The sequence below is a fragment of the Cervus elaphus genome, chromosome 24, assembly GCF_910594005.1.
Source record: "Cervus elaphus chromosome 24, mCerEla1.1, whole genome shotgun sequence".
Taxonomy (NCBI): domain Eukaryota; kingdom Metazoa; phylum Chordata; class Mammalia; order Artiodactyla; family Cervidae; genus Cervus; species Cervus elaphus.
The window spans coordinates 28,152,419-28,386,134 of record NC_057838.1 but is presented as its reverse complement, the minus strand read 5'-3'; the positions used below and the strand labels follow the sequence as shown (position 1 = coordinate 28,386,134).

At 45.6% G+C, this 233,716-nt stretch overlaps 1 protein-coding gene and 2 long non-coding RNA genes across 3 annotated transcripts; 1 reads left to right on the top strand and 2 right to left on the bottom strand.

The window, feature by feature from the left end:
* Window positions 1-4,828: 4,828 nt before the first annotated feature.
* LOC122682879 lies at window positions 4,829-16,771 on the bottom strand. The gene is made up of 2 exons (XR_006337561.1): window positions 13,746-16,771; window positions 4,829-11,123 (listed from the first exon to the last, which is right to left on the bottom strand). It is a non-coding gene; the product is annotated as an uncharacterized LOC122682879 (long non-coding RNA).
* Window positions 16,772-17,095: 324 nt separating this feature from the next.
* On the bottom strand, window positions 17,096-150,089 carry LOC122683273 (adenomatous polyposis coli protein 2-like). The gene is made up of 12 exons (XM_043886967.1): window positions 149,985-150,089; window positions 148,731-148,891; window positions 148,491-148,504; window positions 148,037-148,122; window positions 147,241-147,801; window positions 142,984-143,042; window positions 27,763-27,938; window positions 27,483-27,660; window positions 22,568-22,671; window positions 21,656-21,725; window positions 20,687-20,831; window positions 17,096-19,641 (listed from the first exon to the last, which is right to left on the bottom strand). The coding sequence occupies exons 1-12, from the start codon at window positions 150,087-150,089 to the stop codon at window positions 19,495-19,497; spliced, it is 1,806 nt and encodes a 601-aa protein (XP_043742902.1). The 3' UTR covers window positions 17,096-19,494.
* On the top strand, window positions 30,145-33,937 carry LOC122682880. Its single transcript, XR_006337562.1, has 3 exons — window positions 30,145-30,273; window positions 31,221-31,292; window positions 33,726-33,937. It is a non-coding gene; the product is annotated as an uncharacterized LOC122682880 (long non-coding RNA).
* Window positions 150,090-233,716: the final 83,627 nt, after the last annotated feature.

The window sequence follows — 233,716 nt, the reverse complement described above, 5'->3', positions numbered from 1 at the left end:
AAAACAATAGCTTTGACTATATGCACCTTTGTTGGCAAAGTGATGTCTTTGTGTTCTAATATGTTGTCTAGGTTTGCATACTTTTCTTCCAAGGAGCAAGTGTCTCTTAATTTCATGGCTGCAGTCACCATCCACAGTGATTTTGGAGCCCAAGAAAATAAAGTCTGTCACTGTTTCCACTTTTTCTCCATCTATTTGCAATGAAGTGATGGGACCGGATGTCATGATTTTAGTTTCTAAATGTTGAGTTTTAAGTCAGCTTTTTCACTCTCCTCTTTCACTATCATCAACAGGCTCTTTAGTTATTCTTTTCTTTCTGCCATTAGGGTAGTTTTGTTGCAGGAAGGGGGACCCCTTCCAGTGCCCAAAACTGGGCTCTTGTCTAACACTCAGAAATGAATTGTCCGAGGAGACACATGTGCTGACAAAGCAAGAGATTTTATTGGGAAAGGGCACCCGGGTAGAGAGCAGGAGGGTAAGGGAACCCAGGAGAACTGCTCTGCCGCGTGGCTCGCAGTCTTGGGTTTTATGGTGATGGGATTAGTTTCCGGGTGGTCTTTGGCCAATCATTCTAATTCAGAGTCTTTCCTGGTGGCGCATGCATCGCTCAGCCAAGATGGATGCTAGCAAGAGGGATTCTGGGAAGTGGACGGACACACAGTGTCTCCTCTCGACCTTTCCCGAACTCTTCCGGCTGGTGGTGGCTTATTAGTTCCATATTCCTTATCAGGATCTCCTGTCATAAAACAACTCATGCAAATGGTTACTCTGGTGCCTGGCCAGGGTGGGCGGTTTCAATCAGTGTGCTTCCCCTAACAGTTTCATCTGCATATCTGAGGATATTGATGTTTCTCTTGACAATCTTGATTCCAGCTTGCGATTCATTCAGCCTGGCATTTTGCATGATGTACTCTGCATAGAAGTTAAATACACAGGATGACAATATACAGCTTTGATGTACTCTTTTCCCAATTTGGAACCAGTCCATTGTTCCATGTCCAGTTCTAACTGTTGCTTCTTGACCTGCAAACTGGTTTCTCAGGAGGCAGGTAAAGCGGTCTGGTATTCTCATGTCTTTAAGAATTTTCCACAGTTTGTTGTGATCCACACAGTCAAAGAGTTTAGCACAGTCAATGAAGCAAAAGTAGATTTTTTTTTTTTTGGAATTTCCTTGCTTTTTCTATGATCCATAGCATTTCAATAAGTTCTTGTTCCTTTTCCTATGGAATTAACAAGAATCTGTCTCTATGCTTGCCATGGGAAGAGACCTGACAGATTCTAATTCCTTTGGAGGGATCCCACTGGGATTAATATCCTAGAGGCTCTCAGATGAAGCCCTGTGAAAACCTTTCTGTTACTTCGTGCAGGAGATCTATTCAGGAGTGAGAGAGGAATGGAAATATTATCTTAGTCTCATTTTCACAGAGGACTCAACTGAGAGGGAAATAGGAGTGAAAGGATTGTTTTGAGGGCAGGGAATTGGGTGCGTGGGTTGGGCAGGAAGATCCTCCAGCTGTCAAGCAGGTCTGATGATGTCTCGGCCAGGTCACTGGGGCACTCCTGAGCAAAGACTTCCCCTCCGAGGAGTTCCGCGTTGGCAGGAAGTGGCCGGGAAGGGCATGACCTTTGTTCAGAGACTGGGGTACATCTGAAGACTCTGTGTCTGGAGGCTGTCAGCTCACGGCACTCCTGGCAGTTGAATGGCAGTTTCTTTCTTGAAGGGAGATCACAGCCTCACAGCTCCATGGCTGTAGAGGAAAGAAAGGGGGACCGCCTTCTGCCGAGCACACACGAGTCAGGCACTTTCTCCATCCGCCGCCCTCAGGTTGTCCACTGATCCTGGGAAGTCCGTGTCATTTCCACTCCCACAGCTGATGGAGGTGTTGCAGAAAGGGGACTCATTCCAGGACCCGAGGTTGAACTCTGGTCGAACGCTCAGGAAAGAATTATCCAAGGGAACACATGTGCTGACAAAGGAAGAGACTTTTTGGGAAGGGGCTCCTGGGTGGGTGCAGGAGAAGAGCAGCAGAGTAAGGGAAACCAGGAGAGCTGCCACGTGGCTCACAGTCTCAGGTTTTATGGAAATAGGATTAGTTTCTGCATTGTCTCTGGTCAATCATTCCGACTCAGAGTCTTTCCTGGTGGTGCACACATCACTCTGCCAAGGATGCATTTCAGCAAGGAAGGTTCTGGGAGGATGGCAGTTCATATGGATTGTAGTCTCCTCTCTCCTTTTGACCTTTCCTGAATTCTTGTGGCAGGTGGTAATTCGTTAGTTCCGCATTCCTTCCCATGACTTCCTGTTGTAAGGTAACTTATGCACACCATTACTATTGGGCCTGGGGCCAGGGCGGATGTTTAGGCAGTGGTTCCCCTAACCTAGCCTAGGCTGTCGTGCTAGTGACTGGCAGAATTGGGGTTTGAACCTGTGTCTATCTGGCTTGAACATTCCTGCTTCTATGTTGTGCAGCAGCGGCCGCCGGCTCCAGCTGCCGCCATCCCCTGGGGGACGTGAGCTCTGCAGCTGCGGGGCCTGCTCGGTGCTCCCGAAGCCTGTTTCCTCTCCGGGGTGGTGTAGGTACAGCTGGCCCTCCGTATCTGCCGGCTCTGCATCCTATCAAAAATATTTGGGGGGAAAGAATTGCAGAAAGTTCCAAAAAAGCAAAATTGGAATTTGCTGTGCACCCTGGCAACTCTTTACATAGCATTTACATTGTATTTACAACTATTTACATAGCATTTACATGGATTCGGTATAATAAGTAATCTGATTTAAAGGAGATGGGAGGATATGCCTAGATTATATGCTGATATGATTTTATATATGGGACTTGAGCATCCTTGGATTTCGGTATCTGGCGGGGGTCAATCCCCTGTGGCCGCTGGATCCTGAGGGAGGACTGTATGCACACATGGGTCTGTCTTGGGTTCAAAACACAGCTCTCTTCCCCATGTGCCTTAGGCAGATGCTGAGGAGAGTAGTTTAACGGAGAGGGGATCACAGGAAACAGGCGTTGAGGGGAGGACTCATGAGGAGCTGTGCAGAATGTTTGGACAGTTTTTTAAGATTAACTTTTATTGCAGTATAGTTGCTTTCCAATGTTGTGTTGGTTTCTGCTGTAGAGCAGAGTGTCAGCCATACACATACACATACCCCTCCCTTTTGGACTTCCTTCCCATTCAGGTCCCCAGGTGGGGACACGTTTGACTCTCAGTCCTCATGGTGGCGCTGGCTTCCGCCTGCACTTCCGGGAGCATGTGGCCTGCAGAGGGGCCCGGTGACGCCAGGGTAGCAGGTGGAGCCTCAGGTCCAGAGCTTCAGAAAGGATGTGGTCAGCCTGCAGGTTCTTGTCTGTCACAGCCCCAGGGAGCCCAAGGAAGCCCAGGTACACGGCGGGCGTCCACGCCAGCTGCCGCACTGCATACCCAAGGCTTGTGGGAAGAACCTGCCTCCAGTGTGGGGGTATCCAAGCCTTGCAGCTCAGGATGCAGGAGAAGCAGTGATCCTCACATTTACTGGGACATCTTAAGTAGTCACGTCACACTGCCGTCACAAAATATGACTGACTGGGTGTCTTAAACAACAGAAACTGCTTTTTTTTTTTTTTAATGGTTTTGGAGGCTGGAAGTTCAGGATCAAAGTGATGGCCAATTTAGTTTTTTCTGAGGCCTTGTACCTTGGCTTGCAGGCAGCTGCCTTCTTGTTGTATCCTCACATGGTCCTACCTCTGTGTGTGTGTTCCTTCTGCATGTGCCTTCCTCCTCTTTTCAGCTGTGCCAGATGGCTTAGGGCTCCTTAGTTCCCCGACCAAGAATGGAACCCAGAACCTCTGCAGTGGAAGCGTGTGTGGAGTCTTAACAACTAGGCCACCAGGGAGGTCCCTCTCTTCCTCTTTAAGGACACCAGTGCTATCTGATTAGGGCCCCACCTTTATAACCTCATTTAAGGTTCATTCCTTCCCTGAAGGGCTTATCTCCAAAATCTGTCACATTCTAAGGCATTATGGTGTTAACATGCGAATTTTAGGGGGACACGGTCCAATTCATATCAGGCACGAATAGCTGGCAAGTGGACCTGGGTCTCAGCCATTTTGCCTCATTGTACCGGCCCCAGAGACAGGAAGGGGGACAGCTGAGGGCCCCACAGCTTCAGTGGCCGTCGGTGCTGAGTCAGGAGCAGACCTGTCTGCCCACGGTGACCCCAGCCCAAGGACTGCTCATGCCCACAGCCTGCAGGGCATCATGCCTCTGAGGTCTCCTGTCCTTGTTCCCCTCTCCTTGGGGACCTCTGGCACCTGTTTCTGGCTCCCCAGATTCTCCTGCATCTGGTGCTTCTCTTTCCCTGATGGATGCTCCAGGAGGTGGCAGGGTGCAGTGCCAAGGGGCCTGGCCCGCAGCGTCAAGTCCCCGGTTCCCAGGCTGGCTGGGCTGGGTGACCTTGTGCAGGAGCTTCTTCCCTTTATCCCCTCATCTGGGAACTGAGTGGGCAGGGTTAGGCTGTCATTCATGTTTTATTTTTTTATTTTTTAGTGTTGTTGAAAATTTGTGGGGAGAAATGTGGGCACTTGTGTCTGCTGGAGGGATAATACATTGGAATCATTCATCTGGGAAGGCAATTTGGTAGCATTTCAAATGCTCCAAAGGAACTACATATCCAAGATGATTTCTTGTGACACGTTCTTAGAAGTGGACCTGCTGGGCCACATCTGAGCTACAAGGGGAGACCTTAGTGTTGGTTTCTAGTTCTGTTTTTATAAATGTCAAAATGCCCAATGCCAAGGGGTCAAATGAACAATGGTACTCTATCCAATGGAACACACAGAAATGATTCTGCAAAGATTATTTAATGATTTGTTAAGATTTTTCATCATATCAAATGAAAAGGGTAATTACAGAATAACACATAGTATGATTTCATCCATGTTAAAAAAAATACAGATCTGAAAGGATAATAACAAAGGTTAATAATAATGGAATACACAGTGATTACTTCTGTATGATGGGATTGGAGAGATGTTTAAAAATCTTTATTTTCTAATGTAATATACATTGCTTTTATTATAAGAAAACCCACAAAAACAGTTCTATTAAAAATAGTTTACATAGGTTTTGACAGATACTTCTGGCTGGCTAACTCTATAGCTATTACTAACTCACTCCTCCCTTGCTGTCTCAGCTTTCCCACTCTGTATGAATCCTTATCTTTCTAGTGTGGGTAGGGAGGCCAGTTGATCGAGTTCTGGCCATTGAGATGTAAGTAGAAGTCTTCCCGGTGATGGTGGAGGATTCTAGCGAGTTTATGTCTCTTGATGAAAGGAAGGGGATAGTATGGGCTCCGCTACTTCCCGTTTCTTCTTTCCAGAAGGTGGAGGTAATGCCTTGAACAGCAGCAGCCCTCTTGTGACCGTGAAGTGATAACGGTGATAAAGCAGAAGGGGCTCCAATAGCCTGGGCTTTTGAGGGCATCGTTGAATTATTTCATCCTGCTGGATTCACCTTCAGGCTTCGTGTTATGGGGGATAATTCTGATATAACAGTTCTGGTCAGGCAGGTTATGAATGCTGTTAGCTGCAAGTAACAAAGTTTAGATCTTTCCTTTAGGCCCTAAGTCACTCCTACCAAACCACACTGATTCCATGGAAACAGGGGTGTCTTCACCAAGACACTTCCTTCCAAAGCTGGTGGTGCCATCTGTTTGGCATTAGTGTCTCAATTTGTTTGGTGATTTTCAGAGGAAAGGGGCACTGAATGTCTCCTGAAGGATCAGAAATGCAGTAAGCATGCCCACCAGCCAGAACAAGCAGGGCACTGCATGAGCAAGTGGGTCAGCTGTTCCTCAAAATACCTTCTATGTGCCGAGTCCTGGGTTTCTGAAGCTTATTGCCTAATGGAGAAATAGGATATGGCAAAGTCATAGTTAATTCATTGCCGAATTGTTTTGAAGTACAGGGTGCCGTGTGAGTAACGGGGGAGCCTGACCTAGTCTGGAGCTCAGGGAAGGCGGCCTAGAAGCTGTTTTGTGTATCCTTCAGCTCCACAAGGATAAATGCCTCCCAAATGCCTGGGCTTGTTTCTGATGGCCTCTGGTCAGTGCCCCAGGGAAGGCCTCCTCCTCTGGGACAAGAGCCCTCAACTGTGGGCTTTCCTGCCCATATCTGAGCTTCCCAGAGCTTGAGTGATATGAACACCCCTTAGAGGAGGCCACCCCCAGAACCATACACATGCAGGATGGGCTGGTGAAGCTGGGCTGAGAAGGGTCTGTTTACATCCCAGCCTCAGCAAAGATGGGATCCGTGGTCTCTCTTTCAACAAACATGTATTGACACCAACTGTATGTCAAGTGCTGTTGGATACATGAATGATCAAAGGAGTCAGTTATGCTAGCCTTTGGGTCTGGAGGAAGATCAGATCACAGGTAAATCACATAAGAGTCTAAAGGTGACCTGTGCTGCGTGCGATGACAGGACAGGGCAGGGTCCAGAGATGGGAGGGAGGGGTGTGCTGTAGACGGCAGCAGGAGGTCAGCTGGACGGTCAGGGGGCTCTGACTGGGGGGAGGAGAGGCCGTGGTGACACCTGAGGGGACGGCATGTGAAGGCCTTAGGGGGAGACAGCGTGGGGAACAGCAGACGAGGGCATGGATCCCACGTGGCCACGGGCAGCGGAGGCCAGAGGCCTCTGACCTGACTGGTGTTTCAAAAGAACTGCAGGTCAGCCTTTGCCTCCTCAATCTATGGAATCAGACAGCAAGAGGGTCAAGGGCAGGGGCCCTGGCAACCTTTCAGGAGGTGAGCTGCATCAGTGGTTGTGGTCTCGGCCCCTGTGCCCGCCAAGGAAGCCTGAACAGTGAAGCGTTTACTTTCATTTTGCTGTATCTTTTAATGTGGCTTTTTATAATCATAAAAAATATTCAAATACTTCTAAAGAAGTGGTTATCTCTAGGGACAGAATAAGGGACTTTCACAGCCTATCGTGTATGTCTGTACTCCTTTTGATTTTTGAGCGGTTTGGTCCTGCAGCAGTGTTTTTTTTTTTCCCTCCCGTTTTGTTTTGTGGCTCTAACCATTGAGGGGCATTCCTGGAAGCATTGTACAAAAAGAAATGGTAAAAAAAAAAAAAGTGAATGGATTGCGTTTCACAGTTGTAAAGACACACACCCACACACCCCTCTTCCTCCACTTAAGTCAGGCCTCAAGGGAACAGCCTTGGAGGTTCACTCCAGGAGGGCATGGCTTTTCCCCCATGTTTCCAGTGCTGTCTCTGCCCGAGATCCAGTTTCAAGCAGAAGACAGGTAAGAAGTCTTGAAGGCAGTCAGTCACATAGCGGTAGGCAGGTGTGTGTGGGGGTGCTGCCCAGGAAAGGAAGGATGAAGCCCCTCAGCAGGGTTGGCAGTAGACATTTGGGGGCGTGACACCCACTCACCAGCCGTGAGGCGTTGAGCAAGTGTCTTGGCCTTTCTGAGCCAGTTCCTCACCTGAGAAATGGGGATGACGACACTGCTTCCCTCCCCAGAGATGCTCCGAGCCTCAGAGAGATGACACCATCCAGGGGCCAGGATGCAGTAAATAGCAGCAGTGGGGTGGGCTCATTGTGTTGGTTCTGGAGCATAGAGACCTGTGGCTTTGGAAACTCCATGCCATGTGGCCTAAGCCGGGTTACTTGACCTGTGTGGGAGTTGCAGTGGGACAAGGCCAGGGGGAGGTCTTTGCACAGTCACAGGTACCCCCTGAAGCCATGGCAGCAGCCCCTCTGCTCCAGTCAGTGTCCACCCCAACCCCCGATTTCATTCCCTTGAGATGTGACTGATGGGCTGCTGGGAGGCGCCCACCTGCTCGGCTAAGATGGCAGAGTGTCCCAGACCGGAAGCAGCTCCCAGCTTTCACCTTCCTTAGCTCTCCTTGCTTCTGGACTCTGTGCTACCCATTAGAAATCAGCAGCAGAGCCCCAGGTCCCCCAAAGCACCCCAGTATACCAGAAGCTGGAGAGAATTAGGTTTTCTTACTTACTTAGTCTGATCCATTTTTCTACCAAAACTCTTTTCTGCTATGCTTTTTAAAAAAAGTAATCTTTATTGGAGTGTAGTTGATTTACAGTGTGTTAGTTTCTGCTGCACCGCAAAGGACATGAGTTATACATATAGTCACTCTTTAGATTCTTTTCCCAGACAGGTCATTACAGAGAACAGAGTATCCCCGCGCTCTACACTAGGTTCTCATTAGTTACCTGTTTGTCGTATGCGAGTGTGTGTATGTCTGTCCCCATCTCCCAATTTATCCCTCCTCCACGTACCCCCTGGGAACCATAAGTTTGTTTTCTATACCTGTGACTCTATTTCTGTTTTGTAAGTTCATTTATATCTTCTTCTTTAATAAAAAAAAAAACAAGATTCCACATATAAGTGATAACATGTATTTGTCTTCCTGCCTCAGCTCTCAGTATGACAAACTTCCGGTCCACCCGCGTTGCTGCAAGTGGCATTTGCTCATTTTTATGGCTAAGTAACCTTCCATTGTATGCAGGCACTACATCTTTTCCCATTCCTCTGCTGATGGGCATTTAGCTTGTTTCTGCGTCCTTGCTACTTGGAAACAGTGCTGTTATGAACACTGGGGTGGACTGCTCTGCCTTTTAAAATAGCAATTTCAAACTCTCTCTTTGGTCTCTGTGAGGTTCCTTGAGTTTAGGGGACAGAGGGAATCAGTGTTTATTGCCTCTCTTCTCTTTAAAAACCCGTCCACCATTCCTATGGTGCAAACCTTCCACTTCACCTCTGTTGAGGCCCTGAACTCTTCCTAAAATTTCAGCAACATCTGTGTACACAGTTTTCCCTGCAGCCTCACTGCTGTAGGTAAGATATGATACATGGGAATTCTTGCTTTGTGGCAGTACAGCGAATACATTACTATTAATATATGTATATATATGTGTGTGTGTGTGTATATATATAGTGAGGAAAAGTCACTTCCCTGGGGTATCATTTTCAACAAAGCGCTGAATGTCCTTGGCTGTGGCTCACACAAGGAATGCATAAACCACCACCCGTGGGACCTAAGTAAACGTCTAGTGATGACTACAAGCGAAGTAAACCAGGAAAATCTCCCCTCCCTCCACCATCAAAAAAGAAACCCACTTCAAGGTAAATAACAAAATTTTTCAAGTTCAAATGAAACGACTGTCCAGTGTTCATCTTTATGGTGTTAAGAGTTTCCCCAAGTTAGGTGCCAAATCCTAAAGGGCTTCTGATTACTCAGACCGACCCCGGGTGCTCTGAGCTGGCATGGCTGACTTTCCTGGTCCCCAGGTGTTCATCACAGAGGTGGCCAATCAAAGGTGGGTCTGCATGTGGGTCTGGGGGAAGGTTTCTTAACCTCTCTTTGCCTGTGGTTCCTCTTCATAAATGGGCTTGTTGTGAGCTCTGAAAATGTGCCTCGTAGTCTCTTAATAATTCAGTCACTAAGGAATGAACATCTAAGCCTTTAAATTGGGGGAAACTTTTACCTTCCAGTGTCCCTGCTGTGACAGATAAAAGGATGTTCTGGGGGTGTTTGTTCAGGTGAGGAAAGGAAGGGTCAGGTTTCCACAGCATAGAACACCAGGAGGTTTACTTTAAAAATTCAAAAAAGTAGGTTTAAGAAAAATTATTATTCAACATACAGTGTGGGCTTAAAAAAATATTCACAACCTTAAAGTTGAGAGTTATGTTTTATTTGGTGGGAATTTTTAGGATTCAAGCCCAGGAGACAGCATCTAAAGTAACCCCGAGAGAACTGCTCCAAGGGGGCAATGAGGGGGGAGCTACATTACACAGAATTTTTCAACAAAGGGCAGTAGTCAGAACCAGATGATTGTTAATTAAAGAAAACCAGTTATATCTCAAGATCAGGAATTTAGCACTTTTCTCTGTATGGAAGATGCAAGAAGTTTGGGGCTCACGGAAATCATTCCTTTGATATGTACCTCACCTAGCTGGGGCCAGTGTGCAATGTTTCCCCATTCTGAGTTTCCTCAGGGCTCGCTGTAGGGAGTGGCTGCAGGCTGGTTGCTAGATGGCAGGTATTCTTGTCTTTCCCGAATTTCTCAGGCTCATGTTGCAGGACTGAAGTCGCTGATGACTGTGACATCCTTGTGTACTGATATGGCTGGAAATATTCTTATTTCTCAGATTCTTCTCTTGAACCAGAATTTGACCAATATCTGGGAGACATTTCGTGACCAATTATTATCCCAGGGCACAGGGAGGCTCATCCCAGATCAGGCAGAAATTCCTGTTGACGTGCCACTCCAGGTGCAGAGCTCCAGATTAGGCCCTGTTGATAATGAAAGGTTCTCTGGACCCTCTGTCTTACTAGGATCCAGAAAATGTTTTCCCTTGTCGCCTATTCCCATACCTGGAATCACACTTAAAATTATTTTATAAGAGTCATAAATATGATCAATTTCCTCACGATGTTTAGCCATCATCAATTTTGTTGGAGGCCCGGTTGCACACTGGGTACTGTAAAAGACAACAATCTCACAAAATAGACACGATATTATAAAATAGGCAAGATATAAGTAATACAGCTAGTACCATTGACAAAAGTCAGTTATAAATCCTATTCACCATTCATTTGGTCCTATGTAATTAATTCCTGTTCATCTGGATGAAGGAATCAGATATTCCATTAGTTTTGTCACTTGTTATCCACTTCAGTGGCATCATCTAAAGCTATCAGAGATTTTTGTTTAAAAAGTTCTTTTTATGAGTCTTCTTGAAACATCTTCATTTTGTAAAACCATCAGTGTAAAATAATTATTGTCTACAAAGGACAAAGCTTAAAATAGTATGGTTAAAGATTTAAGTACAATGCAATTAGCAGGAACCTTGGATATTTTTGTGATGTAACATTTTAGGATAATAACTAGAATTATGATTAATAACATTATATCAGGACATATCAGAGGGTAGGGATTCCATATAAATTTTGGAATATATTAATGACATTTATCCATGCACTGTAACTTAAGGTTCATCTTGACACTATTTCTGAAGTAATTTAACATACCAAATAAACTTAGTTTAATATTCCTCTCCAAGATCTTTCAGAGATGTTCCTTTGAAGTATCCCAGAGTCAACTGGAGGCTAAAAGAACTTTAGTTAAGAGTTTGATAAAAATATCAAAGAGGTTTAAAATGCAACAGGATCACAGGTTACTGTTAAACAATACTCATCATTTAACCGAAGTTACAAAACAAGAAAACAAATATGGATCACTTGTGTGTGTGCGCTAAGTTGCTTCAGTTGTGTCCGACTCTTTGCAATCCCACGGACTGTAGCTTGCCAGGCTCCTCTGTCCATGGGATTACTCTCCAGGCAAGAATACTGGAGTGGGCTGCCATGCCTTTCAGGGGATCTTCCCACAGGGATAGCACCTGAATCTCTTACCTCTCCTGCAGGGCACAGAAACTCACACAATCTGTTACCAAAGAGGAGCACTTCTAACAGAGAGAGAAATCAAATTCCAGTCTTGCATTAGTTTACTTAACAAGATCCATTTACTTAGTTAACTTCAATCTAAATTTAATCTTAACCCTAACTATGCATAAAACTTGTTTCTCAGGTTTCATTTCCACAATCTTTCTTCAGTTTCTGTATCTGTATCAGCCTGTCCCTTATATTTTTTCTTCCAAATAAAACCAACCAACCTATTCTTTTTCCTCAATAAAATACAATTCCATTCCTCATACCTTCTTTACTGAAAACACATTCTATTTCCTACTGAATATTGAAATGTTTCTATAGTATTCCTAGTAGTTTTAACTACATGTTTAAATTAGAATCCTCAACTTTGTTTTGAAAAACAAGTCTATAAATTTATTCATGACTATTAGGCACTGTGGGATTCTAGTTAAAAATGGATATATCACCATATTATAAACTAAAAATGCCTACATGCATTGTTTTTCGAGAGTAATTCAAATTAGTAGCTTCCATCTAGAAATATCACATAAGGTGTCTACATGGTAAACTGTCAGTGATTAGGGTTTTTCAATAGCTATTTAAAAAAATTTTTAATTGAAGGGTAAATTACAGTATTGTGATGGTTTCTGTCATACATCAATATCAATCAGCCACAGGTATACATATGTCCCCTCCCTTTTAAACCTGCCTCCCCATCTCACCCCTTTAAGTTCCCCGTGTCATATAGCAAAGTCACACTGGCTATCTACTTTACATTTGGTAATGTGTATGTTTCAATGCTGCTCTCTCAGATCATCCCACTGTGTCTCTTCTCCACTGTGCCCAAAAGTCTGTCCTCTATGTCTGCATCACTATTGCTGCCCTGCAGACAGGTTCATCAGTACCATCTTTCTGACTTATTTCACTCTGTGTAATAGTAGGCTCTAGGTCCTTCCACCTCATTAGAACTGACTCAAATGCATTCTTTTTTATAGCTGAGTAATATTCCATTGTGTATATGGACCACGACTAGAATCCTCAACTCTTAAAAACCCTAATTTCTAGTAAAAGCTAAGATGTAAGCAATATGAACTTTTACATTAGTATCTTGTATCCTGGTGAACATAAATATCAGTAATAATTTCTAAAAACATTTGTTTTCTAACAGAGAGCATTTCAGGTAGCACCAAATAGTTTCATTAATAGTTCTAAATACTTTTAGTTTTTCTATTTAGTAACTGATGTCTCAGTATTTTGTTTCTTTTTGGAAATTATCTAGCTAGTCAATAAACTTCCATCACTTAAATTAGCACAGTTTTAGTACTGTAAGTTACCAATATCTGTAAAAATCATTTTAAGTAGGCATTTCTAAAATATTTTTAAAGAGTTTACCCAAAAGCTCATCAAGTCTCATAGTATCAAGTCATTTTCCTTGCAATATATAGAATAGGGTTTTATTTAACTTCTATTAAACCTAGGCTTCCTTGATGGCTCAGATGGTAAAGAAACCACCTGCTAATATAGGAGACGTGGGTTTGATCCCTGGGTCAGGAACATCCCTTGGAGAAGGGAATGGCAACCCACTCCAGTATTCTTGCCTAGAGAATTCAATTCCATGGACAGAGAAGCCTGGCAGGCTACAATCCATTGGATCACAGAGTCAGACACAATTGAGCAACTAACACTTTCACTTTTCAAACCTAGGTACAATACTTAATTATACTTAATACTGATGACTCTAAAGAAGTGTCTATATTATCTAGATCAATAAACATAAATTTTAATACCAGGTTTCAACTTAACATTGAATACTTCCTAGTTCACGTGAACCTGAAGGTCATTTTGGCCAGTTTCTTTAATTTGTAAGCACTCTTTAAAAATTTAATTTTGATAATATTATCCACAGGTAGAGATCTCTCATATGTATAATGTGTTCACAGGCATAAACAGGCAAAACTAAACATCTCATGGATTTGTTAGGAGCAGCATACTGACTGAAACCGCCCTCCCTGGCCAGGCACCACTGTAACCATCTGCATGAGCTGTTTTAGGACAGGAGGTCCTGGTAATGAACACGGAACTAATAAGTCACCACCAACCGGAAGAGTTTGGGAAAGGTCAAAAGGAGACACCACACGTCCGACCACCTCCCAGAATCCTTCTGGCTGGCATCCATCTTGGCTGAACAAGGCATGCTCCACCAGGAAGGACTCTGAGTCAGAATGATTGGCTAAAGACAACCCGGAAACTAATCCTATCACCATAAAGGCACGGTGGCAGAGCAGTTCTCCTGGGCTCCCTTACCCTACGGCTCTCCGCCCGGGCCCTTTCCCAAGGGGGCCTTTTCCCTCTTGCTTTGTCAGCACATGTCTCCTCAGACAATTCATTTCCGAGTGTTAGACAAGAGCCCAGTTTTGGGCCTCAGAAGGGGTTCAGCATCCTGCAACAGATTCACTTTAAAAAAAAATTATGAACCTGGTATTACAATATAAACTTACTAATTTATAAAGAACAGTTGGAATACATTAGAACTGCTTGTTCAGACGACTAAAGCTTTACTATTTGTGAAGTCTAGCTGAGGGAGTATTCCCAGTGGTTTGAATTTTAAAACTGCCACTTTGTTATTTTTTTTTCCTTCCTTGGTTTCAGGTCTTAACTGATTGAGCTAATTAGGCTCAGACTCAGGTCTCTGTGGCCTGTACTTAGTAATATATTCTGGTTTGTAGAGATCTGCAAGAGAAAGACAGTTGCTTTTAATTCCCTCAAAGAATAAGTCTGCCAGTTAAATAATACTAAAAGATTGATTTGTCCAACTATATGTTATGTATCAGTGAAAAGATTTCTAACTGAAATTTGAGTTCTGTGTCTTAGAACTTGAGCCTTGCTTGCCTTGAAAGGTTTTCATAAGGCATTCAGCAGAAACCTTCTTTTCTGAGTTTATATATTAAACCCAGAGTAGAAACCACTCTTTTTAATATTATATAGTTTTCAGTTTTCACTCACTTGTATGGCTCAGGTTGGTTTCCTTTAGTACGTTCAGTTATGATTTCCTGAGGCGCAGCTTTATATACCTTGTTTTACAGTATCACACAGGGGAAGTATTTCCCCGTGGAAACATGCCTATCCTACAGTAATTAAACAAGAGATGTAACCATCTTATATAAAGCCCATTTAAATATACCAGCTTTATATACTTTCATCTCAATTCTGGCAACTTATATCTTTAGTTTTCATTAGGATCCAATCAACAAGTTTTGATCTTACAGGAGGGGTTTTAAGAAATTATTTTGTTTTTTCCCTATCCATTGTATCTGTTTTTATATAAAAGGCTCTGCGATCTCTAGAGGGGACTGAGCCTCAGGAGCAGGCCCTTCGGCCCAACTGCTGCCCCCAGCAGTTGCTGGTCAGGTATCTCAGGGAAAACTTTTCCAGCTCCTTAAATATATATTTTAAAACTGGGGTAAATAGATTTGTTTGACTTTTAATGCTGGAGACCAGAAGGAAGTATTTTCTGACCCATTTAACCTTAGGTAGTGTAGTAATATAAAAACCTTGTGTTTTAATCACATTAATGTCATTTCTATTTATCCCATTTTAAATCTAAAGATTTCTTTATTCACTTGAGATAATTCCTTTAAAAATTTCTACCTTGCTGGAAATAGTATCCAGACTTTCCTTATGTGTTTTTCCTATTAACATTAATTATTCTAATGCCATCTGTAAGACTCATTGAAGGGGGAGCAAAAACCGCGAAGGGAGCTTCCCAAACCAGTTTTTCTTGTTTTAAACTGAAGTACTTGGGTTCACCATTGAATACATATTTTCCACCTCTGGTTTGTTTTTGTAAGTACCAGTAAAACAGCTATTTATAATGGGAGCCCTCTAGATTCACCAATTTGTTAGTTTCTCCAATTTTAAAAGGATCCATCATTTGGCCATTAGTAAAATATATATTAATAGTGATTCAAACCTGCAGGAGACTTCTGAGTAGGGGAGGATGTAAGTAAAGCCTGGGGAGTTTCCTTTCAAAAACAGTATAGCAGAGGGCAAGTTTTCAAAACACACACAGACACACACTCTGTCCTAGGACGATCAGGTAGAAGCAAAGACACAGAGAAATGCAAGTTCCCCACTAGAAGGCCTTTGTTTAAAGTCAGAATTCAAAAAGATATTTTTATCAAGCCAGCTTTTTAACCTTAATTTAACTGTGTATGCAATAAAAAAGCCTCCCCCCATCATGTTTAGGGCAAGATTTCCTTCAATTTCCAATTAAGTACTTCTAAATCCTGTACATGCATAAACCTGGCTGAGTTCAGGCAAAGGAGAAGAATCTGCTCTGATCATCCGTTATCAGTCGCCATAACTGTGGACTTAAAAATATTCACAACCTAAAAGTTGAGAGTTATGTTTTATTTGGTGGGAATTTTTAGGACTTTAAGCACAGGAGACAGCATCTCAGGTAACACTGAGGGAACTGCACGGAGGTGGGTGGTGGGGGAAGCCAGGTTATATAGAAGTTATGTCAAAAACACCAAAAGTTGTTATTTAAAGAAAACCAGATATTCCAGGTTAAGGAATTTAGCACTTTTCTATGTATGGGAAGATGCGAGAGTCTGGGGCTCACTGAAATCATTCCTTTGATATGTACCTCATCTATCTGGTGCCAATATCCTACATTTTAACATCCTGAGTCCTCAGGCTCACTAGCTCACAGGGAGGGCTGAAATCATTGATGACTGTGACATCCTTGTTAACTGATATGTCAAGAAATATTCCATTTCTCACAGTAAATGCCCTAAACTTCTCACACTGCTCTAAATGGACTGTGTGGGTATTCCACAACCTTGCCCTTTTCACATTTGATAATGAAAGGGTTTCCCCCCCCCCTTTTACGTATTTCAGTGGTTCTCAAACTTGAAGCACTTCAGAATCTCCTGGAGGGCTTATTAACACATAGGTTGCAGGATCTCCCCTCAGGGTTTCTGATTTAGCAGGGCTGTGGGGACCTGGAGAGGATGTGTTGTATAACAAGTTCCCAGGTGCTGCTGACCTCTGAAGGTAAACCCCACTTTGAGAAGCATGGCTCTATCTGACATTAAATATTTACTCAGGAAACTTCCTTTCCAAACCCTGCTGTTCCCAGAAGCGCTGACCTTGAAGGTAACTGTGCAAACCTCGAATGAATTCACCAGCTTAACAACAAAATTAAGTAGAGCTTCCTCTGGTTCTTAAATAGTTTTCTCTCTCTGGACTTGACCCTATTTTATATTTCATTAGGTTTTTAATCAGGTTTCGTTATGAAGTACTTTAAACAAGGTTGGAATTTAACCTTTTATAAGCATACAAACAGGAAGAATACTTGCCTGGTCTGCCAGGTTTCAGAGACCAGAGAGAATGGAGCGGGCTTCGATGGGTACTTGGGAGCAAGCCCTGGGGACCTTCATGTTCAGCCTTGTCCTCCTGTTTTTAAAGTATAGGTGATTTACAATATTGTGTTAATTTCTGCTGTACAGTAGACTGATTCAGTTATACACACACACACACATTCTTTTTCATAATGGTTTTATCACAGGATATTGAGTTCCCTGTGCTACACAGTAGGATCTTGTGGCTTTATCCATTCTATATATACTTGCTTGCATCTGCTAAGCCCAAACTCCCACTCCATCCCCCCTCTCCCACCCATCTCCACGTTGGGAACCCAAGTCTGTTCTCTATGTCTGTGAATCTGTTTCACAGATAGGTTCAGTTGTGTCCAATTTTAGGTTCTACATACAAGTGACAGTGTATAATATTTGTCTTTGTCTGACTTCACTTAGTTCGATAATCTCTAGGTCCATCCATGTTGCTGCAAATGGCATCGTTTCATTCTTGGCCGAGTAATATTCCGTTATATATATGTACCACATCTTTTTCATTTGTTGATGGACATTTAGGTTGCTTCCATGTCTCGGCTCTTGTACACAGTGCTGCGGTGAACACTGGGGTGCACGCTATCTTTCTCTCATTTCATCTAGATATATGCCCGGGGGTGGGACTGCTGAATCATACAGAAACTCTATTTTTAGCTTCTTTTGAGGAACCTCCATACTGTTTCCCATAGTGGCTTCACCAGTGTACATCCCCACCAACAGCGAAGGAGGGTGCCGGCTTTGCCCCTTTGGCTTCTCAGCAGCAGCGTAGTGGCGCCAACTACCAACAGCATGGATGGTGTGGTCTGACTTCTTACCTGCCACCTGGAGGTACCTGATGATGCAAAGGGCTCAGAGCAGTGCGTGCCCCAGTTCCTATTACGTGTTTGCTGTTGTTACTACAGTGTCACTGGAAGGAAACAAAGACTCAAAGCTCCAATGAGCAAGAGCGAGCCATTTGACTTTGAAGGACGCTGAACTCAGCTGAGGGTCCCTGCCCACAGGACGCATCGGCCCGGGGGGAGGACTACATTCAGCAAAGATCCCCACCAGTGAAGGCATCATGACAAAATGGGACGAGTGCTCTGTAGAGGCAGAATTCAGCCTGCTCTCAACATCAGCTGTCTTACCTGGCCTTCCGGGTTGGGGAGTCAATGCTGGCTGAAATCTCCCTCCTGCCCCAGGGCCTTGGTGCAGCTCAGCCCTGTCTGAATGCTCCCTGTATACTCTCCCCTGACTAGTGACTACGTGTCCTCCAGATTTCACCGCCAATCAGGGGAGTACACTGGGGGCATTCAGACAGGGCTGAGCTGCACAAAGGCCCTTGGGGCAGGAGGGAGCTTGGAGGGTGTGAGGGTCTGGAAAGGGGTCTTGAGGCAGGGGTGCTGGAGAGAGGAAGGGCGTGAATGGAGAGGTGCTTGGGGGGGATGCCACTTGGGGGGCCAGTGCTGTTAGGGTGAGGCCAACTCCTTAAGCAGTTTTAAGGCAGGGAGTGGAGGGGCTCCCACGAGATGGGCACATGTTTGGAAAAGACCATTCTGTCTGGAACAAGCAGGAGAGATGGGGTTGGTCCTGTTAGCACCCAGTCCCTGTGCTGAGGCTGGGCCCCAGGCCCCGAGACTGTGATGCAGCAGGTGTGTGCGGGCGGGGGCCACCTTCCAACGTGCTGATGCCACCACCGCGGGCCACACCCTGAATGGTGCCTACTTGGCCACTGGTGGTAGAGGGGGAACAGGTTAGGAGATGGATTCTTAGAGACGTGCTGTTTCTATGGTTCAAGAAAAAGGGGGGAAGGCCTTTCTGGGAAAAACTGGGACTCTTAACTCTAAAGACACTTGTCCCCAAACATAACACAGTACAAACTTCAGAGCTGCCTGAGCGGTTTGGGGTCAAGGACAGAACTTCACAGAAGCAGCAGACTCACTCCCGGAACTTCAAGGGCTGTGCTGATTAACCCAGGCTCTGTGTAACCTCGTTCTGCACCGGGTGTGTTCTTATCCCTCCCTCTGGCGTCCTTGGGGACAGCAGCACAGCGCCGAGGTGACACAGACGGAGCCTGGGTTCATCGCAGCAGCCCTGGATCTTGCTCTGTCCCACCAGAGCAAACCAGAGAGGTGGACATCCTCCTTTTTCCTTAGTGCTTCAGAAAGTACGCTAGCCAACCCAGCCACTCTGCTTTCAATGCCTCCCTTGGCTCTAAAAAACAGCAGTGACATACGGAAGATGTCACTTAGGTACTCAAACATAACCATACTCCCACTCGGGAGGCCTCTGTCAGTTTCCCCCCGGCCAGGTCCCTGGCTGTGGGGCCCTGGGGAAAGGAAGCCCCCCCATCAGCCCAGCCGACTGATCACATTACCCATGATGGGAGCGTGTGACCCACCAATGCCCTGGAAGGGCCCTCGTAAGGTTCGTCCAGCGTGGGGACCTGTTCTGACGGCGGGCATGTGTTCCCAAGGGCACCCGGGACCATCTAGGAAACAGACGTGTCCCCGGCCTGTGTGGCCACACAAGGCCCCCTCGCTCTCCAGGACTGTCCGAGCCACCCTCCTGGCACTAGCGCCTCCCTTCCCTCCACTCTGCCCGGGTCAGAGCGGTCACCATCATGTGTCAAAATCCCGGCCCGGCTCACAGCTGTGTTCTCAGCACCAGGAGGAGCGGGGCAGGTCGGCGGTGCTCAACCCTCCCGAGATCACAACTCCGTCCTCACCGCAGGGAGCTGGTGGCTCCATTTTCTCTGCAGGAAGCCGGTGCTGCCGCGAGCGCCTTTCAGTTCGAAGTGGAGCTGTCTGTGTTGGGCGAGAAACAGCCTCAGGGCTCCTGTGTTTGCAGTGGCATCTCACAGCGTGAGGTGTCAACCGGAAGGCCGCCTGCTGGGGTCCTGGGGGGCTTGGCGGTGCCCCAGCGCTGGCCGAGGTGGAGGCCGGATGGGGCTGGAGCTGGGAGCGCTGCCTGGGGTGGGGTGTGACCCTGGTGTTGTGAAGTAGCCGTTCTCTGATTGGCGACGGCCTGATTCACAACACCAGCTGCCCCACCGCACCGTGCCAGCCGACGGTCCTCCGTGCTGCCTCTGGAGTGCGGAGCGGACAGAGAGCAGCCAGGGGTTAGAAGCAGAATGCCAGCGGAGCCGGCCTTTCATCTCCCCCTCCATCTGCACCCCGCTGACTTGTTTTGTATTTTGAATTGTTAAAAATTTTTTAAATTGGAGTATAACTGCTTTAACGATGTTGTCAGTTTCTGCTGCACCACAACGAGAGTCAGCTTTATGTCCACGTATCTCTCCTCCCTCTTGGGCCTCCCCTTCTCAGCCCCACCCTCTGGGTGATCACAGAGCACGGCGCTGAGCTCCCTGGGTTACACGGCGGCTTCCCACTAGCGATCAGTTTACACGTGGTGGTGCATACACGTCCATGCCACGCTCTCAGTTTGTCCCACTGTCCCCCTCCATCCCGTGTCCACATGTCTGTTCTCCACATCTGTCTCTCTGTTCCTGCCCAGCAAACAGGCTCGTCTGTACCATTTCCCTGGATTCCATATATACGCGTTAACACGCTATGCTTGTTTTCCTCTTTGACGTCCTTCACTCTGTATGACAGACGCTAGGTCCATCCATTTGTCTGCTGCTCTGACTTCTCAAATATGCCATACTCCTGTCCAGCGCAAGCTGCTTCCTCCTCCTGGAATGCCTCATTCTCGATTTCACATAGTTTAATACCCACTCCTCTTTCAGATTTCCAATGCAAAATGACTTCCTGGACACCATCCCCCAGACCAGACCCGACTCCTCTGTCCTGTACTTTCCAGGCCTCTGGTCCCCGTCCTTAAGGTTCTTACCACACAGTGTGCGGGGAGCTGCTGCCACTCGACTCCAACCTCCCTCCCAGGTCCCCAGTCTTGGCCACGCAGGGGATGCTTGGTAAATACTGGTTGAGTGAATGTATCACTTAAACTAAGACCTGAGCGGTCCAGCCCGTCCTTTCTGAGCGTTTGGAAAAGGAGAAAGAAAACTGGCACCAAGCGCCCCCAGGACGCGCACACCTGTTGTGTATGAACAGCTGGCTGCCAGGCCTGCTCACCCACCTCCCTGCCTCCAGGTTCTCGTGCCCTGATGCACAGGGATGCCATGGTCCCTCCAGAGGGCCGGTCGGATCTGGATTAATCTCTCCCCAAGTCCCAGATCCCAGGGCGCCTCACTTCCGCGCCTGCCCCTCCTCCCTTGTGGAGCTGGCGTCCCCCCAGCACATCCCGCGTGCCTGCTTCTGTGGCTGTGAACACCCTGCCCACTACAACTCGTGCTCACGCAGGTGGGCTCCCGGCTCAGCCCGATCATGGGGTCCCCCGCAGCCCAGGGCCACACAGCAGGGGGACAGCAGGACCTGCAGCGTGGCTGCGCTTCCTGTGAAGGAAGTCCCCACCAGCTTAGAGGCACAGACACAGGCTTGTCCTTAGCGTCTGCTCTGAGTCCTCAGGATGGCCAACATTTTGCCACTGAAGGACATCTTCTCATCTCCACGGCCACCCTACGTGGCCAGGCCAGTCCTCTACCCCTGCCGGCACCCCACCTCTCACCTGGACAATGCTCTGGGCATCGAACTTGTCCCTCTGTGGTTGACTCTCTCCTGCAGCCTGAGCGACGCTTCTAAAACACGACTGGGAGCCTGTCGCTCTCCTGTTTGTACCCCCCTTCCCGCCCCCGTCCATCCAGAGCAAACACAAAGTCCAGCAGAAGCACACGGGCCGGTGGCCCCGCCCCGCCCACCTGTCCCCCCTCACCTCCCTCCTCTCGTCCGCTCATCTACGCACCGTCTTTCCTTCAGATCTTGGCACACAGGGCTAGACCATGCAGCACCTTCTGCAAGGTAGACAATCAGGCCTGTCCTGGGGACGGAGCCTTCTGTGAGCTCAAGAAAGTCCCCCTTTCCCTGGGCAGATGCAGCCCCAGGACAGAGTATGTGGGTGGCCTGGACCCCAGAACAGGGGGCTTGTGCATCACAGCCGCCCTCCCTCTCCGCTCAGGGCCCGGTTACCTGTCGTTGCCTCCGAAGTGCCTCAGCTATGCCAGGGGCGTTTGAAGAGCATGTTAACATTTCTGGTGTTCCAGAATTCAGCACCCATTTTAACCAAAGCCTTTTATCTCTTTATTTCCCACTCTGGCCTGTTTACATTAACTTCTTCTTCTTCACTATTTGCTTGGTAAGGTCAAGCTAGCTAATTCTAGTGTGTGTGTGTGTTTTTAACGTCACGTAATGATCACTTGGTGAAGGCAATTGGAAGGACGTGACATTTATCTAAGCTTTATAACATCAGAGGTCTCAAATCAACAAACCATTTTCCTGCCTGTTCCTTCTGGAAAAAGATGATGGCAATAGAAATAGGGTGTGTTTCCTCATCAGCCAGCTCCCAGGGTGTCCATGGGTTAATGCAGACTTTTTCCAGCAGCTGACATCCCCCCACCCTGGCTGACTGGCTCAGGAGGGGAAGGTGGGACTCAGGGCTCACTCCCTCCCTCCCCACTTCCAGCTTCTGCTGCAGTAGGTTTGAAAGCGAAGCCCAGGAATCCACCCCCACCCCCATGGATTCTGATAATCCAGATTTGGGGGCTGCTGCTCTAAATCTAGGGCTCTGTGAAAAACGGACATTTGTATGAATGCTGGTGTGGTGATAAGAGTCTGATAGAGAGTCAGCATCTTCAGATGAAAACGAAATCTCACTCACGTGGCAGGTGCTGGCTGGAGGGAGCCGCACTGGCCTGGTGTACAGGGTACCTTCGGCTGGCGGGGTCTCCCTTGGTCAGGAACAGGAGCAGGAATGTGTTGAGCCTGCGGGGTACAAGGAGTTAACATCCGTCATCAGTGACGCTTGGAGGCTAGTGGAAAAATTCCTGCTCTCTCGTCCCACCCAGGCTGGCAGAGGTCCCCAGCTGCCCACAGCAGTAACTTGGAGGGTCACTCCATCTTTCTTGGTTCCCTCCCCTCTCACCTGCCCAGCCTCTTCCTGGTGCTGCCCCCCAACACTCAGCTGTGCATTGGCGACAGTGTGCGTGTAAGCGCGCCTGCATCTTGAATGCCTGAATCTTCCTGGTTCCCACTGCTGCTTTCAGCACGACCAGGATGAGAGGCATGAGGCACTTGCTCTCAGGCGCTGACGCTGCCCTTGTATGGGCGGCACCTTCTGAAAATGTATGCCTTGGCCTGTCTTGCTTGCTCACCCTGCTCTCGCCCTGACTTCCACGCAATGAGAATACACACATCAGGCACAACCAACCATTCCAAGCAGGTATTTTGTCAAGTGTGTTGTACTTAATGATCGTTCACTGTTTTTCAGAGACAATCACCCTCTGAACGGAGGACCCTTTGGCATTCAAACCCCGGGGTACGAGGATCACTCTGCACAGTCAGTGGGTGCCCATGCTGCCACGGGTATGTAAGAATGTGCGTTTATCTATTCTAGGATGACAGCAAACATGGGCCTAAAGGCAGCCTGGGAAGCCTGCCTGCATTAGCCGGTCTTGGTTGGAAGATTCCAGGTGGGCTTTAAAATAAAAAAATCCTGTTTCTGAGAGGACCCACAGGGCTGCCGAACCCAGCCCGGAGTTTATTAGCACAGTTAATATCGCATGCAAATAGATTTCCCCGCCTCGGTCATGCCAGTCCATTAATTCAGCCCCTTGTCTGCTACATCTTTATCCCTGGCAGGTTAATCCTGCCAAATGCCTTTGCTGTAGCACGTGTCACGCCGCGCCCACGGCCAACAATGCAGTTTTGCTAATCCTGTTGTATCAGCTTTGTGGCCCTGTCTGGTCAATCCGACGGTGCAAACAGCGCACAGAAGGGTTTTGTTTTGTTTTTTGCCAAGATCTTTCTCCTGCTCTGGCACCCCACACCCCTTCCTTCTCTCTCTCTCTTTTTCCCTTAAATATGGTTTCAATTAAATAGTCTGAAAGTCAACCACAGTGTTTGGACAGCTGCCAATGCCAATGCCTTTCAGACAAGGATGTCAAGGCTCTCAGCGGGCCTCCAAACTCTTTCCAGAAGCCTCACCCAGCTGGCAGCTGAATATGCTAAGTGGGAAGGTTCAAACAGGAAAATCTGATAAAGATCCGCCTTTTCCCAAGCCTTGAAGATGACTGAATGGAGGGTGTTGGTATCACACTCTTCCTCTCTGGTGCCCCCACTTGAGTGTCCAGTGGAATCATTCACGTGAGTTATTACAAAAGGTGCATCCTTACCTGCAAACACCTACGCCAGGTGTGCACCTGCTACAAGCAAGAGAAGCAACTCCAGGCCCCGCAGCACACTGCTCTTCTAGTCTGTGTCGTTGGAGGCAGGATCACCCAAGTTCCAACCCCGGCTGGACCAATTCTACCTCTGTGACCTCAGGCAAGTGCTTTCCTCTCCCACAGGATGGGCAAAACCTACCGCATGGGATCGCCATGAGGGGTCAGGGCCTTCACACACGCTAATCACCGAGGACGGTGCTGCCACACGCAGGGCAGACACTGTAAAGGTAAGCGAGTCCTCGCAGAGACTGTGAAATCCACCACCCCTCTCATCTGCAGCTTCCTGTAGCACAGAGGCTGAGCATGGTCACATTCCACGGGAGCCTGTCTTTTAGGGTCTTCAGACCCTGAGAGTAAACCTCACTCTCTTGTTGGTGAGTTACAGAAACCTGGCTGTGAGAAGCCCTTTCCTGTCTCCCCACCACCACGAGTCTCTTGAGTTATCCCTGGCAGCTTTGGTGGGCAGGAAGAGGGGTTCTGGGTAGATGAGCACAGGATATGGGAATAGATTTCCAGGGACTGAGTTCTGGTCTGCTATTATGTGACTCAGTATAAGGTACTCAACCTTGGAGACTCTTAACACCCCGATGCTGTGAGGTTTTGGCAGGACAAGGTGAACGAGCAGGTGAGAACTGCCTGGAACACTGCAAGAACAGTCATCGCCCCATAAGTAACGGCTCTTATGAGTTACGGAGTCTTCTGCAAGGTAACAGGCTTCCCTCTCCACCCTCCATCCACCTACCATCTCATCTCCCCTCAGCCTGCATGGAGACGTTGGGAGAATCATGCAGGGAAAGCAGCATAGGGCCTGGCTTCCAATACGAGGTCAGAAGATGAAGCCATGCTCACTGCCGTTAAACCGTAATTTATCCCAAATCCTCAGCTCCACCATGCCTTTTACGTTAGCCTGTGCATCAGCCTTTAGTCTGAGCCCTAAGCTGTGTGAGTGGTCTGTAAATGACAGTGCATGCGCGGGTTTAAAACTGCCCCGCTGTTTGGACAGAGCTGAATGTACGTGAGCACTTAAAGACATTTTCGTGATAACCTTGAGGGCGGAGAACTAAACCCATCTGATACTGAGTAGATCAGGACAGGCTTCCTGCCCGGGATGTGAAGGGCGAATTCTGCTGCCTGGAAGCGCTGTACATGCTTCCCTTGGCAACTCAGCCACTGAACACACTCCCACTTCTCCTGGGTCCCGCTAGACCTGCTGATCAAGTCTAACAATACAGTAAGTTGAGAACTTATGTTGTCCTTGTTATCGGGCTTGATCCTCCGCAGTCCTCATCTCATTGAATTCTAGCTGAGCTGAGAGTATTGTTTTACCGATTTCCTACTTTGAAGAAATGGAGAAATGTAAGTACTAAACTACTATTTAAATAAAAAGAAAATAGAGGCTCGGAAAGGACAATGAATTTACCCAAAGCTGCAGCTCGAAAGTGGCTGCAGAGCTGTGGTTGGAGCCCAGGGCCGTGGGCGCTCTGGGCCACTAGGCTACCTAATCCATCTGTGATGTGACGCTGTATCTTCTACGGAGCATCTGAGTCAAGGGTCCTCCCAAATTACCAGCTCCCTTTAGCATTTATCTGTTCCAAGTTACATCCACAGAAAATCCAATTATTTTCCCTTTCCCTTTATTTTTTGGGTGAATCGTGTTCTTAAGGTTTTTTTTAGGGGGAGGGGTAGGATATGTCCAAAAAAAAAAAAAGAAAATTCAAGACTCCTTTTCTGCAAAAATTAGGATATACTAGCCTCTAGCTGGGATTAGGAAAAACCCCATACAGCCTAAATTTATAGGACAGATCTTAATCCGATTTTCATTTGCCAACCTCTTGAACAGAATGGGTTTGCAATACTTCATGCTAATTAAAACCTGATGGAGTCAGGCTACTGGCAAAAATGAGCAGTTCTGACCCTCTAGCCTCCATGGCTCAGGTGCATCCACTGAGGCACACCTCAGTGACCAGGGCGAGAATTCCTGCTGAGAGGGCAGCCTACCAGCTCGGGTCTGGAGAGTCCTACTTACCTAGTGGAACTCAAACAGCTCTGAACTTTGCTTACTGCAGAAAAGACGGCCTCTGCTTTGCGGGTGGCAGGATCAATCACACATCCCCACTCATGATTAATCTCTCAGAGGCGAAGCTCCTCCTCGGGATGGATTGCCGTAGCTGACTGCAGCCTTCTTGGGGGAGAGGTGGGAGGAAAATAAAGGCCGAGAGCAGAATAAGCAGCACCCGGCGTCTGAGAAGAGGCTGCTCCGTGCCACGGGCTGCAGAAAGCTTCTTTGAGGTGTTGATTGACTGTCAAAAAACTCACTTTTGCTGTAAAGACTCAGCATCATAGAGGAAGTTAATCGTTTCTGCTTTCCTACCACTGTGTGAGTTGGGTGCTTAGATGCGTGTGTGTTTCCTGTTCCTTTTTAGCCAAATCCAAGTTGGCTCCTTCCTGCCTCTTGGGTGGTTCTAGGGTTGCCCTCAGCACTCACGTCCTGTCAGAAGGCTAGGAGAAGGTACTTGGGTTTCTTTACTCAAAAGGTTTTCACTGTTATGATTTCATACAACTGACAGAAACCTGCTTTTGACTTTGCTCTCAGGACTGCTTTTCTCATTGTTCACTGAATTTGAAAACACTAGGGTTAATTAAAAAAAAAAATTGTGGGGACTTCCCTGGTGGTCCAAGTGGTTAGGACACTTCTGCTGTGGGCGCCTGGGTTCAATTCCTGGTTGAGGAATTAAGATCCCATGAGCGGCACAGCATGGCCAAAAAAGAAAGAAAGAAAATAAATACTGTGGTTATCTCAGTTGCTAGGTTTGGTTGAAGGGCTGTGTTTGGGGGCAGTGGTGGTGATAATCGCTGGGTGACAATCCCATGGGACTTCTTCAGAGCAGGCTAAGCCTTCTTGCCCTTCACTGAATAGTGCGGTTTGTTTCTATTTTAGGAGCCAACCAAAATACAGGGGAAAAAAAGCCCTTGCTTTAAAGAAACCCAGTTCGGAGAAGCCTCTACTTACGCAAAAACCACCTAAGGGGTGACTTCAAGAGATCTAGGATTTCATTCGTTACAAAGCAGGTTCCTCAATGCCTTGAATATCGTGCATGAGACACAGACTTCCCGGCGGGGACAGGCCCATGGTGAGAGAGGTACATCTGCCTTTCCCTCTGAAAAGGGATTTCTTCCGAGAAAGCGCCCCCTCCCCACGAGGTCCCGGAAGACATATTGACAAGGGCAGGATTACGCCAGGCTGACAATGGGAGGATTATTTCCTAACGTGGTGTGTGACAAATGCGTATTAATAAATGAAGCAGACAGCCCCATCTCCATTTTCTCCCAAAGCCCCTTTCCCCCACTGACCGGAGCTCGGGCATCCACGGGGTGACTGACGTCTCTTGTCCTGTCGCCTGCCCAGGCCCTGGGGAGAGTCCGTCTGGGCTCGGCTGAGCCCCCCGGGCAGAGGTACCGGCGGAGGGGGTCCGGGCTCCAGCACCTGGCTCTCGGCAGTGCCCCTCGTGCTTTATTCTCGGCGTTTCTACTGACAGAGGACAAAAGGGTTTCTTGTCAGACAAAACGCACACCGGGGAAGCTTGCCCAAGCCATTTTTCTCAGGGAAGAAAAGAAGTTGTTGTTTGAAAACCTTCACTGGCACGGAGACCTCCGAGGCCTGGCTGGCCGGCTCTGGCTCTCGGCAGACCTACTTTCTCTGCTTTCAAAGTCCTGCTTCCTCTCGCACTTTCTGGCCGGGGAGCTCCAAGGATGTCCCCCTGCGAGGTTTGAAGGCCTCTGTCACCACAGGTCTGAAGTCTCTTCGCTCTGTAGAAAAGAAGGAAATAATGCCATTTGCAGCAACAGGGACAGACCTAGAGATGATCATACTAAGTGAAGTAAGGAAGGGAAGGACAAATACCATCGGATATCACTTATCCTGCTAGGGAAAGTCACTCACTCGTGTCCGACTCTTTCTTTGTGACCCCATGGACTATACAGTTCATGGAATTCTTCAGGCCAGAACACTGGAGTGGGTAGCCTTTCCCTTCTCCAGGGAATCTTCCCAACCCAGGGATGACTTATAGGTGGAATGTAATTTTAAAAACATGATACAATTTTTTTTTTCTTTTTTACAAAACAGAAACAAACAGATCTCAAAATCAAACTTATGGTTACCAAAGGGGGAATGTTGGAGGAAGTGATTAGGTTGTGATCAACATATACACACTACTATATTTAAAATAACAAGGACTACTGCAGAGCATTGGAAACTCTACTCAATATTCTGTAATAACGTATATAAGAATCTGAAAAAGATGGATATATGTGTAACTGAATCACTTCCCTGTACAATGAAAACTAACACAACATTGTAACAAATATACTCCAACAAAAATTTTTTTTAAAAAAACAGCAACTAATGTAGTCTTGGAGGAAGGAAACCTTTGAGTGAAATGTGATTTAACACAGTAGCTAAGGGAGGTTCTGCTCTGAACTCATAGAGAACGAGTTCTCTCTATGCACCAGAAGACACTCAAGATAATGAGGAATAGGCTTATAACAATGTATGAACTATCCTTACTTTACTTGCCTGCGTAGCCCCAGGTTCGCAGAGATGCTGGTTCTCACACACGCTCACACCCAGGCTTGCACAGCCACATGACACCCCGCCACCCCTATTCATGGTCTGTTAGGAGATCGCCCGAACATTATTCGGGGAGATCACTAGCAAAACTGAGGGACAAATCACAAATTTCCTGTGGTTATTAAGCAGTTTCGGGGGGCTGGGCACAGTCACCTCTTGGAGGAACCACTCCCCATATTCTAGAACTAGGCTCATCACTGACTTAACTGGCAGAACATCATGACTGGAGCAGCTCAAGTCCACCTGTGTTATAGCCCCTGAAGAGGACCCAGGGCAGCTAGTGAAGTCCTCTAGACTCCGGCCCCATGGACCACACCTCAAAGGTGCCTCCTAGTCTGGGGGCCGGGGCAGCTTTCCTGCCAGTGGAGGGGCTCGCATGCCTGGGGTAGGGCGTTATTCAGAGGAGCAGGAAGGCGGTGTGGACCAAGGCAGAGGGTAGAATTTGGGGGTGGGGTGGGGGTCCATGCAGTTTTTCTTTGGCAATACTATTTAAACAACGTCTCTGTGTAATTTTTGACTGATCAAATTAAACGAGGACTACTTAGACAAATAGGGCTTCCCTGATGGCTGGGTGTAAAGAATCTGCCCGCAATGCAGGAGACGCGAGTTTGATCCCTGGGTCAGGAAGATCCCCTGGAGAGCTACTGTCCATGGCTTAGCCCCTAAACAACAACCACCTAGACAAATATTCCTGCGATTTTGCTCAAAGCAAAGCACTTTTGAAACCCTAGATATTTTACCTTAAGCATTTAAAGGTAGCGTGATGAGAAGGGGTCCACAGCAGAGAAAAGATCAAGGACCCCTTCCCCTCAAGGAGGTAGGTGCCCTGGGAGGGTGGCCATTAGCATGTGTGTAAAGACTCACCCCAACATCAGACCTGCCACCCTATCAAGCTTGCTGCATTCACGTAGCTGCTACTGCTGTCCACATGCTCTGGCTTCACTCTGGGCCTCAGTTTCCTTCTTGCTAAAACCAGAACAACAATACCTTTGGACCTCAAAATCAGAATGTGTCTTGCTCTCGGCCATGGCTACAGTTAACTCCGAGCCCCTAATCCTGAGGCCCAGGAAAAAACCCTACTGACCTGGAGGCGCTGCTGAGCCTCTCTGTCCTCGTTCTGGACACAAACCGGGATATCCAGCCTCCTTCATTGTGCAAGGAATTTCCAGAAACAGTCATCCTCATCGTCACCCTAACTTCAGACTCAGCAAAGGCAACCTTGGGGTTCAGCTGAATATCACAGACCGTGTGGCTCAAAATGCTCATTTACTGGACTGGTCCTTAATGGGCTCAGAGATCTTCATCATGTATTTGTCTTATATTTGCATTGTTGGGTTTTTAACTTTTTGAAAATAATGCTTTGATGTAGAGATTGGGAATAGCTGGTAGGCGTACACATAACATTGTATAATAAATGTGCTCAGTTTGATTGTTGCTTTACAGAAGAAAAAAGAAAGGATGATCCACCTTTACCACTGATCTGGTCTCCTAACTCTGGGCTGAACAACTGCAGGGGTGAGTGCGGGGGGTGGGCCTGAAGGTGGGGAATCCTGCCAGCCGGGGTCCTCACTGCCGGATTCTCTTCTGCACATACGTATTTTTTAAGACGGAGAGACAGGGCACAGCTAATATTATCACAGCACCCTTAAGTGCCTCTTAGCTCTTGTTTGACTCAACGCCTCTAGTGACATGCTTTTATGTGTCTTTAAGCAGAGGTGGCAAGTAGACGAGTTTCCGGTTTAGGGCCCGGGCAGTCTCATCCACCCCACCTCCCCTCACCCCTATTCCACATTATTAGGGAGAAAAGAGACAGGACCATGACGCAGCACTCTGCGTACCAAGTACCAAGCCTGCAGCCTAGCTGATGCCGCTCCTCTGCCCCCTCACTCCCAGAGGCAAAAGCTGCAGACCTGGGGTCTCTGGAGAAGTGGGGGGCTTTGAAGGCAGGCTGGAGAGAAATGGGGGAATATGAGAAGACCCTTTGCAAAGCTTGTCTTTTCAGCTGAAGAGACACCTGACCTCCATTCCCCTCATCCTCGACAGGTACTAAAAATGGAGAGGGGGACTGAATCATGGTTTTGTGTCCATTTTGCAGATGGGGAAAGCTGAAGCAATGGGGCCCAAAGCAAACTTTTCTTGGGGGCAGCCTGTTAACCCTGATGAAAATCACAGGTTGGTGGGACCACACATATTTTGTAAATGTTTTTAAACTTTTCTTTGAAGCAAATTTTAATAGTTAATGCTATTTCCTTTACTCCTCTAATGGGTTCAGACTGGCCAAGTGAAAAGGAGATAAAGAATGAGGCAGCTTGTCTGGGCCACAGCACTTACTCAGACTGAGTCAGCAGGAAGTTCAGGGCAGAGGACTTGGAAGGAAGGCTCATCACAGTGACACCCAGAATGTGGACAGACCTTTTCCAACATTACTTACTGCCTTTTCCACTTGAATCCTCTGTTAACAGGACTATGGTGAGCTTACGGAAGGACATGGGATCATGACTTTGCTTCTTTAGAGGGCGCCCTGAAGTCAGAAGGTGAGCATTGTGGTCACTTCCCCCCATGTGACCCTGGCCACTTACTCATCTAATCCAAGCTTCAGCTGCATCACATATAACAGGAAATTGGGTTATTATAACTGAACAAGACCATATGTCTACGGAAGGCTTTGCCATTTGCAAAATGTTCCCCCCAACCTCTGCCAAGAACCTGTAGCTATGTAACACTGCCCACCTTTCGTGGCAGGTTCTGAGTGTCTGGCCACCTCGTGCTCATCAAATAGAGGGCAGTGTGGCTGGAGGTCCGGGGGGACTCTCACAGAGACACCCTGGTTGTCTGGGGTGGAAGGGTAAAGGTCAGTGAGAGAGATTTTCAATGATTAGCTGACAGTTTCCTCATCTGTAAAAGGAAGACAGCAGCACTTACCCTCCTTGGCCACTAGAGGGAGTAAAAGAGCGAGTCCTGGGGCTTGACACACACACACAGCCGTGATCATGAATGGCGTCGGCAGCGCCCCAGCCAAGGCGGTGGGGTGTTCCCGCCCTCCTCGGGGGGCCCTGGAGGAGTGCTGAGCACTTGGAACACTCCTTCTCTATCACACTTCTTGCTCTCAGTTCAGTATGCCAGAGATGACATGTTGGTAGAACCCATTATGTTTTGGGACGTGGTTTTTCTCCAACGTCAAAGACGAAGGGGTAGAGAGAAAAAGGGATCAAAGTAGAAGCGCTCAGTTGATTTATAGCTAGGATAGGCTACAGAATATTTAGGTATCAACAGTAAAAGCAAAGAAAAATAATGGCGTAAGGAAACATTTTACAAATGTTGTTGGTAGGAGAGCTGGTCAGCAATACTGAACAAAGGTTTTGATGGCCACTGGGTAATGTTGCCACCTGTAACCGAGCAGGACCCTCTGGGACGTTCCTGGGACAGACCCCTCCCCCATATCCTCTGCTGTGGCTCCTCTGTGAAGTACCTAGATAACAGCACCTGATACACGTTTCCTGAGTTGTTCTGCAGATGCTAAAAAAACCTCATCAAACGAAAGAAACTGACACATCCCCTCTGGAGTCTGGCCGAACCAGGAAATACTTGCAACAACTTACTGCCTCTTTCCTTTACCTCACCATCCACCAATCCCAAAGTTGTGCATGAGCTAATCACATACCCTGGGGCTTCCCTCCTTTGCCTGGCCTTTAGAAACGCTTTGCTGAAACCTATCCGGGACCTTGGGCTTTTGGAGCATTAACTGTCCAAGACTCCCTGTCTGGCGCCTTACAGTAAACAGCACGCTTTCCTTCACAGACCACGTGTCCATGAGATACAGTGTACCGCAACCGGCTGAGTGGACCCGTTTTGTTCTGGTAACACTGCTCTGTCTTCTGCCACACAGCGACCCCTATCATCCATATCAAAATCAGTGTCTCAATGGCTGCCTCGCCCCAGCACGTCCAGTCTGCAGAATTCAGCCACCCCAGAGCTGAATGGCTGGCTAGTGCCCCCTCACCCCACCATTAACGTGCTTCTCAGGGCCTGAGCAGGGAGTGTCCTCTGAGTCTGGTCCAGGGACAAGGCGAGAAGTGGGTGTGCAGCACACATGTGACAGACGCACTCCAATCCGCCAACCTTGCTAAGCCTCTAACGCCTTCTGTGATGCGCCAGGGACACACCAGAACTGCACTCAACGTAGAACCATTGAGGCCAACGTTCAGCCAACCAACAAAGCCATCTCTGAGAGCCACCTCCAGCTGTCTGAGTGAACATATTACATTCAGACTATTTCATCTTAATTTGCTTAGAATCCATTTCAACCTGCATTCCTCAGGCTTTCCCCCAACATGTGTGCTCAGTCACCAAGTCATGTCCAACTCTTTGTGACCCCATAAACTGTAGCCTGCCAGACTCTTCTGTCCATGGGATTCTCCAGGCAAGAATACTGGAGTGGGTTGCCATGCCCTTCTCCAGGGGATCTTCCCAACCCAGGGATTGAACCTGTGACTCTTGCATCTCCTGCGTTGGCAGGCGGATTCTTTATCACTGAGCCACCTGGGAAGTCCCCACACTTCCCCAATATAAATGAGCAAAATCTCCAAGTTCCTTTGGAGGAATGCCCCTTCTGACCTCTTCCTACACCTGTACTCTGGGGACCAGAACCCATCCTGTCCACCTCCCGATGGAGGTCTAAGCTGATATAGGAGACCTGGGCCCCACATCTTTTGGCTCCGACTTACCACCAGTGTTTCTGCCTGTGGAGATAGAGAAGTGAAAATCACTTCTTGGGGAAGTAAAATTTGCTGACAGAGATGCTCAACTCTATTTTGGCATTTTGCCAGAGATTTTACTTTGATTTATGAAATTGAAAAACCCTTTTCATCAGGAAAAAGTCCCAGAAGACTGAGTCTTAGGAAATGCCCAGGAGCCCTCTGACCTGACAGTTCTGCTTTTTACAATTGCCTCTGAAATCACCTTTGCAGGCGGGGACTCCACGCTGACCTCCCCAGCAGTGTGAACGCTCACTTTGGCACTCTCTCCAAACGCCAGAAGATCTGGAATTCTTATCAAAGACAGACTGTGAGCTCGGGTCTGCGGAGGAGGAGAGCCATGTCCGGGGGCTCTGGTGATGCTTCTGCTGCGGTAACCACCTCTCACCAAGCCTGGCTGTGCTGTGTGGCCCAGGGGCCCCATGGGATTTCTGTTGAAGACTCAGTAACCCGGGGAGGGAGGTATCACTCCCTCTCATGGATGAGGAAACGAAGACTGGGCCTCATCCATATGCTTCCCCGACATCCATACGTGCTCCCAATGGTAGTGATAACAAGACAGGGAGGCTGGTTCTCCCTTACCCAGATGGTGAGGCAACAAACCTGGACCGTGGAGGAGGGTTTGGGGAAGTGACAGGGGACGGTGGGCTTCTGGGTCAGTCACAAGGGACATGACTTGGGTTCTGGCCACAGTCCTCCAGCCTCCAGACACTGGCAGGAAGTGTGACCCTTCCTCTCATAGACTGGCAGGCTGCCCAGTCCCTACTGCTTTCCCAAATTCCCTGGGTGCAGAAGGGAGAAACTCAAGCCATTTCATTTTATCCTTGCTACAGAAGTACCTCCTTAAATGTTGGCTATGAAAAGCCCAGAATTGGCAGCAACACAAACTTTTCAGACTAAGAACTGAAAAACTCATGCCACTTCTGAAATGTACCTGAGAAATGAATGAACTTCTGCATGCAGAGCAATCCTCTGAGGAAAAGACTCAGTTGTCAGCCACCATGTTTGATGTTTTCAAATTATTGACCAAAAGGATACCAAGTTAAAATTTTTTAAATAGTTTGGTGCCAGTGTATAAATGTATGAGAATGACTTCTTTCCCCAAGCATCTTTTAGCAAGTCAGTTCAATCCTGAATTACTTGGGAATAGTGGGCAATAGTTTCAAATAGTTGGAAAATGTCTCAAAGATAAGGCTTTGGTGAGAGAGTGGGGACTTTGGGTCAGACAGACCTGTAAACTTGATTCTTTGCTCTGTGATATCTGGGGGAAACCACGAGAGTTCAGTCTCTTCATTATAAAATGAGGATGGTAACCCTTTCACAGGGGGCTGATGTGGGGATCAAACCAGATAAACAGAGGGTCCAAATGCTATTAACTAACAGTGAGAACAGTTGAGCCCAACACAACTCAGTCTCTCTCCTCTTTGCCCTTGGGATTCACCTGCTGGTCACAGGAAGAGAATTTTCACACACGTCCTAAGCATTCCTGCAAGAATTTCTTTCTGATTCGATGTCTTTAAAAAAATCAGCTTGGACACTACAAAATTTGGTAACCAAATGATTCAAAAAGCAAGTCAGCACCAAAGTCCAGTTAACAGCCTGGTCCCTGGTATTGGAAGAGAAAACCAATTTAATCTACTAGACTCTGAACATGGAAACTTCCTTCACAATGACTGCTGGACAGAAGTGTTAATTGTTACCTATACAACCGTAAAATTAGTCAGCAACTTCCCGTTAAAGCTCCTACGCTGAACAATAAGAGAAGCATTGGAAACCAAATCCTCCCAATCCAGCTGAAGAACACGCTGAGAAATAAGAACACAGCACAGCAGTCACGAGGAAGGAAAGTGAAAGTGTTAAGTCTCAGTCGTGTCCGACTCTGCGACTCTATGGACTGTAGCCCGCCAGGCTCCTCTGTCCATGGAATTCCCCAGGCAAGAATACTGGAGTGAGTAGCCATTCCCTTCGCCAGGGGATCCTTCCAACCCAGGGATCGAACCCCCATCTCCCACACTGCAGGCAGATTCTTTACCCTCTGAGCCACCCGGGAAGCTCCACTAGTCACGAGGAAGATGAGAATTTAAATCCTCGGGGGACAGAGTCTGCTGGAGCTTCTGTCTTTATCCTGCTCTTCTGATGATCCCACACTGGGAGTTTATAATGCGAAGTTGCAAAGGCAGGGGTGTATGGGAAATGAGGAATCATAGCTTAACCTGTGGGTTGGCAGGGTCTGATTTCTGTGGGGACAGGACCCAACCGGAAGCAGACAGACTCAAAAAGTACAACTACTGAGGCTTGGTTTCAATATCCTAGCTGAACCGCAGCCTTAGATGCAGCCATGCAGCTGCCCACTTTCCTTCCAGGGAAACTGCATCCGCCCCGCAATGCCACCTACATGCAAAGAAATCCTACTCCGGGTGGAGGCAGCTCCTGGCAGTCATCTTTTTTGCTTTGAGCCTAATTAACAACAACAGGTCATCTCATCTTGGCATCCTGATTTTGTTGTGGGTTCACTTTCAATTTGGGTTGTCACGAACTGCCTCAGTCAGGAGGAGATTAGGGAGCAATGTTCCCAGCCCTCCTACACACACACACACACACACACACACACCCCTCCTACACACACACACACACACACACACACACACACACACACACACACACACACACACACACACACCCCTCCTACACACACACACCCCTCCTACACACACACACACACACACACACACACACACACACACAGCCTCCCCCCCTCCCCCCCACCCCTAGTCCTTGCTACTGGGACTAAATCTACAAGCATGCAAGTGCCATTAACTGACATTCATCAAAACACTCTCCATTGTTCGCAGACATGAGCGGCCGAGAGGTGGAAATTACTTGGCATTTCATTTTAATCTGTATTGAAGACTTGCCTGACAAAACATATTAAGTGTAAGAATTGCCGGCTTGGGAATGAAGCTCTGTTTATGGCCTGCCCCCCTATTTTCCTTCGCTAAAGGAAAGACAACACCACTCCCCCCATCCTTCCCTACCTTCTGCCGCTTGCTTACCCACCCCCACCCCACCACCATCATCCAGGAAACCCTAACACTGAATTTTCCTCTGTGAGTGCAGCTTTTGTTAGCAGGGTCTACAAAACTGTCATAAACATTCTATGCCTCTGGACCAGCACCTGAGGTTTTAAAACAAGAACGGAAACCCAGCAAGCTCTGCCTTGAAGATGGTGTTATCAGTAGCATCTCCCTTGGGATGGTACCTGGTGGTCACGTCGCTGCAGACCACAAGGCTGTGTGCTTCTCTGGAGAGAGACTGTCACCAAACGCTTGTGACAAAGAACGGATGCCATGCTAATGGATGCGCATAATTACCAAGGGGCCCTGATTCCCGCTGCTGCAGCTGACGATCGGCTGCCGAGTGCAATAGCCTAGTACAGCGCTCACCGGTCTAGTCAGTCTTCTGGGGCTCTTCAAGTTCACATTTTTACCTTTCAGGGTAATTTTGCATTGTGTTGACAATTAGAAGTAATTAAAGCCTCTCAGAGAGGGAAGCCTGTTTATTTTTCCTGCTTTTTCCAGTCTCTTTCTAGACTATGGGGCTGCGCTCTTGGGGTAAGGCACAAGGTGAGTGGTCCCCACGTTTAGGCTGTAGCTGGCCAAGTGCAGGCCCAGGGACCCCAGGGCGAGGAGAGGTGATGGCCGAGCTCTGGCACAGGGGGCTGGGGGCTGGGACAGGTCAGCAGGAACCACAGGGACACCTGAGCTTTGTCCATTTTACGCTTTCTCTGCTCAGGAACCTTCTGATGGCGCAAACGGTGCTGTCGGAGAGTGGGTGAGGTAGGGATACCCTCTGTCCTGTTTGGCTGTGATAAAATCTGTGCCCCGGGACTTTCCAGAGTTCCTCTTCTTGATGAACGTTCTATTTCTAAGCTTTGAAGCGCCACATCGCCTCCCCCTCCCACCACCCCAGGCAGGAAGTCTGACCTTCCAGGCTTGGCTTTACTGACCTTGATGGGGGTTATGTAGGCAACAGGGGACTCTGTTGTCCCCCAGTGTGGCTGGAAATACACAAGAGGTGTGCATTTCAGCCCTTCGTTGGGCCTTTTGCCATTCCCAGGGTTTGTGGAATCAGCTGATCAGAGCAGAGGGGAGGACAGGGCTGGCTGAGATAAGGCGCAGCACCAAGGCCTCAGCCAGTTCTTCCCAGGAGGGAACTCTGTCTTTCCCTTCAAACTGTGAGCCCTGGGGGTTCTCGTCAGGGGGTGTGTGGGGGGAGGTGAAACTAGGAGAGTTGACTTCAAAGTGGTGGAGAAGCCGCCCACCCAGGGGAAAGCTTGTGGGCTGGGTGCCATGTTCTGCCCCACCACAGACATCAGACCTGCCTTGCTACCTCACCCTGCAGTAAGTATCTCTGGTCAAGTTTTGGTGAAAGCACATATGTTTTTTTGGAGGGTGTGCAGGCACTTTTCCATAATGCACAAGAGAAAGCCTGTCGCTGATAAATTTATAATGCCACTATCTCAGGCTGACACCCAGAGACTAGAATCCGTTTGTTACGACGGCTTGCAGGCTTGTTACCAGTCATGCCCTGAATAGATCCAGCCCTTCCTTCCTTTTGTGCCCCATCCAGGCCCCTGTGTGCACGCTCAGTCACGTCCAACTCTTCATGATCCCATGGACGGGAGCCCGCCAGGCTCCTCTGTCCATGGGATTCTCCAGGCAAAAATACTGGAGTGGGTTGCCATGCCCTCCTCCAGGGGATCTTCCCGACCCAGGGATCAAACCCACGTCCCTTATGTCTCCTGCATTGGCAGGCAGGCTCTTTACCACTGAGCCACCTGGGAAGCCTGATGCCCTGCAAAAGCTCAAAGATGTGACCTTTTGAAAAGATCTGAGAAGAATAACATCTACCCGGTTTTAAGTCATCATTTCAGTCTGTTACCTTTTGATTTGGAAGATAACTACTATAAGAGAGACTTGCATATGGCCCGTTTTCAAGGGCAGATGTGAACGGAATGGTAATTACTTTGCTAAGAGTCATAGAGATTCACTGGAATGAACTGCGTGGGATAGTCACATCATGTCTAGAAAGCGTAAGCGAGACAACGCCTATTCTAAAGTTGTGGTCCACAACTCGATTCTCCGTCATATAAACATTAAACAAATCATAATGCTCTATTAGCTTCCCCTGGTATAAACAGTCTTTTTCTTCAGGAAGTAGGTAATTTCTCAGATTATCAAATGGTGTCTTGTCCAACTCCTTGACCCCAAGTTCTCCCTGTAAGGTGGGGACATCCGGCTGAGACAGGGCCTGGGGAAGCCAGGTGAGCACCCTCACCCACTGCCTTTCACGCTACCCTGTTTGATTGTCATCATGGTGCTTGTCACCATTGGGAAGTATGTCTTCCTGGCTTTACTTACTAGTATATCACATGACTCTTCACTGTCATATGAGCTCCATGAAGGCAGGAATCTGATCTGATCCATCATCTGTGTATCTCGGGCTCTAAGAGCAGTGCTGGGCATATGCTCAAGGCGTGCTTGCTGAATGAATGAATGAGAAGCAGCAGCCTCCAGTCCACAGAGATGCCCACGCTCCTCTGATCTCCGCCAGCCCCCCACCCTGGCTTTGCACAGAGCAGGACCGTAGTTCTGCTACAGAAAGTAGTTCAGGAGAGTCTCGTGGAAGCTGAAGGAGAAACTTGGCTCAGAACTAACTAAGCTGAGAACCATAAATCAGGAGGTGGCACGAAGCATTCAGTTGGCCAAAAAGTTTATTTGAGTGTTTCCCACACCAAGTTATAGGACCACTCGAGCGAACTTTTGGGCCAACGCAATACCATGGTGAAAAGCCTTAAGATTCTGGTATCACAGCCCAGGGGCAGTTGCTATGATGTTTCCAGTCTGCATCTTTAAGACGGGAAATAAGTGCAGAAAAACAGGAAGGGGAGGAGGAAAAGGAAAAAGTTATAGACATCAATGAAGGTGAGCACCAAGCAGAGTCATAAAGCAAAGCCCAGAAGGACTGTGCGGCGCTGTTCAGAGTTTAGAATGTGCACGTGCCTGTGGGCATGAGCAAAACCGGCCCACACCAGCGAGAAACCTGAGGCCCTGGGGACTAAGACGTGAACCTCTTCGGTTCCAAGGACAAGAAACAGCTCTTTGACTATTTCTTCTTCTCGATCCAACCACAGGTAAACATTAACTCTCACACACATGTCACATATTCCCTGCAAAAACTTCTCTTAACCGAACCCACTATTCAAAACCTGGGTGTGGGTAAGTCCCAACTTGAAGACAAGAAGGCTATAGATTTCACTTACTGGCCTGAATGTGAACATCCCTTGTCAGTCTTGTTCACTGGTTTCTTGGCCTTGCCAATGATGTTTACTCATAGTTCCCAGCCCTTCCAGGTATCAGCCAATCTTTCTTTATGTTAGCAGCTAATGTCAGTATCAGTTTAAAAACTTAGCTTGCTAATAACTATTAGTAACAGAAGAACGTTTATACGGCTGAAATATTTTTGATAATATTACATGGCCTTTTCTTTCATGAGCTTTTTATATCTCTAAAACACTTAGAGGGACTTCCCTGGTGGTCCAGTGGCTAAGACTCTGAATTCCCAATGCAGGGAGCCCATGTTCAATCCCTGGTCAGGGAATTAGATCCCATATGCCACAACTTTTATGCTGGTGCAGCCAGACATAAAAATATATTAAAAAATAAAATAAAACAGAAAGGGGCAGGAAAAAATAGGTTTGGGGCTGAAATGGTTGCTTTCCTATTTTGGAAAGAGTTCCTGGATATTTTGTTAGAAAACGCCTCCTGTGTGGGACAGGCCAGAGGGCGGAGGGCGGAGTCCCCAGCACGTGGCAGGACAGCCGGCCACGCCCAACCACGGGCCACGCCGACCAGGACACAGTTTGGGGCGACAGGGCTTTGAGGCTTGCTGACCATCTGCCATTGCATGATTCGCTTATGAGTTTAGATTATTTAAAAGAATATTGCCATTAATAATGGAAAAATAGGCCCTCATCTAATGATGAGGAAACATCAGAAAAATCCCAAATGAAGGACATTCTCTGTTCTCTCTTCATGTGTCAATGCTGCAGAAGACGAGAAAGGCTGAGGAGTCAGATTACAGAAGATCAAAGCAACCTGACGCCCAATGTAACAAACAAGCACTGCTGGACTGATCCTGGATGCATGGAAAATGAAATTGCTTTAAAGAATATTATTGAGGCAGATGGCAAAATCTGAATATGGATTGCGATACAGCCTCAACACAATGCAGTACTAATACAGCTGCATCCATATAATACTATTATACCGATGTTAAATCTCCCGAATTGAATATTGTACTTGATTATGCTTTCAGGAAATACAAGCTGAAATATTTTAAGATAAACTAACATGAAGAACTGACTCATTGGAAAAGACCCTGATGCTGGGAAAGATTGAAGGCAGGAGGAGAAGGGGACGGCAGAGGATGAGATGGTTGGATGGCATCACCAACTCGATGGGCGTGAGTTTGAGCAAGCTCTGGGAGTTGGTGATGGGCAGGGAAGCCTGGCATGCTGCAGTCCATGGGGTCACAAAGAGTTGGACACGACTGAGTGACTGAACTGAACTCTCAAATGGTTTAGGAAAAATGTATGTGTATATGTGTACACATATAAATGTATATGTGTGTGTGTATAAGAGAAAGGGAGCGAGAAAAATGATAAAGCAATTACTAATCTGGGGACTTCTCTGGCGCTCCAGGGGTTAAGACTCTGCATTTCCATTGCAGGGGTTGTGGGTTTGATCCCTGGTCAGGGAACTAAGATCCCACATGGCTTGTGGCCAAAAAACCAAAACATAAAACAGAAGCAATATTGTAATAAATCAATAAAGACTTTAAAAATGGTCCACATCAAAAAATTATTAATCTGGGTCCAGAGTACATAGAATTAATTTCACTATTCTCACAATTCTTTTTTAAGTTTTAAATTATTTTGGAGGGAACCATTAAAAAAATTTTTTCTCTTTCTCTTTTGTAATCTGTCATCCAAAAATATAGGCAACTGTGGTTAAGTTTTTTCTCAGTTTTTTCAAAGAAGCAAGAAAAAGTAATAACTGAAGTAACTGACATCACACCGAATGTTAATTTATCATGGTATTTCTTTAAACTCCAATATTATATGATCCAAGTCATTCTTTTATGTACTACCCAATCATAAACTGTTCCTTAATTTTTTGCCTTGTTGAAAAGCCACTTTGGGGGGGGAAAAAAAAAAAAAGAAAAGCCACTTTGGGAGGAAATATATTTTATTTTTATATGGAAACAGATAAAATAGACAGTTTTACTCTTCCACCCTAAGAGCATCAGGTGGCTTAAATCACACAATGCCCTTTGGCTTTTTAATTAGTCTGAAAAATAAATTCCTAGTAGTCCCCCTCAAAGCTTCTTCCTGCTCCCACCCCTACTTGGCAATTTCGGAGGCTTGTGGAGCTGGAAGTCCTTAAGAAACCTGCCTACCTCTCATATATGTCTAGTCATCAAAGGGGATTCACTTTTAGCAAGCAAGGTCAACACAAATGTTGCCGATTTGACACTAAAAACATCCTTCCTTCCATTCAAATGGCAGATGATCCAAAGGATTCAAGCAAGAATATCTTGCTTGGCACATGGCCTAAAAGTTCTAAATTTATGTATTCTATTTTTGCTTCTTTCTCAGATCAGATTAGTTACTAGGCAACTGAAGTATTTAATTTCATTTGCTAATAGTTACATTTTAATAGAGGCTGCTAGTGTACATGGCCCATGCTGCCAATACAAACACAGTCCCAACTCCAGCCTCTGTCAGGCAGTAGTAAGCGCCCCTTCTTTCCGGTTGTAGACAAACACGACTGTATTCTTGCCTTTTATTTATTTGACGTTCAGGTACAGGAAGAGGGATGTCTCTCTTGGAATTCTTTATAGAAAGAAAATTGTAAGTGATTTGTTTTCCTCCCTCAAAAAGCTGTTTGGCTCACAGACAGAGGGGACAAACCTGTGGTTGCCAAGGGGGAAGGGGGTGGGATGGAGCGGGAGTCTGGGATTAGCAGATGCGAACTATCAGATTGAGGATGGATAAATAACCATGTCCCGCTATATAACTCAGGGAACCGTATTCAATATCCTATGACAAATCATAATGGCAGAGAAAAGGAAAAAGGGTACATATGTGTGTAATGGAGTCACTTGGCTGCATAGCAGGAATTAACAGCATTGTAAATAAATCAACTATACTTCAATAAAACGAAAAAGAAAGAAGCCATTACAAAAGAGCCACCTGTGTCATCCTAAACCCTCTTTTAGATTTCTGCTTCAAGACGGCAGACCAAGCGCATACACGTCTCCCCCTCACCGAGAAGGAAGAGAAACCCTTATGAGCACTGCAAGGGCGTCATCGGTGCCCCAGACATGCTGACAGGAAAACCAGAATGGGGAAAACTGCTGCCCCAGCCGGGCCCAGCACAACAGCCGGTTCAGCAGTCTTCTCACTGGTGTGCTGGAAACCTCCACATTTGGACGCAAGGCAGACCACGGGGCCCTTATGAGGGGAAGGAGTTACAAGATGGGCTCTAAAGAACCTGGACCGACCTTTCCTGCCCCATCCCCCGGCATGTAGAAGGTTGCATGCTATGAACTTTCAGCTCTAAGAAGGCTGGGAGTTGGATGGGGTTGGGGGTGTCCTCCTGGAAGCTGAGTCTAGAACAACAGGTGGCGAGTACTCAGCAGACAAGAGTCGAGGGGAAGGAGGGGAAAAGGGAAACACAACTCAGCATGGAAGTCAGTGGTGGGAAACCTCTTTGTCTCAGGGCGAAGCTGCCCTAGGGGACCCCACGGGGGCGGGGGGTGCCAGCTGCTCCTTCCCACATGCCCAGAAGGGAGATCGGCTGTCATACCACTGCCCCCGACCCCCCCGAACCAACATGCGGTTCTTAGCCGTCCCTCCCATTCAGAAGAGGGATCTGCAGTGGAAACCAAGCCTCTGATGCTGAGGAAACACACGGCAGTGACCACCACCGATCCACAGCTTCCTGCATTTTAATACATGAATGGACAAACAAGAAGCAGGAGACATTTGGGGACATTTACACCATAGAGAAAGATGAAAATAACCTAAATGGGATTCCAATGCAGAGAACAGAACTCACACACACACGCAATTGCTATCTTCAGAGGAATACTGCATTGAGAAAACCAGAACAGGCTGTTGTGAACACAGGGTCATCAGAGAGCAAGAAAGAGTCCTTGGAAGTTAAAAACAGGTAAAAATTCACTCAAGATCTTGTATTGTGGCAGGGATAGGTTACAAATTCTGATTAAAATGATATTTTCCCCTCAGTGATTAGAGTCAGATGCTCTGCATCTAACTGAAGAACAGAATGTAGAAATTCCAAAGCACCAAAAGATAAATAAGACATTATAAGTACAGCAATAAAGAAAAGGGAGGTATGTTAAACAGAAAGTGAAAATAAATGACAGGGGTAAGGTCAAACATGATGTTTATAATAAACACAAACAGCTTAACTTTCCTATTGAAAGACAAACTGTGATGAGAAATATTTAGAACTGAGCTGTATGTTATTTTAAAAGACTCAGAATGGCACAAAATAGAACCACTGGAGACAAACCTAATTGTTGTTCAGTTGCTAAGTTGTGTCTAACTCTTTGCAACACCATGGACTGACTGTAGCCTGCCAGGCTCCTCTGTCCATGGGATTTCCCGAAAGAATACTGGAGTGGGTTGTCATTTCTGTCTCCAAGGGATCTTCCTGACCCAGGGACTGAACCCACATCTGCATTGGCAGGTGGATTCTTTACCACTCTGCCACCTGGGAAGCCGGATAAACCTAGTACATGTTATCAAAAAGAAAGGCAAAATATGAAGTATTAATACTAGACAAAAAATAGAATTCAAGGTCAAAAGCAAAGGACTATTTTACATGGATTAAAGATACAATCTAGAAGCTTTTTCACTGAATGCCACAGCGTGGAATTATGTAACAAGTGTTTGAAATGCAAGCAGAAACTATTAAATCCATGATCATAGTAGGAAACTTTAGCATGTCTTCCTCAGAAATTGACAGATCAGGTAGACAGAAAAAGAGGTAAGGATAGAGATGATTTCAATATACAATCATCAAACTAAATACATTTCCTTTTTGAATTCAGTTCCCAACTAACAGACAATTCAGTTCCCAGCTATGTTTAAATTTTCATGAAACAGTTAAAAAACCCGACCAATTATTTGGCCACAAATAAAATCTCAATACAACTCCTGGAAGATAAATAGCACAGGCCTCCTGGAACTCTAACCCAAGAGTTAATTTACAAAAGAAAATCAAAAGAAATTGGAACCCACATAGCAATGAATGATGATAAGAGCACTCAACTCAAAATTGACAGGATGCATCAAAGAGGGACTCCACACTTCAAGTGCATTTGGAAAACAAGAAAGATTAAAATTGCACTAAACATTCATCTAAAGAAATGTCTTAAAAAGAGCTCAACAAAGTGGAAGGAAGGGAATCAATAAAGAGAAAAACAGGAACTGATAAAACAAAAAACGAACAAGTCGGCTGCATCATTAAAACCAAGAGATTATTTAAAGACCAACAAGAGAGATCAGCCTGTGGGGGAAAAAAGGAAAGGAAACAAAACAAAATTAGGACTCATAAAGGGGACAGAACTACAGACACGAAAGGGAGGGTGGGATGAACTGGGAGACTGGGGTTGACTATTACCCCAACAGTACTGGGGTACTGCTGATACTATGCATGCAATAGATAACCAAGGAGCACCTACTGGACAGCAGAAGGAGCCCGACTCAATCTCCCTGTGGCCTAACTGGGAAGGAAATTCAAAACAGAGGGGATATATGGCCGATTCACTCTGCTATACAACAGGAACTAATACAAGATTGTAAAGCAACCATACTCCAATAAATATTTAAAAAGCAAAAAACTACAGGCATGGATTCATTTCAAAATCATTAGAGAAGACATATGCAAGTTCCAATAGATTTGAGAAACCTAAATTTGCAAAGAAAGAGAAAATGATTTTCGAGGAACATGTACATGACCAAAATGACTCCATAAGAGACAGGAAACCTGAACAGACCAGTAACCATAGGAAAAGAAAATAGAAGAGGTAGTTAGATACACCCCTCTTCCACCTCCAACCCCCACTTACCAGGCCCCAGGACCAGATGGTTTTACTACTCACTCTTCCTTTTTTCTCACTTTCAACACCTTTAAAGTTTAAAGTACATATTAATTCCTGTGCTAGACTGCTGTGGAATGTAGAAAATATGTAAAGATTCTCCATTCATTCTACTAACCTAATATAACCTAGATAGCAAAAATGGATAGGATGGTACTAACACAGCAAAGTACACACCAATAGCTCAAAAGGCCTATGAAAGCCAGACAGGACACCTCATAAAAAGAAACTCAGTATTTAATAGGAAATGTAGTATTCATTTAATAGAGTGATTTTAGGGAATGGTCCGAGGCAGTATGCAGAATACAGGCCCCACCTGAAATAGGTCATCCCATTGGTGCATAGCAGGGCTTTGAAACACAGTCTTATGAATGCATACATAAGCAAAAGCCCTAAATACAGTAACCAATCAAAATTCGCAGTGTCTTAAAAGAGGAACACCCTGGAACCTAGGAGGGTTTGTCCTACGAATGCAAGAAGACTCAACATTAGAAAAATGTATTACTAGAATTCTATTATGAATAGACTGGAGGAGAAAAAACACATGATTTTTGGTGATACCAGTTGATCAGCCTGGTAAATTCAGTAAAGGTATTTCATAAAACTGCACATCCATTCTTAATAAAAATTCTTAATAAGCTATGCTTGGAGGAAATACTGATAAAGGATATAAACAGAAACCTACAAAACAATCTACTGGACACTGAAAGATTAGATGCAAGAGAAGGATGAGTGCCTGCTATTGTCCACACTCTGCCACATTACACTGGTGATCCTGAGTAAGGCAGTGAGGAAACAGGAAGTGAGGTATAAATATTGTACAGGAAGTGAGGTATAAATATTGTACAGGAAGAGTTTTTTCCAAGTATGTGACTGCCATTCTCCAAAATCATCATTTGAAAATGATCAGAACCACTACAGTTGTTCGGTAAGGTGCCTAGATAGAGGCTCTCTTTATCTGTCTACCTGTATCTCTACATCACTGAGACAGAGAGATGAAACGTGGAGAGAACAAAAGACTGGCCAGGGGCCTGGGGTGCCAAAAAATGACGTGATGACTGTCCTGGGTTGTCCTTTTGCCTCGTATATTCCAGACTTGGAGGTGAAGAACCCAACAACTTGGAAATGCCCCAGTACTGGAGTGAGTTGCCGTTTCCTGCTCCAGGGGATCTTCCTGACCCAGGAATTGAACGTACGTCTCTTGTGTCTCCTGCATTGGCAGGCGGATTCTTTACCACTGGGCCACCTGGGAAGCCCACAGACAAAAACACCCCAAAACAAGCTGCTCTTTACAGCCAAAGGACTAGAACGAGGTATCCTAGCAAGACAGAAAACTTTTAGACAATAACTGATCCATTCCAGCCAAACAATGCAGGAAAAAACTGTGACCCACTTCCATGAGAAAAGCTCAAGTGGAAAACCTGAACTCGCAACCTTGCCAGCCTGTGCCAGGTACCCCCAATATGCCCCACGCCCGCCAGCGGGGTGTCAGAGTGGTCTCAGTAGGAAGCCTGTGCTTTCATTACCACCCCATGCTGGGATGGGGTCTGGGAGGCCTTATGAATGTAAAGACTTTCAACAGTGGTAATGAGGCAAGCCACTCTCCTCAAACTGAGCTGCCGGTGCAGATCTATGAAGAGCAGTGGAAGGCACCCTTATTCTTCCCAGCCACGTGGTGCCAGGCTTAGTGGGGAGCTGAAACCTCCATCCCTTTATAGCAATAATAAAGAGCTCCTTCTTCCCTTGGGTATCAACAGCAGCTGAGCTGGGAACCTGGACTTCTACACTCATTTGGCAGCAGCAAGCTGAGGCTATCCCTTCCCTGCTGGAACAGTGTTAAAAGCAGCCACCTAAAACAGGAAAAGCTTTGAGTAAGATTTTAAGTCTCATAAAACCCAAAGTGTCCTAGACTTAATCTAAACTCGCTCAGACCAACAGGCAGGAAAAGCTCATCTTGAATGAATTGAATGAATGAATGAAAAACAAACAGAGGCCAATGCTGAGATGACAGGGATGCTACAGTTATCTAACAAAGGTTTTAAAGCAAAGGTTTTAAACCAAAGGTTTAAAATCATAAAAATACTTCAGTGAACAATTAGGAACACTCTGGAAACAAATGGAAAAAGAAGAGTCTCAGCAAAGGCATAGACCTATAAAAGAAAAACCAAATGAAAATTTTAGAACTGCAAAATACATTCAATGAAACAGAATGCTCAGTGGATGGACTCAGTATCAAATGGAGGGGAAAAAGAATTTCTCATCCAAAAGCAGGGAGGCCAAGTAGAAAGTGGTACAACATTCTTCAGGTGCTTTTCAAAGAACTGTCAACCCAAAATGCTATACCAGTGAAAATATCTTCTAGGAATTAAGGGTAATTCAAAGCATTTCTAGATGAAGGAAAACTAAGAGAATGTGTTATCAATCCCGGAAGAATGGACAAAGGAAGTTCTCTAAACACACAGGAAATGAACATGAAGGGACCTTGGAATGTTAGGATGAACGAGTAAATATCAACGGATGTGAGTTTGAGCAAGCTCCCGGAGATGGTGAAGGCCAGGGAAGCCTGGCATGCTGCAGTCCACGGAGCTACAAAGAGTCGGACAAAACTGAGAGACTGAACAACAAATAATATGTCATCCTTCTCTTCTTGAATGTTCTGAAGTATTTTTGATGGTTGAAAATGAAACTGTCTGATGGGTTCTAAATGTAGGTAGAGGAAATGTTTATATAAACAGGAGAGAGTGAAAGAATATAAAGGGAAGTAAGGTTTTTATATGTCACTCAGACTGGTAAAATGTTGATACCAGCAGAATGATAGATTACATATGTACACAAGCACACACATATACATATATACATACATGTTTGTAATACCTAGATAATCCACTAAAAAAGTCTATACAAAAGCACATTCACAAACACTATATATAAATCAAATGGAATTGTAAAATATGTTCAAGCAAGCCAGAGGAAGACAAGAAAAAACAGAGATAAAAAAGAGAGGGGGAAAGTACAATTAGAAAGGAAATATAAAATGGTCAGCTTAAGCCCTACCCTAACATATCAATAATTATATTAAATGTAAATGATCTAACTATACCAACTGAAAATCAAAGGGTGGCTGACTGGATAAAATAACATGACCCAAATATGTGCTATCTACAAGAAACTTACTTCAAACGTAATGTTAAAGACAGATTAAAAGGAAAAGAATGAAAAAGATGTATCATGTAATCATTAATCAAAAACTAGCAGGAGTGGAATTTTGGTATTAGGTAAAATAGACTTCAGAACAAAGAAGATTACCAGAGAGAGAGATGAATATTACATAAGGTTAGAAGGATCAAAAAACCCCAAAAAACCAAAACAGCAAATCCTAAATGTGTATGCACCAAACAACAGAGCTGCAAATATGACAACCAAAACCTGACAGAACTGAAAGGAGAAACAGAAAATCCACTATCAAAGTTGGAAACTTCAACATCTCTTTCCCAAAAGTTAGTAGAAATAAGCAAGGGTACCAGAAGAGCTCAACATCATTGACCAACAGGAACTAATCAGCACTGATATCAATAGAACACTTCACCTAATAACTGCAGAATATACATTCTTTTCAAATGATCATGGAAGTAGTCAAAGAAAAACAATATCTAGAGCCAAACTCAACAAATTAAAAAAAAAAAAAAAAACCAAAAACACCCATGAAACCATATAGAGTATGTCTCTGACAATGAAATCAAATGAGAAATAAATAACAAAAAGATAACTGAAAATTCTCCAAACAGAAACTAAAGAGTTCTAAGCTATCCATGGCTGAATGAAGAAGCCTGAAGGGAAATAAAATAAAACACATAGAACTTAATTAAAATGGAAATACAACATATTAAAATCTGTGAGACACAGCTAAAACAGTGCCAAAAGAAAATTTTTTAGCACTAAATGCTTATTTTAGAAAAGAGAAAAAGTCTCAAATAATAATCTAAGCTTTTACCTCAAGAAACTAGAAAAAGAGCAAAATAAGCCCAAAGCAGGTGGAATAAAGGATGTAATAAAGAGCAGAAACCAGTAAAATTGAAAATAGGAAAATAAATGAGAAACAAAAGTCTGCTTCTTTAAAACACTGATCAAACAAACAAACAAAAAAAAAAGAAAACACAAACCACAAATATCATGAATTAAAACAGAAGCTATTACTACATGCTCTGAAGATACCAAAAGAATATGGAATTACTATGAATAACTCGACACATATAAATTTCACAATTCAGATAAAATGAACCAATTCCTACAAAAATACAAACTATCACAAACTCACCCCATATAAAATAATTTGAATGGCCCTGTAAGTATTAAAGAAATTGAATTTGTAATTTAAAGTCTGCCAAAGGACAAATTTCCTAGCCCACATGGTTTCCTAGGAAAAGTCTACCAAGGAAGAATTAAGGACGACTGTATACATTCTCTTCCCGTGACTAGAAGAGGAGGAAACTTGTCTCATCTTATGAAATCAGTACTATCCTCATATCCAAAACAGGCAGGGACACTATGAAAAAGAAAACTCGAGATCAATAGCTTTCATAGAAATGGATGTAAAACTCCTTAAAAATATTAGCAAATGTAATTCAGCAAAATATAAAAGGAGCTATACACCATGACCAAGGGGGCCTTATTCTAGGGATTCATGCTAGTTCAACGTTCAAAAATATCAGTCGGCGTAATTCACCATATTAATAGGCTGAAGAAGAAAATTACCAGATAGTTATCAATTAATGCATAAAAAGTAGCTGACAGAATTCAACACTCATTCATGATAGAAACACTTGGAAAAATAAAAACAAAGAGGAACTTTCTTAACTCGAAAAAAGCATCTACAAATTGCTGTATGTTAACATACTTCATGGTGAAAGACTGAATGCCTTCCACATAAAACTGAACTAGGCAAGGATGTGTGCTTTCAAAACTCCTGTTCAACACAGCACTGGAAGTTCTCAGTCCACTAAGGTGAGAAAAAAGAAATTTATAAAGAACAAAAGATAAAACGCTATTTCTAGATAACACGAGGTTACATAGAAAATTCCAAGGAACCTAAAAAGAAACCAAAAGAAAAATGAACAAAAGACTCCTAGAACTCATAAGGAAGTTTAGCAAGGTTGCAGAATACTAGATAAATATAATATTAAAAAATCAATTGTATTTTATAAGCTTGCAATGAACATATGAACACCAAATTAAAAATGTAACATCACTTACAATTGCTAAAAAAACAAAAAAGGAGAAATACTTACATGTAAATTTAACAAAACTTGTACAGAACTTGGACGCTGAAAACCACAAAATGCTAATGAAAGAAATCAAAGATCTAAATAAATGGAGAGACATACTGTGTTTATGGATTTGAAAATTCAACATAGTAAAGATGTCAATTCTGCCTAAGTTGATATAGGTTTTAATGCAATGCTTTACAAAATCCCTCTATTTTGTAGCTATAGACAAGATGATTCTAAAATTTTTTTTATGTAAAAGCAAAGGTACTAGAATAGCTAAAACAATTTTGAGGAAGAATAAAGTAAGGATCACTCTGCCTGATTTCAAGACTTACTGTAGAGCTATTGTGTGGTATTGGCAGAAGGAGAGACAGAGATCAATGGGAAGAATAGAGAACCCAGAAATAACTCCACTTTACTGCCTAACTGATTTTTGACAAAGGTGCAAAAGTAATTTAGTGGCAGAAGGATGACTTTTTCAACAAATGATACTGGGACAGTTGGATACCCATAGATAAAAAAGAAAACCACCCCCCTCAACTCAAACCTCATATCTTATACAAAAATTAACTCAAAGGGGATGACAGACAAATATAAAATGTAAAACTATCAAACTTAGAGGGAAAAAAACATGAGAGAAGATCTTTAGGATCCAGGGCTAGGCAAAAAATCCTTAGATAGGACATGACACCATAAAAGAAAAAGAAGTTGATGACTGGACTTTAATAAAATAAAAACCTTGTGCTATATGGGATGGAAGAAAATATTTGGAAGCCACATAGTCCACAAAGGATTTTTATCCAGACTATATAAGAAACTCTAAACTCAAAATTAAAATCTCAAACAGGACTTCCCTAGTGGTCCAGTGGCTTAAGACTCCACACTTCCAACACAGGGGGTGTGGGTTCATCTAGGCGAATGAAGATCCCGCACGCTCCATAGCACAGCCAAAAAAGAAAGAGAGTAAATTAAAAGAACAAAAAACTCAATCCAATCAGAAGGTGGGCAAGATACAAGAAGACACGTAACAGAGAGACATTTCACTAAAGAGGATACGTGGATAGCAAATAAGCCCAACACAACTATCCATTTGGGAATTGCAAATTGAGATGATGATGAGCCATCACTACACACTGATTAGTCCAGATGAAATTAAAACTTGTGGCAGCACGACATGCCGGAGAGGATGTGGCAGCATTGTTCACACACTGCCTTTGGAACGTGAAATGGGACAGCCACTCTGGAAAAGGTCTGGCAGTTGCTTCAAAAAATAAACAGATCTGCTGTAGGACCCAACAACGGTATTCCTGGGCATCTGTCCTGGAAAAATGAAAATTTACATTCACGCGGAAACCTGTGCACACAATTGTTCATAGAAGATTTACTTAAAAAAATCTAGAAACAACCAATATGTTGCTGCATAGGTTAAATGGCTAGACAAATTGTGGTCCGTGCATATTGTGGAAGAGTACTCCCACAGTAGAGAGGAACCAGCTGAGGATACAGCAGCTTGGCTAGACCTCAAGGGCATTATGCTGAAAGGAAAAAAGCAGCCAATTAGAAAAGCTCATATAGAGTATGAGTCTGTTTATATAATATGCTCAAAATGGCAAAACTGTAGATGTAGAGAACAGGTGAGTGGTTGCCAGGGTTAGACAGGGTGAGGGGGCGAGGAGTGACTGACTATAAAGGGGTAAGATGAAGATCTTCATGGTGATGAACAGTTCTTCATCTCGACTGTAATGATGGTTACACAAATCCACAAATGCAATTCTATTATATAAGACTGGTTTACACGGTGAAACAGATCACCAGCCCAGGTGGGATGCATGAGACAAGTGCTCGGGCCTGGTACACTGGGAAGACCCAGAGGAATCGGGTGGAGAGGGAGGTGGGAGGGGGGATCGGGATGGGGAATACGTGTAAATCTATGGCTGATTCATATCAATGTATGACAAAACCCACTGAAATGTTGTGAAGTAATTAGCCTCCAACTAATAAAAAAATTAAAAAAAAAAAAAAAAGACTGGTTTACACGATGTCCTATGATACTGGGGAAGCTTGGAAAAGTATGCATAAAACCTTTCTATACGATCTTTAAACTTTCTGTGAATCTATTATTATTCTGGGGAAAAAACGGTTTTAAAAACAGCTACTAAAGGTTAAACCATAAGGTATCTGAAACCGGGGACTGCAACAATTCTTGGGTGTTGTATTCTTAGCACCTAAACAGTGCCTTGCCTGTAGTAGCTGCTCAATTAACATCCGGGAACTGGCTGAATATTCATGTATGAGAGCCCTACTTTCGGCTTTTGTTTGCAAAGGCATATGATTATCAATGGCAAATGGTGAATCTTCTCAGAGATGGGACAGAGACAGGGAGAGATAAAGCTGGCAGGAGATGAGGAAAGGGAGATCTTACAATCAAGGCAGAAATACAGAGAGAAGAATTTTCCACACATTTCTACCTCCATCATTCTAAAACAGGATCTTTCTCATCTTAGTAATTTCTTAAAAACTGTAATATGTGCTTATCCTTAAAAAAAAAAAGCAAATAAATACATGTATAAGGAAATAACCCCATTGTCTTCCTTCTACCTTCTGTCTTCTTCCTTCTGTCCTGACAGATGACAAGTGGTCTGTGGTTAGTTGCTCAGCTGTCTCTGATTCTTTGCAACCCCATGGGCTGTAGCCCGCCAGGCTCCTCTGTCCATGGGATTTTCCAGGCAAGAACACTGGAATGGGCTGTTATTCCCTTCTCCCGGAGATCTTCCCAACCAAGGGATTCAACTGGGTCTCCTGCATTGTAGGTGGATTCTTAACCCTCGAGCCACCAGGTTACCCAAGTGGGGAATCTTTATTATTTTTTTTAATTAAAAAAATTTTTTTTGGCTGTGTGACACATGGGATCTTAGCTCCCCAACCAGGGATAGAACCAGTGCTCCTTGCAGTGGAAGTGGGGAGTCTTAACCAGTGGACCACCAGAGAAGTCTCAAGTGGTAGTCTTGAGGCATAAACACAGGACAGTGAGTGAGTCTATGACAGCAACCAGGCCAGGGGCCTGGAAGCAGAAACTTCTGCTACAGCATCTCCCTGCCTTTCAGGCTGTCACTGAAAATACATACTGGTCAATCTCAGGGTGGAAAATGCACCTTACATATGAAACAAGTCCGAGTAACTTAAAACATTCATAAATTCTAAAAAAACGAGAATAGAAAAATTACCTTATGTAAATAAAATCTACCTATTTGAGACTCCTTCTCGCTTCCCTACACCCCTTGCTTTTCTGTCTTGATGTGCGGTGCAAGGCATTTTTAAGGCAGTGACTTGAGAGATAGTGGTCTTTCAACCAATTAATTGCCCTCTGCAGGTGGTGATGTAAATTCCCCTTGCCCTCAGGGAGGAAGCACTGAAACATTATTCGTTTTATGATTCATTTCTCTTTTAACTTCAGTTCTTTTGGCTAGATCATGGCTTAAATGTGCCTATTTTAGGGCAGCCTTGTACCCAAGTACAAAAAGGCCACAGCAGACAGTGAACCCTTAATTAATAACATTTTAATTTTACATTATATCATATCATGCTTTAGGCTTTTCAGTGTATGTTCACCTACATCTCTTTGAAACGACATAATAGGCCCATGAGGTAGGCAGTATAAAACATTCTCAAGAAATGAAATATTACACCTAACATTTCACGTTCAGACAGTGGATGAGTCAGAAACTGAACCAGAGATTTCTGCCTCCCATTATCCCAAGCTTTTGTGTGTTCTGGAAGGCGCGCTGGTGGGGAAATAAACACATTGTTTGTTACAGTCTTGTAAAAAAAGGAACGCTTAATTGCAATGACGGCTGTTTCACTTTGTTCTTCCTGTTTCACATACTACTTCAACTTTACACCTGTTCTCTCCTTAGATATAAATTGTAAAAATTGGCAGATATTTACTAAAGTTCTACTCTTAACAGTTTAGAGACCCAATATTCTAGTGGTTGAAGAGCTTAACTCACTTTCTATAGAAATAATGCTGAGAAAAGTCTAGAATAAAAGAATCTTCTTCCCTCCCTGAGCATCTTTAATTTTAAAAAATTCTAATCTTTTCAAAGCAAAGCCAAAACATATCTTTGCTTTAGAAAAAATTGGTGAGGTAAAACAAAGTAACTCCAATGGAACTGTGAGCTCTTAGCGATGGCTCTCACAAGTCAGCAGATTTACGAAGCTGGACAAAGGCTTTAAGGTCACATACTGCTGAAAGCTTTAAACTATCTTCTTGGTGAGAAACATGATTATTAAATGTTCTGTCGGCCACTGAGGGGTAATGGAAATACAGAATGAAATGTGTCAAAAAGAAAGAAAGAAAGAAACCCACGCTGGGCGGTGGGGGGACTTCCCTGGTGGTTCAGTAATTAAGACTCTGTGCTCCCATGCAGGGGTCTGGGTTCAACCCCTGGTTAGGAAACTAGATTCTGCATGCCACAACTAAGACCTGGCACAGTTAAATAAAGATATTTTTAAAAAAACGCAGTAGGAAAAGTACGGTAAACCTGGAGATTCTACTAAGGAAGAGGGACCAGGATGCAGGCAGGCGTGATTCTGAATGAAAGTGAAAATATTAGTTGCTCAGCCGTGTCTGCCTCTTTGTGACCCATGGACTGACTGTAGCCTGCTAGACTCCTCTGACTATGGGATTCTCCAGGCAAGAATACTGGAGTGGGATGCCATTTCCTCTTCCAGGGGATCTTCCTGACCCAGGGACTGAACCTGGGTCTCCTGCATTGCAGGCGGATTCTTTACTGTCTGAACCACCAGGAAGCCTCACCCTGAATGTAACTGTCCCCAAAGTTGTCTCAGGAGGTGCCCTGAGTGACTCTCAAACTTGGCAGGACAGCGGATTCTAGTGAGTTGTTTGAAAAAAAAGCACAGCTGCCTCTGTCCCAAGACTGCCCAGAAATTCAGTTTAATTAGTGTGGGGCTGGTCAGAGGGTTTCTAAAAACTCCCCACCTCTAGATACCATCGATGGGCATCTTTTCCATATACCTCCCCTCGCTGCCTGACCCTGAGGTGACTGCAAACCTAGGGCCCCTGGAGAATCGACCACACGGGAGCCAAAGTGCCAGGTTTCCCAGGAGGTGCAAAACGCAGTGTGAAGCAGCCTGGGCAGCCCTGCACACTCTCTGGGGCTCATCATGCCTCTCGTCTCTCCGGGCTTTAATTCAATGATCTTAAAGCAACGTGGAAGACAGGCGGTGTCCACTGTGTCTCGTCGGGGGCCAGCTGCAGGGTAAAAATGTGCTCAAAGTTAGGGCCCTTATGATCTCTCTTTAATTTTTAGAGATCCTCTTTCATTTTCTTTTTCAAGGGAAAAAAAAAAAAAGAAAGTGAGAGTTGACAACAGTTAGTAATCCATCACTACCCAATCTGGATATGGGAAAATCAGCCTTATCATTAATTGGTTAAGGATCACATTTTCCCATGGTGACTGGCAAGCACATTTCCAGTGTCACAGCTTAGACACTTTTTTTTTTTTTAACAGTGGATCAAGATTATGGGAGGAACCATCCCTTTCTTTTGCTACCACTGCAAGTGAATTCTGACACTTTTGGTCAAGGATATAAAACGCTGCACACCACACTCCCTAGTCTAAACGAGGTACAGTTCGCTGAACAGAAAGACACGTGGAGGGAGGCAGTAAAACCATCACAGCTATTCATCAAAGGCTGCTGGAAGAAGCTGCCTCATGGGGCAAGAAACCTCACACTTTTTAGGTCTTGCCCAAGGGGAGCAGGAGATGAAGGCCAAGGACCCAACTGAACCAAGAGCTGGGTGAGTCACCTGACACCAGCATCATCTGACTTCATTAAGTGTGTGATTTGGACCTTCAAAAACAAAGGCAGAAATGACCAAAGCTTTGATCTCACCCATACTTTTCCCCGTTCCCCTCTTCTCGAGCCATTATTAACAAACAAATAAGCAGAAAACGAGCAGCAGCAGCAGCCTGCAACCCTGAATGGTACCATTCTGGCCGGCAACTCGACTCGGGAGCTGCCTTCCCGTCTGTCTCATGGGCTGAAGACCCTCCAGAACTTGCTCGGCATCTACAAGGTGAAAAGTGAGCACTTCACCGCAGTTGATTTTACCTCTTCCAATCAATTATTACTGTTGTAGCTCTTTCCCTGATGCATTATTCATTGAGCACTAATCCCCTTAAAATTGGTCTTTGCAGGGAAACTTTGCTTTTTAGAGATCAGTATGTGTTTAATCAAGGGGAGTGGGTCCCGGCTTTGCTGATGGGCAAGCGGCTCCATCAAGGCGAGCCGTGGGCCTCCTGGTTCTCTCCACGAGCACTGCTAGCCCCCCATCTCTGCCACTCGGTGAAACAGGTTTCCTCTGTCTCTTGGCTAATAGACTCTCTTCAGAAATGGAAGTTAATCCTTGGGCGAAGCAATGTTAAACCGCTCGAGGAAGAATTAAATATTTCAGAAGAGAAGACGGGGGGAAAAGTGGCAACTGCTATTTTAGATTTTTTGAAAATTTTAGTAGAAGAGCAAAAAATAGAAAGCAGCGTCTGCAGTACAATGAATCGAAGTTCACTTCCATGAGATTCTTAATAAAGCGGAAGGAGACCAGGAAAACTGCCACATGCTTGGATGCCATGAGGGGACCCAGCCTCTCCAGTCAGAGTGGAGACCCCCTCACATGATTGACAATCTCACAGAAGTGATCGTGGATCCACTGTACCAAGTAGGAGACTGTTCCAACCCCTTGGCTGTGAAAAGAACATGCAATTGACAGATGGAAACTGACCTATTTACCTTTCCCTGGCAGTAAGGGAATGAAAAGCAAAAACTTTCACCCTCAGGAGGCATGGGCTCTAGTGTCTGATGTCTTGGGTTGGGGTCCTGGTCCACAGTCACCAGCCCCTGGGCTGGGAACACTGCTTGACTCCTCCGAGCCTTGCTGACTCCCCGAAAAGGAGTAGCGCCAGGAGGGCCCTCGGGTGGAGTAGCTGTGATGGTGACAAGCAGCAGTGCCCTGTGAGTGGGTGAGTGGGGAGCAATCAATACAGGCTGGACGAGGATGGTGTAATAATGAAATGGACTTAACCTGGATACATTTTTTAACCGCCGAAGTACAGCTAGAAAGCACTCTCACCCCTCTGCACCGAGGAACACCAGGTAATTGTAAAAATGCTGCAATCATTTTTCTATCCTGCGCTTTTACAATCCAATTTATTGCTCTGCTCCTCACAGCTGCTTTCCAGAGCCCACAGACTATGGTTACAACACATTAGCTGGAGTCAGAATAGCAGGCTCGAGTATTTATGTATTTATGGGTGGCTCAAAGAGGCACAAGTGATGTGACTTCGATTGTTTTAATTTGCTGGCCCTTCGCTCCTTCTGCCTTGGTGGGGGGAGGGTGGTCTGAAGAGGGAGGAGCTCCCTGGTGCGTGGGGCTCTGCACACACTCGTGTGAGCAGCCGGCTGCGGGGGAGACGCAAGCCTGCAATGACTGTGCTTCTGGCCACCTGGGGACGTTCCACTCTGGAGGCTTGTGTCACCCAGGTAGGTCCCCGAAGTGCCTCCACCTCCAATAGCACGCAGGATGTGACCCAGAAACACCTCCGTTCACATATGGTGAGGGCGGCTCTCACTGCTTCCAGCCTCTGGCTTTGTGACCAGATTGGGTCCCCAGAACAGGGGTCGACAGCAAGGTGGCAGGATGCCCAGGTGAGGAGCAGAGCCTCTCGAGCGTGCCAGCTGGGGTTCTGCCTCTCACTTGACCTTGAGCAAGTGCCTTAGCCTCTCTGGGCTTCCGTTTCTTCATCTGTGAAATGGAAGTAAGAAAACCTACCTCTGAGGGGGAGGAGAGAAACTGAACTGATGCCTCCAAAGTGTGCAGTGGTTTAAGACTCTAGATGTTGGCTCTGATGTTACAGCATTTGGATTTGAGTCCTATCCAAGGCCACATGGCCACACAGCTGCAGGCCCTCGGACACACCCAGACTGACTGACACTCTTTGAGGCCCCACAGGGGGACTCCCTGCTTCTACAGGCAACACCCCGCTCCATGGAGGCTTTGCCCATCTGAGAGCTACTGCCTCATTCCAGCCTCGCCTCAAATGCCACCTCCTCCTTGAGGCCTCCCAGGTTGCCTGCCCCAGCTCCCTCCCCTTCCTTCCTTGGCCTCCCCTAGCAGGTTATGAAGTCACATGGTGTGTGTTATGGACTGACACGGGTCGTCATGGGGCCCAGACACAGCGGTTGTGTCTTAATTTATCCCTCTGGCTTTTCCATCTTACCCCATCCTTGGCTTGTACTCAATAGATATACCCCGAGCTCTGGCTGAACTGTTACCTTCCTCACATCACCTTAGTAACCCAGCTTTCTGAGATCCCCAAATCAGAGTCTGACAGTTTATGCAGTGTTAGGTGCCCAGCTCACTCAGACATAAACAAATGTACCAGATCTAGCCCCTCCCAGAACCTGACATAAGCCCTCTTGCCCACGGGGAAAGATGTTTGACCAAGAACCCCTTGTGGTCTCTGCCAAGGCGTGTGGTGGCCTGCGGCTGGAATGGGACTTTTCATCGTAGGCATGTTAACGGAGAAGAACAAACCTGCCTCCATATTGAATCTACTCTCTTAGCCTCAACCTTTGTGCTCTGTTGACAGCGTGTGCTGACTCATGCTGACTCTGCACCTCTCGTAAAAGAATGCTGCCTGCAGCCGGAAATACAAAGGGTAGCCTATTCTCAAGGCTCTGACCTTAAAGAGGCCATCCACATAGAGATAAAAAGTTACAGAACAAAGAGTGACATTTGTCCTGGTGGAGGTTTATAGGGAGGTTGTGACTGGACCTATGCGGGCAGCTGGAAGAACAAAGGATTCCAGCAGCAAGTCTGCACCCCACTTTTAGTATAAAAGCCTGAAGACGGTTCTTTGGGACACTAGTCTGTCATTTTCTCGGTCTGCTGGTTTTTAAATAAAGTTGCTCTTCCTTGCCACCAAGTACTCAACTCTCAATTTACTGACCTGTCATGTGGCAATCAGTATGAGCGTGGACCCCGTAACAGCTAGACAAAAGCCCTGGAAGGAGATGCTTGTGAAGGACACGGGGAACACTGCGCAACGTCCAGCTCTAGGTCAGCACAGAGCAGTGTTCTAATTAAGGGGCTGTTCAAACGTGCATCCCCTCAGCTTCCAAGAGCACCTCCTGAATCTCCCCCGAGCATATGTGATGAGGGTGGAAGCCCCTCAAGCTGCCTTTAATACGTGACGGCAGTGTTAGGAACTGAGGCTCTCTTTCGGGGCAGGCCTAATTCTGCTATTCCCAACTGAGTGCCCCTGATCAAAGGTAGTGATCCATGGGACGTCCTGGTCTCCTTCCTGTGAAGTTGGGAAAGTGATTCACCCCCACCCCATAGAGGTGTCTGGCACAGCAACGCACCATTGTATGGAAAGCCTTGGTACAACCCCTGGATACAGTAAGCACTCACTAATAATCACTATTACTGGAATGCTGCTATAGTAGATGGTGATTGCAGCCATGAAATCAAAAGACGCTCACTCCTTGGGAGGAAAGTTATGACCAACCTAGATGGCATATTAAAAAGCAGAGACATTACTTTGACAATAAAGGTCCGTCTAGTCAAGGCTATGGTTTTTCCAGTGGTCATGTATGGATGTGAGAGATGGACTATAAATAAAGCTGAGCGCCAAAAAATTGATGCTTTTGAACTGTGGTGTTGGAGAAGACTCTTGAGAGTCCCTTGGACTGCAAGGAGATCAAGCCAGTCCATCCTAAAGGAGATCAGTCCTGGGTGTTCATTGGAAGGACTGATGCTGAAGCTGAAACTCCAGTACTTTGGCCACCTCATGCGAAGAGTTGACTCATTGGAAAAACCCCTGATGCTGGGAGGGATTGGGGGCAGGAGGAGAAGGGGACGACAGAGGATGAGATGACTGGATGGCATCACCGACTCGATGGACATGAGTTTGAGTAATCTCCAGGAGTTGGTGATGGACAGGGAGGCCTGGCGTGCTGTGATTCATGGGGTTGCAAAGAGTTGGACACGACTGAGCGACTGAACTGAACTGAGGGGATGATTCTACTCGAAGTGAATTAATTCTTTATAATCTAGTGTGAGGACTTCTCAGGTAGGGCTAGTGATAAATAACCTGTGTGCCAATACAGGAGACATGAGATGCAGGTTCGATCCCTGGATTGGGAAGATCCCCTGGAGGAGGGCATGGCAACCCACTCTAGTATTCTCGCCTGGAGAATCCCACGGACAGAGGAGCCTGGCAGGCTACACTCGACAGGATTGCAAAAAGTCAGATACTACTGAAGTGACTTAGCATGCATGCAATCTAGTGTGAACCAGAGATTATGAGTGAAACTGTTTTGCTTGATGAGTCTGAGTGGGTATGAGTCTGAGAAGACATCAGGAAAGAGTGAAGAAAATGATGACTGGACCTAGGTATATCTAGACCCCAAATGCTGGCAAATGCTGCATTCTGCTTTTTAAGAAAAAAGTTCAAGAAGAGGCAGTGCAATGGGGTAGGGGTGGGCATCGTGTCTGAGGGAGAAATTTGAATGGATTTTTCTATCTCATTGGCCTTTATTTTAAAAATAAACAGTCGCATGACAATAAGTACACCCAAACACTAGAACTAAATAATAATGGATAACAAATGAAACATGGGTCCCAGTTTATAACCCTTGGAATCTGAGAGGGCAGAAGGACACCAGCTGCCCTTGAATGGCTTATTCTCAGCCAAGGAGAGCCTTCAGCGAGAGTGTGAGAAATCGCCATCCTCAAATGCCCTGTGCTTTTCAAATCCAGTAGACCTGTAACAGCCCTCTTCAGTTAATGAGTGAGACGAATGCTTGGGCGCTGCCTTTTCTGAAATTTACTGCTACAGTCAGAAGGGCAGGAGGCCAGTTTTGCAGACAGTGGTGATAAGGAAGTGTTTACAGACACTCCTGAACTATCTGCCTCCATCCACGGGTGCAAATCATCTCAAGAAGTTGCAGAAAACCACTTATAGTGTGTGCAGGGGACCAGGGAGAGAGGGGTGGTGGTGAAAAGTCATCTAGCATGTGGGCCAGAGAACCATTTCAAGTAGAAGGAAATCAAAAACCACCCTGGCCAATCTATTTAAGGTGCCACTGCAATTAACAATTAATTTACAATGTGCAGGAGCCGTTCCACCTGCAGAAGCATTTGCTTTTAAGCTGTGTGTACCAGTGGAATACATCTGCTGAACATGCAGAGCTTTAAGTGTTCAGAAAGGTGGTGGGGGGGTGGGGGGCTGGGAATGCTCATTCCTTTGGAAAGCAGTTTTTTGGTATGGATGTTTACTATCTGGTTCTCATACCTGTGATGAACTCACGGCTGCTGCTCCCCACTCCCCCCAACTAATCACTGAAAAGGCCTCTCAGGACCCAGAGTGGTTCCAGAGACCAGGAGCATCTCACTGAGGAGCTGGTGCAAAAGAGGACCCCTGAGTTCACCCCTGGCCTGCTGGATCAGAATGTGCACTTAACAAGATCCCTGGGCGAGCAAAAGAAAGCTGGAGGAACCCAGCTCAAGGGCAGAGTCTGATGAAGTGAAAAGTGGGAGACAGGCGGCTTCCTATCAGGCTGTTTGTTCAAGAATGTTTTTCTCACGCACCAGGTGGGTCCAACTTTCAGGGAAAAGAAATTAAGAGCAGGTACAGTTTGGAAATTCTGGTTTCTGCCAATTTCATAAAAGCGCCTCCCAGGAGAGAAAGGCTCATCAGTTGCTGGGAGCTCACTTTGTATTTTTCATCACTATTACTCAGTCTTTGTGGGTTACTAGTCTGTTTCTTTCTTTTCCCTTTAATGATGCTTTTTCTAGAGGGAGGACTGACCAGGGACATTTCCCAGTGCCTGGTTATTGGACCCCAACCCACCACGTTCCCAGTTTGGTTGCTCTCCCGTCATCTTTCACTCCTCCCCTGCTCACGGATGTGCAGAGCTCTGCTCCCAGCCAACAACCATCATCTGCTTAGGCCGCCCAGCACCACCCCACCCCAACTTCAGCTCTTACCATTGCCATTAATCTGCCACCGTGTCTGCATCATCCTGTCTCCCTGACCCTTGGCTGTGGGCAACCCTGTCTTCTGCTTGCCCCCGGATCCCCTCTCCTCCTTCTGTCGCCCAGCTCTGGGATCCAGAAGGCTGATGCACGGTGGGGACTCCGTCGATGGCTCCCTTCCCTCCTGATGGGGGAGGACAAGATACTGATGCCCTGGCTCAACCCCTGCCGGTCCCTCGCCGCTGAGACTGTGCTCTGTCTCAGGTTTTGGGAGCAGCACCCTACTCTGGTCCTAGGTCTGCAACATGTCTGGGATTCTCTTACATCCTACCCACACTTCTGCACATCATCCCTTGATTACATTCTCCTCAAATGACCCAACCCGAGTGGGCCATCTGTCTCCTCCTGGGGCCCCTGACCACTGACACTGTGCTTTCCGACACACCTTGTATTCTTAAAAAAATCCCCACGGACTCCTGCAAAACAGCCAACGGTGGTTTCTCTCACCTTCATCCTTTCTGCTTCATCTGATAGACGGCTCCTCTTGGATCCAGCCCCACCCATAACATCACATTCAGGATGTCTGAAATAACTCATTCTGCTCCCCAAATGTGTTCCTCCCACCCCCTTCTGGGGGCGTCACCACTTGCCCGACCCAGGCTTCTACCTTGCACCACCTACACCACCCCTCCCTGTCAGACAGTTTCAGAATCATCAAGCTGGGGGAGCCCCGAGACTTCCTGGTCTGCCCCAATGGGACACTGAGGCTTGGTGAGCAAGCTGTCTAAGGGTCTGGCCTTGGCTGTTTGGGGATGTGGGTCCTTGGATGGAAAGTTCAGGCTCTTTCCATCTCCCCTTTCCTGACACGGCTGCTTCAGAGTGATGAGCACCTCTGTTCCTGACCCTCTCGAGTTCTTGATTCTCCCCAAACACCCTTTATCAGCTCCTTGATGGTTTCTCCATTTCAGCTTCTCTCACTCTTAAGTCCTTCCACCCACTGGGACAAGGAAATCATCCAAAAAATACCATTTTGAACATGCTACCCATCAGCTCCATGCAGCTCCCGGCTTCCCAGTTTGCACAAGCCCCTTGCCCGAGCACACAATCTTGTGTCCTGCCACCTCCCCAGCCACAGGGCAGCCTGCAGCCTCCTCTCACCTGTGGACACCAGTCCTCCACGCAGGCTCCTGGGTGTGCCCGCCACGGCCCAGCCCAGCACACCCACCCTGCCCGCTGCTCCCGCTCACGCTCTTGTCCCAAGCCTGGTATCCTCCTAGCGTTCAGATCTGGCTCAGAAAACCCTAGGGGGCTCTCCCTCTCTCTCATTTCCTACAGTCCCTTATTTTCTGTCCCATTTATCATTAAACAATTAGTCATGTCCTACTTCTGGCTGCCTTGATCGGCTATGAAAGACACACACTTAACTCTTCAGCTGCCCCTGCCTAACGATCCCAGCTAGACCCGCGGTGCTCTTACCACATGCATCTCTCCATCTCGCTCAGCATCGAGCAGAGTGGGATGCACATGGAAGGTGCCGGAAAGGCAGCATGCCATCCTCCTCCACTTTACAACGGGAGCATATATGAATAAAAGATGGCAAAGGCCTCTGGGAGAGTTTGAGTGCCCTGGGAACCAGAGGAGGCACAGGGACAGTCATTCAACCTCTGCTGTCCTCCAAACCACCTCAAATGAGGTCTGCAGTGTGTGGCCTCTGTTTTATATAAATCTGGCCTCATTACAGCTGATTAAATGTATTGCCAATTCTATTTAAATAGAGGTTACGACATCCAGATGTTCTTCTCACCCAAAGGCGCCGAAATGTTTCTATGTTCTGACCCTCATTCGAGACCCTCACGTGAGACCAGCAACACGGCCGCCATTCAGGTGCCGGCGCCCTGCCCCCATCACATGCTGCCCAGCGGCTGCCTCTCCTCAACCATCACCCCGTCTAACCTGCTCTGCCCTGCAGCAAGGTTTTATGACAGCCAAGTCGATCGTGTCCTTCTCCTCTATGACCTTGATCCTTCAGTTCCTCAAGGCCACTCCCATGCCCCCCACTGGCCCCTATCAGGATGGCTCACCCTTCCCCCAAGTCCAGCTCAGCCCCCTCCCTCTAGCAGCCTGGTAAACCCATCCATCAGGTTTCTGGCCTAAATGTCACTTACTCCCTGTCTACAGGCCCTCCTGACCCCAAGACATAACCTAAGGGGCAGAGGTTCTGGCGCGACTTTCTCAGCATCGGGAACTTTTGCACATATTAGGTCCCCAATGTGTATGTTTTACTTTCCTCGAGAGAAAACTGGAGCACGGGGAATTCAGAGAGAGGTGAGCCATGCCCCATGCCCGATGCCCATCCTTGTCGCAAAGCGATCAGCGCTCCAACATCAGGGCACCCTGTTCTGTCTGTGCCGTGAGTTCTCGGCGGGCGAGGCGGCGGCAGGCTGAGTGAGGGCGCCTGGCACCCGCGGAGGCAGCACACACCTCGGGCTCTTCACTGGCCCCACCGGGGATGGCCAGCCACCGAACAGCCTTGGGGACGCTACCCAGATGCTGGGCCTTGGTTTTCCTCCTTTTCTAATAGTACTAAAGTATGTGTAACAGAATATTAACCATTTCTAAACGCACACTTCTGTGCATTCACCATCACCAACACCCACCTTCAGAACTTTTCCATCTGCCCATGCTGAAACTCTGAACCCAAGAAACCCCACTTTCCTCCTTTCCCTCTGACTCCTGGCAAGCACCATTCTGCTTTCTGTTTCTGATTTTTCTGTTACTTCATATAGGAGGAATCACACAGTATTTGTCCTTTCGTGACAGGCTTATTTCACTTAGCAGAAGGACCTCAATGCTCACCCATGTTGTAGCATGTTCCTTCACGGCTGAAATACATTCCCCTGTATGCAGAGACCCCACTGTGTTTATCTGTTCACCTGTCCATTGCTTCTCAGGTGGCTCCAAGCCTTCCCCCAGCGAAATGGAGCAGGTGCTGCTAACACGCTGCTCACACCCCTGCACCTGCCGTGCCACCGCCGTCTTCCTGCCCTGGATTCTCCGTCTGAGGCTGCAGAGGGCAGGCTGGACGTGCCGGTACGCACACAGCCCCAGGAGCAGTCCTTATGGCCTGGGGGCTGGGGGGTGAATGCCCCACTGACACCCTCACCCTCGTGGCGGTCCCCACCTGCCCTTCCCTCCCCACCTGCCCTTCCCTCCCTGCTCCGCAGCTCAGCCTGCGCTCGCCTCCCAGATAAACCAACTGCTCTTGAATCCGCCCGCAGTGTCCGTCTCAGGGGGAATCCAAATTAAGGTCTGCAGCAGGCTCACTCGCACACAGAGGCCACAATGGCGTGGGAGAAGCCTGGCGGCCACAACAGGGTGCACTCTGTGGATGGAGAACCCCACTGTCACCCACAGGAGCACGATCATGCCACCCAGCAGCATCTCATAGAGGGATCTGGACCGAAGTCACCCAGGAAAGTCTCCTGGGAAACTGGCAAGGGGGCCCTTTGTGCCCGCCCCAGGCTCACGACAGCAGCTGCCCTCCACAGGTTCCGTGGCAGGCTGAGCAGTGTCTCCCCAACACAGGGAGAGACTCAAGCGCAGTCAGGCCCCGAGCACCCCTCACTCCTGTAGCCGGGAGCCCGCCTTCCTTCGGGGGCTTGTCATGCCCTCTGTGCAAACCTCAGATGTCTAGGCAGCTATGACAGGGGCTGGCCAGCAGAGGGGTGGGTCCAGACCAGACACCAAGCCTCCGCCCACCACGGGAGCTGCAGACTGGGTTTTACTCAGTCATGGAAACCTCCCGGCTGCCTTCCTGTCTCTTTTCAAGGCTTGTTCGGCCATGCTAACCCTTTCCTGCCTACAGCAGAAGATTCAGTGACACAGCCATTGTGCTCTGTTGATGCCAAAAAGGCAAGAGCCGGGATGTATGGTTTCTAAAGCAGCAGCCAGCTCCCACGCCTGTCTGCAGTTGCCGATACAATTCTAAGTGGACATCCTGTCGTTACTAAGGTCACGGATCTTGTGCCCTTCTTTCCTGATTCAGTGTCTGGCACTGGCAGCATGATGGCTTTTCACAGATTCAGCTGGAACAGACCTGCGTGGCTGCAGGGCTCCGGGCTGTTTCGCTTAAGAAATCAACAGTGGAACTTCCCTGGTGGTCCAGTGGCAAACACCCTGTACTCCCAATGCTGGGGGCCCGGGTTCAATTCCTTGTAAGGGAACTAGATCCTACATGCCTCCACTAAGAGTCTGCATGCCACAATTATAGATCCCACATGCAGCACAGTCAAATAAATAAATTAAAAAAAAAAACACTGATTACAAAAATGAAACTTACTAAATTCCATGAAGTCCATGTATTCCTCTACTTGCTTATCCACTGTCAGCTTAGTCCAACCTGCCCACCAAGGCCAGGAGCAATCCTGTTCATTCTATAGGTACTTACTGAATACCCTCTCTGATAAATGACGCTGGATTGGGAAACACACAGAGAAGCCTGGGTAAGGAGGGACCTGCCCTCCCAAGCCTCCCGTCGAGTGAGGGGCAGACCAGTCAGAACCTAGAACAGCAAGTGCCGAAAATGTGCCACAGCTTTCCAAAAGCTTCCATCTGCTCTATCCTCCAGCAGCCCTTTAAGAAGGACATATATGCTCTGCTCATCACGCGGTGAGGGAGCAGTGGGACCCCACTGCCTCAATTCACCCAGGGTCAGCAGGCCGTCAAGGGCGGGCCAGGGTCCCACCCAGACAGCAGGGCACCATGCTCTTAACCCCTGTGCCCCATGGCTCGCCAAAGCCCACCCTCGGCATTTCACAGGGTCACTGTCTCTCCGTCTGCTGCCTCCTTTTCTGAGCCTCGGGATAGAGCTGTCTCACTTCCACGGGGAATCCACGTACGAAAACAAAGTCTGCTCACCTTTTGGAATGTCCTAGGCTCTTCTGAGCCCTGTTCAGAGCAGCTCTGTATGATTAATGGCTAAAGTCAGGGTTCTGATGGAGAGAAACAAGCCACAGACGTCTGATGAAACGTTCATCAGGATGTCAGGGCTCTGACTTTTGACAGAGGCCTTCCCATCACTGAGGGCAGCCGCTTGACAAGGTCTCACCATCTTGCTTTCATGAGTCACCGAAATAGCCTCACCCCATCTCCTTTGCCAAGTTAAAAATGTTTTAAAGTTCAATGGTCACAATAGACTATGACACAACAGAATAAGCATAGAGAAATACCCATGCACATATGCAAGCCCCCCTCCCCACATCTTGCATTTGGGTGTTTCAACACAAAGAACCCACCCATCCCTCACTGATGGCGAAAAAGACACAAACATTCATGCCAGGCAGTGTGGCGGGTACCTGGAAGGATGAAATGGTCTCTGACCTCAGGTTCTCAGAGTCTAATGAGAAAGACTACCATGGAATTCACTTTAATATGCTATGATAGGGACTTCCCTGGCAGTCCAGTGGTTAAGATTCCACACTTCCAATTCATGGGGGTCACAGGTCTGATCCCTCGTTGGGGAACTAAGATCCCACGTGATGCATGGTGAGGCCAAAAATAAATAAATAAACTGAAGATAAAGGAAATCAGTCCTGAATATTCATTGGAAGGACTGATGCTGAAGCTGAAGCTCCAATACTTTGGCCACCTGATGCGAAGAACTGACTCATTGGAAAAGACCCTGATGCTGGGAAAGACTGAAGGCAGGAGGAGAAGGGGATGACAGAGGATGAGATGGCTGGATGGCATCACTGACTCGATGGACATGAGTGTGAGCAAGCTCCAGGAGTTGGTGATGGGCAGGGAGGCCTGGCATGCTGCAGTCCGTGGGGTTGCAAAGAGTCAGACACGACTGAGTGACTGAACTGAACTGAAGCCCTGGGTTGGGAATGAGGAGCCCTAATTTCTAGAACTATTTCTGCCCAAGTCTTGAGGTTTAAAAAAAGAAAATGAAAAAAGGATGCTATGATAACAGTGCTGGTTACACAAGCAGAGAGGCCACTGATCCTGCCAGGAGGCAGGTAGGGGCGACAGGGAGTCACAGAGAGCCCCCAGGAAGGAAACTGATGGCGGGGTCTTGCACACCAAGTAGCATTAATTTATAGTTAATAAAAAAAAGAGGAGGATGCAGGACAAGGGGCTAAGGAGGAAGGGCATTTCCTAGTCAGGGATGTGGGGCTCGGGAGCTTAGAGGCCGACATCTGGACCCTCGGCCCCATCGACTGGGCCTGGACCTTGACAAAGATTCCACGTATCTCCTTACTGGTAGGAGGCTGACTGCACACACCATCTCATTCACTCCTCACCATTATCCTTAGCCCACCCGGCACCTGGCCAATCACCTGCTTATTCAAACGGTGCACAAAGAAGTCACTTTATTTGCTACCACCACTGTGCATATCCCTTTGGTTGAGCAAACGCTGGGATGTGCCCCTCATCCAATGTCTCAGAGTTTGGCAGCGTCCCTGGCTCCTGAACCAGATCTTGAAACATGAATAAAAGTTGACCCTTTAGTTTTTGTGCCCCACGCTTCCTGGCAGAATCATGGCTTCCCTGATGGCTCAGTTGGCAAAGAATCCACCTGCAATGCAGCAGACCCTGGTTTGATTCCTGGGTTGGGAAGATCCACTGGAGAAGGGATAGGCTACCCACTCCAGTATTCTTGGGCAGAATCATATAGGAGAGTACATAATAGCTGACATAGTACCATGAAGAGGAGGGGAAATTCAGCAGGACAAAAAAAAGCTTCCATCAGCTTTCGGGGCCTGTTATTTTATTTTTTGTAACTTTTTATTTGGAGTATAGCCGATTAACAATGCTGTGACAGCTTCAGGTGCAAAGCAGAGTGACTCAGCCATAAATAGACATGCATCCATTCTCCCCCCAACCCCCTTCTCATCCAGGCTGCCACATAACATTGAGCAGAGTTCTCTGTACTATACAGTAGGTCCTTGTTGGTTATTCATTTTAAATACAGCTGTGTGCACATACATGTCTATCCCCAACTCCCTAACTATCTCTTCCCCCTATCCTGCTATTTAAATGGGCATAGTGGTACCGTGCAGTGGAATGGGATGTAGAACTTGGCTAGAGGCGAAAGGAAATTTCCACCAAACTGCCGCTTAATTGTAGTGAACTGCAGAAAGCCCAGAAGAGAAGTCCCTGTTGCAGAAAACAATCCACAAATAAATTGCCAATCAACACAGCTCCAAGTCTACGGCAAAGTCCTCTTCAAAACAGTGCAGGAAAAAGCAGTGAGGGAAATTTATAATCTCTTTTCCTGGGCATATATCAGCCTGTATTTCTGACAAGCGGTAATGGAAAATAGGCTTCCTGCATGCTCCTACTCTCCTGGCTGTTGGTTCTCTAGCCTGCTTTCTGCCTCTCTCTGCTCTTTCAACATTCAATCTATTTTGTGATGCTGACTTGTCCAGTGACCCAGACATGCATGAAGCTCGCTTAGAATTTTAACCACAGTTCTTTTCTCGACTGGTCCTAGCTTATCCATTTCTCCTGTGTTCCTGGCCTCTGGTCCTTGGTATGAAAAAACCCAGAGGTATGAATGAGCAGTGGCCTTGCCTCTGGTGGCACCAGGAGCCAGAATGGTCCTTGAGACAGGCTTTCACAAAAGGAACTGGGGGAGCACCACGGGGAAGGTAGAGGAGAATAAAGGTGGTTTCCAAGGCACTGAACTCGAGGCTTCGAGAAAGTACCTTACACTAAAGCCTACAGAAAAACAGTGATGGAGGAAGACTCAGTTTCTCTGTCTCTGACGAGATCAACCATGAGATGGCTGGCCATGAACAGAACAGCTCTGGGAGAGTCCGGAGCCCATGTAAGAAATTTCAACAACACAGTGCGATAAAAGCCCTGAGAATAACCACACAAGAAGTCAAGGAAGACAGTTTCATTCTGCCTATGTCATCCCATCCCCTAAGCCGGCACCAAGAGAGACCATCCCAACTGGAAGGAGCTCCCTTGCCCACCAGGAAACCCAGGGTGCGGGGAGCAGCTGGCCTCTCCAGCTTGTGGGGGGCGCCATGCAAAGGTCTGGCTTTGGTCTCACCTGACGTCGGTACCTTACAGAACCACGCTTCTCAAAATTTATGGCATACGTGAGTTACCTGCAGACTCTGATTAGGCAGGTCTGAAGTGGAGTCTCAAGGTCTGTGTTTCTAACCAGCCCCCTTGGGCCACACTTTGCAAGATTCTAGGTAACCTCATTCAGTCTTTGCATTTTTACATGAGGACACTGAGGTCCAGAGTGGGGCAATGACTTCGGGAAAGATGGTTTGAGTAAGAAATGAGCTGAATCTTTCTGGGTCTGTGATTCCTGGCCCAGTATCCCTTCAAAGGAATCACTTAGATAACCATGGAAACAACAGGGGTGAGGGGCCTGCCCTCCCCTCGAATTCGGTCTTAGACAGCATTTTGCTTGGCTATGCCGCCGAGTTTTGAACTCCAAGTGAAAGCCCAAAGTGAGAAATATAAAGTTCAGAGTAATGACCTCTCAGTGCCAAATCCATTTCTTTGATTTTCTTTTTTCAAAAAAATTATTTACCTTGTTTTACTTTGGGGCTGCACTGCACAGCCTGCGGGATCTTAGTTCCCCGGCCAAGGATGGAACCCATACTCCCTGCAATGGAGGTGCAGAGTTGTAACCACGGGTCCCCCAGGGAAGTTCCTGAACCTGTTTCTTTGTTGGGGCTCCTGGAGGAACCAAGAGGGCTGATTTCATCAAGTACAGCACTCTTAGGGCCCCAGAAAGAGAGAGCTGCCCCCAGTCCCCTGAAGTCACACTGGGACAAGAAATTACAGATTCTGTGGGAATGCAAGGCTTCTGCCTTAAGAAGAAGACATCTGGTAATACTGCACATCCTTTAACGCAACCATGTCTTCCTGATCTCGGTCACAAATCATCAGGGGGCTTCCTTGGTGGCTCAGTGGTTAAGGATCCACCTGCCGGTGCAGGAGACTTGGGTTTGATCCCTGGGGTGGGAAAATTCCCTCGGAGGAGGAAATGGTAGCCCACTGCAGTACACTTGCCTGGAAAATCCCATGGACAGAGGAGCCCGGGGTCTCCAAGAGTCAGACATGGCTGAGTGGCCAAGCACATACGCATGCAGCAAGATTTGGAACAGTCTGAGTGTTACCTGCATGGAGGTGCTGAGACCACTGGTGCCCAACGAACGGGCCTCCCTCTCTGCCCCCCTGGGCATCCAGGAAACTGAACGTGTAGACAGTTCCCCAGCTGATTCTAACGCCCAACCAGTTTGGGGGACCAGCCGCTTAGCCGACCCCTCAAACTGCCTTTTCAGTCTGGGATGGTGTAACTGCCTGAGACAACGGCCGAGACCAGGCGGCTCACGCATCACCTGGGGATGGAGGGATTAAGGGCTCATGGTGGGAGGGTGACATTGGGGCCCTGTCTCATTATTAACAGAGGGGAACGGGGGTCAGGGCTGGGGGCCCTGCCCCCTGCTCTGTGAACAGAACTAAAGTCGCCCACAATGAGGCAGGGCCACAGATGAGCCACCATCATGCTGAGAAGGGCAATCTGGATAATTCCAAATTTATCAGACAGGAAAAGGAACAAAACGAAGTGTGCAGGAAGGCATTTCTAGAAAAGAAAGAAAAAAGAAAGAAAACGCTCCTTTGAAAAGCTTTTGAGAATCAAATGGAAAACATCTGAGGTGGGACAGATTTTCTCTGAAAATGGGAGCAGCTCGCTGGGTGAATTCTGTGCTATGGGAGAGCACGTCTGTGGAGATGGTATTATTGAGGGCGGGGGTCCTCCAGGCTCCCTCACTGCCTGTGAGTGGGAGAGGGCAGTGAAAGAAGGTTCCACTAGATGAGCCTCCAGCGAGGGGTAGGGGGCATTATGGACCTGGTTCTGATCCTCCACCCCTGCTCTTTGCCCCATGAATTTGCTGACTCTTTCCACTAAAGAGGGGAAGGAAGCATGGCCCTGTGGCTTGCTTTGGCCAGCAGACCGAGGTGGAGTGACGGCATGCAGTCCGGAACCTAGACCACAAGGGGTCTGGTGTGTTTCCACTCGTCCCCTCACTCCTCTACCTTTGCCACGAGCAGAGCTGCCTGGCCTCCTCACTGGTCCACGGAGAACGAGAGCCGAGCCGAGCAGAGCTTCCCAGCGGCCACATCCTGAAGCGCCGGGACCCCGCCCAGCCAGCCCTGCGTCAGCTGAGTCCCAGCAGTCCTGCAGACGTGGGATGACACGAGCGCTTCTGAAGCCACCCGGCTCTGAGATGGCTCCTTGTGCAGCCTTGGATAACCAAGGAGACACTCGACAGCCATCAGACACTCAACCTGCCAAGTCGGTGCTCTGCGGGGCAGCCCCTGACTCTAGAGGGGACAAATCACCAAGCCGCTAATCGAGGGGACAGGACAAAGACACCAACAGTCATCACTGATTCCAATTTCCTGATCCCTTCTGCTCACACCCCTACACATAAAAAGAGAGAAACTGGACTTTTAATCATGGTGGTTGGCTGGACAGTGTGATGCTTTTGCTAATAATAAACATGCGATGCTTAATGGTCACATGCCTTCTGCTGGGTCCCTGGGTGCGCCGTAAACACTTACTCATTCAGCGTTTGGAGGCCTGAGGTTTCTGATCACTCCCACAGCGAGGACAGAAGCGAACTCCTGGCCTGGAGCACCATTCCCAGGCTCCTGAGTTAATAGGTTTCTCAAAGGGAAGAAGAAGGATGAGGTAAGACCCATGGCCTTGTTGGAGAAGCAAAGTACTGACTGTAAATAATTTCTTATCCATCCAACTGCTTGCCTTGTCAGAGCCTGGCTTGGGTCTTAATCTAGCTTACCTTTTTTCTAACTGTGTCAACTGAGGAAGATCAAATTTTCTGAAACTCAGTTTCCTCAGCATAAAACCTTAAGAGTTGCTGTCAGGGTTCTAGATAAAAACAAGGCAATAAAAAAATGCCTGATGCTCAACATCACTCATTATCAGAGAAATGCAAATCAAAACCACAATGAGGTACCATTACACGCCAGTCAGGATGGCTGCTATCCAAAAGTCTACAAGCAATAAATGCTGGAGAGGGTGTGGAGAAAAGGGAACCCTCTTACACTGTTGGTGGGAATGCAAACTAGTACAGCCGCTATGGAGAACAGTGTGGAGATTCCTTAAAAAACTGGAAATAGAACTGCCATATGACCCAGCAATCCCACTCCTGGGCATACACACTGAGGAAACCAGATCTGAAAGAGACACGTGCACCCCAATGTTCATCGCAGCACTGTTTATAATAGCCAGGACATGGAAGCAACCTAGATGTCCATCAGCAGACCAATGGATAAGGAAGCTGTGGTACATATACACAATGGAATATTATTCAGCCATTAAAAAGAATTCATTTGAATCAGTTCTAATGAGATGGATGAAACTGGAGCCCATTATACAGAGTGAAGTAAGCCAGAAAGATAAAGACCAATACAGCATACTAATGCATATATATGGAATTTAGAAAGATGGTAATGATAACCCTATATGCAAAACAGAAAAAGAGACACAGATGTACAGAACAGACTTTTGGACTCTGTGGGAGAAGGCGAGGGTGGGATGTTTCGAGAGAACAGCATCGAAACATGTATATTATCAAGGGTGAAACAGATCACCAGCCCAGGTTGGATGCATGAGCCAAGTGCTCGGGGCTGGTGCACTGGGAAGACCCAGAGGGATCGGGATGGAGAGGGAGGGGGGATCGGGATGGGGAATACATGTAAATCCATGGCTGACTCATGTCAATGTATGGCAAAAACCACTACAATATTGTAATTAGCCTCCAACTAATAAAAATAAATAGAAAGAAAAAAAATGCCTGGATTATACAAGTAAGTCCTCAACGGTAGCTATTTTCTCTCTCAGAGCAGAGTCAGAAGGGTTGCCATGTGCAGTTGTGTAGGTTGTTAACTGCACAAAAACTCTTGGCCAAGGAGGGACTTGGGGCTGAAGCTCTGCAGGCCAGGCCATGTCTCCTGTGTGGCTTGTGGCTGTCAGGGAAAATGGGTCCCTGCTCATAATTTGCACAAAGGCTCTTCAGTAATCTTGAGGGCAAGCCCAGTGTCCTTAAAGCTAAAGCTGTGTCCATGCTGAAAACTGTCTGAGAGAATGTGAAAACAAAATAGATCACTTAACTGGGTAACCTGCAAATAATTACACAACTCAAAGGGTGGCTCAGACTGTAAAGAATCCGCCTGCAGTGTGGGAGACTGGGTTCGATGCCTGGGTTGGGAAGATCCCCTGGAGGAGGGCATGGCAACCCACTCCAGTATTCTTGCCTGGAGAATCCCCATGGCCAGAGCAGCCTGGTGGGCTATACAGTCCATGGGGGTCACAAAGAGTTGGACATGACTAAGTGACTAAGCATAGCACACAACTCAAAAAAGAAAAAAGTCAATGGTTTTTCCCTTCACCCTGGAGACTCTGATTCAGTAGGTCTGGGGACAGGCCTGAGAAGAGGGGTCCACAACCTCCAAAATCTAATGCCTGATGATGTGAGGTGTAGCTGATGTCACAGATACGATAATAATAGAAATCAAGTGTGAAATAAATGTGATGTGCTTGAATCACCCCGAAACCATCCCCTCCTCACATCCCGGTCTGGGGAAAAATCATCTTCCACGAAACGGATCCCTGGTGCCACCCAGCCTGGGGAGGGCTGCCTTCGCTGTATTTTAAATCAAGTCCCAGGTATTGGTACACATCGAGGTTCACCGTGAGGTCTCTGGTGCCCTTGGCCCAGGCCTGGGCTCCTGGGAGCCAAGAGCAGATTCAGCAAACAGGAAAGAATCTCCGGCAGTCCAAGTTTAAATCCCAGAGTCCAAAATCCAGAAATAACCCTTGTGTCTGGTTAACAAGACTTCTGGTCAGCCAGGACCTCCCAGAGGCTGCAGCAGGATGGCCGGGGCCCAGGAGGGGGTACACAGCAGAGGGGGCGGCTTGGGAGGTGTCTGCATCTCTGACAGGTAGCCTCTGATGCACACGAACGACAGGACAGAGCTTGGCCGCCAAAGCCAGTCACAGAGAATGAGACATGGCGCAAGCCAGCGAGTCGGGGGAGGGCAGGGGGATCTTATTATCTCTCTGTCTCACTTAATAGGAGTTAATAGTTGGAAGGGAATAAAAGGAGGCTGTGTGAAGTTTAGTGCCAATCCAGTCTAATATGCATGCTATGTTTTTATTTCAAAGAGGATAAAGGCCCAAATTTTATACTGAAAACAAATGTTAAAAATTAATTATAAAGAAGACACCAGAGAGCCCCGAGCCTGTTCCCTGGGTGACTGATTAAATGCCTGCCTCATTTAGACTGGTATAAACCCAATCTCTTGGAAGAAGGCCAAAACTATTTGCCAACGTCCACAGAGACTCTCCAAGAAAATGATCCCGGTGCCAAGGAAAGAGACAAACACGCTCGCCACTGCTGCCTGGAGCCGGCCACTGCCACAGGGTGGAATTCACTCACGGGCAGGAAAGTTGAACGATCTTACAAGGTCAACATGGGTGAAAAGCGTCCTCATCACCTGAAACTGACCAGTGAGGAACCAAACCAAGGATGCTGCTCGGGCCTGTGAGAAAGAGGCCTGAAGAGGCTTTGAGGGGACAGGGGCTTCCCCCCCGGCCGCCATCCCTGGATTTTGTTGGGTTTCAGAGAATATCTTCCCAATTCTTGGACTATACAAGCTCCAATTGAAAATTTCCGAGCTAGGAAGTAAGCCAATGACTCCATTATCTTCTGAATTTTAAAATTACATTTTAATGGCAAGATAACATTTTCCTTGTGAAAATAAAACTGAAAGATTACCAAATAATGCAGACGCCCCCCTTCAGCACTCCCTACCCTCAAACTTTAGCTCCTTCTTTTGGCCCTAAAGACAACCACTATTAGAAGACCTGTATGGTCCTCAGACCCACAGAGAATGCCAACACACAAGAGCTGTTTTGCCTGGGATTTTTCCACTGGTGATATCATGCTGGGCGTATTTTTCTGCAACTTGCATTTTTCATTAAACGACTGGCCTTGGAAGTCAACTGATGTTGGTGCATATGGTAAACGCAGCATAATACTCCAAAATATGGATCCAGTAATTTCATGCTCAACAGAAAAAAAAACAACACACACCATGTTTCTTAGGCTGATATTAGGGCTGCTCATAATAAGGTCCCAATCTACATTTTCTACTGTTTCCCTCAGGTCCCCCCAAAACCTCCAATGGAAACTACACTCAAACCAGAGAAATTATCTGCAGTTTCCTACAAGGGAGAGGCGGCATTTCAATGGAGCATTATCCACTCCCAGTGGGCAGTCATTACACCTCATCTATGTGCCCTGTGCACAGGGCCCTTATCACTTCCGCTGGGCATTCAAGTCATTACCAGCTGTGTTCACTGTCCTTTCTTAGGAGTGAGCTCTATAGGGATAGAAGTATGGACCAGGGACAGTAGGAGCCTAATAATTTTTTTTTTAATAGAAACAATGTCTTACTGATTCTCTGTATTGCTATGGGAGGAGGATTGAAAGGTCAAATAGAGTTTAGACTGTGGATACATTTTCCTTCCCTCCCCCCATCTGTCCATCCATCATCCATCCATTCTCTATCCATCCATCAACCTAACCTCTATCCAGCCAACCAGCCACCATCCATTCACCCACCATCTATCCATACACCCATATTTCCTTACATCTTTCCTTCTGTGCTTCTTTCCACTTCTCCTTCCATCCTTCCTCCTTGGTAGCAGTTATAAAAATGTACCTTTCAGATCTCTGATTATAGGGAGTGTGTCGAAAACTTGCATTATGAAGCTGGGGTGGGTTATTCATGAGAAGCATGTGTCTGCCACGTAGGTGTGAGGCGCCCCCATGGCCGCTGCTGAGGTATGAGAGTGTGCTAACAGCGGCTAACATCTGCTGGGGCTCCTCTCTGAGCCGTATCCCCAGGATGCACCATTCCTGGGCTCCCTCAATGATGGCAAAGGGCTTTCCACTTTTGTTTCATCCTACTGTGATCCGGGATTTGGCCACTCATATTCTAGAGTTAAAGGAAGTGACCATGTGGAGAGACCTGTAGTTTGCCTGAGGGGCTGCAGTTGGTGCCACGTGAGCCCAGATGCTCAGACCTCTCTGAGCTCCTCCAGCCTGACGCCGTGGAGGCCAGACAACCACCGGGGAGTCACTGGAACCAAACTGGTTTCCTGATTCTTCTCAACTCTGTCTGGCTGCTGCTTGTCTAGGAACATACAGTATGCCCAGCACATACTGAAAAACTAGGATTAAAAAATAAGAAAAAAACAGACTGTTCCACCCGGCAAAGATGGGATCGTACTCTCCTTAGAATTTTCTAGATTTGGAGACTCCAAAGCCTGCTTCACACACCCTCTTTCCAGACACGTGTTGATGGCCTCAGGTTCTTTTACCCAGTCTAGGCGCTCCCCCTTTCCAAGTGCTGGCTTCAACAGCAGTTCCCCAACTTCGGAGGCTGAGGTGAAGCCTCTGTCGACCTTACTGAGTTCCCATCACTGACACAATGACACTGCCCTCGCCTTCCTGACAGTGTCTCTCGAGGAAAGTTAGACCCTGGAGCGCTAGAGACAGCCGATGACGCTGTCACAAAGGGGGCCGGGGACAGTGTGCGGGTGACTCTGCAGAGGTCGGGCCGTAGGCACCTGATCGGTCAGCTACAAAAGCAGATCCTGTGTGTGTGTGTACAATGGAATCCTCCTCAGACATGAAAACAGACTCACAGACTTAGAAAACAAACGTATGGTAATGAAGGGGAAAGGGGAGGGAGGGATAAACTAGGAGTTTGCAATTAGCGGATACACATTACTATGTATAAAGCAGATGACCAACGAAGATCTATTATATAGCACAGGGGACTATATTCAATATCTTGTAATAACCTATAACCTATAATGGAAAAGAATCTGAAAAATACATAATATATGTAATGTATAACTGAATCACTTTGTTGTACACCAGAAACTAACAAAACATTGTAAATCAGCTACACTTCAATAAATTTTTAAAAAAATTTTAACAACTTGAATCCAACAATAAAAAGATAACATATCATTAAAAAAGCAGCTCCATAATAAGGAACAGCCAGCCCTCTCTGGGCGGTCACCCCCAAGTCTATCCTGCTCACCCCTTCCCTCTCAGCTTCCCAAGCCTTCCAGGACTGACTGCCCCCGTCTCAGCAGTGGCTGCCCGCCGTGTCTGCCAACCCTTCCAGGCCTCTGCAGGGGGATCATGCCTGGTGTTGCCATTTCTCAGCGTCTCCCACGTCCACTTTTGGGAAATAGGCTTTTGAAAGCATGCCTGCTTGTCAGCATCCTATGCGCTGTTTTCCTGGCTGGCTGCTGCTTCTTCCTACATTTCTACTCATGCTCTATCAGAGACCTGTTCCTACTGCTCGCTCGCCCCCAGTGCCTCCCACCTCTGCTCCTCCTAATTCTCTGCCTCTTCAGCACACTTGCCCCGTCTCAGACCTCTATTCCCATCCTTTATTTTTGCTTTATTAACACATTAAAAAATATATTAAAAAAATTTTTTTACAATGGTGTGCTGATCTCTGCCATACAACAATGCAAATCAGCCATAATTATACATACACCCTCCTGCCCCCTGGAGCCTCCCATTCCCCCAGGTCATCACCGTGCCAAACTGGGCCCCCTATGGTACACGGCAACTTCTCACCAGCAGTCCACCTTACACCTGAGAGTGTATATAGGCTGATGCTACTTTCTCCATTCGTTCCACTCTCTCCCTCTCCCACCGTGTCCACAAGTCCATTCTCTACATCTGCTTTCTCTTTTCCTTTCCTGCAAATAGGTCCATCAGTACCATTTTTCTAGATTCCATATACATGTGTGAATACACTTTATTTGATGAACCCAGAGCCTCAGTTCCTGTCTTGATTCAGTGGATCGTCCCCTGTGTTCGGTGCTGCCTGTCCAGGGGTCAGCCCTCCCGTGATCCTGTGATAACCTGGCCCCAGATCCTGCTGAGCCCCTCAGCAGCTCTTAACACACCACCATTTTCAGGGAGGCAGTCAACGTATTTTGGCAGACAAGTGCCTAAGAGCCAGCCTGGGAGTTATTGGGTAGCAATCAGTCATGTGAAAGGACTCAGACATAAATAAGACCTATCCAAAGTGTTTTAGCTGATGGACCTGGTCAACAGAGAGGGTAGGTCTACACTGGGGGAGAAGAACTAATTTTGACTGATTTTGTTTTTCACACCCCAATAAATGAGCCATGGGTACTGGTGATGATAATTATAATACAAAAATAATAAAGGTTAAAACAGTAAATTTCATTTTTAAAAGTCAGGTGAATATCAGCTATTTCTGTTCTAATGCTTAGAAGATAAATCAGAATCTAGGAGAGAATTGAAAGCAAATAGTCACTTGTGGGGCTTTCCAAAGAAAAAAGTAAACGAAGTATGTTTTTAAACAATCTTTTCTTTAGAGTCCTATTTATTTATGTATTTGGCCATGCCATGTGGCATGTGGTACCTTACTTCCCTGACCAGTGATCTAACCTGAGCCCCCTGCGTTGGAAGGCGGAGTCTGAACCACTGGACCTCTGGAGAAGTTCCACAGAGTATTTTTTTTAAGAAACAGAAGAATTAAAATTCCCCCAAAGGGTTAACTTATTAACTCTTCTATTTTTTACTTGACGTATACAAACACAAAAAAACTACTCTGACTTTGATGCTGAAAAGACAAATGATTTCAAGTTCATGTTGCCTTTCAAGATCGTTGCATGAGCCCCTAAACAATTTGTAGGGTATAAGGGGAGGCATCCACCATCACCCTAACACCCAGGAAAAATCTTATCAAAGGACTTTCTTGGAGTCAAGTGGTTAAGACTCCACATGCAGGGGGTGTGGACTAGATCCCTGGTCAGGGAACTAAGATCCTGCATGCCATGTGGCCAAAAAATTTCATATATATATATGGAAAGTCCTACCCTCCTTATATTTTATTCATCTTTGGAGAGACTAAGACATCACAAATCCCCAAGAGCACCAGGAGACAGCTCTATTTTGCCCTTGCCCCGCCATCATTAGCGTTCCAGGATGATTGCATGTTAAACATGGATTTCCTTGTCAGCTGAATAAGGGCTTCGAGTCTCCCCACTAGAGATGAGGCTACCCAAAGCATCACCCACATGTGTTCCAGAAGCCTCTGCTGGCACCACAAATGAGCAGCCCTCGGGCCAGCTCTGGGGTGGAGTGGGATCCGACAGGAACCAGAGCCTTTACTTCACAGGCAAAACCAAACTGGCCGTCCTTCACCAATGTCAAGTAGCACGATCGTTGATTCGGGCTGGTTTAAGCCCCTTATCTTCCCAGGCTACTGAGGTCTGCTGTTCTTTTATCTCCATTAACTCTTCTCCCAGTGACCCTCCACCAAAGGGCTGGCATTTCTACTCGTGTTTCTCAGGGGCTCCCTTTTCAGAAACAGCATGTTCAGAAGCTGCAGGCAACGGGTTTCTTAGACTGCTTGCTCCTGCCAGGAAGTGGGGAGTTTAAGTGATCTCAGACCTTCACGGGTATGGACTCGCATCCTTCAACCTGCATGCATTTTCACAGATGAAATGCGAATCACTGCTGTCTTCACAAAGGGGCGTCGATGTTATCCCTATTGTCCCATTAATCATATTTTATGCACACCTCTAACAGTATTATCTTTGCTTCCAATTCCAGGAGCCTGTAATTTAACCAGAGCACTTCTTCCCAAAGTGTGAATCAGGTTCAAACACTATCTCTCCCAACTTCCTTTGTGCTTCTAAATGAGAAAACCAAAATGTCACTTTTCTCAGATATGAAATCCTCTCAAGGTCAATGGAAAAGAATAAGGCAATTAACTTCCTGGGTAAATCGCAGTATGGGGGAGGGAGGGGTGGGGAAACACCGTACCTGAAAAAGTGGTTAAAAAAGAAAACCCTTTCTACCAACGACATCCCTTGTTTAAGCCCCAAATGATGAATGCAGGGCCCAGGGCTCCTGTCAGATGAATAAGGTAAAAGGAGTCTACACCCCCAACTCTTGCCAGCTGACTACAGCAATGCTCTGCTTCTACACCACTGGGCACAGTGACTGGGGTGTTTGCTGAGGCAGATCTGTGGCTAGTTTCTTTGCTTTTCTTCCTTTCCTCCCTTTTTGATTCTTCTTGTTTTAGTCACTAAGTCACTTCCAACTCTTTGTGACCTCATAGACTGTGGCCTGCCAGGCTTCTCTGTCCATGGCCTTCTCCAGGCAAGAATACTTGAGTGGGTTGCCATTTCCTCCTCCAAAGGATCTTCCCCATTCAGGGATCGAATCCGGGTCTCCTGTATTGGTAGGCAGATTCCTTATCACTGAGCCACGTGGGAAGCCCCTCTTTTTGATACCTTCTTCCAAACTTTCTAATAAAACAAGTTCCATTTCTGAATTTCCGGTGGGGCCACTGTGGTCTCACAAATAATGGGAACTCTATACCCTGGCTAAATACACTGCGTTCTGTTAGTGAGACCAGTAATTATGAAGAAACAGACCTACAGAGAAACAAAAAGACAGAAGCAAGGCTCCAATGAGTTGTTCAAATCTTGTGAGTTTTCTTCCAGGTTTGACTGTAATTGGGGCTTAAAATTTGCCATCTCCTGCTTTTGCATAAATAAAAATGAAAACACATTTCTTAGCACATTTCTTTACAAGAGCCACACTGTGACTCTGAGGGTGAAAGGAGCGGCTTCCCATATTTGACTGAATTTCCGAGCGACGGGCTGGGGCATGGAGGGCTGGCCCAGAGCCCCGGAGTTCTCATAACCACAGAGGTCAACAGTCCGCCTGTGACTGAATTTCCTAAAACCTAGCCAAAGGCATCAGTGGTTTGGCAGAAGAGCTTGACCTCAGAATACAAAACGGTCTTTGGAGCACGGCTGCACCTGGCAAACCCAGGTGTGTCCCCAACACAGGCAGGAGGCACCCCCAAGGCAGTATTACATCAAGGTGTGGGCTAATCCTATGGCTCCAACTCACTTCAGTAATAGGAAGGGGGCATGCTAACTGAATGTCGGCATCATCTCTTCCCAGGTCCCTAGAAGTGTGTGCAGGTATGCCCGTGAGGCTGTGACCGGGGTTCTCACTAGCCTCTGGGGAAAGGCAAGCCTGTGGCTCTGAGACCCCGTTCTGTGAAGGCCCCTGAAGCCCTGGCCACAGGTTCTAAGGAGATGTGGATACACACAAACAACAGACTTTGGGGGGAGGCTCTTCAAGGCTCGTTTGGGGGTTTCAAGAACTCTCCCCAGCTGCTCCAATCCCCAGTTCCCCATCAAGTCACTCATTTTCATTGTTCCCCAAGCCCATCTCCCACCAAATGTCTAGGCATCCTCCCCCGCTCCTATCAGTGATGGTCTCCCCACTCATTCCAGTCTGGGGAACCCCACAGTTCCCGGAGGAGCTCTGAGCATGACTGAGCACACCTCAAAACGCAGCAGGCTCTGTGGAAGCCCCCAGCCCCACAGAGGACGGGGTGCAAGCCTCCCCCCTGCCCCTTAGGGTGCAAGATGACAAGCAATGCTGAAAGCAGGCAGGTGTGGCCAGGGCGCATGAGAACCTTCAAGAGAACACAAATTGCATGCCCGGGGACACTGGAATCCCACTTTTCCTGTGATCTCCAGCTGTAAATCTTCTCAGCTCTTCGGCAGGCAGGAAATTTTTCTAATCTCTCCAGCCTCCTGGGCAGGGCCACGCCCTCCTGCTGCTTTCCCAGGGTGGGGATGAAAGACGCAGAGTGACAAACCACTCACGGCTCAGTCTCACGTGTCTGGGGCGAAAGCATCCCATAGCTGGCACATAAAGCCTTCAGGACTCAGAGGAGCGCAGCAGGGCATGCAGGGAGCCAGCGCGTCCTGAGTCTGCTGGGAGGTGGTGGTGGGGGGACCTCGAGGGAGGGAGACTATTACACCCACCCCGGGTCCCCCCCCACCCCCCGCTTTGCATGAGGTGTGAGCAAAATTTTGCAACCCGCTGCTCCACGCGGCGCTGGCAAGGCTCACTTTCCCCGTGACTCATCCCGCTTCACTCTTAGGACTTCTTAATGCCTTTTATCTGCCACGAATGTTCTTGTCAGGGAGCTGGTAGGTGTTAGATGTTCAAGCCGACTCGGGGGTGCCAGCGCACACACATGCTGTCTTTTGAAAAGTACGTTTGTCTCACTTACAAACAAACAAAAAACAATACACCTAGTGTGCCTGGAAGTACTCCTCTGGGGATGGACAGCCTGCCTCCACAGGGATGAGCAACCCTCTCCTCAAAAGGAAAAGCAAGATCTTAGGCCTGGACCCACATGCCGCTGGAGCAGGCACACGGGCAGCAGGAGGAGACACGGCGGGGAGGACAAGAAATGAGGACAGCGCGGCAGACGCGCGGGGCTGCGTGGATGCAATGATGCTGCCTGACTTAAAGCTGGGCATCAGCGCGGGCCTGATGCAGGACTATGGGATGTTGGGGGAGGGATAACTGGAATTCCTTGCAGAAAAGGTGAGGCAAGAGAGAGAATGTTAGTGTGATTATTAATTTAATTGTGCATTCTAAGTTGCTTCAGTCGTGTCTGACTCTTTGCAATCCTATGGGCTCTAGCCCTCCAGGCTCCTCTGTCCATGGGATTCTCCAGGAAGGAACACTGGAGTGGGTTGCCATGACCTCCTTCAGAGGATCTTCCTGACCCAGGGACTGAACCTATGTCTTTTACGTCTCCTGCGTTGGCAGGTGGGTTCTTTGCCTCTAGCACCACCTGGCAAGTCCAACGAATAGTAATAACTATTATTAATAATGAACATCCTCTATTCAGTCCCTCACCTTTAAAAACTGATAACAGAAGGTGGTTTCCCAAATTTTCAAGTCATGCTTAAGACAGTCTGAGAAGTCACTTTCATCTAAAAATCCTGAGGTCATTCATTTTCTAGGGCTGCATCCAACTGAACAGATTCAACTTCACTCCACAAACCTTCTGAGAAGCATAAGGAATAGCCCTTGGGAAGCGGATGGCTTGGTGGGGGTGGGGGGGGCAGGCAGGCAATACAGATCTTCCCCAACTTACGATTGGGATACCTCCCTATAAATCCATCATAAGTTGTAAATATTGTAAGGTGAAAATCTGTTTAATCCACCTAACCTCATTTAATCCACCGAACATCACTGCTTAGCCTAACGTGCCTTACACGTGCTCAGAACACTTCCATTAGCCTCCAGTTGAGGAAAATCTAACACAAAGCCTGGCTGCTTGTTTTAAATCATTATTTACTTTTGGCGGTGCTGGGTCTTCACGGCTGCCTGGGCTTTGCTCTGACTGCAGCGTGCGGGCTTCTCACTGCGGCGGTTCTCTTGTGGAGGAGCATGGGCTGGAGTGTGCGGGCTTCAGTAGCTGCAGTTCATGGGTGCAGTAGCTGTGGTGCTCCAGCTTATTTGTTCCGTGGCTGTGGGATCTTCCCGGAATAGAGATCGAACCTGCGTCTCCCGCATCGGCAGGCGGATTATTTACCACTGAGCCACCAGGGAAGCCCCAAACACTGTTTTATGATCAAGCGTTGAGTCTCTCATGTAACTGATTGAATTCTGCACTGAAGTGGAAGAACAGATAGGTGGTCTGGGTACAGAATGGTTGTGAGCATGCTGGTTGCCTGACCCTCCATGACCAAGAGGCTGACTGGGAGCTATGGCTGGAGGCCCCTGCGAGCATCACAAGAGAAGACCATACGACCTATCACTAGCCCAGAAGAGATCAAAATTCAAAATCTGAACTCCAGTTACTACTGAGTGTGTATTACTTCCAAACTAACCCAAAGTTACAAAACCATTAAGTCTAACCCTTGTAAGTTGGGGACCATCTGTATATGAAACTGCAGAATAAGATAACAGATAGAAGAGTGGTGTCCAGAAAACATGATGGAACACAGAGGATAGCGGGGACCAGGGAGCGCCTTCGGTGGAGGTGGCACCTGGGCTTCACAGAATGGCCCGGCAGGGGAAGGCGGAGGGGAGTGCTGGGCAGGCATCCAGACACCTGGGACCATCAGGCAGTTCACGACAGGCAGGCATGGGGCACTCACCTGAGATGGGCAACAGGGCTGGCATGCCTCCCTGAGACCCCCATGGGAGGAGACAGTCGTCAGATGCTTATGATGGCTCCAGTGTGGGAGGTGACTGTCAGGGTGGGGAGGGGGGACTCAGGTGAGGACAGTGAGGGTGGAAGGGAAGGGTCAGAGCTGAGACACCAGCTGAAGGCAGAACTCACAGGACAACACAGCATCATCCAATGTGATGGGGCTGAAAGATACAGGCTCAATGTGAGCTTGGAACAGGGACCTCTGTGGGGGCACAAGAGACCACTGTAAAAGCCAAAGAAAATGGAGCACCCGGTCAGCCTCCTGACTCAGAAGGCTGGCCCTTCGGCAGTGCAGACACAAGCAAGGACAGTTTCCAGGTCTTGGAAAGCTGGTTCTCCCTCAGCAGGCAGCACCTCTGCTGTGTTGCTCTGGCTCTGGAATGACCAGGGAGGATCAAGAAAACAGGGTCTGCCTCCAGGAAGGAACAAGCACTTCACAAGCCTTATTTTTAGCTGAATGTGTGGACGGAGATTTACTAGCACTGATTCTCTCAGCGGGACGGGGCTGTCCTCTCTCCCTCCTGCATGTTAAAGCTGCAGCCCCAGGAGGCATCCCGCGGGGGTCCCGAGCGGAAGCCCTGGGTCTCCTGCACAGCCCCTATTCATCCACAGAACCTGCACAGAGCACTCCGAGGCACACAACCTTCTCACAGGAACCCCACATCCATGGCGTAAGGCGATGATACAAAATAAAACGACCAACCTTTGGGGGAAATGCAAGACATCTTCCCACCGTGCTTTTCCTGGCACTGGCTGACTCCCCCTGCCTGTCTCCTTCACCACAGAGGGAAAGGAGGGAAAGTGAGGAGAGACCACAATTGCACTTCAGAAAGAGACTTGGTTTTCTTACATAAACTTCTGAGTGGAATATTTCATCAATTCCCCGACTGCAGGGTATTCTATCTTAGGTTACTGCAATTAGGTAAATCCCGCTTGTCTTCAGAAATGGAATGAAGAGCTGAAAGAGGGCAGAGAGAGTCTCTCCCCAAGGTTACCACGCACAGAATCCTGAAGTCGCAAAAGCACGAACAGTTTCAGGGAAACAACCCACATATGCTATGGGTGTATCTGAAAGCTCTGCCAAAGATCTATATGTTTAGCTTCATCTGGTGACCCATCAGGGACTTTTCTCTATCCTCTTCCTTCTCCCCAAACATTACTTTTTGCTACTTTTTTAAACTGCTGACAGAACACACACACACACGAGAAAACAAACAATACTTATAAACTGCTCATCAGGTACTGAACAACCATCATCTGTCACACTGAGCATCTTTTATTTTAGGGTGTCTTATAGTATAACTTGGAGAAGGCAATGGCACCCCACTCCCGTACTCTTGCCTGGAAAATCCCATGGACGGATGAACCTGGTGGGCTGCAGTCCATGGGGTCGCACAGGTCGGACACGACTGAAGCGACTTAGCAGCAGCCTAGTATAACTGGGGCTTCCCCAGTGGCTCAGGGGTGAGGAATCCACCTGCAATGCAGGAGACACCACAGGAGACATGGGTTCGATCCCTGGGTTGGGAAGATCCCCTGGAGGAGGGCATGACACCCCACTCCAGTATTCCTGCCTGGAGAATCCTCCAGACAGAGGAGCCTGGCAGGCTACATACAGTCCATGGGGTTGCAAAGAGTCGGACACGACTCAGTCGACTGAGCATGCACTGAAGCACATAGTAGAACTAGCGATTGCTTGTACTGTAATCAGTTATATTTCATGTTCTATCTCTGAAATTAGATGCGAAGGGATTTGAAGCAGCAAGTGAGTCTTTGCTTTCCGCCTTCTGCAATATACTGGCCTTTTGTCCCACGGAGTGACTTTTTGAATGAACAATGCACAACCGAGTGAATGGCCAAGTCAGCTTACTGCAGCTTAGTTAGGTCCGGCTCCGCTTGCCCTGTTTTACCTTCATAATAATCTCAGGTTGAGGGCAGGAGGACGGATGGCGGACGTGGAAAAGTCTGGTCAGGAAAGATGGCAAATGCATGACACTTGAGTCAGTCCCCCTCCTCCTCATGCCCTTGACAGACATTAATAATCAATTACAGGACTCTCTGCTGAGCACTGATTAGATCTCAGATTTCACCTGGGATGCCAAACCCAATCAATGGCAGTAGCTACCCTAAGTCTTAGAAAGAGAAGGATCTATTTGCCTTTGTTAGATCCAGATATTTTAAAGCATCACTTAAAAAAAAAAAGCAGGATCATCTCTCTGGTTTTAATGTCACCTCTTTTATTTTTAAACCCCTTCTTCCTTCCTGTGATTTTTTTTCCCCCTCGATATTCTCCCTCATTCTGTTTAAACAGAACTGCGTGTGATAATACAACCGACTTTCCTCGAGATGCTCTTTGTTCCTGTTCTCCTAGATCAAATGGCCAAACATCCTGGGCTCAGGAGATACATTGGCCACCTGAGAGCTAGGTCATCCTTACAAGGTGAGGGTTCCAAAGTGACAGTCAACGAGGTTGATGGGAGAGTCTCAGGCTAACAGGTCCTTCCTACAGAAATACGCTATGTGCTAGAGGCACTGTCCCGGGGAGGTGATGGAGAGAGGCAGCGGCCAGGGTGGTGTAAGTAACTTCCGAGTTCCCTGGAGCGGACTACGATCCCACACCTCCAGAGTCGGGGCAGGGTGAAGACTTGCAGGGTGGACCCTCGGGGTGGGGGTGGGGTTTGTATCTCTCCAGGCTGGTCTCTGCAGATGGGGGAGAAAGGAAGACAGACCTCCTCCACCTTTAGGAAGCAGGAGCCGGCAGGGCGCCTGTGAAGTGATGGTGCCTGGTGCCTCTCTGGGGTCCCCCTTTCTTTTTTCTTTGTTCCATGTCTCTGAACTGTTGACTGGGGTTGAGACGTGGCAGGCTGACCGCAGCTGTGCTCAGGGAGACGGATGTGAATAAGGATGAACAAGGCCACTCCGTGGCAGACTCACTGCCAGGGAGGTGGTGGCCTGCGCCATGCAGAGAGATGCGCTGGGGACAGGCAGGGACGCTCAGGAAGGCAGGGGTCAGCACACAGCACCCGACTCAGGCGGGATGGAACTGCAAAACCCCCGGTGTGGTCCAGTCCTCTAGCTCCTGGGGAGGCTGGCCGAGTGGCCTGAGATGGGTGGGACTAGAAAGGATGAGCCTCGCTCTCCCCTGAGGCTGGCGGGGTGGCATGGCACTTGGTCTGGACATTTTGCATCCGTCTCTAGAGCCCTTGGGGGTGAGAGGACGGGTCCTTGCTGGGCAGACGCTGCTCTGGGCGTGGGAATGGTGGCCCAAGGGGCTGGGGGTGGGGTGGGGAGGTGGGCTGCTGCTCGGAGCCCACCCTAGACCCTGAGCTCGGCCTGGGCGCCAGGCACCTTGAACCACAAATGCAAATGTTTTGGCCTGAGGGCGTTTAATCGCAGACTAAGCTCATTTGGATAAACAGAAGAGTCTCCAGTTTCCCCCTCTGTGGGTGTCCTGTGGTCACCGCTTCCTTGCTTTCCTTGGGGGGATTAGGAACCCACTGATAAATCAACCCCAAAGGTTCCCATCAGTGGAACTTGGAGCGAACTCGGGGGGAGGGGAGCCCGTACCACTCTCCTGGGTGGGCTTCCCTCCAGCTCCTGCCTTCACCCCACAAGGCCTCTTCAGGGCCCAAGACCCCCAGGCTTCCCCGTCCTCCACCGCCTCTTAGACCTGAAGCCTCTCCCTCCTCCTCTGATTCCCCAAAGCAAGGCAGAGCCTGATAAACAGTTTGAGAACGTGTTATCTAGGAAACCAGGTTGTGTTTGCTTGCTTGCTTTGCAACTCAGAAAACACACAGTCTCTACCCTGTAAAGAAAGATCTAATTTCATTTTGGATCACGCTTCTGTTTGCTTCTCTGGAAAGTAAGATCCAGGCAAGTCTGTAAGAAACCCTATAGGCCTAAAATTGATTTCATACCCCCACACGCTACAGAAGCTCATCAGAGGAAAACATATATAAAACTGACCCAAAGCTGGCGACTAAACACGCTTCCGCACCCACAGATGGACGGGCCTTCTTGTGCCAGCAGCGTCACACAGACAGACAGTGGGGGTTTGTGGGGGAAGTTATATCAGACTTCATTCGAGGCCCCCTGCCCCCTACCCAGCTCTGTCCTTTGTACCAGCAACACGACAGATGTGCTGACTGGTAAAGGGTGGGGAGATCCACCGCGTCAATGTTGGAGATGTTGGGGCGGCGGGCGGGGGCGGTGCGCTAAGGACCAATTCAGAGCCGTCAATGGCTCCATGGAAAGCCCTTTGTGATGGGCCCCTCCCCAGGTGCCGGGATGTAAGGACCGGGCATGAAGGACCCATTTCAATTCAACAAGACTGTATTGAGGTCCCACCAGGTGCAAGGCACTGCACTCAGCCTGGGGAGAGGCTGGCCGGGAGGGATAGAAGACAAGAGGGTGGTGTCAGGGCTGCAGTCAGCCGAGCCCCTGGCATCGAGCTGCACCAATTGAGAAGCGGAGATGTTTGCACTCATTGTCCCCACATGTCGAACCGCTCACCCGAGTCAAGGGAGCTGGGGACTTTGAGAGTCACTGAGGAATAAATAGGCACACCCTTGTTTTCTGCTCAGGATGGTCCATTCCGCAGCATCTCAAGGGCCCCCTGCCCCTCTGCAGGTGGGACCCAGAGTGTGCCAACATCGCTGCCCAAGGCCCTCTCCCCTACACTCCTGTAACCACCCTCCGCACAGTCCCCAGGGCACCATGTGCCACTCGCCCACCCACCCCTGTATTCTCACACGTGAATCTCAGCAGCTTAATGACATGTTGATTTCTGAGTAGAACCGAAGTTGATTTTTGAAACTGGACTAAGCATTTTGACACTTGAAAGTGAAATCGTCCTTGAAACGTGAAGACTAAAAAATGATATCCATTGAGTTGGTAGATAAAATTCCCTTAAAAGCAGGGGGGGAAAAATCTTTCTGCCATGAGCCAAAAGGGTCTTTGTCCCATGACGTTTAAAAATACCCACGGCAAAAAAAGTCAGTAAGAGTATCTAACTATTTACCCTCATTTTTCAGAATTTTATGCAAAGGCACGAGTGGGTCAAAAATCGTAAATGAAATTTTATCCCCAAATCAAATCCTCTTACAGAAACTATTACCGGAAGATTTCTGTTTAGCAGCGTACATCCCAGTCAATATTGTGAAGCCTTCATGTTCTAGCATAAGCGACGAACCTGGTCTTTGCGAGTTTGGTGCTGTGGGGTTTAATCTGTATTAAAAGTTCTTATCTCTAGTGGAGAGATTTGTGGGGGAGGTCCTGTCTGCCTACGGAACAGCCATCAGCTCAGATGCCGGTATCTGGAAGATCCTTCACAGAACCAAAGTCTGTGCTACCGAAAAAACTTTAAAAATGCTGGATGAACACTATATATAGCAGAAAAGCTACTTTTCACTGGGGAGAGAGGGAATTCTAGCCTCAGACATTGTTGAATTCAGAGGCCAATTCCTGATGTTCCTCAGGCGACTCTTTCATTAATAGGACACCTCACCCGGGTGCTGTGAAACCCCCAATATCTAGCTTCAGGTATTGGTGGGGAATGACCTTGGGGTGTTAGCTACAGGGTAACAGACTGACAGCCGGTTATCACCCATGGAAGACATTACTAGTCCATTCCTCGTCTGTGTCCATGGAAGACATTACTAGTCAATCTCCTGCAACCTCATACCTCGTAACACTGACTCAGGCAGCAATGTATTAACAGCTCAGTTAGGTCCCCCTTCTGTGACAAGGAAAATCCCCTAGTCCAAACCCGGAAAGCAATTTTCTCATCTAGAGCTTTTGGACCACAAACTCAGGGTGGAGCTGCTAAGAAAATAGATGACAAAAGCTTTAGGCGTAAAGACAGCATTCAGATGGCTCCCAGCAGTCACGTCTAGAATTCCAAGAATGGACTGGTATGAAGGAGGCCAGCTCAACAAACTTGTTAAAAATACCAACAAAACCCAGTACACTGGACCCTTTGTTTATCTGGGCTGTTCATAGAGAAATGTCCCAATTCAGAAGTATTTACAAAGAGCTGAAATGACCATTCACCAAAAGACCTCTTAGGTTGCTCTGAACTGATTAGCACTGGAGGGCGGGCCACAAGAAGGACCGATAAAACGTGAATTATTTGGAGGCCAGAACCTTCCTGTCAAACTGCATTCCAAAGATAACCAAGGAAGTCATAGAGGCTGTAACATCGCTTATGTGCCTGCTGGATCACCTGTTCAACCTCCATCACAAGCTTCTGTTGGTTCATAAAGGGGAGCCCAGAGACTGCTCTAAAGATGGAAGAATACCCTGCTGCTTCTTTAATCCTGGGAACTAGATGCTTAACAGAGGGCTCAGACTCCATGGCTTTCCACAAACATGTTTACACTATTAACTAGTGTACAAGAAATGTGGATGCTGAAGGCATTTATGGACTCTGATTGGAAAACAAAAATCCAACGAGGTCCCTACGGTTCCTAAGCCCTCCCCTGCAGAGATGGAGGAGGTTTCACTAGTTAATCGGCAGAGAAGATGGATGATCAGAAAGGGATGATCCACAGCTCAACTTCCAAGGCAGTGCCTTGAAACTAGTAAGAGTTTGTCAGGTGTTAACATTTTAAGAACCAGACTTGCTTTTAAAAACAGCATTGTCAGGTCTATCCATATCGTCACATCCCTTGCATTCCAATGAGATGCTAGAGTGGGAGAGAGGGGGTGACTTTGGTGACTGCCAGAGAACTTCTCGGAGCTGGCAGCCTGCTTGTCTCTGCCATGGTGCTCAGTGAGTACCCATGAACCTTGTCCTGTTAATAGTGATGGCAATTATTAAGTACCTCTGTGCTTTACTCCCCTGCCGGAGATTTTACTGTTAGTTCTGCTGGAATCTAAGGATACCCACAGAAGTATACTTCACTTGTCAATGTTAGCATGCCTGTGATTGGGGTGGGGTGACAAGAATTCCTTCTGAAGCAGGACTTCCCTGGTGGTCCAGTGGTTAAGACTCCATGCTTCCACTGCAGGGAGCACGGGTGTGATCCCTGATCAGGGAACTAAGATCCCATTAGCCAAGCCACGCAGCTAGAAAACAAAAACAAAAACACTTCATCTGAAGCAGTCAGAAAGATATTGACAGACAACTTGGAACAGAACAGAGGCTGTCGCTCAGAGAGCTGGTTACGGCTCAGCCCTGGGGAGTCCAACATCTTACCAAGCTGGGGAGGACTTCCAGGTGTAGTCAAGTCGATGCATCTTCCAAAGGCTTCCCCATCTCAATACGGTTTTCTAAGGTGTTTCCCTGGTCTATCATGGTGTGTGTGGAGGTTGTATTTCTCACTGCAAAGCATCTGATGGGTTTTTTAATTTACCAAGGAATGTAAGAAACAAGGGTATGGTTTCCAGGGTCTAAGTCTCAGAACCAAGAAGCCAAACCACCACCACTAATCTTCATGACTACTACCCTGGCCTGTCTTAGTCTCATTTTTTTGACAAGGGAAAAAAAATACAAACATAGTAGAAACATGGGGGTTATAAAACACTGTTCAACATGCCCATAACTTGGTAACCCCAAAATGAAGCACACACTTAAAGAAAAATTTCTGAAACAAGCAACACCATATTAATGGTGGTCCCCCTTACCACCTACCTCTGAAGCTTTATATCATATACAATCGCAGCATTGACTGTGTCTACTCCCCCCCAGAAAGTTCTTCATTCTATTATGCATACACAGAGGCTAACAATAGAGTATGTAAAATACGACAGCTCACACACTTGGATTTTTGAGGAAATAACACAAGTGTTATGAAGGGCACACCAATATACCTACAATGCTGTGAGGGAAATTACAATACTTGATTTATACAACTGATGCTTACTTTAAATTTCTTATTTTTATACACTCATGTGAAAATGGACCCTATTTGTTCCAGATTAATGATAACTAGCTAACACAGTGGCCTCCAATCTGTGCTGAGCACACAACCCCACTAATATAAGAAAAACTGTGGTCATACCACTGATAGACGCATGCTTATTATTAAAGTAGGTATAAGCACTGCTGTACATGTTAACTTATCCTCATCCTCTGTCATCCCCTTCTCCTCCTGCTCTCAATCTTTCCCAGCATCAGGGTCTTTTCCAAGGAGCTGTCTCTTTGCATCAGGTGGCCAAAGTATTGCAACTTCAGAGGATGAGATGGTTAGATAGCTTCTCCACCTCAATGGACATGAGTTTGAGCCAACGCCAGGAGATACGGAAGGACAGGGAAGTCTAGCGTGTTGCAGTCCACGGGGTCACCAAAAGTCGGACACGACTGAGTGACTGAACGACAAACATACTGGACCTATGATCTACTTCATTTTTGGTGTACCATGGAGGGTTATTGTGTGTGTACTCACTTTGGAGATCTCAAGTTTAGCCAACTGATCAAAAGTGGTCAGCAAGACTTGGCTGGTGTTAGCCTGCCATCTGAAAGGCTCCATAAAAGCCCACCACTCAGGTCTCTCACATGTAGCGGGGCCGCACACTGGAAATCTCCAACCAGATGAGTGGCATGGCCTCAACAACCTGTACCTGGTAGGTCGCCAGTAGGAACTCATTTTTTCCTGGGCTCAAAGTCCCTTCCCACAGCGACATTCAGGGCAGCTCTGCCTGGGGACCTCAGCACAGCTGGCTGAGGCTCCAAGGAACTTCTGAGAGAGAAGCATTCCCCTACTTATTTATACGGCTTGTCTACAAGATGATAGAAAAGCTTCAGTGATTCTTTTTCTGCTCAGAAAGCCTTAAATACAAATAGATGGCGATCAGAGGAGCCATATCAAAGGTTTCTGAATGTTTCTTTTTACAAAAATCTGATGTTAGGACATTGTGAAAAGTCAAAACACCCTGGTGCAATGCTGCATCCAGATCTGTCTTTAAAAAAGTCAATATGAAATGCTGAAGGACTTCCCCGGTGGTCCAGTGGCTAAGACTTTGTGTTCCCAATGCAAGGGGTCCAGGTTCCAACCCTGGTCAGGGAACTAGATCTTGCAAGCTGTAACTAAAGATCCCGTATGCTGCAATGAAGACCCAGCCCAGTCAAATAGATAAATAAATAAAAATAAATAGTCAAAGAAGAAATTCTGAGACTGTGTGTGCTCCTCTATTTTCTCCAAACAAGTTCTGAGTGACATGGGAGAGCTCTTTCCAGTTCACATCTGGAGGATGATGGAGACTAGAAGTTAAACAAATAAAAAAAAAAAAAAACCCCAAACTCTGTGAATCCAAAACCAAATCTCATAAAATGTCTGCTAACCTCAATTCCATCTTTGCTAGATGGAGGCTCTGAAGAGTCTCCAGGATTTGGAGTACCTCATCTAACATCCAAGAATTAGCAGAAAGCAGGAGTGCAATACCTCTACAGAATGAATGAATGAACCAACGAACCATGAATGAATGAATAATCCCCTGACATTCTGAAGTACATCACTGAGGTGTGGGTCTCAGCCTGTGTACCCCAGTGATTTTAGAGACATGCGGAGCCTTTCGGAGGCTATTTTAAAAAAAAACAAACAAAACTAAATATATACTGGGACAACAGGTGAAATAAAGACTCCTGGCCTCCAAGAGCTAACAGAACAATGCGGAAGAAAGAGGATCAGCACAGAAGGTCCACGTAGTGTGCTCTCACAAGAGTCAGAACAAACTGCAGGAGGCTGTGGGTGAGCAGAAAGGCCTGAAGCTGCCCTTGGACCAGTAGGGATGGGGGACAGGGAGCTGGTCAACAAGGAAGGTGGGGGGGACTCCCAGCACAGGAAGCAGCTCCCCGGGGCATGCCACTGGGGAACGTTGCCAAGTTCAAGATGCTCAGGCCTGAAGGAGGAGGCTGACTGCTTGGCAAGCACCTTGCAGGATAAGGCATTTTCATTTTATCTTGCAGGCAACAAGGAAACGAGGTGACTTTAAGTAGGACACAGACTTTGGTAGTTTTTGAAAACATGACTGAATCTGAACCAAAAGAGAGAGAGAGAGAGAGAGCTCTAACAGTGGGAAAACAGGAAATATCCAAAAATAATTCATGAGCTCAGATAGGTTACAATATCACTTCTATTCCATATTATGACCCCTTCCAATTCATAATCATTAATAATGGGGCAGAGTACCTTTTGACTGACCAGAAGGGGGTCTGCTTCATGGAGCAGAGCTGACCAGAGCCATCTGTAGGTGGTATACACTTTGTGGTTGTCTGTTACGTTGAACAAGATGAACTTCAGATTTGGGTAGAACCAACTGAAAGAGACCCCACTTTTTATGGACGTTGTACCTGAATCTCCCCTCAAGAAACTGACTATGGCTGCCTAGAAATGTGTGCTAGACAATGTTCCAATGGAAACAATTGCATGCAAATAATGACTTAGCTTTTTCCAGAAGGATACAGTAAAGACTTAAGCCGACCCAATCTTACTATGTTAAAAACCAAAAAAATAAGAAAGAAAATATGCATGTCCATGAGACACCACAAAAATGAAGTCTCTGGCTGCTTCAGTTCTTTGCAATCACCCAGGAAAAGGCAGCAAGATGCTCGGGAGAGAGCGGGGTGCAGGAACGCTCATGCCTACTGGCTGGAATAAACTGCCATCAGCCATTCTGAGTGACGCAATCTTATGACACTAAGGAAGGAGGTTGGTCTGCTGGCTTTGGGGAGGGTGAGCCTCGCAGGTTGGGTGTGACTGCAATTCGGCACATGCTCCAGTCTGTAGAAGGGAGGAAGATAACAGGAAGAAACCTTGAAGATGGTGTTCTCCAAGCTACAGAAAGGGCCCAGCTCTGAGAAGTCACCATACCAAGAGCGGCACAGCGTCCGGGGCTCGTGGGGGAGGCCCCAAGGAGGGGCCTCCAGGGACAGGGTCATCCTCACCATTTCATGTGCTGTGCGCACAGCCGCAGAGGTGCTTGTATAAGGGGTGCGGGGTGCTGCTCTCTGCTGCCCCGTCTGCGTACCCAGGAGCACTGAACTTGGCTTCTGACTGGCCAGTTCCCCTCCTCATCCCTGTCCCCCAGTGCTCCCGTGGCTCATGCCAGCCAGCTGTACCGACATTAATGAGGAAGATGCTAAGGGGATTTTTTATACTCTTCACACACTGATGGACTTCTTCCAAAATTTGGAAGTAAACATTAGAGGTAAACCAATGAAAGTTTGTTGCTAAAACAAAATGAGGGCAGGCAAATTAGGAGTCACAAGGCCCCAGTGAAACCAGCACCGTTTGGGGGTTGCCTGACCCCCTTGGCAGAGAATAGAAGTTTACACTGATACACGGAAAGAGGGGTGCACGGTGGACCATGCGGGGTTGAGCATGGGGCCTCTCTACACCGCTGAGAAAAGCGGTCATCACACCCCTCTCTGGGGGCACGGCAGCCTTTCCTCACCAGAGGAGCACCCTGGCGTCCTCATCCTCAGGGGTGGGCAGCAGGACACAGTCCCCCAGCACTACACACCCCCTCTTTCCTGCACACGTCGTGGGGCCTGCCCGCCTCCACACCAAAGGTGCTGAGGCAGACCTGTAATTGCAGGGCACCCCCACTTTCTCTGCAAGGCTCAGATCGTTACCAGCGCCACTGCGATGGCAAGACGTGTTCCTTACTGAAAGGGGCTCTTCGGAGCAGCGATTTTGATCTGAATGAGCAGAGACCCACATGACTCGGAACCACTTGCTCCGTTCCCTTCTTGGGTGATCTTCTGGCCTTCCTCAACCTGTCCTGCTTGTGAGATGTGTGACCGGTGCCTTGCTGACTGCCATCAAACGCTGGCCCTGAGGTCAGCCTTTGCTTTCACAGAGCTGCTTTGTAAAGAAAGAAAGGTCTGATCCGCCGGCAGAACCAAAGCTCCCACCTGTGCCCTGCAGGAAGCCCCTCAGAGCAGCGACAGACAGTTCAAACAGGCAAGGGCTTGCCCTCCGGCTGAGGAATCAAGACGAGACCAAGACCCAACGGAGTGCCACAGACTGAATTAAGGATCCTGGTCTGCCCGGAAAGGTAGACGCGAGCCCCAGCGATCACCATGTCCAGTGAGACAGCACCATGATTTCGGAGGGGTAGGCACTTCTGGTGGGTCAAGGGCGCACCAAGGTCCTCCCACCTGGCTAAAGCTGCAGCCAAGTACCACACCTGGAAAGCCCCTTACAAATAAACATGCAGCCCTTTCGCTGTATTTATTTATTTTTATCTTCTCAGTAATTACGGCACGCAGGCTTAGCTGCTCCGGGGCATGCAGGGTCCCCATTTCCCCACCAGGGATCTAACCCACATCCCCTGCACTGTAAGGCAGATTCTTAACCACTGGACCACCAGGGAAGTCCCAGCCCTCTCACTGTATAGGTAGGTAATTGCCTTCTTCTCCAAGCCTCTGGCTCCCTAAAATGACACCGTAAGCAAGTGACTGGGGCAGATGAGTGGGGACAAGAATCTTGGGTGTCCTGCTTACTGACTCTTATTACCAACCCACCAAGCTGCTTCTGGAAACGGATAATCATTTTCCACCTCCCAGCTCTGAGAATGCCTTAAAACACATTCAAATCAGATGCACTCCAAAAGCTTGATGACAAGAACTCTGATTTTGGCAAGCAATGTGAGTAGACAGTTCATGGAAGAGCTCATTCAAATAGCCAATAAACACAGGGAAAGATGCTAAACCTTAGCAGTTGTCAAGGAAATGTAAATCATAGCAACAATCAGCTGTCACTTATCACTCTTTAATTTACCAATCTGATAAGTGAGAAATCATGGAGGTCAGGTGGGGTATGGCTCAAAAAATCACTGGTGGAAATGCAAAGTATTTCCGTCTGCTTAGAAAGCAGTCTGACAACACAGACTCCAACTTAAAGAATACATTTCCTTACACTAAAACGCAAATCTCACTCCTGGCAAACTTTTCTTTCATAGATACTGTTGAGTTGGTTTCCTACTCAGCATTCATTTCTCCCTTCTTCTTTCTAATATTATAGAATACCAGGTTTCCTGGGTATCCACCTCTGCCTCCCACACAATTCACCCAATCCTCACCTACAGCTCCTTTCAAGAACCCATGACCCAAAAGTAACCCCAAAAGTAACTTGCCTGTGATTGACTCAGGAACACAGGCCTAAGCCAATCAACTCCTGGCTTTCTCCTGGCCAGACCAACGGGACCGGAGCCAAAGTTTTCTAGGGGATTCTGGGAAAGATGAGTCTTCACTCTAAGGAGACTCATCAGAAGCCTCTCTCTTCCTGTGGCTGTTGTTGCATGCAGTGACCAGGCCAGAAATGACTGTACCAATCTTGCTTTCAGTCTGAGAATGAATCACAAATATGGCAGAGGACAGAGGCTTCCCTGAACCCCATCTGCCACTGACCTCTCCTGCCAATGAATCTCTTTCATTTGTTTTCTTTGTATTTATGAAGTATTTTAAACACAGAGAAAGGTACAGAGGTTGTTGTTTAGTCATTAAGTCATGACTGACTCTTTGCAACCCCAAGGACTGTAGACTGCCAGGTTCCTCTGTCCATGGGGTTTCCCAGGTAAGAATACTGGAATGCGTTGCCGTTTCCCTCTCCAGGGGATCTTCTTGATCCAGGGATTGAACCCACCTCTTTTGCATTGGCAGACGGATTCTTTACCACTCAGCCACCAGGGAAGCCTGTACAGATGATAAGGAAGAATATACCCAAGTGCCCACAACTCAGATTTCACAAATGTTCCTATTTTGCCATATGCTCCAGTTCTGCATGTTAAATCAAACTTTAGACATATTTGAAGCTCTCTTTGCAGGTTTTCCTGACTTGGTTCCTCTGTCTCCCTCTACAAAAGCAATCACTATCCTGCAGCTAGCCTTCCCTTTACCTTTTAATCTTTATATTATGTACATATTAGACTATACAAATTGGTCAATATCAATCATTTTTACCTATGCATTTTATCTACATATACTTATTTTATATATTTCAACCTAATTTTTTTTTTTTTTTTACAAATGGCATCACTGTATATATAATTTAGCAACTCTAGTAACTTCTGAAGTTTATCCGTGTTGATCCCTGGCATTTTAACTGCCACTCAGAATTGCACTGATTGGATGAGTGGTAAAAGTATTTTTCACATCTTTTATAGATGGGTGTTGACCTTGCTTCCCATTTTTTTAAATCACAGGTGCTGCACCAGGTGCTCGTGGTGAGTCTCTCCAAGGTAGAACACTGAAATGCAGCCGCCGCAGAGAGGCAGGATCTTGAGGTTTCCTAGGTGCTGTCTGCATTCACAGTCCTACCATCCAGTACGACAGCTCCTACTTCTAAGCTTCCTCTCCAAAGCGTCCTCATTTCTGCCAGCCTTCAACATGTGAGCTAATCTGTTGGCTGTGACAAGCCTGCAGCTAACGTCATACCCAATGGTGAAAAGGCGGAAGCTTTCCTCCAAGATCAGGAATAAGACAAGGATGCCCACTCTCACAACTTCTATTTAACACAGTATCGAAGTTCTAGCCAGGGCAATTGGGCAAGGAAAAGAACTGTTAAAAGAGGCATCCAAATTGGAAAGGATGAAGTAAAACTGTCATTATTTGCAGGTGACATACTATATATACAGAAAACACTGAGGACTCTACCAGAAAACTGTTAAACTAATAAATGAATTCAGTAAAGTTGCAGGACACAAAATCAATATATAAGCATCTATCGCAGTTGCATATGCTAATAATGAACTATTAGAGAAATTAAGAAAACAATCCTATTTACAAGTACATAAAAAGAATAAATACCTAGGAATAAATTAAAGAAAGGAGAAGAAAGACCTGTACACTGAAAATTTTAAGACATTAAACAAAGATATTAAAGAAGACACAAATAAATGGATATTCTATGCTCATAGGGGACTTCCCAGGTGACATTAGTGGTAAAGAACCTGCCTACCAATTCAGAAGACATAAGAGATGCAGGTTCAATTCCATGGGTCAGGAAGATCTCCCAGAGAAGGGCATGGCAATCCACTCCAGTACACTTGCCTGGAGAATCCCCATGAAGAGGAGGAGACTGGTGGGCTATAGTCCATAGGGTTGCAAAGAATCAGACATGATTGAGCATGCATGCACGTCTGACAGGCTCATAGATTGAAGAATTAATATTGTTAAAATGTCCATACTACCCAAAGCAATCTACACAAGCCATGCTTCTGTAGAATCCCTATCAAATACAAGTGAAATTTTCACAAAAATAGAACAATCATAAAATTTGTGTGTAACCATAAAAGGTCAAATAGCCAAAGCAATCCTAAGAAAGAACAAAGTCTGAGGCATCACACTCACTAATTTCAAACTGTATCACAAAATGACAGTAATCAAAACATTATGGTATTGGCATGAACACAGACACTGGATCAAGGGAACAGAACAAAGGGTCCAGAAATTAACCCATACATATACGGTCAATCAACTTACAGTAAAGGAGCCAAGACTATACAATTGGGAAAGGGCAGTGGTTTTGATAAATGGTGTTGGTAAAGCTGAACGGCCACTGGCAAAAGAATAAAACTGGACCATTATCTCATACCAAACACAAAAATGAACTCAAAATAGATTAAAGGCTTGAAAGTATACTAAGACCTAAAACCATAAAACTCCTATTAGAAAATGTAGGTGGTAAACTTCTTGATATCTGTCTTAGCAGTGATCTTTTGGGCTTGACAGCAAAGTCAAAGGCAACAAAAATAAAAATAAACCTGTGGGACTACAGCAAACCAAAGAGCTTCCGCAGAGCAAAGGAAACCATCAATAAAGTGAAAAGGCAGCCCACTGAGTGGGACCGAATGTTTGCAAACCATTTATCTGATAAGAGGCCAATATCTAAGACATAAAAAACTCACATAACTTAGCAGTTAAAAAAAATAAACAAACAACAACAAAAAAATAAAATAAACCATATGATTTAAAGCATGAACAGAGGATCTGAATACACATTTTTCCAAATACAACATACAGGTAGCCAACAGGTATACGAAAAAGTGCTCAATATCACTAATCACTAATGGGTTTGATTTAAAATACAAATCAAAATCACAACGAGATATATCTTCCTATTAGAAAGGCTATTGTTTTAAAAAGACAAGAAATAAATATTGATGATAATGTGGAGAAAAGGGAACACTCGTGCACAGCTGGTCAGCATGTAAATTGGCACAACTACTATGAAAAACAGTATAGAGGGTCTGCAATAAATTAAAAATAGAACTATCATATGGTCCAGCAATTCACCTCTGGGAATTTATCTGAAGAAATGAGAACACTGACTTGAAAAGATATCTGCATGCCCATGTTCATTGCAGCATTACTTAAAATAGGCAAAACATGAACACAACCTAAATGTCCGCTGATGAATGAATGGATAAAGATAATACGGTATACACACACACTGGAATATTATTCAGCCATAAAAAGAAGGAAATCTTGCCGTATGTGGCAACATGGAGGGACCTTATCGGCACTGTGCTAAGGGAAATAAGTCAGAGAAAGACAAATACCATATGATCTCTCTTTTACATGGAGTCTAAAAGAAAACAAAACAAAAAACCACCCAGAATCCCAACCCAGCTCACAAATGCAGAGAACAGATTGATGGCTGCCACAGGAGGGAGGTGAGTGAAACGGGTGAAGGGAATCAAAGGGTACAACCTTCCAATTATAAAACGGAGAAGTCCTGGGCATGTAACGTATAGCAGGGCGACTACAGTTCATAATATTGTATTGCATATTTGAAAGTTGCTAAGAGGGTAGATCTCAAAAGTCCTCATCCTAAGGGGAAAAAAATATAGCTATGTGTGGTGTCAAATAACTAGATTTATTGTGGTGATCATTTCATAATATATAACCTGAAACTAATACAATGTTGTACCTCAATTATCTCAATAATAAAAAAATAATGGGAGATGAGGTTGTCTCCAGCATCCCTCTGGCTTTTAAAGCCAAGGGTTCATGTCTTTCAGTTCAATTCAGCAGCTCAGTCGTGTCCAACTCTGCCACCCCAAGGACTGCAGCACACCAGGCTTCTCTGTCCATCACCAACTCCCAGAGCTTGCTCAAACTCATGTCCATCAAATCGGTGATGCCATCCAATCATCTCATCCTCTGTTGTCCCATTCTCCTCCTGCCTTCAATCTTTACCAGCATCAGGGTCTTTTCTAACGAGTCAGTTCTTCGAATCAGGTGACCAAAGCATTGGAGCTTCAGCATCAGTCCTTCCAATGAATTTTCAGGACTGATTTCCTTTAGGAAATCCTTGCATCTCCTTGCAGTCCAAGGGACTCTCAAGAGTCTTCGCTAATAATACTTTGTTACATTGTTACTAGGGCTGGTTCTCCATTTTTTTTAGTGATGGAGGAAAATTTTTAAAAAGAAACAGAAGAAAGAAAGAAATCTTTCCCTCCCTGAGGTCATAAGGATAATTTGCTTGGTTTTCTTCTAAACACTGAAAAACCCTGTCTTTCATACTTAGGTCTTAGATCCATCTGGAATTTATTTTTGTGTGAGATGTGAGAAAGCAATCTTGGTTTACATTTCCTTGAATGAGAAGTCAGTCATCCTATACTGACTTGGCGTCCTTTCCCACTGATAAATAACGCCACCTCTCTGATACACACTTTGACCAAAGGGACGACTACAGAACGCAAATACAACATCTCTGCAAATAACACGTTATTTTAATAGCCATCTTTTTGAGAAAATCTCTCTCATTGCACAAGGCCACCTTCTCTATGCTCTGTCTTGGGTTTTGTTACCCGTTACTCTTCCACGTAAATTTTCTAATCAGCTCATCAAATTCTGAGCAAAAAAAATTTTTTTTCTGAGCAAAATTTTATCAAAGCTTTTATTGAAATTGTACTGAATTAATACATTAATTGGGGGAAATTAATATATTAATTAGTTTATGTCTATTTAGCCATCCTTTCTTGTTCTTCAATAAATTTTTAAAATTATTTGCATACACATTTCATATGTCCTGTTATCAGATTTACTTCTGAGTTTTTGCAGTTCACGGCATCTTCTAAATTCCACTCTCTACTTAGAAGTTGCAAGTGCTTAGGCATACTACTGAATTTGTATTCAGAAAACTTTCTGAATTCATGGAATAGTTCTAATTGCATAGATTATCTTGGATTTTTCTAAACTGAGTACCATAAGGGTTTCCAAAAAATGATAGATTTGTTCACATTTCAATCCCTAACAGCCCTTATTTATCTTTGGTTGCACCTTAGTGCCCAGGACTGCCAGTGGAGATTTTAAAGAGAAGTGGTCCAACTGGGCCTCTCTGCAGTATTTGTACATGTAACATTTCACCAGTAAGCAGGCGTTTACTGTAGGTTTTTGGCAGATGCCCTTTACCAGACCCTCTATTCACATGGGATAAAGAAATTTTCAAACAAGGGGAATGAGAGTAGAATTTCTGCTTTTTATGTGTTAACTGAGATGCCTGAACTCTTTTCTCCTTGGATCTGTGCTCAGTTCTAATAGATTTCCAAACATAAAGCCATTTTTCCACTTCCTTGTAATTGATGTATTCTTTACTAATAAGTTGCTAGATCCATTTTACTTATATATTATCTAGGATTTGTGTATCACATTTATTGTGTTTATTAAGCTCTTACTTTTTAAGCCAGTTTGAGTCAGATCTCCTCAGAGCAAGGGCTCCAGCTGGCGTGATCCTGCTGAAATAAAAGCAAGTGGGCCCTCTGTAAGCACACGCACGTCTATCACAGCAGAGGCTGCTGCGACAACACGCTGCCTGCATTGCGGTCCACGCATTCCCGAGGAAACTGCTGCCACCCACACGGAGGGGCGAGGGTGAGCTATCACCATTCACTGTAGGGAGCAGTCCAATTTATGAAGGGACAAAGGTAAAATGCAGAGAAGCACGTGTAGGATGACTTCGCATGCCTCAAACAATGACCAAATCGTGTTTCTCTACGGTACGCACACATGATTATACATCCGTGCAGAGAAGTATGGAAAGAAACTACCAGACTCCTAATGCTGGTTATTCTGGAAGTGGCGGAGATAGGGGGAGGGAGAAGGGCTGTTTAGAAAAAAAAATACGTCCACAGTGAAAAAAATCACACTGCATGTATGATATGATCCCCTTTCCGTAACATTTTAAGAATACTTTTTGAAGCATCAGACATTTTTTTAAAGCAAATTATATTTATGTAGTGAAAAAAGTTTAAAGATTATTTTCAGAGAAGATTATTACCAAAGATGCCCCAGAAAGACACAATTATTTGATTTTATCTGAAAATGTTAACATGCGTGTCAGAAATTACTGTCACTGAAGCCTACAGCCAAACTGCTCAGCTCTGGTAACCATATCTGCCAGCCAGACACTTCACACCTTCAGGGCGAGGGCATGGGCCACAGCAGGAGCTTAAAGGGGCTTAGGTGGGTTTGTCTACACCGACCCCACAGTGTCCCAGGGCCTGTATTCGTGTGTGTGTGTGCGTACATGTGCACGCGGTCATGTCTGGCTCTCTGCAAGTGCGTGTGTGTGTCTGTGTGTACACGCACATGCACTCACTCATGTCTGACTCTTCAACCCCATGGACTATAGCCTGCCAGGTTCCTCTGTCCATGGAATTTTCCAGGCAAGAGTACTGGAGGAGGTTGCCAATCCCTTCTCCAGGGGACCTTCCCCACCCAGGGATCGAACTCAAGTTTCTTGCTTCTCTTGCATTGGCAGGTGGATTCTTTACCACTAGTGTCACCTGGGAAGCCCCCCACCCCCCCGGCCCCGTATTCTAAGAGCCAGTTCAACAAATAAAAGATGTTGACATTCTACCCACTTCTCAGAGATGCCACAAACCAAGAGGGAAAACCTCAAGCTGGTTTCTCACCACCTCCAAGCCCCAGGCAGGAAACAGAGAATAGATGTCCTTGGGGGACCCATTTGTTCCTGGCATCTTCTCCTCTCCTTGCTCTTATACAGAAACAGAAGAGATGGAAGAACTTATTTTCTTCCACCAGCTCCAGAGTAAAGTCACTTATCCTAAGCAAAGGGCTCAGAAGGATGGTGAGCCAGGTTGGCTGCTGGGCTGAGATCACGACACCACGAGCGTCTCTGTGGATTACCTAAGGACGTCCCTCGGCCACAGGCGACCTTCTCTCTCTTCAGCTGCTCTGTAAGGAAGATGATGGACTTGGAAAACATGTGCTAGCATTTGCTCTAGGGCCAGGAGCTGGCTCTTCACTGGGGATCGGCAGGCCCTGCCTTCCAGGAGCACGGAGCCTCCTGGGAGACTCTCCCATTTAAACCAAGATTCTAAGCCCTAGAAAACCACAGAGCAGTATGAAAAACCACACATCCTCTCCCCCAAAAAAAGAAAAGAGGAGAGAAGAGGCTTATCTCTAGATATAATGAATCCGAGTGAATTTCACAGAGCAGCATGGTTGCAGTCTTCTGTCAAGAATGTTGGCAAAGATGTCTAACAGTGCGGAAGGCGTCAGGGAGAGAGGAGGAAGGGGAAAAAAAATGGAAGGAAAGACAAACAGGAAGAGGAAAAGGAAACCCAACAGTTGTCACGCATGGTGCCGGGCGCCACTGTAAATGCTCTGCATCCACTCACTCTTCTCCTCCTGACAGCCTCCCTGGGATGGTATCACGATCCCCGCCAGCCCCAGAGAGGCAGTGGGAAGTGGCACAAGGGGTCCAGTGACCAGCTTTGGCTTGGCGGCCTCTCGCCACCAGTTCTCGTTGTTTAGTCGCTGAGCCGCGTCTCACTCTTTGCAACCCCATGCGCTGCAGCCCGCCAGGCTCCTCTCTCCTTGGGATTCTCCAGGCAGGAATACTAGCGTGGGTTGCCACTTCCTTCTTCAGGGGATCTTCCTGACTCAGGGATCGAACCTGCGTCTCCTGCTTAGCAGGCGGATTCTTTACCACTGAGCCACCAGGAAGCCCAGCCACCAGTTCCACTTCCCCAGAAAGAACCCGAGAAAAGTGATATCCTCCCAGAGATGCGCAGGTCCTTGGGCTGGAATGAGGGGACTGGCCTGGAAAGAGGGTCTGCATGTCCAGTGGCAGACTGAGGCATACTGGTACCCCGGGTGAGGTGATGAACTGCCACCTATTTAAATCAAAACTTCACTGTTCAGCACGCCTTAGAGGCAAGGTTCTCTGCTGCTCTGGGGAGTTTTGCAGAAGGTGGTGGTGGCAGAGGGCAGCGTCTCCTCGAGGGTCCCTGGGCAGCAGGAGGTCATCATCACTGTCATCAGATTAGCCTCGAGCCCCACCCAGACTGTGTCCTTTGTCTGTGCCAGGTGCTGCTCTAAGTGCCTAATATTTCTGCTCGTCAAGCACGGAAGCGAGCACATACCGTTAACAGCCCCATTTTGCTCATGAAGCCCTGGGAGGCGAAGCAACCAGATACACATAGCCGAGGCTCAAACCCGGTCGCTCTGTCTGAATTACCAGGAGTCGGAGGCCTCAATGTCAGGCAGTTCTGGCCTCAAACTTGGCACACCCACCCAGCCAACCAGAGCCCTGGGACTCACTGGCCTCACACACTGGGGCCAGCAGCTCACTGGGCATCTGCTGCCTGCTCTTTGAGGGTCCTTAGGGAGGGTCATCACCCAGCCTACCCCAAATGGCAGGCCCCAGAGATCCCTCTCACCATATCCACCGAGGAGTCCTGAAAGACAACCTTGCCCACCTTGTTGAATTTCCCTACAGGGGGAACGCTCTTGGAGGACCATCCAAGCTGACTGCCCTTATATGACTGTGTCCAGGGGCGGAGGCAGTGACTCTGGCCACACCACGGGACTAAGCCATCCCCCCTGCCACCGCCCGCCTGGGGTGTCCACTGATGCCATGAGCTATAACTTGGTCTCGAGGCAGATGGTCTTCGTTCCAGTCTCACGCCTGCCCTTAACACACCGTCTTCCCCAGGCAGAGGATGCAGGACTTACTTTCAGTTTCACAAACTGGGCAGGTACGACAAGATGGCCCAGAAGCTTCTCTCACGTCCCCCAGTCAACTGGGCACCTTCACTGAGGCCTTCTCTTTCCACATTTGGACAGCCAAGCCTGAAACAACTTGTTCACTGCTTTCCTAAGCCTCTGTCTTCAGAACTGCTCTCTTCTTAGGGGGACTGGCCCGGGCGAGAGGTGGGGGTGCAGGTGGGCGAGTGGGTGGGTTATGGCTTTTAATGGATGAAAGCCCATAGCCCTTTTCTAGCCAGGAGTAAAATGTACCTTGAAAGTGAGCAGCGTTCAGTATTCGGGATTTTAGTTCCCCGACCCAGAGATGGAACCCAGGCCCCCTGCAGTGGGAGTGCACAGTCCTAATCATTGGATCACTAGGAAAGTCCCTCTGTGCTGACTTTAAACATAAGCTCTAACCGGGAGAGCCAGTGCGATCAGTTACTGACTCCCAACCTTAGTTTAAAAGGGAGGGATAGACAAAACCAACTCTGACAGCTCTGCGTTCTATCAAAAGATGCTGGCAGCTTTTCCTTTTAATTATCTAAGAGAAAGCATCACAAAGAGCCAAAGCTCTGGGTGCAGGCAAGCCTGGGATCTGATCCTAACTCCACTTTTGTGAGACCAGGCAACCAACTCAGATGTTCGCAGTCTCATTTTTCTCTGCTATTAGTAGAAAATTCAAATAGTAGCATCTCTATCACAGGATTCCCATAAGCATTAAATGAAATCACACACAAGAAGTCCCCAGTAAAGGTCTGTATTTGAAGACTCACAAACGAACAACCTAAAGCACAACTAACTTTGAGAGAATTGTACAAGGAGCCTTAAAACATGTAACGAACGGTGTCCACGTGTAAAAATGTACACTATAGATCTGTGTGTTTCACTCTATGTAACATATACCTCAATCTTAAAAGTTATAGGAGAGGAAGATTAGGACATGAGGGTTTATTAATCATGACATTTACAGAACTAGTCTGCATGCTAGTGAAAAACAGGAACAAACATCCAGCCACAGTCGAACAATGAAATAAATTCAGGGTCTGCCACACACTAGAATGCTGTTTGTCTACTAAAATTACATTTTCAGAGAATATTTAATATCATGTGAACATGCTCAAAATAAAAAGTAGGAAGAAAACAGGATAAGAAAACCGTGTGTAGAATACAATTTCAATTTATAGCTCATATCTGCACAGATCAAGACGAGACAAGCCTGATAAAGGTGTTATCAGTTGTCGTCCCGAGGGGTACAACTGTGGGTGGTATTTATTTTTCCTTTATCCTGTTCTGTATTTCCTCAATTGTCTAAAATGAACATGTAGTACTTTTAGAATCAGAGGAAAAAAAGAAACACAGTAAGAGATGAATGTGTGCCACAAAGCACTTCTAAGAAGTGGTGGTGTTATGGAAATAATGTTATCCACTAAGGGACTATACTCCCAAACCCGTTCGGAGTTTTTCTGCAGAACAGAACAACCTTGTACATCTTATCACTGGAAAAATATAGAGCCTATGACTCCAACCCCAGCAGAAAAGCTGGAAACTGGGTTTCAAGATCACCAAAATGATGATCCAAAAGTCCAAAGCATTACTTAAGCACTCTGGGAAATCGGGGACAACAGGGAAAGAGAGGAAAAACCTTCAGGGTGATTTCAGAGTTCCAATCACAAGAGACACAAGAGAAATTTCTCAATGAGAAAGACTATTTCTCAACAATTATTTTTTGGTAACACAGAGACAGACTCATTTAGGGATCACCTTCTTGTTTTATGATCATTAATACTATTATCATCGGATTTTGTAAAACAGTAAACTGTCTGCAACCTGGGGATGGCTTTTCATTTTTGAACTGAAAAGATGAGAAACTAGAGTTTATCTCCAAAGGAAAAGAATATGAGATCTCTGCAACAATGAGGACTTTGTGTGGGATTTTACACTTGCATTCTTCCTCTTTTCAAAAAGATGTAAAATAGAACATCGCCTTTGATTTTTGGTCTTTATCTCAATGTGTCTAATGTTCCTGAAAGGATAACATGGAAGAAGAAAGTGAATCCCCTCTCATCCCAGCAAATGCGCCATATGACACCGGGGGGAGGGGGACTATTTAATGATTGAGGTGGAGAGGTTCTGGGGAGGAGGATGGATTGAGGAGAACCACAGCCACTGCCAGGGGATGCATCTGGTCCTGAAAACCTCCTGAACGCTTGGAACGAAGCTCAACGTGCAGTCCTCAGCCACCCCTGTGCCACCGGCTTGCCTTGAGGGTGCTGCCAACGATGCTGTGACTGCGCTTGTCTTTGCCCAGACAACAAGCCACACCGAGACCCGCCAGCAGCCATCCACGGAGAAAAGGCAAGGGGGACGCCTCAAAACTCCAAGGACAGGGAGGCAAGGGACCCCAGTAAAAAGGGTCAGCTGAATTTCCAGATGGTCCCTGTCCAGGTAACAAGTGTGGGTTTCAGCCACAGGTTTTTCCATCTTTTCAGTTAACAAGTTGGATGGGGGTATTTGTTTTCTGTCAATAAGATCACAATAAAGCTGGAGAAACAAGACCAAAAAAAAAGTGTCTTTCAAGTTGAGGTCTGAAGAATGAGAAAAGAGAAGACGGGGAGGCTTTCAAGGCAAGATCTCCAAGTTGGGGGAAAGAATGGCTTATCCAAAGAAATGAATGAAGGTGGGCAGGGGCCCAATGGCATGAGGCCCTGGGAGCAGGTGAAAGATTTTGGTCTTCCTTTGAAAGGTAACAGAAAGCTTTAAAGAGACCATTGGCTCAATTCTACCAAGAACAGTTTATCATCTGTACCAGCCCAGATGCATCAGAGAGCAGTTGACTCACTATATCATACATGTCTGAGGGGCTAATACTTTCAAGGAGCTGACTGAGAAAGGCTGGCTCACACTGTATTTTGGTAACCTCCTTTTGTTATTTTAGTAACCATACCCCTCATTCAGGGAAGTCTGAGGCTGAACTGCTTTACACAAAGTTCTACCACATGGTGGGAGGCAGAAGAGCCCAGTGGTCACCATACACATATGTGGAAATTCCAGCTCTGTCACTCACAAGATGCATGACCCTAGGCAAGCCACTTAACCTTCCCGTCTCAGCTGCTGCCCAATACTTACATCATTCCTTCCTTATATCTTCCAACCAACTCTAAGCCACAATTCATATAAGGAGTCTGGCATATGCTGAACCTGTTGACTGGGCAGGTACCATTATTACTGCATTATTATCACACAGTATTTCAGAAAGGACTTCCTGTGTCACATGAGCGGGAACTACCCTCCTGTCTTCCACAATGGCTGAGAAGTTACTTCATGAAAACACATACCATATTAAAGTGTTAATTCTTGGTCTTTACTCTAGACTAAGTTACAGTCTCCAGTAAGTGAAAATAATTGGGGATTTTTTTTTTCCCCAGAGACAGGTGTTGGTCAAAGTTTTCTGCACATTCTGGATGAGGGAAGGCAAGATGAAACCCCCAATTTGGGGCTCAGCTATGAGCAGTCTCTCTCAGGATTTCCTGGGTGACAGAGCTATAACAACGTGACCTGGGAAAGCCCATTCTTCTTACTGGCTTGGAAGGGCTCTGAGTCACCTCTTACGAAGTGTTTTTAGGACTAACTACAGACATTTCTGATCAATACTATTTTAAGGGTTATCTAAGAAGCAGCAGAAATCAGACAGACCTTATTCTCTCCATGGATCAAACCATGGTACATCTCTACACACTCTGGTCAAGAAAGGCAGGAAAACCAGTCTGGGATGTGTCCCACGCAACTAGAACAGTGGATGCCCCATTTTATCAGTATTTGTTAAAGGAAGGAAAGAGTTAGGGGGTTATAAAGCCTTTCCTGGCATTTTGATGTGGGAAGATGAAGACTGAGAAGAGGATTCTACCGGGAACAAGAGTAATTTCTAGCATCCTGGGATGTGTGGGCAGGGCCCACCTCAATCTTTATAGACTTTCAGCAGGAGGCGGAGAGTTAAACCCACTCATTCAACATCCTAGTCTGTCTCACTTCACGGTTCACAGGGACCTTTCCCACACGTTCTTTCAGTTCCTGCCAACAACTCTGACACAGACGTTCTTACCCTCTTTTTAGGGATGTGGAAGCTGAAGCTGAGAGAAGTACTCAAACCAGTCTGCTAGCCCCAGCCCCTGGAGCTGTTGTGAAGATGTAGAATCCCACGCTCCGGCCTCAGACCTATTGAATCAGAACCTTAGGTTTGGGGAGGGGCTGGCCTGGGGATCTGAATTTATAATCATCACCCCTGGCGTTCTCACTTCAGCTCCCCACTTACCTCCCAGTGTCCTGTCCCTTGATCAACCATAAACTATTCTCATCTGGCAACTCTATTCAGGCCAGATTTTAAACCACCAGCCTGGGACCCAAGCTAGTAGAACTATGGAGTCTGTATGGGGCAACCTTGTCTGGTAAAAGGATCTACCTTTTCCAAAGGAAGGGTCTGAAAAGAAATACTAATTTTTAATATCTGCAATTTTGCTGGTTTTATCCCCTGGTTTTGTACATACCACCAACAACATAAAATTTAAACCGTACCTATTTTGTTTCTCTCTGCACAGTGCTAATTTGTAAGGTACTTCATTGAATTACACTGATATCAATGTGAATTTTAAAATAACCAAGAGGACCTGATGGATTTCAGAATGGTACTGTGCATGGCCAAATAAGCAGATGGAAGAGGGACAAGGAAGTGAAGTAGTTCATATGCAAAGGGTCCAGGGTCCACTTCTTCCCCCTGAAAGTGACCAAGAATAACTGAGAACACATTTCAATGAATGACTCAGTGTGGTGGTCTTTCTGTGTATCTACACCTATGTGTTATGTTATTGGTAATTTCACACTTCCAGTTTGAGGACCAGTTACCAGTTCCATCTTGCCACACCCTTGCTTTCTTCTCACTTCTAGGCTTTTAGAAAGGTGAAAATATGGTTAAGAAAACAAAGCAAGAGATGGAAACATTTGACATAGAAAACACAGGGACATTCCCGCAAAGAAAATGGAGGATGGAGTCACAAATAAACGGGGGCTATAAAGTCTAGAAAAGATGAGGAATTGGCCTGAACAATAAACGATTTTTAGCCTACATGCAGATTTTTACTCTAAAGACGTTGATCGCGAGCTGTCGGCAGAAACACACAAAGCACTGTATGTGAAGAATGTGCTTTGGCAGAAGGAGAGAGAGATGAAAGACCTGCTTTTGCAAAATCTGACTTGATATGTTAATAAGCAAGAGGATAACAGAATTATGAGCAAGATCTTACAGATAATGTTAAAGAAAAAAACTCTTGGAATACAGTCGAGTTAAATTCCTCTAAAATACTGGGTAATGGGCTATTCAGGTCTATAGGATTGAACAAGGTGCAAATGGAAAAAACTGAAGTTATTTCAGTTTTTAGAAACAATATTTCAGTTTTTAGAGTACTCTCTTCTGAGCATGATGGTATGCCTACAAGAAAAGTGACTGTTCTGGTCACTCACACCCCATAAAGATCCTTGTACCTTCCATCAAAGCTGAGGACAAAGATTGGGAGATTCATTTTTCAAAGTGTGATTTTGTTTCACATTAAGAATCCAAAATAAGAAGAGATACCAGGATGCTTTATCCCTTGCCGAGTCAAAGATTCTACATTTCCCAAAAGAAGGGCCTGGAAAGAAGAGATATTTTATTGTCAGTTATTTTGCCTGGTGTTTTTATTCCTTGGTTTTGCAAATACTATGAAAAGCATATAATTTAAAAGCCACCTTTGAAGTGTTCTTTTTTCCAATGCATCTGGACTCTGTGGACAGGAAAAGCATAATCTAGCAAGTTAGGAGTCCAGAGCATTGAAGGGCACTGGCAGTCCCTCCAGGTGAATGCTGAAACGGGGACTCGGGTGTGCCCACCCGTCAGAACCACTGGCTTCTCCACTGCTCACTGCCTACATGGAGACCCCAGGGCAGGAGAAGCCACTCAACACCACTCTAAGCTAATCTTACCCTCCAGTTCCAGCTGTTTTGTAGCTATGCCATGGGCTTTAAGAAGAGACGGGCTGATGCTTAGGGTTCTAGAAGCCTAGAACAAAAGGAAACTCATGGCAGGCGAAGGCAGGGCAGTGGGAGTTTAACAAGAGAAGGAAAGGAGGGACAAAGTGCCTCCATCATCTCTGACTTTTCAGAGGAAGGCAAAAAACAACATGGCAACTTACTCTTTTCAAAGATGCAACAGAATAGCCAAGACGGAAGCAACCGAAATGTCCACAGACACAGAAACGGATAGAGAAGACGTGGTCCAAATGTACAATGACATACTACTCAGCCATAAGAAAGAATGAAATAATATTGTTTGCAGCAACATGGGTACAACTAGAGACGATTATACCAAATAAGTCAGAGAAAGATAAATAGCATATCACTTATACATAGAATCTAATTTTTAAAAAATAACACAAATGAGCTCATTCATAAAACAGAAACAGATTTACAGAAACTGAAAACAAACTTATGGTTACCGAAGTGAAAATGTGGCGGGGAGGGATACATCAGGAGGTTGGAATTGACATCCAGCGTTACACATAAGATAAATGACCAACAAGAACCGAGTGTATAGCACAGGGAACTCTACTCTGCGATAACCTATAAGAGAGAAGGATCTGAACCTGTAAGAGAAAAAGAACTGAATCACTTTGCTGTACACCTCAAACTGGCACAAAATTGTAAATCAACTAAAATCCAATAAATTAAAAAAAAAAAAAAGGTTCAACAGAGAAGACAGCCCTCCCCTCGATCCACCCCACCGTGGGGCCTGTCCTCATCTCCTAACAACTACTATAAAAAGAATAATCACACTTCATATCCACTGAGCGCTTACTGGGAGCCGGGATTTCTCAGCACTTTAAACACGCTATCTTGTTTGATGCTTAGAATACCCCTGGGAGGTGGGCACTTTGAGGCCGGAAGGGAAACGCAGCTGAGGGGGGCAGGAGCATGTGTTTGGCTCACGGGGCTGGACAGAGCCGGGTGGAAGCTCCATCAGCAAGCACTGGATCACAGAGGTGGATCCTGAGGACAGAAGTCCATGCAGCTGGCCTCAAGGCTATGCTCGGCGCCACAGGGCAAAATGAATCAGTAACACCTTCTCATGGCCTCCTGGCACTCTGAGATACCCATGCCACTTTGGGGGGAGGTGGTGTAAGAATTCAAGGAAAGGAAAAAAGGCCCGGGACAGAAGGACTCAAAAGGAGGGACTGAGGCTGTGGGCAAACCCTGAGTGAAGAGCCAGGGTACTATGGTCGGGAGAGGAGCTTAAGAGAGCCAGCCTGGCAGTGGTTCCCCTGCACTCAGCTCTGCTGCCGGCTGCTATGACCTTCAATCAGGTATCCGGTGTCATCATGCCTCAGTATCCTCATCCGTTCAGTGGGGACGAGACCTCATAGGGTTGCTGTAAGGGTTAAATGTTTAGACTTAAAACCAAGTCCTTATTCACTGTTAGTGTGTGCATACTCTGCTGCTGCTGCCACTTCAGTCGCGTCCGACTCTGTGCGACCCCATAGACGGCAGCCCACCAGGCTCCCCCGTCCCTGAGATTCTCCAGCCAAGAACACTGGAGTGGATTGCCATTTCCTTCTCCAATGCATGAAAGTGAAAAGTGAAAGTGAAGTTGCTCAGTCGTGTCCAACTCTTTGAGACCCCATGGACTGCAGCCTACCAGGCTCCTCCGTCCATGGGATTTTCCAGAGTACTGGAGTGGGTTGCCATTGCCTCGTGTCTAACTCTTTGAGACTCCATGGGCTGCAGTTTGCCAGGCTCCTCTGTCCATGGGATTCTCCAGGCAAGAATATTGGAGTGGGTTGCCACTTCCTTCTCCAGGGGATCTTCCCAATCCAGGTATCGAACGCGTGTGTCCTGCATTTGTGGGTAACCACATTTGCCTAACCACATTCACTGTTGGCTATCACCAGATCACCTCCGGTAGTACTGCGACTTACCGAACAAGATTTAATTTTAGAAAAACATCACACAATCTACTGCACCTTCATCAGCCTGAGTTCCCCCCAAGAGCACTGCCTGCAACAGGAGTTCAAGGGAGGATGGTTTAGCAGGAGCGGGACAGGAGGGTGAGACGAGGAAGGAGCTCAAGCAAGCAGGGGAAGCATCACGGGTTGGCTGGATCTTACAAGACCTGTCCAGGGAACCTTAAGCAATACTGGCAGAGGATGAATGGAGAAACAGACCTCCAGCAGAGGTCAGACCTCACTCCCACTTCCTGGAAGAGGTGTTAGCAGGGGGGCAGTCAGCACAGGGCAGGGCGGAGGCTCCCCTGACTGGCAGCCCTGGCTGCTCGGGGCCAGGCTCTGCAGTGGCTGAGGCTGCAGAGGGTTCGGGGCTGTGAGCGAGGCGTCCACAAGGTGTCCACTCAACAAATCCATCCTAAGCCCCTCCCTGCCGTGTGGCCAGGCAGGGAGGACAGAGCGAACAACAAGCCAGACAGAGTGTCTGTTCTCTTCCCCACTGTCGTGAAGGAGCTGACAATTAGGCAGCAAGGACAGCCCAAGCCTGTTCTCTATGTCTAGGGTGGAGGGAGAGGGATGGACTGCGAGTCTGGGGGTGGCAGCCGCAAACTATTGCAGTTAGAATGGATAAACAACAAGGTTCTACCATATAGCATGGGGAACTATAGTCAATATTCTGCCATAAATCATAACGGAAAAGAATATTAAAAAGAATGTGTGTTTGTGTATAACTGAGTCACTTTGCGTACAGCAGACTATTGTTGTGCCTATAAATCAACTACACTTCAATTTTTTAAAAAAGCAAGAGAAAAAGTAATTTTAGATAGGGATAAAGCACCCGGAAAAAATAATTACAATGAGCTAATAGGGTTAGGAGGAAAACTTCCTTTAGACAGAAGGCCCAGGAAAGGCCTCTCTGAGGAGGTGACATCCGAGTTGAGGTTCAAATTATGAGGAGCTCGACAGAATGCACAGGGCAGATACAAAGATCCTGACTTGAGCTCCAGGAACTTCTCCGAGGCTAGGACGCCAGTTCGGAGGAAGAGGGAGCTGGGGGACAGGACCCGGGCAGGGGAAGAAGGGCCGGCAGGGGCCGGGTCCTGAAGGATCACAGAGGAGGCCAAGGTGAAAAGCCTGGATTTTATTCTGAGGCCACTGAGGAGCCAGTAGGACATTCTGCAGGCAGGGGAATTCTGTGATCTGGTTGTGTGAGAAGGAGAGCAAGGTGAGAAACGGGGAGATGAGAAGCTGCTGGTTTTGTAGGTCAGAAATGGCTGAATGCTAGTGGTTTCAACAGGTTCAATCCGATTCCTGCCCTGTCAAGACTGTTGCTGACAATAAGAGCTGCATCTTAATAGGCTGGGGTGGCCGCCACCATGGAGTCTTCCCTGGGACGTCGGCTCTGAACCGGGATGAGGACCTGAACCTCCCGGGGGTGTGGAGGCGGAAGCACAGCAGAGGGGTCTCGCTGGGTCCCCACAGCCGGCACAACACACAGGAAATGATCCCTCAGTTAGTGTTTCCGGTCTATCATCTTCCCGGGGAATTGGATTATTCATGTTCTGCCAACTTGCCACCAATGCCCTTGACCACCTGCATTGATCTGCTCCACCACAGACACAGACAGACAAGAAGGGCCTCTGCCACGGCTTTCCTTCCAGGCTCTTACTTCTCCGACTGCCTCTAGCTTCTTAAAAAAATTTTCACTGGAGTAGATTTACAATGCTGTGTGAAGTTTTAGGTGTCCAGCAAAGTGAATCACTTACATATCACATATACATATATCCATTCCTTTTCAGGTTCCTTCCCACATAGGTTACTACAGAGCATTGAGTCGAGTTCTCTGTGCTAGACAGTAGGTCCTTAATAGTTATCTATTTTATTTATAGTGCAGTGCATATATTAATCCCAGTCTCCCAACTTATCACGTTCTTCCACGTTCCTTTGGTAACCAACACAATTCCACTCCTGGGCATATCCAGGGCACACCATAATTCGAAAAGACACAAGCACCCCCAAGGCTCACTCTAGCTTCTGTGGAAGAAGGGAAAGTCTTCAGAACAGGAGAGAGGGTCTAAGAGGTGGCCACAATCACTGACCAGTGTACCTGTCCCATACAGCGACAAGCATCCATTTTCACCCTGACAGGCCCTAGTCGTAAGGATTTTGTGGTTAAGCAAAATGCAGACTGAACTGCCCAGCCTGATTTAGTCCCCGGCCCAGATGAGCACACATTCCTACGCTTCAACACATCCACATTTTACTCAGGTGCATGTGACAATCGGTTCCACAGTGGTGTGAAGGTGATGCTTTAAATTCTGCGTGAGAATATGGCACTAAAGTTTATCTTGAGGCTGTGGAACTTATAGCTATTATCCAGTATTTGCCATGCAATTTAAGACATCTCTTAAATTTCACTCTTCAGGTCAAAGACCATCAGCTGTCTAGTAATTAAACAATACCTTGATGTTACTGTACAGTTTGATTTTTTGTGGTTATCCCTGAAGCATAGAGGGAAAGTGCTTATTTAACCCCTCAGCCATCCAGAGACCGTTATAAGGAAATCCTCTGGGGCACAGACACGGAAACTTCACTGGAAATCAAATCCCACATGAATCATTAATGATTATTAGGCAGGAGGGCACTGAGTTTGGGATCAAGTTTGACGAAAGGGTGAGAGCTTTCTCTTTGAATCTATTAGAAACTGGTTACTGATGGCCTCTGGGGCTGCCCACAGTCACTCTTCATTTATCCTAAGATCCGCTGGGTTTGTTAACACTGGTCAACCATCCCGAGTAGCAAAATAGGCCAGTGACCTGGAATAGAGAGCTTAAAATACGTAAATTATGTAAAGATAAAACCACTAAGGTATTTTATTGTCTCCCTGGAACTAAGCTCTGCAAAAATACACCAAAATCAGGTCCTTTTCAATCATACAGAAGATGTGGGGTTTTTTAGGGGGGATCATCACAACCCCCCAAATGATAATGTTAAAGTGAGACCAGAGACAGCTTTGACTCAAAGGTGGTTAGAGGTCACATACCGGCTACTACGGGAGCCTAACTCTACCAACACAAGAAAGTTTTTTTTTTTCATTCCATCTAATTTTTAGGGGAATTCAAAACATCCAAGTGGGATAACTGCCCCTAGTGCACAGAAAGTGCAAAGAATTCCATCCTATGTTGAGCTGCATTTAAAAAACAACAGTTTTGTATGTCAGTAAATTACTACACACATAATCTCTAATACTCCCCGTAAATTCAGTCTCAGTATCACCCTTGATAAACGAGAGGACCAATGGTGGCCAAAAAGTGGAAATGACTTTCCCTTGCTTCTGATTCAACCACGACAGACAGATATAGTATCATGTTGTCCAGGTACAGGCTTTTATATTAAACAGTTCCCTTTCAATTATTCACAGAAACGGGGGTGAAAATACATATGTGAATCCTTGAATCAATCAAATAGGAGGTTTGCGTCAAATGTTTCTGATACTGAGGAATATTTCATTTGCTGTTCTTTCTTAGGACAGATGCCTAACCAACCAACCAAACCAAACACCTCTCTTTTTAATCATTAAGAGTTTCTGGTAGGGAAAAGGGTCACTTCCTGGGCTAAAAAAAAAAAAAAAAATCACAACTAGTGATCTGATGGTAATGGTCTTGAATGGAGCTTCAAGAAAAAATTCCCTGTAATTTTTTCAATGAATTGAAAAGACGACTGCACAAATGCATGTTTGCATGGGTTACTGTCTAATAAACAAGCATTTGTGCCTATCTCGTAGGAGCACAAGAGGATTCAGACTCTCAGTAAAAGATGATATACACCATTATCCTCCCCAGGGATTCAGGGCCAACTCCACGTACAATGAACAAAAGACCATGCAGACAGTACCACGAAAGGCAGTGCTGGTGATTACTGTGTTCTCACTCAGAAATACACATTTCAAGGCAGAGTATCTCTTTGCTTAGAGACAATCAGCCCAGTTCACCTTAATTCTTTCCTTCCTGACATTCTGTCCATGGTGAATTTCTGCTATTCCTAAGATCTCAGGAAGATCTATGTAACTGCTTACATGCTAAACGTATTACTGCTGTGTTAAGTCGTTACATATTCATTCTGTGTTCGATCCGTCAGCACCAGAGCTCAGACAAGGGTGATGTGCCTCCTATAAAGCAGGCACAAAGACAGACCAAACACACCCTGTGCCTACGTGCCAGAACCGCTCATCTCTGCTGTTCCCGTTAAAAAGCTAGCTTCATGCCATCTTCAGAACATCAAGTTTATGATTCCTTTTCAGCAACTGAGGCATGTCAAAAATGTTTGTGGTAAATAACATAGAAACAATATATTGCCTAGTTAACATTTGGTCCTCTCACTTTTACTTAACCCTTCCAACATCAATATGATACCATCAGGGAAAGCGTGTTTAATATTTGAAGAGAAAAGCTTTGGGGCCCCTTTTCATGCGGGTTACCTACAAGTTATTGATGTGGAGTGGTTTCCCTCTTGCTGTTTCTCATAGAGGCAGATGCTTCATTAGTCTCACCCTAATGGCTGTTGTTTCTACCCATGAACTAAATCCTACACGTATATATGCACTATACGTTCATCTATTTTATACAGAATACTAATTGGCAATAGACTGAAAATTTAGATCATTTTAAAGAAGTAACAGAGGCATATCAAATAGAATACACAATAAGTCTGCAGAAAAGATAAAACCCAAACAAATGTTCTATACTCCAGTGATTCATTCTTACACGACTTCTTCCCTTGAAAATACAATAAATGTATATTTTTTTCTAGAGTTTAAAATCAGAATAATATTTCATGGGGTGAGAGATTTTTGTTAGATCAGTTAATTCCATAAAGGAAATGTGTAATGATTTAATCACTAACAATATAAAGATCTTTTGTTAGGAGCACATTTACATTGATTGGAACTGGTTGGGTTGAACAGGCTTTTAAAGTACTGAATCTAAAAATAGTTCTATCAGGATCTGTAGAGACATTTTTGCTAAGTGTTCACTGGCCTAAAAATATCTTTTAGAAACAATTTAGCTAATGTGACTGGGGGGAGAGGGATGGTTCACATGGACATACTGATCCATAGACTGTGACTTCCTGTATGACAGACTAACCTATCAAAATAGTAACATCATCCAGGTCAAATTTACAGGCATAATAGAGCTCCTGAAAAAATACAAGCAAGTCCGTGGAGGTAATATTTTGTTTAATGATGGGGTTATAGATGAATGTGAGAGGGCTGGGGGCATGGCAAGATGAAAACCACAGTTGAAGAACAAAATAAGAAAATAGAATATACAGTTGAAGTCGTGTCTCCCTTTCACTGCAGTTTCCTTTGTAATGAAAGGCAACATTTCTTTTCATGGACCTCGATGGGAACATGCGGTTGACTGTTTCACAGAAGTAAGAGCAATCCTGGAATGAACCCCAAACTGAAACAACACAACACACTGTCCACTCAGTGGACACAGAGCCCTGAAGAAGTTAGTTCTCAAATGCTGGGCTTTAAAAATAACTGTATGCTTTATTTACCAACACTAAGATTGAATTCAGTGATTCCTCTGGGGTGGTGGGGGGGGGTGGATCTGCCATTGCTAACGAGCTTTCCCTAAAACAACAGAAGTCAGTGGTCACTAGCTAGAAAATGAAGGGGTGGGGGGAGGTGGCAGGACCACCTTTTGTCTTTGATCTGGGACGCGCAGACGATTCCACGAATTCAGGATTGCTAATTACTCAAATAAAACACACTTTACACGCACATCGATAAATCAACCTGCAATGGCAAGTCGGGTAGCCGGCTACCAGACAAAATGAATATGCATAAGCACCACCTCCAGGGAGAGACTCCGGTGGGTGTCGGGGCGGATCACCAAATCTGAAAGGAAGGTCCCAGGAAGGCGGCCGGCAGTGCCCCGGGAGGAATGACAAGTAATTCACCCGCCAGAGAAGATGCCCTGCCAAGAAGTCCCGGGAGGGGGGCCAGGTCAGCTGCAGGAGCCCCGGCGAGGACCCCTTACCTTGGGCAGGGGTCGGAGCCGGCAGGCAGCCGGCCACGTCCCCGCTGGCCCCGGAGCGCATCCAGTCGGAGCGCAGGGCGGCCGATGCTCGAGCTCTGCGAGGACCGCACACCCGAGCGCCACTCTACTTACCCCATCGGCGTTACTAATAGATGTTAATGGCTCCCTCAGATCCAGGAGAAGCCTTTCTTGTCATCTGGAAATTCCAAGTTAAAAAAAAAAAAAAAATCCTGGAGCAGCAGTGGGCTCCCTGCAGCCGGGGATGCCAGTCCGTACTCCGCCCCCAAGCCGCCTCCACCCTCCGAGCCAGCCCCCAACTTGCTGCCGCGGGGGCCAAAAATCAATCCGAAGCTGGAGCGGCCGGGCGCGCAGGCAGACAAAGACTTCACCTCGGGCAGGGCCGGAGTCTGGCTTTGCTTTGAAAGCGGTAACGTGCCAGTGGCATTGCAGAGAGGGGGTCCTACATGTTGTTTACCTCCAGAGGATTCTTTTAGGACATCCCCAAATACTCAAGTCCTGAGACCGCGCGGGAGGTTGTCCCATAGCTGTGGACAATCACGTCCCATGATTTAAAAAAAAAAAACAATCCCCATCCCCTTTGTGTGAGACCAGAAAGCCTGGCCCCCAGACTCCTGACACCTCTCGTTCTTTCCTGACACACCTACCCGACTGGCATGGAGTCCCCAGGGACCTCCCTCTCCTGCCAGGAAAAAGCCTTCTAGCCTCCCTTGGGTTTGGGCAGGAAGGGAGGAGGGAAGGAGGAAGGGAGTCAAGGGGGAGGAAAAAAGGAGAGAAGGAAGGAAAGAAGGAAAAAAGGAAGGAAGGAGGAAGGGATTAGGTTTAATCTGCTCAGAGGTGCCATAGTTAATATCAATCAACTTTTGCTGCTTTTAGTTCCAAGATGAACTGCTTCACTGAATGGATGAAAAATTAAAAAGGAAAAATAACCTCTGGTGAGGAGAGTTGGTCTGAATGCAGGCGAGCAGGAGACATACATGGCATTATTGCACCCGCCCCTTTAGTGGGGTTACTTAACTCCCGGATGGGTCAGACCTTCTAGGTTTGTCACACCCACCCCCCAACACCCAGCAAGGTCTGCCATGTTGGTGACCAAAGCAAGCCAGGTTACCAGTTCAGCTGGTATCTGCCAGAAAAGTCTGTAGTTCAACTCAGGGAAGGACTCGCTGATTTTGCAAGCTGTGATAAACAGTTCTGCGGTGGTGGGCCATGGGTGGGGGAATGCCTGGCTTCCACCTTTCTTGACCCTCAGAATCTTGTACGTTTGGAAAAGGAAGCCACCAAAACTAACAGCCTTTGTTTCTTCATTGTGTCTTCCAGTTCTTGGTACAGAAATTGTTAGAGGACCTTTGTAGTTAACATGGAACCATGTTAAACATGCTTGTTCTGCATTATAACTATTCTTAATTATGTTACCTTTTCCCATTTCTTAGTATTCATTCTTATCTATATAGCTTCCTCCAAAGTAATAAAACTCCACTAGTATAATTACTATTTTTCAGCAAATCAGATTGCCCCTGTGACCATGATTCTCAATCAATGATAATTAATGGTCTAATAAACTATAGAGGTTGCAACAGAAGACACAAATGAGGGAAAAATTGGGAATTTCACTAGAACCTTGGAATAATTTTATCAATTCCTTATTCTCTTTACACAGAAGGACAGGATAAAATCTGATAAAGTTTCAAAATAATGGAAATTTTTAGAGACATACATGCTCTATAATAGCCAATATTTCTTTTTCCTTTTTTTTTTTTTAAATTTGGCTTTTAATGAGCAGCTGCAAAAGTTCAACAACAACCTATTAACCACTTCAGGGTCTGCTTTATGAGAAATGTGATCCGCCTGCATGACCCAGAGCCCTGCAAATTCCAGTAAACGAGGGGTAATATAGTTTTAAAAATAAATCAATATGCCAAAGTAATTGCACTGAGCATGCAGGGCCTGGGAGGTGAGAGTGGTTAGGGAGAGGGAGGTAGACTGAGATTCACCTTCTTATGTGCAGATAAAGAACCGCAGCGATTTTCTTATTTTCACCCAAAGAATGAAAAATGTCATTAATTCTTCCAAGACAAATGCAAGCAACCGGCTTTGTTGCTGTTTCCTCCTCCCTCCCCCCTCCCTCTTTCTCTGCATCTTTAGAGAAAGACAACAGTTAAGATTGTAGCAAGGATGGAATCACAGGGTCTGGCTATACTAGCAGAATCACAGACAGCACTAGAGCGATGTCTTCGCTCTCCAGCTCTCTAATTATTTACCCAGATCAAGCCTGACTGCTGGAAAATCAGCTCTCTTCAGGAGGTAACCGAGCTGAAAGGTTCTTTTCACTGAGAAATGATGGGCTGGTGGCTGGCATCCAGCCTACAGGCCAGTGTGCCCTTGTGGACAGTGTTACGAGATGAATACCCAGGACCACACCATTTTCCTCCTCTGTCCCCAGGAAAGTATTTGGTCAGTTTCAGAAAATTAGGGGAGAGGAGTGTTGACTGTGGTACAGCAAACACACACAGACTGAGCCCCTACAGGACACTGTTCTCCTTCAGAATTAACTGGGTGACAGGAGGAACTTGGGGGCAAGCTGAGAGTGTTGGTATTTTATAGCTGGAGCTTTTCTGCAAAGTCCCTCTATGCAAACAAAGCCGATCGCTTCATTGTTCCCACTGACGGGTGCTGTTTTCCTGTGCAGGTCTCCAGAAAACACAAACTGTTCAGGCAACGTTTCTGTTCTAATTTGCTCCTGCTCTTCTAAAACAGAAAGCCACTAGCCCTCTGTCACCTCCCAAATGCCTTCAAAGGCTCTGGGGTCACTTGACTCCACAGAAGAAAGGATTTAAAAAAAAATCAATTTAAGTCATTCTCATTTATGTGTGTCTGTTTCTAAAAGCTTTCAATTTCAATGCCTTGCACTTTCTTATCTATGTTCCTCGGACTGCAAAACTACTCACACATGTAAATTTTTCATTTACCAGATCCACGATGGGACTGATCACCTTCAGATTCCTTTATTTTTTTCACCACTCACAGACGAACATGGCTGCCAGCGAGAATCTGTCTGAACGTGAACCTGAGGGCCTGGCACGCACATCACCCCTGCTCGTCTACCTACACACTTCAGAAGGTACAACATCAGGGTTCATCCACCAAATCTATCATAGGTTTGGGGAGACAATGTACGTATTAGCAACTTGTGTTTCAAATATATGCTGTGGTGTTCTAACATTATCATCAATCTGTATTCTCCCCATATACAACCACTTCTTAATAGTACATTTGAGGATGTTTTTTCCCTGCTTCCCGGTCAGGACTGGAATTCCAAATCCGCTGTGGTTAGTTAGCCTGCCAATTTTTAAAAGTGAATCTACCCTTTTGAAAAAAAAAAAAAAAATCCCTCTTTTGGGCAACTGACATTCTAACTTGGGTTCACAAAGCGGTGGAATTTTCTTCCTGCCTTGAACATCTAACCAAACTACTTCCTTTGAATGCAGCTGGGATTTGTAATATATTCATCAAATTTCGATCACAAAACATTGGCATCCATATTACAGCTTCTATGTTCAGGAGAAGGGGTTCAAGAAATTCATTATTTAGAAAGGAACTAAGTCTGGGTTTGCTAAAAATCTGTATCAAGATTCTTATTAGACTCTACAGAAGCACTTATTAGACTCCACAGAATCCAGTATTAATAGAAGAATTAATAGAATTTTGAAAAGGGTATAAATTTAACCAGGTGGGATAATGGGGTCATTCTTGTTTTCAGTATATAAACCACTGCCCAACTGTCTTGTGATGCCACTGAAAATAGAGAAAACTTCATGTTAGCAGGAGGGGGAAAAACCCTCACCCCGTCTCATTTAAACAAATTGTTTTATAGGGAAACAGAATAATTTTTATCAAAGTATTATTCATCAGGAGAATACATATTTATTATAAACAATATCCTCTTTGGTATTAAAAAAAAAAAAAATCTCGGGTGGAATAGAAAGGATTTTCCCCTCTGTTCTATGTTCTAGGAAGAAAAAGAAACTTGTCAGTATTCTCAGAGCCATCACAGACTATAAGTACAGAGGAAAATTTAGAATTTTTTACCTTGTATAGAAAAATATTTATTGTAGGGATTGAAGTTTTTTTTTTTTTTAAAAAAAAGATGTTGGGGACATTTTCACTGCTCACAGGATTTGCAGCTATTGAAACATCTTGTATTTTCACTCTCATAACTTGATCTAAGTCTATTTGCACAAAGTCCCCATCCACCTGAGTGCAGGGCAGCTCCATTTTCCTCCCTGGGACTACTTAACCAGATATAAAGTTATTGGAGCATTGGTCCATACTCCTAAAACAAATGGACTGAGGCGGGACCACCCCAGCCTGGAGAAGAGCCATTTGATTTGCTTCATGGCCAAATTATTTCAGGGTGGAGAGTGAGCATAGTCCACTGCATGGGGGGTGGCGGGGGCTGTGACCGTCAATGGGGGCGTCCCCGGAGGAGGAGCGCGGACCACCTGCAACACCTCATCTCACGGCCAATGCCGCGCGAGTTCCTCCTGGTCTCGATTCTCTTGGCTATTCCTTTCCTCAGCCCTGGTGCTAATCGTTATCGGCTGTGTGTGATCCTCATGTTTTCATGGAGACAGTCCAGTTGGATCACAAGTGCTTTGTGAGTTGCTCATGAGGAATCACAAGATGGTAACTATTAAAAAACCAACCCTACCTTATGGAGTTATGGGGCCAGAGTGGACTAAGCTGTTAAAGTATCAGCGTTTGAAAGAATACTGTAGACCCGAATGCGGGTGGTGTTTATACAAACGTGATGTGGCAGCGCTGCAGCAGGTGAGGGTACGCGGTGGTGCTATTTTGCGGAAGAGGAAATGTGATGGCAATGAGGTGATGGGGTGACAGAGGAGGCTCATGTCCCAGTCCAGGACTACGGTTACCGAATCAGCGTGTCTCCCTCAGGAGTCCCTGAAGCTCTGAATGCCCAGCTAATACTGCGACAGGACTGTCTTGTGGTTCCTCTTGGAAGCAAGGTCTCTTGTTCCTCTTCACCATCTTTCAACCTTAATCCCCCCCCTTCACCGTCACCCTCAAGGCCACTCTTGTTCCCTGCTGGGCCCGCACTGTGAGCATCAGGAGTGCTGGCGATGCAGCCTAAACCAGAAGCCCCTTTATTTACACAAGCGCAGCCTTCCCAGGTGGCTCAGCAGTAAAGAACCTGCACGCAATGCAGGCAGACCTGGGTTCGATCCCTGGGTCAAGAAGATCCCCTGCAGAAGGAAATGGCAACCCACTGCAGAATTTTGGCCCGGGAAATTCCATGGACAGAGGAGCCTGGTGGGCTACAGTCCAGGGGTTCCAAGAGAGTCAGACATGAGTGACTAAACAACAAACAGGTAAAGGTAACCCGGGTGTGATGCCACCGTCTGGCTGGGATTCCATCTGTGTGCAGCATGGAGCTTGAGTCTGTGTGACCAACGCCAGCATCTAAAACTGCGGCCTGATCATGAGCGCAAAGTGAGACATGAGGGCGTGACTGGTCTCCCCCAAGGACAAGGTCAAGAAGCACCTCTATTTCTTGTTTTCTGAGTTCTTTGGTCTTTTCCCCTTTGACTACCGCCTTACAATCTTTCTATCGTGGCCCAACTATTACAGCTGCTCTGACTAAAACTCCATTGTACCCCATTGTCATCATCTGTGATCTTGTAACACAGAAGAACAAATCTGACTCCATATCGAATCTGTTTCTTTTCCTTTACCCTTTATTTCTTTTGCTACAAGTTACTATGCTTGATCTTAGCCAAAAGGCTAAGAAGTGATTTTTTTGCTGTAAATTAATCTAAAGGGATGCTGCCTATAGCTTAAGGCATTATGTAATGGCCCATCTCCAGGAACCCTGGCCCCCGCCGCCCGAGTGTTCAGCTACAATACCTTTGTTTAAGCTCAGAGGAAACGTCATGACCTGGCCTACCTGTGAATGGCTTCAGGAAAGAAGAAATTTATATATCCTCCCTGGACTCTGGTCAAAACCAGGAAATATCTGCAACAGTTTATCACCTTTTTTATTTTACCTCCTCATCTCCCTCTCTCTGCTCTATAATAAAGACTAGCACCCAGGCGCAGGCAAGATGGTTCTTTGGGACATTAGTCCACTATCCTCTTGGTCTGCTGGCTTTCTGAATAAAGCTGCTATTCCTTGCCCCGACAAGTCATCTCTCAATGTGTTGCGTGGCAAGCAGTGTAAGCTTGGACTCGGTGACAATCTCAACTCAAAACTCTCACTGCTGACATGGATGTGGACAGGGCCAGGTCCCGTAGGGGGACATTTCTTGTCCTGCTCTTCTTCCCACCTCCCCTGCCCTTTGTTTTCCTGCGGCTGTCAGTGCTCCGTCTGGAGACTGACCACACCTGACCTGTTGTCAGACCTCAAGAGCTCCAGACGAGGTGAGGGGCCATCCCGCTGACATACTGCTGAGTCTGAACAACCCTTCTCCTGGACAGACTTGGACAGTTCCTAGATTCCTTGCGGGGAAAACTGTCCACCTGGCTTCACAGACCATCACCATATCTAAGCCATCCTCACTGAAGGACCTCGTCTTGGCCGTGACCTGGAGATAAAGTGGTTTTATCCCACTATGGCAGAGGAGGTTTGCTTACTTGTTTCTAGCAGGTTAGTTCCTCCTAGGCTTGGCTGATAGACCAGGTCGGGGTTGAGGGGGTGGGCAGCATCAGCTTCTCTGAGACTCAATTTCCTTATTAGTCACATGGGAAATGTACAACCCACCCCCACAAAGTCTGGGTAAAGATGAATTGAGATATGGAGGAGAAAATGGCAACCCACTCCAATATTCTTGCCTGGAGAACCCCATGGACCGAAGAGCCTGGCAGGCTACAGTCCACGGGGCTGCAAAGAGTCGGACATGACTGAGTGAGCAAGCAGGAACTGAGATAACGTGTGAGACATCTGGATCAAAGGCAAATCTCTGTTCATCCTCTCTAACTTAGCCAGGATTTCAGCCACCAGAAGCTAGTCCAGCATCACCATCTTTTTCCTGGTGAGAAGAGACCCGTCCTCCAAGCTCCCCAGAAGCATGTGCACCAGCTGCCTTGGGGAGCCCCTGGCTGGCTGTCAGAAGGAGAAATGGCAGATGGGTGGTAGGCTGGAGGAGGGCGGCGGTGCTTCCTTCTCCACCTGCCTGCACCAGCCCTGTTACCTCCACTAGGCCCTCCTGACTTCTTAGCAGATGGGTTCTCAGACAGGCCTATCTTCTGACTCTCAGGGCTTCCCTCTGTCCAGCCCAAGCCATGGCTGTAACGCCACCCTAGAGATGGGCAACACAGACAGGGCCCTGCCCCAGGGCCCTTACCAGCTAGTGGGCGCAAGAAGAAAAAAAGCAGATTGCCGAAACTGCAGTGTGTTATGAAGAAATACAGGAAGCTGGAGCCCGAGGCCAGCTAGAGGGAAACAGGAGACATGATGTGATCAGATTTGTGTTTCTCAAGCCCACCCTGGATGCTGTATGAATGGGGATGGAACAGAGGCTGGAGACAGGCAGACCTGGAGGCCTGAGAAGGGAGGTGGTGGTCTCTGCTCCAGCAGCAATTCTGGAGACGGGGTGGGTACAGGCCTGAGGGAGACGAAGGTGCCAGAGAGGACAGCAGGCTTGGGGCCTGTGCAGTCAGCTCGCTGGGGTGCCTGATGCCTGGCAGCTACAGGAGAGATCTGTGGTCCCTCAAAAGGCACCCACCTCTTGGCCACGAGGCAAGGACATCCCAGAGGAAACATTTGAGGCAGGCAGGGTTGGGTGGGCCCCTGAAACCACACCTCTTATTGTACATGATGGCCTGAACCCCCAGGCCATCATCGGCTGTCTGCTTCACCTGTGGGACTCGGATGGGGCAGAAGCACCCATGAGAAATCTGAGTTGGCCCGCAGATCCCCAGCTGGCCTAGAGAGGACCATGCCGCTGGATGAAACCTTAGGCTGGGATCACAAGAGGAGCTTTCTCCAATAGGACAGGAGTCAGGTAAGCAGATGTCTTTCAAAGATAGAGCGAAGTACATAACGGCAGGTGACACTCCCCTCTCCCCTGACCTGTGGCCCAGGGAGTCACAGGCAAAAGCAAAGAATCAAGTGCAAATACACAAAGAATGATGGCACTCTGATAGGACCAGTCCAGCTTCCAGAACTGGGGCCAATCCCAGACCTAATCTCATTCACCAAGAAGCAACAGGACATCCAGGGAGAGGAAGACAGCCCAGATCCCGCATGGGGCTCAGTGTGGCGATACAGTAAATAAACAACAGATCACATCAGGTCCCGGATGGCTGTGACATGAATCTTCTGATTCTGGGTGGGCACTTTGCTAAAGCTGTCAACTGTCTCTGCCTATATAAAACAGGAATTACTCCTGCTTTTCATTGGATGGGAAACATCCCAACTGTTCTGAAAAGCCCTTTCCAGAAGCCAGTCTGTTCTCACTGCAACAAGGCTGAGCTCCTAATACGTGCCGGGCACAGTTCTCAGGGCGCTACACGTATGCACTCATTCCGTCCTTGTGTCCACCCTGGGAGGGAGTACCACTATTTCACAGATTTGGAAACTGATGCACAGAGAGTTTAAGCAACTTGCTCAAGGGCAGACAGCACTGACCCACGACACAGAACCCAGGATCTGAATTCAGCCCTGTACTCCAGGGCTCTCACCAACAAACAGGCTCAGGAGCTCAGCGCTGTACTGAGGGCTACAGCCGCTTATCCTGCCTCTCTTCTCCTCCAGCCCAGACACCCGTGCCCGTCCACTCTGATTTCCTGTCTTGCTTATGTGGGAACCCCGGGGGAATTATGGCTGACAGGTACTGTGTCCCTGCGCAGGAACCCATTTCCCATTCTTTCAGTCTACCTCCAGCTAAGGTTTAAACTGCCCTGAGACAGATGTGGGATCATTATCTGGGATTAAAAAAAAAAAAAATTGAGGATGGATACAGCACAGAAGCCAGTATCCAAGGTTGAGAGCATATGGTTCTAAATTTTACAGAGATAGAAATCTAATATTCCAACAGAAAGTAATTCTGCAAGTCTTTGAAACACTTCAAAAACTGATCTGCAGAGGCAGACATAAATCATCATTGTGAAGGAAACTTTTCCTCCTAATAGGAAAAAAAAAAAACTAAGGGGAAAAAAAAAAGTTGAGGAAATGACTCACTGATATGTACGGAGGCGAGAGAAAGTGGGCCCCGAGGAGCCACATGGGTGGTTTACAGAAGCCTCGAGGCCCAGCTGGGAGGAGGAGGCAGGCAAGTGAGGCCCCCGGAGCACCCATCTGAGCTTCTGACTTGTTCTTTTTCTTCTTCCACAGTTCCTGACTCAGAAGCACCTGGAGATGGGGGTAAGCTGGGCTTAGGAGCCTAGGCTTAGACTGCTCAGAGTCCAGGCCTTGGAGAGCTGGGACAGCAACTTGGGCCGCCTCTACCTCACCTCTTCCTGGCTGTGTGACCTCCAGCCACTGGCCTGCCCTCTCTGAGCCAACTTCTTTGTTGGAAAAAACGGCGAGAGCAGTACCTACTACATGGATGGTTATCAAGATGCAAGATAAAAAGAAATTCCCCACACCAAGGGCCAAGGAAACATTAGCAAGTAATAGCTAACAACAGTACCGATAAAAAGGCTGGCAGATCCTTTTATGTCCTGGATCACGGTACCCAGCGACCAGTTCAGGTCCAGCCCCAAGAGATGGGGAGCACAAGCCTTGGGCATTCCCCATTCAAATATGGCCCTGGAACTCGAGCCAACTGTGGGCTGTGGTCCTGGCCTGAAAAGGAGCCCTGGATACTGGGCAGAACAGGAATGGCAGGCCTGGGAGCTGGGAAGAAGGGGTCCCGCCACGATGGTGGGGGCAGGGTGGAGGGGCAGATGTGTCCACGTAGAGAAGGGTTCCCAGGGTCTTTGGATCCTCCTGCATGTTGGACTATTTCCAAAACTGCACCAGGTCTTGGTCCAGACACCTCCTACAGGCCCACCCATCAGTGGCAAGTTCAGAGGGCATGTGTGTGTTTCCCTCACCAGCGGACGAAGCATTCATGCCAAAAACCAAGGTTATAAGTAACCATCATCCTTCTCGGGTGGAGCTCTAGTGGTGACCTTCCATCGTACACCAGCCTCCTTCCTCTCTGGCTTGTGTGAGTGGGTGAGGACGGCTCCCCACTGCCCACATGGGCCCCTGTGTCATTCTGCAGAGGGACCCTGGGCTGGCGGGGCCTGTCCCAGGCCTGCGTCCACGAGGCAGCCCCCCACCACCCCCAAAGCCTACGAACCCCACGATAGAGGCTCTGCTGGCACCGCCCACACACTCAGCCAACTCGGATCCAACCCGGGGATGCTGGCTCAGGCCATTGGGCTGCCCGGGGACAATGAACCCTCTCAGTGTCCTTTACACAGAATGACCCAACACCCTGCTTAAAGCCACGCTGCTCGACCATTCTCAAGTACAGTAACTCCTATCAAGAAAGATATAAATGGTGCTGAAGTGAACGACAGGGCCATTCTTGTGCATAAAAGGGCTTCTCTGTGTAGGCTTGTTGTGAATTGTCCTTTTTCAGTGCCTTGATTGTCAAGCCAGTGACGGACAGCAGAGCCGAGAAGGCGCTGGCTGTGTTCGCGGGGAGATGCTCCAGGGGGCCATGCAGAGTCACCCACATCCTTTCAGGCTGTGGTCCTGGAGGGGCCTGTGAAGGTGGGTTGCCCACGTGCTCCTGGCCCTGGGGGCCACAGCAGAGGAAACCTGAGTGGGGAAGGGGAAATGGCCCATGCTCTTCACCATAAAAGATGCCAAAGGGACTCTGGGCTGAGGGTTAAGTTTGGAACGCGCGGCGGTCGGAACGCGCGGCGGTTCACCCTTAGGCCACAGTGCCCTGGGGCTTGATTATCATCTCCCCTCTGTGGGTAGCCTGGGGATCCCTTGGCCTGAACACGGGGGCAGCCACGGCAGCAAAGGCCCGCCAGCTGGCAAGGCTCGGGGGTGGGATGATAGCAGGGCGCAGGGGGGCCATGCCCAGGCCCAGCCAGCGTGGTGGTGCCGGGAGGGGGAGTCCCCAGTGCTGGTCTCCACGGGCTCTGCAGGGCCCGCTGGGCAGTCCTCCCTCTCCCCTGAGGATGAGCTCTAAGACCCGGAGCTCTCGTCTCTGCCTGTCCTGCCCCTAAGTCCACCCCACACTGGAATACTTGACGTGTTTGTAGTTCTTCAAATAAGCCCGGCCTTCGCACCCTCCCTCAGGCCTTTGCAGGCATCTCGGGATGCCTTCTGTCTCCTCCTCCTTCACCAGCATTGAGCTCTGGAAGCTTCTCCAGTTCGGCCTAGTTGGATGAAGCCCTCAGAACCTTGGCTCAGCCCCTGCCAGTGTTTCTTCCCCTCCCCTGATGGGCTGCTGGTCTTTCTCCCCAGGGGAATGAGAGATGGAAAAGCACCCTTCATTTCCACGCATTTGTCCAGAGCAGGGGGCAGGGGGTGTCCTGGCTGTCCCCAGGGACCCTATGGGCTCTCCCTGGGAGATGGGAGATGCTTTCAAGGGTCAGGCTCAGTCATCTGAGGTTACCTTCAAAGCAGCTGCTCAAAACGGGGCTCAGGGTCCAGCCAGGTTGGCTAAGTCCGAGCCAGGAGTGGAGTAGGGACAGAAGCCACAGGGAGGGGACGACCGTGGGAGGGGTCCTGGCATCCTTCTCCTTCTACTACCGAGACTTGCCAACTGTGTCTCAAAATTCTCACTCCTTCAAAGAAGGCTGGTGGAGAAGTGTTTTCCAGAGGTACCACCAAGGTGCTAGGAGGCCGCTCTGAGAACACAGGGAGGGGTGAGCAGCTCTGCCGGGAGAGGAACAGAGATCACTGATGGGAGGATGACGCTGTGTGCATGTGTCTGGTCAGCGGGCTTGGGGTCCAGCACCTCCCCACGCAGGAGAAAACCTAAGGCCTGGTCACTGCTGAGAGCATTCAGTCAGGGCACCCAAAAACCCTGCCATAGGGACTTCCCTGTGGCATTACAGGGGGGCCCCAGTTCGATCCTTGGTCAGGGAACTACATCCCACATGCCACAACTAAGAATCTGCATGCTGTAACTAAAGATCCTGCATGCCACAGCTAAGACCTGGTGCAGCCAAATACATTAATTCTTAAGATATATATTTTTAAAAACTCATGACACAGGCAGCTGGGTGGGAGTGTGTGATGGCGACAGGGATTTTGCAGGGGCCCTGTCCTTCGGATACAGACACTGACTGTGGCTCCTGCCTGCAGGATGGACTTGGGGCGGGTGTGGGAGTGGGGGCCCTGTGAGTAGCTACATAGGAGCTCCGGAAGATGAGAAAAGTGAGTCCATAACTAAAAGTGCAGGTGAAGGTGTGGGGCCTTGGGAATGAGCGGTTTGGCCAAAGGCATGGAAGGAAGCTTGCAGTTGACCTGTGAACCAGGCCGTGGGGGAGATGTAGATCAGCAAACACAGAGGGGGGTGCAGAAGAACAGGAGGACCACACTCGAAGGCCTGGGGGAGCAGCCCTGGGGGTCAGGGGTTGTGAAGGCAGGGTGAGGTGGGGGAGAGAGGTGTGGATGGCCCTTGCTCATCAAGAAGTCCTCAGGAGCTTTGACGTGAGTTCTGTGAACTGGCCTGTGGTTCCTCACTGAGGAAGGACGACTGGAGAGAAGAAAGAGCTAAGGAGGCAGAGGCCAACTCGGGGCCTTGCTAATCAACCGGGGCATGAGACGGCACAGGCTGGAACTAGGTCAGCATCAGAGTTGCAAGGGGACGACAGCTGCAGGACTCGGGGACCACACTGGGGGAGGAGGAGCAACCGAGGTTGGTACCCCGACTGCCAGGAAGCAGGGCGGCCCGGGGGAGGGGACTTGGCCCAGTGTCACTGAAGGAGACAGCTGGCAGGAGCTGGAAAGTGGCATCTGGAAAGGTGACCGCAGAGACACAGGCCCAGAGGTCAGATGCTCAGTGGGCGGAGCCAAAGAGATGAGCTGGCGAAAAGCAGATGAAGCAAAGATGGTGAAACCCAGCATCACAGAGCAGGGGGCTGGAAGCATAGCAGGTACCCAACATGTCAACCTGCTCCAGTGTTCTTGCCTAGAAAATCCCATGGATAGAGGAGCCTGGCAGTCTACGGTCGGACACCACTGAGCGACTGCGCACACACAAAAAACACGTGCGTGTAAGCTAAGGGAGTCATCCTAGCCAAGACCTCTGCTGCACATCCTGAGCCCCTCTGGGATGGAGCCAGATGCAGGCTGCATCAGCCATGCTGGGGTGGGGACAGCTTGAAATTCATCCATGTCCAGACCCCACCCCAGAGATTCTCAGTCGGGGGTGGAACCCTGGCAGCAGCATGTCTTAGAAACCCCCTAACTGTGAAGACAGGGCTGAGAGTATTGAGAGAAATGGTCTAATTCCCCAAATGAGGAGTGCGGTCCAGGAAATTGCTTATGAATATGTTTTTCCTAAAGAAACTTAGGTGATCCTGCGGCAGGACCTGACAGGAGGGTCTCAGGTCTGGGGGAGACGGTGGAGTGCATGCTGGGGGCTTCCTAAGGACAGAGCAGCCCCACCCACACATGCCCGCCTCGGTCAGGCTCTCTCCCCCTGCACAGACGGAAGCCTCCTCTGTATGCTGGGACACATGGGGTCTCCCTGGCGACAAAGGACAGTCACACCTGCCAGGTACCCTCCATCCCCTTTCTCTCCCGCTTGCCTTGTCTGTGAAGACTTAAAGAGTGGTAGGAGCCAAAGAAAGCTGAGCTCCACCAGGAGAAGTCCACTTACTCAAGGACAGGCTCTGAAAACGTCACCGGCAGTTCAGTTAGAAGACCCTCTCCATTTATGGAGGAAGTTTTCACTGCCTCGAGGAAGAGGCCTGTGTCTGCAGAACGAGTGAGTTGCTATAACTTCTTAATCAGTTTTGTCTGAGGGGGTCCGTACTGAAGAACACTGGAGGTAAAAACCCTTTCAGACACAGAGATGAATACAAGTGTTGATAAATAGATGGTGAAGCTTTAGTCATGGGCAACGGGGTGCAGAGACAAAAAGAAGGACGAAGTAGTGGAAGAACCTCTAGAAGGGCAAATCAAGACGTGTGCCCCTAAACCTTGTATCCTTAAGCCAGAAATTTAAGAGTACCTCAGACGTATAGTCACAACCAAACAAACTAGCCAGGATCCAGAGAAGTTCTGGGAAGAGACCACCCAGGTGGGGATGAGGTCTCTGAGCAACAAGAGTCAAACTCAGGAAAGCAAAGAATGGAGTGGTGTTTGCCAGGGGCTGGGGGTAGTGGGCAATGGGAAGTTACTAACCAACGGGTATGAAATTTCAGTTATGTCACAGGAACACATTCTAGAGATGTGGGGTACAGCACGGCGCCTATGGATAACAATACCATACTGTACGTGGAAAAAAATCTGTGAGGAGGCTACATCTCATTTCAAGCATTCTTCCCACAACTCAAAAAGAAAAAAAGAGGAGTAGCAGTATCATCTTTTTTTGGCGAGGGGGGCTTTCCTGATGGCCCAGTGGTAAAGAATCTGCCTGCCAACCAGGAGATGTGGGTTCAATCCGTGGGTCAGGCAGATCCCCTGGAGGAGGGCATGGCAACCCACTCCAGTATTCCTGCCTGGAGAATCCCATGGACAGAGGAGCCTGGTGGGCTACAGTCCACGGGGTCACAAAGAGTCAGACACGACTAAGCAACTAAACAACAAACACTATCATGCACTGGGTCTGTTCTGGGAGGATTCAGTTCTATTTTAAAATATGAAGAAAAGAATCTAAACATAAAAATAGATATAGCTGTACGTCTAACTGATTCGCTTTGCTGTACATTTGAAACCAACAACGTTGTAAATGAACTATACTCCAACGAAAATTGTAAATGAATAAATTTTTTAAAATGTGAAAACATGACAACAACAGCGCAGCTGTGATGTGCCCGGCAGCTCTGCGGACTGCAGCACACGGACAGCTCACACACGGTGGTCAGCACTGGGGTGGTCCCCGCTGTCTGGAATGTGCAGGGCCTTTTGCTCACATCGTCCATAAAGAGGACTCTATGTGAAGCTGACTCACTTTTCTGTCTGTGGTAACACTGTCCAATACATGCAGCCCCCAGCTACATGTGGCTTTTTTAATTTACATTTTAATTAAAATCAAATAAGGTTTTGGAAGGCCGGTTTCTGAGTCACACTAGCCACCTTCAAGGGCCCAGTAGCTCCACATGGCGAGTGGCTCTGTACTGGACGGTGCAGAAAGCAAACATTCCTGTCATTGCAGAAAGTTCCACTGGACAATGCTGCTCAAGAAGGCCGCTCTGTAAGGGATCAGTCAGCCTTGCGTTTACAGCTAGAAAAATTAAGAATGATTAGTCATTGTGGGCACTGGCAATGACGTCCCTGGACTGTTACAAGAGAGGAAAAAGAAAATTCTGGAATTTTGGCTGATTCTCCTGCACTCATTGACATCTCTGAAGAATAAACAACATTTATCTCTATACATGTTCACCTTTGTGCTTTTTTTTAACAATCCAGTTAGATCCTTGCCTGAGAGACTGTCTGTCTGCTTTAATCCAGCATCTCAATTCTGCAAATCTTGGCTAAAATCTGTCTCCTAAGGAGCATTCATATAAAGTCCTGAGTTAGAGCTCTGCCCAGGCTGAAAATTCAAGCTCTGCGGGTTATTTCCAGAGACTATATGAGAGTGGAAGAGCCTGACACTGTGGGTCTACAGGAGGTTTCATATTTTTAAGTCTTATCTTGAACGCTTATCTTTTTAACAATATGAGAGAAAAATGATTTTGAAGAACTTTTGGAGAGGCATAGGAGTGTTTGTAGGAGCATACATAGGGCACAGGGATGAAACAATGACTCTGAAGAGGGTGTGGCCGCTTGCTGGAGAATAACATCAATTTCAAATGCTTGGCGTGCGGATGCGGTTCATAGGCTGACCACTTTCTCTGTTTGGCTGAGACAAAATCAAGTCCGTCAGACAATGGGTTTGCAGGTCCACACTTGTCAGTGTGACCAAAGCGCGGTCTTACGGGACGAAAGACCACAGCAAGATGAAGACGTTTAACCTGAAAGTGGGATTAACTGGTTTCACTTTTTTTATTTTTACAAATGAGACTATCATTCCTGAAAGCCACGCCCCCTCCCCCAAAATATACACACGAAAACCAAAATGATCCCCAAAAACCATCACGAAGTACCTTTCACCAAATTCTTACATAACCATGGTTGATCAGCCTGTCCCTTAGAAAACGAATTTTGCGACAGCGTGTACCTCAAGCTGTACCTAAGCTGGGGAAACAGTTGAGCCTATATTCTTTAATATTATAGGACATTTGGCTATGTCCATTTCTCAGGATCAGGTTTCTAATTAAACTGAAATGGCTCAGGCTTGTTAATAATTATAGTATAACACTATATTTGTAATAAGTATATGATATATTTACATGATATATAGAAAGACTATATCATTAACATATCAATAAATATGGTAAGTCATCAGCTGTGACCCCAAGTTATCCCCTTTTATATGGCAGATAGGGATTTTTTTTGGTGTACAATATAGTGATTCCCAATTTTTTTTCACAATTTTTAAAGGTTATATCCCACTGACAGTTGTTATAAAATACTGGCTACATTCCCTGCGTTGTACAGTATATCCTTGTAGCCTAGTTTATACTGAACAGTTGGTACCTCTTAGTCCCCCGACTCTATCTGCCCCGCTCCCTGCCCTCTCCCCACTGGGAACCACTAGTTTGCTCTCTTATCTGAGTCGGCTTCTTTTCTGTTATAGTCACTACTTTGCTGTATTTTTTAGATTCCACGTATACATGAGAGCACACAGTATTTGTCTTTCTCTGTCTGACTTACTTCACTGAGCATAATACTCTGCAAGTCCGTCTGCATTGCTGCAAATGGCAAAATTTCATTCTTAAGAGGCTCAGGGGTTTAATAAACTGAATTCACGCAAAGCTCAGCGCAGTTCTATGCCCTAAGCAAGTTTTCTCTGTTGATTCTCTCTTAACATGAGCAATTAAACCTGAAAATAAACTTTTTATTAATTGTAAAGTGAGATTTATTAGCAGTAATATACAAACTACTACTTCACTGATAACTGAATTAATACACTGTAATTTGTCTTTATTTTGCCTTGGTGTGTTCTTTATTAAAGTGAAAAAACCACCAATTTTTTAAAAAGTAATATTATCCTAATCCATTGCATCAGCCTAGTTATTATTTAAATCATTATTGGAAGGAAAAGTTGTCCCACTACAATTCTTCTATTAAATGAGGATCACTTTAAATGAGCTGCTTCTAACAGAAGAGAGGTCTGATTCTCGCTTCTGAAAATGCTACATTTGCAGGCAAGCAAAAATCCAGGAGTTTTAGTTACTTCCTGATGTTCATTTACTAAGCGCATGTAGAAATCAAACCTCAGAAATTGTAACGTCCATTTCTCTGAAATGGCTGCCAATTCAACTAGATTTTAAAAATTTGTGTTAAATAAAGGTGTTAAAAAACAACAAGAACAACAACACAAAAGCTTACTGAGCACCTGGTGAGTGTACGGTGTTGTTTTCAGTTCTACTGATAAGGTCTATAAAAGATATGTGTTTAAACTTGTCTTTAAATATTCTTACTGTAAGATGGTACAAACTGGTAAGAAAGCTATTTATTAAAAGTAGGTACTTATATTACCAACATGTAATCTTGAATATCTTTTAATCAGAAAATAGCTCACATAGCTTCTGCTTCATTCCTATTCTTTTTCTCCCTTCACTTGATTATAATAAATTGGTAAAATGATCCAAAATCTAAGAGAACAGCAAGGACTGTAAATGCAGGTTTTAGACTCAAATTTCTGAGAAATTTTTTCCTTCCCGTTCTCTCTGCCCTGCAATTATATTTTTCCCTTTTACTAATGACACCCAATAAGTTCAAGTTTTAACATTTGTTTCTCTGCAGGTTAAAAGTTAAGAACGTATTTCAAATAGCTAAATCCCAAGTTTAAAATATCATATAAGGTAGCTTCTGCTAAAATCTCACCAGCGTAATTCCCCAAGCTTCAACTATTGAATGTGATTGCCTTTCTTTGTGCAAAAAATGCACACATTATAAATTGTTTCTAACTTGTCACAAAACAGTATACGTACATAAGGGACGATATAGAGGAAATGTTTTACTTACGAAAGGTATTATTAAAATCTATAGCTCCCCTATAATCATATACTGTTGAATCTCTACAACTGGCTAGTTCTCAGATAATCCCATTTTCTCAGCAACCTTTGCATTTCTCTTTTACTGCTAATCAGAAACCTTAACAAAAACAAAACAAAAAAAAAAACCAGAAGCATTTTAATGAAGTAGATGAAAACAGGCAAAAGTGCTCGAAGCCCTACAGAAAAATAGCAGATATGGTCAGGGCCTGATGTCACATCTTTTATACCTTCATAGCCTCATCTGTTATATTACACACACTCTGTGCTAAGTAGGTTCTTCCGGTTGTTGGGACATGACCTGAGATTTAAGAAGTGAAAATTCTGCCATGATCCGCTTTTAAAAATCCTGAATACCATAAAGGAACTGGAAGAGATGACTGTCTGATTGTCAAGAGTATTATTTGATTTCTGCTGTTAAAAAAAGCAAATTAAAACCTGATATGCAAAGAGCACATTGGCTCCATTCACTTACAAGAGATCAAGAATTCCTAACAGAAGTTAGGCTAACCCCACCCGGTGGACTGGGACAGTATAATGTACCCCACACAGTTTTGGGGGGAAGCCAGATGCCAGCTTCTACAATACCCCACATTCCCTCTGGGGCCAGATTCCACACAGACAACCAACAGCAACGGAGTCAGAGAAAAGTCAGCATCAGAAGCTAATGAAAAATACTACTTTCCCAAAAATACTTGCCATCATAATCACGGCTCTATCAAGAAAATAGATTTTGAAGAAATACTTCAAAGCTGAGATTCCTTTACTTAGCGTTCAATAGGAAATTAAAAAAAAAAAAAAAAGATTTCGCTTTCCTAACGCATGGCTACTCCTCTGCTTGGTTCTTAAAAATAATTTATGTAAAGCAGGATTTTCTCTAAATATACCGTGCTCTCCCATGTACACATTGGAAATGATATTTGCATACAGCAAGTATATGCACTGATACACACATGGTAAAAAGTTAAAAAATATGGACTGCATAAATCAGTATCTGATTTTAAATATACACCAACTTCAACAGATTTGTTTGCAATTTCTAAATTCCTCAGGTAGAAAAGATCTTTCTTGCTGGCTGTGATTGGAGAAGATGTTTATACTCTATAGAGTGTGCAGAAATGACTTCCCATATAAACAATGAAAGAATGGTTCCAGAATCTTGGTATTCTAACCTCGCCTTTGCTAGTAAATAGCCACCCTATTAAATAGCCGCCCGAAGAACATGAGGAGACTGGCGGAATCAGTCTGTCATGCTACAGTAAACATGATATTTTGTGTGCTGCCTGAGACATTTTTTTTCTCATGAATATAAGTTGCCTGCCATTTATTATGAGATTTTTTTCCCCGATTGACACCCCATTATGTATATTCAGTCAAGCTCAAACAAGATTTCAAGTGATCAATATACTATTTGCGTTGAAAGTCTATTACCCGTTCTAGCAATAAACTCTGCAGCGAAACCAAAAATGGAGAAATATTTAGTGAACTGAATTACACAGAAAGCCATATTTGGGGCAAAGGGAACAGAGACAGGGAGACAGAAAAGTAAGGAGAAGAGAAGGCAGGGGAGATTTTTTTCCTAATAGACACAAGCTTTCTAGAACCTGACCACTGATGAAATATATAGGAAATAAATGCCTGAAATGCCTAAGGATTTTCCAAAAATCTTAAATTACATGTTGAGGTCTCTACAGAAGTAGGGAAGGGTCTTCCTCTGGGTCCCTTTCTGAGAACAGACAGTAAAGAGCCATACTTAGAAGTACCTGACATCCAGAAGTGGAGAAGGTGGACCCATCCCCGGGAAATCTATACAGTCCCACACCATCCAATGTCTTTGTGTGAAAGAGCAATGGTCTCTTGCATACTGTAATGCTTTCCATTTTATAACTGAGGCGGACCAGTCCTGAGAGCGTGACCTTCATCAGCTGAGCTAAAGAAATATTTTGCTTAATGGATGTGGTAGGACAGCCAGCTCCCCAGCAGACTTAAGATTTCAGCCGACATATCTGATGCTGCTCCTACGTGTGTCTACGTATTGGGATCTGTCTGCCTGAGCCAGGAGAAGATCAGAAAGGGCAGGGCCACAGAAAAAGACGTGACATCTGGGGAAGGATCAATTCAGCACTGCCCAGACACTAAAGGTTCATATTCTGTTACCAGGAAAAGAATGCGACGGGGACGGGTAGAGAAAAACGCCAATGGACGGCTGTCATGGCAGTCACACTGCTTTACAGTGAACAGAGTGACTTGGTCTAAGTTGGACATCCTTCCACCTACCCAACGGGATGATGTCACTTCCGTCTTGACTCTTACTTATGAGGCTAGAGTCCTGGGCAGAAGGAATGAAAATAGGGAGAACGGTTCTGCATAGAGCTCCAGGATTACTGCTATTTGATTATTTGGTTTGCTGAACTTACGGTTTGAACCACCACTCGCAGGCAGGAGAAGAGTCACCATCCACCATATCAAAGGATACCTGTAAGACCAACATATTCAGGTCATTAGCAGTCCAGGTAGCTTCCAAATTTCATGAGTAGCAAAGATGCATGCACCAGGCAAGAATACTGGAGTGGGTTGCTATACCCTTCTCCAGGGGATCCTCCCCACCTAGGGATCAAACCCATGTCCCTTATGTCTCCTGCACTGGCAGGCAGATTCTTTACCCACTGAGCCACCTGGGAAGCCCCAAGAAGCAAAGATGATTTACTCCAATTTGACCAAAGGAAATGTATCCAAGCTACATCTGGACAAAACCTGTTTCTTGTGATACTTTTAGTTCTAAAGCCTAGAGCATGACTACTTTTAAACTGGCAACCTAAAGGAGGACATACTGTTAAAAAAAAAAATTTACTCATGATATGAACAACTGTATATGTTCACTGCACCTTCTTGAGCGTTGTAGGCGCTAAGATACCTAAGCACAGCAGAATTAGAGCCTAGCATCCACCAGGAAGAAAAGAAAAACTCTCCCCACTACCCCAAGTCGCTGCAAAATAAATAACGGAGTATTTCTAAGTGGCAATTCCAGTTTGTGTAGGATGTGTGCATTTGTGGCAAATTGTGCATACTGAAGTGTATTCTTTCATATTACAGAGATGAATGTGCAAGTACTCAACATCACATGATTTTTTAAAAAGCACTGATTTCCAGTTTTTTAAAGGGAACTCCCTACTAACACTCACACATCCACAAATATGTGAATTTTTAATTTTTACATGCTTGCAGCCAATGATATTACTAGTATGACTAACCTTTCAACTCCCTGTAATAAGTGGCTTAGCAAAGAGTGTTTTTCTTTGATTTCCTTGAAAAACACACATAACCTGACATTCTCATAGGGAAAAGGTAGATCCTTGGAGGCCAGTTCTAAAAGAAGTCAGACATCAGACGGCTCTCTCCATCCTACAAGGCTCTCTAGTGTCCTAAAAAAGCTCAGTGTACACTAAAACCATCTCTTATGATAAAAAATGAGATCTGTTGGCGGGCCAAGGCAGCCCAGGTGTTTATTCAGGCAGCACATTCACGTCACCGGGAGGTGGGAGTTCTGGAATGCTCCTCATACAATGCTGTGTACACATTACTGTTGTAACTCAAGGAGGTAGTGTTCTGGAACCTTCTTGCTCTGCCATTTACGATGCAAGTGGGCAGAGCGAACTTCCACAAAATAATCGCTGCAAATCTTAGGACAAGTCTCTCTTTGAAACCAGGCTACCAGGGCCACTGGTGTCTGAGCAAAGCGCCAGAGACATCCTCCCAATGGAATGTTTAGACTGAAGCTGAAATCTATTTTGACTTTAGAATGACCTGTTGTCATTGGCAATTTACCTGATTGTGTGTTCCTGGTAAGACCGCAAAGCCTTCTAGGTGCTACAATTATGTAGTATTAGAGGAAGAAGGCAAAAAGCAGAAGGTGGTCCCAGCAGCTTTGAACTTACATTCAATCTGAGCAGAACATGCAGTTTTCACCTGGAGTCTCACCTCAGATTGGAATAACTACTGAGATATAGTTATCCTGTTACATAAATGGGCACCACATCCAGATTCTGAAAGGCATTCATTCACTCCAGCCATCAGGGGAAAAGTAGAATTTTTTCTTATTTAAATGATTTGCGTTAATAAATGGTAACATCAAGTGGGCATTCTTTTGAAAAATTTTTTTCTTGTTTTTTGAAGAAAAGGAAAGAGGTCAACTTGCTATCTCTCTTCCTCACGGTCAGACCCACTGTCTGCAGTAGACGACGCGGGTTAGCAGGACTATGACAATAAATGAATTAAATGACAATAAATGAATGCCTCTTTCTTCAGAGCGGCGCAAAATATTTTATTTCCCATAGATTGGAAATAAGGTTTGAAATCGCCTCGTTCTGTTGCAGGAATGGCTTTCCTCTCACCTGACGTGACATGACTGGCTTCTGATGGAAGGACCAAGCAGCAAAAGGTAAACTCATTCATCTGCTTCCTGCTTCCGTTGTGCATCTCTGTTCTGAGATGCCTGGTGCTTGTCTATTCCACAAGCAGGTTTATTGCCTGAAAAGGAAACCTCTCTAAAACACTTACTTTGATAAAGAAATTCTATTAAGAATACCAGAGCACAAAGAACTCTTTGGGGCTTCACTAGATGCTTTGATATTTGTCCTTCCAAGAGTGTCTTGTAACCCCAGGATCTTAAAATGGGGAAAGCAGCATTCACTTCAGACTCCTTTTCTTCCAAACCAACCTCTCAAAGTTAAATGGATATTTTCACAGGCTGACAAGCGACACGGAATAATACTGTGCTTTTCCAAGACCTACCTATGAATTGAAGCCTAGCCCCCAACCTTTTAGTGATTATTTAAATAAACATTCACACCCAAGTCTAGCAACTGCCTCTCTCTGCACCACTGCAATTGTCGAATTCCTTTCCTGGCCTTTCATGCAGATGCTCGGAAACAGGGTGGGGCTCCCTGCCCCTGCATGCCATGTCAAGGGAGACTGTGCTGCAAAGAAAACTCAATTAATCGTTTATAGTCCAGGGTTTCGGCATCCTTCACAAACACCTTTGAAATAATCCTATTGGTAGGAGTGCCACCATTTCTCATGTCAAGATTTAGATGAAAATCTCTGGTGTCAACCCAAATGTTCCGGGCACAAGTATGGACGACAGGGACTGGAATGAAGGTGACAAGTCAAGGAATTGGGAAAACCTCCCTCAAGAAGAGATGTGAGGAGGAGACAAGCTTTCCTGTTTATCGATGTCTCTGTTAAACATTTTCTTTTCCTTAAAAAAGATTTTTTTTTTTTTTTTTTTTTTACAGGTATGGTTATCTAGAAGTCAAATCCAACCCTCCTGAAGCATGCTGGTTTCCTTATGAGTCAGCAGGCCATAAGCAGTTCAGACAGACTAAATGGGCAAGAGCTGTCTTTGGACACACCCATTTTGCTCATTCTCACTCTGATTTTTTTTTTTAATCATCTTTATGCTACTTGGTGTCTGACTGCAGAACTTGCATCAAAAACGGCACCCTTCCATCTCCACCATCGCGGACTCAGGCTCCCAGGTGGAATCACTTCCCTTCAGCTCTTTTACTGAACACAATTGGATTACAGCTCATTTCTTCCTCGATGGGCAACTCCTGTTTCTGTTTCTCTCCAGCCTGCATGTTATCAGCTTGACATTCCCTTCAGAGGCATATGACAAATCAAATTGTCCATCATCGCATTTATCAATGAAGGAGTTTTTTATTTCCAAGGACTGGTTTCGTCCACTCCCTTTACAATCATGGACACACCAAAAAAAAAAACAAAACCCATGTATTGGGTTGGCTTTTTTTTTTTTAAGGCAGTAGAGTGGCATGAGATAAAAGAATAGATACAACTCACTCTAAAGACAGAAAAGCAACCGACAGCCAGAAAGCCAAGGGCACAGTCTTAAAACATGATTTTAAAATACCTGGTGCCTACACCCTAAACTTATAACATTTATTTTAAAAATGACTATTAGCTTTGAAAAACTTTACCAAAAAAAATGAAGTAAATTATTTTTCATTCAATTATTTCATTATTTTCCCGTTCCACGTCTTTTTGCATGATTCAGCACTTTTAATACAAAATCCTGCCAAGAAGTTAAAAGGTAAATGGAATATCTTTTGGGTGCCTTAAGGCATCATACACTTTTTATTGAAGCCACCTGCTCTTCTGTTACTACAGGAGCATATCAGAAATACAGGGGTCACCGGTTTGCTGCTGTAACATCCAGTGACCACCTCAGAGCAGCGCAATTTTCCTCTTGGGCATCTGAGTGGCTTTGGGGGACGGAATGACCCACCGCAGAGGCTTCACCCCATCTCTGGCTCACCCTACACGCCCGGGAGCCACGCAAACGCAGGCAAACTCGAATGCACCTGTCTAACCCCCCTCAGCTGTAGCTACAAGCTCCACCTGATATGTCTTTTCAACCTTTGTCAAGTATCTCAAGGCAAGAATTTCCTGAAGCCCTTCCCCCCAGCCCCCAAATCGAGGCTTTCGCTGGAGCCCCCAACCCGCGGGAGTCGCAAGAGGAGGCTGAGATGGAGGGAGACCTCGGACTCGCTCTGCAAACTTAACCTGCGCATCGCGGACCCGCGTCCGCAGCCGAGGGCTCGCACGTCGCCCCTGCACTTTCCCCGCAGCATCCCACGCCCACACGGCACACTCACCTGCGGGAAGGCAAGCCGCGCGCCGCCGCGGTCCAGTCTCCCGGCGCGACCTCCGCGGGCAAGCCTCCGCGCTGGGTGCCAGGAGCGCCCTCGGGGGTTGGCGGGGACCGCCGGCCGGCTCCGGGCAGGGCGGCGGGACGCCGGCAGCCGGCGGGAGGAGTGCTCCCGGGCGGGTCCGCGCCGAGCCCGAGCGAGCGGGCGAGCGGGGCGGGAGGGGCCATTTGTAACCGAGCAGACGCTACCACCGCCCCTTACTCGCGGGGGGCGGGGGCGGGCGGTCAGGTGACGGCGGCCCACCCTCCGCCGCCGAGCCGGGTGGTTCCTGCCCGGGAGGAGCCCCCTGGCGCGCTCTGATTGGAACTCCCGCCGCAGTGGCGGGGGGTGCGGGGAGAGGGGGGCACGTGACAGCCCGGCCCCGCGGCCCGGCGCGCCCCACCCCCGCTGGGCACCCCATCTTCCTCCTGGAAAAGCCGGGGGACACAGGGAAGGCGGGGGAGCAAGCGGGGGTGCAGGAGAGCCTACCAGCCCTTTTTGCCGCAGCTCGGGGTTTGCTCCCGGACCCTGAACCCGGAGAGAAAGGGTTCCCCTGCGGCCAGCCGGCCTTCACCGGCCTCCCAACCTGCCCTTGACCGCGGTACCCTCCCCCACAACTCCAGTCACCGGCGCTCTGCATAGACCATCGCCACTCCGTAGATGCCTGTGGCACTTAAAAGTGGTTCTTTTTTTTTTTTTTCCCCCTTCTCGCTGCATACCAGCACAATGTGCTAGAGAGAACCCAAGACGATGCATTGCAGACAACGTCCAACTCGGAGGCCAGGGAGACCCCCCGGGGATGTCTGCTGGCCTCCGAGTTAGTCTCAGAGGAGCTGGGGCCTGCTTCCTCTGGAGGAGGAAAGGGGCACCACGGGAGAGCTGCAAGTCTCCGATTCTCCTCAGGAAGCAGGGCGGGGTGGGGGGGGGGGCGGTTAGAGGACGGTCTTGGGGTGCGAATCCAGTTTCCAGCCTGTGGGAACGCTTGGCTCATAATAAAGGTCAGATTAAACGGCTAAGCCAGTGGTGCTGGCGAGGACGCGCCGCACGGTCGTGGGAAGCCCGGCTATTAATCACCCATAACCACCACTGCTTTTCTCAAGTCGGGGAATGGGGCCGTGGGAAAGCCCCCGGAGTTGCGCGCTGTGCTAGAGCCCCAATGCCTCTGCAGAGCGAATGGATTCCGCAGCCTCTCTCCCACCTCCCTGAGGCCCTCTCACCCGGCCGCACCACCCTAGAAGACAGGAATTCAGAGAAAATGCGGTGTCACGTTCCCCGCTGTGACCGCGGACGCGTCTGCGCCAACTCCAACACCACGTGGGGGTGGCGAATCTGGGTGCCTGCTCCCCGCTTGCGTGGTTATGTGGGTAAACTTATAAGATTATTTGTTATAACGAGATTGGAAGAAGTCTGTCTCTGCGCTGGATTCTCTCAAACTTTTGTCCAAAGGAGTTTCGTACTCGACTAGGGCGGGGAATCGGCTTCTAGCCGAGGTCGCCGCGGCGCTCAGTTGAGTCCGGGAAACCGCCCGGAGGAAGACCGAGGCCCCTAGTCCCTGGACGCTGTCGCCTCTGTTCGCCGCTTCGACCTGCCGGGCAATCCGTCTTGTGTCCCCGAGGCCCTAACAGGAATGTGACGGTGTGGAACCTTGACCCCTTGGTACCTGGGTTTCGCTGGGCAGGGAAAAAGTGGTGGGCAGGTTGACCCCCCCCCCCCCCCCACTCCCCACACACACACACATACAAAGGGCTTTACCCGCAAAGCTTCTGGCACAAACCTAGAGAGGGCACCTTTGAGGAAGCCGAGAATCTAACCCTCGTAAATTGGGTGGGGAGAGGGGGAGAAGTATCTGTTTTGAAAATAAATGCCTTGCTACCATTACGTCCCCCACCACCCCGCTTCTCCAAACCGCAATAGGCTGGGGGAAATCCCATCTGTAAAATGTAAGTCTGTCGAGAGGAAAATGCTTGGTTAAAAATCAACACCTTTTTTAATAGGAAGATGGGTAAGCTTTCCATTTCCAAGTGTTAATGATACCACTACATTAACGTTGGAGGTTTATGGTGACGGGAGAATCCCAGCCCACCGGACGCAGACAGAATCTTCACAATTGACAATAAAGTCTTCCTCCTTGCATTCACCCCCATCTGCCGATCCCAGTCAGCTACTCCATAAGGACTTGGGGGACCAAGACGCTGTAACCCGGGGTAGGTGGCGGGGCCACTTGTTGCGGCATCGTCAGAGGAGGTGATTTCCAAGCGGATCTGGCGGAGATGCAGAGTTAAAATCCCTTCTCCAGGATGCAGACGTTCTAGAAGCCTCCGCAGGCGGCAAGCCCTGACTCCATACCTCGAGATGTGGTGTTTGGGGGTGGGTGTTGTTGTTGTTGTTGATTTGTTTGTTTTACTAGAACTCTGGGCCATCTTTGCGTGAAATGCTTTGTCTTGCACGTCTGAAATTTACTCTGTGCGGTTACATGCGTACCGCGTGCGCACAAACATTTCACATACACACACACACACACACACACACCAGGGGATCGCCCCGCTTGGGCGGAGGTGAGTGCCACAGACGCTTCGGACTTAAATGCGCTCTGCCCTTGGGAATCAAAGCGAGGGGGAAGGCCTCCATGTGGCTGCTGACCTGAGTCAGGTAACTCGGAAAGGCCCTTCTCCCGCTTCTCGGGGAGGATAGAGCTGGGAACCAGGAGGTACCAGGGAGGTCCAGGTGCCCACACGGCGCCCGCCGCGGTGAAGGGCAGAGATGTCGGGAGGCCCACCGGACAAGAGCGAGCGGGTTCTCAGGGAATCCGAGTTCATTGTCTACCAGGTCACGCTCTGTAGAGAAAATGCGCGGTACCCAAAAGGGAGTGAGAGAGAGAGAGAGTGACCAAGTGTCCGTGCAGGGCCGACTCACTCGCTTGGGGAGGGGGACGCGAGGCTCGTCCACCTGAGTGGCGCGGTAGTCTCACCGGCCCCGGGCGGCCACCGAGACATTGCCTTCAGCATCCTCCAGTGGCACTCGAGCGAGTTTGTGGAGCAAAAGCCGAGCCCAGGAGCCGCTCACTGTGGGTTTGGAGTGACCACGTCTTAGGGCAATGGAGAGCTGCCTCTGGGGTCTTCGGCATGGAGAGGTTAATAGAGGGAAGAATTTGTCCTGGTTTTCCACATGAAATGAGGCTGGTAATACTGCGCGCTCAAAAGAGTAATAAGAATTTGAAGGTGTGTAGAGTGGGGGTGGGAAAGGGTTAATGCTAGGTTTAGGACTACGATGGGTAAAGCCCGACTTCAAGATCTTCCCGTCTCAGGTCGCGTACTGGGAAGCTTAACCCAGGTGGAGGCACCTCCCCGCATTATGACACCTGGCGGTACCTTGCAACTCCCAGGTCCCCATGGCCAACCTCTTAGCGCCGGCTGGAACCGGCAAAAGTCTTTGCCCGCCCACGCCGCTTTAATGGACTCTTTTTGCCTTTTGCTTTTAATCCGAGGGCAGGTTAACGCCGACTGGGACCGCAGTGCGGCCGGCAGGCACCTCGCCGCGCGCCGCAGCCTCCTCAGAGCCGGGCGGGGACTGCGGGGCTGCTGCGGCAGCAGGGCCAAAGCCTTGCGGCGCCTCCCGCCCCCTCCCCCGCGGCCACACCTCAGTCGCGAACCGCCCGCCTCTATCCGCCCCCCACCGCCACCCACCCAACACGGCCGCCTGCCCTTCCCCGCGCGCTCCCGGCGCCAGCCCCTCCACTGGCGGGTGGCAGGGGCTATATGCCCGCGTTCGTGCGCTGGCGTGGGGGATCGTACGCGACGGCGACCCGCGACCCCACCACTGCGCCCAGCTCGGGGTCCACCCACGTGGAGACCACCGGCCTGCGCCGGTCCCCCCTCGCCGGTCTCCCGACTGGGCTGAGGGTGCAGCTTGCGGAGCCCGTTGGTGCTCCCACCAGGCACTGTCCATCCCAGTCTTTCCTCCATGCCAGGGTCTGGCAGGTAGGGAAGTCCCTTCGTCTCCCTCCCGCGCCCCCAGACATCCCCGGACAAAGCCGCCAGGCTTCCCGCACCGGCGCGGGAAGGAGGTCCCCCCACCCCACCCCCGTCCCCACACTGGGTAAGAGACTCGCGCGGAGAGCGCCTCCAGGCGCTGGGCCTTGGTGCGGTCCCCGCCCCTCGCCTGCCAGCTGGGCTGGGGCTGAGAGGGCCGCCTGCGCGGGGCGGGCACCCCACCCTAGGTTCCTCCAGCGCCGGCACCCGGCCGCCGCGGCGCTGCAGGAAGGAGGCCCAGCGGCGCCGGTTCCCCCACACCCACGTGCCCCGCGTGTGCGCGCCCCGGGCCTGCAGAAGCTACCCGGCTGGCGCCGCCGGGATTTCTGGGCGGCCCCACCCTCCCCGGCCACCACGCTTCGCTCGCAGCGTTCGGAGTCTCCTTGGCGCCTTTGCTGCAGCATCCAAGACCCGGCGCCGCGTCTGCCAGCTGAGCTGCGGAGCACGCCTGCGGGCCGCTGCCCAGAGGCCGCACCTCCCGCGCGCGTCCCGCACTCACCTTTTCCTGTGAACTGGGATTCAGTCATTGCACCCGGGCTGTTCAGCCACCGCCCACGGCCTCCTGGAGAAAGCAGCAGGAGGGCGTTCCTGAGGCGCCAGCACCTTCCAGAAACCCTTCCCTGGCTTTCAGCACAGCACCTTCATCAGCCGGCCACCCTCCCCGACAGTATGGGAGGCGTAGCTCTCCCTTGGCTGTCTCTTTTTCACCACCACACCAGTGCCCACCTATAGACACACACACACACCTGAGCACCGCAGGCCACGGCCGGGATCTCTCTCCAGCTCCTAATTCCAGCACTGTGCAGCGCACATCACGTCGCTGACAGCGAGGTGAGGGAGTGGCACTCAGGACCTAGGTGGTTTCTTAAAAATCATGAAATAGCTTTCTGCCCCTAGTCATGGCATTTTTAAGAGGATTGTCCTTTATTTAAAAAACAAAAAACAAAAAAACGCACAACAGTGTCAGGCAACTATAATCCAATAAAAAAAAAATAGCCCAGGAACATTTGCACTTTTAAAATAATATTAAAGTATTTTGAGCTGATCGTAGATTCATATTCAGTTTCAGAAACAATATAGAGAGATCTTGTGCACACTTTACCCAGTTTTCCACAGTGGTAGCAATTCCCAGAACTGTGGTACAGTGTCATAACCAGGATACTGGCATTGAGCAGGTCCACTGATCATGCTTAGATTTCTCTGGTTTTACTTGTATTCATGTGTGTATGTATTTAGTTTTATTCAGTTTTATCATATGTGTGGGTCCATATCCACCACCGCAGTCAAGGTAGGGAACTATTTCAACACACAGGATCCCTCTTGTTGCCTTTCTGAAATCACACCTAGGGGAGAGGCGGGCTGATCACCACTAATCGTTTTTCTTCAACTTTGTCATTTCAGGAATGTCATGTATAATGGTATTATATACTAGTATCTTTTTGGGCCAGTTTTATCCACTCAGCATAATTCCCTTAAAATTCATTCAAGTCACTGTATCAATAGGTCCTTCTTTTTATTTCAGGTCCTTCTTTTTATTGTGGGTCCTTCTTTTTATCCATGCCATGGAGCTACCATAATGGTAAACAGTTTGTTTAATCATTCACGTACTGAAGGGCATCTGGGTTGTTTCTAGATTTGCACTATTAGAAATGAAACTTCTGTGAACATTTGCGTCCAGGATTTTGTGTGACAGTAGCTTCATTTCTCTGGGATAAATGCCCCAGAGGACGAATTTCTGGGTCATATGATCAGCACATTTTTAGTTTTGTAAGAAACTGCCATACTCTTTTTCCAGAGTGCCTGCGCCAACAGCAGTATATGAATGATTCAGCTTCTCCTCATCTTCCACAGCATTTGGTGTTGTCACTGTTTTTTACTTTAGTGATTTTGATAAATGTAGTAATATTTCATTGTGGTTTTAACTTGCATTTCTTTGATGGCTAATGATACTTATTATTTTTCATAGGCTGATTTGTCATCTCCATACCCTTTTTTGGTGATGTTTGTTCACACTTTTTGCCCATTTTCTTTTTTTTTTTTTTAAGTCTTTATTGAATTTCTTATAGTATTGCTTCGGTTTTATGTTTTGGTTTTTCAGTTGTAAGGCATGTGGGATCTTAGTTCCTCAACCAGGGACTGAACCCACACCCCCTGCATTGGAAGGCAAAATCTTAACTGGACCACCAGGGAAGTCCCTGCCCATTTTCTAATTAGAGGTGGTTTTTTTGTGTGGTTTTTTTTCCTGTTAATATTTCAGAGTTTTTTTTAAAAGCATGTTATTGAGGTATGATTGACATATAAAAAACTGTACATATTTAATGTATACCACTTGATGATTTTGGAGATAAGTATATACCTGTGAAACTCTCAACCACAATCTGTGCCATAAACACCTCCATCACATCTAAAGGTTTCTTCCCACCTTCTTTATTATGATTAGTTTGTTGTAAGAACACAACATAAGATCTACCCTCTTAGCAAATTTTTAAATGTATAACCCAGGCATGCTATTAACTATCGGCATCATGCTATACAGTAGAGCTCTAGGGCTGACTCATCTTGCAAAACTAAAACTTTATATCCATTGACTAATTACCCTCCATTTCCCTTCCTCCCAGGCCCTGGTAACCACCATTACGCCCTCTACTTCTATGAGTTTGAGTAGTTTAGATTCTGCGTGTAAGTTGAGTAGTCATGTAGTACTTGTCCTTCTGTCTGGCTCTTACTAAGGATAATATCCTTTAGGGTCATCCATGTTGTCAGAAGTGCCAGGATTTCCTTCTTTTTTAAGGCTGAATAATATTCCATTGTAAGTATGTACTATATCTTCTCTATGCATTCATCCATCGGTGAACACTTGGCTTGTTTCCATGTGTTGGCTATGTGGCTATGTGAAAAATGCTGCAGTGAACATAAGATTGCAGAATATTTCAGTTCCTAAAGATATATCTGAAAGTGGGATTGTTGAATTAGAAGGTAGTACTACTTTTTTATTTTTGTAGGAACCACCATGCTATTTTCAACAGTAGGTGTACCAATTTACATTTCCAACAACAGTGTACAAGGTTTCCCTTTTATCCATATCCTGGTTAATACTTATCTTTTTTTTTTTTTTTTTATAACAGCCATCCTTAAAGGTTTGAGGTGATAGTTCATTGTAGCTTTGATTTTCATTTTCCTGATGATTAATGACATTGAGCATCTTTTCATCTACCTGATTCTTATTTTCATGTCTTATTTTCAGAACATCTGTTCACTTCCTTTGCTCATTTTAAAAATGGGGTTATTTGAGTTTTTGTTGGTTTGTTTTTTACTATTGAGTTGTAGGAATTTCATATATGATATAGATACTCACCCTTTATCAGATACATGTTTTGCAAGGATTTTCTCTGATTCTTTAGGTTGTTTTTTCATTTTGTAGATTGTTTATGGTACAGATGCCCTTTAGTCTGATGTCCTCCCACTTGTTTATTTTTGCTTTTATTACCTAGGCTTTTGGTGTTATATCCAAGAAGTCATTGCCAAGATCAATGTCAAGAAATTTTTCCCCTGTGTTTTCTTTTAGGAGTTTTATGGCTTCAGGTCTTCTGTTTAACTTTTTGATTTAAATTTTGTGTATGGTGTAAGGATCCAATTTCATTCTTTGTGTGTAGATATCCAGTTTTCCCTACACCATTTATTAAAGAGACTATTCTTCCCCCATTGTGTATTCTTCCCACCTTTGTCAAAAATCAGGTGACCATTTACGTGTGTGCTTACTTCTGGTCTCTTTAATCTGTTCCATTGCTCTATATATCTGCTTTAATACAAGTACCAATACTATTTTTTGTTACTGTAGCTTTGTGATATATTTTGAAATAAGTAAGTATGACGCCTCTGAATTGCTCAAAATTGCTTTGGTATCAGTGTGACGCTGCCCTCATAAAGTGAGTTTCCCTCCTTTACTATTTTTGGGGAGGAGTTTTAAAAAGATTGGTATTTAATTCTGCTTTAAAAGTTTCGTAGAATTGACCTGTGAAATATGGTCTGGACTGTTCTTTATTGGGGGGCTTCCCAGATGGCTCAGTGGTAAAGAATCCACCTGCCTAGTCAGGAGATGAAGAAGACATCCCTGGGTCAGGAGGATCCCCTGCAGGAGGAAATGGCAACCCACTCAAGCATTCTTGCCTCGAAAAATCCCATAAATAAGGAGACTAGTGGCCTACAGTCCATGGGGTCACAAAGAGTCGGACACGAATGAGCACGCACACACACACACACACATGCACACATTCTTTGTTGGGAGGTTTTTGATTACTGATTCAATCTCTCTATTTATTATAGATCTGGTCAGGCTTTCTATTTCTTCTTGATTCAGGCTTGGTAGGCTGTATGTCTCTAGGAATTTATCCATTTCTTCTAGGCTGTCCAATTTATTGGTGTTTTTCATTCTCTTCACATGAGCTTTTACAAGCAAAAGTTTCTCATTTTGAGAGATATAATTTATCATTCTTTCATTTTGTGGATCTTGCTGTTGTTATCAAGTCTAAGAACTTTTGCCTGGCCCTAATTTTCAGAAGACTTTTTTCTCCAACTTTTAAATACATTTTATAGTTTTACATTTAAATTTTAACTCTGTGATTCATTTTGAGTTAGCATTTCTATAAAGTGTGACGTTTCAGTTGAGGTATCTCTTGTCTATGGTCCCAAGTTGTTCTAGCACCATTTGTTGAAAAAGCTATCATTCCTTCATTGAATTACTTTTGCACATTTATGAAAGGCTGTTTGGCACATATGTGTGGGTCTGTTTTTGTGTTCTCTATTCAGTTCGATTGATCTGTGTAGCTATCACTTGACCAATAGCACACTATATTGATTTCTGGGCTGTTGAGCTTAGTCACTCAGTCATGTACGACTCTGTTTTGTGACCCCACCGACTATACCCCGCCAGGCTCCTCTGTCCACGTGGATTCTCCAGGCAAGAATACTGGAGTGGGTTGCCATGCCCTCCTCCAGGGGATCTTCCTGACCCAGAGATCAAAGCCAGGTCTCTCTCATTGCAGGTGGATTCTTTACCGACTGAGTCACCAGGGAAGCCTGTTGATATGTGTAGCCATGTAATAAGCTTTAATATCAAGTAAAGTGGCTCCTTTCAGTTTATTACTCTTATTTATGTGTTTTTGGCTGTGCTAGGTCTTCATGCTGCATGGGGGCTTTCTCTAGTTGTAGCAAGTGGGGGCTACTCCTTGTTGTGGTGTGTGAACTTCTCATTTGTGGCGGCTCCTCTTGTTTCAGAGCATGGGCTCTAGTGCATGCAGGCCTCAGTAGTTGTGGTGGACAGCCTTAGTTGCCCTGAGGCATGTGGAATCTTTCTCCGCCAGGAGTAGAGCGGGTTTTTTATATCTATCAAAAAAGAAAAAAACAAACACCCTTGATGTGACTTTGATAGTAATTGCTTTAAGTCTGTAGATCCTTTTGGGGAGAAAATTGACATCTTTCCTATGTTGAACCTTCTAATCCATGAACATGGTGTATCTATTCCTTTATTTAGGTCTTCACTGATTTCTTTCATCAGCATTTTGCAATTTTCAGCATATAAATCCTGTTCATGTTTTATTAGATTTATACCTAAAGTTTTCATTGTTTTTGGATCAATTGTAAATGATATTGTACTTTTAATTTTGGTTTCCACATGAGCATTGTTAATATAGAAATGCAAGTAATCATTTCTTTAATGGTTCTAGGACATTTCAGATGATCCATCTCATCTTTGCTGAGTTTTGGTGGCTTAGGGTTTTCAAGAATTTGATTCATTTCTTCTAAGATTTTGCATTTCTTCTAATAAGTTAAGCATGAAGTTGTTCATGGTATTTCCTATTTTCCTTTTAATGATTACAATATAGTGATATCCTTAGTCTCATTCCTGATAAAGGTGATTTGTTTCTTTTCTCTTTTCATTTTTGTAAATCTTGCTGGGTGTTATCAATTTTATCGATTTTGTTGAAGAATCAGCTTTTTGTTTCATTGATCATTCCCTGTTGTGTACTTATTTTCAATTTCATTTATTTTTGTTCTTCTCTTTATTTCCCCTTCCTTGTTCTTGCTTTGGGTTTATTTTTCTTTCCTTTTCTAGCTTTTTGAGATAGGAAGTTGTGTTACTCATTTGAGATTTTCCCTGTTTTCTAGGGTAAGCATTTAGTGCTATTAATTTCTCTCTTGGAACTGCTTCAATTGTGTCTCATGAAGTTTGACATGTATTTTCATTCTTACTCAGTTTTTAAATAAATATTAAAATTTATTTTGGAAATACCTCTTTGATCCATGAGTTTTTTTTAGAAATCTGTTATTTAATTTCTAAGTGTTTAAAGATTTTTCTGTTACCTTTCTGTTATTGATTTCTAGTTTGATTTGATTTATGGTCAAATAATGCAGTCTATATGCTTCAATATTTTTAAGTTCGCTGAGGTTTGTATTATGAGGAAAGATATGGCCTGTGTCTCATGGGCTCTTGAAAAACGTGTATTCTGCTGTTGTGGGTGGAGTTTTTCATTAATGTCAATTAGATTCTCTTCTCTTCTATTCTATTCTATATTACTTAACTGCCTATTAGACGCAGTTGAGTTTTTCTATGTCCTTAATGATTTTCTGGCCAGTAGCTTTTATCATTTACTGAGAAGGCAATAGTAAAAGTCCCCAACTTTAACTGTGGGTTTGTTTATTTCTCCTGTAAACTCTATCAGATTTTGCTTCATATATTTTGAGGCTCTGTGGTTTGCTGCATATACATTTAAGATTATTATGTCTTCCTGGTAGATTGATCCTTCTCATTACATAATTTCCCTCTTTGTCTCTAATAATTTTCTTTGTTCTGAAGCCTACTTTGTCTGGTATTAATGTAGCCACTCTTGCTTTTTTTTTTTTTTAAAGTAATATTTGAATGATATATTTTTTTTTCATTGTTTTAAATTTCAACCTTCCTCTATCATATAATTTGAACATTCATGCACTTTTTTAAAGTTCTTTTTTTGGATGGCAGTTGGTGAAATTCTAAGAGTCATTTTGTCCAATAAAAAGCTTATGGTTTCATGACATTGGATTTGGCAATGACTTTTTGGTTATAATACCAAAAGCATGTGGAACAAAAGAGAAAATAGATAAATTTATCAAAATTTAAATTTTTATGCATCATGAGATACTATCAAGAGGGTGGAAAGACAACCCACAGAATGAGAGAATATATTTACAAATCATATATGTGATAAGGGATTATATAAAGAACTCCTACAACTGAATAAGAAAACAAATAACCCAGTTCAAAAATTTGCAAAGGACTTGACTATTTCTTTGAAGAAGACAAACAAATGGTCAATAAGCACATGAAAAGATGCTCAACATCCCTAGTTATTAGGAAAATGCAAATCAAACTCATAATGGGCTATCATTTCATACCCATTAAGATGGGGATTATAAAAAACAAAACAAAACAAAAAATAACAAGTGCTTCTAAGGATATGAAGAAATTGGACCCTGTACATTGCTGGTGGGAATGCAAAATGGTACAGCTGCTATGGAACACAATTTGGTGGTTCCTAAAATGTTAAACTTAGAACTACCATATGATGTAGCAATTCTATTTCTAGATACATAACCAAAAGAATTGAAAGCGGGAGCTCAAACAGATATTGCACATCGGTATGCGGAGAAGTATTATTCACAATAGTCAAAATATGGAAACAACTCAAATGTCTATCAACAGATTGACTGATAAACAAAATGTGATATATACATAAGTGGAACATTATTCAGCCTTAAAAAGGAATGCAATTCTGACACATGCTACAACATTCATGAACTTTGAAAGTATTATGCTAAGTCAGAGAAGCCAGATACACAAAGACAAGTATTATGTAATTCCACTTAAATGAGATACATAGAACAGGCAAATTCATGGAGACAGAAAGTAGAACAGAGATATCATGGGCTGGGGCGAGCAGGGTGTGGGGAGTTATTGTTTCATAGGTAAGGAGTTTCTGTTTGAGGTGATGAAAATGTTCTGGAGATGGACAGTGGTGACGCATGCACAAACTGTGAATGTACTTAATGCCCCTGAACTGGACACCTAACAATAGCTAAAATGGTAAAACTTACAATGCGTATATTTTACCACAATAAAAATGATCTGAAAAAGCTAATGGTTTGATTTGTCAGAAATATTTACCTACACTACAAAGGTGTTTCTATGCAACTTGCAAAGGCTCACTGTCAAGAGGTCCTCTCCACACCGCCCCCCCCACTCCGGTTTTGTTATTGTTTACTTTAGTGACCTGAATCTGTTTCACCCAGGTTTCCTGCTGCATCAATTAGAGAGTCTATTTTTTTCAATCCTACAATGACAGGAATGAAAATAGCCAAGACATATCGATGCTGCTGGCTCGGGAAGTATCTTCTCCTCTGTCTCCCCACTTATGTGGTCACTGAAAACAACACTGACCTTGGCCAACAGTCACCTTGCCAGTCCCATCGACTTGCCTCTTCAAAGACAAATAGGAGGACTAAGTGAAACCTGTCTGAACTCTTAATTTTCCTTCAAGTTTTTTTTTCTTCTGAGTCTATTTAACTTTCATTATTATTATGGCTATAGCATCACAAATATAAAATGCCTGTCTCACTCCTATCAAAAGGCTTAATGTTTTGGAGATTTTTAAAGAAAAACAGGGATTGTTCTTTGCCCCCTAGGATTTGCTATATATTTGTAGGGTCCAGTGAAAAATGAAAATGCAGGCTCCTTGATCAAAAATTAAGAATCTCCATCAGGAGAAACCAGTTACTTAAACCAAGTTCAGAGCCCTTTTGTGCATAGGTCACAGGCTGTCTGCCCATACATCATAAGCCAGCCCACCAGCACTGGACTTCTGGGAAAATATTTAAGTCAACTGAGCACCCTTAGCACATTGAGACCACATGTGTGGTTGCATTTTTATACACAAATAAAACAAACAGGACACAAATCTTCCAATCGTCCATGTTGTTAGTCCCCCAGAATTAGAGTGTGCTAATGAGTGGTCCCTGCTGAGCTGAGACACAGCACAATAAAGTGAAAAGTCTATAAAAGTGGCCATATAAAAAAACCGTTCTTCATTTTAATAAACATTTATGAAGCAGCAACTAATGAACTTGGCCCTGAGCTAAGTGTTCTGTAAGGGCAAATAGATCTGTCACCCTGGGCATTTCAGTCCATCTTTGATACCTTGGTTCATTGGGTTGTTCAATGGGTACAAAGGTATTGTTCACCCAAGAATCTTTAGGAAGTAAGATGACTCCAGAGGTTTAAGTTGAAATAATAGTTACAGTTTTGTTTTGAAAAATTTTAATAATGATATCTGTTAAAAGGGACATTATCAAAAATAGAGAATGAAGCTAGATTATAGGGTCTCCGAGTAGACTATGATTTTTCTTTCTCAGCTTTCTTTCATCTGAACAACTCCATAGGAGATTCTATTCCCAGAAACCACACCCAGATCCTCTAATATCTTCTATGAATTTATAGAATTTCATCCTTGAACTTCAAAGACCCAAAAACCAATAACAAGGAACTTTCTGACATACCTGGCTTTCCACAATTGATGCAGTCCTTAAAAAAAAGAGTCAATTGAGTTGTTAGAAACTGAATTATATTTGAAATATACTAGAGAACTTGGATATTAGAAGGAAACTTGCATTGGATCCTTTTGTACAACAAAGAATAACTTTATAAAGTAAAAAATTACCCCTAATTTGCTTGATGTGAACAGTCAGGCGTAAGCACAGAGAGTTCTGTGACTGTAGAAACTGGAGCCCATTTAGGTTACACAATGGCTCCCTGTCTTCCTTTTCAGCTCCATCCAAGGATGTGCAAGTGTGAGAAAGAGGTGGGAAGGGTGGGAGGATGTCAGCACACTTTATCAATGTTCATAAGCCATTTCCTACCTGAGAGGAAAGTGTTTTCCTAAGCACTAGAAGACAATAGGACCCAGAGTCTGTGACGAGATCAACACTGATGTGACATTGGGAGCACTTTTCAAGAAATACCCTGTGAAGAATAGCAACAAATATCAATCAAACCCAGAACTGTAGTTAGTTGGGGTGAGGTGGTGGGGCGGTTCCAGTTCACAGGTCACCAGGCCCTTGGCTTTCAAGCTGGAGCAGCCAAGTAGCTATCAAGAGATATACAGATTCTTCAATGTATGACAAAACCCACTGAAATGTTGTGAAGCAATTAGCCTCCAACTAATAAAAAAATTTAAAAAAAGAAAAAAAAAAAAAAAGAGATATACAGATTCTGAGATTCTACCCCATTCCAGAAGGAACAGGGACTAAAGCCATATTTCTCTGTGGTCAAAGGGATGCTCACTGGTTACCACCAGTGAGCCAAGAGACCTTTGGCCTAGAAGCTTTGGAAGGGCTGGAAGGAAAAGAAACCAGATTGAAGGCATGAAGAGAGAGAGTAGGCAAAGAAAATATGATTTGCCCCCCCTTGGGGGGTACACACACTATATAGCCCTCTCCTCTTGACTGTGAACACAATTTATGAACATGATGGAATGTCAGTCCCATGATTAGTTTCTGCAATAGAGCAAGGATGTAATTTAGGTCCCTAAGCAGTTGACTTTGACCTATCCAAAGAGGAGAGTCTCTTGGGTGGACTGATCTAGTCATGTAACTCCTTTAAATCTAGGGCTAGAATCTGAGAGAGAAGTCATAAAAGATTAAAGCTAACCAGCAGTGGGCTTTCTGCTGGGCTCAAAGAATATGGAAGCCATCATGAATTGTATCACTGTATGGAACAGAATCCTGCCAACAAGCTCGGTGAGCCAGGAAGATGACACCAAGCTCCAGATGGGACTATAAGCCTGGCCAACTCCTTGATTCCACACCTGGAACACAGGATTCAGCAGAATGGTATCTGGGCTCCTGACCCACAGGAGATGTTAAGTTTATATTGTTTAAGCCACAAGTTTGTTGTAATTCATTAAACAACAAGGGAAAACTAATACACTAAGACTCTTCTGTTTGGAATGAGGGAGTTTTAGAACAAAAGAGGGGTATACAGGGTGTATACCTCCCATGGGGTGTATACAAGTATATACCAAGATGGAGCTGAATCTGCTGAGGCCGACAGTGTTTGTGAGCACTGGTGTTTAGTGGGTCTACTACCCAAAACACATCAACCAAGATCTTCTTTCAAAAGAGAATTAAGGCATGCCTGGGGCTGCCTCTGGAACAAATTACTTCCCTCAGAGCACATAGGTGCTACAATCTGGTAAGTCAGAATTAAGGACAAGTGACGTCCAAAAGGAACACTGCTCCTCCATCTTCAGGAATTTCAGGAATAATTATATATATTTCACCATCATTATTTAGTTAAGCCAGAGAGGCATGCTTAGAACAAAAAATGATGTGATTACTTGTTCTGATAACCTTCTATTCACCGTGATGGTGAAGGAGAGATTTCCTGCTCTGAGGACTCCAAGGTCACTGAACACTGGTGTCTAACACTGATACATGAGACTGGCAGCAGTTTATTAGTCACGGAAACTCAGCGCAGAGAGAAGGGCTTCACGCACCATGTCGGGCCACACAAAGGCGCCACGGCGGGGCAAGCGAACCAGGCGAGGAGGTGGGAGGCAGGCTTTGCAGTCCCCGGAGGTTGCGGGTGCTGCTGGGCTCTTGCTGAAGGATGTGATTGGTTTGTTTGAACAATTCCACAAACTGACAGGGAAGGGAAGCCCGTGAGACTGAAGACTCCACAGAGGGCAGCTGGTCTGGCTGACAGAGGAGCTAACCCAGAGGGAAGCCTCTCCTGCTGCGTGACGGTACATACCCAGAGAGAACAGAGGAACTCACAGGACCCTCCGAAGCTCAAAGATGTCAGGCAGTATTTGAACTCTGAGGTCTTACAATACATTACTAAAGCTTTCTAAGCCTAAATTAAATTTAAAATGAGATCTGGAAAAATTAACCTAACAGATATGGATAAGTGTGCGTATCTTTCTACTCTAATCTAGTGAATACTGATGTCAGTTCCAAGGAAGTGAAATAAAATTGCTCATTATTTTTCTATTTTTGCCACAAACAACTAAAATTATATATGAATATCAGAAGTTAGTTTTCCAGTTATTTTACTTACAATGTCTACTTTCAAAATTTATTCAATTTAATAAGAGGATACAGCATTTTTTTTTCTTTTTTATGAATTGTGATGCTGGAAAAGACTCTTGAGAGTCCCTTGGACTGCACGGAGATTAAACCAGTCAGTTCTAAAGGAAATCAACCCTGAATATTCTTTGGAAGGGCTGATGCTGAAGCTCCAATACTTTGGTCACGTGATGGGAAGAGCCAGCTTATTGGAAAAGACCCTGATGCTGGGAAAGACAGAGGGCAAGAGGAGAAAAGGGCAGCAGAGGATGAGATGATTGGATGGCATCCCCAACTCAATGGATGTGAGTTTGAGCAAACTCCAGAAGATAGTGGAGAACAGAGAAGCCTGGCGTGCTGCAGTCCATGGGGGTCACAGAGTTGGACATGACTTAGCAACTGAACAACATGAGTCAGACATGACTTATCGACTGACAGCAAATTTTCCAGATAGAATAGGAGCAAAAATTATCAACAGCTTTCCTTCAAACCAGCAATAACAAATTAAACAATGAAACAGGAAAAAACCCCAGTTACAATAGCAATATAAAAAATAAAATGTTTTAGTTTGGGACAAAATATTCACAAATGATGTGACTGACAAGGGATTAGTCTCCAAATTTTACAAACAGCTCATGAGACTTAATATCACCAAAACAAACAGTCCAATAAAAAATGGGCAGAAGACCTAAATAGACACTTCTCCGAAGAAGACATACATATGGCTAAGAGGCACATGAAAAGATGTTCAATATCATTAATTATTAGAGAAATGCAAATCAAAACTACAATGAGATAGTTTCACTTTACACTAATGAAAATGACCATCATCAAAAAATCCACAAACAATAAATGTTAGAGAGGGTGTGGAGAGAAGGGAATCCTTCTACACTGTTGGTGGGAATGTAAATTGGTAATACCACTGTGGAGAACGGTATGGAGGTTCCCTAAAAAACTAAAACAAGAGCTGCCATATGGCTCTGCAATCCCACTCCTGGGCAGATATCAAGAGAAAAACATGGTCCAAAAGGATATCTGCACCCCGATGTTCACTGCAGCACTGTTTACAAAAGCCAAGACGTGGAAGCAACCAAAATGTCCATCAACAGAGGAGTTGATAAAGATGTGGTACATATATACAATGGAATATTACTCAGTCACAAAAAAGAATGAAATAATACCATTTGCAGCAATATGAATGAACCTAGAGATTGTTAAGCTGAGTGAAGTAAAACTGATAATGATAACTATCATATGACATTGCCTATATGCAGGATCTAAAAAGAAATGATACAAATGAATTTATCTAAAAAACAGAAACAGACTCACAGACTTAGAGGATGAGATTGACATATACCCACTGCTGTATTTCAAATGGATAACCAACAGGGACTTACTGTTTAGCACAAGGAACTCTGCTCAATGCTATGTGGCAGCCTGGATGGGAGAGGAGTTGGGGAAGAATGGATACATGTATAGGTATGACTGAGTCACTCTGCTATGCACCTGAAACTATCACAACATCATTAATTGGATATACTCTAATATAAAATAAAAAGTTTAAAATGTAAAAATAAACAAAATGTTTTGAAATAAATCTAAGAGGTGTATAAAATCAGTATGCAGACGATGATAAAACTTCATTGATATATTTAAAGGATGTGAATTAATGAAGAAACATACGGTGTTCTTGAATAGGATACCTTAGTATAATGCAGATATTTGTTTCAATGAATTAGTCTGTAAGTTTTATACAGACTCAAACAAAAGCCCAATAGGATTTGTCCTGGAATTTAACAAGCTGGTTCTAAAATTAATCTGGAATGGAAAATGAATAAAATAGTCAGACATATCTTTTAAAAAGAAAAATAATGAAGGATCCCAAATACAAAAGATACTATAAAGCTTTAGTAACTAAAATTGTGAAACTGGCCTTAAAATAAACTAACTAATGAAACAGAAGAGTTCAGATACAAATGCATACCCTTAATTTTGTATAAAAGAAATCTAGCATGTTTAACTCAGCGAGAAAAGTATGGACTATTCATGGTTAAGAAAATTTTCTAGTCATGTGGAGAGAAATAAACTTAGGTTTTATCTCTTGTCATAATGAAAATATTTCAGATAAATTATAGAGTAATTCTTAGATAAATATGGAGCCATGAATTAGGTTTACAGGTTTGGGAGTAAATTTAACACTATTAAACAAGATACAAAATATAAAATACTGAAAAATTGTCCATATTAAAAAAATTTGCATGCTATTTTCCTGAAAAAATTTGCAATATATATTTATAAATGAATTGATGTCTAAGTACATAAAAGTTATGAATCAAAGAAGAAAGTCAACACAGTCCAATTAAAATGTGAATAAACAATTCACAGGAAAAGGAAAAACAAGTGGCCAGTAAATATGTGACGATGCTCAATCTCAGCAGTAATTTGGAAAATAAAAATTAAAACAATGAATTATCAGTTCTAACCCATCCAATCATTTATATGTTAATAAACGTCCTGACTTGAAGAGGATAAGGGAGAATTCTATACTCTTGTACATTGCTTACTCCTTGGAAGGAAAGTTACGACCAACCTAGACAGCATATTAAAAAGCAGAGACATTACTCTGACAACAAAGGTCTGTCTAGTCAAGGCTATGATTTTTCCAGTAGTCATGTATGGATGTGAGAGCTGGATTATAAAGAAAGCTGAGCACCAAAGAATTGATGCTTTTGAACTGTGATGTTGGAGAAGACTCTTGAGAGTCCCTTGGACTGCAAGGAGAGCCAACCAGTCCTTCCTAAAGGAAATCAATCCTGAATATTCATTGGAGGGACTGATGCTGCAGCTGAAACTCCAATACTTTGGCCACCTGATGCAAAGAACTGACTCATTTGAAAAGACCCTGATGCTGGGAAAGATTGAAGGTGGGAGGAGAAGGGGACAACAGAGGATGAGATGGTTGGATGGCATCACCAACTCAATGGACATGAGTTTAGGTAAACTCTGGGAGTTGGTGATGGACATGAGGCCTGGCGTGCTACAGTCCATGGGGTCGCAAAGAGTCGGACATGACTGAGTGACTGAACTGAATTGTACATTGCTGTTGGGAGTAAATACTGATGGTTTTCCTCTTTTTGGAAGTCCATAGGTATTATGTTTTAAAATTTTAAAGAGAAGAAATTAATGAAATAGAAACTGGCAAAGAATAGAATAACTTAACATAGCTAATGACTTCCATGGTGGCTCAGACGGTAAAGCATCTGTCTACAATGCAGGAGACCTGGGTTTGATCCCTGGGTTGGGAAGATCCTCTGGAGAAGGAAATGGCAACCCACTCCAGTACTCTTACCCAGAAAACCCCATGGATGGAGGAGCCTGGTAGGCTACAGTCCATAGAGTCACAAAGAGTTGGACACAACTGAGCGACTTCACTTCCACCTTCCAACAAAGCTAAAAGTTGGTTATCTTCAGAGATTAAAAAAAAAAAAAAATGCAGCTAGTCAGTTCAAGAAATAAAAATAGAACACAAGTTATCAATATCATGAGTGAAAGAAAGGATATTGGTATAAGACCTAGAGGCATTAAAAGGATAATTTAAAAATAAAAACAATTTTATGCCAATATAGTTAATAAATTAGATAAAATGAATAAATTCCTTGAGAAATACAAGCCACCAAAATGGAAACAAGGTGATAGAGACTATCTGAATAGTCAATCACATAACTAAAAATAAATTGAATTAATCATTAAAAATAAACCCTTTCAACACACAAAATTCTAGGCCCAGATGGTTTTACTGGGGCCCAGATGGTTTCATTGATGAGTTATATCAAATATGCAAGAAATAACACCATTTTATACAAACTCTTTCAAAAAATAAAGGTGATAATACTTTTCAATTGACTTTATGAGTCTAATAGAATTCTAACACCAAAATCTCACATAGTTATTACTGAAAAAATTACAAACCAATATCCCTCATGAATATAGATACAGATAATCTTAATAAAAATGTAAGCAAATTAGACCCAATGTTACATTAAAAGAATAACATGATTAAATAAAGTTTAAGGGATGCAAGATTTGTTTAAAGAAAATCAATCAATGTAACTCACTGCATTAATAAAGGAGAAAGCTCATATGATCATCTGAATAGATACAGATAAAGCATTTTACAATAGTCAATATCCATCCATAATAACAACCCACAGCAAACTAGAATAGGAAGGTAGCCCTTGATCTGATAAAATCAATCTATTGAAAACATATAGCTAACATCATGTTTAATAGTAAAATTTTGAACATTTTTCTTCAAGACTAGGACTGAAACAAGGATGCCTACCTTCACCACCTCTATTCAACATTGTACTGGTGATGCTAGCCATTGCAACAAGTAAAGAAAAAGAAATAGAAGACACAAAGATTGGAAAGGAAATAAAACTATCTATATTCTCAGATAACATGATTTTTTGGTAGATAATTCTATGAATTTCATAAAATAATGATCAAACTCAGAAGTTAATTTAGTAAAGTCACAGGATACAAAGTTAACATACTAAAGTAAGTTGTATTTTTATGTATCAACAGCAAACAATTGAAAATAAAAAATTGATTCCATTGTTTTAAAAAAGTTAAAATATTTAGGATAAAATGTAGCAAAAGCTATACAAGAAATTTAGACTAAAAACTGTAAAACAAAAAAAAATAAAAAAAATAAAAATAAAAACTGTAAAACATTTGGAGCTAAATTAAAGAAAACCTAAATAAATGGAAAAATATATTATGTTAATTAATTGGAAAATCCACTGGTTTAAAATATTAACTATTTCTAAATTAACCTAAAGATTTATGTCCATCTAAATCTTAATCCTAGCAGAGTTTATAAAAAAGAAATTGACAACTAGATTTTAAAGTTTATATAGTAATAAAATGATATGGAATAACCAAAGCAATCTTAAAAAGGAACAACAAAGTCAGAGAATTTAGACTATCTGACTGTAAGACTTCCTTTCATGAAGAGTGGTGCTGGGATAAACATAAGTAAACAGATCAAAAGCACAGAACAGCAAACCCAGACATACATCCTAGTTAACGCAAGCATTTAACTTTTAACAGAGGTGATAAAATAATCCAATGTAGAAAGGAAATGTTTTTCAACAAATGGAGCAGGAATAAATGAATATTCATATGGAGAAAATTAAATAATATTTCTACCTCACTCTATTGTGTGTTGTGTTGTGTGTTAGTTGCTCAGTCATGTCGAACTCTTTGCAATTCCATGGACTGTAGCCTGCCAGGCTCCTTTGTCCATGGAATTCTCCAGGCAAGAATAGTGGAATGGGTTGCCATTCCCTTCTCCAGGGGATCTTCCCAACCCAGGGATCGAATCTGGGTCTCCCACATTGCAGGCAGATTCTTTACCGTCTGAGCCACCAGGGAAGCCCACCTCATTCTGTGTTTCAAATTAATTTAAGATGGCTCTTAGAACTAAAAATAAAAGCTAAAACTATCAGTTGTTTACAATAAAACTTGGAAGAATATCTTTGTGAATTGGGGTTAAAAAAAAACAGTTACTTAGGAAGGTCACAGAAAGCAATAATTATTTTAAAATTGATAAATTAGATTTCATCAAAATTGAAAACATCTGTTCATCAAAAAGCATCACTAAGGAAATAAATAGGCAAGCCACAGATGGAGAAAATATTCTCAAAACACAAAACTGACCATAGCCTGGTATTCAGCACATATAAAGGATTTTGACAACAATTAAGAAATAAATACTTGAGAAAAATTGGCAAAAGTTTTGAACAAAAACCTTCCAAAAGAAAATACTATATGATTCCCCTGGAAGGACTTACAGTAGTTATCAGAGGTTTACAATTTAAAACCACAATAAGATACTACCACAGTACATGAACCATTAAGTTCCAGATGTTCAGGCTGGATTTAGAAAAGGCAGAGGAGCCATAGATCAAATTGCCAACATCCGCTGGATCACTGAAAAAGCAAGAGAGTTCCAGAAAAAACATCTGCTTTATTGACTACGCCAAAGCCTTTGACTGTGTGGATCACAACAAACTGTGGAAAATTCTTAAAGAGATGGGAATACCAGACCACCCAACCTGCCTCCTGAGAAATGTGTATGCAGGTCAAGAAGCAACAGTTAGAATTGGACATGGAACAACAGACTGGTTCCAAATAGGAAAAGGAGTATGTCAAGGCTGTATATTGTCACCCTGCTTGTTTAACTTATATGCAGAGTACATCATGAGAAATGCTGAGCTGGATGAAGCACAAGCTGGAATCAGGATTGCTGGGAGAAATATCAGTTACCTCAGATACACAGCTGATACCACCCTTATGGGAGAAAGTGAAGAAGAACTAAAGAGCCTCTTGATGAAAGTGAAAGAGGAGAGTGAAAAAGTTGGTTTAAAACTCAACATTCAGAAAACTAAGATCATGGAATCTAGTCCCATCACTTCATGGCAAATAGATGGGCAAACAATGGAAACAGTGAGAGACTTTTTTTGGGCTCCAAAATCATTGCAGATGATGACCGCAGCCTTGAAATTAAAAGATGGTTGCTCCTTGGAAAAAAAGCTATGACCAACCTAGATAGCATATTAAAAAGCAGAGACATTACTTTGACAACAACGGTCTGTCTGGTCAAGGCTATGGCTTTTCCAGTAGTCATGTATGGATGTGAGAGTTGGACTATAAAGAAAGCTGAGCGCTGAAGAATTGATGCTTTTGAACTGTGGTGTTGAAGGAGACTCTTGAGAGTCCCTTGGACTGCAAGGAGAGCCAACCAGTCCATCCTAAAGGAAATCAGTCCTGAATATTCATTGGAAGGACTGATGCTGAAGCTGAAACTCCAATACTTTGGCCACCGGATGTGAAGAACTGACTTATTGGAAAAGACCCTGGTGCTGGGAAAGATTGAAGGTGGGAGGAGAAGGGGATGACAGAGGATGAGATGGTTGGATGGCATTACCAACACGATGGTCATGAGTTTGAGTAACGTCCGGGAGCTGGTGATGGACAGGGAGGTCTGGCATGCTGCAGTCCATGGGGTCACAAAGAGTTGGACATGACTGGGAGACTGAACTGAACTGAACTGACACACCTCTGGAATGGACTCAAATGAGAAAGGAACAATATTAAATGTTGGTGAGGCTATGGAACAATGAAAATCCTTACAAAAAGAATATATACAGTACAATTTCATTTGAAGTTCTAGAACAGGCAAAAGGATGGAAAAGTATCAGAAAAGTAGTTGATTCTATGTGTGTTTACAGGTAAGAAAGGGCATGAGGAAAATTCCTTGGGTGATTTTTATGATCTAATTTTGGAAAAGTTCAGTGAGACACGGGCATACAATTTGTCAAAACTCCATGAATGTTCATTTAAGATCTGAACACTTTCTTGCACATAAATTCTACATCAAAAGAAATCAAAACTCAAAAAAAAAAAATTTAACACTACTCAACTATATGCAAGTTGAAGTATTTAGGGGAAAGTATACTGTGGTGTTGAAGAAGACTCTTGAGAGTCCCTTGGACTGCAAGGAGATCCAACCAGTCCATCCTAAAGGAGATCAGTCCTGGGTGTTCACTGGAAGGACTGATGCTGAAGCTGAAACTCCAATATTTTGGCCACCTCATGTGAAGAGTTGACTCATTGGAAAAGACCCTGATGCTGGGAGGGATTGGGGGCAGGAGGAGGAGGGGACGACAGAGGATGAAATGGCTGGATGGCATCACCAACTCGATGCGCATGAGTTTGAGTAAACTCCAGGAGTCGGTGATGGAGGCCTGGCGTGCAGCAATTCTTGGGGTTGCAAAGAGTCGGACACGACTGAGCGACTGAACTGAACTGAACACTGTGTTTACTCGTAAAGACATCAGAATATGAGATAGGTTAATGGATGGGTAGAAGAATGGATAGATGTATGATAAAACAAGTATACAAAAATATTAATGGTAAAATGGTAGATAGTAACACACTGGTGCTCACCTAAATTTATTTAATCTTTGCTGTTTGTTTGAAAGTTTCATAATAAAGTGTTGGGGAAAAAATAGGCATACCCTTTGACCCAATCCATTTATGTCTAGGTACTTATCCTAGAGAAATACACTTCAGATGTGTACCAAGAGGCATATAGGAGGGTAGTCATTGCAATATTGTTTTTAACAGTAGGGAAAAAAAGGTTGGTTGGGTGGTAGGGCATGGTAAATCCATAAAATAGAAAACTATGCAAAAGTTTTTAAAAAAAGAATGAGGTAGACTTATATGTACTGATATAGAAAGATCTCCAAGATATATTTTAAAGTAGAAAAATAAATTATAGAATAATATATATGATATGTTCCCTTTTATGTAAAATTTTAAAAATCAACAGTTAACATGTCATATTGATAAATATATATGTATAGAAATGATTAGAAAATTGTCTAGAAAAAGAGCTGGTATATTTCTGTAAAGGACCAGATAGTAAATACTTTAGGCACTACCACTTCTATTGCAACTACTTAACTCTGCCATTGTAGTGTAAAGGTAGCCATAGATAGTACATAAAGGAATAAGCTTGGCTATGTCCCGATAAAACTTGATTTACAAAATCAGGTGGGTTGGATTCAACCTATGGTCCATAACTTGCCACCTAGTAGTGGGACTGATTGCAAGGTTGCTCCCACTTCTTCACCGCATCCTGTATCTATACCGTTTGCTGTATGTCTTTGTTTAACCCTCTCCTCCCGACTCTGAACTCAGCCATGTGATTTGCTTTGAATCAATGGGATGCTGAAAGTGGGACACAAGTGTAAGCTTGGGAGACACTGGTACCCTGGGACTGCTTTCCTCTTGTGCCTTCTCCATTACTTAGAGAGGATGCCTGTGCTGGCCTGCTAGAAGAGAAGAGACACATGGAGGAGAGTCCAGTCTCCACAGCTGTCCCAGCTGAGGCCACTCTAGACTGGCTGATAGTCAGTTGACCCTCAGACTTGTGGGCAGACCCAGTCCAAATGAACAGAGCTGCCAAAAAGGCCGTACCAGACACACAGTCAATAAACGCCTACTGTGTTCACCTAATGTGTTGTCTGTGGTTATGTAACTTTATCTGACTACTACAGAAACAAAACACACCCAACTGATAACACAGATTCTCTTTGAGAAAGGGAGAGGAATAAGGATGGCTTTTGCAACTGAAAAAAAAAAATTTGTTAACAAAGAAAAATTGGGTAGTGATATTCCAGAATTTAGAAAAATCTAAGTTTTGGTGAAAGTTCTTTGGAAGGTCAGGCAGAGGGACAGACACAAGTAAAGGATCAAGGTCTATTAGCCATTTCTTTTCTTCTATCTTTAAAATCTTTCTTTTTTTTTTTTTTTAAATCCTCTGCCTATAAATATGTTCAAGCGTTTTTTATGCTAAAAAGCCCTCTCCTGCCATTGTAACCTTGGTTAACTTTAATCTAGCTCTCTTCTTTCCTTTTCAAATTTAATTTTATAAATAACACACATACCAATAAAAATTCAGACAGTACAGAAAACCCAATATAAAAATAAAAGCCTTCTTTCCGGCCCAACACATTTCCACTAGTACTGCTCCTTGGGACCAAAAGTTTTCAAATGATACTGCTTCTACTTTTTTCCCCTGGTAGTTATCCACATTAAAAAAAAAATTACTGCTTATACCTCTATTTTTTGACATGTATATTTTGGTTTCTCTGTATGAAAGATAGGGCTTTTAGCTGATGTATTCTACCTCTCTCACCCTGCCTTCACACAAATTGTGTTTCTTGAAATTTTTAGTTCTTCTGTTTTTATATGTGTTATAGCTTTAAATGATATGCTAAAGCATCTAGCTTCTTTATTCATAGTGACTTTTACATTTTTATAAAAGTAATAGGATCACCTAGTTAAAAGCAATAGCCTAGTCCTTCCCACCTTCTAGTCTCCACCTTAATTCCTCCAAGAGGCAACCACTTCTAAATGCCAAATGTACACAAAGAACCTAGGGATCTACTGAAATGCAGACCCGAATTGGAGGTCTATAGGTGGGACCAAGTCTCTGCATTTCTAATAAGCTCACAGGTGATGCTGATGCTGCTAGACCATGGACCATACTTTGAGTAAGGATGTGCAGATGCTGGCCAAGAATCCTCTAAGTCATATGGGCTTGGATTCTGAGGCAGAATTTTAATTCCTTTGGGGACCAAGTTTTCAGATGAGAAATTTGAGGCCCCCATCCTGCCTTTGGGAGGTGGCTAGCCTAACAGGGAAGCAGTGGGGCAGCCTATGTCCTACCCAAGCCTGGCTCTTTATCTGGCCCAACAGTCCCAAAATCTTCATTTAACTCAACTCCTGTATCATTACACAAATACTTTCCTGGTGGCCTGTTTGACCAACGAAAATTTCCTAGGTAGAGAATAAGTTCCAAGGCAACCCTTGCAATCCAAGGAAAACAGAGAAATGCTATTTAGAGGGCAGTTCTTCTAGTGCACCAGCGGATCTCTTTCCTCTCCATTAATCTAATCTCCAGCTTCTACCATTAGTTGGTACATAATTATAGTGTATCAAAAATTCAAATATCTGGCACTCTCCCTTATGGCCATCTTCCATAAAAATAAGTAAATAAAGGCCCTGAATAGGCCATACTAGAAGTCATACATTGGTCTCAGTTTGGTTTCCCCAGAAACACTCTAAGATAAGGACTCAAGTGACGTGAAAATGATGGTGTCAGTTACTCAGTCATGTCAGACTCTTTGCCACTCCATGGACTGTAGCCTGCCAGCCTCCTCTATCTATGGGATTTTCTAGGCAAGAATACTGGAGTGGTTTGACATTCCCTTCTCCAGGGTACCTTCCTGACCTAGGGATCAAAACCCCGTCTCCTGCATTGCAGGCAGCCTCTTTACCATCTGAACCACCAAGTGAGCCCAAGGACTCAAGTACAGATAGTCTATGTGAGAGTTGGTCCCAAGAAACTCCAGGAGGGGAGTGGTGAAGGGAGACAGGAAAGGGAAGTCAGTCAGTAAAGGATGTGGAATCAGCAGGTTATCACCGTGGATACCTGGAACGTAGTCCTTATGAGAAACTCTAGAAATAAATGTAAAACATGCACCTTGGATCTGTCCCACCTGAGGGCAAAGGAGCTGTGTTTATGCAACAACTCCTTGCTCCTGGGGGTAGGGGAGTCCCTGGAACTCAGGGTCTGCTGTGTAGAGAGAGAACCCCCAGGAAAAGTCATGTGGGGTAGGTGCAGGCAGCCGGAAGTCGGTCCACAACCTTCTACCATTTGAAGCAGCTCCCTCCAGAGTGGGGAACCCCCCTCAGACCAGCACCTGAAGCCTGTCAACTCCTCCTTGACCCTATCTACACAGAAGATGCTGCATAATAACAACTCCAGGTCTGGACTTCTGTTAAGTCTGACCCTGATGGTTGATCAGCTTTCTTTCACTAGGACAAGGGCAGATGTGATTCAGGTGACCTGCAACCAGAGGCTGGAGAGCAACCCCAAATGGGTTGCAGGAACCCCTGGCCCTGGCCCAGCCAGGATCCATGGGGTTTTTACACAGTGGAACACCCATATCTCTTCCTCCCCCTGTACAATCTTCCCTGCACCCGATCATCGGCTTTGTTTCCCCAGGAATATATGTCAAGGAGATAGATCTGTGGAGAAAAGCCATCTGGAGGGGCTATTTTCAAAGGAACTATTTTAAGGCTGTCCTTCCCGTCCACCACATCCTGACATTTGGTATATTTAGCATTATCCATAGACAGGGCTAATGGATTTTTCGTTGCAAATCATTATGATTCAAACCACTGCAGTCTTTATTCTTTTTTAATTGCAACTAAGTCATGCACACACACACACATATACAACACACACATTAATAGCTACCTTATATTTATACACGGAAAATACTTCCAATCAAAGCAACTCTAGTTTAACTTACAAGCCTTTGCCACTGAACCCTTTTATAAGGGAGGGGGAGGGACGACCGCTGCAGGTTAGCGGGTATTGCCTTCACACTGCGCCTGAAATGCACATATATTTGGTCAAAGAAAAGAATGCACAAAAGGTGTTTAAAATTGACAGCCCAAGACAGGAGTAATTTAACATGCCATTCTTTGCCTCCTGCTCCTGTAGGTGCAGAGCACTGCTGATTTGCCTCACTGAATACAAATTTATATCATCTCTGCCATTAATATGGTTTCCTTTCATCCCATGAATTAATCTCCTTCTGCCAGCAGAATAATGGCTGTGAAGGAACAAGTTCCAATGTCAGGAATCAAAACTGCAGTAGACTCAGGCTTTCTGAGGCAGCTCCCACGGGCTGTGTTCATTATCTGCAGATAAAATAGGAATTACATAAGCAAGAGCAGTATCCACAGTTCACCTCTGCCCTGGGGCCACCAGGCCAAGGCTTGACTTCCTACTTCCTCTGATGACTGATCTGGTGATTTTCTGAGGTACTAATCCAGACATCAAACTTGTTACTGTTTTCATTTTGATTTAAAAACAAGTTTTTTTCTTGGCTGCACTGCACAGCCAGTGGGATTTTAGTTCCACAACCAGGGATCGAACCTGCACTCCCTGCAGGGAGAACAGTCTTAAGCTCTGGACCGCCAGGTAAGTCCCTCTCCTGTGTTTAAAATCAGCTACCTGCTATCATGGTTTGGGGCTGGTCTCAAATTTTCTACCCTAGGCTGGACCCACATTTTCCGAAAGCAGACGTTTGGTCTTACAGGTTTCCATATGCCTACAGCCTCTTGTACAATACCTGACACGTGGATACTCAGGAAAGGTTGGAGTGGATACACCCTATGTGTGCATCCACTGCACACCACGGCAGGCGGATATGTCAGCAGACCACAGACATAGTAACCACACCGGGACTCAGCTCCCCTGGGGCAGGCAACCTGCCCTGGGACAGGCCCTACCATTTTGATACGATGGATCCATTTGACAAACATCTTCAACAGGACCATGACAGGGGCTCTGATTACTGAGCACTGACAAAGTGTTACAGATGTTGTTCCCATAGGCGGTGCTTGGACCAACCATAATGTTACAGGATACTGGTTAGAGATGTCAGTTCCAGGGCCTCATCCAGACCCTAGACGCTCTGAGAGGTGGAGCCCAGCGATCTGGGTTTAATCATCCTCTGGGTGATTCCAAGGCAAGATTCAGGTAGAGGATTGCTGTACTCAGATAAAGAACTCAAGCTCTGGAGGGACCTCCTCGGTGGTCCAGTGGTTAAGAACCCATCTTGGAATGTAGGGGATGTGGGATCAATCCCTGGTCAGAGAACTAAGATATCACATGCCTCCTAGCAACGAGGCCCTTGAGCTGCAACTACTGAGCCTGCATGCCACAACGAAAGATCCCGCATGCCGTGAGTGCAGCTAGGACCTGACACAGTTGAATAAATACATACTAAAATAAAAAAAGAACTCAAGCTCTGGAGCCAGAATGCCTGGGCTCCAATCACAGCTGTTTCACATTGAATACATCCTTCAAGGCCTCCGTGCCTCAGTTGCCTCATCTGGAAAATGGAGAAGTGCTAGTTTGTGTTTTTCCCAAAGCAGACCTACAGTCAACGATTTGGACTGTAGGTTGCAAGGCTTCCCAGGTGGCGCTAATGGTAAAGAACCTACCTGCCAATGCAGGAGACATAAGAGATGGGGGTTCGATCCCTGGATAGAATAGATCCCCTGGAGGAGGGTGTGGTAACCCACTTCAGTATTTTTGCCTGGGAAATCCCATGGACAGGTGGAGCCTGGTGGGCTACAGTCTACAGGGTCACAAAGAGTCAGACACGACTGAAGTAACTTAGCACGCACGCATGCGGTCTGTCTGCGAGGTGATCCCAGGAGGAGGGAGCAGGACAAGTCACATGGGAAAAGAGTACAGAACAGCTCCTGGGGGACAACTGGAGTAAATTTCACTGGGCTCTTCACAGAAGAGTGGGGGACAAAAGATCATAGCCCAGTATTGATCACTATAACTAGCCCACCAGACTCTGACTTGTGTTCTACCAACTACCCTCCTGCACTGATGAAGGGTCACTCCTGGGGTGTTAACATCCTGGCACCTCTAGGATGTAATAGAGTGAAACTGAGAAATGTAAATGCCTCCTTTCAAACCTTACACAGAAGTGATGAGGCCCGGGTGAGCGGAGGAGCACATGGTCTAAGAGCTGGGTGATCTGCTTCTCCTTAGCCTACTTTGGCAAGCACATCCACTTTGTGCAATGATCCACTTTGGTAGCAAAATGGCAAGTGTACTGGCATTATTCTGAATTGGGTTCCCCCAGAGGCAGACCTTGAGACAAAAATTCAACTGCAAGTGGTTAATCTGGGGGAAAAGCTCAGGAAGCCCCTGGAGGGCAGTGGGAAGGGGGGAGGTCCAAGCCGGACACTTTTTAGAGCAGGTCTCCACCATGGGCAGGGGGGCCAGTCCCACCGGGGTCTGGCACTCACCCCACAGCTGTCCCACTGCGGCCGACAAGGAAGCAGGCACAGTTATCCACCAACTCCCCTTATCTTCAGCACAGGACTGCTTCCAGTACTACAGGCTCTCTTCCGAGCCTTTCCTGTGTGTGCAGAGCAAGCTCTCATGACCATAAAATAAGTTGTGAGTGTTTATCCAGTAACTTGCCTGTGGGGGTGAGTGCCCTGCCACAGCAGTGGGCACCAGTCAGGGACCCTGCTGGGACATCTGGTGCTGCATGCAAATAGGAAAAGCTGCAGGTGTTGCCAGGATCCTGGTGCAGTCGTGGGTGATTCTGTGAGAATGAACTTAAAGGGAGAGGAGCACCACTGAAACTGGAGTCGGGGTGCTTTGGCGGGTGGGGCGGTTCCCTTTCCTCTGCTCAGAATGGGGGCAGGGTGGAAGCATATACTCTGTTCTGTCTCTTATCTCGTTCTCTTAGTGGTGGAGACACTGGGGAGACTCTGTACCCCCTCCCTCCACCAGCCCCTCAAGGAACCAGAAGCTTTTAATTGCAAAGGACAAAATGAGTGGGCCACCTGCATGAGATGGATATGACCACTTCACAGGTGGAGAGTCTGAGGCCACGGATCACTGCTACCACTAAAGTTTCTCTTAGGGCACCACGGGGCTTAGGCATACAGCCAGGTTATTGTTGCTGTTCATTCGCTGAGTCGGATCTGACTCTTTGTGTCCCCATGGACTGTCACACAGCAGGATGCCCTGTTCCCCACCATCTCCCGGAGTTTGCTCAAAATCATGTCCATTGAGTTGGTGATGCCATCCAACCATCTCGTCCTCTGTTATCCTCTTTTCCTTTTGCCGTCGATCTTTCCCAGCATCAGGGTCTTTTCCAGTGAGACACTCCTTGCATCAGGACTGGCTCCTTAAAGGGAGGGAGGGGAGAATGATGCAGAGAAAATATGGAGTCCCTTATTCAAAAATTATGAAGAATTTCAAGATGGTGGCAGCAGAGCATTCCATCAAGTGCGAGACCCTTTTGCACATGGGGTCTGGCTCCTGTGAGGTGGGTCCTGAGTGCGATCCTTGTAGAAGTAGCTGCCGGGAGCAGGTGAGGCCCCCCAGGGCAGAAAGAAGCACCGGAGCACCCCCAGGTCGCTGTGCTCATCACACAGGGAGGGATTTGCTTTTGCTCTGAGAGCAGAGGAAGGTGCCTCTACGCTTGTGTTTTGAGTGGGGTCTAATAAAACACTCAGCAACAGACAGAGATGGAGCCACACGGAGGCAACCCCAGTGGCATGGAGGAAGTGGGACTCAAGCATCCGTACAAATACCACAGGGGAGGGCTTGGGCCTTCCAAGGGACTGCGGGCGAAGTGTGTGCTCAGTTCTCTCGCATGAGGGGGGCGGTTGTGGGGCGCCTGTCAGTCTGGCAGTGGGTGGGGCCATTGGGGTGCCCGTCTCCTCTCCTCCTACTTTAACCCAAGCAGCTGTCTGATACGGGGTTCCACTTGGAACGCACAGGCTACAGGTCATGCCACTCAGACTTTGGGCTGTGGGTGGCTGTGGGTGGAGGACTGTCTCCTGAGCCCCGTCCACAGGCATGAAGCAGTTGCCTGGGTGAGGGAGTGGTCAGAGTCCTGGCTCAGCCAAAGTCGGCTTCCCAAATCATTCTGGCCTCATGGAGAAACAGTCTCCATGGCCGGTCTTGCTTCCTTTAGATTGTACCCAGTGGCAGGTAGAACAAAAAGGGCCCCCCCGCTCCTCTCTGGAGTGAGTTGAATGACCCCTTCCAAGGTCTGCAAAGTTCACTGAACCTCGGGAGTTCCTGTGTGAAGCTTTTAAGTCACTTAAGGGAATTGTCTTAAAGGCTTTGGGCAAACCAGCTCATAACTGATGTGCTCTTTGGCCTAAACAGTTTTTTAAAAAATTTAGACACAGTATTTAAAAATCAGTGATTTCATAGAAAATTTTGAATTTCTGGCTCCACTTGAACAAAAGTGCCTTTTGGCAGCTCTGGCCACGATCCTACATGTGGCTACACTTACACAAACCAGTCAATCCTAAAGGAAATCAGTCCTGAATATTCATGGGAAGGACTGATGCTGAAGCTCCAATACTTTGGCCACCTGACATGAAGAGCCAACTCATTAGAAAAGACCCTTGATGCTGGGAAAGCTTGAAGGCAGGAGGAGAAGGGTACAACAGAGGATGAGACGGTTGGATGGCATCACTGACTTGATGGACATGAGTTTGAGCAAGTTCCGGGAGTTGCTGATGGACAGGGAAGCCTGGCATGCTGCAGTCCATGAGGTCGCAGAGTCCAACACGACTGTTTGAAATGAACTGAACACTTACCTGGGGTAATCGGCAGGTGCCTTCTTACCTGGCCCAGGTTCCTCATTCACCATGGTGCCCACTCAGCCCACGGCACTCACTTTATCACGTGCCTGGATCCTGTGAATATCTGCACTTGTGCTGGCGTCATGCTGTGAACACACCTGGAGTCCCCAGATGTCTCCCATGGAGTTATTGGGCCTCAGATGTCATTTTAGCACATGCCTCATCTCAGAGCATGAGTCTCTGGCCAGGGCTTAGAATTCTCTGAGTTTAATTTTAGAGTCCAATATTTAATCTTTTTTTTTTTTTTTGTCCTGGGAGAGATTTTGGTGACATAAATGTGTTCTGGGAGTGTAGGAAGTTCAGTCTGGCTTCCTGCTGGGTCAGAAGGCTTACACTTCACTCACACTTTTCGCCAATCTTTCCAAGGGCTCTCTGAGCCCATTCCTGGAGTTTTGAATCTTTGGGTCCCATTCTCTCTCTCTGGCTCTCTCTCTCTCCACACTGCACCCCTCCCTTGCAAAATGCATGAGACTTGCGTAGCCGATTGCTTCATTAGCAGAGCCCTCGCAGGAGAAGAGTGGATGGATGCTAAGCATGTCAGTAATTACGTCCTTGGTTTGAGGCCAGGGCCCCCTCAGCCTCCTTGGCCGTTTGCCAGCTCTAGGAAGAGACCACAGGCTTCCGCAGCCCCACCCGGAGAGCTTGGAGCCTGCCACTCTGGAGAAGTGAAGCTATTTCTGTGTGTGTATGTGGGAAGGGTGGGAAGACGGAAAGAAAAGTGAGAAAATGTATGTAAGCAAATATTTCAAAGAAAAGAGGGGGAAGCTCATTTTTAAACAGCATCATAAAAGAATCGACAGGCTCCTGCCAGACCCCTAAATGAACAGCAGGCCCCGTGTCCCTTTGTCCCCCTGGGGAGGCGCTTAGGATTGCCAGTTGCAGGCTGAGTGCAGCCCAGAAGTCCTCAGCAAAACGAAGCCAAGGTGGCCTTCCCGCCTGCCTGCAAATGATCAGCGGCCCCTGAAGCTGCACTTGGAACCAAGTCACAGAAGATGACTGTGCTCCATTCCACTGCAGCTTCCTGGACGATGCTTAGAATTGAACACGCTTGCGGCCAATGCCCACATGACTTCACTAGGATTTACTTATGGGAACAAAGGAGGAAGAGGAGAGAGGCAGGCGGGGAGGTCATGAAGCTGAGTGAGTTTTGTCCCTTAATACGTGGGGAAAACAAGTAGGGAAGTTTGCTGCAGCTTGCAGCCGTTTCTTCCCAGGGACTCTTCCTGTCTACACCTTCGGCAGATTCTAAAATAGCTCCCTCCCCGCCCTTCCTTCTCCACCTCCAAGGGGAACATTGTAAAAGGTAAAGGAGGAGATGGTGAGTGAATAGGACTGACGTGGGTCCTTCATGACAGAACCAGACCAACTGCTCACTTGGGGAACAAATGTCCACAAGTGACTCAGACCTAATACAACGGCACCACAAATAACTTTCAGTTTTGAGGCAATTTTGACATCCAGGCTTTTCTTTGTTTCATTTATTTCAGAAAATATAGCTTCTGATTTCTCTTTCTGATTCATGTTCCAGTTCAAAGATCTGGATTTGATTCTATTTGGATTTAGAAAAGTGGTGCTTTTTGCTTTTTTTCTGGGCCTGGTTCTCAGTGGGTTAAGTTTAAGGCTCAGGCGCACAAAAGCACAGACTGAGAAACATACATTTCAACATGGAGAGCTCGATGGAGTCAAATAGTCTAGTTATTGATTAGAATAATTAAAATATCAAAATCTAATGGATGGGAAGTACCTAGAAGAGTGTATATGTACCCACAGGGAACCGAGATCAGGCAGCAGAGAACCCATCTTTTATGACAAGCTGGGAACCGGTTGTGTTAATGCCAAGGACCACACAATAAATCTTACGAGATTAGATGTGTTTTTCGGTGTCAGCTATTCATGTGGACACGGACAGGCCAAAGTTTGGTATTTCCTCCCGTTGTGGAAGCTTCTGGCACCCCACGCAGATCCCATCACAGCACAAACACACCTGACCTCTGGCTGCGGTAAGCAGTAGATGCAAATCGCTTGCAGCTGCCTCCTCCCCATGCCAGCCTCAGCCGGAGGGATATGAGCCACTCCCCACTGCGGCCTCCCCCAAGGTTACAAGTCACCCTGGCCCCCACAAACCTGAGCAATGACCAAATGACACAGCATGACAAAGGTACCCCCCTGCCTCACGCTGGGACAGCTCTGGTACAATTCGTGCTCCAGAGCTCCCGGAGGGATCAGGCTAAGCGGGTGCCCAGAAGACATCACATCCTCATTGGCTCCTCCTCTCGCCCCTGCTCCATCCCGCTTCCCTGAGAGCACCCCCAAAGAAGAAGCCCTGTCTCAGGCTCTCTGTCTTCCACATACTATTTTGTTAGGATGCCTGTGTCTTCTGAAGTCCTCTGCAGTTTAGATGTGCTCCACTGAGCTTCTGTCAAGCCTCTCAATACTAAGCTCCAGTGACCCAAGCATTGTTTTCAGTTTAGAAAACCAACCCTGCTCTCTGAGACTGGCCCCTGTTCACCCACTGCAGGCTGGTCTTCCCTGTCTAGGGCCTGCCAGGTGAATAGCTGTTTCCAGTTACTAACAAGAATAATACAGTCAAAGCAACACTAGATTCTCTTCGAAGAGCTAAAAAGAGTTCCTTTTCAAGTAACACTTGCAAACCCCCTCTCTTGCATCCTAAAATGCAAAAGACAAACAAAACAATAGAAGATGCCTCAACCCAGCAATTCTATTATCAGTTCTTAGACAGCTCTTCCTCTCTCCCTCCCCCACCCCAAATTGGTCTTTATCTCCCCGTTATGTATTCTCTACACAGCTGGAAAGACCATTGAATCTAGGAGGAAAAGAGGCAAAACCATCCAGCTTCATTGCAACAAAATGGCACTTCCTCCCTGGACATCCATGTGTCAGCTCTTTTGCCATTTCTAAGAGATTGCTCAGGCTGCGACTCCCTGCTGGACACTCCATACTGTTCTTGGAATCTTGATGTGGCTGGGAAGGACCTTGCGATCATAGGGACCAGACTTTCAATCTGCTCAGCAGAACAGAATCCTGTAATTTGGGAGCATGGAGCTACACCAGGAAAATATCACTGGCTTAGACCACCTGGGTCACAGTGAGAGATGCAATGATCCCTCAGAGGGGAAAGGGGAGGATGACTCTCCGCCCACACACTCTAACAATGCAGTGGGCAAAGCGCATCGCTTCAGATAGCAAGTAAGAGAATAACTGTTGACCATCTCAATGAAAGCAATGTGTCTGGGTCGGAATGGGCTTGGTAAGATCTTTTCACTCTAAAGCCCAAGATTACTGATGACTCTGTCTTCTGATGAGTTTACATTTGTAGCAGATGTTGCTGAGGACCTGCCTAAGGGCTTTTCCCCACACCACAGGAAGTCATTCAGCTGCAAGCAGGGGAAACCGGAAATGCAGGGGAGTAGTACAGTCACACCAACCGATGGGGCTGGGAAGAGATCAACAAAGGCCTTGCTCTCTAGTCTGCTGTGAGACCCCCTGAGCCATGCTCAAGAAGTTCCTGCTCAGGGAGTCCCCAGTGGGTGGGATAAAGCTCCCAGGCTCCCCACAAGGCAACCTGCTCATCTGTGCACGCTTTATTGACTCGTTTACTTTCCCAGATTATTACTGCTTCCTGAGACCACCTATAGAAAAACTGCTTGCATCCAAATCTTCACATTGGCTCTGAGTTGCAGGAACCCAAATGAATGATCTATCCATTTTATCCATCCATCCCCCTATCCATCCACCCATGCTATTCCATCCCCTTTTAGGTTCCAGTTACTATACTCGCATGGGTTGCAGAGTGGGCAGTCAGGCAAGTACAAAGCTAAATAAGGTACTCTTCCTCCCCCCAGGGATCTCTCAGTCTACCTGAAATAGACAATCATCTGATGGGGCAGTGCTAGAACAGACAGAGACAAATTGCTATATGAACACAGGGGAGAGAACAGCTAACTAAGCTAGGGCATCAGGGTAAGCCTCAGCGGGGAGACAGAGTGTCTACCAGCTGTGTAGGATCAGTAGTACCCTGGAAAGATGCCTTACCGGAAGAGGGAGGGTCCAGGGTTGGCCTGAAAAGGTAAATGCCTACATACAGTGGGAAGTACACATGTGATGCTAGAATCTCTCAGCATCACTGGCAGTGTCTAAAATTTTCTCGCTTTCAGAAAGACAACTTTTATCTACTTAATTCTTATATGACATGAGCTCCCTGATATTTATCCAGTGAACAAAGAAGAGGCAAGGATTTCCAGGTGGAGAGAAGAGAAGGTGAAAGGCATGGAGGTACAGACTCCTAGGGCCGTTAGTTAGATTTCTGGGTGTTCAGTAAGTGGTGCTGACTAAGCAGGTGAAGGCCAGATTGAGCCCCACTAAAAGCTGTTCTCGGGAGCTTTCACTTTTTCCTACGGGCTTCTGGCAGTGGCAGGGCTTGCTGAACACAGGAGTGATGGCTCTAGAGCGATCTTTCAAAACACTCAAATTGGGCTTCTTGCACACAACATATACCATTGGATCTTCTTTTTGTTTTATCCTTGCTGCCAGTGGAGAAAATTGTTTTAATTGGTGTATTAGATGAGTCACATTTAAAGCGATTATTGACATTAGTTGGAATAATGACCCTCATATTTATAACTCTTTCCTGTTTTTCTTAATTCTTGGTGCTTTAAAAAAAATCTTCCCCTCTTTTTCAGCCTTCTCTGATTTTAATTCAGCATTTTGTATGACTCCATTTTATCTCGTCTCTTAGCATTTTGATTACATTTCTTTTTGGTTTTAAATTTCATTTCTTTAAAAAAAAATTTGTTGTGATTGCACTAGAGTTTACAATCTGCATTTACAACTAACTCAACGAAGACCCTTTTTCCTAAAAGGCGACTCTTTTAAACAACACTATATGACTTCACAGATAGGACGGGCACCTTATAACAGAGTATTCCCAGTGCCTTAGTCCCAGCCCATGGAACACTGCTGTCATTCAATTCACTTAATCTTTCAAACTGTGAGGCTGAACCAGTGTGGATGATGAACTTCAGTCAGACAGAAATAATCTGACAGAACTTTGAAATCTTGGAGGCAAGAGCTGGTAAGCAGGAGAGAGTTTGCAAAAATGGCTAACATCATCCTACCCATCCCAGCACAGAGACCCTTTTACAATGTGACTTTGCCACTTCCCGTCAAGAAAGGATTTACTTCTCCACTCTTGGAACATGGGCTCGGCCACATGGTGCTTTCACGGATGGGACACTGACCAACGTGCCCCAAGAAAGGACTTGCAAAATGCCCCTGCACTGAGACTGGGCCTCTTATGGAAGTGTTAGTTGCTCAGTCGTGTCTGACTCTTTGCCACCCCATGGACTGCAGCCACCTGCCAGGCTTCTCTGTCCATGGGATTCTCCAGGCAAGAACACTGGAGTGGGCTGCCATTTCTTTCTCCAGGGGGTCTTCCCGACCCAGGGATCAAGCCTGGTTCTCCTGCTCTGTAGGCAGGTTCTTACCATCTGAGCCACCGGGTGCTTACAAGCTGAGTATCACTGTTATTTAGAGGCCAAGCTTAGTTCAGTAACAAACAAAGAAACCATCCCTTTTGTGTGTTCTGGGTTGTGGTCTGATCTTCCCAGACGCCCAGCTGCCAGCACATCAGCCCCATCCATCACAGGCTCTTTAGCTACTGTGTCCATTTTCTGGAGGCTGCCAGCAGACAGCCCAGCCCTCTGTCCACTGGCCTTTGTAATAACATTAGGAAAACCTTGGCTCCAGTCACCCTTTGGTTCTTGATATTTGGGAACACTCACCAGCCTATCTATTTTATTAAGAAACAGTCGGGACACAGTGTACCCTGCCCCCACTACATGCACACCTTAAATGGAAAGAGGGCAGGACCAGAAGATTTATGACGGGTGATGTGGCATGTAGCGAGCCCAGAGGAGCACAGAGATGTCCTTGCAGTTCAGCCTGGGCAGAAGTTGGCTCACCGGGTACCACCTGCATCCCTCTCACCCCCTCCGTGGGACGCAGCCTCCTTTCTGGCTTCCCATGAGCCGCTAGCCCCAGCAACACTTCACCATCACATTGCCATGGATAAAAATTTAAGGAGTCTGCTGTCTCCAAGAAATGAATCCCAGATTACTTTTGCCCCTGCTTTTGTTCTTTCTCCCTTCTCTGTCATCAAGCCTTTTTTCACCAAGGAGACATTGCTGGAGCATGTTCTGAAGAAAGCTTCAGGTGGGGCATAGGTAGTGCTGAGCACTCCAGAGCTGGGAAGTTGTGGCGGGCCAGGTGCTGGGCTGGGCTTCCCTGAAAGCTCAGTTGGTAAAGAATCTGCCTGCAATGTGGGAGGCCTGGGTTCAATCCCTGGATTGGGAAGATCCTCTGGAAGGGAAAGGCTACCCACTCCAGTATTCTGGCCTGGAGAATTTCATGGAATGTATAGTCCATAGGGTCACAAAGAGTCAGATTGAGCGACTTTCACTTTCAGGTGCTGGGCCCACCTTGCCCTTTTGAGGAGCTGCGGATTGCCTGCATGAAGGGACTCTGGCCCTTCAAAGGCACTCGTGATCCTGGGCAGGGCTTCCCAGAGTTTTGCCCAAGGTACCTGGGGAGCAGTAGGCAGGCTTCATGGGAAGGTTTGAATGGTGAGGGGAGCCTGATACCCCCCTTACCCATCTCAGTACCCTGATGGCCACATACGGCAGACCAGGAGGCGATGTGCAGGCATGGTGCTAGAAACTTGGCTTTGGGGGCAGACATGCTGGAACTGTTGGCCTTGTGGCCTTGGCCTAGTTACCTGGCCTTACTGAGGCTTAGTTTGCTCATCTGTAAAATGGAGATCATTGTCAGGACTAAAGGGAATACTAAAAGTAAAGCCGTTGTTATATATAAAATAGATAATCAACAAGGACCTACTGGATAGCACAGGGAACTCTACTCAGTATTATGTAATAACCTATAGGGGAAAAGAATCTGAAAAAGAATAGATATATGTATAACTGAATCACTTTGCTATACACCTGAAACTAACACAACATTGAAAATCAACAGACCAACTATAATCTTAAATTAAATAATAAAAAAAAGCAAAGTAACTGTCACATTAAACACTCAGCCAAAGAAAGCAAAACCAGTTGATCCTGTTGATATTATGCTTATAATGAAACTACTACTACTACTATTATTAATGCTGGAAACACCAGATCTGATGGAACAAGTGTGTAAGCCTCAGTCCAACAGGGCAGGGCCAGGATGCAGGAGCTTAGGGAGGGGCCAGTCTGGATAGGCTCTCCATCTTGCCCCACCTGACTGTCAACCCCTTCTGTTCCTTTCCTATGCGGGAACCCCATCCCCAGATCCTCAGCAAGTTCTCAGTCATTTGCCTCAGTTTCCTCACACATGTGTTTAACAGAGAATGCACCTGGCTATGGGAGGCTGGCTGTGCTACAGGGTCCATGGATGACCCTGAGGTGGGATAACTCTTGTTGACTCCCCACAGTGTCTTTGTGGGTCTTGGTCTTAGAGTGTCCAGCCTCTCATGTCTACCAGGGTGGAGCTCTTAACCTCTGAGTGCAGTGACTCCCACCACTGTGCACAGCATCCTAATAAAGAAAAAAAAAAAAAAAAACCCAATAAACCAAATCAAACAGCCATTCCCAGAATTGCTGGGGCAGGACGAGGCACAGGCTCCATTCATTAGCAAAACCAGTCCTGGTGATTATCTTTAATACATGGGCTGTGTCTTTATTGCATTTTAATCTACTCCATTCACTCTTTGCTGGCCCATGATTTGATTCAGAAATCAGGTCAACAATTTCAGGATTGCAATTTGTTGAAAAAGTAACAGTTTTTAAAATGCTCCCATGTTCTTATTCTGGCACAGTGGAAAAAGTGTTCGGCGTCAAAGTCTACAGATCTGAGTTTGAATTCTGATGTAGCTACTAACTGTCTAGGTGATCACAGGGAGGGCATTCAAAGGTGACTTCATTTGGGTTCTCTGAAAACTGACTCCGGGATGAGAACATGGGTGCAGGGAGTTGATCAGGGTAAGTGAAAGTCACTCAGTCGTGTCCAACTCTTTGCGACCCCATGGACTATACAGTCCATGGAATTCTCCAGGCCAGAATACTGGAGTGGGTAGCCTTTCCCTTCTCCAGGAGATCTTCCCAACCTAGGGATCAAACCCAGGTCTCCTGCATTGCAGGTGGATTCTTTACCAACTGAACCACAAGGGAAGGGTGTGAGGAAAATGAGACAGGAGTGGAGAAAAGAAGGCAGTGGGTGTGGCAAGGTGGGGTTCCATGCCACTGGGGTCTGCTGAGGAGCCACGCTGAACACCCTCAAAATTCTCCTTTGAGGGCTGGGAGCCTGGGGCACAAGACCACACTGCCTGTCGGGTCCCCTCTTCTGAAAGTTGCTCCAGCATATTAACTTCTCTGAAGTTCAGTTGTGCGGCCTGTGCTGGAGGTCCTCACGGTGAAAGTCTGGAGAAAGTCTCTAGCGGAGAGAAGAAGGCACGTGATCACCAGAGGTGGCCGCTGTCAAGCAGGAACGGTCCCCTACAGCTGCAGGTGAACTCAGGAGGGTGGAGGATGGGGGGACACGGGAGCGGGTTAAACAGCGGCTTATTGCCCAGAACACACATGGGATCTATTTTACGTTCTCTAAGCACTTTTGGCTCAGCGTCCGCAATTAAAAGGTGATCCCCAAGTTTGCCGCAGCCCAGGTGGCCGGTTGAAAAACATCCATTTCCCTTCTTTCTCAGTAATAGGATCTCTAGCTGGGTACGTGCTCACACACAGACCAGACTACATTTCCCGCCCGCTCCTGAAGATGGGCGTGGTCACGGGACTACATTTCCCAGCCTCTCCTGAAGATGGGTGTGGCCAAGAGATTCAGATGGGCCAATGGGATCGAAGTGGAGTTGTGGCAATTTCCAGGAATCTTCCATCAAAATAGCTGGTGGTGTCCTTTGTCCTTTTCCCTTTCCTCTTGGTCCCATCCTCCATCCTGCAGCTGGACTGTAGGTTGAGGGTCAGCACCCTGGGTGGCACTGGGGGAGCTGAAAGGAGCCTGGGTCCCTGCACCCTTGGTCGGGGAGCTTGCCGCCTGAGCCACCAACTGAAAAGCTCCAGCCTTTTGACAGAGGGATAACTTTTTATCTTGTCTAAGCCATGATGTTTTGAGTCTGTTGCTACTCACAGACTAACGTCATCCTAGTGGATATAGTCCCTCACTGTTATACTCTTTCCCCATGAATCCTATGTTTCTTTTTATTTTTTTAAAAAGGAATAAGAATCTTGCTGGTCTCCCCGGCCTGTTTTGGGAGCTGCATCCAATTTGCCATGCATGGCCGGACGTACATGCAGGCCCTGCCCCCCAGACTTCTTAAACACCTGAACTTCTGGCCTCCACCTGGGCCTGTACCTTCTCCTGTCACTGAGGGCCACCAGCCTCCAGATCTTTGCTGTTTGGAGGAATCATGATCTTTATGTCCCATATGCTGTTGAGCCCACCTTGCCCCCAGAGCTCTAGGTAGGTGTAGTAGAAGCTTCAAGTCCCCTTCCTGCCCCACCTTCCTTGGAGTTCACTTGCTGCAGGGGGCGGTCCCCACCTGTGACAGCTGTCGCTCCTCAAGCCTGTGTGCTCCACCCTGCCCAAAGCCTTCTCTGGCTGCACAAGTGTTTGCTCAGCCTGGGCACAGCAGCCTGCCGTGCTTCGGGGTTCACACCCTAGGGGCAGTTCTCATCTGAACTAGAGAGTTCTAGGTAAAGTCACTTTCTTTCCTCCTGGGACAGTCCTAAAGTGTGTTCTACACACTTCATCATCTACATGCTTTGTCCCTGGAATCACCTCTGCAAGCAAACCATGTGTACTCAAGTCCTTACCTCAGAGGGTGCTCTGGGGGAACTGGACGCCCCCAACTCCACAGCCTACACAACTCTGCTTCATGGCAAATAAAAGAAGAAAAATTGGAAACAGTGACAGAACATATTTTCTTGGGCTCTAAAATCACTGTGGACAGTGACTGTCACCATGAAATTAAAAGACACTTGCTCTTTGGAAGGAAAGCTATGACAAAGCTAGATAGCATATTAAAAAGCAGAGACATCACTTTGCAACAAAGGTCTGTCTAGTCAAAGCTATGGTTTTTCCAGTAGTCACGTATGGACGTAAGAGTCAGACTATAAAGTTGAGCGCCAAAGAATTGATGCTTTTGAACTGTGGTGCTGGAGAAGACTCCTGAGAGTCCCTTGGACTGCAAGGAGATCCAACTAGTCAATCCTAAAGGAAATAAACCCTGAATATTCACTGGAAGGATTGATGCTGAAGCTGAAGCTCCAAATCTTTGGCCACCTGATACAAAGAGCCGATATATTGGGAAAGACCCTGATGCTGGGAAAGATTGAAGGCAGGAGGAGAAGGGGGCTGCAGAGGATGAGATGGTTGGATGGCACCACGGACACAATGGACATGAGTTTGAGCAAGCTCCACAAGACAGTGAAGGACAGGGAACCCAGGCAAGCTGTAGTTCATGGGGTCACAATGAATAGGACATCACTTAGCAACTGAACAACAACAACAAGAACTCCACAGCCTAGAGAGATCCAAAACCCTACCCCAAATCACACTAAGCCCAAGAGCAACCAGGTGTCCCTTGCTCATGGCTCACCACCCAGGCCTGCCGTCCTTATCTGTCCTCGCATCAGCCTGGTCACAAAACGCAGCACCCTCACAGACATCCACTCCTGCCGAGTTATGTGGACTTCACTGCAGGCTCTGGGCTATGGGCTTCTCCTCTCTCTTCCAGTCACCTCTGCTTCCACCCCTCCACCCCCACCCCCCAGAATCACCCCAGGAGCGCTCAACTCTCCTCCATCCACTCTGCAGAGCAGTCCAGCCCAGACACCCGTGCCTCCACACCCGAGGAGCCAAACCAAGCCTTTGAGGTTGTTGGCAGAACAACTGAATAAAACTCACTTTCCTTAGAAGTGGGTTTTCCCATACTTCACATGTCAGGAGACCAGACCCAGGGTCACATGACTAGTAAGAAGGTATATTAGAGGCCATTGGAGCCCACCTGTGTCCCAACACTTATTTTTCCACAGAGCACCACCCTGAACTTTCTACCTAAGCACCACACCCCCACCACCATCCCCACAAGGCACAGAGGACAAGCTGAAGCGCCAGAGAGTTAATACCCTCAACTGATGATGGAAGGGTGTTGGTGGACACGTCCCTTGGCTCCCTCGCCTCTGGCCAGGAACAGCTCTGCAGCTCACTTCCCATGGTGCTAACTGCTGGGTAACTCACTCTGTATCTTTGCCTTCCCTTGCTCCTCCACCCCAACTGGTGTGTCTTGGGGTTACTTCCCAAATTAACTACTTGCATCCAACTCCTCGTCTTTAAGGCTATTTGTGGAGGGAGGAGGGTAGGTCTCAAAAGAAGACAGTAGCAGAGCTAGAATTTGAGCCCATATCTTACTGACCCCCCAAATGATGCTCTTTCCAACACGCCATGGGTGGCCCTGACCCGGTCTCCCAGTGGTTTCTGCCTGTTGCCTCGTTCCCAGCATCTCCTGATATTCACGACGCTATTTAGCTCTTGACTCACTGGCCCCTTCTCCCAGGGTCCTGTCTAGTTTCCAGTGGCCCCCTACCCTGACTTTCTGGCCTTGCTTGGGAACCACATGCTGAGCTGGGAGCTCTCATTGTAAGACCGTGGGAAATCTCCCCACTCTGAGACTGTGGGGGTGTAATTATTCGTGGCTGTGGTTTGCCTGTGGCCTGGAGTTTTCCAAGCCCTTTGCAATCATTTAGATGTAACCTGCCCAGCCCTTCTGTGATGTGGCCGTAGGAAATTGCCTCTTTGTTTTCTTGGCTGCCTCGATGCCTTTGAAACGGGCCACCCTGGCCCAGTTTACAGTCTGCATGGCTCATCTGTCTGCGGTTACTCAACCTTTTCCCCCTACTCTCCTCACGAGAAAAACTAATCAAAACTAGAACTTGGCATTCCTGAGGAGGGGAGTCAGTCATATTTTTGGCAGGTCCTGCGAGGGTCACCAGTGTAGCCAAATGGAGTATGGATCAGGGACACTGTGATGTCAGGCGTGGTGACTGAGGTTTGTCCCTGATTCACACACTGGCTGTGTGTGGTCCCTCTTGGGGGCCCTCTCTGCCACAGGACACTGTCTACACCCTCTCTGTCCCTCACTGTGCAGAAATCTGCTCCTGGGCCAGAGGAGGCGATAAGGTATCAGAGACGATGATGAAGAGACCCAAAGAGCTGGACACAGAGCTGACTTTGTAGGCACAGCCTTTGCAGGCCTTGCTCTGCAAACCCACTGAAGCTTTACCAGGAAGTTCTTTGAGCTTCTTCCATTTGTCACCTCTTCCCACTGAGAAGGGTCCCGGTGAGAGACAATGACCACATGGGCCAGCCTGGGGGCTCCTGGAGGACAGGGCATTAGCACTGGCCCTTCTGCTGGTGAGGAGCAAGGGGGGAGCCTGGAGAAGAGCTTGGGTGTGTGGTCAAGGGCTATGTGCTATTTACGGAATAAGGTGCTTCCTAACTGGATACGAAAGTTTCACCAGGTGGCTTAGCTGGCAGGGAACAGAGTGCACAAAAAGAGGAATTTAGATGGGATATGATCACTGGTTATACAAATACAATAAAAATACCAGGCAGTCTAGCCAGAGCACCTCTGTGTTTGGTGCTAAACACAGAGGTCTGACAAGAGAGTCTATTAGAAAGTAGATTCTGGGTGCCTATAAATTCATCCTCACTGAAAATTTAATGGATTTCTTAGTTTCTCTAAAGCTTTCTGAAACCTCAAATCCTATTTTCACTTCAAGGGCCACTTCTTGAATAATGGATAGCCTGCATACAAAGGAGCCTCGGCAGCCACCGTGGCTCCTGTCCCTTCTCCTGACCAGACAGATTGTCCCTTATGTTCTTGTTGAGTAGGTTACATTGGAGTAAATAACCTAGGAAGTTAAAAACATCATTCAGCATTGCTGGTAGGAAGGCAAAATGATGCAGCCCCTGTGAAAAAGAGTATGGAGGGTGCTCAAAAACTTAAAAATAGAGTTTCCATATGGCGCAGTCACTTCATTCCTAGACAGATATCTAACAGAATTGAAAGCAGGGACTTGAACAGATATTTCTGTACTGATGTTCATAGCAGCATTGTTCACAGTAGCTGAAAGGTGGAAATAACCCAGATGTCCACTGATGGATAAATGGATGAATGGAATGTGGTATATTCATACAATTGGAGTACTATTCAGCCTTCAAAAGGAATGAGGTTCTAAAATGGTTGAAACGTGAAAGTATCATGCTGAGTAATAAACCAGACACAAAGGGATTCCACTTATAATATGATTTCACTTAAATGAAGTATCTAGAATAGTCATGTCCATTGACAGAATAGTGGTTACAGGGGCTGGGAGGGAAGAAGGGATTGAGGAATTACTGTTTGATGAGTGCAGAATTTCAGTTTGGGAGGATGACGAACTTTTGGAGATGGACAGTGGTGATGGTTGCACAACAATATGAATGTACTTAATGTCACTGAACTATGTACTTAAAAATGATTAAAGTGGTAAATCTTATGTATATTTTGCCATAAGAAAAAAAAGTTTAAAAAAGTCATTTAGTGAGAGTGTTTGTGATGTATCCTCTTATATATACAAAAATCCTTTTATGTATTCATTCTAGTTTATCTGCACACAGTGCTCCAAAGCACTAATAAGCCTTTGTGTCCTGACAGGCCTCTTTGCCATGGGGATGTATTCATTTGCCCATGGTTTCTCCATTCTGACCTGATCATCAGCTTTTCTTGGGTAGTATGGTGGGGAGGGGATGGGAGTGCTGTGGGTTCCTGAAGCTTACTTCTTTATTCTGTCAATGATCTGCCTTCCCAGAAGAAAAAAAAAAGGTTGAAAGATGCTGACAAAGACTACAAAGATTGCCTAAGCATCTTGGGTAACAAATGGCTCATAAAAAGCTAGGGGAAAAAAGTGTACTTTGATGAGTAAGGTATACGTGAATCAGAAGCTATCTAGGTAGGTTTAAAAATGAAGGGGAAATGATGCTTAGCAAAGTGATTTGTGGTTTTTCAAACTCAGATCAAGAACAATAGAAAATGGTTCCAGATGTTCGGTGCAACTTGGAAGGGAGCCAGATCCTCCCAACCCAGTGGTGTCTGAGCAAGGGAGATGGAGAGAAACGAGGGAGGAAGAAGGAGAAAAGAAGGGTGGTGGGGTTGCTTCCTGTGTTTACATTTAACTGTGAAATCAAATACAAATTACAAAAGATGCCAAGTTCTCTGTGCCAGCTACACAATGTATGCCAGGTCACCTGTGTTTCTGAATTCACAATTACAGGATAGAGGTTTAAATTGGTTCCCATGTTGGACACTTGGGGATCTTTCCTCTGAGGGGATTCAGGCTTAGAAATTCCTGTACGGTGTATTGAATTCTTCCTTTTTAATGGCACTTGGATTACTTTCTGCTGTTCTTTATGTTTCGGTATTGTTCTCTGAATTGAAAGTCTTGTCATGTTAATTTATTTATAATCTAACAGAAGCTGAAGATGCACAGGCTGTTACTGATGAACCGCTGTAACTCACTCGCTGCCAAGGGCTGGGGCACACGCGAAAATGCTGTGGGTGAGTTCCTGGTAGTTTTCTGTAGCTGCCAGAAGGCTGGGTTAAATCAGCTCACCACTGTCCTGTAGAACATATCCCCTTGCAAAATTAACATGATTGTTCACTGTAAGCCACCTGGATAAGTTTAAATAAAAAAAAAAAAAAAGAAACCCCACTACGCAAGGATACAAAAAACTCTGCCAGCTCTCCGACACCAGGAGCTCATTTTATGTGCGGAATCAACTGGATGGGCCATGCAACCCTTGCTAAGTGCCAGCCAAGGAAGGCTCCTGCTGTTACAGCACAAAGTCCAGTGGGGGCTACAGACCCAAATCAATCGTATAATTTCTTAAGTGTTATGACAGAAGCTTGTACACAGTGCTACAGGAACCCAGAGGAACTAGTGAGCAGTTTTGTGTGTGTGTGTGTGCGTGAGAGAGATCAGAGGAGGCTCCACGGAGAGACACATCTCTGTGTTGAAGAGTAACTAGGATTTTGGCAGTTAAGGGCAGAGGCAATGACAGATAGAGGGAACTGCATGAATAACACAGATGGTGGGACTTTCCTGGTGGTCCAGGGGATAAGAATCCGCCTTGCAATGCAGGGGACACAAGTTCAATCCCTGGTCGGGGAAGTAAGGCCCCACATGCCCCGCAGCAAATGAGCCTTCAAGCTGCAACTACCGAGCCAGCGTGCCACAGCTGGAGGCCATGCCTTGCAACGAAAGACTTCGCATGATGCAACCAAGACCTGACACAGCTAAATAAATAAATATTAAAAAAAAATAGATTGTGATTCAAGCCACAAAATACTTTTTGTGATGGAAACAGAATTGATTAAAAACCAAAAAAATGACTTGTCCTATTCCTTTTTCTCCTTTCACTTCCCCCTTTTCTTCCCCTTTCTTCCTGTTTTTTCCCTTACTTTCTAAACAATTTTTTCTACAGCCTTTTTCTAGGGCAGAGCAAGTAGACACCAATACCTGAGAAAGTCATGAGAGCCCAGAGGAGCATCACAGCCCTGCCAGGTCAGGGGAGGGCACATGGCGGGGGATTGGGGGGTGATCTAAAGATTCCTATTCTTCCACATCATTGCCGACACTTACATTGTCTGTCATTCTTATTATAGCCATCCTGGTGGGTATGAAATATTATCTCACTGTGCTTTTGATTTGGTTTCATGCTCAAAAAGATGTCGAGCATCTTTATATATGTGTTTTTCATTGGCTATTTGTGTATCTTCTTTGTAGAAAAGTCTATTCAAATTTCTCGCTCATGTCTAAAGTGGGTTATTTATCTTTTGATAATTGAGTTGTAAGAATTGTGTATTGTGGATGTGAGTCCCTTTTTGATATATGTGAGTCCCTTTTTGATATATAATTTGCAGTAATATTGTCCCATTCTAGGGGTGCCTTTTCAATTTCTTGAGGGTGTCCTCTGAAGCACAAACATTTTAAATTTTGACGAAGTCAAAGTAATCTAGTTTACTTTGGTTACTTGTGCCTTAAGTGTTACATCTAAAATATCCTGGCTTAATCCAAGGTGATGAAGATTTATACTTGTTTTCTTCTTAGAGTTTATAGTTTTAGGTCTTAGATTCATTTGGGGTTAATTTTTGTATGCAGTATGAGATATGGGTATGCATTCACTCTTTTGCATGTAAATATTGAGTTGTCCTAGTACCACTTGTTGAAAAGACTATTCTTTCCCATGCTGAATTGTCTTGGCATCTTTGTTGATAATCAACTGACTAGAACATGAAAGGGTTTTTATTTTCAGGATGCTCCATTCTGTTTCATTGAGCTGTCTATCCTTCAGTCAGTACCACACTGTCTTGATTACTGTAGCTTTGTAGTAAGTTTTGAAATCAGAAAGTGCTTTTCTAGCAACATCAGCAGCACTCTTGACCCCTCTTCTTCCTGGTGAAGCAAAGCAAAAGCACACAACTCCCTCCTGGAAGAGCCTCCCCATAAAGCCTTCCTTCCTGAAATTTAATTAAATCAATAGGCCATCCACTTACACTGTCTCATTTAACCCTGCCAACATCCCGTTTTACAGATGAGGAAACAGAATATGCCAGATATGTTCCCATTGGCCCTCCAGACCCACACTCTGTGCTCGGGGGTCCTTGTCTCCATAGAACCCTCATCCTCTGGCTTCTGACTGAGTTTGGCAGGGGAGCCAAAGGAGGTCAGGAGGTCAGAGGGTGGAGTGTATGAATCTTAGGGCTTTTATTCCATGAGGGTGCTTGTGGCTGACCTTGACCCTTCCTGAAGGTCATGGCTTCTCTCAGAGCAACTTGCTCTGTATGACTCTCTCCTTCCCGGTTCTGGAGACCTCCCCCTCCCCCAGGTCCCCACATGCATAGGAGTAGCAACAGCTTCTGGGAATTTTGGCTTCCCCCCAAGTGGACTGATGGTCTTAGAGCACTGGCCTGAGTGAACCCCTTCTGAGTGGCGTTGGTTCAGCAGGCTCAGGAAGGTGCACCCTTGAGAAAGGCCTGAGGGAAGATCCTCCTATGTGCCAGTTTCTAGAAGCACTCACTCTGAGGTCCTTTGCCAAGATATGTAATATTAATGGTAGTAGTAGGTGAAGCAACTCCTCGGAATAAAGCTTGGAAAAATCTAATGGAACTTTCAGATGCAAAGTGCAAGGCCATGAGCTCGATGCTAAAGACTGCCTTCAAAGGCCAATCGGACTCTGTCAAGTTTGGAAAACCACTTAGTCTTTCAAAGTAAACTGAGGAGGGAAAGTCATTAAGTCAAATGTCAAAGTAACTTCTAGTAGAGGAGCCCATTAGCAATACTTCTGGACCATGCAGGTATTCAGAATCATGTGGCTGATTTTGAAATGATCTGGGCAGGATCCAAGGATCTGCGTGGAGCTATGCTTTCTGGAGAAGAGGATGAAGACCCATGCAGAGCTTAACAAGGATGGCTACCACCTCATCCTCTTACTACCGAGTACTCCAGTATGCCTACTGCATGAAAACAGCATATTTATTCAATGCAGAGCCTTTAAAAAATTAAAACGTTTATTGAAGGGGAAAAAAAAAACACTCAGACCTGCTGAGAAATTGAAAGAATATTGCCCTGGACTCTCATATTTTTAATATAGAGTTACCTATTGTTCACATTTTGCCATTTTTTGCTTTATTACTCTTCTCTCTCTCTTTCAGTTTATAAGGTTGGGTCATATGAAATATATACACTATTTATTCCTTCCTTAATTTTGCTAAATATTTGAGAGTAAATTACAGAGACTCAAACCCTAAGCCCCTTAGTACTCTACATGTATCTCCTAAGAAAAAGGACATTCTCTTACATAACCACAACTCAAAAATAAAAATTTGAGCAATTAACATTGTTCTAACTGCCAACTGCCCCAATACCACCTTTTTTTTTTCTTTAGCAGTGTTGACCTCCCCACAGTCCAGGATCCAAGCCATCACCATGCCTGGCACTTAGATGACAAGTTGAGAGACTTTTGTTGGGTGCTTGAGTTGTGTGGGACTTAGCATGAATTCAGATCTCGGCTTGTTGGTTCCATAGAACAGAGGAGCAGTTACTTCCCTCGAGATAAAGCAGCTTCCAATGCTCCTAAGACGAGATACACCCTACAGTCCAGCCAGGGCTGTGACGGCTCTCCTGAGAGGCTGACACAAAAACACCAGGAAGGAAGAGTCTTGCTCTGGGTCACCAGTCAGTGGCCCCACGATTCACAGCGCACATATAGATGTGTGACAAGACTTCCCAGCATCTCCTCTCCCCCGACTTTGCTCAAGGAGAAGGTTACTGGACTAGGCAGTTGTGCGGTGCCCACCCTAGCACTTTGCCCAGGGAGGGCTCATGTGGGAGCCGAGAAGCCGAGCAAACAGTATTCGGTCAGAACCTGAAGGTTTGTCTTGGGGGGTTGGAGGAAAGGCAGGAAAATGCACTGTCATGGAGCCTACTGGGGAACTTAACATGACCATGAGGACATGGGTGACCCCAGAGAGAAGATGCTAAAGCCCCCAGGGAGTATGCAGACGCTCTGAGTTGGGGGGTCTCAGCATATGTACTGAGTGAGGGCTGTGACGACTCTGCCTGGGGCTCCCCCTACTCCCCACCTTAACAGAGAGCTCAGTGCAGTGCTCAGTGGTTTAATCTTCACACTCTCTGAGTCTGTGCTCCCTCCTAACAGATGCCTGGTGACGGGGTAGAGAGGAATGAGAGAGTGAGGGAGGAAAGGAAAGGCACGCAGGAGGAAGGGGTGGCTATTTCTGGGGGTATCAGGACAGAAGAAAGACTCCAGCATTTGCTATCTCGTATAGCAAAATGGCTGTCTGAGGAGGCCTTACAAATAGCTGTGAAGAGAAGAGAAGCCAAAAGCAAAGGAGAAAAGGAAAGCTATACCCATTTGAATGCAGAGTACCAAAGAATAGCAAGGAGAGATAAGAAAGCCTTCCTCAGTGATCAATGCAAAGAAATAGAGGAAAACAATAGAATGGGAAAGACTAGAGATCTCTTCAAGAAAATTAGAGATACCAAGGGAACATTTCATGTGAAGATGGGCACAATAAAGGACAGAAATGGTATGGACCTAAAAGAAGCAGAAGAGATTACGAGGAGATGGCAAGAATACACAGAAGAACTGTACAAAAAAGATCTTCAGGACCCAGATAATCACGATGGTGTGATCACTCACCTAGAGCCAGACATCCTGGAATGTGAAGCCAAGTGGGCCTTAGGAAGTTTCACTACGAACAAAGCTAGTGGAGGTGATGGAATTCCAGCTGAGCTATTTCAAATCCTGAAAGATGATGCTGTGAAAGTGCTGTGCTCAGTATGCCAGCAAATTTGGAAAGCTCAGCAGTGGCCACAGGACTGGAAAAGGTCAGTTTCATTCCAATCCCAAAGAAAGGCAATGCCAAAGAATGCTCAAACTACTGCACAATTGCACTCATCTCACACGCTAGCAAAGTAATGCTCAAAATTCTCCAAGCCAGGCTTCAGCAATACATGAACTGCGAACTTCCAGATGTTCAAGCTGGTTTTGAAAAGGCAGAGGAACCAGAGATCAAATTTCCAACATCTGCTGGATCATTGAAAAAGCAAGAGAGTTCCAGAAAAACATCTATTTCTGCTTTATTGACTATGCCAAAGCCTTTGACTATGTGGATCACAATAAACTGTGGAAAATTCTGAAAGAGATGGGAATACCAGACCATCTGAGCTGCCTCTTGAGAAATCTGTATGTAGGTCAGGAAGCAACAGTTAGAACTGGACATGGAACAACAGACTGTTTTCAAATAGGAAAAGGAGTACATCAAGGCTGTATATTGTCACCCTGCTTGTTTAACTTATATGCAGAGTACAGCATGAGAAACACTGGACTGGATGAAGCACAAGCTGGAATCAAGATTGCTGGGAGAAATATCAATAACCTCAGATATGCAGATGACATCACCCTTATGGCAGAAAGTGAAAAACAAAAGAGCCTCTTGATGAAAGTGAAAGAGGAGAGTGAAAAGTTTGGCTTAAAGCTCAACATTCAGAAAACAAAGATCATGGCATCTGGTCCCATCACTTCATGGCAAATAGATGGAGAAACAGTGGCAGACTTTATATTTTTGGGCTCCAAAATCACTGCAGATAGTGACTGCAGTCTTGAAATTAAAACATGCTTACTCCTTGGAAGAAAACTTATGACCAACCTAGACAGCATATTAAAAGCAGAGACATTACTTTGTCAACAAAAGTCCATCTAGTCAAAGCTATAGTTTTTCCAGTAGTCATGTATGGATGTGAGGGTTGGACTATAAAGAAAGCTGAGTGCCGAAGAATTGATGCTTTTGAACTGTGGTGTTGGAGAAGACTCTTGAGAGTCCCTTGGACTGCAAGGAGGTCCAACCAGTCCATCCTAAAGGACATCAGTCCTGAATATTCATTGGAAGGACTGATATTGAAGCTGAAATTCCAATACTTTGGCCACCTGATGCGAAGAGTTGACTCATTTGAAAAGACCCAGATGCTGGGAAATATTGAAGGCAGGAGGAGAAGGGGACGACAGAGGATGAGATGTTTGGAAGGCATCACTGACTCAATGGACATGAGTTTGAGTAAACTCTGGGAGTTGGTGATGGACAGGGAGGCCTGGTGAGCTGTAGTCCATGGTGTTAAAAAGAGCTGGACATGACTGAGCCACTGAACTGAACTGAACTGAACTGATAGCAAGAGATGGGGCTTCCCAGGTGGCACTAGTGGTAAAGAACCTGTCTATCAATGCAGGAGACATAGAGACAAGGGTTCAATCCTTGGGTCAGAAAGATCCCCTGGAGGAGGACACGGCAACCTACTCTTGACTGGAGAATCCCATGGACAGAGGAACTTGGCGGGCTACAGTCCATGGGGTCGCAAAGAGTCAGACATAACTGAAGCAGTAAGCATGCACGCGTGCACATAGCAAGAGGTGAGTGACAAATTGTGACCACAGGGCTCCCGAAGAGGCAGGAGAATGGACACTGGGGTGGTATTACTTCCAGCCCATGAGAAAAACCAAGAGGCTCATGTTTCTGCTTCCTACTCAGCAGTCTCCGCCTGCTGATTTAAAGCCTCGTATGGCGCTCTGCCTTTTGGCTTCCGTATTCTTATTTGGGTTTCCTCTTATTTGTTTTCCAGCTAGAGTGTCAATTCTATGCTCCTTACCTCCCTCTCAGCCTCTAGGATGGAGCCTGGCACACCGTGAGCTGTCAGCCTGTTCACTGATTGCATTTGAGGAAAGGAGATTTTCGTGGAGGTCTCTGCCTGTTTATATCGTTGACACCTTGCCCTTGTTAAGGCGTGTGACAGCACCATAGGAAGTAGGTGCCAACAGTCAGCGTGCCCTTGACATCCAAATACACACCTCCAACCCACACTGCCTCCACCTCTGGCTTCTAAATCCAGGGGCCCCTCTGCACTCAGCACCTCTGCTCCGAAGGCTCAAAATATCTCATGCACGACACGTCAAGGATGAAATTCATGCTCTCCCTTCTCTCCCCCATAAACCTTCCCCCAGCTTCCCCAAATGGCACCAATACTTAACTCTGGACATCTCCCTTACCCTTCCTAATGCACCTCTTCCTAAAGCCCATTACTACTCACCTCCTAAATATCACTTCCCTCCATCTTCATCACCAGTTTTGCCCACCCACTGGCTTACTCAGTTGGACCACTCAACTGTTACTTCTCATTGGTGCTTGCTAGCTGCCAACCTTTCCTGCATTCAGAAACCCAAGATATTTTCACAAAAAAACCAACAAACAAAAATGAGACCATATTTCTCCTTTGCTATAAACCATTTCATGATCTGCTATCACTTTCCAAAAAAAGATCAAAATCGCAATCGTAGCCTCAAGGATCTTTCTGGCCCTGGAGCATCGATTTGCCTCAACTTGTTCTTAAACAAGCTGGAAACTTTTGAGAATAAGCCACGACTTTGCTTTGAGTTCTTCAAACACCCCCTCTTCCATCCCTCCCTCTAAACGGGGGTCTTTTCTCTTCCACCGCCCATTCCCTCATTCCTCCAGGAGTTCCTACCCAAACATCACATCTCAGTTCAAAGTTATTTTCCCAATGAAGACTTCTCAATCCCCACAAAGCCCAAGTGGGCCCTCCTGTTACTGTGGTTTTCCTTGTTACTTATCACAGTTACACAGGCAGACCTGGGGGATACTGTAGATTTGATTCCAGATCATCGAAATAAAGTGAATGTCACAATAAAGGGAGTCACATGAATTATGTGACTTCCCATGCATATAAAAGTTATGTTTACACTATACTGTAGTCTACTAAATGTGCAGTAGCCTTAAGTCTAAAACAAAACCCAAAACCATGTGTATGCCTTCATTAAAAAATAATTTGTTGCTAATGAAGGTTGCCCATCATCTGAGCCTTCAGAGAGACATGATCTTTTTGCTAGTGGAGGGTTTCATCTCAATTTTTTTTTAATCTCAATTTTTAAAAAAATTCTATTTATTTTTATTTTTGGCTGCACTGGGTCCTTGTTACCTTCATGCAGGCCTTCTTTAGTTACGGTGAGTGTGGGCTACTCTTTCTTGCAGTGCACGGGCTACCCATTGTGGTAGCTTCTCTTGTTGCAGAGCACGGACCCTAGGCGCATGGCCTTCAGTAGTTATGGCTTACAGGCACTAGAGCTTGTGGGCTTCAGTAACTGCAGCACAAGGGCTCAGTAGTTGCAGCTCCCGGCTCCAGAACACAGGCTCAGTAGCTGTGGCGCACAGGCTTAGTTGCTCCATGGCCTGTGGAATCTTCGCAAACCAAGGGCTGAACCCATGCCCCCTGCACTGGCAGGTGGATTCTTGGATTTTTATCCACTGCGCCACCAAGGAGGTCTCATCTCTATGTTGATGGCTGCTGACTGGTCAGGGTGGTGCTTCTGAAGGGTTAGGTGGCTGAGGTAATTTCTTAAAACAAGGTAATGAAGTTTGCTGTATCGACTGACTTTTCCTTTCACAAATGATTTTTTTTTTTTTTTGTAGCATGCATTGCTGTTTGATAGCATTTTTCCCACAGTAGAATTTTCTTTAAAATTGGGATCAATCTTCTCAAAGTCTGCAACTGCTTTATCAACTAAGTGTTTGCAGTATTTGAAATTCTTTGTTGTCACTTCGACCATCTTCACAATGATTTTACTGGAAGCAGTTTCCATCTCAAGAAACCATTTCTTTGCTCATTCATGAGAAGTAACTCCTCATTCATTCAAGTTTTATCAGGAGGTTACAGAGATTCAGTCCCATCTTCAGGCTCCACTTCTAGTTTAATTCTCTTGCTATTTCCCCACATCTGCTGTTACTTCCCCCACTGAAGTCCCCTCCCCACCTCAAAGTCATCCAAGAGAGCTGAAGTCAACTTCTTCCAAACTCCTGTTCAAATTATGACGTCTTCCCATGAATCACCAACGTTCTTAATGGCACCTAGAATGGTGAATCCTTTCCAGAGATTTTCAATTGACTTTGCCCAGACCCATCAGAGGAATCACTCTCTGTGGCAATTATAGACTTATGAAATGTATTTCTTAAACAGAAAGTTGAAATGACCCTTTGATGCATGGGCTGCAGAATGGATTTTGCATTAGCAGGCATGAAAACAATATTCATCTCATACATCTCCATCAGAGTTCTTGGTGCATTGTCAATAAATAGTCATATTTTGAAAGGAATCTCTGTTTTTCTGAGCAATAGGTCTCAACAGTGGGCATAACCAGCAAATGATGCTGTACACAGATGTGCTGTCGCTCAGGCTTTGTTGCTGCATTTACAGAGCACAGGCAGAGTAGATTCAGCATAATTCTTAAGGGCTCTAGGATTTTTAGGATAGAAAATGACATTGGCTTTAAGTCACCAGCTACAGTAGCCCCTAAGAAGACTCAGCCTGTCCTTTGAAATTTTGAAGTCAGGCAGTAACTTCTCTTGAGATATGGAAGTTGTAAATAGCATCTTCTTCCGCTAGAAGGCTGTTTGTCTCTGTTGGAAATCTGTGGGTTAGTGTAACCACCTTCAATTATCCAAGATAGACCTTGTGGATAGCTTTGCAGCTTCTCCATCAGCACTTGCTGCTTCACCGTGCATTTTTATCTTATGGAGATGGGTCCTTTCCTTCAACCTCATGAAGTAATCTCTCTTAGCTTTATACTTTTCTCCTGCGGCTTCCTCACCTCTCTCAGCCTTCATAGAACTGAAGAGAGTTTGGGCCTGGCTCTGGGTTAGGCTTTAGCTTAAGGGAATGTTGTGACTGGTTTGATCTTCTATCCAGACCATTAAAACTATCCTCTACATCAGCCATAAGGCTGTTTTGTTTTCTTATCATTCCTGTGTTCACTGGAGCAGCACTTTCATTTCCCTCAAGAACTTTTCCTTTGTCTTCACAATATTGCAATTTCCCTGGTGATCAGTTGCTAAGACTCCATATTCCCAATGCAGGGGGCCTGGATTCAATCCCTGATCAGAGAACTAGATCCCACATGCTGCAAATAAGAGTGCATACCGAAACTAAAGACCCTACATGTCACAGCTGGAGAATAAAAAAGATCCTGCTTGCTGCAACTAAGATGCGGCACAGCCAAATATACATATATATATATATATAATACATATATATGTATATAATATGTATATATGTATGTGATACATATATATATATATATATAATGCATACAACGTTTATCAACTAAGTTTACCATCTTTGTTTATCTTGGAATATGACAGTTATTTCATTTTTTTGAGATCATATGTATATGATATTTGTTATATCTATTCTTTTTCATTATAAACAATATAAACATCTAAATTTACCATCTTAGATGGATGCAGTTTGTCACCCCCAAATAGGTACAATACTAATGTCACCCACAAGAGATGAGAGGTTTCTTTTCTAAAGAAAAAGATCCTCTTTAGACATTTCAGATTCAGGGGCCATGGGCACAGTGGAGGTGGCAGAGAGGTATGGGCTCACAGTAAACACATGAAATAGAAGTCTGTGTCCTGAGTGGGTCCCTCTGTTGTTTTCTTGGCATGTCCCCAAATACAGGCATCTGGGCACCTCTAATATGACCAGAAGATGGAAAGATTCTTCTCTAGAGAATCTGCAGAACCTAAAAAAAAAAAAAAAAAATCCTGTTCCTGGCCACTGGGGGCAAGGCCAGGTCTGACTGTGCAACCTGGACCCCTACACCTAACACGGACCAGTCTGCAAGCCCTGCCTGTGCTCCAAGTGGAGAAAGATGCCTGGACCCTTCCCCCAACCACATGAATATACCTACTCACTAGCTTAATCCTCTTAGGGAGAGAAAAGAAAATACATTTCAGCCCTGCCAGAAACTAACAGACAAAGAAAAACAAGAACAGAGTACTATGAAAAAGGAGCAACAGAGAGTGTAAACCAGACCTGAAATTTTTAAATGTAACTAAAATTTTAAAAAATTAATAGCAGAAGTAGAAGATAAAGTATGGGAACTCCCCCAGAGGACAGAACAAAAAGGCAAATATGTCAGTGATAGGGCAGAGAAGATAATAAAATTATATAATCAGTCTGGAGTGACAGAAAGGAAGGTGTGGGGGAGGAAGTTATTAAAGAAACATTACAAGAAAACTTTCCTCAAGTTGAGATGGCATAAACATCATCCAGTTCAGGAATCTGAAGAGAGCTCGGTATCAAGGCAATCAGCAACAAAAAAGAAAAGATTCTGAAAGCTTCCAAAGAGGGGAATAAATAGGTCCCACACAAAAGGACTGGGCATAATAATGGCACTGGCTTTCTCAAAGTGTAATGGAAGCAATACATTTAAAAATACAAGCGAAGACAGTTTTGAATCAAAGGGTTTATATTTTCAACCTATCAACTAAATTTTAAAGCAAATGTTTTTAGATGGGTACAGTTTCAAAAAGCTTGCTTCTCAAGCAAGCAATATTGGGAAGCTACTGGAGGATGTACTTCAGTAAAATAACAGAAAAAGCAGAAAGACAAAAAAAAAAAAAAGGAAAACTTTAAATCCATCAAGCCAGAGAAAGAACCCAGGATGAGGGGAAATGTGGGATATAGTCTGCAATAAGTCCAGAATAAAGGAGAAAGACAGGCAGCTGTGGAAGGCAAGTCTTTAGGAAATCATAAAGCATCTGATATGGTTGCTCATTTAGAAAATGTATCTGCAGACAACTGACAGATCCATTAGGAGATTCAGGGAAGACATAGAGATTGAAACATAGAAAATGAAGTAAATGATAAAAACTGAGGCAAGGATAAACTCCAGGAGAACCAAAACTTGTACAAGAGATAAAAAGGTGAAATTGTCTCTCTGCTTCAGCAATGATCAATACTGACAAGGTTGTACTGATGTAAACATTGACTACTGGTTTAATTCTGGAAGTAGCGTATTAGGAGAATGGGTAAAATGGAAACTCTTACAGAGTGATCTGTAAGAGTGCAAAATCGTTACTTAACTGAATATGAAGTCAATAGATCACTTCTAACACTAATAAATCAAGAAATTGCAGCAAGGGCATGTTATTTAGAAACAGGAGAGTGAGTTCCAGGAGAAACAAATGAACTCAATGGTTGTTTCTGGGGAGTGGACCCCAAGTTGGTACCATGCAAGAAAGGAACCCATGTTTTTTATTGCCAGACTTGCAGTATAATCTCACACACACAAAAATTGAAAATCAATTACAAAACCATAAGGAGTTTCCTTTAGAAACGTGTGCTGTGAAACCAAGAACTGAAAGCTTCCACTCCCTTTCCCTTTCCTGGCCCCACAGGATTTTATCAACCTGGGATCAGTAAGTTTCCACCTAACCCCCTCCCCCAGTGCACACACTTGCATTTGGGAAAACCTTTGTTGCTTTAGAGAAAAAAGAAGAAAACAAGCCATGTGGAACTCAAAAATTCACAGCAACTGGAGAATTCACAGCCCAAAGTATGTATTTATTTGCATCTCCAACAAACCCTCAGATTTGGTGGGAAAAACTTAAAATCATTAGTGTCTATGTTAGTGTCAAACGTGTTACCCACAGTGTTTTCCAGCAGAGCTGCACATGGTTCAGAAATAAGTGGGAGACCAAAAGGAAGGAGCCAGAAAGCCAGGAAGTGTGACTCAGACATTTGCTTTTAACTTTAATTAGCGAGCCCTGCCAACTTACTTCTCAGAAGGGGAAGTGCATCTCCTACCTTCTTTCTTCTAAAGAGATTTCAAGTGAGTCTCGCCCAAGAAGTGAGCCACTTCGTTGCCGTTACACGTCTGATGAGGCCTGCTCACACGGCACTAGTTAGCATCTGAGTTGCACACCAGTCAGCAAAAATACATTGATCACTGTTTCTCTTTATCCTTACACCGTTTGGTTGGAATCCCTATTGCTGGGGATTTCTCAAAAGGAATCCAAGTCCCAGAAGTTTTCTCAAAGAAATGATGCTGTGTATTTGGCTCAGAAACAGAATTGCAAAGTGCTTTCCAGTTGGTAGACTTCTAGAGGAGATGCAAAGAAGAGGACATGCACAGAAGGGTAGCGTGAATTTGATTCAATAAATATTTATTGAGTGCCGACTGCATGCTGCTCTTCTGGGATATAGAAATGACTGCTCTCAGTTACCTCCATATATGACTGCAACTCTTGTTCTAGGCCCATCCATTCAGTCCCGTGGTTCTGGGTGAGTCCCACACTGCCCTCTGGGTGGGAGGGAAAAGTGAAGAGAATCCAACAGTGTCTCCAGCTTGGGATTTCTGCTGTTAGAGAAATGGGGCAGAGTCCACCAGAAGTCAGTAGTGTGTGCGTGTGTGTGCTGGGGGCAGGGGTGGTTGCCCCCCTTAAAATACCACATTTGGGGGCTTCTCTGGTGGCTCCGTGGTGAAGAATCTGCCTTCCAATGCAGGAGACACGGGTTTGATCCCTAATCAGGGAAGATCCCACGTGCTGTAGAGCAACTAAGCCAGTACCCCACAACTACTGAGCCTGTGCTCTGGAGTCCAGGAGCCACAGCTGTTGATGCCCCCGAGCCCTAAAGCCTGTGCTCACAACAAGAGAAGCCACCACCATGACAAGTCTGAGAATCGCAGGTAGAGAGTAGCTCCCACTTGTAGCAACTAGAGAAAAGCCCACCCAATAGCAAAGATCCAGCACAGCCAAAAATAAAAAAATAAAATTTAAAATTATTTAAAAAAATAGTGAAATAACACTTCAGGGAGTTCCTTGGTGGTTAGGATTTGCTATTTTCACTAGAGAGACCTAGGTTTGATCCCTGGTCAGGGAATCATCCCACATGCCACATGGCATGGCCAAAAGACTAAATAAATAAATAAACATCACATTAACTAACTAAATAAATAAAATACCACTTTGCTAGTTTTCTGTATTCTAAATACAAAGTGACTCCTGGTGGTGTTTTAACCAGGAGGGATTCTGGTCTAAGCCCCCCAAGTAATAGAGACCTGGAGGATTTGTGTAGCTAATTTTCCTTGTTCGGCATCTAGGCCTAACAAGGAAACATAAAAAACATCTAGTGTCCCCCATGAGTGTTTTTTCACTTCCTATTCTCACTGCTCAAACCTCAGCTTCCACATTTTCTCAAGAAGCCCTTGCTCTCCCCCTGCCCCAGGACATACCTCCCCTCCCCGACCCCATAAAATGTCCCTGTAGCAGCCCCCAGCTCTCTCTCAGGCATATTTCATTTGGATGCCAATGTCATTTCTTCTGTGCTGGCCTTTTCTGGCTCTTGGGGAGGAGGTGGTGGGCTTCCTTACTACCCTCAGCTGAAGCCTGGGCACAGTTACTCAGACCCTTACAACCTGTACACTCCTATGTTCCAGGCAGTTATCACAGCAAGGATTTCTTCCATCTTAAAGAGTAGTCAAAGCATGAGGGAGACAGGTTTCCAAACCCTCCAGTTAGGATTTCCAACTTTTTGGAAGAGTGCTGAAGTATCAGTTACCAGAATGTTAAAATATAAAATACGCTGCGTCTGGTCATCTGAACCATGATGGTACATCACTCATGGTGCAACTCAGACAATAGAAACCATCTAGGAATTTCAAAAAGAGATAGTTTGGTACAGAAGTTTGCTTACAAGGCATTGGAAGGGTTGGAGGAGTAATAGGGAAAAAGAGGGATCCTGAAAGATCAGAAAGTCTTCACACCGCTAGGCTGGAAGCCGTGAAACTGCAGCGGCTTCTGTGCCGGGAAGATGCTGAGCATTCCTGGACCAGGGCTGGGACCTGCCCTCGCAAAGCTGCTCTCCTTGCCGTCAAGGAGCAGAGTGGGACAGCATCACTCTGCAGGGCAGCAGGCATTTGGGGCCCTAAGGCCTGGGGGCTCAGCATTGATGCTGGAAGATGCACAAGGGTTTTCTAGATATTTATTAAGGTGGCTGAGAAGCCAATCTAGACAGCTCCATTAAAAAAGACAAACAGGAAAACCTATTTTTTCTCTCTAAAAAAATTCTTTAGAGGAACATTATAAAAGTGTGATCTTACTACAAAATTGGTTGTTGGTATGCCCCAAACAAACATGTTTGTCCAGTTTGACTTTGTTACCCCAAACTAGCTCTCAGCCTTGGGGGAAATGTATATCAGAAATACCTCTTTTCTGAAAGTCAGATGTAATATAAAAACATGAAAACACCACTGAAAATTTGCTTTTATATAAAAGTACATATTAGGTTCATTGGGGGCGTAATTTTTTTATATTCACAATTAGAAAATATTAAAAAACATAGAAAAAAAATACTAGAAATATAGAGAAATTTTCTGGCATAAAAAGAAAATATACATAGCTCTCTTTTTTACAAACATTTTATAGATAGAACTAAATTATGTATGAATTACTTTATAACTCTTTTTCTGATTAACAAGATGTCATTAAACCTACTTTTACAACAGAATTTTTGAGTGGCTCTTTGTATTCTACCAAAAGGTTTGTATGATAATTTACTTAAACTATTTATAGGCTGACTATTAAATTATTTCCCATTTTTTGTTAATGCTGTGATGAACATAGGCAGATTTTTTTTCATGACCTTGATTATCTCCATAGGAGCGATTCCCAGGGATAGAAGTGCTGAGTCAGAGGTTATGAATCATTTTAAGGCCTTTGATGTACAGTGTCAAATATCTTCCAGATACATCAAACCAGGCTCCAGCCCTACAATCGGTGCACCAAAGTGGTTGCTTCCCTAAACTCTGGCCCATTCTGGGTTCTATCACTTAAGAAACAAATCAACAAACAAACAGAAACAACAGAATGCTCACAAAGACCATGTAAGGCATGTTTTTCACTTGTCCAAAGAGAATCTGTAACGTTAAATGCCACATTTAACTGATGGTAAGATGTACCCTTTTTTATGTTCCTATTATCACTTCTCTGAAATCACTGGCGCTGAGCCCATGTTCTGGTTTCTGCTTGTTGTCTTTTGTGTAACGCTTAACGGTGCTACTTCTCCTTCTGAAGAGTTCTGGTTTAGATGATAGATGATCTGGCCACTCTAGTTATCCACTAACCACACAGCGTGGTTGGTTCTGATTTTGGACAGAACTGGGTAGTGTTGCGGGGCGGGGGCCCTTTGGAAGAGACCCTAATCCTATCCTAGAGAACGAGGGACAGCTAATCCAAGCCTGGAAGGATGAGAAGGGGCTAATCTGGTAGAGCTCATGGGAAGAAGAAAGGTCAAGTCCAGCAGTGAACCTCCCCAAACCAAGGACTGGAGGTGACTGTGGCACCAGAGGGAGTGGCTAAGTCAGTAGAACAGCATTTTTGGCTATTTTTGGTATTTTTCCGCTTTTCTGTGCCAACAACCACTGTGGATTTGATTCTGTGACTCTGACCTGAACTGGGATAAAGCTATATATATATATATAATATATATATATATATATGTATATATATATATATAGTATAAGGTGAAGGGGAGACTGCAATGAACTATGAACTCTTGGTGGTGTTACTGTGTTCAACTCTTTTTGACCCCATAGACTATAGCCCGCCAGGCTCCTCTGTCCATGGGATTTCCCAAGAAAGAATACTGGAGTGGGTTGCCATTTCCTTCTCCAGGGGATCTTCCTGATCCAGAGATCTAACCCATATCTCCTGCATTGGCAGGTAGATTCTTTACCACCAAGCCACTTGGAAATGGCCAAAAATGATGGCAGCACCCTCACTTCAGCCCACAGGCTGTACCCAGGCCCTGAAGAAGGAACAAAGTCACACTCCAGTCCATTCTGCAGGGCAGCTCCCAGCTCTCTGGATAGTCAGACCCACATCCAGCAGCTCCCGAAAGTAATTTTTAATTCTTGAATCAACCTCATTAGAGAAACATGGTAGAGATATTGTTTATTGACCCTGGAGGTGTCCCACTTCTTTGATTTTTCTAGGATTTCTTTCGTGGAGGAGGGTCATGTCTCCAACAGAGCGGAGTGCTCATCCCCCTTCAAGTCATCAGAAGTCTGGCACCGTTCCCGTTCCCCCACTGACTAAGTAAACAGTTGGATTAAGTCACTTGGACTTTGTTCCCTGGGTAAAAGCACTAGTGAAGCACAAATTATATCCACATCACTGGCAAATAAACAAAAGAGATTACCCAGGAATGGAGTCACACACACAGACACACACCACAATCACACAGGAATAAATAAACGAATAAACAAACAGATCAACCATTCCTGCCATGTTTAATTGCGCTGTGTCTATATCATGGTGGAGGAGGAATATCAAATAGGGCCTTTCGTGTTCCTCCTCACGGCATCACCGCACACATGCCCAGCATAGATGAGGGTTCTGGAGGCAGAGTCTGGCTCTTTTTTTTTTTTTCTGGCTGCATTGCAGGCATGTGGGATCTCAGTTTCCTGACCAGGGATCTAATCTGATGGCTCTGAATTGGAATGTGGATTCCCAAACACTGAACATCCAGGGAAGTCCTCAGATATCTTTTACTGACCAGGTGCATGGCCTTGAGTAAGCCTTGAAGCCTCTCTGAAGCTGTTTTCCCCAGCAGTACAACAGAAAAAATAGTATAGAGGCAGACACTGCTCCCCACCTGCTTTCAGTCCCCTTCATTTTTGCCAGTGGAACCCCAACCATGTCTGGGAGACATGCTCCAGATAAAGTGCTCGCCCTCCCCGGCCTGCTTGCACCCAGGGGTGATCATATAGTTGGTTTCCTGCCAATAAGAGGTGACCACAAGCCTGCTGGGGTGGCTCCAAGGAGATTCACTGCTTTCCTCATAAATATGAGCAGACTTAGCTGACACATGCCTTTTTCTCTCTGCCCTTCTTTTCCTTCTTGCCTGGGACACAAATACTGTTGTTGGAGGAGGGGCAGCCATTTTGTGACCATGAGGGTGGAAGCCACATACTCAGGGATAGTGGAGCAGGTCCTGGGGTTCCTGACGATGTCTCCAGCAGCTGGATCAGCTAGTACTGGCTGCTACTTCTCCAGACTTTTTGTCCCATGAGGGAAATAAGACCTTTATTTTGGTTAAACTATCTCTGAGCCATATAGCTACCTACGTTACAAAGTGGCTGTGAGGAAGAAGTATGAGACAGGGATAGAAATTGCCCATTTCATGGTCAAGGGGACCACTTACAGGGAGATGCTCCAGTTTACATCTGCAACATTGGCAGATGAATGGCTCAGATTTTACTGGAATCCAAAGGATGGGTCACTTCCAGCTCAGAATGAAATCTGCATCCAGAAACCCTATTCTGCTATTCCGTGGCCCTCCGAGCCTCTACTTACCTCTCCTGGTTTTCCTACAGGTTGCACTGGTCCCATTGTGAGTGGAGATCTGTTGCCTGCCATTGTGCTCAGGTGCTCAGTCACGTCCAGAACACTCTGCGAGCCCATGGACTGTAATCCGCCAGGCTCCTCGGTCTATGGGATTTTCCAGGCAAGAATACTGGAGCAGGTTGCCAATCCCTTCTCCAAGGGATCTTCCCAATCCAGGGATCAAACCTGTGTCTCCTGCATTGGCAGGAGGATTCTTTATCTCTGTAAACAAATGTTGCAGCCATTAAGCCATCACATTACAGTTGCCCCGATGGTGAGCCCCGAGGAGACTCAGAATGCTAAAGGACAGGATGCTGGGCCCAGATGGGTGAGGTGCATGTCAAAGGAGTAATTTCAGTGAACCCAAACCCTTGCACCTTGCCATACATAGAAAAGTGCTAAATTCCTTCACTTGAGCTATCTGATTTTCTTAAATTAATGGTAATCTTTTGATGTTCCAACTACTTGCCTTCTTCCTTACCTGTTCAGAGCAGTCTCTCTGAACTAGCTAACAGGCTATGTCCTGGGGCTTAAGTCCTCAGTATTATCCGCTAAATAGAACATAATTCTCAATTTTTAGGTTATGCTTTTTTTTTTTCAGCCGATACTATGTTGAAACAACTCGAAGGTTTTTGCAAAAATAGTAAGACTTAATTGGATGGAGAATTTGAAGAGAGTGTTAATGAGGTAGGAGTTAATCTGGGGGGTCTTCTGAGGCTAAATTAAAGGGTGGACCATTAGGGTCACTAATTAGAAGTGCCAGCAGTAAGAAGTGCTTAAATACACCTCAGAAAATGTGTTGGCTGTTGACTCAGGTTTCCAAACATGGCATCGTGTATAACTGGTAAAATGTAAATTAGGCTTAGTTCTGAGGAAAAAAAAATAAAATAAAAAAGACTATCCTCGAATAGAAATAAAATACCCTCAGTCCAATTTATCTCTCTTGCGATTTGTGACAACTGACAAAAAGTCACTGCCAAGGAAGGCGGATCTGGAGCAGAAATACATGACCAAGATTGGCTGCACTGTGTATGCTGGTGAGTTACTTGTGCAACTTGTGTGTGCTTGTGACAAGTGCTTGTCAGTTACTTGTGAGAGGTGACACGCCAAGGTCATTGACTGTAAGCCAGCTGACCGGAGCTGAACTGACTGGTTTCTGTTACTGAAATTTTGGAACAGAAAAATGTATCATGGAAGGAACGTTTTAGGATCCCGAGAGTTAAACCACTTAAAATTCCGCCAGGGGTTTTCTGATCCAGAAGATAGCATGTATCGGATGTGTGAAATCACTTTTATTTCAGATAGAAGAAAATACATGTTTATTAATAGAAAATTAGTTTCTCAGAGCCTCTCCAAATTAAATGTTGGACAGATATTTTAAAAAATATCATCTGACATCATGCCAAAATAATAGCCAAAATGCCCGGAAAGAACTTACTGAAGAGAATGACGATCACAACTGGCAGGGACCAGCCCTTACAGATGCACTGCCCTGTTCCAAGCCCTTCACGGAGGTTAGCTTGAGACCATTGATGAGGTACAGTTATCATTCACTTATTACAGGAGGTATACAGCTGATAATAAAGATGTATTTCATCTTTAAATACAATCCTTAACGGGAAGTACACAGCAACAAAGTTAAAATGCCAACCTATGGTTCAAGTAACAAATGTTTCCACCGTCTCTATTTTCTTTTTATTGATTTGCCTCTCTTTAACCTAGAATATATTTCTTCTGCTTTAATACAACTCACACGTAGACTTAGAAAGAGCAAATTCACAACTTGGTGGCAGAGAAAATGAAGCAGGAAGCAGTGGCGACTTTCCTTGGCTCTGGGGGGATTAATTGTCATGGATATTTAATTTTGGATTAATAACTGTTTTAACGGAGCCATTTAAAAATGTGCCAAGCCAGCAAGGAAGAAGGGAAATGAATTCGTGATCTGAAATTTGGGGAATAAAGCGTTTCTCATTAGCAAACAGCTTTCTCTTTGTAATGTGAATAAATCTAATGAGGGTCAATTATACGTTTTATTAAATTTTACAAAACCCAGCGTCACTGATCCCCCTCAGCTCTATGCTCCCCCTGCCTCCTGAATTTTTATTCTAATTGCTTAGGTTTTCTTCTGTTGGACTACTGATGCCTTTCACTTCTGATCTTTACTTCCCATTAACCTTTTATTTTGGAGAGCTCTTAGATATGATTATCTGGAAAATCCAGGCTCAAAGCAAATTTCAACAGTTGCTCATTTGGTCTTGAGAAACAAGCCCCTGTGTCATTTGTGGGTAGGGAGTGGGGAGAAGATGGGGAAGAGGAGGAATTATGAAGGGACCTGTGCTTCCTTTCACCCAGTCAGCCATAAGATCCTGAGCATGTGCCATGTGCTAAGCCCAGCTCAGGCACGCGAGAACAGGACTCACCCTTCACCCTCCAGAAACTGAAGTCTCACAAGGACTGATGGCAGGTTAATTTTCTTCAAAGAACAACGACCAGGTCGTCATGGTATGGCTTGACTAATCCAGTCAAAGCCTCTGCCAGCTGGATAAACTAAAGACTAGATTGAAGGTAATCAGCGGTGACATGACAAGCACATAATTTTGCCTTTTTGTTGTGGATGATCTGGAGAATCCTCAATGACGCTTACTTTCCTTTAGCAGTGGGTCCTTGACGTTGTCAAATCTTCCCCAAGCAGGGGACTACCCCAAGCAGACTTTCCCAAGCAGGGTAGCATGTGGTGTCTACTTTCCAGCAGCTTTCACCACCACAGTTTTTGCTGTAGGAAATTCTGAGTCTCACTTTTGCCAAGCCAGGGACTCAATCTGCAAAAATCCCTTCTTCCAAATACTATTAGCTTGACTTTTGTTTGGAAGAGGGGAAAGAGGTTGAAAATTCCACTCTGCTTGGCTCTATGCCAAACGAACAGATCTGAAAATGCTACTAGGTATTTTGCATGCCCCTCTGCAATTATTCACCTTTGTTGTCTTATTAAGAGACTCTCTCTTTCCCTAGATGTAATGAGGGCACCTCTGGATTCCCGGACCCTCACGCTTCATAAATATCCATTAGGAAGGAGCCACTGGCCCACAGTCAAGCAACTAAGTACCTTGAATGCAATTCAGTTATTCTGAAGGTCCTTCAGTATCTTCTTGGTCCAGTCAGCATTTCCCCTATCTTTGCAGCAATTATTTTCTTCATTATCATGATCTTTCCTTGTCTTTTGTTCTTGGCCAGGTAAGTAAAATAAAATTCCTCTCTCCTTTATTAGAATTTCCAGTCTGCTTTTATGTCTCTTCTGGCTTGTTATTTGGAAAACTCCTTTAAATGAATTATTGAATAACATGAAACAGTGATTAAAACAAAAGGAAACAAAATATGAAGCATCATGCACAGCAAAGACCTAGGTGAGCACATATGAGTTCAGTACCACCGTTTTAGCCTTTCCTCCATGCCAAGCTCTCAATGTTGTATAACCTTCCTTCTGAGGCCACTTTGCATCCTCTGGTATGATTTCATTGGCAGTATCGAGAGAAGGATTTTTGTTTCCTCTGACTATAGGCCTCGGCTTCTTGCAGGGACTTGGGAGAAAAAGAACTGGAAGCATGCCCTCCCTGGTGACAAGGCATTTTCCGTGCAGCACTTGGAAGACAGTGAGTGGAATGTTGAGGTTTTCTGGCTCTTACCAGCATCACTGCAGGAGACAGACTTGCAAAACTGAAGACACTACACCAGAAGTCAGCTGTTGGGCTTACAAAAGTCACAGGGCTTTTCTTAGGGGAGGGGGTGGGGTGGCTAACATGTCCTTAGCCTATGTCTGTTCTTATGACTGTTCTCGAAATCATAATTTTCCACTTTTCCTCCCCATTAACATCATTTTTCCCGGGCACACGAAGGTGCTCAGAAATAATGGCAATAGGTTACAACTGTCATTAAGCTTCAGTAGGAATTAATAGATGCTTACTCCTTGGAAGGAAAGTTATGACCAACCTAGATAGCCTATTAAAAAGCAGAGACATTACTTTGCCAACAAAGGTCCGTCTGGTCAAGGCTATAGTTTTTCCAGTGGTCATGTATGGATGTGAGAGTTGGACTGTTAGGAAAGCTGAGTGTTGAAAAATTGATGCTTTTGAACTGTGGTGTTGGAGAAGACTCTTGAGAGTCCCTTGGACTGCAAGGAGATCCAACCAGTCCATCCTAAAGGAGATCAGTCCTGGGTGTTCATTGGAAGGACTGATGCTGAAGCTGAAACTCCAGTACTTTGGGCACCTCATGCGAAGAGTTGATTCATTGGAAAAGACCCTGATGCTGGGAGGGATTGGGGGCAGGAGGAGGAGGGGACAACAGAGGATGAGATGGCTGGATGGCATCACCAACTCAATGAGCATGAGTTTGAGTAAACTCCGGGAGTTGGTGATGGACAGGGAGGCCTGGCGTGCTGCGATTCATGGGGTTGCAAAGAGTCGGACACAACTGAGCGACTGAACTGAACTGAAGGCAAGACCCAGATTTGTTTCATGATTTTGGAACCAACTCCAATTCATGTGGTATCAGATGCCTCTTGAGCCCTGCCTTACACCCTCCCAGCCTTAACTGCGGTCTTAGCCATGTGAGCAATCCTGAGTGAGCTTCAAGCCCCCTTAGCATGGCTTTTAGCATGACTCCATGAGCTGCGTGTCCTCTACTTCCTTTTCTGCATCCTCCTGGTCTGGAGGAGAGGCTTGCAGACAAGGCAGCTACACAGGCTGTGGTCGGGCAGACTCCCCCCAAGCAGGGTAGCATGCAGGATGCTTACTAGGGAGTACTCATCAGCCCCTGAGGGAAGGGAGGTTATAGAGGTAGATGTGGACAGAGGAGGAAGTCATCTGTGATCAGCTCCTCGGGATGCTCTGAAGCTGGGGTGGCCCTGCAGAGTTGCCCAATTTAGGGGGATGAATCAGGCTTCTATATTCCAGAGTATGGGCTTTCCCGGAAGGAAGTGTGTCCATGGATGAGGCAGTTTTCTTCTCCCAAGTCATGTCCAGGAGGGCTGATAGCCGAAGACCATCTTTGGGCAACGCCTCCAGCAGCTGGAAGTATAACTCTTGTTTCTGCAGGGGGGTCTGGGGGCCATCACATTGTGGCCACTAGGCAAAGCCCAAATGTGCAGGAGAGGTCCAATCACAGAGGGTGGGAGCTAATGGATAGATGTTTCTATCCATCAGGGACAATTGAGAGAAGCATCTTTTAAACTCCCAAGAGTGTCCCAGTGGGGTCTTTAGTTGCTCATAGTGATGACCTCAAGATGACAGTTTTCTAGTGGCTTTTCTTCTCCCCCTGTTTCACTCTCCCTCACTCCTGCTCCCTGGCATCAACCAGATAAACCACCTGCACCCACGTCTTCATCTCAGGGTCTCCTTTTGGAGTAGGGAGGACCCAGGCTGTAACACATGTGCAGGTGGATGTTAATAAAGACAGTGATGACAGTAGTTCTGGCTCATGACCTTGTGAAAATGCCAAGCTGAGACTGACCATCAGAGAGACAATCACCAACTGTGTTATCTCCTGAGTGAAGTTTTCCAACAAGCTGAAAAGGGAATGGTGGTGAGAAGTAGGCTGGAATGAGTATTGTGAGTGAGAATTAAGACTTGAAGGCAAATTGGACTTCATGGAAATTAAAAAATTTTTCTCATGGAAAGCCAACAACAACAGAGTAAAAAGGCAATCCACAGAATGAGAGGGAATAGTTGCAAATTATAGCTGATAAGACAGTAATACTCAGGCTGTATAGAGAATGCCTATAACTCAACAACAACAAGCTTAATTTTAAAAGGGACAAAGAAATTAAATAGACATTTTTCCAAAGAAGATATGTAAATGGTCATGAAGCACATGAAAAAATGCTCAATATCACTAATCAGCAGGCAAATGCAAAATAAAATTATGATGAAATTTACAGAGCTATCTCACATACATTATGGTGGCTACCATAAAAAAAACCTTGAAACAACAAGTATTGGTGAAGATGTGGAAAAATTGGAACACTTATGCTTTGTTGGTGGGAATGTAAAATGGTACAGCTGCTGTGGAAAACAGTATGTTGGTTCCTCAAAAAATTAAAAATAGAATCACCATATGATCCAGCAATTACACTGGGTATATATCCAAAAGAATTGAAAGCAAGATCTGGAAGAGCTATTTGTATACGCATGTTCGTAGAAGCGTTATTTGCAATAGCTAAAACATGGAGGCAACACAAATGTCCATTGACAGATAAATGCATAAGCAAAATGTGGTGCATCCATACAGTGAAATAGATATTGGCCTTAAAGGGAGGGAATTCTGCATTATGCTACGACATGAATGAAACTTAGAACATTATGCTGTGTGAAATAAGCCAGTGAGTGAAAACAACAAATACTAGTTAAAAAGAATAATTATAAAGGTGTCTTTTTAAATTGGCTTGTAAATTTAACATTTTCACAACTGTGTCTGGTACCCAGTAAGGCCCGGATAAGTGCCAGATAGATATATAGATAAAGTCAAAATGGGTTTGTATAGCCGGGGGAAGAAAGAGACAAGGTTCTTCGTTTATATGAAAAAGTAAACCAAGCAAATTATGCTTGGAAAAACAGCTATAGTAATTGAAAGTTTGATGCTAGCATAGATTGGGTAAAAATAGAATGAATTTAGAAAGAGACTCCAATGTCTATGGGAACTTGCTGCTGCTGCTATTGCTGCTAAGTCACGTCAGTCGTGTCCGACTCTGTGCAACCCCATAGACGGCAGCCCACCAGGCTCCCATCCCTGGGATTCTCCAGGCAAGAACACTGGAGGGGGTTGCCATTTCTTTCTCCAGTGCATGGAAGTGAAAAGTGAAAGTGAAGTCGCTCAGGCGTGTCCGACTCTTTGCAACCCCATGGACTGCAGCCTACCAGGTTCCTCCGTCCATAGGATTTCCCAGGCAAGAGTACCGGAGTGGGGTGCCATTGCCTTCTCCTATGGGAACTTAGTATATGATAAATGTGGCATTTCAAATCAGTGAGGAAATACTTATTAAGTCAGATACTGTATGATTCCACTTCTCTGAGGCACTTTTAGTAGTGAGAAATCATAGAGTGGTACTGTACTGTGGTACTCTACTGTGGGGACCTGCAGAGGAGGAATTATTGTTTAACAGGTTTAGAAGTTCACTGTTATAAGATGAAGAGAGTTATGGAGGTGCATGGTGGTGATGGGTATGCAATGTTATTAAATACTACTCAACTGGACACTTAAAAATGATTAATATGGTAAATTTTGTGTGTATTTTACCACAATTTATTTTAAAAGGGGGAAAAAAGGAGTTTATTATAGAGTTTAGAAACTAGAGGTGGGGACAGAGGAAGAATCAGCCAGGAATGAAAACCCAAAACTCATCTGGGAGACCTCCTTGGTGGTCCAGTGATTAAGAAGATCCCACGTGCTGTGGAGCAACGAAGCCTATGCAGCACAACTACTGAGTCCACGCTCTGGAGCCCGTGCTCCGGAGCAAGAGGAGCCGCCACAGTGAGAGGTCTGTGCCCCCAACTAGAGAGCAGCGCCTCGCTGGCCAGGAGAAAACTGGCTCACGGCAGTGAAAGCCTAGCACAGCCGAATGCAAACAAATAAAAATGTTAAAAAGCTATAGCAAAACTGACCTGCTTTCAAATCTCACCCAGTTTCTTAAATCCCGGATGGGCAATGAATCTCAGCCTCAGTGGCACCACATCTGTAGAATGGGACCAACGAGAGAAACCCCCTGATGGGGTTGTTGGAGCATTCCACACTCCAGGTAGAGTTTCAGTGACCCTACGTGGGAGTGTCATGGGAACACTATTTCTTGGGCTATTAGCTGATATAGTTTCATTTTCTCCTTTATCATTTCCTTTTGCAGACTCCCACTTATAAGGCTAACATGAACCATGAGGTTTACTGCCCCCAAGGAAGGAGGAAAAGATGTTATTGATGAGTGTTGAGACTCAAAGCTTGTCCATGTGTTACTGATCAGCGTTGAGACTCAAAGCTCGTCCATGTTAAGACAATAGTCTTGAAATTTGGACTTTAGGGAGAGAAATATCTCTTTACCACCTTTAAACCCCTAAGAGCAGGGCCTGGGTACCCTGAGGTGTTATTATAAGCTCAGAGTAGACAGGCTCAAAGTATGAGAGAGGGAGTGGGTTGCTGCCTACCGGGACCCCAGTGGATCATGGGAAGCAGGAAGCAGAGGGGGGAGAAGAGAGCAAGGGACATGGATCCTGTCCTGCCTCCTTCAGGCAAAAGCGAGGAAGGGGCTTGCTGTGCTGTATAGGAAGAGGGGAGGGGCTTTGCTTCCCTCTGGGGAGGGGGTCATGCTGGCCCTGGGTCCTCTGCCCTCCCACCCACATCACTCTTTGCCCTGCCCTGCATCTCAGAGGGGCAGCCCCTGGGGGTCTTTGTCTCCCAGGCTCCCAGCTAACCAGATGCTCTGGGTCGATATGGCTGCAGCTGGAGGAAGAGAGAGGCCAGGGTGTTTCTTCCTTGCCTCTCTGCTTCAGGTCTCTGTGGTGTCTGATCTCTCGGGGGCCAGCAGGCCCTGGGCTCCACTCACCTCCCCCTCTGAGGGCAGTGGTGGCTTCACGCAGCTGCTGATCTCTGAGCGCCTCACTCTGTCCTTTCTGGCTTTTTAATTCTTCCCTCATCTGTGTCACCACTGGCCAGTACTAAAATACCTCTGTTTTAAATCCCCAAGTTCCTTCTGCTTTCTGGTTAAACGCTGACTGCTGCCGTAGGGATGTGGGAGCAGAATGTTTCTCACCTAGCAACCCTAGGGGACACGCCGCTGAAAAGGCGGTGGTGCTGCATGCTCTCTGCAGGGAAACCCTGAGCTTCTCTGAGCCCTTGGGTTGTCACATACCCTAGAAGGCCGAGATTTGGTCACAGCCATGGGGTCTAGGAGGCTGGACACCGGGGGCCAGCAACTGAGCCTCAGGGGCTATAGCAAGACAGTGGGAGGACTACCAGGCTCTTAGAGTCAGTGAAGAGAGAGAAGGTCCCAGGCTCCAGCAGCCGTAGCATTGACCGGGGCCAAGAGGGCAGGCAGTCACCAGTGGGCAGGAGACAGCAGGTCCCCAGAGGCTAAGGAGGAGCCACAGCCCAGCACAAGGAAACCAGACACAGGTCTCCCTCCCCATCCTTCTCTGCTGCCCGGACACAGTGAACGCTCAGCGCATCCCTCAGCCTTCTTGGAGAGGACGATCGAGGACAGCAGAAACTCAAAGGAGACTGGAGCCCTGAAATATTACTTATTTTTTATATTTGTTTTCTTCTTTTCTAGGCCTCGCCATGCAGTGTATGGGATCTTAGTTTCCAGACCAGGAATCAAACCTGTGCCCCCTGCATAACGGAGTGTGGAGTCTTAATCACTGGACTACCAGGGAAATTTGAAACATTCCTTATTGACAAGTGCAGTTTTCCTTGATGCCTCATAGAGAAAGGGTGCATGAGGAAGGATAGCTCAATGTAAAATTAAGAAGCTAACTTTTCCTTGCCAGAACCATTTTATTATTACAGGCCATTATTGATAACAGAGCAAGCACACAACCAGCCCTTCCTGCTACCCCCACCCCACTCCTTTCTGTTCCTTGGAGCTCTCTGGATATGACCCGTATGTCATGGTCTCTTTCCCACTGTGTTTTCTGTGGTTTGCCACTTTCAAGTCTTGAGATTTGGGGCAAGCCATTTGACTTCCTTAAGTCTCAGTTTTCATGTCTGCAAAGTGGGGATAGTCCAGAGCATCTTTGTAACCTGAGTTCTTTATTTGGATCCTCAGAGGAACAGGGTTGCATGGCAAGCAAAAGTGAATGTAATGATCAGATAATCACTTCTGAATGACTACTTATGAAATGGGTTCCCACTGAAATGTCCCTTTTGGAGCTTGTAATGCACATGCAATGCAGATCGATTGCAAAGAGACATCACATTATCTACAAAGATACAAAATTTCACAAAGCTGATAAAAGTGAAGTTGAAGAATTGCTAAAGTCACACACCGTGTCAACAAGAATGAGAAAATCATGCAGTTAAAACAGTTTAAAATTGAGAAAAAATGGGCAGAAGACCTAAATAGACATTTCTCCATAGAAGACATAGATATGGCCAACAGGCACGTGAAAAGATGCTCCCCATCATTAATTATTAGATAAATGCAAATCAAAATCATAATGAGGTATCACCTCACATCAGTCAGAATGGCTATCATCAAAAAGTCAACAAACAATAAATGCTGGAAAGGATGTGTAGAAAAGGAAGACCTCCTACACTGTTGATGGGAATTTCAGATCAGAGTTGTATTGAAAACATAATTTTTAAAACATGAGACAAAACATATCTTCTTAATTTTAGTGCAACCACTATGGAGAACAGTATTGAAGTTCCTTAAAAAACTAAAAACAGAGCTACCATATGATCAGGCAATTCCACTCTTGGGTATACATCTGGAAAAGACGAAAACTCTAAATCAAAAAGATACATGCACCCCAGTGTTTATAGCAGCACTATTTACAATAGCCAAGGTGCCCATCAACAATCAGCCTAAGAAGATGAGGGGTGTGTGTGTGTGTATGTGTGTGTATATATATATATATACACACAAACAAGGGAATATTAGCCATAAAAACAAAAAATTGTCATTTTCAATAGCATGGATGGACTGAGAGAATATTATACTCAGAGTAGTAAAGCAGAGAAAGATAAATATCATATGATAAATATCAAAAGATATGATATCAGAGATGAATCTTTATACAAAACAGAAATAGAAAACAAACATGGTTACCAAAGTGGGAAGGGGAGGAGAGAGGGATAAATTAGGAGTTGGGGATTAACAAAGCACTATACATAAAATAGATAAGCATCAAAGATTTATCATATAGCACAGGGAACTATATTCAATATCTTATAATACCTATAATAGAAAATAATTTGAAAAAATATATATAATGGAATCTCTTTGCTGTATGCCTGAAACTAACATAATATTATAAATCAGTTATACTTAAAATAAAAAACTGAGAAAATTATGGAACGCTCTGAGGGGAAAGTAACAATTCATTCTTTGTTCTTTCTAAGAGTTGATCATCACTTGTTCATTCATTCATTCAACAAATACTTATTGAATGGTGGCTGGCCCTAAAAAGTAGTAATATAGCAGATCAGAGTTGCATTGAAAATATAATTTTATAAAACATGAGACAAAACATATCTTATTAAATTTTAGTTTTACTTTTCAAGCTTAAAAAGATGACATTCTAATTTTTTTCACTACTTGAAATGACAGTTTGGTTCTCATTTTAAATGAATTGACTTTAAGAGGGCTTTTCCAGACACGAGTTACCCTGTTTCCATTCTTCTTAACTCCAAAAGCATTTTAGAGATTCAGAAATATTAGGTACCTGTCAACACTTCACATTTTCTAACCAACATGACAGGGAAAAGTGGCTCCCCCCTGGGATCAACTCCTGTAGTTTGGCGTGACTTATTGCAGAAAAATGTCCCTCCTCCCCAAAGAAAGTCCATTATTTCTATTATTTTAGGTGTTGAGAGATCTCAGGTTATAGCATATCGGCATCATTGCTCTGTAGGAGTTGTCACTCTTGTTCAATTGATGTATTTTCCTTTTTATCCATGATCTAGCCCCTTCTTCCCACAGGCATCCACTTCAAGGTTTGATAAAAGCCCTCTGGTGGGATGTTTCCTTGTAGAATATATAGGGTCATTTTGTGTTTTAATTGGCATATGCAGTATTGGGTAATGGAACTTGCTGTTTCCTTCTTTCTTCCCACTCAATACTGTGTTTTTAGACACACACATGTTGTACAGTTAGTGTGTTGCTAGCTGCTGCAGATTATGCCATGGTGCACAATCCAGATCATGCCCAGTCACTTTACTCATTCCCCTGAGAATGGGCCCCTGGATTGCTTCCAGCTCACTGCGACTCAGTCAACACAGACGTGTTCACCTTATATGTGCCCCGTGACAGACTGAATAAAGATCCGGTAGAAGGGTCCCTGATCCTAGAGCATATATACTAGACAGGCTTCCTGAATTGACTGTCCTGCTTTACCCTCCCAGCAGTGGTACATAAAAGTGCCCATTTCCTCAAAACCTCATCAACTCTTATTGTTAATTACCTTTCTATTTTTCTTCTCTTCTGGTGGGTGTAATATATTTTGTGCATTGTTTTAATTGCATTCCTCTGATTATTAATGAGTTAGAGAATCTGGTCTGTGAATTCACTCTACATATTCTTTGCCTGTTCTTTTCTGGGTTTCCTGTCTTTTTCCTGTTAATTTTCAGGAATTCTTTAAAGAGCATACAATTATTTTTTTATCTTTTTAAATCATTGCACGTGTCTTTTCCCAGATTGAGATTTGTTTATCATATCTATCAACTGAACAGAAATCTTTTCACTTAATATAATTAAATCTATTGATTTGACGGGGAAGTCTTAGGGTTGCCCAACTCTTGGCTACAGAGATATTCCTGTGTATTTTTCTCTATTGGCTTTATTATTTTTCCTTTCAGATTTGAAACTTAAATCAATCAGGGTATGAGATATGGCTCCAGGTTTACTTTATTGCCCATAAGTTATTATTTTTTTAAAACTCCAGTTTCCTTAACATCATCAACCAAACAATCCATCCTTTTCCTGTGCCCTTGTAACAGTATGTTCACTATATACCAGATTACCACATAAAGACAACTTGGTTCTATTGTGCCCTCTATTCTGTTCTTTTGCTCTGTCATTTTTTTTTAACAAGCAGAGAAGCAACAATATTTATTTCAAGAATACAGGATTATTTTTAGAACTCAAGAATAGCAATGTGGTAGAGTATCAAAAAGAGAACAAACAAAGAGTTCTTGTACTTTAGTTTGAATATTGGTTTGTGTCTTTAATTAAAAATTAAATTTATGTGTTGCAGATTTCATCAGAGCTGTGAGTCCTAATTCCCAGAAAAGATAAACGGATTCTTTCAGTAGTGGTGGGTATTTGTTTTTTTTTTTTTTTGATATCTCACATTTTATCTTTAAAAAATCTTTTGGGTTTTACATTTTGTTTCTTAATATCATATTTGCTGTAATATGAAAACCATATTTTAAATTTCAAGGCCACTGAACCTATACATAAAGAGCATGGTCTATGCAGCCACAAGGAGCAGGATTCAAATCCTGCTTCCACCACTCAGCATCTATATAATATGTAGCAGTTTCCTACAGCTGCTGAAGGCTCCTATAACAAATCACCACAAGCTTAGAGACTTAAAGCAACACATATCTTATAGTCCTGGAGGCTGTAAGTCTAAACTGGGTTGACAGGGCTATGTTCCTCCTGGAGGCTCTTGGGAAGAATGCATGTCCTTGCCTTTCCAGCTTCTTTAGGATGCTCATGTATTCCTTGACTTTCGGCCCCACATTCTGCGCTCTGCTTCCCGTGTCACATCTCCTCTTCTGATTCCACTGCCTATCTCTTTCCCTTCTAAGGTCTCTTGTGATTATTCTGGGTCTACTTTTAGATAATCCAAGATAATCTTTCCACCTCAAAGTTCTTACCTTAATCACACTTGCACATCCCCGTGCTTTGCAGAGTAACACTGTCAAAGGTTTGGGGATTAGAACACACTCTAAGTTTTCTTTTTTTATGGGGGGTCATTATTCTGCCTACCCCACTTTGGGCAGGTAACTTAACCTCTCTGAGTGCCAATTTCCTTATCTCTAAATTGGGGATGAAATGATAAGTAGGTAGTATTCGTTGGCATGATGTTTGGAACACAGCAAATCCTTAATAAATTGTATTAAATAGGTTTTTTTTTTAATCCTCATAATGGTACAGGAAGGTGCACCACATACTACAGTTGGAGAAATTCAGAGTAGATGAGTCAATTTGTAAGAAAAAAGCTGAATTACTAAAGATAGTCATAACAGATCCATATCAATGTATGACAAAAAAAAAATAAATTAAAAAAAATAAAATAAATTAAAAAAAAAATAAAGATAGTCATAACAGAATTGTATTAGTATTTCAATAATCAGTCTAATTAAAGCCCAGGGTTTGTCTGGTTGTCATTTTCTAATTGCTCTTCTGGTGAGTAAAGTCAGGGTGATTTACTCTGCATTTGAATCACACAACCTCCGATGTTCCCTGAATTCCCTGAATTCATCGGAAACCAAGATTTGATCACCAGCTCTCTTTTGCTTGAGAGCTGGCCTTGCATGGTTTCAATAAAGAAAATCACAGAGGACTGAAAGAGTCTGGTGTTCATAAATCAAGGTCTGTGTGTGAGATCTCCAGGGATTTAATTTGGCAAAAGGAAGTTCTCCGAATCAAGGCCTATTACAGTTTGTGTCTAATCAGATTAAGGAGATCAAGGAAGAGGGGAGATCTTGTCATCCCTTGCAAGGCTGTATATTTCCAGAGCAGGAGTTGTCAGCGGGAGAAGGTTGTCCAGAGCAGGGTGGGAACACAGCTGGGGGATACAGAAACCACCAAGTCCAGGCATATCACAAGGCCAGCACCAAGAGCATCTCAACCACAGAGAGACTGCTTTCTGGGGCATATCTCAGCATTTTAGAACCCTGAGAATTTAGTTTCTGGCCCCGGAGTTAGATTGCCTATGTTTGAATGATATTTTCTAGCTGTGGCCTTGGGTAGTGTTTTCATTTCTTTGTGCTTTGTGCATGCCTGCTAAGTCATTTTAGTCCCTTAGCAAGGGAGCAAAGACCATCTAAGTCTTTGCGACTTCATGGACTGTAACCTACCAGCCTCCTCTGTCCATGGGATTCTCCAGGCAATACTGGAGTGGACTGCAATGCCCTCCTCCAGGTGATCTTCCCAATCCAGGGATGGAACCCTTGTCTCAGGCATCTCCTGCATTGGCAGGAGGGTTCCTTACCACTAGTGACACCTGGGAAGCCTCAGTTTCTCCTATGTTCAAAATGCTGATATTATCACCCACCTCCCTCAGTTAATCTGTTCAAGGTGCTTGGCCTCCACTCAGCCACAGCTAGTTATTAGCATTGTTGTGACTGCCTATCTCTAAAATGAACTGGATACTCTCTGAGGCTTGCCGGGGTTACATCATCCTGCTAATAATTAGGAATAGATAATCCAGGCTCCCCATCTAGAGCTACTTCCACTGAAGAAAGCTACAGTAAATTTGGAGGACGTTATAAGATTTCATCAGGGGCAATATCTCCCTACAGTATAATGATTGCAGAAGAGACCAGGTTGCAAGTCTTAAAAGGGGGAGCGCCATCCACTGCTCTCTGCAATCAGAATCACCTCAGACTAAGTGGATTTAGAGCATGGTGACCAGGCCACTTTAGCAAGAGAGATGAAAAATGTACCCATTGCAGTAAGCTTGCTGCTGTAAAAAAACACACACCTTTCTGTGGTTTAACACAATTATTTCTCTGACAAATCAAGTCCTGCATGGGTGTTTCTGCTGGGTGGGCAACTCCCATCCAAGTGGTGATTAGGGATCAGGCTCCTTCCATCCTAAGTTCTGGAAATGGCACATTCAGACAGCAAAGAATCCACCTGTGATACAGGAGACTAGGGTTTGATCCCTGAGTCAGGAAGATCCCCTGGAGAAGGGAATAGCAACCCACTCCAGTATTCTTGCTTGGAGAATTCCATGGATAGAGGAGCCTGGAGGGCTACCAGGACCTTGGCAAGTCCATGGGACTGAAAAGAGTAGGACACTCAGATCCAGGGGACTGCAATTACCGTACGTGGACGTGGCAGACTGCGAGGCAATCTGGGAAATGTGGTCAGGCTATTGTTGCCAGGGGGCAGAGGAGCTAGATTTGATAACTATCTAGTTGGTTTGGCTGTAGGCAGTGACATTTTTTTCAGAGCACTGAACACAAACTCAGACCTGGTTTCATCTGCCAGCTTCCCCTCAAGAGAGACCCCAGCAACATCTCCCCTTAGACTCAGTGAACTGCTCAGCCAGGAGAAACCAAGGCTTGCCATCTGCCCAAGATCACATGACCTAATGAACCACCACAGATTTAGAGCTGATGGTACTTTTGGGGTTTTTTCAGGTGGCAGGGAGAAAGAAGGAAAGACAAGGAAGTGGAGGATATTAAGCAAAAAAAGGTAGAAAGGGTAAGGGAAACAATTGTTTTGAAATTTAAAACATGATTTTTATTATGGAAGTGTTTAAGCATAGAGAAAAGCAGAAATGTTGTTTTTTAATATAAACATTTAAAGAGGTAAAAAAGCACATTTCATTATGGAAAATTGTCAAGAGGAATAAAAGAAAAATATCTATGATTCTATCACTTCAGTAGAGCCAGTTATTGCTATGGTATATTTCCTTCTAGACTTTCCCCCACCTTGATCATGTTTTCACACAGAGTTGTAAAGAAGAGAGGTGGTTATAACCAGGGCCCTTGGGTTGGGGGAGGGATAGATAGTTCTACCTGTTTTTTTCCCCAGAATCCTCTGCTCTGTGTTTCTCACTTTGGGGGCATTTCACACTTCTCCATCCTCCAGCAGGTGAGGAGTGGGGAGGCGGGAGAGGAGTGTGGAGGGAGAGGAAGCAAAACCCCGATCAGTTATATGTTCAGTTTGTTAGCAACTTCAGGGGCTTGAACCTGGGCTAGTTACCGTAAGCATTTAGCTGCTGCAGTGAAGGCCAGCATCTCAGCAGCTTTGAGAGGACGGGAGTATATTTCCCACCTTCCATGCCCCTCAGGTAGAGAAGAAGGGTGTTCCCTAGTTTCCCAGATGGGGCCAGCGGAACTGTGCCTGTTCCCCATGGTGGTCAACTGCTCCCTGGAGCATCCTGATGCCTCCTTCCTGGCTGGCCTCAGTGATGGCCCGAGCATGCACCTAGCAGACTTGCCTCCAACTTGGGTGCTGTGACCCGGGCTGACAGCTACACATGAAGCCCATTGCTGTGTTTGTGCCAAGGCTGTGCTTTCTGTGGGCTGCCTGAGTCAATGACCAGGGAGAGCAGGGACTCTAACACAGGTTCCTAGATCTGGGACACCTCTGATGCTGGCCTGGCTCAAAGATTTCCAGATATGTCTCCCAGCCTCATCTGACATTTCTCCCAATAAAATCCTTGCATGTCAGTTCCACCTGGGTATCTACCTTCCCCTATTGTATAATGATTGCAGAAGAGGCCAGGTTGCTTCTGAGGGAGGCAGCCTATACCATAGGGCACTAGAGAGAGAGTGCATACATCACTCCCACTCATCACCCTGGAGCAAAATCTTGTCACAGGGCCACACGGAGCAAGGGAGGCTGGGACACACAGTGTCTTCTGTTATGACCATGCGGAGGAGAAGGGATGGTGCGGGACTTCTGGAACTGTGGCCATCCCTCCTTATTCAGCCTTCAAAACCTGTTCTGATCCCTTCAAGGTCAAGGTTCTGGAGCAGGATGTGTAGAGGCAGAGACTGTGATAAATCTGTGCAGATATAAATTAATTAAAACTAATCTCAATCTTGGGGAAAAAGCTATGATAAACCTAGGCAGCATATTATAAAGCAGAGACATTACTTTGCCAGAAAAAGTCTATATAATCAAAGCTATGGTTTTTCCAGTAGCCATGTATGGATGTGAAAGTTAGACCATGAGAAAGGCTGAGTGCCGAAGAATTGATCCTTTCCAACTGTGGTGCTGGGAAAGATTCTTGAGAGTTCCTTGGACTGCAAGGAGATCAAACCAGTCAATCCTAAAGAAAATCAATCCTGAATCTTCATTGGAAGGACTGATGCTGAAGCTGAAGCTCCAATACTTTTGCCACCTGATGCGAACAGCCAACTCATTGGAAAAGACCCTGATGCTGGGAAAGATTGAAGGCAGGAGGAGAAGGGGACAGCAGAGGATAAGATGGTTGGATGGCATCACTGACTCAATGGACATGAGTTTGAGCAAGCTTCAGAAGATGGTGAAGGACAGGGAAGCCTGGCATGCTGCAGTCTACAGGATCACAAAGAGTTGGACATGACTGAGCGACTGAACAACAAAATCCCAATCTAACTTGCTACTGTAATGACTACTATATACTATGTCTGCTCCAAGGCAAAACTGCAAAGTGAGTGAAGTTTCTGCCCTGAGCCTCGCCCACCTCTTGAGCCATGGCCCTTTCTTTCCTTTTCAAATTCCCCCCAGAATCCCACCTGCCCAGAGTCCCTACTACAATGTCTCACCAGCCCAAGTTTCTCCTTCTTGCCTTAATATGTACCTGTTCCATTCTCCAAGGTTCTGCACGTTACTAGTTTGATAAGTTAATTTCATATAAAGGCATTTAGGTTGGTTAAGGCTTGACTGTGACAGCAACCAGGTGAACACATATGGCTTTTAACCAAAACCTGGTAATGCCTTACCTAGAGGATGGAATGACAGTTTACGTAGTGACTGCCCCTGAGTCCTGAATTCCACATGACAAGCAAATATTTAGGCTTTTCTTTCCAAGCAGAAAGGATAAAGCCTAAATTACTTACCCCATAGGAAGGATCTTGTAGCCCAGTTAGCATAAGTTCTGTGGACTCATTTTATTAATACTTTGGGCTATGTTCTTTGGTATATTTTCTTTTTGTGTCACATTTAGGAGAGAAGCACTAGTTCCCTTTGATTCAACACTAAACTGTTCACAGTACTATCTATCCCTAGAGAGTAAGATTGTAGGTGTGTGTGTTGGGGAGGGGGGGTGACAGGAAAAGGGCACTGCCACATTTTATAGCTCTAGAGAGTTTGGATTCTTCATATAAAGCACAACAAGTTTTATAATTTACAAGCCATTAGCCTTGCCCTGTGGTATGGACAGGGCTCCTGGCCTTTCTGTTTCTGAGAAGGTCTCTTCCTCTTTGGTAACTGATGGCAAATCTGATCCTTACAGCCTCCTCTTCTCTCTTGGGAATGCATTTGCATCCTTCCTGCTGTCACCCTTCTCCAGCATGAAAGGAAATGTCCCTCCAGCCTGGTTTTTGTCTGCTCCGTGAGTCAGCTGTTCTGATTTATTTAAAACTTTAATTTTAAGTAAAATTAGAATGGAGACCACGTCTATGGATCTGCAGTGCCTCGGCTCAGTGCCTGGTATAAAGCTGACATGTTATAAATGTTTTTGAATAATGGCTGAGCCCTCAGGTTAGTCAAAGAACTCCTGCCATGACCACTGATCTGTTTCAATATGGTGGGCGAGCAAGCCCTCAACTCTTTAAAGGACTTTCCCTGGGTTGCTCACTCAGATGCCAGATGTGGTTGGGAAGAGGCTGTGGCCTCCTGAAGGACGGTGTAATACTAAAATTAGGAGTAGTATCTGTGAAAACACTTGCTTATACCCTATTATCTCAGTCACTGGGCAAGGCATGTTAGGCCTCAAGGGGAAATTACAGGCCAGAATCTCACACTTTTATTGCAAGTTTTCAGATAACCAAAAATAAAAACAAAATCGAGGCTTTCAGTTTTCTGTTTGATAATGGTTATTTGATGGACTGTGTGAGTGGAATTGGGGCTTCCCAGGTAGCGCTAGTGATAAAGAACTCGCCTGTCAATGTGGTAGTTTTATCCCTGGGTTGGAAGATCCTCTGGAAGAGGGCACAGCAACCCACTCCAGTATTCTTGCCTGCAGAATCCCATGGACAGAGGAGCCTGGAGGGCTACAGGCCATAGGGTCACAAAGAGCTGGACACGACTGAGGCAACTTAGTACACACGCATGCATGTACGTGAGCGGAATCGACACCCTCAGAGAAAACTGTCCTTTTGTTCAGCCACATTATTCTATTTAACTTTCTGGTGGTTTCTAAATGCCACACCTCTGAGCCTCCAACCGCTTTTGCAAACGGTGTGATATGGGGCTGTCTCATGGCATGCTGTGTGTACCAGTCTAACCCCTGGGCCTAAACAAACACTGTCCCTCAATCGTGTCCAACTCTCTGTGACCCCATGGACTGTAGCCCACCAGTATCCTCTGTCCGTGGAATTTTCCAGGCAAGAATACTGGAGTGGGGTGCCATTTCCTACTCCAGGGTTATCTTCACAACCCAGAGATCGAACCCACGTCTCCAGTGTCTCCTGCATTTGCAGGCAGATTCTTTACTTGCTGAGCCATCAGGGAACCCCCAATTCACTGAGCCTTAGTTTTTCTCTTGTCTGAAATGGTATTGACAATGATAGCTGCCTCTAGGCTTGTTTTAGGGATTAAATGAAATAATCCACTTTTTTTTTTTTTTTTTGAAAGCACAGTAAACACTCAATAAATGGTAACCATTGTTATCAACATCATTATCTAAAGTTTATGAAAGAGGGCCCGAAGGATCTGGGTTGGTTGTTTGTTCAGTCACTCGGTCCTGTCCGACTCTTTGGGACCCCGTGGACTGCAGCACACCAGGCTTCCCTGTCCTTCACCATCTCCCAGAGCTTGCTCAAACTCATGTCCATCGAGTCATGATGCTATCCGAACATCTCATCCTCTGTCATCCCC

Bases quoted from the DNA above. Each gene is read 5' to 3' on its own strand.
- LOC122683273 (XM_043886967.1), bottom strand. From the start codon at position 150,089: ATGAACTCGGATTCCCTGAGAACCCGCTCGCTCTTGTCCGGTGGGCCT. The intron at 21,726-22,567 runs GTGAGTGAGATT...TCCCCAGGACAG, and splicing joins CTCCAGCCAGCACCTGCCAC to GCCTGATTGTCTACCTTGCA. The intron at 19,642-20,686 runs GTAAGAACCTTA...CGCCCAACACAG, and splicing joins AGCTCCCCGCACACTGTGTG to ACAGCTCCACTTCGAACTGA.